The sequence below is a fragment of the Corythoichthys intestinalis genome, chromosome 18 (assembly GCF_030265065.1).
Source record: "Corythoichthys intestinalis isolate RoL2023-P3 chromosome 18, ASM3026506v1, whole genome shotgun sequence".
Taxonomy (NCBI): domain Eukaryota; kingdom Metazoa; phylum Chordata; class Actinopteri; order Syngnathiformes; family Syngnathidae; genus Corythoichthys; species Corythoichthys intestinalis.
In genome coordinates this window covers 32337417-32587296 of record NC_080412.1, presented here as the reverse complement: position 1 = coordinate 32587296, position 249880 = coordinate 32337417, and the positions used below count along the sequence as shown (strand labels likewise).

General features: G+C 38.7%; 10 protein-coding genes across 26 annotated transcripts; 5 read left to right on the top strand and 5 right to left on the bottom strand.

Moving 5' to 3' along the window:
* Positions 1–5380: 5380 nt before the first annotated feature.
* Positions 5381–22132, bottom strand: rab38c (RAB38c, member of RAS oncogene family). Its single transcript, XM_057820113.1, has 4 exons — positions 21871–22132; positions 11382–11512; positions 6201–6338; positions 5381–6142 (listed from the first exon to the last, which is right to left on the bottom strand). The coding sequence occupies exons 1-4, from the start codon at positions 22061–22063 to the stop codon at positions 5984–5986; spliced, it is 621 nt and encodes a 206-aa protein (XP_057676096.1). The 5' UTR covers positions 22064–22132; the 3' UTR covers positions 5381–5983.
* A 3882-nt stretch (positions 22133–26014) lies between these two features.
* On the top strand, positions 26015–39007 carry LOC130907014 (ras-related protein Rab-39B-like). 2 transcript variants are annotated; one of them, XM_057821823.1, is made up of 4 exons: positions 26015–26309; positions 30373–30594; positions 30780–31050; positions 34488–39006. In XM_057821823.1, exons 2-4 carry the CDS (start codon positions 30380–30382, stop codon positions 34641–34643), a joined length of 642 nt encoding a protein of 213 aa, XP_057677806.1. In that variant the 5' UTR covers positions 26015–26309; positions 30373–30379; the 3' UTR covers positions 34644–39006. The 2 variants fall into 2 exon arrangements, with proteins under 2 accessions (XP_057677806.1, XP_057677807.1); XM_057821824.1 differs by lacking the exon at positions 26015–26309 and having other exon boundaries at positions 30377–30594; positions 34488–39007.
* Positions 39008–44731: 5724 nt separating this feature from the next.
* Positions 44732–80892, bottom strand: slc7a3a (solute carrier family 7 member 3a). Of its 2 annotated transcripts, none has more exons than XM_057820726.1 (12): positions 80735–80892; positions 63784–64332; positions 59720–59881; positions 59189–59363; positions 58992–59107; positions 55356–55578; positions 55139–55278; positions 53392–53494; positions 53079–53305; positions 52838–53004; positions 49252–49360; positions 44732–49095 (listed from the first exon to the last, which is right to left on the bottom strand). In XM_057820726.1, the coding sequence occupies exons 2-12, from the start codon at positions 64148–64150 to the stop codon at positions 48947–48949; spliced, it is 1938 nt and encodes a 645-aa protein (XP_057676709.1). In that variant the 5' UTR covers positions 64151–64332; positions 80735–80892; the 3' UTR covers positions 44732–48946. The 2 variants fall into 2 exon arrangements, with proteins under 2 accessions (XP_057676709.1, XP_057676710.1); XM_057820727.1 differs by lacking the exon at positions 80735–80892 and adding an exon at positions 79968–80291.
* Positions 80893–89159: 8267 nt separating this feature from the next.
* snx12 (sorting nexin 12) lies at positions 89160–106500 on the bottom strand. Of its 2 annotated transcripts, XM_057821547.1 has the most exons (5): positions 106146–106497; positions 105249–105344; positions 105049–105173; positions 96293–96751; positions 89608–89744 (listed from the first exon to the last, which is right to left on the bottom strand). In XM_057821547.1, the coding sequence occupies exons 1-4, from the start codon at positions 106308–106310 to the stop codon at positions 96649–96651; spliced, it is 489 nt and encodes a 162-aa protein (XP_057677530.1). In that variant the 5' UTR covers positions 106311–106497; the 3' UTR covers positions 89608–89744; positions 96293–96648. The 2 variants fall into 2 exon arrangements, with proteins under 2 accessions (XP_057677529.1, XP_057677530.1); XM_057821546.1 differs by lacking the exon at positions 96293–96751 and having other exon boundaries at positions 89160–89744; positions 106146–106500.
* Positions 106501–109740: 3240 nt separating this feature from the next.
* il2rga (interleukin 2 receptor, gamma a) lies at positions 109741–223144 on the bottom strand. 8 transcript variants are annotated; one of them, XM_057820314.1, is made up of 15 exons: positions 222983–223095; positions 217109–217149; positions 204578–204696; positions 198126–198351; positions 188925–189032; positions 162688–162801; positions 135062–135330; positions 123726–123752; positions 123305–123395; positions 122984–123153; positions 117215–117348; positions 116966–117128; positions 114793–114895; positions 111817–111874; positions 109741–111710 (listed from the first exon to the last, which is right to left on the bottom strand). In XM_057820314.1, exons 7-15 carry the CDS (start codon positions 135114–135116, stop codon positions 111621–111623), a joined length of 891 nt encoding a protein of 296 aa, XP_057676297.1. In that variant the 5' UTR covers positions 135117–135330; positions 162688–162801; positions 188925–189032; positions 198126–198351; positions 204578–204696; positions 217109–217149; positions 222983–223095; the 3' UTR covers positions 109741–111620. The 8 variants fall into 8 exon arrangements, with proteins under 8 accessions (XP_057676297.1, XP_057676292.1, XP_057676293.1 ...); XM_057820309.1 differs by lacking the exon at positions 217109–217149 and having other exon boundaries at positions 222983–223144; XM_057820310.1 differs by lacking the exons at positions 162688–162801; positions 217109–217149 and adding an exon at positions 152732–152851 and having other exon boundaries at positions 222983–223144.
* On the top strand, positions 130033–167618 carry slc9a6b (solute carrier family 9 member 6b). 2 transcript variants are annotated; one of them, XM_057820295.1, is made up of 17 exons: positions 130033–130391; positions 132510–132709; positions 135532–135609; positions 135959–136035; positions 137946–138058; positions 142167–142272; positions 142445–142546; positions 151137–151278; positions 151466–151571; positions 151653–151741; positions 151887–152000; positions 155482–155593; positions 162635–162788; positions 162876–162906; positions 162990–163078; positions 163254–163359; positions 164006–167618. In XM_057820295.1, exons 1-17 carry the CDS (start codon positions 130112–130114, stop codon positions 164300–164302), a joined length of 2196 nt encoding a protein of 731 aa, XP_057676278.1. In that variant the 5' UTR covers positions 130033–130111; the 3' UTR covers positions 164303–167618. The 2 variants fall into 2 exon arrangements, with proteins under 2 accessions (XP_057676278.1, XP_057676280.1); XM_057820297.1 differs by lacking the exon at positions 142445–142546.
* LOC130906227 (four and a half LIM domains protein 1-like) lies at positions 171667–194223 on the top strand. Of its 2 annotated transcripts, none has more exons than XM_057820304.1 (6): positions 171667–171883; positions 184926–185090; positions 185166–185340; positions 188873–189042; positions 192698–192884; positions 192988–194223. In XM_057820304.1, the coding sequence occupies exons 1-6, from the start codon at positions 171695–171697 to the stop codon at positions 193137–193139; spliced, it is 1038 nt and encodes a 345-aa protein (XP_057676287.1). In that variant the 5' UTR covers positions 171667–171694; the 3' UTR covers positions 193140–194223. The 2 variants fall into 2 exon arrangements, with proteins under 2 accessions (XP_057676287.1, XP_057676286.1); XM_057820303.1 differs by having other exon boundaries at positions 171667–171925.
* Positions 201347–222933, top strand: LOC130906225 (adhesion G-protein coupled receptor G4-like). Of its 3 annotated transcripts, none has more exons than XM_057820298.1 (15): positions 201347–201417; positions 203920–204017; positions 204110–204174; positions 204244–204288; positions 204359–204513; positions 204584–204658; positions 206540–206669; positions 211061–211161; positions 211244–211448; positions 211509–211674; positions 211858–211995; positions 212086–212211; positions 220486–220531; positions 220595–220698; positions 222797–222933. In XM_057820298.1, the coding sequence occupies exons 1-15, from the start codon at positions 201381–201383 to the stop codon at positions 222920–222922; spliced, it is 1617 nt and encodes a 538-aa protein (XP_057676281.1). In that variant the 5' UTR covers positions 201347–201380; the 3' UTR covers positions 222923–222933. The 3 variants fall into 3 exon arrangements, with proteins under 3 accessions (XP_057676281.1, XP_057676282.1, XP_057676283.1); XM_057820299.1 differs by having other exon boundaries at positions 220581–220698; XM_057820300.1 differs by lacking the exon at positions 220486–220531.
* LOC130906228 (adhesion G-protein coupled receptor G6-like) lies at positions 222947–229450 on the top strand. 2 transcript variants are annotated; one of them, XM_057820306.1, is made up of 7 exons: positions 222947–223262; positions 225443–225557; positions 225630–225708; positions 225781–225982; positions 228148–228249; positions 228323–228478; positions 228838–229450. In XM_057820306.1, the coding sequence occupies exons 1-7, from the start codon at positions 222947–222949 to the stop codon at positions 228936–228938; spliced, it is 1071 nt and encodes a 356-aa protein (XP_057676289.1). In that variant the 3' UTR covers positions 228939–229450. The 2 variants fall into 2 exon arrangements, with proteins under 2 accessions (XP_057676289.1, XP_057676290.1); XM_057820307.1 differs by lacking the exon at positions 228148–228249.
* Positions 229451–229454: 4 nt separating this feature from the next.
* Positions 229455–243946, bottom strand: adad2 (adenosine deaminase domain containing 2). Of its 2 annotated transcripts, none has more exons than XM_057820302.1 (12): positions 243826–243946; positions 243368–243454; positions 239812–239917; positions 237839–237956; positions 237649–237735; positions 237355–237483; positions 237066–237216; positions 236815–236985; positions 234817–235031; positions 234506–234740; positions 230214–230346; positions 229455–230139 (listed from the first exon to the last, which is right to left on the bottom strand). In XM_057820302.1, exons 2-12 carry the CDS (start codon positions 243448–243450, stop codon positions 230107–230109), a joined length of 1461 nt encoding a protein of 486 aa, XP_057676285.1. In that variant the 5' UTR covers positions 243451–243454; positions 243826–243946; the 3' UTR covers positions 229455–230106. The 2 variants fall into 2 exon arrangements, with proteins under 2 accessions (XP_057676285.1, XP_057676284.1); XM_057820301.1 differs by having other exon boundaries at positions 229456–230143; positions 243826–243945.
* Between the last annotated feature and the right edge of the window lie 5934 nt (positions 243947–249880).

The following is a 249880-nucleotide window of genomic DNA, read 5'->3' as shown; positions in this document are numbered from 1 at the left end:
GTATGTGGCTAAAGCCTCACAACCCCTCTCTCAGCAATTAAAAATAACGTGGGAGGCAATGTGGGGAAGAAAGGTAGTAGTTGATTATTTTCTAAACACCCTATGTTCTTTCCCAACGGAGAGAAGATATATCAATTGGTGCCCCTACGCACAGTCATGGTTGCTCTTCCCATCATGCATTTGGGCAGAAGTTAAATGGCTGCAGTATCATTTACTGAAACTCAATAAATACACTAGATGGCAATATTTAGTCACAATATACAAAGTCACATTTATCCTTTAAGAAATACAAGTCTTTCTATCCGTGGATCCCTCTCACAGAAAAAATGTTAATAATGTAAATGCCATCTTGAGGATTTATTGTCATAATAAACAAATACGGTACTTATGTACTGTATGTTGAATGTAAAAATTAGTACGAGTTTTATTCATTTTTTTCTTAATGCATTGCCAAAATGTATATGATCGGGAAAAATTATCGGGAATGATTGGAATTGAATCGGGAGCACAAAAAAAACAGTCGGATCGGGAAATATCGGGATCGGCAGATACTCAAACTAAAACGATCGGGATCGGATCGGGAGCAAAAAAAACATGATCGGAACAACCCTAGTTTTCATATTTTGATGAGGATAGCATGCAAACAATGACAGAAGGGGGAAAAATAAGTAAGTGAACCCTCTGCCTAAGGAGACTTATAGAGCAATTGAAACCAATTTTTACCAAACAATTTAAGTCAGGTGTGTGCCCAATTACTGATGAGTGGTTTAAAGCTGCCCTGCCCACTATAAAACACACACCTGGTAAGAATTGTCTAGATGAGAAGCATTATCTGATGTGCGTCATGGCTCGATCAAGGATTGTTGATTTGTATAAAGCTGGGAAAGGATACAAAACCAGCTCTAAAAGTCTGGATGTTCATCAATTCACTGTTTAGAGTTTGGCACTGTTGCTTCTCTCCCAAGGAGTGGTCGTCCACCAAAGATGACGCCAAGAGTTCAGCGCAGAAAGCTCAGAAAGTTAAAAAAGAACCTGAGAGTGTCCGCTAAAGACTTACAGAAATCACTGGCCCAGTCCAATATCTCTGTGCACACATCAACTATATGTAAAACTATGGGCAAGAATGCTGTTCATGGGAGGACTCCACGGAGGAAGCCACTGCTGTTAAAAAAAAACCATTGTTGCTTGTTTAATGTTCGCAAAAAGGCACTTGGACACTCCACAGATGTTTTGGCAAAATATTTTGTGGACTGATGAAACCAAAGTTGAATTGTTTGGGAGTAACACACAGCATCATATGTGGAGGAAAAATGAAACAACTCACCAACATCAACACCTCATCCCCACCGTGAAGCATAGTGGAGGGAGCATCATGATTTGAGGCTGTTTTGCTACCTCAGGGCCTGGACAACTTGCAATCATTAATGGAAGAATGAATTCAATGGTTTTTCAGGATACTTTGCAGGAAAACCTGAGGCTGACCGTTGAAGCTAAATAGAGGATGGATGCTGCAACAAGACAATGATCCAAAACACAGTAGTAAATCAAATGGTTTCAGAAGAACAAAATACATGTTCTGAAGTGGCCAAGTCAAAGTCCCGACTTGAACCCCATTGAGATGCTGTGGCATGACCTAAAGACAGCGATGCATGCCAGACATGCCAGGAATCTGACAGAACTACAGCAGTTTTTTAGAGAAGAATAGGCAAAGATTAGTCCTGATCGATGTGCCAGACTGATCTGCAGCTACAGGAAGCGTCTGGTTAAATTTATTGCTGACAAAGGGGGGGGGGGGGGGGCACAACATATTAAATCTGATGGTTCACTTACTTATTTTTCCCCCTTCTGTCATTGTTTGCATACTATCCTCATTAAAATATGAAAAACTATTAATGTTTGGGTGGTTTTAATTAAAGCAATGTTTTTTCATCCGTGTGATTTTGACAAAGATCAGATCACATTTGATGTTGATTTTATGCAGAAATGTGAGAAAACATTATTATTATTACAAAAAATTATGGCTGTCAAAATTATCGCGTTAACGGGCGGTAATTAATTTTTTTAATTAATCATGTTAAAATATTTGACACATTTAACGCACATGTCCCGCTCAAACAGATTAAAGTGACAGCACAGTGTCATGTCCATTTGTTACTTGTGATTTTTGGTGTTTTGTCGCCCTCTGCTGGTGCTTGGGTGTGACTGATTTTCTGAGTTTCAGCACCATGAGCATTGTGTAATTATTGACATCAACAATGACGAGCTACTATTTTATTTTTTGTTTTGAAAATTTTACAAATGTTATTGAAACGAAAACATTAAGAGGGGTTTTAATATGAAATTTCCATAACTTGTACTAACATTTATCTTTTAAGAACTACAAGTCTTTCTATCTACAGATCGCTTTAACAGAATGTTAATAATGTTAAAGCCATCTTGTTGATTTATTGTTATAATAAACAAATACAGTACTTATGTACAGTATGTTGAATGTATATATCCGTCTTGTGTCTTATCTTTGCATTCCAACAATAATTTACAGAAAAATATGGCATATTTTATAGATGGTTTGAATTGCGATTAATTACGATTAATTAATTTTTAAGCTGTGTTTAACTCGATTAAAAAATTTTATCGTTTGACAGCCTGACAAAAAATACATGTTTTCAGATAGTTTTTTTTTACTTATTAAGAGGGTGTTTAGAGTTACTTAAAATCTGGGTTACATCGCCAGCACAGGAACAGAACTCGTTCATATGGCGATACTTTATAGCCCAAAAGGTTATCGATATGCTCCCATCAAGAATTGATATATCGTTTTAAAAAGGTGTCACTGTTTAAAGGAAAAAAATTAAAAAAGTAAGGAATCTACAGGTTGCAACCAAAATCTTCCATTAGCAAGTGTCTTATGTTAGCTCACTGGCGGCCATTGGACATCTAGCACCGTCAATGGCACTGAAACTGGAGCATTCACAGCCGTCTTTTTGGCCATTTACATGTCACTTCCCGTTCATTTTAGAGAATTTACAGGTTACTTCCTGTTGATTTTGAGTCACTGCCTATTCATTTGGGGACATTCTTGAATCACGTCCTTTTCAGTAACTCACAAACAACAGGAAGTGACCTGTTAGTGCCCCGAAATCAACAGGAAGTGCCCTGTAAATGCCCCAAACAGAACGGGAAGTGACTAAAAATCAATAGGAAATGACACGAAATGCCCCAAAATTTTTTCGTTACCTGGCATTGGTTGCCACTGACGGCCATAGGCGTCCAATCCGTTTGAGATTGGAGGGATGGCAGCAAATGAACATTCCACCCTTCCAGTTTAAACACACCCATAGGCGGAGTTTGACTTTTGGGCCAGGGGGGCACAACATGTTGATGACCCCAAAACGCAGTGTCAGCAATAAAATTAACTTCCAAGAATATTTATTATAATAATAAGTTAAAAATGAGTGTTTTTTTGTTTTGCTGTCATTCTTGAGGGGAATTCTAAATCAGGCTGCGTAGGACAGCTACATTTTTTGCCAAGATCGTCATCCATTGAATATGTTACGCCCGCTGGTGTCGTGCCAAAGTAGTTACCCAAATCAAAAATGGTATCCACTGGGCGGAGCCATATGGAGGTAGATTTGTGTCTTCATCATTCGATCAAAAGAAATATGTTTGAATGCAAAAATAAATATGAAACTCAAAAAAGTGAAGTAATGTTGTTTTGTGTTTGGGCCACATTTTGGCCAGGACATTTGTGTCTTCATTATTCAATCAAAAAATAAGTTGCTTCAAACAAAAAATATATATTTTCAAACAAAAAATCACTTCAATCAAAAAACGAAAAATTTCAATCACAGAAAAAGTTTTTGAATGCGACAAAATATTTAAGACTCAAAAATTTGCATTTGAACACTTAATTTTTAATTTAAAAAGTTTTCTTTGATTTTAGCAATCCTTTTTGTGTTTGGGCCATATAATGGGTAGGACATTTGTGAAACAAAGAAAAAAAATCATTTGAAAAATAAAATTGCCCTCCCCTAATTTTTTTTTTTTTTTTTTTAATAATATTCAAAGCAAATGGCTGTCTAAGGTGCTAGTCACATGATCTGTTCGAAAACATTTTTTTGACCCATTATAACATTTTTTTTGTTTATTTCATTCATTTTTGTTGTTTCCTTTATTGCTGTACAACTTTTATACATATAGTAGGGCTGTCAAAGGATTAAAAATTTTAATCGAGTTAATTACAGCTTAAAAATTAATTAATCGTAATTAATCGCAATTAATCGCAATTCAAACCATCTATAAAATATGCCATATTTTTCTGTAAAGTATTGTTGGAATGGAAAGATAAGACACAAGATGGATATATATATATTCAACATGCGGTACATAAGGACTGTATTTGTTTATTATAACAATACATCAACAAGATGACATTACCATTATTAACATTCTGCTAAAGCGATCCATGGATAGAAAGACTTGTAGTTCTTAAAAGATAAATGTCAGTACAAGTTATAGAAATTTTATATTAAAACCCCTCTTCATGTTTTCGTGTTAATAAAATTTGTAAAAATTTCAATCAAAAAATAAAGTAGTAGCCCGCCATTCTTGATGTCAATAATTACTTACACAATGCTCATGGGTGCTGAAGCCTATAAAATCAGTCGCACCCAAGCGCCAGCAGAGGGCGGCAAAACTCAAGTACACCTTTCACTGTGCTGTCCTTTTAATCTGTTTGAGCGGGGCATTTGTGCGTTAATTGCGTCAAATATTTTAACGTGATTAATTTAAAAAATTAATTACCGCCCTTTAACGCGATAATTTTAACAGCCCTAATTTTCAAACAAAAAATTACTTCAATCAAAAAACGAAAAATTTCAATCATAGAAAAAGTTTTTGAATGTGAAAAAATATTTAAGACTCAAATATTTGCATTTGAACACTTGATTTTTAATTTTTAAAAGTTTTCTTTGATTTTAGCAATCCTTTTTGTGTTTGGGCCATATAATGGGTAGGACATCTGTGAAACAAAAAAAAAAATCATTTGAAAAATAAAATTGCCCTCCCCTAATTTTTAAAAAAAAATAATATTCAAAGCAAATGGCCATCTAAGGTGCTAGTCACATGACCTGTTCGAAAACATTTATTTTGACCCATGATAAAAATTTTTTTTTTTTTTGTTCATTTCATTCATTTTTGTTGTTTGCTTTATTGCTGTACAACTTTTATATATATAGGAAAGTCAATTATATGCAATGACACTTTTCGGCCACCAGGGGGCTTAAACTCCGCTTATGAACGCACTGAACGTCTAATAGTGACAAACTCATTCCAATTAACAGCAAAAGGATGGAAAGAATATCGTAGAAATGCTTTCCTGTCCCATGTTGTTTCACCATATCGTGAGATTATTGTGATCCTGAGCCTTGTATCACAAATCGTATCGTGAGGTACTGAAAGAAAAAGTCGATATTTCTTTTAACAGGTTCTTTAATTCCCTTGACGAACAGGAGATGACAACACACAATTCAGGAACAAAAAGAAAATACCGAGTGTACATTTAGTGAGAAAAGAAAAAAGGGAACGCCGTCCAGCCAGGACGGATTCGCCCCCGGAAGCACCACGAGTCGCTCCCGAGTGGATCTGCCCTGACTTTCAAGTTCATACAGTTTATATTAGTCGATTTCTCAAGCATTAGCCTAGTGCCAACCCATTAGATAAAAAACATTGGAAAGCTTTATCAGAGGAGAACTCCTTGCTCACGACCTTGAGCAAGAGTCTTTGTCCTTGAGAACAAAGAATGACTATGTGCAATGATGTGAAATGAATGGATATATGTTTATGTGAATAAAATGCAATATATATCTACAGTACCCAGAAGTTTCCACCCCTAATTAAAATGGTTGATTCTTTTTCGAACTAGTTGTTAAAGTCCCTTAACTGCGTCCACATCCTGCTTGTCTATTGGCCAGGGTACGAATGGTCATTTGGGACACGACGAGCAGCCGAGGTGCTCCTTGGTGGCGTTGGCGTATCCCGACAGGACCAGGGTGGTGGGCTCTCTCTCGACGGGGGTGCTCTCATCGTTGCTCAGGACATTCTCCACCAGGCAGTGAGCCGCCTCCTCGATGTTGCTGTTTTCCTAAGGTGGGAAAAGCAGGCATTTATCACTCTGTAAACACGGTAAAACAAGGGTATACCTTGGCTGAGGTCTGGAACCAGCCCACGAAGCCGTTATCCCTGCAGAAGGCATCCAATCTGGGATGCTGGCTCGCTGCTTGGTCAGCCTTGTTAGCTAAGAGGACTGCTGGAACCGGCTTCCCGTTGTTCAATGTGACCTTCAAAAAGACGGGATTGAAAGATATTTAACGGTATTGAAACTCCAGTCAGAGAACTGTCTGTCTCTAAAAGGCCGTGGGTTGAATCACAAAACAGGGAATTTAAAAAAAAAAAAACATAGCATAAGCAGGGGTGAAAGTGGGCCAGAACGGTCAGGAACGCAGTTCCGGTATAAGATTCAGGGCCAAAACGCAGTTCCGGTATAAGATTCAGGGACGGAATGCTGTTCTGGTACAGTTTGATTCCAAAAATATGATGTCAACTGTCAAAACGCTATATTAAAAAAAATGCTTAGCTGCCACACATGCATTTCATCTCCAAGAAGAAAACAAATTTACCAACATCAGATTTACATACACAAGTGTTAACAACAAGCATAATAAAGTGCTTGTGTAGCATAATCCGTTTCCACCAATATTATTTATTATATTCCACGTAACATGGAAGTTTCCTTAGCTGCTGCAGTTATCTGAGTTTGACGATGATCAGTCACATCAATGTGCGAATGCACGCAGCAAAGCAAAACACCTGGACTCATTTATCCGTTCAAGAGGCTGACATACTGACATGCAATCAGCAGTAATACTTAGCTCTGATTGGTTCAAATGTGCATGTTTTCTGGAACAGCAAAAAAAAAAAAAAAAAAAAATTGTTGAATTCATGAAACAAAAAAAGGGCAATGCAACATAAAATGGATCTAATCTTTAAGAGCAATGAAAGAGTTGAAGAGGCTTATCATATTTAGTTTTATTTGCTCTGATGGGGAGGTTCAGAGCATGTTAGCTGTCAATGTGCACTTTGGACTTATATTTGTTCGTTTATGTTAGGATTAGGGTTGTTCCGATCATGTTTTTTTTTGCTCCCGATCTGATCCCGATTGTTTTAGTTTGAGTATCTGCCGATCCTGATATTTCCCGATCCGATTGCTTTTTTTTTTTGCTCCTGATTCAATTCCAATCATTCCTGATAATTTTCCCGATCATATACATTTTGGCAATGCATTAAGAAAAAAATGAATTAAACTCGGACGAATATATACATTCAACATACATGTATTTGTTTATTATGACAATAAATCCTCAAGATGGCATTTACATTATTAACATTCTTTCTGTGAGAGGGATCCACGGATCGAAAGACTTGTAATTCTTAAAGGATAAATGTGACTTTGTAAATTGTGACTAAATATTGCCATCTAGTGTATTTGTTGGGCTTTCAGTAAATGATACTGTAGCCATTTATCTGTTCTGCCCAAATGCATGATGGGAAGTGCAACCATGACTGTGCGTAGTGGCACCAATTGATATATCTTCTCTGTGTTGGGAAATAAGATAGGGTGTTAAGAAAAAGATCAGCTACTACCTTTCTTCCCCACATTGCTTCCACGATATTTCTAATCATAGGGAGAGGGATTGTAAGGCTTTAGCCAATTAAAAAATGGCTCCAAAGGCTGCCATAATTCACTCTATTCATTTAAAGCTGCCATTTAGCTCTATATATAGGTAAAACGGCGCCATTACAGATGGAACGTGACAATGCGTGAGTGGGTCGTACAGCGCATGCGTTAATTGCGTTAAATATTTTAATGTGATAAATTTAAAAAATAAAAATAATTACCGCCGTTAACGGGATAAATTTGATAACCTACCTTAAGCCTAAACTAAAGATTCTGGATGAGTGTAACATATTATGTCTGTAACATTAAATACAATTAGAAAACGATTTAATTAAAAAAAATATATATATAAAAAAAAAGGCATGTCCGATATTTTTTTGCCGATTCCGATACTTTGAAAATGACGTGATCGGACCCGATCAATCGGGATGCCAATCGATCGGGACATCTCTACTTAATACCTATTAAAATTGAGTATTATTTACTCCTTATTTGTATTGTATATTATACTGAATGTTTTTTGTTTTTAATAAATGTTAATTAAAAAATCAACCTAATTATTACTATTGTAGACAAGGTTTGTTTTACCCTAAAGCCTAAAGTCATTTCACACAAGAGAAACATTTGAATGGCAACTGTTTTTTTTATCAACAATTTGCTCATTAAACATTGAACAAATTTTCTGCCCAATATAAATTGCATGCAAACATTTTTTCCTCATAGTATGAGTTCAAGTCCAGTGCAGTATTAACTAATGAATGATCAACATGAGCACGGGGTCACCAACTTCAGTTCTCCAGTCTGCTTTCCACGTCTCCCTTCTTTAACACACTTGAATCAAATAATCAGAATCATTATCAGGTTATTGGATAGCTTGCTGATGAGTTGTTCCTTAATACATATTGACTAATCCGAGTTGTGGTGGCCTCTGGTGGTTGCCGCCATTACTTGGTTTACACGCCTCAGTAGCAGCCCAGCGTCATTCATGTAAACAGTAACGTTAGCTGCTGCGGGGCAGCACACCTCAGCAAATGGGGGACGGGGTACTTCCAGTCGGGGACTGGAGGGATGTGCCACTCAATTACTGGTCCTTCTCAAAAAATTAGCATATTGTGATAAAGTTCATTATTTTCTGTAATGTACTGATAAACATTAGACTTTCATATATTTTAGATTCAATACACACCACTGAAGTAGTTCAAGCCTTTTATTGTTTTAATACTGATGATTTTGGCAAAAAGTCAAGAAAAAACAAAAATCCCTATCTCAAAAAATTAGCATATCATGAAAAGGTACTCTAAAGAAGCTACTAACCTAATCATCTGAATCAACGAATTAACTCAAAACCTCTGCCAAAGATTCCTGAGCCTTTTAAAAACTCCCAGCCTGGTTCATTACTCAAAACCACAATCATGGGCAAGACTGCCGACCTGACTGCTGTCCAGAAGCCATCATTGACACCCTCAAGCAAGAGGCTAAGACACAGAAAGAAATTTCTGAGCGAATAGGTTGTTCTCAGAGTGCTGTATCAAGGCACCTCAGAGGGAAGTCTCTGGGAAGAGAAAAGTGTGCCAGGAAAAGCTGCACAACCAGAAGAGGTGACCGCACCCTGAGAAAGATTGTGGAGAAGGGCCAATTCCAGACCTTGGGGGACCTGCTCGACATACGAGTATTTTGACTTATTCCAGGAACTGGTGAGTAAGTAGTATATGTAGAGGCAGGGCCGGAGTGGGACTCATTTTCGGCCCTGGAATTTCATGCCTCAGACCGGCCCACTCATTTAAAATTATGTCATTATGCATACATGTGTTAAGTTCAGTGTTCTCTAAAGCCGTGTACTGTAATTCTGTGTATTCCAATTCAGTGCAGGTAATGGTTGTTTAACAAGGTGGCTCTATTTTAACAAGTGCAACACAACATATTTTGAACAAATTTAAAAATGGATTTAAAAAAAAAAAAAAAACTATATTAAATGATACATTTGAAAAATAAATTAGGCCAGTCAAACGATTAAAATTTTTGATCAAGTTAATTACAGCTTAAAAATTAATCGTAATTAATCGCAATTCAAACCATCTATAAAATATGCCATATTTTTCTGTAAATTATTGTTGGAATGGAAAGATAAGACACAAGATGGATATAAACATTCAACATAAGGTACATAAGGACTGTATTTGTTTATTATAACAATAAATCAACAAGATGGCATTAACATTATGAACATTCTGTTAAAGCGATCCATGGATAGAAAGACTTGTAGTTCTTAAAAGATAAATGTTAGTTAAAGTTAAAGTTATAGAAATTTTATTTTAAAACCCCTCTTAATGTTTTCGTTTTAATAAAATTTGTAAAATTTTCAATCAAAAAATAAACTAGTAGCCCGCCATTGTTGATGTCAATAATTACTTACACAATGCTCATGGGTGCTGAATCCTATAAAATCAGTCACACCCAAGCGCCAGCAGAGGGCGGCAAAACTCCATAAAACACAATTAACAAGTGGGCATGTCATTGTACTGTCATTTAAATCTGTCTGAGCAGGGCATGTGTATTAATTGCGTCAAATATTTTAACGTGATTCATTTAAAAAATTAATTACCGCCCGTTAACCCGATAATTTTGACAGCCCTAAAATAAATGAATCAATAAGACCTTTTCTGCAACATCAAATATTAACAAAATGAGTGCTTACAGATAAAACAAACATAGCAACATAACAATATGAAAAATAAAGAATACGTATTGCACATTGTAACAACTTCCAATGATACTATTATCCATTTTCCATTTCCACTTTAAAAACGCCACGTAATCGATTATATTAATTCTAATGTTAACTCGCTGAACGACATGGCAATCTTACCTTCCAGCTCTGCACCTGTGGTGTGTTCATTATGGCTAATGCTTGCTGCTACATATCCCTTGTGAGGTGCTACAAGAAGCCAAAGTTTCCACAATTACATATTGTCGTATCACACGGTGCAAGTTGCATTTTATTCGCCATCTGGCCTTACCACTTTCGTTGTAATCCTCTGTAGTTTGAGGCAGCAAGGTCGTTGCATGAAAAAAATTAGCTATTTTTGCGCATTTTGCCGATTCTTTCACGAGTGCTTTTCTTTTTAATTCTTATTTTTCAGCGCCACCCTTGCTCTTTTTATCCATCCGAGCACCGAGTTAGCAGCTAATTTGGCTCAATACAGACTACAATTAGGGGGCGGAGCTGCATGCTGTATTTTTCGTCTGCACACGTGAGGATGAGTCTGGGAAAAAAATACTGTTTTTTTTAAAATTTTTTTTTTAAGACGGCCCACAGGGACAGCGGTAACAGAATGTAAGTTATACTCAGTGACACTGTCACAAATAAATACCAAACAAAAAATGATAACAGTGTAATTTTTTTTTTTTTTTAATAAAACCCGGACCGGCCCATCTGGCCGGCCGGCCCTTCTGGAATCGTCCAGAAGCTCCCGATTAGTCACTCCGGGCCTGTGTAGAGGTACCGCTATATTTATTATTTCTCTGCGGCCCGATACCAAACAACCACGGATCAGTACCTGTCCCCAGCCTGTCGGTTGGGGATCCCTTGGCATAAAAGAACAGAAGTCAGTTTTGGTTTATTAGCAACTGTCGCTGAAGCAATGACCTTGGAGTCCAGGTCGTCCTTCCACTTGAGTACGGCATCAAAAGTGGACGCTCGTGTGCAGTCGAAGACCACCAGCGCGCCCACCGCCTCCCGGTAGTAGACACGCGTCATGTTGCCGTAGCGCTCCTGTCCTAGGACACAGTCAAGTGTAAACTATTCATGACGTGCAGTGGGGCAAATAAGTATTTAGTTAACCAAAAATTGTGTAAGTTCTCCGACTTGAAAAGATTAGAGAGGCCTGTAATTGTCAACATGGGTAAACCTTAACCATGGGAGACAGAATGTGGGAAAAAAAAGCAAAATCACATTGTTTGATTTTTAAAGAATTTATTTCCAAATTAGAGTGGAAAATAAGTATTTGGACACCTACAAACAAGCAAGAGTTCTGGCTGTCAAAGAGGTCTAACTTCTTCTAACGAGGTCTAACGAGGCTCCACTCGTTACCTGTATTAATGGCACCTGTTTTAACTCAATATCGGTATAAAAGACACCTGTCCACAACTTCAGTCAGTCACACTCCAAACTCCACTATGGCCAAGACCAAAGAGCTGTCGAAGGACAACAGAGACAAAATTGTAGACCTGCACCAGGCTGGGAAGACTGAATCTGCAATAGGTAAAACGCTTGGTGTAAAGAAATCAACTGTAGGAGCAATTATTAGAAAATGGAAGACATACAAGACCACTGATAATCTCTGTAAGATATGCTTGATTGTATGACCATTATACTCTGCGCGTTATACAAGTTTGCTCTCCCACAGCTATTATACGTGCTCTCCCAAGCTATTATGAAGAATACAGTTTTAGTTCATAATCATGTGCTTACATTTTTATTACCGGCAATTGCTCACATTCTGCTGATAAATAGATACACACACATATGTTGAGTCATCACACAACGTCTCAGTACTTTTCCACCAAGCTACTTCGAGTGCAAATGTGTGTTCAAAACAAAGTTATCTTACTCGCTCAAGAGTGACTGCTAATTTAATCAATGAGTGTGACTGTTAATTTAATCAATGACTAGAATAAGGAACTTGCCTGATCGAAACTGCCACGTTGGACAACAGTGTTGTAACTATATTCTGCCCAGCAACAAGCCCTCAATAAAAGTCAGCAGCGCGGGGAGCTCTGAGAGAGACTTCGATGAGATGCTCTTAGTCACGTTGCCCGATCTCAGACCTCTCCCCAAACTGCAGCTTGGTAAAAGTCTACTCTCTGTCTCCTGCCTCCTTGTGTCCTGCCTTTGTCACCTCGCTCTGGGTCAACAGCTAAATTGAAGAAGGTGTTTTAGACCCAACAATCTCCCTCGATCTGGGGCTCCATTCAAGATCTCACCCCCGTGGCGTCAAAATGATAACAAGAACGGTGAGCAAAAATCCCAGAACCACACGGGGGGACCTAGTTAATGATCTACAGAGAGCTGGGACCACAGTAACAAAAGCTACTATCAGTAACACAATGCGCCGTCAGGGACTCAAATCCTGCACTGCCAGGTGGGTCCCCCCTGCTGAAGTAAGTACACATCCAGGCCCGTCTGCGGTTCGCTAGAGAGCATTTGGAGGATCCAGAAGAGGACTGGGAGAATGTGTTATGGTCAGATGAAAGCAAAATAGATTTTTTTGGTAGAAAAAATGGTTCTCGTGTTTGGAGGAGAAAGAATACTGAATTGCATCCGAAGAACACCATACCCACTGTGAATCATGGGGGTGGAAACATCATGCTTTGAGGCTGTTTTTCTGCAAAGGGACCAGGATGACTGATCAGTGTAAAGGAAAGAATGAATGGGGCCATGTATCGAGAGGTTTTGAGTGAAAATCTCCTTCCATCAGCAAGGGCATTGAAGATGAGACGTGGCCGGGTCTTTCAGCATGACAATGATCCCAAACACACAGCCAGGGCAACAAAGGAGTGGCTTCGTAAGAAGCACTTCAAGGTCCTGGAGTGGCCTAGCCAGTCTCCAGTTCCCAACCCCATAAAAAAACGGTGGAGGGAGTTGAAAGTCCGTGTTGCCCATCGACAGCCCCAAAACATCACAGCTCTAGAGGAGATCTGCATGGAGGAATGGGCCAAAATACCAGCAACAGTGTGTGAAAAGCTTGTGAAGAGTTACAGAAAACGTTTGGCCTCCGTTATTGCCAACAAAGGGTACATAACAAAGTATTTCGATGAACTTTTGGTATTGACCAAATACTGTACTTATTTTGCACCATGATTTGCAAATAAATTCTTTAAAAATCAAACAACCTGATTTTCTGTTTCTTTTTTCCTCCACATTCTGTCTCTCATGGTTGAGGTTTACCCATGTTGACAATTACAGGCCTCTCTAATGTTTTCAAGTGGGAGAACTTGCACAATTAATGGTTGACTAAATACTTATTTGCCCCACTGCAAATGGTGCATAATTGTCTGCTTAAGGTGAAATGTGAACACGTCTGTTTGTAGAATCATTTGAGTTGTATAGATGATACAATAATGGCGGGAAAAGTTTTTGAGTGTTCATTTTAATAGCTCAAAAACAGGGTTTTGTAAATCTATTCAATTGTGTGTGTTTTTTTTTTTTTTTTTTTTTTTGAATAGCTGTTATCCTTATGAACAGGATTAAATCATAGCTCCTACGCTTCGTCGAGTTTTCCCGAAGGCAACCGTTTGACCCCGGAACAGGGCGAGGGAATTTAAAAAAAACATTTGTTGGCTTATGCCTGTTTTGAGTCCACGGCAGGTCATCATGTGACTGACGTTTTCCGCATGGGAGTCGCTGGCCAAATTCCGCAAGCAGGCAACAAATGACAGGCTCGGGGAGAGGCAATAGAACACATACAGAGTTTCTCAGTAAGTTACTTGGACACTTCCATCCAGATAGCATTGATAATGTTAGTATAAAATACAGTAGAAAGGTGATTTTTGCTGTGGAATAAAATACTTGAATTAGTTCAGTGACGTCCTAGAGTTTATAAAAGGTGGTAATATAACTGATTCTATTCAACAGAGGCCAATCGATCATTAAGTATATCATTTGGGGGGAAAAAAACGAAAAGAGTGAAATGCAGTACCTAATTAAAAGTTCATATTTAATTTTTTTGCATATTTGCAGAAAATAAAAATGAAACATTTACGTCAGTGGTAATTAGTAATCCATTCTTGCATATTCAATGCTGGGTCAGGGACATGGAGTGCTCTTTGATTCAACCTAGCCATAAAACGAAGGTAATTAATTGTATTTATTATTCAAAATGTCTATCATTTTTAGCTTAGAATCCGTAGTTGAAGTCTAATATTTTGTTTAAAAAAAAAAAAAAAAAAACTTTAAAAAATTATTCACTCGCATATTTTAAACTTTTAAACAAATGACGTCACAATGAAAAAAATGGTGTCTGTAAAAAAGTCACGGATATCTACCCCATAACTATCGCTTAATTGTATTTTTTTTGTTATTGTTGCATTTTCACCGATATGTTAGATGATACAGTGGGGCAAATAAGTATTTAGTCAACCACTAATTGTGCAAGTTCTCCCACTTGAAAATATTAGAGAGGCCTGTAATTGTCAAAATGGGTAAACCTCAACCATGAGAGACAGAATGTGGAAAAAAAAAAATCACATTGTTTGAATTTTTAAAGAATTTATTTGCAAATCATGGTGGAAAATAAGCATTTGGTCAATACCAAAAGTTCATCTCAATACTTTGTTATGTACAGTGCCCTTTGTTGGCAATAATGGAGGCCAAACATTTTCTGTAACTCTTCACAAGCTTTTCACACACTGTTACTGGTATTTTGGCCCATTCCTCAATGCAGATCACCTCTAGAGCAGTGATGTTTTGGGGCTGTCGTTGGGCAACGCGGATTTTCAACTCCCTCCACAGATTTTCTACGGGGTTGAGATCTGGAGACTGGCTAGGCCACTCCTGGACCTTGAAATGCTTCTTACGAAGCCAGTCCTTTGTTGCCCTGGCTGTGTGTTTGGGATCATTGTCATGCTGAAAGACCCAGCCACGTCTCATCTTCAATGCCCTTGCTGACGGAAGGAGATTTTCACTCAAAATCTCTCGATACATGGCCCCATTCATTCTTTCCTTTACACAGATCAGTCGTCCTGGTCCCTTTGCAAAAAAACGGCCCCTAAGCATGATGTTTCCATCCCCATGCTTCACAGTGGGTATGGTGTTCATCAGATGCAATTCAGTGTTCTTTCTCCTCCAAACATGAGAAGCTGTGTTTCTACCAAAAAGTTTTATTTTGGTTTCATCTGACCATAACACATTCTCCCAGTCCTTTTCTGGATCATCCAAATGCTCTCTAGCGCAGGGGTTTTCAACCCAGTCCTCAAGGCACACTGTGGGTCCTGGTTTTTGTTCCAGCCGATCCAGCAGAGACAGTTGAACCAATGAGGCTTCTGCTAAAACAAGCCACACCTGACTGCAATCAACTGATTGCACTTGTAAAACACCAGATTGGGGAAAAAGTGTTGTCATCTTGTTTGGTAAGAATGAAATCCTGCACCCACAGTGTGCCTTAGTGGAATAGGTTGGGAACCCCTGCTCTAGCGAACCGCAGACGGGCCTGGACGTGTACTTTCTTCAGCAGGGGGACACGTCTGGCAGTGCAGGATTTGAGTCCCTGGCGGCGCATTGTGTTACTGATAGTAGCCTTGTTACTGTGGTCCCAGCTCTCTGTAGGTCATTCACTAGGTGCCCCCGTGTGGTTCTGGGATTTTTGCTCACCGTTCTTGTTATCATTTTGACGCCACGGGGTGAGATCTTGCATTGAGCCCCAGATCGAGAGAGATTGTCAGTGGTCTTGTATGTCTTTCATTTTCTAATAATTGCTTCCACAGTTGATTTCTTTACACCAAGCGTTTTACCTATTGCAGATTCAGTCTTCCCAGCCTGGTGCAGGTCTACAATTTTGTCTCTGGTGTCCTTCGACAGCTCTTTGGTCTTGGCCATAGTGGAGTTTGGAGTGTAACTGAGTGAGATTGTGGACAGGTGTCTCTTATACCGATAATGAGTTAAAACAGGTGCCATTAATACAGGTAACGAGTGGAGCCTCTTTAGAAGAAGTTAGACCTCTTTGACAGCCAGAAAGCTTGCTTGTTTGTAGGTGATCAAATACTTATTTTCCACTGTAATTTGGAAATAATTTCTTTAAAAATCAAGCAATGTGATTTTCTGTATTTTTTCCCACATTCTGTCTCTCATGGTTGAGGTTTACCCATGTTGACAATTACAGGCCTCTCTAATCTTTTCAAGTAAGAGATCTTGCACAATTGGTGGTTGACTACATACTTATTTGCCCCACTGTATTTTCTCCACTAGAGGGCAGGGCACTCATGCTCTTTGGACGAATAATGCTTCATTAAGGTTTTGTTTCTCTCTTTAATTTAATGATTTTTCCCCCTTTGGCTTAATGTGGTTATGTAATGGTTTATTGTACAGTATCATTACAACAACAGTTCATATGGATGCATTTGTGCTGAGAGAAAAAAAAATACCATTGTTTAAAAAAAAAAAAAAATCAAACAAAAATAAGCAGTAACTCAAAATGTTACTCATTAATGTATTATTTTCAACGGATACTTTTTTACTTGTACTTGATTGCATTTTTTGGATGACTTCTTTTATTATTACTTGAGTAATATTATTTTTGAAGTAACGCTACTCTTACTTGAGTAAAATTTTTGGCTACTCGACCCACCTCTGGTCTTGAGTAGGGGCCCGCGAATAATTTTCAACTTGCAACCCCCCCCCTTCGGACGGTCTACTCGGGGGAATTTGGTCTGCCACTGTCCCATACCTGTCAAGTTGTATGGTTTCGGCGTAATTTGTACAAGTGAGCACTGATTTGTAAATGAGTACGCCGTACGTTCAAAATCTGTACGTTTTTCGTGCATTACGGTTTTTTTTCTCTGTTCGGATTTTGTCACCGTTTTGGCAACGAGACAATTTGCGTTACTATGGGTTACTACATTGGTTGAATGACGCGAGAAAAGTCAGAGACACGGAGAGAGAAGAGTGTTTGTTGTGACGCTGTGGCAAACGCGATGCTAGGCTAGGTGGCTCCAATATTTCCTGACTATAGCCGACAGCCTACAATCTATGCCTAGATATCACATGCATATAGAACTACATGCGAAATGATGTTAGTAAACAGCCGCTATTTTAAAGCAGTAAACTTCTCAGAAAGGCTCTGTTGTAGTGAACCTTCCTAGCAAACCTAAGTAACTTTTAATCTAAAATACACCTAAATCGGCAAAATGAACGACGAAACAGTTTTAAAACTTTCACATGTCGAAAGTAGACAGAAGGGAACTAATGCAAAAAAGGGACCAATTCTAACAACTTTTTAACAGTTGATTCATAACATTAAATGACTTCAAATCATAGCAAAGGTTACTCTGTTGTTGTTGTTTTTTTAATGAAAAAAAAAAACAAACAGTAAAGGTAACACCAGTTACTTTACCAAGTAACTAATTACTCTTACATTCAGGTAACTGAGTTACTAACTCAATAACGCTTTGGGAGAAGTAATTTGTAACTGTAATTGATTACTTTTTAAAAGTAAGATTAACAACACTGGTCATAAAGATGAACTCAGCAGAGTGAAAAGTGACGAAAGCGGAGATTTTATTCTGCCAATTTGTTGCCGAACACAATTTGCCCACAACTATTGCTGATCACGTCTCAGAATTAGCAAAAGAAATGTTCCCTGGCTCAAAGATTGCACCGGTAAGTTCATTTTATCAATTGACTTTTTTAATTTATAATTGGACACACTAACGAACTACCTTCAAGTCAAACTGAATTGCGAGGTGAAGTGCAGCCATCAAAAGACATGATAGAAATTGTCAAAAGTGCAACATACAATTATAACAAAAGTCACTGTTAAATTTTAGTAATCATGATGTAGCTGAAGATATTGATTGTTCTTTGATTGCACCAGGTTATATGTGACAATATTACCAATAAATTCATTTTATTTTAAAATTTGAGTTTTATTTTTGTTTCATATTGCACGCTATATACAACTTGTACAGGGGTGAAAGTGGGCCAGAACGGTCAGGAACGCAGTTCCGGTATAATATTCAGGGCCGGAATGCTGTTCCGGTACACGGTGCTTTGATTCCGAAAATATGACAGCAAGTGTCAAAACGCTATGTAAAAAAAAAATGCTAAGCTGCCACACATGCATTTCAGCTCCAAGAAGAAAACAATCTACCAACATCAGATTTACATACACATGTGTTAACAACAAGCATAATAAAGTGTTTGTGTAGCATAATCTGTTTCCACCAATATTTATCATTGATTTTATTCCACGGACGGCATAGAGGTTTCCCCAGCTGCTGCAGTTATGTGAGTCTGACGATGATGAGTCACATCAATGTGCGAATGGACATAGCAAAGCAAAACGCCTGGACTCATTTATCTGTTCAATTGGCCGACATACTAACGTGATCAGCAGAGATGGTTAGCTCTGATTGGTTCAAATGTGCATGTTTTCTGGAACAGCAAAAAAGAAAGAAAAAAAAAGCTTGTTGAATTGATGCGACAAAATAAGGGAAATGCAACATAAAACGGATCAAATCTTTAAGCTAAAGATACACAATAATATCGGTGGCCGATAATATCGGTGGCCGATAATTATCGGCCGATAATGGCAATTATGACGTCACACAGATAATCCAGATAATAAAAAATTCAACCGATAATGTAATCCGATAATTATATACTTGATTTAGCCTCCAAATGTGCACAACCGAAGAATTCAGCACGCCGCCTCCTCAACCCCTCCCCTCTCTGAAGCCCCTGAGGGAGGAGGGGTTGAGGAGGCGGAGTTACACGACAAGAAATAGTTGAATATTATGGCGGCTGTTACTAAAAAAACGACGCTCTCGCCATTTGCGAAACATGTACCGCAGAAGTTCCAAGAGGCCGAAAGAAAGCGTCCTCATTCAAAATCACTAACCCAGCATCCATTTAAAACTGCATCACAAAGATTTTTGGAACGAATGCCAGGCTGCTGCTGCTAGCGGGAATGCTAAAGCTATTGTAAACACTAAGTTAAACTAGGGGCTTGTGACGATTCAGAGTCGGGTTGTTTGGGAAAGCAGCCCAAGGCAAGTGGTAAACTCGCATCTAAGGCTAAACACCGGCACGACTGGAGACCGATAGTCGGCAAGTAGCCGTCTTCCGACGGAGCCCGCCGCTCTGGCCGGTCCGGCAGGCCGCCGCCGCCTCGCCATCGGCGGGGCGGGCAGAGCCCGGTTCCCCGGCTTCAGGACCTCCGGCGAACACCCCGGTTTCTCGAGTGTTCCCTCACGGCGTGTGAGCAGAGCCAGGCCCCGAATACGCCGCGGCAAACCGGCCGGTGCGGGCGGATTATCCGGTACGAACGTAGCCGCCGCCGAGACGAGACACGATTTTTTTTTTTTTACCCAAATGACCCGAGAGCCAAAGCCCTGGATAAAAAAATAATGCAGTTTATACGACCACCATTCTTCATGAAAAACATGCCAATCACATTTTCACCACTACATTTGGAAAAGTGATGTCCAGTAAGCAAGCTTATCATGACGGCACAGTGTTTAGATGATAATTTAAACATGGAGAAAACGAAGTCACCCGTCAATAATCCATTCAGTATGTAAAATGACGAGCGGTCAGACTTTGTAATGCCGCCTTTATTTTCGGCTTAACAAAACTCAGGCACAAAACAACACGCACGGAGATGCGAGCTCCAACTGCATCCAAATAGTACTGCCGTTTATCAGTTTAGCTGCTGTAAAGCGAATGTCGCGACTCGTGAGTGCCGCAAATGTAAACAAAGCACTGCAGAATGGGTACATGACATCTCGCTCTTTTGAGTTAATCATTTTCACAGTGTGCAACAAAGCATATAACATTAGCAATCACTTTTCAAATTAATTTAACTTATTTGTCTGCTCAATTACAGTCACAGTAGATGATCTAAACTTATTGGCACTTATTAACACTTATTAATTTAAATATGCATATTCCTGTTGTAATGAAATAACAATAATATTCTGTAGCCACAAATATTCAAAATCTTTTCTTCTTCCAAGTTTCTTTTAGGATTAAGTATAATAATGTATTGCTTAAAATAAGGCTGTTGAGATTATTTTCAGCTAGCTATTTTTCTTCCAAGAAATCTGAGAGAAATACACATGAAGTGCTGGGAGATAATTTCACTTATTTCCAATAGATTTCCACTTAAAACTCACTAGTTTTAAGGAAGTGTGTTTTGCAGTGTATTAATGTTATGTTAGGAATGGCTTACTTCTAAAGGCATTTTTGTGCAACTCAGGTATTTACTCTGTAAGTAATTGTTGCCAAAAGTTTACCATTACACAATGTCAGACAATGTCATTATTTAGATGTTGGAATTGACGACTTGTTCATATTTTATGTTGGGAAAAAAAAAGCAATAAATTATATTTTTGCACAGTAATATTTTCTTTTGTTTAAAATTTTACATAAATCTTTTAATAGAATTATCGGCTTGACATTATCGGTTATCGGTAGGAATGAGGAGGAAATTATCGGTTATCGGTATCGGTTGAAAAATGTATTATCGTGCATCACTACTTTAAGCGCAACGAAAGAGTTGAGGAGGCTTATTTTATCATAGTTTTATTTGCTTTGATGGGGAGGTTCAAAACATCTTAGCTGTCAATGTGCACTTCGGACTTATATTTGTTCACTTATGTTATGCTTCTTATTCATTTCCTTATGATTTAAAAAAGTCAATGTTTGCGCTATCATCAAAATATATTCATTTTCACTCTGCATCATATAAGTCATTTGTACTTATTTTCCTGAATGTATGTTACTTATATCTTTATTATTAAAAAAAAAAAAAAAGTAAATGTTTACATTAACTTCAATTTTAATATATATCCTATGTTTCTAAGTAGTTAAAATTGAGATTTGGCATTTAGTATGTGAGGAAATGAGGGAAAATAAAAATTAGGAGCTGGAGGTTGGGGTTATTGCTGTTTTTGTTAACTTTTATTTTGCAAATCATTGAAAAAAATACAATTTTGAATGAAAAATAAATAAATAAAATTTCTGGCTCTGTGGCGACTTTCGGGGAGTTCCGGCAAGAAATTCTTCCCACTTTCACCCCTGAACTTGTAAGATTAGTCACCAATTTGTAAGGGCATACGTCACTATTTGTAAGATTGCCAACGGCCTCGGGTTGACAGGTATGCTGTCCTATATCTATTCGCATTCCATCCAAGTTGAAATGGATTGGACGCCCATTGCTGTCAATGGCATTTCATGAGTTAGGAAAAAAAATATCCAACACTTTTCTAATGGCATTTCCATTCACCTCGATTGTGAAAAATGATGAGAAAAATGGCGTGTTTTGAGTTACGAGCACGCCCGCAACTTGAATTCCTATCTCAAGACAGCACTGTCCCGTTTTGACCGTTTTGAAATGTAGCAAGTCCAAAAGTTGACTCACCTGCGATGTCCCACAGCTGCAGGCGGACGACGGTATCGTGGTCCCATTGGATGACTTTGAGGGCAAAGTCGACGCCAATGGTGGCGCGGTAATGCTGCGAAAAGATGCTGTGCACGTAGCGCTTGATGATGGACGTCTTGCCGACGCCCAGGTCGCCGATCACCAACACTTTGAACAGGAGCTCACGCTGCATGTCCTTGCAGTCCGCCAACAACTTTTAGATACAAGTCAGGCGGCAAACGGACAGTTTTTTCCCTCCAGGTCTCATTTACGGCAACCGTGTCGATTCCTAGGAGCAGAGAGATTAAAAGGCAGCACTTTTGACCTGTGTGGAACACGCACTCCCACGCGAATCTCAGTTGGGTGGGAGACAATCCCACGGGAGCCACTGATGCCTTCAGGTGTTCCGCTGCAGCGTGGAAATTTTGAGGACTCCAACAGCAACTCTTATGAAAAAGTGCTACAATCATAGGCGGAGTTTGACTTTTGGGCCAGGGGGCACAACATGTTGATGACCCCAAAATGTAGAGGCAGCAATAAAATGAGCGTTTTTTGTTTCCCATCATTCTTGAGGGGAATTCTAAATCAGGCTGCTTAGGCAATACTTTTCGCCAAGATCGTCATCCATTGAATATGGTACGCCCGCCGGTGTCGTGCCAATGTAGTTACCCCAGTCAAAAATTGTATTCCCTGGGCGGAGCCATATGGAGGTAGATTTGTGTCTTCATTATTCGATCAAAAAGAAAAAATATGTTTGAATGCAAAAATAAATTTGAAACTCAAAAAAATGCATTTGAAAGCTATTTTTCTTTGAATTTTTTGGGGAATTGAAGTCTATTTTTTTGATTTAAGCAACTGATTGAAGTAACGTTGTTTTGCGTTTGGGCCACATTTTGGCTAGGACATTTGTGTCATTATTATTCAATCCAAAAATAAGTTGCTTCAAACAAAAAATATATATTTTCAAACGTAAAATCACTTCAATTATACAAAAAAAAAAAAAAAAAAAAAAAAATCAATCATAGAAAAAAAGTTTTTGAATGCGAAAAAATATTTGAGACTCAAATATTTGCATTTGAACACATTTAATTTTTAATTTAAAAAGTTTTCTTCTATTTTAGCAATCCTTTTTGAGTAGGGGCCATATTATGGGTAGCACATTGGTGTCTAAGTCATTAAATCCCCCCAAAAATTGCTTCAATCAAAAAAATAAATAAAAACTTTCAAACAAAGGTAAAAATCATTTGAAAAAAAAATTGCCCTCCCCGAGTGTTTTTCTTTTTTTTTAAATGATATGCAAAGCAAATGACCGTCTAAGGTGCTAGTCACATGATCTGTTAAAAAAATTATTTTGACCCATTATAGAAATATATTTCATTCATCTTTGTTGTTTCCTTCTATGCTTTACAAGTTAGTTAGTTAGTTAACTCGATTAAAAAATTTTATCGTTTGACAGCCCTAATATATATATATATATACTGGACTGTCTCAGAAAATTAGAATACACAATATTCTAATTTTCTGAGACAGTCCTGTACATTAATCCACCATTTAAAGCAGGGGTGTCCAAACTTTTTGCAAAGGGGACCAGATTTGGCGTGGTAAAAATGTGGGGGGCCGACCTTGGCTGACGTCCTTTACATAGAACAATATACAGGACTGTCTCAGAAAATTAGAATATTGTGTATTCTAATTTTCTGAGACAGTCCAGTATATATATATATATATATATATATAATATAATATATATATATATAATATATAATTACAGCTTAAAAATTAATTAATCGCAATTAATCACAATTCAAACCATCTATAAAATATGCCATATTTTTCTGTAAATTATATATATATTCTGTAACATAAATTGTTGGAATGGAAAGATAAGACACAAGATGGATATATACATTCAACATACGGTACATAAGGACTGTATTTGTTTGTTATAACAATAAATCAACAAGATGGCATTAACATTATTAACATTCTGTTAAAGTGATCCATGGATAGAAAGACTTGTAGTTCTTAAAAGATAAATGTTAGTACAAGTTATAGAAATTTTATATTAAAACCCCTCTTAATGTTTTAATAAAATTTGTAAAATTTTCAATCAAAAAATAAACTAGTAGCCCGCCATTGTTGATGTCAATAATTACTTACACAATGCTCATGGGTGCTGAAGCCTATAAAATCAGTCGCACCCAAGCGCCAGCAGAGGGCGGCAAAACTCCATAAAACAATTAACAAGTGGGCATTTCACTCTACTGTCATTTACATCTGTCTGAACGGGACATGTGCGTTAATTGCGTCAAATATTTTAACGTGATTAATTTTAAAAAATTAATTACTGCCCGTTAACGTGATAATTTTGATTTAATTACAATACTTTAATTTGAGTCTAGGGGTGCTCCATTGTCCCCAAGAAGTGGACCCAGTCTTGGATAGCTCCCCATATTTTTTTAATGAAGGGACTTGCACTTAGTAGTTTTTGAAAACAAAGATTTGAATCGAACGTTGTATCACCTGAACCTAATACACATGAAAGTTAGTATAAGTCAATACAGATTTATTTTGGAATGATCACTTAGCCTATTAATTATATTAGGTTCATATTTGTGAGAAATATAGCCCTGACACTCCTTCATCCAATGTGTTTGGTCTTATTAATGTCCAACAAAAAGTGCAGGTTATGCTGTTATATCATCCCTAACAATGTTGAAACCAAACCTACGCTCTTTTAATGTATTTATTTTCTTAAAGTGCTTCATCTACAAAAGCTAAATGAGATAAAGTATAAGAAGAGTCAATGGCGCCACCAGGGGGTGGCCAGGGGTGGCCACGGCCACCCCTATAAATTGGTTGGCCACTCCACTGGCCACCACGCTTGCCAGTATATCGTTAGATTGTTGAAGCATCAGTTATGCATTTCATCCCAAATGAATGCATTCATTTTGTTTTGTTAAATGTTGGGCTGTCAAATTTATCGCGTTAACGGGCGGTAATTATTTTTTTTAAATTAATAACGTGAAAATATTTATCGCAATTAATGCATTCGCAGTATGACTCATTCACGCATTGCCGCAAACAGCCTACAATGGCGTTATTTTACTTCTATACAGAGATAAGAGGCAGTGTCAAGTGAGTGGAGTAGATAAAAGCATTCATTGGGGCTGTGCTTTTAATTGACAAAAGCTTTGTCATCTCTCCCACAGCAACTACAAATATTGTGGGAAGCGATGTGGGGAACAATGACAGGAGTTGATCTTTTTCTTAACACCCTGCAGTGTACCCAATGCAGAGAAAATATAGCATTTGCAGCCACCACACACAGTCATGGTTGCACCACTTCCCATCATGCATTTGGGCAGAACAGTTAAGTCGCTACAGTATCATTTACTGAAAGCTCAACAAATACACTAGATGGCAATATTTAGTCACAATATACAAACTCACATTTTTCCTTTAAGAATTACAAGTCTTTCTATCCGTGGATCCCATTCACAGAAAGAATGTTAATAATGTTAATGCCATCTTGTGGATTTATTGTTATAATAAACAAATACAGTACTTATGTACAGTATGTTGAATGTATATATCCGTCTTGTCTTATCTTTCCATTCCAACAATAATTTAGAGAAAAATATGGCATATTTTAGAAATGGTTTGAATTGCAATTAATTACAATTAATTCATTTTTAAGCCGTGATTAACTCGATTAAAATTTTCAATCGTTTGACAGCCCTAGTTAAATGTACACCTTATGCCTAATATATACATAACACAATAAAACAGAATTGGAACTCAAAATGTTGACTGGAGAGTTACGGACTATGCACATCAAATCATTAGTAACATCAAATATTACACAATACACCAAAGTATATCAGTAGTCGTGTCCTAATGTCTTTCTGATAGTTCTCCCCTGACCTTTTTACTGCAATAATATAATGAAAACCTGAAATTATGGCTTTTAGTCTTGGCCACCCCAAGATTTTAAGTGGCCCCATCTGGCCACCCCTATGAAAAATTTCTGGAGGCGCCACTGAGAAGGGTACGTTTATTTTTTAAACGTGCTGGTGTTTGAAATCTCCGACGACCGCAAAGGCGTCACGCTCGCCTCCCATTTACGCTGCGCATGTGTGCGTGCATTTACGGTAAATGCAAATAAAAACGGTGCTGATGAGGGCGAGCGGATGCGTTTGTGATGCCGTCGTGTTTGTCCTCCTTGCTGCCATTTCAGCAAAAATAGCCCTCGCAAATTCACTACGCGCCGGAGCATCTTTGCACTTAAGCCTCCATTAGTTCAGCTTCCTTTCAAAGCGATGCGCGGCTGGTAAACAACGGCGACAACAGTGCTATTTGTTTCCGCTCCTTGTTTTTCAAGGCATCGCCGTCGATATGGGGCTCGTTTCTTACAAATATTGAGCTTCAGCTTCAAGGTGAGTCAGCATCTAGCATTATACCTTTGTTTGGTGATGTATGTCAGTGTCGTAGCTGGATGCTAACGGGGTTGTTGAGGCCTGCGGGAGGGGTGCAGAACCTGAGGCCCGAGAGCTAAGTAGGGCCCAGAGCACATTGGATGTGGACTCGTGCTAGAATGTTCAAATTGGACCTAGCCCGGGCTGTACTTGAGTCATTCACAGGAGTATAGGTCAAGAAATATATGCATATGTCGTCCTAAATGAGAATAAATCACTTTCATTTTCAAATTGCAATATATAAGCTAACTGTAATGAATACAATTAAGATATTTAATGTAATAGTTTTAAAAACTATTTTCAATATTATGCAGTCACCGTATTTAATTAAATAATTGAAAGATTTTAATATTTTAATAAATTACATAAAAATCTCACAAATGTAAAATGGTTTACTTGACCATTTTTCTTATTTAGATTGAATAAATTAATTACCAGGAAAAAAAAAAAATTAAAGAAGTGATTTGACAAATTATATATTTAAAAAAAAAAAGTGCCACCCCCGTTTTACTAATATATACACTATTTGTCTTTAGTATTTAATGAAATTTTACATAAAACAGTGGTTCAATAAAGGATATTAATCCTTTAATGCACAAATTATGATTTATTTTCCCCCCTTACACGGCACACATTCTTCTCATTTTCTGCCATTGACGGTGTTAGACGTCCAATCCCAGTTCAAATATTTACAGCCAGCCTTCCCAGTTAAATGAATTGGATGTCTATAGCCAGCAATGAGTTGAAGACTATGAAATGAATTTTCCAGTGTATCTCTTTGCTGTAACTAGTGTGTAGTTCTGTTTTAGTATACAGTGATCTCTTGTTCTTCACGGTTAATGGGGACCAAAACCCGCCGTGATAAGTGAAAAACCGCGCAGTAGCGCTCCCTGCCCCCAAAAAAGTTTTTTTTTTGTGTGTGTGTTCAAAGTAATTATTCAGATTCATCATCGGAAAGAGATACATATAAGAGGTGTCTCTTCACTTTTTTTCCCAAAGTATAATAATAATAAAAAAAAAAATGTATGTATATATATATATATTAGGGCTGTCAAATGCTTAGAATTTTTAATTGAGTGAATCACAGCTTAAAAATTAATTCATTGTATTTAATTGCAATTCAAACCATCTCTAAAATATGCCATATTTTTCTGTAATGGAATGGAAAGATAAGACACAAGACATACTGTATATACATTCAACATACTGTACATAAGTACTGTATTTGTTTATTATAACAATAAATCCACAAATGGCATTATTAACATTCTTTCTGTTAAAGGGATCCACGGATAGAAAGACTTTTTGTTCTTAAAAGATAAATGTTAGTACAAGTTATAGTAATTTTATATTAAAACCCGTCTTAAATATTTTTGTTTCAATCAAAAAATAAACGAGTAGCTTGCCATTGTTGACGTCGCCGAGCGGTGACGTCACATCGGGCTCCCTGCCGTTCTTCCACAGTGTCTTTAACTACGTAAGGTAGTGATTGAAAAACACCACAAGGTGTCAATGGCGAGTTTTAAATTACTTAGAAATCAAGTTGATGAGTGTGTTTTGTTCCTCGAGTGACGCCGTAGTTCCCCGTTTACTGGTCCATCCACGTCATTTCAGTGCTGCCATTACAACGTACGAGACCTCTGATAGTTTGTATATTGTGACTAAATATTGCCATCCAGTGTATTTGAGCTAAACGAAATGTTTGAACAGAGTTTGACCAAAGTCTGAGTAAGTTTTATATGTATTTTGCATAGCTATTTTGTTCGGGAATGCCAGTTCTCTTTGCATTGTTATTGAACTGTGTGAGAATAGGGCCTCATTAATACAGATTGAAGCGCTTTTCTTTTTGTGAACATTATTTTTTTTGAAAGATAGGAATATTATTATTTTTGTTGTGCTTTCACTAAATGATACTTAAGTTTGTTGTGAAGGAGTTGCCGAAGCTTATGCCATTAAACGGCGTGGTCCAATGAACAACTGTGTCACTCGCCTTTCTCTGCCTCTTAGCTCTCAATGTGCAAAAACACGGCATCAATTTAATCTGTTTTATGCAATGCATGAGAGGGGTCATTCCGCACATGCGTTAAATGCGTCAAATATTTTAACGTGATTAATTCAAAAAATTAATTACCGCCCGTTAACGCGATACATTTGACAGCACTAATATATATGTGTTAATAAATGTTTTTTAAGGACTTAAATGTAATAATTATGATGTTTTAATAATGTTACTGTCCCACAGAATTATTTTGAATAAGAATAAAGTAGAAAAATACCACCCTTATTAAATTTGTCATTGAGTGAGTCCACTCAAATCCACTCAAGCTGCTCACTTACACACATTGAGTTGCCACAGCAACTGTTTAACAAGTTAAATGATGATTGACGCATGTGGCGCTTTGAAGTTACGGCTTACAAGCGTCTCTGGCAGGACCAAGCCTTAACGTCTGTCAATCATCGTTAACTTTAACAAGCGCACCAGTGCATGACCAAGAAAAGTGTCAGGAGCGAGAGTGAGAGACTACGTGACCGGATCGGGACAGCTCTATAAAGTACCGCATTTATTTATTTATTTTCTAATTAAAAAAAAAAAAAAACTCCGTGATGGACTGAAGACGGGAAGTAGCGAGGGATCACTGTATTTCAATCTTATTTAGTTTTTCTTAACTTAACAATGTATCCATTTATACATTTATCCATCAATCATAATATAAAAATGCAATAATGAATAATAATTAAATAACATAATGATATTTTTTTTTCAAAATGACTTGCCTTTTTTAAAGGTCTTAAGTGTCAACTTTTGATTAGCTGTGCTCTGCAGTGACCTTAAAGCAGTGTTATTTTTGGCAGCCCTTTTAATTTTCGTCTTAGTCTTTTGGATGATAATACTTATTAGTCTTAGTCATATTTTAGTCATTTCAAAATTAATTTGTATTTGTTTTGTTTTAGTTGATGAAAACTCTGACTAATTTAATAATAATAGGCTATAATAATAAATAATATTTAGTTTTAGTCGACGATTCCTCAATGTTTTCGTCAGTATAATTCATGTTTTACTCCAAAAATAAATTATTAAATATTTCCAACTATTTCGTATGAACATTGACAGAGGAGCACATATTGTAGCATCTACAAGGAAAACACCAACTTGGTGATCCACACCCAGCAAAGAAAACAGTACATTATTTTCAATTACTTATACCGACCTGGATGCCACGAACTCTATGTAAAAAAAGTTCTCTGAGATTTTAAGAGGACGCTCGGCGTTAGCGTTACACTAATGCTAATGTGAATGCTATCCTAACGCTACGAGCTACATTTAGTGTGTGATGATCACTGAGCAAAGACCTTTAAAGGCTAAAGCAACATTGAATATTCCCTCTTGCCAAGATAAGAAAACAAATCTTACCGTTTATCTCAAAATAAGTAATGCGGAGACTGGCGAGGACACTGGTGAGTTGCGTCGGGGGAGCGCAGCACGTCACATAAGTGACACAACCAGACACTGCTACGATGCAGGCTAACTATACATAAAATGTGACACGTTGTGAACATGTGACGGAAACGATGGCACATTTTCGTCTCGTCAGACGAAACCTGGCATACATCTTGTTATGTTTTAGTCTCCCAAGACACATTTTTAGCACGTTATCATCTCGTCATTGCATTGAAAAAATGTTTGTCGACGAAATATTTCCGCTATAGTCATCGTTGACGAAAACAATTACCATGAGTAAACTTATCAACCAGATTTTAAAAAGTAACCTCATATCTATAATTTTGGTCGGAAAAACCTTGTTTTACTGGTGTGACCAGCTTGGAAATAGGAGTTGTCCCATGCAGTGTCGCACTGATGAGTTATAGGTGGAGTGAGGAGTTATAGCCAAACATTCATTACAACCAGTATTAATCTGAAACACATCTTTCATCTATTCATTTATTCACTTAAACCTAAATGTGCCATGAATTGATTTGGTCTGCTGTTGTTCAAAGTGACTCAAGCTTGCGTTGTTTCCCACAGACTTGACATGGACACAATCTGGCTGTACCAATTTCGTCTCATTGTGATCGGCGACTCCACGGTGGGCAAGTCGTGTTTGATTCGCAGGTTCACCGAGGGCCACTTCGCCCACGTGTCAGATCCCACCGTGGGGGTGGACTTTTTCTCGCGTTTGTTGGAGATTGAGCCTGGCAAGAGGGTCAAGCTCCAGATCTGGGACACTGCGGGACAGGAGAGGTTCAGGTAACCTTGACTGCTGTGAAATTGTATCAAATTATTAAGCTATTTTGTGCTTCATAGTACCTATGAATGAATAGGAGTCCCGCAAGGTTCAATTCTAAGTCCCTATCTACTCACTTTTCCTAAGACTATTTCCATCTTTCATATTTATTGGGATAAGTTGTCCTAAATACTTTTGACCTCCACAGGTCTATCACCAGAGCCTACTACCGCAACTCAGTGGGTGGTCTTTTGCTCTTCGATATCACCAACCGCCGCTCGTTCCAGAACTTGCACAGCTGGCTGGAGGAAGCGCAGAGTCACGTCCAGCCGCACAGCATCGTCTTCCTGCTGGTGGGCCACAAGTGCGACCTGGAAGCCCAGCGGCAGGTGAGCCGCCAGGAGGCCGAGAAGCTGGCGGCGGCCTTCGGGATGAACTACGTGGAGACGTCGGCGCGAGACGCCATCAACGTGGAAACGGTTTGTTCAGCTTTTTACAAGTTTTTACACAGTAATACTTTAGATGAAGAGAAGGTAAAGAATTACAATTTGATCCTGAATTCATACTTTAATGCGAGGGTGTAGGTTTTCGTCTAGTTTCAAGGATGAAATTGACATTGGCCCATTGTTGCGCGGATAAATCAGGAAACCGGTTGAGCGCTGTAATGGAATGCTACTATGTCAGAAGTGGAACTAAATCTCAATTTTGCCCAATATTCATCTGTTGCCCCCTTTAGTTCTCAATTGCATATACAGTCATGTGAGAAAATTAGGACGCCCTATGGAAGCCCTTGTGTTTTCTAACATATTTGGTCACATGGTTATTTAATATCAATTTTAACAATCTTGAGAGATTCAAGTAATAGAACTAAACAATTAAAACTGAAAAAAAAGATATAACTTTCTGTGAAATGTAATTTTGAATAAAGGCAATTTCTGTTGAGGAATACATTAGGACACCCCAGCATTCAGTCCCAATTAAAATGGCTAAAATCACACACGAGTGTATCACATAAGGTGCACATGATTAGAACATCATTACCCAGTGTTTTGAAGAAGGCTTGCCTTATTTAAACCTCACATTTAGTTTGGTGTGCCCCTGACTGAATGAAGTGAGAGAAAACACCATTGTGAGTTTAATTGAGCTCTCTGAGGCCTACATAAAGAAGATTGTAGATGCTTATGAGTCGTGTAAGGTCTCAAAAGAATATAAAATCAGCCATTCCACTGTCAGGAAATAGTCTACAAGCGGAAGACATTCAAAACAACTGCCAGCATGCCCAAATCTGGTCGTCCAAGCAAGTTCACCCCGAGAGCAGACCAAAAAAATGCTAAAAGAAGTCTCCAAAAATGCTAAAATGTTATCACGCGACCTACAGCAGGCTCTTGCTACTGTTGGTGTGAAAGTGCATGCCTCTACAATGAGAAAGACACTTCACAAGTTTAACCTTCATGGAAGGTTTGCCAGGAGGAAACCTTTGCTCTCCAAGAAGAACATGAATGCCAGGCTGAAGTTTGCCACAGTGAATGTAGACATAGACCAGGACATCTGGAATAATGCTCTTTGGACAAATGAATCTAAAATTGAATTATTTGGACACCAGAACAGAGGACATCTTTGGCATAAACCAAATACAGCATTCCAGGAAAAGAACCTCATACCAACTGTGAAACATGGCGGTGGAAGTGTCATGGTTTGGGGCTGCTTTGCTACAGCAGGACCTGGCCAGCTCACCATTATAGAATCCACTATGAATTTTATCGTGTATCACAGGGTGCTTGAGGAACATATGAGATCATCTGTGAAAAAATTAAAGCTCAAGCGAAACTGGATTCTGCAACATGACAATGACCCGAATGCAGGGGTTAATTTGTGTCGGATCCTGCCGGAACAGGATCCGGTACCTCTTGATTTTGGCCTCCCTGTGTTCCTGGACTTATTTGGGCAGATCCGGCACCTCTCGTGTTTAGAAAATAATAATAATATAAAAACATTTTTTTAAAATGTAGAAAATAAAATAATAATTTGCATAAATTCATTTACAGAACAAATCCCAAGAACTGCATGTTGTTCATAAAAATTTGACGACATTAACCGGTGATGAGGACAGCTGCAGCGATCATGCTAACGGGTAGGACCAGGTGCAGCAGGAGGCTAGCGCCGCAGCAGCTAGCCATATTATCTGAAATCAAGGCTTGTAAGTCCCACAGCATGTCAAGTGGGCACCCGCGTGTTGTTTTCAGCACCATTTTCTGCGTATGTTCCGGGACCTGTGCCCGTCTTGTCATCCCTGCGCTGTCATATGTACTTTGCGTTCCGGCACCTTATGATTTACAAATTAAGCACTGCCCAAATCATACCGGTAAGTCCACCAAGGACTGGCTGAAAAGGAAGAAATGGAGAGTCCTAGAATGGCCAGGTCAAAGCCCAAATCTTAATCCCATTGAGATGCTGTGGTGTGACTTGAAACGGGCTGTTCATGCAAGAAACCCTTCAAACAACTCACAGCTGAAAGTATTCTGGTTTGAGGAGTGGAGCAAACTTTCTTCAGACCGATGTCAAAGACTGCAAGATGGCTACAAAAATTCTCACTGAAGTTATTCCAGCCAAATGGGGTAACACTAGCTATTAGGTAGTAGGGTCCTAACTAGGGTTGTTCCGATCATGTATTTTTGCTCCCGTTCCGATCTCGATCGTTTTAGTTTGAGTATCCGCCGATCCCGATATTTCCCGATCCGATTGCTTTTTTTTTTTTGCTCCCGATTCAATTCCAATCATTCCCGATAATTTTTCCTGATCATATACATTTTGGCAATGCATTAAGAAAAAAATGAATAAAACTCGGACGAATATATACATTCAACATACAGTACATAAGTACTGTATTTGTTTATTATGACAATAAATCCTCAAGATGGCATTTACATTATTAACATTCTTTCTGTGAGAGGGATCCACGGATAGAAAGACTTGTGACTTTGTATATTGTGACTAAATATTGCCATCTAGTGTATTTGTTGAGCTTTCAGTAAATGATACTGTAGCCATTTAACTGTTCTTCCCAAATGCACGATGGGAAGTGCAACCATGCCTGTCCGTAGCGGCACCAATTGATATATATTCTCTGTGTTGGGAAATAACATAGGGTGTTAAGAAAAAGATCAACTACTACCTTTCTTCTTGCTTCCTACAATATTTCTAATGTTTGAGAGAGGGATTGTAAGGCTTTAGCCAATTAAAAAAAGGCTCTAAAGGCTACCAAAATTCTCTCTACTCATTTTACTCTGCCATTAAGCTCTATATATAGGTAAAACGGCGCCATTATAGATTGAACGCGACAATGCGTGAGTGGGTCGTGCAGCGCATGTGTTAATAAATATTTTAACGTTATTACCGCCGTTAACGCGATAAATTTGATAGCCCTACTTTAAGCCAAAACTAAACACTCTGAATGAGTGTAAGACATTTTGTCTGTAACGTTAAATACAATTAGAAAACGATTTAATTAAAATATATACAGTGGGGAGAACAAGTATTTGATACACAGTCAATGGGAAAACCCATTGGCAGTGTATCAAATACTTGTTCTCCACACTGTATGTATGTATGTGTGTGTGTATATATATATATATATATATATGAAAAAAAGGCATGTCCGATATTGTTTTGCCCATTGGGACATCTTCTTTAGTCCTAACTTTTTCCTCAGTTAGAATATGCATTTTTCTTGATATATTTGGTTTAACGAGTGTAACAATGTTAATTTTTGTTGCTTACATTCAATTAAATCACTTTCTTTTCCAAAGGTAAAGAAAAACAAGCTCAAACATTGATATGTCAACATTTCTTAATGAAGAACTGAATATTTCATGGGGTGTCCCAATTTTCTCACATCACTGTATGTTGTTTCCGGAAGGCGTTCATGGACCTGACGAGGCAAATCTTTGAGCTGGTGCGCGGCGGCGACATCAAGATCCAGGACGGCTGGGAGGGCGTCAAGAGCGGACTGGTCCCCAACACGGTGCACTCGTCGGAGGAGGTCACCAAGGCGGGTCGCCAGTGCCTCTGCTGAGCTCCTTTCTTTCGGACTCCATCTTTGGGAGATGGGCCTTCCTTCCCTCGCTCCGTGACTTCACCGCGAGCTCTTTCTTAAACCCCTTCCTCCCCGTTCGCAGTAACACGCTTTACTCGTCATGTGTCGACTACTATCGGTAAAAACACACTTTTTTCGGTCTCTCGATTAAAAGCACAAGAAGCCCTTCGTGTCGTTCCAACATGTTAGCTTTGCTGCTTCTTTGACATTACACTTACACTTGTACACAGTTTGTGACACTCATGTGGATACACACAATCCAAAAGAAACCAAACGGCCTCTTCACCTCAATGCTGATATCCAGATACACATTACTACGTGTACAGTACATATATTATCAAAAAGAGGCAGCACTGTCACTCAATGCATAACCCGACAATAAATAGGACCAAGGAGTATTGGGGCCATACTTTACTGGCTGGCTGCCATTGACGGCGAGAGACGATTAAAATGTGCTATTCATGAAGTAAAAATTGTATCAGAAAAAAACTGCCATAACAAAGTCAAAATGATGTGACAAAGAAAAAAAGTAACAAAAGAACAAAAACCTTGTAAGTACAAGAACCGCACAACGGAAACGTATTGCTGCCACCGGAAAAAAAAAAAGTCCAGTATCATGTTTTTACATTATAGTGATCACGTGTTTACACAATAGTATCACATTTTTACATGGTAGTTATCACGTTTATAATGATAATTATCACGTTGTAAGAGCCATATTTATTTATGTTGTAAACAAGCCAGCAGGGGGCTCTATCGGGTCAGTTTGACAGGCTATTCAAACACAAGTGAATGGCCCATCTGATAAGGAGCAAACAGTTTTTTGACTGTGCCTGGTGTGCCATGTAAAGTGTTTGTATTGTGAACACCATCTTTCGGTTTATTTTTCTTACAATATTCTGAGTTATTGTCGGTATTTATGTTAACAATAAACATCTGATGAAGAAAATATATTTTTCAGTTTATGGCAATTTTCATGATTTTTTTTTTTTTTTTTTAATTTTCTTATATGCATTTGGCGCACGTCATAATGTAATCTCAGACGCTATGCAGTAATGCCACCGAAAAGGGGCTACTAGCATTACACATGCTGTTTTTTTGTTTTTTGTTTTTTAACCAGTTCGTTATCACGTTTTTAGATGATACTTATTACCTTTTTACATGATAATTATCACATTTTTACAAGTTAATTTTCACGTTTTTACATGATAGTATCATGTTTTTACATAATAGTTATCACGTCTTTAAATGATAATTATCATGTTTTTACATGATAACATGTTTTTACATGGTAGTTATCACATTTTTACATGATGGTTATCACGTTTTTACATGATAATTATCACGTTTTACATGATCGTATTACGTGTTTCCATGATAGCAGCATGTTTTTACATAATAGTCATCACGTTTTTAAATGATAATTATCATGTTTTTACATGATAGTTTTACATTTTTACGTGATAAGTATTACGTTTTTACGTTTAAATTTCAAGTTTTGACATGATAGTATCACGTGTTCCTATGATAGTAGCACCTTATTACAAGTTAATTTGTTATTTTGTTTTTAGATGACAGCTATCACGTTTCTACATGATAGTATTATGTTTTTACATAATAGCCATCACATTTTTACATGATAATTATCACATTTTTATGATAACTATTACGTTTTTACATAATACTCATCACATTTTTACAATTTTCACGTTTTGACATGCTAATATCACGTTATGCATGATAGCACATTTTTCACAAGTTAATTTTCCTGTTTTTACATAATTATCATGTTTTTACATGATAGTTAACACGTTTTTACATGGTAGTTATCGCATTTTTACACGATAGTTATCACGTTTTTACATGATAATTATCATGTTCTACATGATCGTATCATGTGTTTACATGATAATTATCACATTCTATGTGATCGTGTCACGTGTTTACATGATAGAAGCACGCTTTTACATACTTGTCATCACGTTTTTAAATGATAATGATCATGTTTTTACATGATAGTTAACACGTTTTTACATGATAGTTTTACATTTTTACGTGATAACTATCATGTTTTTACGTGATACTTATCATGTCATTCCATGATACTTACCACAATTCTTAAGTTAAGTTGTTACAAGTTAAATTTCACATTTTGGCATAATAGTTTCACGTGTTGCCATGATAGTAGCACGTTTTTACAAGTAAATTTTGATGTTTTTACACGATAGTTATCACGTTTCTACATGATAATATAATGTTTTTACATAGTAGCTATCCCGTTTTTCCATGATAATTATCACATTTTTACATGATTACTATCATGTTTTTACATAATAATTATCACGTTTTCAAACGATAATAAGTGTTGCAAGTTAATTTTCACGTTTTGACATGATAGTATCATATTATTACAGGATAGCAGCACATTTTTACAAGTTTATTTCATGTTTTTACATGATAGTACCATCTTTTTACCTGATAGTTATCATGTTTCTACTTGATAGTATGTTTTGACATGATAGTTATCATGTTTTTAAATGATGATTGTTTTTACATGATAGTTGACACGTTTTTACATGATAGTGATCACATTTTTTCGTGTTAGTTATCATGTTTTTACATGATAATTATCACGTTTTTACAAGTTAGTTTTCACGTTTTTACTTGATAGTATCACGTGTTTACATGATAATTATCACATTTATACATAATAACTAAAACATTAATAAATGATAGTGCCACGTTTCTACATGATAGTATGACATTCTAACATAATAGTAATAACACTTTTAAAAGAAATTATCATAAAACCATGATAACTATCATGTAAAAACGTAATACTATAAATGTATACTAATACTTTTTTTCTTTTTTTTGGGTGGCTGCAACACGCTTCCGTAAAGAACAGTCAGGATGTTAGTATGAGGAAAAAGGTCATTCCAGAAAAAATCATAATGTAAAAACTAGAGAGTTCATTGTGATATTTTCAGAAATAATCATTAACGGGTCATTTTTATTGGTTTTGTTTATTTATTTATTTTACAAAAATATCAATAAAAAGAACTAGTACAAATTTTACACGAATAAAGCCATCATTTTTACAGGAATACTCATTATAAAACTGACATTTTGAAGTTTAAAAAGACATTTTGTTGCTGACAAACATCCCAATTGTAAAAAATCTTTAAAAAAACAAAACATATGTATCTACAAAATACTAACATGTGCACACAAATTAGTATTATTTGTGATATCTGGGACTCCTTTGGTGTGCTGATGAAAATCTGTCAAGTCACTCATGTGGCCCAAATACTCCTTTTTGACTTGGTACATACTATCATACATAATTTTAAAAATAATTTTCCGAGGTGAGTCTCTTGTGTGCCTTTTTTGAGGATGGAAGCTTTTGTTTTTTCTTTTCTTTTCCATGTACAGTGGATATACAAAGTCTACACACCCCTGAGGAACATTTCAACTTTATCCGCGAGGGCCAAACAAATTAACTTTAAACGAATGAACATTTTTACTTCCTTTCTCAAAATGGCATCTTGTTTTATATCATCCAAAAGTGACATTTGATGAGGCGTGTGTAGACCTTTTATATCAAATCTAGGTAACAAACGTGTAAACAATGATTCATTTGAATGCTGACTTTGTGTCGTGGGGATTCACTGATTAATAAGCACGCGTCATCAATAAGAAATAAACGAGCGGAAATATCCAAATGGCTTTGGAGACATCATTTCTATAAAGTGTGCTCATTTAAAAAAGTTGACAAATATAGATTTGCATGAAAAATATTGGGTAGTTTAATATTTACGTAACGATTATGTAAAAAATAGGTAACTGTTTGTTTTAAGTGTTTGGAGGACTAACACAACCTAAGGCGACATTAATTGTGTGGTCATTTTGAACAACAAAGTGTTGGAAAAGTCTGGCCTTGGGTTGGCAATTTAACACTTTCATGCAGGAAATTATGACTCACTGGCTGCTGTTGTCGGTCAAAATAGATTGGACGTCTAGCGCCGTAAATAGCATGCAATGACTAAGTATGGGAACAAAAAAATAATCATGTTGTTAACAAGAAAGCTATAATTTAATCAATTCAGTTTAATCATCAGTGTTATATTTTGGCAATATGTTTTAGAAATGGCACTTCATTATACGGTCTAAAAACATTTATATACAATTGAATTGTTTTACCACAGGGTGGCAGTCTAATACAGTGTGACCCTGCCCCTACCTAAAAAAACTTTTTAACAATCCGATAAAACCAAGAGTGATGGAAGAAAAATATGTTATTCATAGTAATTGAAACCTTAAAGAGCATAATACATGAGAAAAAACATTTTAAATAGCATTATTATGTGAATTTGAATCATATTTTGAGACAATTTGACTATATACAACAATTTAGCAACGCACAGATGACGAGAAATTAGTACAGTATTTTAATCTGCCGGTTAGCCACGCCTACCATTATAGGGCTCTAGCGTCCCCAACAGGTGGATGACGTCAGCGGGAGAATGGGCTCATCGGTTTTACTATTCAGCCCATTGAGGGGGAATTATTCTGAACGAGGAAAACGCGACGAAGAGAGCCGCAAAATGTCATTGTTTCAGTCTCTCTACTCCAATATTTTTACAGGATATTCTTTTTATCCAAGTATTTTCCCTAATTGCTAAATAAATGGCATGGTCGTGACAAATAACAGTCTTGTGCTAAATGGAATATGAAATAATAAAAATGCACTTATTCAGGACGACATGGCAAATTTACTCCATAATGGTCAAAACTGTCGACTTCCCCTTTACTGTCGGACCTCCCGAATGATATTTTATGACATCTAAATCGGGCTTATGTCATTTCCCTTCCTCGGCTTCGGAGGATGTAAACAAACCAAGAGGCGTGACAGCTAGCCGACATGCTAACCCGAACCGAGTGATGTTTCAAAGTCTTCGAAGCGGAAAATCACACATAACTAGCCCGGGTAATTTGACATGACGACTGGGTCGTCGATTGTCTTCGCGGATCGGCAAACCGCCCAGCGGAGAGCAATTTACAGTTCGTTCCCCGGAGGAGGGCGGCTGCAGTTGTCGTGCAGCTAATGTGCACGAGGAGAGCTTTTTACATGCCTATCAATGATCAAACGTAAGAAAAGAAAGTTTTATAGTGTTTACTTTGCAATCGCTGTATTAATATTTGACATAATACAAAACACGATGTTTACTCACTTCCTTGTAAGTTCAATGGTCCCACAGTAGTAGGGCTTGGCCAATATCCACAGTGAATGGGAACATTTTGAAACTCCATAAAGGCGCACACGCCTCTCCCTCATAAAGCAAGATTTTTCTGCAGCCGTTTGGCTGGCGTGATGTGAAAAATAAACGTATTAATCCGCAAAATTAGCTGAATCCTTAGTCCTCATACACAACAGTACGGCTGTTTAGTGAAGCGGACGCCTTCACCCGTACATGTCACAGCGCCCTCCTCCTCAATGCAAGACCGAAGCCGGAGGTCACTCATTTTCATGGCGCGGGCTTCAAAAAAACTAAATAAATATAGCGATCGCTTCCACACACATGCAAGCAGTCCATATCATTCAGGAGCATAAAATACCGCGTGTATTATGAAATAAACATGCTTTTTCGTGTCACAGGCACTTTAATACATGACATTGAAGAAACAATTATGGAATTTTCATTTAAAAATGACATCCTCTCAATGGCATCGTCCTTCAGATTGAGGGGAAGCAGGTGGGGCAGTGCTCCCCCTAATGGCCGAAGCATCATTGCATGTAATTGACTTTCCTGTACAGCAGGGGTGCTCATTACAATGATCGCGATCTACCAGTCGATCACAACGCTAATGTGGGTAGATTGTGGCATTCCCCAAAAACAAAAAAACAATTTATTTTTTTTTAATGTACAAACAGTGCTGGCCAAGTATTGGCACCCCTGCAATTCTGTCAGAAAATGCTCAATTTCTCCCAGAAAATGATTGCAATTACAAATGCTTTAGTAGTAATATCTTCTTTTTCTTTTGCTTGCAGTGAAAAAAAAAAACACAAAGGAAAATGAAAAAAATTAAATCGTTGCAATTTTACACAAAATTCCAAAAATGGGCGAGACAAAAGTATTGGCACCCTCAGCCGAATACTTGGAAGCACAACCTTCAGACGAAATAACGGCGAACAACCACTTCCGGTATCCATCAATGAGTTTCTTACAATGCTCTGCTGGAATTTTAGACCATTCTTCTTTGGCTAACTGCTCCAGGTTTCTGAGATTTGAAGGGTGCCTTCTCCAAACTGCCATTTTCAGATCTCTCCACAGGTGTTCTATGGGATTCAGGTCTGGACTCATTGCTGGCCACTTTAGAAGTCTCCAGTGCTTTCTCTCAAACCATTTTCTAGTGCTTTTTGAAGTGTATTTTGGGTCATTGTCCTGCTGGAAGACCCATGGCATCTGAAGGAGGCCCAGCTTTCCTACACTGGGCTCTACATTATGCTGCAAAATTTGTTGGTAGTCCTCATAATGCCATGCACATGGTCAAGCAGTCCAGTGCCAGAGTTAGCAAAGCATCAGGGAACCTCCGCCATGTTTGACTGAGAGGACTGTGTTCTTTTCTTTGAAGATCTCGTTTTTTCCCCCCCTGTAAACTCTATAGTGATGTATTTTCCCAAAAAGCTCTACTTTTGTTTCATCTGACCAGAGAACATTCTTCCAAAACGTTTTTGGCTTTCTCAGGTAAGTTTTTGGCAAACTCCAGCCTGGCTTTTTATGTCTCTGGGTCAGAAGTCGGGTCTTCCAGGGTATCCTACCATAGAGTCCCTTTTTATTCAGACGCCGACGGATTGACACTGTTGTACCTTTGGACTGCGGGACAGCTTGAACTTGTTTGGATGTTAGTAGAGGTTCTTTATCCACCATACGCACAATCTTTCGTTGAAATCGCTCGTCAATTTTTCTTTCCCGTCCACATCTAGGGAGGTTAACCACAGTGCCATGGGCTTTACACTTATTGATGACATTGTGCACGGTAGACACAGGAACATTCAGGTCTTTGGAGATGGACTTGTAGCCTTAAGATTGCCCATGCTTCCTCACAATTTTGCTCCTCAAGTCCTCAGACAGTTCTTTGGTCTTCTTTTCTCCATGCTCAATGTGGTACACACAAGGACACAGGACAGATGTTGAGTCAACTTTAATCCATTTTAACTGGCTGCAAGTGTGATTTAGTTATTGCCACCACTTGTTATGTGCCACAGGTGCAGGCATAAGCAAAGTTTGACTTTTGGGGCGGGGGGGGGGGGGGGGGGGGGGGGTGCACAACATGTTGATGACCGTGAAACGCAGTGTCAGCAATAAAATTAACTTACAAGAATATAATAATAAGTTGAAAATGAGTGTTTTTTTTTTGTTTCCCATCATTCTTGAGAGGAATTCTAAATCAGGCTGCTAGCAGGACAGCTATACTTTTCGCCAAAATCATCATCCATGTAATATGGTACACCCGCCGGTGTCGTGCCAATGTAGTTACCTAAATCAAAAATTGTATCCCCTGGGCGGAGCAATATGGAGGTAGATTTGTGTCTTCATTATTCGATCAAAAAGTTGCTTCAATCAAAAAAAGTTGCTTTAATCAAAATATATATTTTCAGTTTAAAAAAGTCACTTCAATCTAAAAAAATTGTTTGAATGCAAAAATAAATTTGAAATAAAAAAAAAAATGCATTTGAAAGCTATTTTTATTTGATTTTTTTTTTTCTGATTGAAGCAACTTTTTTGATTGAAGTAATGCTGTTTTGTGTTTGGGCCACATTTTGGCTAGGACATTTGTGTATTTATTATTCAATCAAAAAATAAGTTGCTTCACACACACAAAAAATATATTTTAAAAAGAAAAATCACTTCAATCAAGAAAAAGAAAAATTTCAATCATAGAAAAAAAATCGTTTTTGAATGCGAAAAAATATTTGAGGCTCAAAAATTTGCATTTGAACACAATTTTTCATTAAAAAAGGTTTTCTTTGATTTTAGCTATCCTTTTTGTGTTCGGGCTATATTATGGGTAGGACATTTGTGTCATTCAATCCCCAAAAAGTAGCTTCAATCATAAAAAAATATTTTCAATTAAAAAAAAAAAATTCATTTTAAAAATGAAATTGCCCTCCCCTATTTTTAGGGTTGGGGGGGGGGGGTAAAATGCAAGGCAAATGACCGTCTAAGGTACTAGTCACATGATCTGTTTGAAAAATTTTGACCCATTATAAAAATATCTTTTTTGTTCATTTCATTCATTTTTGTTGTTTGTTTTCTTACTTGCCTTGCCTTTACAACTTTAACTATATATATATATATATATATATATATATATATATATATATATATATATATATATTAGGGCTGGCAAACGACTAAAATTTTTACAGCTTAAAAATTAATCGTAATAAATCGCAATTCAACTCATCTATAAAATATGCCATATTTTTCTGTTAATTATTGTTGGAATGGAAAGATAAGACACAAGAGGGATATATACATTCAACATACGGTACATAAGTACTGTATTTGTTTATTATAACAATAAATCAACAAGATGGCATTAACATTATTAACATTCTCTCAAAGCGATCCATGGATGGAAACACTTGGCGTTCTTGAAAGATAAATGTTAATACAAGTTATAGAAATTTTATATTAAAATCCCTCAATGTTTTCGTTTTATTAGAATTTGTAAAATTTTCAATCCAAAAAATAAATTAGTAGCTCGCTATTGTTGATGTCAATAATTACACCATGCTCACTCATGGTACTAACCCATAAAATTAATTGGACCCAAGCGCCAGCAGAGGGCGCCAAACACCAAAAAACAAGCGGCGATTACACTGTACTGTCATTTTAATCTGTTTGAGCGGTGCATGTGCGTTAATTGCGTCAAATATTTTAAGGTGATTAATTTTAAAAATTACCGCCCGTTAACGCGATAATTTTGACAACCCTAATACATATTCATTCATTAATTCATTTCCATGCCGCTTTTTCCTCACGAGGGTCGCGGAGGTGCTGGAGCCTATCCCAGCTAACTACGGGCAGTAGGCAGGGGGCACCCTGAACTGGTTGCCAGCCAATCGCAGGGCACAAGGAGACATACAACCATTTACGCACACACTCATACCTACGGACAATTTAGAGTGTTCAATCAGCCTACCATGCATGTTTTTAGGATGTGGGAGGAAACCGGAGTTCCCGAAGGAAACCCACGCAGGCACGGGGAGAACATGCAAACCCCACACAGGAAGGCCGAAGCCCGGGATTGAACCCTTGATCTCAGAACTGTGAGGCAAAAGTGTGAACCACTCAGCCACCGTGCCACCAATATATATTTTTACATATATATATTTATACATATATAAATAATAATGTCATAATAATCTATAATAATAATAATATACTTGCAATGACACTTTTAGGCCACCAGGGGGGCCTGCCCCCCCTTAAACTCCGCTTATGGGTGCAGGGTAACAGGTGCTGTTAATTACACAAATTAGAGAAGCATCACATGATTTTTAATAGGGTGCCAGTACTTTTGTCTGGCCCATTTTTAGAGTTTTGTGTAAAATGATAATGATTATTTTTTTCCCCCATTCTCTTTTGTGTTTTTTCATTTCAAGCAAAATAAATGAAGATATTACTGGCAAAGCATTTGTAGTTGCAATCATTTTCTGGGAGAAATGAGCTTTATCTGACAGAATTGCAGGGGTGCCAATACTTTTGTCCAGCACTGTATATATGAAAAACTTCGTAAGATTCATGTTCGTTTAATTCATTTTTGTTGCTTTTATTGCTTTACAACCTTTACTGGTTTGGTATTTTAAAGTCTTATATAGGAAAGTCAGTTACATGCAATATTTTACAGCTACCGGGGGGATGCTGCCCCGCCTGCCTCCCCGCAATATCCGCGTATGCATTTGGGCTACAAAGTATGATATATCACCGTTTCAATATATTGTCAGACCCCCAATGTCCATAATCACTCCCTAAAAAGAAAAGACACTGCTAAAGTGGGTTCATTTTTTTTATTTCATATTTTTAGAAAAAGTACAGCCTGGTTTATTTATACATAACAGCTATATGTACATTTTATGAAATAAAAGAAAAAACAAAATAGACCACAGCTATTGATATCAAAGCAATAAAGAGTTGTTTTTTTAATATAAAGGCACAAGGGCTGGATGTAACCTTATGATAAGCAAATTAATTCATCTCAATTATATGATTTTGATATTTTTCCTCCTGAAAAAAATTCTGACCAGCCTTTCAGGCACTGCTGATAAGATTAACATCGGAGAGAAAAAAACAATATCCCACCCCTAACATCAATTTCAGCAGCATGGAGTATACTCACAATTTTAGGGGTTCTAATTTACAACATTTTACAAATACATTTTTACACAAATACTGTACAATATACAGTAAAGCACATAAGTTATACGCGGGGGAACATTTTTTTTTTTAAATGACATGACATAGACCAACTCGTAGAGGTGGTGCTTTGTTTCAGAAGGAAGTTCATTTTGGTCAGATTACCTCAATTGCGCAAAACAACAACAACCAAAAAACATTTCTCAAATATGTACATACTGAAATACATCACTTTCTAAAACAGCAGGGGTGGGCTAATGCTTTCAATGGTTACAATCATGACGTATGACGCACGGATCACGTGAAAAGCTTCCAATTAACACCCCCCCCCCCAAAAAAAACATAGTAAATATGTAGTGTTGTAACGACTCAGTTCACTTCAATAGCTGAGAATATTACCAGAAACATTTGATTATAAACCTGAAAAAGTTGGCAATTGGACAAGAATTATTAGAAAAATGATGCATAAGAAAATAAGTCAGTTTAAGGGTCTTCTCAAGAATAAAAGTAGCAATGTTACAAGATCATATTACTAAAAATTCTAACATTACAAGCCTCTTTTCGTTTTATGAGATTAAACTAGTCAAATAAATCGTTGTGAATTCCAAGCACAGGACGTTTAAAATTAGATTATCGTAATTTTTCGGACTATAAATCTTGTTTTTTTTTCATAGTTTGGCCAAGGAGTGCGACATATACTCTGGAGCAGTGGTTCTTTACCTTACTAAAGGTACAGAACCCCAAAGTTTCTCATGTGGATTCACACAACCCTTCGTAATTTAAAAAAAAAAAAAGGATTTTCAAATTCAAAACCAATATATCAAAGCAAGCAAGCCAATAATTTAGCAAATTCCCATTCAGAATTCTCATTTTGACATCATGTTTTATAAACAGGTCAAAATATGAGACTACGCTGCCCATTGGTCTGTTGTATTCCCTCATACCAAGTGCGAGTCAACCTTCCACTGAGCAAACCAGTCCAACACCTGCTCTACAAAGCCAGTTTCCCTAGATTTAATCAGCGTACAAAAATAGAACTATGCATTTCTTAACCTTCGCTAAACCCCTTACTCACAGGTTAAGAACCACTGCTCTGGAGTGACTTATAGGTGAAATTATTAACACATAATTTCACGTTATTTTCACAATAAACCGCAAGAGGGTGCGCTCAAGGCCTGTGTTTCAAGATCGGCGATAACTCACAAAAACGAATAAAAACAACTGAGAAGGTCTGAACAAAATGGCACCGAAAAGAAAATCATATGCAGATGAAAATGAGCAGCAGTTTAACGTTAGCATACTATACATTTAAGCTTGTTGTCTATTCTATAGTCTATATGGTAAAATTTTGGAATTAGCGAGAGATTTGAGTTAAAGGATCTCGAAAATTTTATTTAAGGGACTGGCGAAATGCAAAGGTTACTTTTACTGAACTGAAGAAAACAAAAAAAGATAATTGCTAATGGAGTGACATTGATGGTTTGGGAAACTTGCTAGCATGTTCTTTATGCTGTTATCTGAGTAACTCTTAGCAGCTATGTTTGGTTAACATACCGGGCACATTCTCAGTTCGTTGTTTATGCATCATGTAATGTTAGAAATAGCATACGGTACAATTATTCAGCCTGTTGTTCTCGATTCAATTTGTATTTTAAGTTGCCTTTCAAGATGACATGTTTGTTTTTTATGGAGCCCCTAAGGGGGGACATGAAAGAAGAGGGGGAAAAAAAAGTTGATGTTAAAAAGTACTCCGAAAAGGACGCGGAACATGCAAAAAAAAAAAAAAAAAAAAAAAAAAAAAAATCCCCCCCCCCCCCATGAAAGCATTTTTTTCTTACATAGTAGAAAAAAATTGTTTTTTTTCATGGAAGCATTTTTTTTTACATGGAAGCAAAAAAAATTTTTTTTTGCACCGAAGCAAAACAATTTTTATTTTTACATTAAAAAACACCTAATTCTGTAAGTTGTGCGGCTCAATTTCCAGGTAAATAATGGCAACAATATAGCATGTTCACCCTTGGGGGAGGTTAATTGAGTTTAACTTTGAAATAGGCTTAAAATATGATGAAATAAAATCATTTACTGATCTTAAGCACGGTTTCCAAAAAGCAGAAGCCATTTGAAGAGAATCCTAAACTCAACCTAACATTTTAGTCAGAAAGCGTTCTATTTTGACCTTGCTGACTTCATTAGCAACCAATTACTATACTCGACAGCAACATGGTTTCCGATGTATGTACAGAAAATGCAGAGAACACAGGCTCTGCGATTTTTTTTTGCTTTGATGAAGAAAAAAATTGCATCAATGTGAATTTTTTTTTTTTTTTTTTGCTTTTTTTTTTGTTTGACCTCTATTTTTTTATTTTTTTTTTTACTTCCATGTTTTGTTACTTTTTTTTTTACCGTCAACCCCACGTTTTTTTTCTTCTTCCATGTCACCTTCAGGGCTCTGTAGTTCTTAGTGTTGGATTTTATCAAATAAATTTACTTTAAAAATGCGACAACTTATATTTTTTTTCCTCTTTGTTGCGCATTTTTTTTGGTCTGGTGCAACTTATAGTCCGAAAAATATTGCAAGAGTTTTCACATTACACAGAAAAAAACCCATCCTGTTAGAATATGACTTGTAACGTTACCGCCATTACAGTGAATAATCATAATTTCATCGTTAACGCCATCAAAAGTTTTGGTTCTGGTAACAATCCCAACTGTTCTGTAAAATAACAATAATCAAACTGATTGTGTGTTTAAATATCTGTCCATTTCATCTAGATTTTTAATCTGCTTTATAAATGCACATCGGGTTTGCCCACCCCTAGAGGATCAAAACATACAACTTTCAACTACATAAAAGAATTCCAATCAAGTTGATGAATGTACACAATTAAATAAAGAACAGCTCTACTGCAGAGAGATCGAAGACTACATCTTGACAAAGCTGCCAAGTTTCAAACGAAACTAAAACGTGGACGACGAGTTGTCTCCCAACGATACGTTTTTGAAGCACTCACTTTACAATTGGCATCCTCGCATTTGCGCAGACTTTATTTTGCGTGGACGAAAGCTGCTTTTTATTTCGATCGCGACAAAAAAAAAAAAACGTAACAGCAGCGGAACCTCCCGAGTCTGTTGAATGATAATACGACTGTTGTTGCGAGTAACAATCGGACTTGAAATTTTGAAGGTTCCGCCAAGTTCAAGTGTTTACGCGACACGACTTCAAATGTATTTCAAGTCAGACTTCAGATGTTCGTCCGTTCAATGAGAATTTGACGTCAGAACTGGAAATTGGTATGGTCCGCTGACAAGTTCAAGTTTTGCTCGTGGGTAACAATCATTCGGCTTCACAAGCGGTTCCGCTCAAAAGTTCAAGTTTGTAACAATGTCATTTGATGGACCGTGACAACCTTGCGAGGGAATAGCTTCGTTATTGAAAACTCATCTGCTCAAACGCTAAGAAAAACCGTCGGATAAGTGTGCCGTTGTTGACCTTACGGTACGAAACCAGTTAATCTACAGCACTTACCCTGTTTCCACACCGACACACATAAACACACGCACACACAGCAGACACAAAGCAACAGGCTGGTGCAATCAATCGAGCGGCGCGTACGGGAAAGCTAGGCTTCCCCACGCGGCGTCGCGAGCTCTCGTCGTCTTCTTCGCTGACGGACAAGAGGGAGGAGGAGGATGGCGTTTGATCGCAAAAGGGGCTACGTGGCTAACTACAGAAAAGAAGAGATCCTTTGTGTTAAAAGAGGTAAAACGGCCTCTCCTCCCTTTCTAGTGACGGTCCAAAATCGGCCGCCGCCTCCTCCTCCCTCTGTCCGTCCTCCGGTAGCAAGTGAATAGCAATCAGGGGTTGTCGCCCCCCTCCATGTCGCTGTCATCAGGGGCGCCTTTGTAAATAGGGCTCTTGGACTGCAGAGCCGGCTCGTATTTACGTGGGGACGAGCGGTTAGCGCTGCTGTTCTTCATGCCGTAGAAGAAGTAGATAGCGAAACCTAAAGTCAAGAGAGAGAATGCGTCAGGAGGTCGAGGAAAAAAAACAATTCACACAAAATTTGAAAGCTCGTCTGTACTTCCTACTCCTAAACGTTTAACGAACAATGTCACAACTTAACAGAACCATACATGCGGAAAAAAAAACGTCAACGTACCAATGACCATCCAAACAGTGAAGCGATACCACGTGCCCTGATCCAGCTGCATCATGAGGTAGATGTTGACAAAGACACTGAAGAGAGGCAACCAAGGAAGCAAAGGAACCTAAAAAAAACATACATTTCACGTTGTTATTAACAGATTCCAATGTCAAATAGTCAAAATAACAATGTCAATTGCAGTTATATACTTTGATTTGTTAATACTTTACATTTCTTGTTAGAATAAATAAAAAAAAATTTCATAGTATTTTAACTTACTGGTTGTCAAATGACAACGATAGACGTCCAACTACTTGAAACTTTTAACTTTCAAAATAGCGTACCGCATGAACTAGGGTTGTTCCGATCATGTTTTTTTGCTCCCGATCCGATCCCGATCGTTTTAGTTTGAGTATCTGCTGATCCGGATATTTTCCGATCCGATTGCTTTTTTTTTGCTCCCGATTCAATTCCAATCATTCCCGATAATATTTCCCGATCATATACATTTTGGCAGTGCATTAAGAAAAAAATGAATAAAACTCGGACGAATATATACATTCAACATACAGTACATAAGTACCGTATTTGTTCATCATGACAATAAATCCTCAAGATGGCATTTACATTAACATTCTTTCTGAGAGAGGGATCCACGGATAGAAAGACCTGTAATTCTTATAGGATAAATGTGACTTTGTATATTGTGACTAAATATTGCCATCTAGAGTATTTGTTGAGCTTTCAGTAAATGATACTGTAGCCATTTAACTGTTGTGCCCAAATGCATGATTGGAAGTGCACCCATGACTGTGCGTAGTGGTACCAATTGATATATCTTCTCGGCGTTGGGAAATAACATATGGTGTTAAGAAAAAGATTACTACCTTTCTTCCCAACATTGGTTCCCATGATATTTCTAATCGTAGAGAGAGGGATTGTAAGGCTTTAGCCAATTAAAAGATTTGCTCCAAAGGCTGCCAAAATTCACTCTACTTATTTTACGCTGCCTTTTAGCTCTATATATGGGTAAAACGGCGCCATTACAGATTGAGCGCGACAATGCGTGAGTGGGTCGTGCAGCGCATGTGTTAATTGCGTTAAATATTTTAACGTGATAAATTTTTTAAAAAATTAATTACCGCCGTTAACGGGATAAATTTGATAACCCTACCTTAAGCCTAAACTAAAGACTCTGGATGAGTGTAACATATTATGTCTGTAACGTTAAATAGAATTAGAAAACAATTTAATTAAAAAAAAAATATATATTAAAAAAAGGCATGTCCGATATTTTTTTGCCGATTCTGATTGAAAATGATGTGATCAGACCCGACATCTCTAGCACGAACGCTTTTTTCAGACCGCAAGACTGCGTGACGTCACCATCGTTAACTGGAAGGGGGTCAACATAAAAGCGCCCCCGCATACAACCCATGTTAGTATTGCTTGTTTTCTGCCGGTAATCTTTCAAAAAAGGACATGCCGAGTAAACACTGCTGCTATGGAACTTGTAGAAACGATTCTAGACCTTATGACATAAGAAGGATGTTTTCTTCATACGTTTCCTAAAGACAAAAACTCAGGAGGGAAAAAATGTGAAGAATGGATTAACTTGTGCGGACATCCAAAATACCAGTTTAACGTCAGCAAGGTGAAGCCGTTCACCTTCATATGCAGTAGGGCTGGGCGATATGTCCTAAAGTACGTATCGAGGTAAATTAAGCAGATTTACCTCGATAACGATAAATTCGCCGATTTCACCGATTTATTCACCACATTTCAATTTAAGATATTTAAACAACTTAAGATATTTAAACAATTGTACATGCAGTCTAAACATTAAGTATATAATTTTTTTTTTGTAAACAATAAGAATTCAAATAGGAATAACAGCTTGTATGACTTCAACAATTTACAACTAGGGCTGTCAAAATTATTGTGTTAACGGGCGGTAATTAATTTTTTAAATTAATCACGTTAAAATATTTGACGCAATTAACGCACATGCCCCGCTCAAACAGACTAAAATGACAGCAGTGAAATGTCCGCTTGTTACTTGTTTTTTGGTATTTGGCGCCCTCTGCTGGCGCTTGGGCCCAAATGATTTTATGGATTTCTGCACAATGAGTGAGCATGGTGTAATTATTGACATCAACAATGGCGAGCTACTAGTTTATTTTTTGATTGAAAATTTTACAAATTTTAATAAAACGAAAACAATAAGAGGGGTTTTAATACAAAATTTCTGCAGATCTCTCGCACACCCCATACTGGATGTAACCCCAGACCATGATTTTGCCACCACCAAACTTCACTGTTTACTGAGTGAATCTCTGATCCATGCGGGCTCCAGTAGGTCTCCTGCAATATTTGCGGGGACGGTGGTGTAATTCAATGGAAGATTCATCTGAAAAATCCACCTTTTGCCACTTTTCAAGCATCTATCCTTTTGACAGGTTGTTGGTCTTGGCAAATGCCACACGGTTTTTAAATTGTCTGTGCCCTGAGAGATCTGTAGGGTGGAAGGCAACATAAATAGTCTGAAATATCAACAAATCTTAGCTGCCTCTTACATTCCCAACCATAAGAAGGGACAAATTCTGCAGCAAGATGGTGCTCCATCGCATACTTCGATCTATACCTCAAAGCTCCTCAAGGCAAAGAAGATCAAGATCCTCCAGGACTGGCCAGCCCAGTCACCAGACATGAACATTATTGAGCGTGTCTGGGGTAGGATGAAAGAGGAAGCATGGAAGACGAAACCCAAGAATGTTGATGAACTCTGGGAGGCATGCAAGACTGCTTTCTTTGATGTTCCTGATGACTTCATCAATAAATTGTATGAATCCTTGCCGAAGCCCATGGAAGTCATACAAAATATTAAATTTGAATCTCACAGCACCACTACTTAATTCGCTTATGTTATGTAACATATTTTTGTATTTGAAGTACATTTTTTGTTCAATTTTCAAACTACTTTCTGTAGGCGACAAAACTTTTGTCTTGCCAAAATTTGACCTTTATACCTTCATTAAATGATAAATCTTTTTTCAGTGAAACAAATATGTACATTCAACATCATTTGGGAGGGTTATCTTTCAGATGAGCCATTTCTGAAAGCAACTGAATATTTAAAAGTCAGGTTATTAGCAATTGTTTCAACAAAATGGATAAGCGGCAAGACTTGTCAGGGACTGTATACTATTTACATGCATCTAGCATGAGGGACAAACGCAAGCTTGACCCCCCTAGCAACAGTTGCTAACGTCATGCAGATTAATGAGCAAAGGTGACGTGTTATGTGCGGTACGCTAATATGTCCAATCCACTTCCTTCATATTAGGCTTGAGTTTGAAACGGCCTTTATACTCAGGTGCGACTTGTAGTCGGAAAAATACTGTAAATGTTTTGTTATTGATGAAAAGTTTCGCGACTGAAAAAAAAACTGTTTTGGAAAAGGACCCGTGTACAATGTGGACACGGGTCACGCCACACTTTGTTGCAGTAACAGAATTGTACCTGTTGTTTAATGAAGTGTAGAACATAACAAAAGGGAGGGAGCAGTGTTTTGAGAGAAGAGTAACCGTGTTTTTCTTACCTTGAAGGTCAGCACATCTTTGCTCTCGGGCTGCCTGCAGATGACGATAAGGCAGGCGGCGCACAGCAGGGCCAAAATAATACAAGACGCCACTGCGGCTGAGTGACCGGCCAGCACCTCCGGCAGAGAATTGGCAAGGATGATGCACAGAATGGTGATGAGGATAGCTGCGCTCACACAGAGAAGCATGGTTAAGCTAATAAATGCCAGATTCCCGTGAAAAGCGCCGTTCTGTACTTACAGATGACGGCGGTGGTCACGTAAACAATGTTCCCTGAGGTTGTGGTGGGCGTCTTTGAGCTGGGGAACCAGAGCAGTTTGAAGGTGAACGCCTCCTTGAGGGGCCTCTCCTCGCTTTCTGTGTACTCGTCGCCACTGTCTCCGCCGCCCATGGCCACCTTCTCGCCTTCCACTAGCTCCACCAGCTTCTCTGTCTGGCTGGATGAGGGCAGCGTACTGGGCTGGTACCTTGATATAAAGAAAAGAGGATTTATATCGGTTTTTCAATTATTGTCAAAAAATCTTTTGACTCTTTTAGTTAGATTTTTTTCTACCTGAGAATTAGGACGCAGATGGCTACCAGCGAATACGCCAACAGTGTACCGATGGACATGAGGTCGACCAGAGCGCCGAGGTCAAACAGGAAGGCCATCAAAGCTGTGGAGAGAAAGTTTTTTTTAGATGAGAACTGTCATATCCTAGTCTTTCCTGTCATATTCATTAGTTTTAAGGGTCCAAATCTCTAGCTGGTAACCTCTGCGTACCTCACGATACGAGTTGCAATGCAAGGCTCACGATAACGAGTATCTCACGATAGGGGTGTGACAAAATATCGAAATGGTGATATATCGTGATACTTAGTATCCCAAAAGGTTATCGATTAGTGCTGAAACGATTATTCGATTAACTCGAGTATTCGATTGGGAAAAAAAATTCGAATTAAATTTTGCTGCTTCGAATATTCGTTTAATTAAAGTGGTGTTGTAATAGTTTGTTTTGATAGTGCTTGCATTTAGTTTTATTGATTTTGGTGGATACAACGCCCTCTAATCTGCCTCATTTCACATGGCTGAATTGAGCTGCTTCCTGTTAAGACAAACATAAGCTAAATTTTTGTTTGAGATTTTTTTTTAATGCATTTGTAATTTAATTTAAAGGTATGTTTAGCCATTTTTTGTGGGCATATGTGTTACTATTTGTTGGGAGCATTGTTAAAAAACAACAACAACAACAAATAACAGCATTTTATAGCATTTAAGCTAGCGGACTTTTGCTATGTAAGTTAGCCAATTGTTCTTTTGTTGTACATATATCCTCATTCATTCATTTTTTTTTATACCGTTTGAGGCTCAGGTCAGGTATTTTATATGTTCCTTATCCAATTACTCGATTATTCGAACTCACTAGTTCATCGATTAATCGACTACTAAAATAATCGATAGCTGCAGCCCTATTATCGATATGCTCCTGTCAAGAATTGAGATATTGTTTTAAAAAGGTGTCAATTAAAAAAATAAAAAATCATTAAAAAATTTTTTAAAAAAGGCTGCCATTGACGGTGCTCGACGCTCAATCCATTTAGACTGGGAACGTTCGTTCATTCAAAACCAGAGCATTCAGTCATTCGGTCCCATTTTCGGGGCATTTACAGGTCACTTGCGGTTCCTTTTACGACATTTACAGGTCACCTCCTGTTGAGTTTGAGTCACTGTCTATTCATTTGGTAGATTCCCGGGTCACTTCCTGTTCTGAAACCCAAAATCAACAGGAAGTGACCTATAAAATGCCCCAAAATTAACAGGAAGTGGTCCTAAAATGCCCCAAAATCAAAGCCAAAATGACCTCGTTGCCTGGCTTTGGCTACCACTGATGGCCAGAAGTGGCTGCCACCCTCCCAGTTCAAATGGATTGGATGTCTAGTAGTGATACATTTACGGAAGTAGGACGACGATAGCTTGTTTTTCTGTTCATATGATGTTTTGTAGAATATCCTAGAATGATTTTCTGACCAATGTATCGATAATCATTGTATCGCCATATCGTGAGATCCTCATTATTGTGAGCTTTGTATCACAAACCAGATCGTATCGTGACGTAACGAGATGTTCCCTCCCTATTCTCCATTTTCGCCACGGATTTTGAGTGAAAATCCACAAAATAAACAATCCCAAAAGCAGTACTACTTATAAGGCATTCTGATCTAGCATTTTACATGTCCAAGCACCTGAAAAAGACAGGTTAAAAAAATGCAAAGAGTGCAAAATAAAAGGCAAAAGATCCATGTTTAACGAGTTGGTATACCTGCGACAATGCCAGAAACAATGGTGGCCAGCAGAGGCGTCTTGGTGCGAGTATTCATCTTGGACAGCGAACGGAACAATAGCCCATCCTCTGCCATGGCATAAATGACCCGGGGCATAGGGAACATGGAACCTAGCAAGCTAAGAGAAAAAAGGCCAAACAGGTTGACGGCAATCGAATTTTCTTCAGACTACAGTTCAGTCTTTGCCTTCCTCACCTGGTAGATAGAGCGCAGAGGGAGCCCACTGCCACAATGTAGCGTGCCGGCGCCCACCCAACGTGGGTGAAGGCCTCGGGCAACGGGCTTTGAGTGTTTAGCTGGTAGTAGGGCATCATCAGGGTTAGCGCAGCGGACACGCCGAAGTAGGCGAAGAAGCAGATGAGCAGCGAGGCCACGATACCGATGGGGATGGAACGCATTGGATTTTTGGCCTCCTCGCCTGTGAGAGACAAAACAAAACCAACGTTAAAAAATGACAGGATGTAAAAATTAGAGCCATGGAGTGTTGATTTTCAAACCTACGGAACGTTAAGTGGCTATTAATGTTTTCAGGCTGAGTTGACCGGACACAAAAAATACCAGCAACAGGTGCTGGCACCTCTGCCTCTATCTGTGCTTGCACTTATGTGAACCCGCGACCCAAAAGCACTTTCGCCTCGCATTGCAAACACGTGAGCCGTTAACAGTGTGAAGACACATGAGTATGACATGCTGGCCATAACAGAAGGTCCAGTACTGCTACTGTGTGAACCAATGAGAAGCGTTGTAGGAAACATGCCCACTATTTATAAGACGCCATCAGAGAGAAGCTATTTTCAGGGATGAGAATACAAATCTTTTACTCTGCTAATATGAAACGCAATTTTGATTGGGTCATTGTTATGATTGGGTCATTGTTATGGCCATCATCATTTTTGTAATTTGTATTTACTACACATAATTTTATTTTTTATTTTTAAATAAAACTGTAATAAATCTTATTCTAATTCTTTTATTTTCACACTATTAATGATCTGAAATCTTGGCCCATCCATTTTTTAGTATGCTGCTTATTAGTTTCTTGTTATTCATTTAGTGTTTATTATTTGAATTCCTTAACCTACTTGCCAAATATTTTTTAATAATTTCATTTTTAATATTTATATGCAGAGCTGAAACGATTACTCGAATAAGTCCCAAAAAATTGATCGAGGAATTTTCTCTGCCTCAAGGAATCGTTTAATTTCACCAACAATCAACCTCTCTGCTACCTACTGTGAACACTGTTGTCGTTCAACATGCTTCCTAGCATGCACTGCAACGCTACAGATAATCAAAATTTATGTTCTGTGCTAATTATTTCTTCAGTTACTGTTCCAGTTGTTTCATTAATTGCTAGTTATGGTATTTGGCAAAACTATTTGACAGTGGCGCCATGTCATGAGCATTAATGAATGCTCATAACAGATGTCATTTAGTGTCATCCGGCAAATTATCTCACTTTTGAATGGATGTAAAGGATCCGAGCTGGACATAAATGGTGTTAGTGACATAATTTGCTGGATGACACTTAATGACATCTGTCATAAGCATTCAGTAATGCCCATGATATTGTCATGTGGTAATTATGACAAGTCTTATGACGCCAGTGTCAAATAAAGCCTTACCTATTAACCGAAATAAATCAACAAATATGCTGCACTGGACCATAAGCAGCAGGATTCAAAATGTGGGAAAAACATAACGGTCTATAGTCCGAAAATTTTGGTACTTTTAATGCGGCACAACGCGCTGACGTCATGTACGTACAAGGAAGACAACAGAGGCGGCTGATATATTTGATTTCAACCATGCATGACTATGGAGGTAACGACGAAGAATCCGACAAAAGCAAAGGGAAAGGCACTAAGAAAAAGCAGAAAATGTCATAGCGTGGGAGCATTTCAAGCTGGAGACCAGGGCGAACACTGTTTCATGTATTCACTATAAAATAGCACTAGCATAAGTCTTTAATGCTGCAGCTCCACCGAAGGCACCCCATTTACTTCGAGAGCGGAGGAGCGGGACATGGTAAAATTAAGTTAGCTTTAGCTAATAATGGCTTTATTTAATCTGTTTAATCTGAGGGTGTAAAATAAAAAATTAATAAAGCTAACTGTCAATTTTAGCTCAGTAGTCATTGATCGATAAAACACCAAGTAGCACTGGTGCCTAATGTGCTCCAATACAACAGGTATCATATATATTTTGAACACCGCAAAAACTCAAAATCTTATCAGGCCTTACAATTTAGACCAGGGGTGTCCAAACTTTTTGCAAAGGGGGCCAGATTTGGTGTGGTAAAAATGTGAGGGGCCGACCTTGGCTGACGTCCTTTATGTAGAACAATAATTTAAGCAAATTTTAGCAACCCATTCTGTGTGTCACATTTACTTTATTATTTTTTTTTAATTCAAAATTTCAACAATCTCGCAACTAGCCTTTGTGGCGTTCTCTTTCGACTCTCGGGCTCTTGCAAAATACTGTTGCTGTGAATTTGAACTAGCTTCAAGTTGCTTCAATTTCTCGCTGCGTAAATTCCCTGTAATCTGGTCGTACATGTCAGCGTGTCTCATTTGGTTTAAAAACAGCGACTGTCTCTTTGCAAATGAGGCAGACACAGTTGTTGCGTATTTTAGTGAAGAAATAGTCCAATTTCTACCTATCCTTGAAGCGTCGGCTGTTGCAGTCAACTTTTTTGTTGATTGTCGCTATTTTAGAAAATTGGAGGTAAAGGGTCACACGGCGTAATGTTGCATAGAATGCTGCTGCCTTTTAGTGGGTAAATGAGGAGCAGCATTTAGTGTGTAAGCTACTTCATATGCTGGTAGCTGTACTGCTGACCAAATTATTAAGTGTGTGCGGGCCAGACGTTATTGATTTTATGATAAGAGGCTGGGGGCCGGATGAAATTTGACCACGGGCCGCATTTGGCCCCCGGGCCGGACTTTGGACACGTCTGATTTAGATTAACTTAAAACTTAACTACAACTTGAAATTAGCTTGACACAAATGGAAATTCAATTGAAACACTTGGGGAAAACACCTAACCTTAAGTGATGTCTCTTATCAAGCGTAATAACATTTTTAGGCATTTTTTTTTTTTTTTTTAATAAGATCTTATGCTTTTTGACTGAAAGCTGTGAATTTGTTGTTTTTCTAGTCACATCTGAGATGCAATTGTTGGCTGTCTTCAACAGTGTACATCTAAACATTGATTGCCTAAAAATGGTTCAAGATTAGGTGAAATATCTTTTCTCATATATATTTATAATTGCTCTTTAACCCCCCCCCCAAAAAATGCTTTATCCGATTACACAATTAATCGATGGAATCTGAGTAGAATACTCAATTACTAAAATATTTGATAGCTGCAGCCCTATTTATATGTATATAATACATTTAAAAACATTTCAAAATACCCTAATCATTTACTGCAAGCATTTTAAAAAAGATAGTTCTAATACTAAAAATGTAACCATTTCGGTGGGGTCACTCTGGGATAATAGGTGACTATTTTGGTATACACGGTTAGAATGGAGCATGCTTTCAGCACCGCCCCCTGGCGGTCAGCAGGGATGAAATCCAACACTTTGCTGCTGCTCTTTTGTTTAGCAAAAAAGGGCAATTGGGCACTGTAGTAAATTTGTACACCACAGTCTATTTCACACAAGCGGTAGAAAAAAATACCAGCCTTAACGACTGAATTTACATACAGTTCTATTCGAAAATAAACTGCCAGATGCATGGTTAGAATAATTCGCATCAATAGATGCCACAGCAAAGATTAGGAGGTGACACAGCTTGCTGCTATTTAAGGAGGTCAAGACGCACTTGTGGTGGCGATGCAATCGAAGCCCACAAAAGCGTAGAAGCAGGTGGCGGCACCAGATAGGACGCCGGCGAGGCCGAAAGGAGCGAAGCCACCGGTTCCAAATTCTTCCTCAATTCTATATAACAGCAGAAAAAAAAGTTAGATTCCCATTCAAACGCTAAAAACAAAACACTCTCTAAAGATTTCAGCTACGGACTTGCTACTGTTGCTGTTGTTCAGAAAACTAGTGTAGTTGTCCCGCGTGAGGTTCCAATTGCTCGTGTCCCCCTTCACAAAACCAGAGATGATAACAAAGCCCAGGACCACCAGGTTGATTCCAGTGAAGATCTTATTGACCAGCGCCGACTCGCTGACGCCAAACGCCAGCAGTCCTGAGGACAAACAGCAGGATAAACACAATTAATTCATTTACTTTTGATATATTTGTAGTCCCAATACATTCAAAAACATTTCTGACAGTGTACTTTGAGTGAGTTGCTCAACTGTATTTTGCTGATTCATGTTGGTTTTGTTCGAAAATGTCAGAAATGTATGCATTATGTAATGAAGTTTATTTAGGGGAGCTTTTGCTTGTGTGACGCAAGAAACCAGTGCCAAAAAAAGTAAACAGATAATGTAGCCTTTTAAAACAAGATACGCCCTGTATAAATTGAGGTAATAGTTTATACTGATTAAACTCAAGCTAATCACACATTTAATTTCCATAATAAGTACAGGAAAGACTCACCAGTGAGCAGGAGCACGAGGATGAGTGCGAAGAGGTCAGGATACTCAGCCAACACTTTTCCAGGGACCTTCATTGTCATGGAGGCTTTGAAGAAGACTGAGATCTTCTGCTCCACGAGGTTGTCAAACGTTGAGCTCCATGCACGGGCAACACTTGCAGTGCCTGGAAACAATTAGCATTTTTCACAGGGAATATTTTCAAGAGCTTCCATGCACATTTAGATAGGGTTGCAACCCGTCCCTTGAAATAGAGAACAATCCGTAACTGGGAATTAAATCTTATATGAATAGATACATTTCTATGCATTTTAGGAGTTTTGAGGATGTTCCTTTTTTTTCTGCCAGTACAATTTTGGGCACGACCCGTATTTCTGAAAGGTGGCAACTCTACATTTAGAGTAGACACTGGGCGAGCTAGCCTAAAGCAGAATCACAATGTTATTTTTCGCATCCATACGAGCTCAAATCTAGATTATTTTAAACTTGCTTTTTCTATTTTTATGTGCGTTTAGTATTCATTTATCTCAAATGAATACTTAACGTGAACCTCGGACTTAACTTGTAGGCTCTAATAAGCCACGATTGTTCTGTTTTACTAAAATATGTTATTAAAAACACATATTGCCATTGATTTAAAATCTGTAATGTTTTGTACAAGTTTTGACTTACGGAGGGCGCAATGTTTTACGTGCGCAATGCACGCTATTGGTAATGACGCAGTTGGCCTGGACTGGGAGAATAGATGTGCTAGCTTGCAAGCTAAGCTAGTATGACAACTGGCATGATTTTGTCACATTCTGCTACTGGTCAGATTTTTTTGTTACAGAGATGTGGGATGAGTTCCCAATGTCGTACCTGCATCCAATTCCAGCTCATTAGCAGTGTCTTTAAACCGATCCTAGGCGGCTTGCCGAGATATTGACTTGCTGCCATTTGACAGTTTGTATATCTTTTCGTTGCTTGTAGTATCATTCCTTGTTTTATTTTTTGTTTGTGTACCTCTCACCGCTCTTTTGCATCAGGGTTTGTTTTTTTATTGATCCCGACCTACTGTCACGGACCCTTTTTGTGTCTCCCTTTTCGCGATTGCGTGTTTTTTTTGTTTGTTCAATAAACCGTTTTACGTAATCCCTATGTTATTGTTGTCTGCTTGCTGTCTAGAGGGAGCCACGTTTTCTAATTCCGCGGACAAGCCAGCCGCACTTTCTTTTCAACTGCGTTTCCCTTTTAGGTTTTTACTGCACAAACAGACAAAGTATGTGGGTTGCAATTGCTTTATACGGAAAATTATGACTCTAACGTCACGCAGAAGTATAGTACTGTAGTATACGCACTCGTCTGTCGCATGGGAAATGGCGGTTCGAATCCCGCTGGAGATCTTCATTTAATTGCTTTTGTCGCTCGTTTTGAGAAATATCGACAATGCTTTAATGCTCATCACTTTTCCGCTCGGGTTCAAATTGGAAGTGCAGAATTAACCACATGTTTATGTAGCTAACGAGTGACACTGTGGAAGTATGGCAGCGCTGCCCAGTGACGTCACCACCCAGAGTGCATTGCGACGTCAACAACAATAGCGACCTACTAGTTAAACTTTTCAAATTTTATAAAAACCAAACAAGAGGGGTTTATTTATCTTTTCAGAATTACAAGACTTTCTGTCCGTGGTTCCATTTAAGATTCCCCAACCCTACTACAAACAAAAAAATGCACAAAAGAAGTGCGATTTATTTTTCAACTTAGCACTGCATAGTATTGTGTATCATCTCCTTGCCATTTTGCATATGTGTTGTTGCCTGCAAGTGTATTAAAAGTACTTTTAATGTCCCATAGCATTAGCATTAGCATGGTTCGCAACTCATATTTTGGCTAGCACAACATACTCAACCAAGCTTCGGCTCTCAACTTGAAACAACTATAAAAGTTAGGGCACTCACGATACGATACGAGATACAAGTGTTACAAAAACGATCTCACAATGTGGCGATATAACAATTATTTATACATAGGTTAGGAAATCTTTCTAAGCTATTCAACAAAACAATTAACAGAAAAACAAGCTCTTTTCATCCTTCTGCTGTGAATTAAATTGAGTTTGTCACTAGTAGATGTCCCATTCATTTGAACTGGGAGGGTGGCAGCGAATAAACATTTGTTAATTCACTGCCAACCCTCCCACTTCAAACGGATTGGACGTCTATGGCGGGCAATGGCAACTAATGAGTTTAATTTGGAGGCATTTCAGGGTCATTTCCTGTTGATTTTGGGTTACAGAACAGGAAGTGACCCGTCAATCTCCTCAAATTAATAGGCAGAGACTCAAACTCAAACCCAACAGGAAGTGACCTGTAAATGCCCCTAAAATCAGAAAGACTGGCTGAGAATGCGCTGGTTTCGAATGAACGTCAGTGGCAGCCATTAACCACACTATTCTAGCGGAAGATTTTGGTAGCCACTTGTTGGTTCCTTTTTTTGTTCAGTGACACCTTTTTACAACGATATATCAATTATTAGCAGCCGCATATCAATAACCTTTTGGGATACAAAGTATCACGACATATCACCATTTTGATTGAATATTTTAGTAGTCGATCAATCGATGATCTACTGTACTTAGTTCGAATAATCGAGTAATCGGAACATGAAAAATTTAAATACCTGAGCTGAGCCTCAAACAGTATATATATATAAAACTGGCTAACTTACACAGAAAAAGTCCTTTTTTTTTTTTTTTTTTTAAACAATGCTCTCAACTAGGGTTGTTCCGATCATGTTTTTTTGCTCCCGATCCGATTGTTTTAGTTTGAGTATCTGCCGATCCCGATATTTCCCAATCCGATTGCTTTTTTTTTTTGCTCCCGATTCAATTCCAATCATTCCCGATAATTTTTCCCGATCATATACATTTTGGCAATGCATTAATAAAAAAAAACCCGGACGAATTTATACATTCAACATACACTGCATAAGTACTGTATTTGTTTATTATGACAATAAATCCTCAATATGGCATTTACATTATTAACATTCTTTCTGTGAGAGGGATCCACGGATAGAAAGACTTGTAATTCTTAAAGGACAAATGTGACATTGTATATTGTGACTAAATATTGCCATCTAGTGTATTTGTTGAGCTTTCAGTAAATGATACTGTAGCCATGCCCAATTGCATGATGGGAAGTGGAACCATGACTGTGCATATTGCTACCAATTAATATACCTTCTCTGCGTTGGAAATAACATAGGGTGTTAAGAAAAAGATCAATTACCACCTTGCTTCCCCACATTGCTTCCCACGGTATTTCTAATCGTAGGGAGAGGGATTGTAAGGCTTTAGACAATTAAAGAAAGGCTCCAAAGGCTTCCAAAATTCACTCCACTCATTTTACGCTGCCTTTTAGCTCTCTATATAGGTAAAACGGCGCCATAACAGATTGAGCGTGACAATGCGTCAGTGGGTCGTGCAGCGCATGCATTAATTGCGTTAAATCATTTAACGTGATACATTTTTTTAAAAATTAATTACCGCCATTATCGGGATAAATTTGATAACCCTACCTTAAGCCAAAACTAAAGACTCTGGATGAGTGTAACATATTATGTCTGTAACATTAAATACAATTAGAAAACGATTTAATTAAAAAATATATATATAAACATTAAAAAAAGGCATGTCCGATATTTTTTTGCCGATTCCGATACTTTGAAAATGACGTGATCGGACCCGATCGATCGGGACATTGCTACTATTAACAAATGGCTGACACATATTCCCACAAAAAACGGTTAAATATATCTATGAACTAAATTAAGAATGCATTAAAAAACATTAGCTCGAACAAAAACTTAGCTTACGTTACGTTTTGAAAATAATTAAAACGCCACTTTAATTAAACGAATACTCGAGGCAACAAAATTGAATTTGAATATTTTTTTGTAATCCAATACTCGAGTTAATCGATTAATCGTTGCAGCACTAATTTTGAAATTTTGTCAAATCCCTACTTCTCAGTCAACATACATGCTATATGGATAGGGCTAAATGAGGTTATGTGGAAGACTTACCAATCACATATGAAAGGATGAGGTTCCACCCCGTTATGAAGGCCCAGATCTCACCCACAGTCACGTAGCTGTAGAGGTACGCAGAGCCCGTTTTGGGGACACGGGCTCCAAACTCGGCATAGCACAGGCCCGCCAACATAGAGGACAGCGCGGCTATGAGGAAGCAAAGGACAATAGCGGGCCCGGCCTTCTCCCGGGCAACCTCGCCGGCGAGCACGTAAACGCCCGCGCCCAGGGTGGAGCCCACTCCCAAGGCGATGAGGTCCAACGTGGACAGGCAGCGGGCGAAGCGCGTCTCCTCCCCGGAGAAGTCCAGGACGCGGCGACGCAGAAGTTTCTTGCCGAATTGGGACAGCTTGCTGGCCATGTTTGTTGAGAACACGCGTGGGTGCTATGAGACTTGATCCTTCTCGAGTTCGGCGGGCGGCGTGTGATTGACGCGAGGCGTGGAAGCGGAGAGACTATGCGCAGATGGCGAAGGTGAGGCCGCCGGTGATTGGTCTGTCAGCGTGGGTGGACACGGTAAGGCGAGTCACAGTATTTTGCAGCCTGGGAGGAGGCAAGAAGAAAACAAAAAGTTCACTATTCAGGAACTGCCAAAGTTTTTCAGTGCTTGGCAGCAGCCAGCACAGATTATTGCATCCTTTCCATTCCAGCTGAAAGCTGTTGCCGCGGCTACTTACACTTGGCTTCTTCTGTCCCGAAAAATGCTCTTACCCTCACTAGCGTCACACACAAATTACAGTGGTAGCTTGGTAACCCTTACAGTTAGAATTTTGAGTTCCCAGCGAGTGAAAATGAAAAAGATTTTTTAAAATTTCAGACGAATTATTAGCGTATTACACTATAGTTTCTTAAATAGAGCCTTGATTAATCCCTACGTAAGACTATTACTGCCTTCTCCTGAAAGCATAAATCTGTTATTGATCTGGCAATTATTTTTTAAATTATTGCAGTATTTTTCGGAGTTTGGCCGGGGGTGCGACTTATACTCTAGAGTAGTGCTGCAATGATTAATCGATTAACTCGAGTAATTCCATTAGAAAAAAGCATCGACTCAAATTTTGCAGTTTTGAGAATTCGGCTAATTAGTGGAGTTGTAGTGGTTTGTTTTGAAAGTGTTTGCATTTAGTTTCTTTGATTTGGGTGGATACGCTGTCCTCTGCTGTCAGCGGTGAATATGACATAACTCCTCTAACACGGCTGGATCCAGCTGCTCCCTGTTAAGATCAACATAAGGTTTTAAGTTTTTGTTTGTGCTAAAATAATTTATACATTCGTAATTTAGTTTAGAGGTATATTTAGCATTTTTTTGTGTAAATATGTGTTTGAACGATTTGTTAAGAGCATTGTAAAAAAAATTGTTAGCATTTTGTAGCATCTCAACTAGCGTACTTTTGCTATGCAAGTTAGCCAAATACCGTAATTTCCCAAATATAACGCGCACTTCCCCCCCCCCCAAAATCAACTTGTAAAATCATGGTGCGCATTATAAACGGGTACATGGATGGAGACAGATATATATATTACATATATATATATAAACCGATTTTTTTTTTTTACACGGCCACGTGTGTTGAAGAAACGTATGCGGCGATCCGTTGCCGACCATTACGGTACGTGACGTCACCATTTTGTTTCGGTAATACTTCGCTCCAATCGGCCGAATGATTTCGTCTGTGTTAAATTCTGCTTTTTTCACTCTTCATAAAGCACAGAATTTAGTTTCTTTAACTCATTTGAGTCAAAATTCATTGCAGCTCCGCAACTCGGACCATAACAAACGTAACAACACAGACTTCCTGTGTGTGTCCGTCAACTATATCTGTCCCTCAAGAAACTCAAACCCAAATAACAATACTTCCTATTGTTACTGTCGTGTCGACAACGATGAGCGCGCTCGGATTTCCGACTTACGTTCTTACTTTCATTTTACCGTATCAATCCATGGAAGAAACATTTATTCATCATGATGAAACTAGACTAGGGCTGCAGCTATCGAATATTTTAGTAATCGAGTAATCGACTGAAAATTCTATCGATTAATCGAGTAATCGGATAAAACAAATATATTTTTAGGTGAAGAGCAATTATAAATATACATGAGAAAACAAGACATTTCATCTAATCTTGAACCATTTTCAGTCAATCAATGTCTTTATTTTCGATGTATATTGTTGAAAACAGCCAACAATTGCATCTCAGATGTAACTAGAATTAAAAAAAAAGACAAATTCACTGCTTTCACTCAAAAAACCTTTAGATCTTATTAAAGTATATATTTATTTATACCTAAAAATGCCATTACGCTTGATAACACACATCACTTAAAAGTTAGGATTTTTTCCCACCTGTTTCAATTGAATTTCTATTTGTGTCAAGCCATTTTTAAGTTCTAGTTAAGTTTTACGCTACTCTAAACTGTAAGTCCTGATAGGATTTTGTGTTTTTGCAGTGTTCAAGATAAATGTATGATACAGGCTGTATTGGAGCACATTAGGGACCAGTGCTACTTGGTGTTTTATCCAGCAATGACTACTAAGCTAAAATTGATAGTTAGCATTATTGAGTTTTTATTTTACACCCTTATCACTCCACAAAGCTATGTTATGTTAAAGCCTGTATGTAAGACACGTTAGCCACGCATCGAAAGTGGTCATAATTAATAGAAACCTAGCCCTCCGCAGGGCTAACGTTGCGTGAGCTAGTGACTCACACAGTAACGTTAATCTTATTTTTTAGCGCTTAGCGCTCTTTATTAGCGCTTAGCGCTCTACTGCTTTAAGATGGCCGCTGTTTATTACCGCTGCCCAGACCCGGCCGAGTCTATCATATTGCATCTAGTTCAACATACATGTGATCTCTATGAGACTCCTCAGATGCTACCTGCTACCAACTTAACATCACGCGGGCTAGTTTTTAGCAACGTCGGCGTAGTTTGGAGCGGCTGTCGGCTACGGAAATGTTTTTTATATTTTTTTATTGCTTCTTCCTCTACGCACGTGACGTCGGCGCGTTGTCCCGCATTAAACGTAGTCCGAGCGAAACGTGATGCTTAGAGCTGTCAAAATAAACGATTACTCGAGGTGAATAAAATTACTCGGATCAGTTTTTAAACTCGAATTACTCGAGTTGCTCGAGTATTCGTTTCAGCTCTAAACTAGACAGTTATACAGCAGCCTTTAAAAGAAAAGTCACATCTGTTTTGTTTTCTCCTAGATTCTGGTAAGTTGGAGAAGTTGTCAAATCATATTATTACCGCAAATATTGTCAGTTTATGGTAATGTTTTGAACTACCAATATGCTATGCTTTTGCTGTGTTTCACCAGTCAGTAAAATGACATTTCTGTATCTGTACACGAGCTCTGTTTTCTTGTATTCTTCCATTTATTGGTGCTAAAATTAGGGTGCGCGTTATAAACGGGTACAATAATTTCCCCCAGATTTTACAAGTAAATTTGGGGTGCGCATTATACACGGGTGCGCCTTATAGTCGGGAAATTACGGTAGGTCGATTGTTCTTTTGTTGTACTTCGAACCTCATTATTTTTTAATACCGTAAGCTCAGGTATTCTAATTATTGTTCTTGTGAATTCAAAGTGCAAGTCTACATAGATTGAAAAAACACTCAGGAATTTTATGAATCTTTTATGTACTTATTATGGAAATTAAATGTGTGAAACATTCAAACAGGAGTAATTCCGAGATAGTCCTCGTCCTCAATCAAAGCGATACACTTAGCTTTCTTTAATCAAAATATAACATTTAAAAACATCTGCATTGACTTGGAGATACAATAAGCAGCATTTTTGCACATATTCTGACACGATAAGGCCCAAAAACAGTAATTTCCTCAAAATCAATTCGTAACAAAGCATTTCCTATAATGCAAATTCCAAATTTAGGATGTCAATTTTTTCCAACCAGATTCATCGATAAATCGAAAAAATAATCAACAAATTAATGCTATTAAATCTAGTGCTGCAGCGATTAATGAATTAACTCTGAGTAATTCTATTAGAAAAAAGCCTCAAAAGTATTCGCTTGATTAGAGTGTCATTGTAATGGTTTGTTTTGAAAGTGTTTGCATTTAGTTTCATTTATTTGGGTGGATACACTGCCCTCTAGTGGAAACAGTGAATATGACATAACTCTTTTAACATGGCTGAATCCAGCTGCTCCCTGTTAAGACCAACATAAGTTAAGTTTTTGTTTGAGCTAATATGTTTTTTACGCATTTGTAATTTTGTCTATAGGTATATATAGTCGTTTTTTGTGGGAATATGTGTTTGAACCATTTGTTAACAGCACTAAAAAAAAACTTACAAAGGGTCAGGCAAAATGATCTGACACATTTGTAGGTTTAATATGTTGTACATACATCCTCATTTTTTTAATACCGTTTGAGGCTAAGGCAGGTATTTTCATTTTTAAATGAAAGCGCAACTGTGCATAGTTTGAAGAAACACTCCGAAATTTTATTTTGTACTTGCATGTAATGCTTTTTTGAAAGTGCAATCTTAGCAACACTTTATTTTAAATTTCATAAAATTGATCCTGCAAACACATTAAATGTTTCGAATCCGATTACTCGAATATTCAAACTAACTAGTTGATAGATTAATCGACTACTAAAATAATCGATAGCTGCAGCCCTATTAAAATCAATATTAGCTCCAGGCCTAATATACAGGTTTATAGAGCACTACGGTGCTATCCTTAATAATTAAAACAAAGAAAAATAAAGTCTTGGGTTTATTTCAATGGGAAATTTGTTTCTAGAGCTAGAGCACTACTTTTCATCGCTTTTGAGAAAAAAAATCCCTTCAGCAGCAACTAATGAGCTGCTTGGGAAGTTTGGAAACGATCCAGAGTTCATTCTCACCACATGACAAAGCCAAATACGGCGGAGTTACGCAACTTCCAGGAATGCATACCTCCACCTTTGTCAGCACATGATACGCCGAAAGCTCCTAGCGGTATAGTACAACTTAATTGAATTTCGCCCTTAAAAAAATAAACCAAGTACAGACTAAATTTATTAAAAGGGGAAAAAAACAACTAGAAAAGTCCATCTGTAGAGAGAGTTTTGTTGTCTCAGTAGCTAGAGATATAGAACAAAAGTCTGGGAACACCACAGGCTGTGCAGGCAACACATGGCTTTCATATCTGCAAGCTAATATCAACATAGGACAAGAAAACAGCAGCTGGATGAGGCTAAGTAGCAGCCCGGGGAGAAGGTAGATAAATATACACAAATAAAGCGCGTATTAAAACAGATCCGTTCCCTCACGTTACCCCTTGAACAGGTGATAGTACTGCAGGGGGGTATTGACTTTGACAAACCAGTTCACAATTTTCCTGTCAAAAAAAGCACAAAAAAAAGATTACATTTGTTCTGCAACGATTAATTGATTAACTCGAGTTATTCGATTGGAAAAAGATTCGAATAAATTTTACTGCTTTGAGTGCTCGTTTAATTAAAAGGGCATTGTAATGGTTTGTTTTGAAAGTGTTTGCATTTAGTTTTATTAATTTGGGTGGCTACACTGCCCTCTAGTGGCAACAGTGAATATGATATAACTCATTTCAAATGGCTGAATCTAGTTTCTCCCTGTTAAGACCAGCATAAGGTTGTAAGTTTTTTTTTTGAGCTAACAATCGTTTACACATTCATAATTTAGTTTAGAGGTATATTTAGCAGTTGTTGTTTTGTTTTTTTTGTGGGAACATGTGTTTGAACGATTTTTTACGAGCATTATAAAACGTTAGCATTTTATAGCATTTAATCTAGCAGACTTTTGCTCTGCACATTAGCCAATTGTTCTTTTGTTGCACTTAAATCCTCATTTATTTATTTTTTTCATGCCGTTTGAAGCTAAGCTCAGGTATTTTTATTTTTAAATGAAGGCGCAATTCTGTATTGTTTGAAGAAAAACTTGTTTGAGCTAATGTTTATTTTTAAATGCATTCGTAATTTAGTTAATAGGTATATTTAGCCATTTTTTGTGGGAATATGTGTTTCAACCATTTGTTAACAGCATTGTGTAAAAAAAAAAAAAAAAAAAAAAAAAAAAACAGCATTTTATAGCATTTAAGCTAGCGGACTTGTGCTATTTAAGTTAGCCAATTGTTCTTTTGTTGTACTTAGATCCTCATTTATTCATTTTTTTAATATGATTTGAGGCTCAGCTCGGGTATTTTGATTTTTATGTTCTTTATCCGTTCATTCAATTATTCAAACTAACAATTTCATCAATTAATTGACTAAAAAATAATACTAATCGATAGTTTCAGCCCTAGATTGGGTAATGTCCCAACAATGTCTCAAGCATGCAAAGGACGACATGAGGACACCTGCATAAAAATACTATACAACAAAAGCAGGATTGCCCAACAGAGTACTTCATAACAACACATGACCATGACGGATACGTCCCCTTTTGTTGATAATATGGGGGCTTGGCTCGTCAATCACCTGATGGGCCAACATAGTGTTGACGTGGGTGCCCGACCCACTTAAATGTGCAATGAGAAGGCGGCAAGTCAATGACCGTGCTGGTATTTTCCAGCTGCGTACAACAGCTCAAGCGTGCAGCAATGTGTTATTTGAGGCTTTCAAATCTGTATTTTCGCCTTTATCATGCACGTTAGGACCAAATCTGTAGAACTGTCAGCATGTACACGGATATGAAAACTATAGAATGATCAAACATTCTAACGTTTTTTACGGCTGCGTAGACAGTTGTCCGATAATTAATTTTTAACCGATAAACCGATGTTGACCAACTTTGAAATCCGATACAGATATCAAATTGATCCCGAGATATCCGGTCGTGGACTTAACATATTATAGCTAATTGATGGTAACTTTGTGTCAAATGCAAAATCTATCATCTATCATATTCTGATGGGTTTTTTTAAAAATCGTGTTTCTTCCCAGCCAAAACCGTTTGACCGGAATTCTCATGCAACGCGGGCTCGTTTTCATTTGACACCCTTTCATCCAAACGTGCGGGATTTTTGGGGGGAAAAAAACGTGGGATTTCAAAACGCTAGTATTCCTACAATTTTTGTCCAAATCACATCATTGACACATAAAAAAAAAAAAAAAATCAGGACGCTAAGGGGCACTAAAATTATGTAGCTTTTTTATCATGCTAAAAACGTACAAATTTGCCCCCAAAAAAAACACCTCTTCATTTCTAATGGAATATATTTCCCATTGATTTCTAATGGTACTATTTGCCATTCATAGCACAAAAACATCCATTCACTCCTATAGATTTCCAACACAGGTGACCAGATATCAAAATGAGGTGACACCGAAATGCACCCGAATCAACAGGAAGTGACCCAATATGAACAGAAAGTGAACCTGAAACACCTTCAAATCAACAGGAAGTAACCCGAAATCCCCCCATATCAACAAGAAGTTACCTATTATATCAACTACAACAGCTAAGCTACAATCGCAGTTTCTCAAGAAATTGCATTTTGTATTGTGATGTCTTAAAAATGAGGCAACAAACAATTACAAATACAGGCAGACAATCATAGGACACATGGATTAAAGTGAAAAAAAGTAGTACTTTTTATAGTGTGGCTGCTACCATGTTTTATTACTTTAAACCATTACGCTAGCAGACACTGAAAAAATGAAACTGATTTTGTATCATAGTTCACAAATGTGTGGTTTTCTTTGCTATGTGTATTTGACCTCACCTGGGATGCAGAATGTCGCCTGAAATACATCAACATGGGACCCTTTTTGAGGGACTATTCAAAATCTGCCAAACTAGTCAGTTTGCATCTGCTTATGCATATAATCAATGAAGTAATCGCTCAGCCCTACACATCACTTTGACGTCCATATTAGTGTTTTTCCTACCGTAAAAACTTCTCATCCGTATCAAACTAGTTCATCTTATGAGCAACAAAAACTACATTGACTCACAAAGTTAATGGTTAGTGAAGCCAGTAAAAGTAGTGTAGTATTGCGCTGATAAGCTTACCCACACAAACTAAGGGGCAATTTACACGACAATGGCAAAAACATTTACATTGCGACAAGTGTTATGGGGGGCTAAAAACGCAAAAGTTTGAAAACGCCTTTCAGAGTGGAAATTTTAAAAACGCTTCACCCCGTCGTCACCATTTAAACAAACAGTAAGTGGCGATAAGCTTCAATAAAGCAGCAGAAGGGAATGGTTACACGCAGGAATTGCATACTGCATAGGCAAATTGGAGGTTTCATGCACTTTTACCCTTCCGTCATAGACTCCACCATCGGTTGAAAAGACAGCTCCCACAGAAAATGCGCCACGCCTTCCCGGAGGGGGCCGACCCAGGCAGAACGTTCAGTTGGCTTTCACTGTGATAAACTCAAACGCACGCTGCGTTCTAACGGCGGATTTAGGTGGAAATAGGACGAAGGTTTTACTGCATATAAGCAAGCAGGAGTGTCTCAAGAGTGATTTGGTTGAGGATTCAAGGTAATTAATTTTTATATTAAATAGCACCATGCATGAACTTTGAAACGTTGTGAAAAAAATCTATGGATAAAATTTGTGTAACTTTGGCTTGAAGCGTTTACGTAAAATTAATGATAACTATACATTTTTTGCTTTTAATCAATAATCTGGACTGTTTTACGTTCATATCTTTAGAAATTCAGCGATTTAAGCATTCATGTACAAGAATTTTTAACTTAAAAAGCTCTTTGTTTTGTGACGGCGGTTATGTTGGATTACACAAAACCGTGACTTTTGCTTGAAATATTTATGTAAAATGAATGATAACTGCCCTTTTTTGCTTTTAACCAAGAATCTAGACTGTTTAACGTTCATATCTATAGCTATTCCGCGATTTAAGCATTTATTTACAAGAATTTTTAACTTAAAAAGCTCTTTGTTTTGTGACGGTCGCCATGTTGGATTTTGTATCTCTACACATTAGCGGAATTCAACCTAAATAAGTTGTTATTGTACATAGAAAAATGCTAATTTTGTTTTTGTTGAGTAAAATTAAGATGATTCTGCATGCTTTCCTCAAGTATTAAAAAAAAAAATTTAAGTTGTGATATTGGGCAAAAACTAACGTGACTTATAGATTTTTGTGCATCTACCGTAAAATTTGAGAATTTTATAGCCATTTTAAGTTTTGTTATACTTGTTTAAAAAATATTGAATCAGGATTTTATTAGGGAACGACTTTGAATTTTTTTATGCCGCTGCTCATGGAGACTCATATATGCCTAGGGGAGGCGCCTGTTTTGGTTTCAGGTCGCTCCCGGCTTTGGTTCTGAAAATATTTGAAATTGAAGTTTTTGAAAATAGGCCCCCTACAGATCGGCCCCTAGCCCCGTCAACTGATAGAGAAGTCTATGCTTCCGTGTGCACGCATTTTTCCCAACATACAGTATAACGGCTGTGTAAACACGGAATTACAGTGCTCTCCATAATTATTGGCACCCCTGAAAAATGTTTTTTTTTTAGCTTTTAATATATATTTTTTAATTCAAATAATATGGGACCTTAATGGAAAAAAAGAGAAAAATCCAACCTTCAATACAAGTGCATTCATTCAGTGGGGGAAAAAATCCCACATAAAGAAAAAATTATTTGACATCAAATAATGTGTGTCACAATTATTAGCACCCCTGGTGTTAATACTTTGTACAACCCCCTTTTGCCAACAAAACAAGGTCTGGGGACTGAGATGGCCATGGGAGGAGCTTGATTTTGTGTTTGGTGAACCATTTCTGTGTAGATTTGGCCATATATTTAGGGTCAGTGTCCTGCTGAAAGACCCAGTGACGACCCATCTTCAGCTTTCAGGCAGAGGGCAACAGATTTTGATTTAAAATGTCCTGGTATTTCAAATCATTCATGATGCCATGCACCCTAACAAGGTTCCCAGGGCCTTTGGAAGCGAAACAGCCTCACAGCATCACTGACCCACCGCCATACTTCACAGTGGGTATGAGGTGCTTTTCAGCATGCGCATCTTTCGTGGCACGCCAGACCCACTTAAGAGTGTTTGTTGCCAAAAAGCTCAATCTTGGTCTCACACAAAAATACACACGGTCCGTGTGCTTTGGTCAGAAGAGACCAAATAATTTTTTCTTTATGTGGGATTTTTCCCCACTGAATGAATGCACTTGTATTGAAGGTTGGATTTTTCTCTTTTTTTCCATTAAGGTCCCATATTATTTGAATTTTTAAAAAATAGTAGAAGCTAAAAAACACATCTTTTTCAGGGGTGCCAATAATTATGGAGGGCACTGTAAAATAATGGCAAAACACTACTTTTGCACTATTGTAAGATCATTGTCACGTGAATGTGACTAAGGTTATAAGGTTACCACACAGGCAACATGAAAAGCATGTAAATTTAGTCCAAATTTTTCTTTCAGTCTGTTAGTTATTCAAATGTTTGCTTTGATAATCACACTTGTACTCCTTTATGTTGACTGCGTGCCGGCTAACTTTCCTGCTTGGTGCTTAAAGGTGTATACTTAGAAATATTTGTTTATTCAAAAGTCTCAGTGGACAAACAATGTTCCCGCTACAAATAACGTGAGGTCTAATTTGGGTCTGGTCTTTTCAGAATCAGGTCATCAAAAATATTTCTGAACAATTTCTATTTAACGTGTTAAAAAAACAACAGTATATGAGACTGATCAAAGGATGTCCTGGCTCTTTCTTTCAAAGACAATATCCTGCCCGGTATGGTTCGTGTCAAACAATGAAATAAAACACCAAAGAGCTTCAAGATAATAAACATGAAGGACGCGCTCCCACACTCCCACACAACACTGTTCCAATTTTTGAGTGTCGAACTGTTGGTGCTAGATTGTGTTGCAAAGCAACATACAGTATTTCCCTATTTCACAACTACACTGAACTATGCTGGGCCCCACCTGAAGTGTTAATCTTTTCCGTGTGCTTTTGTAAATTAGCAGTGTCCTTGCTTGAAGCAGGTTGTACCGAGGCGTGGCTTTTGGAATGTGCTCTCCTGTTTTACTGCGCAAATTAGCTGAGAAAAATTTTGCTCATACTAAAAATTAAAAGCATTCAGAAGCCAAACTTTCTTCTGCATAAATATCACCTTTCTGCAAAGTAGCGACAGCTGCTCTAGATTCTAAGAGGATTAGCAAAAGCAACAACAAACAACTTAACCTAATTATGGTCAGAATGCCGTTCTGTTATCAACTCACATTGTAAATATCGTATATCTTGTCTTGTTATTAACCACAACAGACATACAGTATATGATTAAATTATTGGCAAACCAGCAATGAAACTTGAAACAAAATTGCCAGGCTCTACTTACAAAGAGAGCAGTTGATTTAGGACGACAATGACATCAGCAATCTGAAATTACGAAAGTCATGTAGTGTGAAAACGTGCAGTGCAAGAACTTTATACTTATAAACAATCAATCGAGTAACTCAAGTAATTCGATTAGAAAAAAGCTTCGAATCAAATTTTGCTGCTTCCAGTATTCGTTTAATTGGTGTGGCTTTGTAATGGTTTGTTTTGAAAGTGTTTGCATTTAGTTCGACTGATTTGGGTGGATAAACTGCCCTGAATATGACATAACTCATGTAACATTGCTAGATTGAGCTGCTCCCTGTTAAGACCAACATAAGATTGTTTGAACTAATATTGTTTTTGTACATTCGTAATTTAGTTGAGACTTGAGATATATTTAACTTTTTTTTTTTTTTTTGTGGCAATAGTAGTTTTAACGATTTGTTAAGAGCATTGTTAAAAAAAAAAGGTAGCATTTTATAGCATTTAAGCTAGTGGACTTTTGCAATACAATTTAGCCAATTGTTCTTTTGTTCTACTTAGACCCTCATTTATTCTTTTTTTTTTTTTTTTAAAATATCATTTTAGGCAAACCTCATGTACAGTGGGGAGAACAAGTATTTGATACACTGCCAATGGGAAAACCCATTGGCAGTGTATCAAATACTTGTTCTCCCCACTGTATTTAAATGTATTTTTTTAAATGAAAGTGCAATTCTGCATAGTTTGAAGAAACATTTTACATATCCTAAAATATATTCTGCAATTTAAAATGTTCCTAATCCGATTACTCAATTATTCGAACTAACTAGTTGATAGATTAATTGACTACTAAAAAAATCGATGACTGCAACTCTACTTATATATAATATATTATATATAAATTTTATCAACTTTGTGTGTTCGTTCTCTATGGACTCTGGAACGGCTGGGCAGATTGTGACGAAACTTTACACAGTTGTACACCAGTTTACATCCACATAATGTTACGATAGATATCATTTATATAGGACTAGATGCAATATAGATTCGGTAGCGTTAGCAGCACATGAACAAAAAGCTAGATGCGGGCTTTAGTAAACGGCCGCCATCTTAAAGCAGTACACTTCCCAGCAAGGCTGTTGTAGCGAACCTTCCAAGCGAACCTAATTAACTTTACTTTTTATCTAAAATATCATAAATCGGTAAAATATTGACTTGAATCTATCTTAAAAATAGTTTTAAAACTTTCACATGTCAAAAGCAGACAAAAGGGAAAATATGGAATAACGGGAGCAATTTTAACAACTTTAATGGTTGATTCACAACATTAAATTAATTGAATGTAGTTTAAAGCTGCTGATACAGAATGGGGACTGGAGTTTTTTATTTACTGTTATTTTTGTATATTTGTTTACTGCTATATGTGAACTTGATACTGAAATACTAGTTTGGTTTAGCCTGAGAGTATTTTTGAACAATTTTGGAACTAATGTACGAAACCTTTTTTAAAAAAAAAAAAAAAAAAAGGAGGGGGGTGCATCAATAATCGTTTTATAATCGAATCGGAGCCTCTGAATCGTAATCGTAATCTAATCGTTAGGTGCCCAAAGATTCCCAGCTCTAGTATTGATCCTTACACGTGTGTTTTGGTGGAAATAAACAATTCACTGGCTGCACTTCTACTCCCGTCCAGTAGTTGGCAGTGCGCAGCAGCATTGCAGTCTGCTGAAGTAGCAACAACATTAGACCAATCCAAGTAGAGATTTGTGTACGTCGCCCTTTAGTGGTTGCTTGAATTAGTCCTTTTATAAGTCTGAAATTTTGGCTTTGACTACCAAACCTGAGGCATGGAGTATTTAAAATCCTGCATTTAAGCAGGTTTGTTCACGTTACACACACTGAACAACACCGAGCCATACTGTAAGTTTTACATATGTAAAACTTGCAGTATGGCTCGTTGAACTTAAGTTTGGTAACAAAACGTTGGGAAACACCGTCTTACTCAACGCCTGGATAAAGCCTCCTCTGGTACAACAGCATTGGTCAGACCCAAACGCAAGTGCTAAAAGAACACAATGTCCAGTGGCCCGAAAGACTAAACAACCAATGAAAATCGCCAATGTGACCTTGCGTAACCCTGGAAGTTGGATTAGAACACAGCTGGGCATACACACACATTAGCTAGCACAGTAGACCCCTTGAGTCACAAAGTATGTTTGTATATGTAAGGGAAGCTATGGCTTATCATAAAGGCTTGACGTATTTGCCTACGGGGGCGCTCGCCTTTGAACTTGCGTACGTGCTGACCGCTCGACCGGCGGCCTGAACCGGGCGACCCTTCATAGGTCACCAAGTGTCTCTGCCAAAGCTCGCCGGGAGATGGAATGTGTGAAAAAACGGAAATCTCTTCATTTTTCCACAAGCGATGACCCAGAAAGAGATCGGAAACAAAGCGTATTAAAAGAAATTCTGTTCTTTTGGAAAATGTGTCAACTGAGGATCCATTCAAAAAATATCTCCACGTGATGACATGCAACATGAGATTTTTCCAAGTTTCCATGTATGTATTTAAACAGTTCTCTAGATAATAACAAATGTACTACACTTAAAAAGTTAAATATAACTGTACATTATAGGTGAAAAGTAAACAAATGTACTGTACTGAATTACCGTATTGGCCCGAATATAAGACGGCCCTGATTATAAGACGACCCCGTTTTTCAAGACTCAAGTTTGAAAAAAAAAAAAAAAAGAGTTTTTGAACACCAAATTAATTTTTATACAGAAAATAATTACAGTACATCTGAAAGAAATGATTATAACAATATATTTGAGAGAAAAAGCACGTTATTTTGCTTCATTCGAATCTTGATACATGAACATTTAAATATGTAAACTAAAGTGCAATAACATTCGTAAATGAATGGCTTCTGGTTTTTGAAATATAAATAAACCAATCTAATGTGATAAGACAACAAAATTGCAATAACTGCATTAACCATCAAAGTAACGCCTAACTAACCGTAGTCTTGAAACAAATCTGAATATGGAAAAACACTGCAATAAAATAATGCAAACTGGTTAAACTTGAGAGTAGCTGAGATCTGTCATGACACAACATCACTTCAATGATATCTGGCACCATCTAGCGTCGTGAATGGGTATAATGTCTAGACCTCGAATATAAGACGGCCCTCACTTTTTCAGTCTTATTTCAATGCAAAAAAACACCGTCTTATATTCGGGCCAATACGGCAATCAAGTTATAAAAGGCTTTTTGTAGAGCTACAGGAGTCATTCTGATTATGTTTTTTTTTTCGGTAGTCACACTTTAAATGTTGTAAATTCTAGACCAAAGTTGAATTATCAATAATAGCGATTAATTTTGCAAACATCAGTTTTACTGAATGTTGCCAATTCCTTAATCAACAAACATTCCACTTTTTGTATTCTTGTCACTGATAAAAACGATGGCACGTGATGGTTATGTTTTGAGATTTTGCATGCATGGAAAATTAATTTGTCACTGCTGTTTATAATTTTTAATGTGGGGCAAAAACTGTATAAGGGTAAATACTCAATTTTTTCCATATTTCTTTTTCTAAAAATAAAAAATGCAACATGTGTAATTTATTTCAGAAAAATCATGATCGTACAGGTTACTTATCATACTGGTCGCTATAAAATCATCTGGGTTTCCCTCGCTGAAAAGCAAAAGTCCGTTCTTAATCTTCAAATCAGGCCGCAATTTAATCTTATCAGCGAAATACTACACCACTCAAATCAAATTTATTGGCTTGAAAACTTAATAGAAAAATACAACCATCAGCTAACCCCCAAAATATTCCTGTTGAAGTCACTTAAGGCCACGATCGAGCTTAGGTTTGCAAGAGAACAAGCAATCACAGCATGATTTCCTAGTAAAATACTAAAACCATGGCTCAATTCTCTACTACTACACTTGCTTTGTACTTGATTAGTACTTACTAACCATTAACTAAGTCGAAAGGATCATTCATTTGTCAAGTCAGTGTGAGTCACCATCATAAAGGGCATCTGACTGGATGTCAACCATCTACTAAAGACCAGTGAATCCCTAATTTTAACAAGTAAAACACTCGCTGGCCGCTCATCAAAAATAATTTCCCGGATACTCAGGAGGTGTGGTTCGCATTCTTCCTGTTGCAAAAAAGTACAAGAGTTCCTCTTCAACTTTACCTTGCACTACATTATTCACATTGGCAAATATAAACATGCTTCATTGCCCACCAACAGTATACTATTCTATTTCATAAATCCGTTAAAACATCAAACTAGTTTTGCGTTAAACCAGCCAGCAATTTCTGAATTGCTTGGCATTAAGCATTTGGCTATGTGGACAAAACACACCTTGTCTAAACACCATTGCATTGCACCTTAATGAATCATTCAATCACACACAACTACCAGTTCGCCTTCTTTTAAAATAACTGAAATCATGCAGGATATAAAGTAAAATATTGATTTGCAGCTTCATAGTGTTGATCAGTAGATCGTGGTTCCTACGCGGATACTGTTTTATTACAAAGTAATAACCAGTTTACTATAATATCAACGACACCAAGTCCTACTACCTTATTTTTGTACATATATATTACTTTTTTATACATCTATACATGTCGAGTAGGGGCATTTTTTAAATTCCGATTAGACATCAATTTGTTCTTTTCCGTGGAAACATCGTGTCTTAATACAGGCTGATGCAACACACGCGTGCAGTCTATCCTTCAACATGGCAATACTAACCGGAAGGATGAGTCACTTTTAAGGTATTAAAATTGTTCTTGAAAACGGGAGTAAATCAAACTAAATTGTAGGATCTTAAAAAGAAAAAAATCCGCTTACCCTTTTTAACACGCCACTATGAAAGTAGAAGGTCTGTCACGGACAGAAATAGCAGCTAGCGACGTGGCTAATGTTGCTTTCACTGTTAAATATAGCGTCGTAATTTCTTAAAGGTCTCCCGATATTTATTACAAGATAAAAACTGAGTTGTCTTTGCTATAGTTTCAGCACATTAAGTGTCGCCAGTCGTAGGTGGGTGCTGCTATTTCACATAAAAAAGCGCGAGTTGGTTTGTTAATCCTGTTAGAATAGTGGGACAACCCATCGTATCGGATGGCTTTGAAAGTGGCATCGCCGTAATTCCACGCCTTACTCGTGTGTAGTACCAAAACAATGAATGAAAACATGTGACTAAAATAGCGCCTACAACGAGTACCTACGTACGTTTAAAGACACAAAAACACATAAATAAATTTCGTATTTAAGAAGAACACGCGTTTAATTTCATGGCTTTTACAAAGGTTTTTCGAGCTGTGACGTCAGCTGATTGCCCGCTCAAAAATGGTAAATAAAAGCAGAAAGGCGGAACATCGTTACGCCAACTAAAACTGGAGAAAAAGTACAAATTTGAAATTATTGCTGCGTTTTCATTTATTCAGTTTCAATCCAAAATATTAGGTTGCAAGTTATTTATTGGGTCGCCAGTTATTTAAAAAAAAAAAAAAAAAAAAAGCGGTTAGTGTTGCATCAGTCGACTCTGGTAACCGCCAAAAGACGACTTTCCAAAATGTCGCAGACACATTTTTGAAAATGAGAACAATTCTTACCTTGAGCGCCGTTTAATATGAGAGCGTAGACAAGTGGTACAAAGCGACACGCCGGGCTTGCTGATGAAATATCTCTGGCTGTAGAGTACACTAGGTGCTTTTGATATGTTCAGGGAGGGAAGGAGACGGTGAGGGTGTGTATAAACATAGTGACGTCAAGGGGGAGGGCACGTCAAGCAGTTTTTATTTTTTATTTTTTAAATTCGATACACAAACGTTAACCAAGTGATGCAGTCCATCGTAATTAAAACATATAAAAGAGCTACATACTTTGAAATACGTGCGCGTTTTTGTTTCGTAGTAGCAATACCCAAATAAGGACATGTGTGCCACCCCCGCCCCTTCTGTGAAAACTATCTTCGGTCGGGATGCCATATAACGCGGTAGATGTTCCAGTCGGACTCAGCGCTGTTAGGAACCGGCGGCCATCTTAGAACAGAAGAGTTCTCTGGCGTGCACAGGCGGAGTTTGACTTTTGGGGCATGGGTGGCACAACATGTTGATGACCCCGAAACGCAGTGTCAGCAATAAAATTAACTTACAAGAATATTTATAGCCATAAGTTGAAGATGCTAGTCACATGATCTGTTAGAAAAATAATTTTGACCCATGATAAAAAATATATTTTTTTGTTAATTTCATTCATTTTTTAAATTATTATTTATAATAAGTTGAAAATACAGTGATCCCTCGTTTTTCGCAATTAATGGGGACCAGAACCCGCCGCGATAAGAGAAAAACCGCGAAGTAGCGCCCCCCATTTTTTTTTTTGTGTACAATGTATTTATTCAGATTTAGCATTGGAAAGAGATACATATAAGACATGTTTTTTCCCTTTTTTTCAAAAGTAGTATTTTAAAAATATATATATTTATATATACTGTCTTGTAATAAATGTTTTTTTTTTGTTTACACATGCACATTCATTCCAGCGCCCACCCCACCCCCACCCCCCTGGAATGCGCACACAGAGCCTCGCACCAAATCCTCTCACATACACACTGTTACCTCCCTTGGTGTGACTTGCGATCACAAACTGCTCTCGATCGCTGTGTACCTTGTGGACAATCATGCCGGGCCGGCTGCCTCTACCCCACCCTCGTATGCACACAGAGATCAAACTTGTTCACATTTATTGGCAGTTAAACGATGACTGAAGTGCGGCACAATCATCTGTCATCATAGTTAACTTCAATAAGCAACACCAATGCACGCAGTGCTTGCCTGGGGAATCAGAGAGCAAAGAGAGAGGGAGGGAGCGACAGTGATACGGATCCGCTATAGACTGAGGGCGCGAAGTCTGAAGCGCGAAGTAGCGAGGGATCCCTGTAAGTGTTTTTTGTTACCCATCATTCTTGATGGGAATTGTAAATCAGGCTGCTTAGGACAGCTATAATTTTCGCCAAGTTGTCATACATTGAATATGGTACGCCCGCTTGTGTCGTGCCAATGTAGTTACCCTCGTCAAAAATTGTACCCCCTGGACGGAGCCACTGCGCTGCACTGATTTGATTGATTTACATGTTTTGGTGGTGTAACTATCTATGAGGTTTTAAAACATGACCCAGCCATCAAAAACATTTTTTTTTTTCGTCTGTCATATAACGTAACAAACAAACATACTGAATGTAAAAAAAGGCAATGTTTTACTGTTTTACTTGTAGGATGACCTATAACTGTTATTACTGTAATTCAAGTCCTGTGTGGAGTTTCTCCAGCTTAATAAACGTCGATGTCTGAAATATATAACTGTTGTTCTTTTCTGGCTTCAATTAATTGTTTAAGTCGACATAACTCATAACTGACGTGTGTGTATGTGCACGCTCCCACGACCAGGGCATACAACTTTTGAGGGGGGTAACTACATTGGCAAGACATCGGTGGTGGCTCTGTTGTGCGATTAGCATCTTTAGTGGGGCAAATTGAATCTCCGCTCACCATTTTGGCAGTGCTCTCTGGCGGTTCCTGATCCACATTTTCATTCCTTGGTTCTTGCTCAGTAGTTGTTGTCACTTTTGAATGCTAAGGTTTGAAAAAATTACGTACTGTACATTCATCTTGCCTCTTCGGTCCACGTGTGGTTTTGGCTAAGCAAAGCAAATGAACGTGTAAGGTGCTAGTCACATGATCAGTTCGAAAAATAATTTTGTGATGATGTGCGCCCAGTGCAGTTGAAGAAGCGATGAATACACAGCTAGTCTATTTTTCTTTTCCAATATTTTATTATTTTCTTATCCAATAGTTTATTTTGGTGGTGTCTTGTAACTTAACACAAATACTCTTTATCCAAATAAAAGTAACAAACCAAAAGACACAAAAACGTATTCACAACGGAACAAACAAAATGAGTACATTCCTTGCGAGCACAGTGCACTTGTCATGTTCCCTGCCTCTCTGGTTCACTCACCTGCCTTTTCCCGCCTCTCAGCTTGGCACAGCTGCTACTGATCATCGTTAGGGGAGTATTTAAGTGGCTGGCTCACGTCACTTCACTGTCTGATCGTTCCAGCACAAAGCTTCACGTCCGAGACCTCCTTCATATGATATCCTGCCTGCTCTTCTCGACGGCCACGCAACCACGGCTGTCTTCAGTGATCCGGTCTGCCTCTTTTTGCTGTTCTAACACTCTGCTGCTGATTGCAATAAACGGCCTCCTGGCCAAACTGTCAAGCTTGTTGCCGAATCTGCATTTTGGTTCCATCCCACACCTGGCTAATCATGACAGCACTAAGTTTGCCCTCCTAACTACCAACCCATATCATGATTAGTTGTCATTTTAAGTGTAGCGGAGCTGACTCCAGGTCAGTGGAAAGAAACGTTTGACATCCCCTAGTGGCAAGGAGTAAAATTACAATAATGACACAAATCAGGAATATGGCTCATACATATTTTGACCTATTATAAAAATATATTTTTTTGTTCTTTTCATTCATTTTTGTTGTTTGTTTTATTCCTTTACAACTTTAGAGGAAAACTCTTAATTTTAAAATCATATACAGTAACATCAATTACATGCGATGACACTTTTGGACCACCAGGGGGATCTGCCCCCCCTTAAACTCCACTTATGCTGGCGTGCTTGACGGATTTTCCAACAGTTTGGTTTACAGCAAAGGTTATTAAAGTAGCTATGATTACGCAGCAAGTTAAAAAGAAATATATGATTAATTTTAGATATGCGGGTTAATTTACTGCATCTCATAGTTAATAAAATGCCAAGTCGTTTGAAAATCGGTTGGAAATTGAGCAATTTATAGCAACAGTATTTCAAAATACACACTCTTTTGACTAATGTTATGATAATCATATAGCACTGACACAAAATGGCTGACAAGTGATAACGGCTGTCTCAATTCACACCTACTCTGCATTACGCATCTCGCTCTCTGTATATGTGTAATAGAGGCAGCAACCAGTTTGAAATGTTATAATATTTATAACAATTTATGATATTCCTGCCCCGCCCACTTTTGTTCAAGGAAGTCAGGTAACTTTCACTCCGCTGCCACACCCATACATACCGTTCACCTCCAAAGTCAATTATTTGCCACACATTTACAGAAATTCATATTTGCAATTTGCCTTATCATTGAGGCGTCATCGAGCTTTGCATAAGAAAAACAATATTAGTGAATATTTGCAGAACAAGTATGGATGCAAAATAATGATGGAGGCCATTGCAATGTGTTTAATCCCTAACTATGTGGTCTTTTCAAGGTAAATGAAAAAAGCTAACCAGACTATCTTCACCCAAAATACAGAATCCTTTTGTACCAACCTTTACATTTGAAGTGCCTTTGATGTATATCAACATCAATGGGATCCGATGATTTAAATCAGTAAAAGCTGCAGTTTCAATTTCTGCATGTTTGAACTGTCATCCAATGATTTAAATCAGTAAAAGCTGCAGTTTCAACTTCTGCATGTTTGAACTGTATCTAACCAAATTATAAAACTAGACTTTGTGTTGCAATCAAAATAAGAAGTCATGTTTGTGAGTATAGTCTGTGTGTCAATGTGTGAGTCATTGGTGTACACGCCCAGACATTGGGAGTATGAAATTGTTTGGTGGTGAAAATCCCACTAAGCCTCCCCCATAGTTTTTGTTTTGTTTTGCAGCATATAGAAGACTAATTTAATGGACTTTCGGGACAAGCGAAGTTGACATCCACGAGATTCCTAAATCGAAATGTTCGCTCTCCCAATCGCATGGCTGCTTTTGTCCTTGCCTGGCCTCGCTGCTCTTTCAATTTATTTCCACTTTATCAAGCTAACCCCCCAATAGGTGTCTCTACAAACACGGACGTCATTGCAGAGCGCTGGAACCGCTAACCAAACACGACCTAATCTCTGCCTTGGACCGCTGTGCCCATCATGCGTGTCCACTTTCATTTCTCAGGACAAGGCCAGCACATCAAAGCTGCTTTGTGTTGCAGGTCAGCGTCCTAAATGACCGAGAAGGCTGGCCCAGTGTTATTACTTGTGACTTTCAAGATAGAAGGAGCTTTTATTAAATGTATCAAAGCCCAAGCTGAATATAGAATCAAATGGAAGCTCTGAAGTTGAATGCTGCAGAAGGGCGACAATTTGGCGTTGAATTAAACAGGAAGTCAAAGAAAATTCTGAAAGCATTATCTGCAACAATGTTATGAATGTTAAGCTTTTTCTTTGTTCCATTTTTTTTTTCATCAAAGTTGATTTTTTTGTCTACTGAATGACAAAAAGGTACCCTAATATTAGAGATGTCCCGATCGATCGATCGGGTCCGATCACGTCATTTTCAAAGTATCGGAATCAGCAAAAAAATATCAGCCATGCCTTTTGTTAATATATATATATTTTTTAATTAAATCGTTTTCTAATTGTATTTAACGTTAAAACATAATGTTACATTCATCCAGTGTCTTTAGGCTTAAGGTAGGGGTTATCAAATTTATCCCGATAACGGCGGTAATTAATTTTTTAAAAAATGTATCACATTAAAATATTTAACGCAATTAATGCATGCACTGCACGACCCACTCACGCATTGTCGCGCTCAATCTGTAATGGCGCCGTTTTACCTATATAGAGAGATAAAAGGCAGCGTAAAATGAGTAGAGTGAACTTTGGCAGCCTTTGGAGCCTTTTTTTAATTGGCTAAAGCCTTACAATCCCTCTCCCTATGATTAGAAATATGGGAAGCAATGTGGGGAAGCAAGCAGCAAGGTAGCAATTGATCTTTTTCTTAACACCTTCTGTTATTTTCCAACGCAGAGAAGATATATCAATTGGTAGCACTACGCACAGTCATGGTTCCACTTCCCATCATGCATTTAGGCATGGCTACAGTATCATTTACTGAAAGCTCAACAAATACACTAGATGGCAATATTTAGTCACAATATACAAAGTCACAAGTCTTTCTATCCGTGGATCCCTCTCACAGAAAGAATGTTAATAATGTAAATGCCAGCTTGAAGATTTATTGTCATAATAAACAAATACAGTACTTATATACTTTATGGTGAATGTATATAATCGTCCGAGTTTTATTCATTTTTTTCTTAATGCATTGCCAAAATCTATATGATCGGGAAAAATTATCGGGAATGATTGGAATTGAATCGGGAGCAAAAATAAGCAATCGGATCGGGAAATATCGGGATCGGCAGATACTCAAACTAAAACGAACGGGATCGGATCGGGAGCAAAAAAACATGATCGGAACAACCCTATACCCTATACGATGTACGAGTAATTGTCACAGTACCGAAATGACACTTCACACATGCAACACCACCTGTTTTATCTCTTTATATTCTAATAATAATCTGACCATCGCTGTAAATGAGAACAAAAATAGCAACCAGCCCCATACAATAGAATGTCTTCTACTGTGGAGGTTCCACTGTATGTATTATCGGTAGTTAAAAATGTGCTCCCTCTCTTGTGAATAGCAAAGATACAATAGTTTCAAAGACAATTCAATGCATATACAGTATAAACAAATAGTTCAAAGTCACAGTACGTACTGAACATACAACCACGAATCAATGAGAGAGCAAAACTTAGCTCCTGTTGTTTAGAATTCCTATGTTGCAAACACAATTGTGTCCAATTATAGTCATGTCAAGTTCTACATCACAAGATTACTATTTCTGGGATGACTTTAATCCAGCCAGCCAGAATGCCCCCTTTGCCACATAATCCCCTGCTATGAGAGAGCAACAACAGGAAAAAGAGCTTTAGGATTCTTGTGTAGTGAAACAAAAAGGCCTAGTGTTGCGCATCAAGAAAAGCTCAAGCTTGTATTTTCTCTGGTGCTTCCTGCTTGCCACATACACTTGATCCCAAACGTGAATGTGTAATGCGTTGTTTTGAGTGTTTCTTAGTAAGGTTACACCAAAAAAATGGCATAACTACTTTGTGGGAAACCTTCTAGAGGTGTATTTAACTCTTAAAGCAACACTTGGTGACTTTTCAACCTTTATAAAATATTTTCACAACATTTGTGATGATATATGACTGACAACTAGTTGAATGACACCCTTTTTACACAATCCCTGACAAAAGTCTTGTCGCTTATCCATTTTGTAGAAACAATTGCTAATAACCTGACTTGAATTATTCAATTGGTTTTAGAAATGGCTCATATGAACGCTAAGACCCTCCCAAATGATGTTGAATGTACAAAAATATATTTGTTTCACTGAAAAAAGATCCATCATTTAATGAAGACCAGTGTTGGGAGCAGGGATCGCGTTAACCGAATATTTTCCGTCGTTGACCGGTTTTTTACAACGGTGACGGAAAAAACTGAAGTCCATCTGTCATTTTGACAGGTTGCAATTCACACCCCAGACCACAGGGTGGCGAGTGAGCATATTAATTAGCTATTGTCTCTCTTGATGCATGACATCGTTGGCCTTACTCGGAAAAATGCCAAGGCAACTGAGTGTCCGAAGTTTCTTCAAAAAGCCCCAAAACGATGATGGTGTTGATAAAAGAGGTGAAAAAAGAGGGACTGCACAAGCGGGCACCCAATTCAAGTCCATGCGCACCAAGAGGAAGGTGTGAGACTGCGTTCAGGCCACAGCAGGTGAACTGTTAATTTCATTGTTCCATATGTAGCCTACCTACTGGGGCCACAGTCAGCTGTTTTTGTTACATCGGAGAAAAAGTTACATATTCATCTGCTGTGTGATGGCACGGTGTGGATTCTCTGTTAAGCTTGTTCGGACAGAATATCAATTAAAAATGAATGAAAACTAAATACTATTGAATATGTCATTATTATCATTTTAAAAATTTAAATGACGGGTAAAAATAGATATGACTGGATTTTTATGACCCTGTCAGTCAAAATGACAGACAACGAAAAAGTCTAGCGCAACCTCTGCTCGGGATTGACAAGTGTCATGGCTTTCAGACATGGGGAGATGTCCCTGGAATTCCGGGTTGAACGCTTTCAGACTTGACGCTCTCTGTGCAGGGAGGGCGGCTGGCGCCGTTTTACAACCAGGACATTACGTCATTTTTGGTCGGCATCAACAACTAAATAAACCACATATTTTCAAAGAAGGACGATGGACTGTCTCTTCCTCGTCTATACGATCCATTGGCAATTTAATTCCGTTATGTTTTCAGTTTAATTCAGCCATTTCCAGTTTGCCATGCTGATAATTGCAATGTTTGTTTACCACTTTTTGTCTTACTCCGAAGAAAAAAGAAATGACGATCGGCCAGACATGATATTTACTTCATCGCTTTCACGCTGTGACCTGGGAATTCAACTGCTGCTTTCACACATACCGCGTCCTGGGTAAGTCCCGGACATTTCATTAGGACTCACCCTGGTAAATGTCCGTTTCACACATAAGGCCTACCTGTTTAAATCCCAGGAATTAACCGGAGTTCAGGTATGTGTAAAAGGGGCTTAATTATTATGATTATTATTTTTTGGATAAAGGTTACTGCCCCTAGTAAAACTCTAAAGTTGTTTTTTTTCCCCTTTATAGTACAGTTCTTAACTCATTGCATGCCACTGATGGCGAGAGATCTAAATCTACAATATATTTAAACCGGGAAGACTGGCTGTGAATGCTCATGTTTCTGTGCCATTGTCGGCGCAAATTGTTCAATTGGACACCCCCACTGTATAATGGTAGAATCCTTTTTCTGAGCAATAAACGCCTAGTTTTCTTTTTGACATTGAGGTGTAACAGTGGCGATGACGATACATGCAATTCACTTCAGTACAATCATGCATATCATGCATTCCATTTCAATGGTTCCCATTGAACAAAGTAGGTCGTTTGCCAGCGTGGGGCCTCTCGTAACGCGGCTCCCACGACACTTTTCCTACTTAAAAAGGAGCTTTGCGGTGTTCACTGACTTATTTTTTCTCTCCAGACTGAAAGGATTTGTAGACGTGACACAGCGGGCAGCAGGAAATTTAATAGTCAGATAGAAGAATAACAGATTTCTCAGTACTCATAAGTGAAATGGAATGATAACATGTATTAATACACTTCACAATCAGTTTTATTTACGTTCCAATGATTTATTTTTTTCAATCTATTAAAATGTGTTCATATAATGAACCTCACAGTGCTCATTTTGCTTAAGGTTTGCCTTAGCTGCTGATGTGACAATTTTGTTTCAAGCGTGACAATGACAAAACTATGAGCGATCCTGCTGAAAAGCATGTACAGACTGAAAAGAACAGAAGTTGACGTTTTCTTAAGGATGCTACATGTTGCTTAACTTTGGGAGGTTATCGTCATCCTCACATACTGGCGACCTAAGCAAACACGGAGCAAATGCTTGTCTGAAAGACTTGAAGGTGGGGGATCAACATCATAGAAAAAAAATCCCACATTCTTTTTCACTTACAATTTAATAATGCACATAATAGGAATGATAGACAGAGAACAAAGGATGTATACATTGGAGCAATAATTGTGTTGTTTCCGCCTCTAGGTTGGAACTGATAAGGTGTCGAAAGAAATGGGGCAGGTGCAGGCATCTGTTTTAACAGTGGGGAGAGAAGACACCATAAACACATTGTTATACTGCATTTACTAGCTAGCTAAATGCTCATGCTTAATAGCATGCACTGTATAACGCAGTACAATGGTATATTCATAATCATTTGTGTTGAATGACGAATGTTAGTACTGTAATAATGAGTTGAGAGCGGCGTTTTGTAGCCACAATGAGCAGTAAATGTCATTCTATCACATTTGTGTCCATAGGCGGAGTTTGACTTTTGGTGCAGGGGGTACACAACATGTTGATGACCCCGAAATGCAGTGTGAGCAATAAAATTAGCTTACAAGAATATTTATAGTCATAAATTGAAGGTGCTAGTCACGTGATCTGTTCGAAAAATAATTTTGACCCATTATAAAAATATCTTTTTTTGTTCATTCATTTTTGTTGTTTTATTGCTTTACAACATTTATAGACAATATTTTATGTTATATTATTATACAGGAAGGTCAATTACATGCAGTGACACTTTTCGGCCACCAGGGGGTCCTGCCCCACCTTAAACTCCGCACATGGATGTGACTCAAAATCAACAGGGGGTAACCTGTAAATGCCCAAAGATGAACAGGAAGTGATCTGTAAATGCCCACCAGAGACTGGCTGTGAATTCTCTGGTTTCAGTGTCATTGATGCACTAAAAGTCGAATCCAGTCAAAATGAATTGGATATCTTGTACTGTATTGTCAAAGGCATCCAGTGAGCTAACATAGACACCATTCTAATGGAAGCTTTTGGTAGCAGCCTGTTGGTTCATAGTTTTTTTTGTTTTTGTTTTTTTTAACCTTTTTAAAACAATGTAATCGTATCGATTTTCGGTGGGAGCATATCGATAACCATTTGGGCTACAATGCATTGTGATATACAGCAGTACCTCTACTTGTGAAATTAATTGGTCCTGTAAGTAGTTTCATAACTTGAAAATTCTGTAAATAAAGGTTTGTTTTCCATGTAGATGCCCTTATCCATTCCAAACCCCCCAAAAATACAGTGTATCACGAAAGTGAGTACACCCCTCGCATTTCTGCAGATATGTAACTATATCTTTTAATGGGACAACACTGACAAAATTACACTTTGACACAATGAAAAGTAATCTGTGTGCAGCTTATATAACAGAGTTCATTTATTTTCCCATCAAAATAACTCAAAATATAGCCATGAATATCTAAACCCCTGGCAACAAACGTGGGTACACCGCATGGGAACTACGTACATCCCTAAATGTCCAAATTGAGTACTGCTTGTCATTTTCCCTCCAAAATGTCACGTGACTCGCTACAGGAGTGCTGTCAGCATTGCTGCAGAGGTTGAAGAGGTGGGGCGTCAGCCTGTTAGTGCTCAGACCATACGCCGTACTCTACATCAAATTGGTGTGCATGGCTGTCATACCAGAAGGAAGCCTCTTCTGAAGACGGTACACTAGAAAGCCCGCAAACAGTTTGCCGAAGACATGTCAACAAAGCACGTGGATTACTGGAACCATGTCCTACGGTCTGATGAGACAAAGATTAATTTGTTTGGTTCCGATGGTCTCAAGCATGTGTGCCGGCGACCAGGGGAGGAGTACAAAGATATGCCTACAGTCAAGCATGGTGATTGGAATGACCTCCCCCCCACCACCTCTTCAATCGCTGCAGCAATGCTGACAGCAATCCTGTAATGAGTCACGTGACATTTTGGAGGGAAAATGACAAGCAGTACTCAATTTGGAAATTTAGGGATGCATGTAGTTTCTAAGGGGTGTAGTCACTTTTGTTGCCAGGGGTTTAAATATTAATGGCTATATTTGGAGTTATTTTGATGGGAAAATAAATGAACTCTATTATATAAGCTGCACACAGACTATTTTTCATTGTGTCAAAGTGTCATTTTGCCAGTGTTGTCCCATGAAAAGATATACTTAAATATCTGCAGAAATGCGAGGGGTGTACTCACTTTTGTGATACACTGTAAATCTTTGATAATGCATAAAAATGCATCAAAACATGTAAGATACATGTTACAATTTGATTATTGCACAATAAACATAAAATATGAATGTGAATAATGTAAAAAACCAAGAATAAAGAATAAAAGTTAATAAACTCATGTAAACCTGTCGGATCACGAGAGGCTAATGAAAAGGGATACACACATACACAAACAGTAGAGGTCCCTTCTTAGCAAATTGTATGCCAAGAATGCTAGGCAATAGCCAATGGCAGAGGAGCTATAAGTATGTTGCCGCGAGTACCAGCCATACAGTATTTTTGCCTTTCGTATCCTGAAATTTCTTAACAAAAAGCAATATATTTCCGTTAAGGTGTGTCTTAACCTGAAAATTTTGTACGTAGAGACGTTCGTAAGTAACGGTACCACTGTATCAACTTTTGATATATTGTCACACCCCTAGTTCGGATACTTATCAACACTATACTAGTAATGTGTTTAATCTAAATTGCCTTTTGATTGACATTATGTTGACACATAATGTTCATGTGATACTTTTAGATTGCTGTTTTAGAAAGTAATTGTATCCTAAGTACCTAAAGTCTTTTTAAAAAAAATATTATTATTTGTAGTTTTACGTTTAAGTTTGTTATAAGAGCTTTTTTAATTAACAAACTCAAGACCAAAGCTGTAGACTTGAACTTCAGTTGAAAATGATTGCACAAGAGTGCACTTATTAATTCCCAAAATATGGTGAAATGTTAAGCTATGACTCAAAATGAAAAGTTGACCCCTGTTTATCGGCTAACTGTAAATGACTCAAGTTCAATGTAAATACAGCCAAGTTTTATTCTGCTGGTCTTGAGACAGTCTTGACTCCATTAAGTCTTATCTTTTACTACGTGAGTCTGGTTCTCAGATAGTGTGGTCTTAAGGCAGGGCTCCAGACTGCCCCCAAATGGGGGCATTTTGTAACTAAAATTAGAGCCAGTGCGAGTATTTTTTCACATCAACTCGCACATGCTTGACCAGTAAGATCGTCCCCCCCCCCCCCCCCCCTTTTTTTTTTTTTTTTTTTGCTGACAACTCCTTCACGGTTAAATTGACTAGTTCGCGGTGATGTAACGAGCTCGTTTGCCAAGGGAAAATACAACAGAAAAGGACTTCCAGACTACTTACAGGAGAGCGAAACTCACAAAACTGCCGCCCCGAGAGGCTCCGTCTGCCTCGGCCACATTTACGCTCACGTCCCCCGGTCATCTCCAGTTTAGGTTTGCGCTTCAAGGACACCGTTTCATGGCGCATTAAGTCCCCGAACTATTTTTAATTTGTCCGTTTTACCCTGAAGACCCCCGCTTGCAGACACCCCGCAACCGCTTTTGTTTCAACCCAGCCATAAAAAGAAGCAAGAAGTAATTATATTTATCATTCGAAATGTGTCATTTTTAGCTTTGAATCATTAATTGATGTCTAATATCTAGTTAAAAAAAAAAAACACTTTAAAAAATTATTCACTCGAATATTTTAAACAAATTTCGTCACAATAAAAAAAAAAAGTGCCTGTAAATTGATCACGGTTATCTACCTCATAACTATCGCTTAATTGGGTTTTCTGCATCGCTACCATTGTTATATTACCATGTTTCACCCATTAAATCCCCCAAAAGTCTGGCTGTGGCCATTCACAGCTGTGTCTTGACACTCGTTGATACAGTGGGGAGAACAAGTACATGTTTTCCCATTGGCAGTGTATCAAATACTTGTTCTCCCCACTGTGTAAATATATATATATATATATATATATGGTTATATGGTGTTATATGGTGGTATACTTGTATAGCGCTTTTCCACCTTTCAAGGCCCTCAAAGCGCTTTACACTACATAGTCATCCACCTACTGGTGACGCAGCACCAGGAGCAATGTGGGGTTCAGTATCTTGCTCGAGGATACAGCAAGCACTCCTCTTTAAAAGAAACTGCTGTGTTTTAAGCTAAACAACCGTTGTGTTTGATAGAACAATATGTCTGTATGCTGCCATAGCAGATTCATGGCACATTAAACCCCTGAACTATTTTAAATTTGTCCGTTTTACCCTGAAATCCCCCGTTTACAGACGTCGCGCAACCGCTTTTGTTTCAACCCAGCCATAAAACGAAGGTATTAATTATATTTATTATTTTAAAATGTGTTTTTTAGCTTAGAATCATTCATTGATGTCTCATTTTTCATAAAAAAAACAAACAAACAAAAAAAAAAACACGACTTTAAAAAATTATTCACTCACATATTTTAAAACTTTTTTAAAAATTATGTCACAATGAAAAAATTGGCGTCTGTAAAAAAGTCCCGGATATCTACCTCATAACTATCGCTTAATTGTATTTTTTTTTTTTTTGTTACTGTCGCATTGTCTCCAATGTTAGATGATAAATAATTGATCCAAACAAAAAAAAAAGTTGGGAAAAAAAAAAAGTTTAAAAGGGTAAATATATGAAAAAGAACATCTCGACCACTCCTTGATGTCTGCGATTTCTGCATCGCAACACTTGTTATATTACCATGTTTCACCCATAAAATCCCCCCAAAATCCAGCTGTGGCCATTCACAGCTGTGTCTTGACAGTCAGTGATACATGCTACATGGAGTTTTTGGATCGAAACAAAGTAAGTACGCGATAATATCTCGTTAAAGTCATGGCGTCTGTAATTCTGTTCTTGTGTTCTCTCACCTCCAGATAGTGTTTTGCTGTTAAAAAAATATTTTTTTGTAAAAAAAAATGCCCTCCTGCTCAAAAAATTTCTTACCCCAGAAAATTGAGATTGTAAGCTTTTCAATGATGCATAACACATGTATATCGGACAAGTTTAAAAGTTTGCTAAATTGGGGGTCTCAGAGCGGAACTTCAAGTCCCCTGAGTGTTTTCCACCACATATTATATATGTGTATATACATATATATACATATATATATATATATATATATATACACAGTATATATATATATATTTTTTTGTCATGAAGGGGACAGTCTGCATCCATGTTACAACTGGGTCTCCCTAAAAAAAATTCCGATGTTAACCTAATTTGTAAGCCAAATACTAGTTGATGTCAAAACTGATAGAGAATAAAATATAGATTCATACGTTTTTAGTTTTATGCATTTATTATGAAAGTATTTATCGGTTAAACAGTGAAAATAAGAGGAAAACATGTCGATTTACAGTGTACGGCTGTACGCTCATAAAATTTTAAGTTAACGGCCACTGTGCTCCTAGTAAAAAATGTTAGTCTGGAGCTCTGTTCTAATGACAATCCAAATAAAGTAAATTAATTATGTGTTAAAACATTTACAAATGGTATAGGCTATGTTTTAATAAAACACTTTTTGACCATTATACAAGTGTGAAAATAAATTTGAACTTTTATATTAATGGGACTTTGTCTGGTTTCGTTTCCTATGGATTCTGAAACGATTCTTGAAATTTTACACATTTGTACTATAATCATCTGGAAGTGTTCTTAGATGGGTTTGATCTTTGCAGGCGTCCATTTAGTGCAGAAAATTTATCAAACACGCAAATAATTAGCATAAAAATTCCCAGATTGCGGAGGCAACAGTGCAGTCTTCTGGGCAAAAGACTAGCGATTGAATGTCACAGTAGGCTTTCAAACTCTAGTTTCATGTACAAATTGAAATTTGCTGTGATGATACGTTGTGGCTTTGTGTACTCCACAATAAGATGCTGGACTTCAAAAATATCTACAATTTTCCAGAATATTTGAAAGGGATTCATTTCGGCTGGATATATATACTGTACAGAGATGGAAAAGTGATTGCGCATTAACCCCTTTACTGTGTCCTTTTACAATTCCTACATTACAGCTGCATCTCTAAGGAAAGTTTTATCTGCTATTCGGTTGTATTGCGATAATGTAACACAAATCCGAGCAATGCCGGGCCATACTGCTAGTCTACAATAATTACAAAATTAAAAACTAAAATTACACATAATGTTTACATTCTCTTTGGTAATTAAACAAGGGATCAAAGTACGTCATGTGGTGCTAAACAGACAAAGATGGCGCTAATTTCTTAAGATACTTTAGTGTTGTAACAACACGTGAATTACATAGTGTATAGAAATTCATTTAATTGTTTCAGTGCTTAGCCAGGCAGGCTAAAAACTTGCTAAATGTAAATAAAAAGGCAGCGGGTCGCGGTAAAATACCCCAAATCAGCAGCAGGTGAAATCATTAGTCAGCATGACTTAAAAACACAAATACTCTAAATCAAGCGTGCAGGTTTAGCATGCATCTGATTATTAGTGCAGTTAATCTAGCCAAAACCAGTTAGGCGAGCTTTCTGTTAATGAGCGACTGCCAACATTTAACAATAGTTCACACAAGTCAAAACAGCATTGCAAGTCGGTTGTAATGCTTGCAAATTGCTCTTGGAAGTTATTTTTCAAACTGTGTATTAAAAAACACCAGACTATGTGCAGCATTTTTAAAATTTGTCTTACACCTTCGTGAACTACCGCCTGTGAAATTTAAAAAGCTCATGCAACTGAAATATGAATAAAGCAAACTTACTTCACTCAAACCTAAAAAAAAAAACAAAAAACAAAGAGAACAGGATCAGAAATCGCATGAGACAATTCAACATGAATCTATTTTATTCACAGTATATTACAATCATGTTTATGACAGCCACGAGGGAAAAGAATGCATGTAGTAATTTGTAATAAAAGCCTGAATTTCACTGTACAATGACAAACTACTTTCAGTTTGTAGTCATAAAACAAAAGCGCACGCAAGATACGAGTCATATAGATGCACAGTGGAAAGACATGCTCCAAAACTGAGTGCGTTTTGACTTGATAATGAGACAGAAGAAGTCCATTCTACATTTAAAGCCCCATCGCCCGCCGCCCCAGCCCTCGGTATGCTTAGTGTCGTACTTTTCCGGGAATGTAGTTCCGGTCAATCTCAGCCTCTTGGAGGAACATGTGCAGACAGCGCTCGTTCTGGGCCAAAGGGTGACCTGCAATTCTAGAAGAATGCAGCATGCAAAAGTTGAGTTTGGATACGAAGAATGAAGTTTTATGTGGTGATGATTAGGTTGGGAACCTCTAGGTACACTTGGGCAAATAAGTATTTAGTCAACCACCAATTGTGCAAGTTCTCCTACTTGAAAAGATTAGAGAGCCCTGTAATTGTCAACATGTGTAAACCTCAACCATGATAGACAGAATGTGGAAAAAAACAGAAAATCACATTGTTTGATTTTTAAAGAATTTATTTCCAAATTAGAGTGGAAAATAAGTATTTGGTCACCTACAAACAAGCAACGAGGTCTAACGAGATTCCACTTGTTACCTGTATTAATGGCACCTGTTTTAACTCATTATCGGTTTAAAAGACACCTGTCCACACCCTCAGTCAGTCACACTCCAAACTCCACTATGGCCAAGACCCAAAAGCTGTCGAAGGACACCAGAGACAAAATTGTAGACCTGCACCAGGCTGGGAAGACTGAATCTGCAATAGGTAAAACGCTTGGTGTAAAGAAATCAACTGTGGGAGCAATTATTAGAAAGTGGAAGACAGACAAGACCACTGATAATCTCCCTCGATCTGGGGCTCCATGCAAGATCTCACCTTGTGGCGTCAAAATGATAAGAAAGGTGAGCAAAAATCCCAGAACCACACGGGGGGACCTAGTAAATGACCTACAGAGAGCTGGGACCACAGTAACAAAGGCTACTATCAGTAACACAATGCACTGCCAGAGACTCAAATCCTGCACTGCCAGACGTGTCCCCCTACTGAAGAAAGTACTCGTCCAGGTCCGTCTGCGGTTAGCTAGAGAGCATTTGGATGATCCAGAAGAAGACTGGGAGAATGTGTTATGGTTAGATGAAACCAAAATAGAACTTTTTGGTAGAAACACAGGTTCTCGTGTTTGGAGGAGAAAAAAATACTGAATTGCATCTGAAGAACACCATACCCACTGTGAAGCATGGGGGTGGAAACATCATGCGTTGGGGCTGTTTTTCTGCAAAGGGACCAGGACGACTGATCTGTGTAAAGGAAAGAATGAATGGGGCCATGCATCGAGAGATTTTGAGTAAAAATCTCCTTCCATCAGCAAGGGCATTGAAGATGAGACATGGCTGGGTCTTTCAGCATGACAATGATCCCAAACACACAGCCAGGGCAACAAAGTAGTGGCTTCGTAAGAAGCATTTCAAGGTCCTGGAGTGGCCTAGCCAGTCTCCAAATCTCAACCCCATTGAAAATCTGTGGAGGGAGTTGTAAGTCCGTGTTGCCCAACGACAGCCCCAAAAACACTGCTCTAGAGAAGATCTGCATGGAGGATTGAGCCAAAATACCAGTAACAGTGTGTAAAAAGCTTGTGAAGAGTTACAGAAAACGTTTGGTCTCCCTTATTGCCAACAAAGGGTACATAACAAAGTGTTGAGATGAACTTTTGGCATTGACCAAATACTTATTTTCCGCCATGATTTGCAAATAAATTCTTCAAAAATCAGACAATGTGATTTTCTGTTTTTTCCCCCACATTCTGTCTCTCATGGTTGAGGTTTACCCATGTTGACAATTACAGGCCTCTCTAATATTTTCAAGTGGGAGAACTTGCACAATTAGTGGTTGACTAAATACTTATTTGCCCCACTGTACCTCACAAGAGAATACCCGAAACAAGGCTCACGATAAAGATGATCTCACAATATGGCGATATAACAGTTATCGATACATGAGTCAGGAAATCATCCACGTTATTTTACTTCACAATAAACAGAAAAGCAAGCTCTTTTCAGCCTTCTGCTGTGAACTGAATTGAGGTTATCACTTGTAGACGTCCAAATCATCTGAACTGAGAGGGTGGCATTCGTTCATTTATTGACATCCCTCCCACTTCAAACTGATTGGACGTCTATGGCAGTGAACTGCAAACAATGAGTTTAATTTTGGGGCATTTCAGGTCATTTGCTGTTCATTTTCAGTTACTTCCTAATTTTTTGGGTCCCTTCCTGTCGATTTTGGGGTATTTTTCAGTCGCTTCCTGTTGATTTTGGGAGTGCTACTGAGCAGGGCAAGGCAACCACCCCCCACCAAGTTATCACGGGTCAAATGTCGAGGTAATCTACCATTTTGACTAAGACATCGTTGCTGTTGTTGTTGTGTGAGTGAGTAATAGTTTAAAGTGCAGTGGTACCTCGACTAGAGCAGGGCGGTAAACCGAAAATTTACCGTCACCGAAATTCTTAACGATGACCGATGTAATTTTGACCATGTCGGTAAATTCGGTAATTTAATAAAACAAGAAAATATAGTCTTTTTATCCCGTTTTGACGCTGTGTTGTTCGGCTAGGTTCATTCCCCTTTAAGAAAGCAGACAGTGTGCTTACGTATGGAGTCACGTGGTTTTCAGGAAGCCAATCAAACAGAAGCCCGGTAGGCTAATGCTAACGGCTAACGCTAAAAGTAAACGGGATGGAGTCGGGCTTAAGTTAGCCAACTTAGCTTCGCCAAACTTTCACCCGGCATTAAGTAAACTCTTGGCGTGTTCCAGAAGGGCTTTCACCCGCTGTCCTCCCTGGTTCTCACGATATTAGGAGAGGATGCTTTCAGTGCGTTCTTCTGGTAGCCAAGCCACAGGCTAACGCTAGCAGCTAACAACGGCTACAAATGAACGTGAAAGAGTCGGACAGCGGCTCTAACCTTGTCGAAACGGCTGAAATTAATGAGTGGACTGGGCACGGACTTCATGTAGAAATCATCATGTCGCGTTATTTGGCATCTCTGTGATTTTTCTGAAAGCTTTCATGATGGTAAAGCACTCAGCATAAAGTAGCCTAATCCAACAGTGAAGCCTATATATAATATGACAGTTTAATGGCCACAGCTATTTTTCTGTATGTGTTTGCTTTATTCTGCCATCATAAAACCTTAAATGTTTCATTGGGAAAAAAAACAAAAAAAAACAAACCTTGACGTAAACACTTGTGTTGAATAATTATGTCACAGCAGCCATTACCAATAAATTGTCTGAAGTGTATTGTTAAAGCTGCAAGTCATTTGTGTTAGAATGACATGTTTGCACAGTCATCATATTGATTTTTATAATGTTGTACATTTTCCAAGTCATACAAGCTGTTATAAATGTTCACACTAGAATTCTTATTGTTTACAAGATTTTTTTTTTAATACTTAGTGTTTAGACTGCATGTGCAATTGTTAGATTGAAAGCTGGTTAAATAAATTTAACGAGAAACTGTTAATTTGTATTCCATGCATGCATTGATTCAAATTTTCAAATTATATAACAGTCCGCTTGGGCGAATTTATCGTCATTTATCGTTATCGAGGTAAATCTGCTCAATTTATCGTGATACTTACTTAAGGCCATATCACCCAGCCCTAACCTCGACATACGATCACTTTGACAAACAATCTTTTCGACATCTGACGTAAAATTTGACTCGCCATTTTTTTTTCTAGATCTGACGACATGCTCGAAACATGACGATTTATGACAGCGCCACAGTTTCTTTGTTTTCCCCTAAGATGGACACATGGCAGATCTTCTGATGAGAGAAATCAACACTGGTTCCAAGAAGGTTAGTGCAGGTAGTGAAAAAAAGGAAAAAGCTTACCATTGAAATGAAGATGGAAATAATAGAAAAATAAAAGTGTGGTGTGCGCAACCATGAACTGGCTCGACAATACGAAATAGGAAAGTCTACGATCTCGACGGTCCTCCTTCGACCTCCGTTCGCCAGTCTTTATAAGCAAAGGTGGCAATTATTATTGTGGTAACATCGCCAAGGAAATCACCACCTTCGTCAGGTTTTTAATCATTTATTTCAAACTTGTGCAACAGAACACGCCTACTGTCCGCCGCAGTTGACACCAACAACAACAGAACATTGTTAAAGTGAAATACTCTACATACCGGACCTTTCTCAATCTGTCACGTCAGCCATGCGGTGTGTTCAGGTACAGCACGCAAAACACATCCGCCACATTAGAACCTGATTCGTTACAGTCGTACAGGAATTATTATTATTACTCCAATTTCTATTTATACTGCATTTGTTTTGATACGTGTAATTGCCATTTGTAATAGTAGTAGCAGTATTTATTAAGGATTTAGTGTAGTTTTTGGACAGTGGAATGAATTCATGGAATTATAATGTATTCTTATGGGAAAATCCTGCTCGACATACGACCATTTCGACTTACAAAGAAGCTCCTGGAACGAATTAACTTCAAATGTAGAGGTACCACTGTATATTCATTTTATAGTGCTTTATGACCCCTCACCTCTGTAATCAATTACGTATGCGTGAAAGACTAGAATGAAATATGAATTATATTGCGAGATAATAGTGTTAGGAAGTAGGGCTGGGCGATATGGCCTTAAACATGTATCACGATAAATTGAGCAGATTTATCTCGATAACGATAAATGACGATAAATTCGCCCAAGCGGACTGTTATATACCGTATTTTTCGGACTATAAGTCGCGTTTTTTTTTCATATTTTGGCTGGGGGTGCGACTTATGTGTGGAATTATTAACACATTATGGTATAATTTCACATGTTATTTTGGTGTTTTGCAGTGACACTGATGGTTTTGTAAAGTTGTTAGCATGTTCTTATGCTATAGTTATCTGAATAACTCTTTATAGCTATGGCCACGTTCGCGTTCTGCCTTTGGCAGTGTATGTTCAATTGTATTATTGACTTTTTTATCTTGAAATGGATGCATTTAGTTTGTGGCGCTTTCATGCCCACGTGAGGGCGCACTCGCACTTGTTTACGTGGAGAAGAGTGCTCACACGCCAGAAGAAGACGGACAGCTACGTAGCTCTGAGTGAGTGGGCGAGTTACAGCGAGAGAGAATAGACGGCTGCGAGCCTACTTTCATTGTTTATGCTTTAAAATCATCTCTACAGAGGCAACGCCTGCGTGTATCATCTTTTCTGTTGTTGTTGTGTGTTTTCCACCCGCGATCGGACACTTAGAGCCAGTTGTGTGGTTGTTTGAACGATGTGCTAATGATAGCGAACGCATGCTAACCTGTTACTTATTACTAATAGTACCTAATTATCATTTATTTACGTTGATCCGAACCTGTTTTCTATCGAGGACCAAATTGATTCAGCAAATTATACGGACGTCCAGCATTGTCTTTTGGGAGTTCGCTGTACAGCCAGGACCGAGCTGTAGCGTAGGACAGTATATTCACATTTCGTTGTTCATGCACTGTACACTGTATATTTATTTAGCATGTTGTTCTCTATTGTATTTTTATATTAAATTGCCTTTCAAGATGACATGTCTGTTCTATGTGTTGGATTTTATCAAGTAAATTTCCCCCCAAAATTCGACTTATACTCCGGTGCGACTTGTACATGTTTTTTTTCCTCTTCGTTGGGCATTTTATGGCTGGATCGACTTATACTCAGGAGCGACTTGTAGTCCGAAAAATACGGTAATTTGAAAATCTGAATCAATGCATGAAATACAGATTAACTATATCTTGTTGATTTATTTACCAGCATTCAATTTCATATACTGTATTTAATAATTGTAGATGCAGTCTAAACATTAAGTTTACAAAAATGTATTGTAAGCAATAAGAATTCAAGTATGAACATTTATAACAGCGTGTATGACTTGAACAATGTACATTGTCAAAATCAATATGACTGTGCAAACATGTAATTGTAACACAAATGACTTGCAGCTTGAACAGTACACTTCAAAAAGACAACTTATTGTTAATGGCTGCTGTGATATAATTATTAAATACAAGTGTTTACTTTATGGTTTAAGGTCCCCCCCCCCCCAGTGCATTTTTTAATAAATGCACGCACAATAAAAATAGCTGGGGCCATTTCTCGGTCATTATAAGTTTCGCCGTTGGATTGTACTTTATGCGGAATTCTTTACCATCACAAAAGCTATCAGAGGAATCACACACAGACAGATACAAAATAACGCCACATAGTAATTGCTATATGCAGTCCGTGCCCAATCCACTCATTAATTTAGCCGTTTTGGCAAGGTTAGAGCCTCTATCCGACTCCATAACGTTCATTTGTAGCGTTAGCCGCTAGCTAGCGTTAGCCTGGCTATCAGTAGAAAGCACTGAAAGCACCATCTCCGGAAATCGTGAGAACAAAGGAGGACATCGGGTGAAAGCCCGTCTGGATGCCACCAAGAGTCTACTAAATGTCGGTTGAAAGTTTGGTGAACCTCCCTTAAGCCACACTCCATCACGTTTTGCTTGTAGCGTTAGCTGCTAGCGTTAGCTTACCGGGATTTTGTTTGATTGGCTTCCTGATGATCACGTGACTCCCTACGTAAGCACATTCACTGCTTTCTTAAAGGGGAATGAACATAGACGAACAACACAGAATCAAAGCGGGATGAAAAGACTATATTTTCTTGTTTTATTAATTTACCGAATTTACCGACATGGTCAAAATTACGTCGGTCATCGTTAAGAATTTCGGTGACGGTAAATTTTCGGTTTACCGCCCTGCTCTATTAGGAAGATCGTAATATAAGCAAAAAACACGTGGGTCGCCTGGGTTTTAATGGCGTTTCGATTATTGTTCAAGATAGAATATTGACGTTATAAGCCTGATAAACTGTCCCATCCCTACCCATAATCTTGTGTTTCGACAGTAGGAGTATCTAAATAAACGTGTCAAAACGTTTGTTCAACAGTACAGCTTGCGTCGACAATCCCCGCTGTCCAGTTTAGATGCTCTTAACTATGGGGAGTTTACTTCGACGAAGGATGCAAATCAACAGAACACCATTGATCTTCCCAAATGAATAGACAGTGACTCAAACTCAACCGGAAGTGACAATAAATGCATTCAAATGACCAGAAAGTGACCTGCAAATGCCCCCAAAATCCGAAAGACTGGCTGTGAATGCTCTAGTTTCGAATGAAAGAACGTTCATTCGTCTCTCCTCTCTAAATGGATTGGACGTCTAGCAGTGTCCATGTAGCCATCGAGTTAACAGAGACATTATTCTGGTGGAAAATTTTTGGGAGCAACTTGTTGGTTCCTTGATGTAAACAGTGACACCTTTTAAAAACGATTTATCGATTCTTGGCAGGAGCATATTAACTAATTTGCTCCCAAAAACGTATAAATACGTTCTATTTTTAATTGCTTCAGTTTCCCAAAAACGTATTTATCAGTCTTTTGCGTTTTTTTTTTTTTCAAAATCAGCATCTATAGGTTCCCATGTATCTCAGATAGAATGCACAAAGCTCAAAATCCATTTTAAAGCAATAAAACTGGCCACTGGGGGGCAGTAGCGCATTTGGTAAGACCAACCGCAACCAACGGCCAAGCCGCAAAGCCGGGGAGAGGGCGGATGACAACCGAATTGATGACAGGCGGCAGACGACCGAGCAGAACAACCGGTAGAACGCCCGGGATGCCAGGCGCTGGACGACCGAGCAGAACGACCGGGACCACTAGATGCCGTACAGTCCGTGTTGCTCGCGAGCAGAGCCCGCAGAGACTCAAAAAAATTCATCTTTTTGAAACAGGTGGCGATGAGGGAAAAGTTTAACCCGCTGTCGTGGCCAACATAACGTTATCTTTCAGTTAGTTATGTCTAAATAAATTGTTACTTCGCTATCAAAAGCTCCATTTGTCTTGTTGTTTTTTTTTGTTAAAAGAAAATATTATTCAGACGTTTGGGAATTAACTAAAGCAAAAAATAGCTGTGTTAAAGTCAAAGTTATGTTTGAAATGTATGCGTTCACAAAAAGCTCAATTTCACCGTTTTTTCATCAGAAATTGGAAAAATGCTCAAACTAAGCTATTTTCTAATGCTGATTTCTAAAGAATGGAAAAAGATATGAACTTACTTTTTTTATGCCGAAAGAAGAGAGTCTAATCTTTCTTTTGGTGGATTCACTGTTTATATAGCAATAGAACAGAATTTTTTGTGGGCCTTGCAAAATCAGTCAAAATCCAGTAGAATGGCTGGGAGCGAAGGGCCTTGCTCCGGTGAAAATGGCTGGGAGTGAATGAGTTAATAACCTTTTGTGATACAAAGTATCACGATGTATCACCATTTCGATACTTTGTTACACCCCTAGTGTTAATGATGTGATGTGGCAATGCTTGATTGAGCGACACCTTTAAATGATGTCCGCCATTGGCCAGCTTTAACTTGAAGAAAGCCGTGTTTGAAAACTCATGCAAGATGGCTTTTTAATAATGACTAAAAATGTTAGATATTTGCACTGAGTTTACTAATGGACTCATTTATTAACCTGTTGATAAACTGCTCCAAAGCAGACCGCCGCTCCTCGATGAACGACTCCTCAAAAAGCCCTTCGTCGCTTCGGAATGGCAACTGTCTCTTCAGGGCTTTACCCGGGAGAGGAGGTACTACAATCTGATCGAAATGATACAAGATGATTAAAACATCATGAAAAGCACAAATGAAAGAGGGTTTTTTAGGCTCACTAACCTTGCTGTCTCGCTCAAGCTCATTCTTTAACCACTCGAAGTCACTGTATCGTCTCGTCACGCAGGAGTCTTTCAATTTGAAAATGGGAAGGTTGGTCTGTATTCCAATGAAAAAGAATTGAACAGTCAGTGACTTGCAAAGGGACATGTGACTTCCTTGCAAATATTCTACAATGCAAGGGCAGCAAAACTGCTTCCGATCTGTTGAACATCATAAAAGTGGATGATGGTGAAGCTATAATTTAGGGGTTAGGTCGTCTAAAAACTCGACAGGAAAACAGAAATACTTGAATAACAGTGCATATAAAATATCTGAATCAAAAACAATAGTACAGTGCTATTGCTACGTATATACTCCTTGACGTCAAGTGCTATTAGCTGGACAAGCTAAACTTTTTTCCACTTACTTTCTAGAGAAATGCAGTGAACACAGACTAGTTTATCAAAGTGATTATTTTCACAACAATTCAGTTAGTTGTGGAGCGTAATAATAACAGTGGAATTCGATTATTCCATGTTATTTGTTCAGTAGTACACAATGTTAGCTACTTACTGTTAGCATAACCTAGCAGTGTTTACTAGAAGATGTGTTTTCCTACCGTTCTAATTAGTTTTAGTAACTCAAAATCTGCTGAAACATTTTCCTCAACGTAGCATATTTGAACAGAATCCTTTCAGATTGTTAAGTCTAAAATTTCTTCGTTAATACCATTCATACGTATATAACACAGTCCTCTAGCTCAACTACAAACTAGGCCGCAAAGAATCCCCGGACCTCGAGTTCCGCTTTCGTCCGACGTCGAGGCATCTTACCCAGACATCACAGCCCGGTTCACTCCCATCGGTAACGTTAGCATATCGGCTGAAGTGCTTTTCGGTCATCTTATCAAACACTTACCCGCATCCGAACTGCATAGGTTGTGTACCGGTGTCGGCCGACTCCAACGATTTGTGGATCAAAAACGTCTATCTCCAGAAAATTGCTGGGTGGACCGTATGCGTCCGACAGGTCCTGAGGCTTGGAATTCAGCCGGCGAGTGTCAGCAACCGAAGGCTCTGACATTTTGTCAGGCTGCAATCGTTTTTTCTCACGCTCAAAAACGCGTCAGACTGAAAAGTGGATGCACCGAAAGTTTGTAAATATGACGCGAATACATTAATTAATTGCGGTGGCTGACGGGTTCAGCTAAGGAACTAGCCGACTTGAGCCTTTCCTCTAGCCCGGGCCAGCCGCCCTGCGCCCCACCCCTCTTGAATAAGGAAATTGATAATGTGTTGGCTTTATTTTGTGCTTTGCGGGACAAACTGGACTCCATCAATCTATCCAAATATAAGCTATAGAAGAAAAAACACAACAATGGAATTCCTTTAATCGCATGCAAGTTGAACGTAAAATTCACGGATTTTACAAAGTTAGTTCACTTTTCAGGATGAATCTGTCAGAAGTTGTTTGTTTATCTTGCTCTAAAAGTTAAATTGTTGATACTTTGGTCAGTATAGTGCAGAAGTTTCTGAAATATTTATTGGGCCGCAGAGGCGTCGCGTCCTATTAGGCAAACCAGGCAATTGCCTAGGGCCCCTAGCCAACCCAAGAGGGCCAACAGATTTAGCACATGCAGCTTTACTGCACTGTCGCAGCGACAAGTGCGACAGTCCCAGTGAAAGCCTTGTGTCTGAGTTCCCTGAAGGGGCCCCTTCACTCGCTCTACACTCCCCCACCCTCACGTGACTCAGAGTGACAGTGAGCGGCGATTTGGCTTTTTTTTAATTGGCGTACATCCAAAATGAAGAGAAGTTATCCGTCTGGAAGCGACAAAAGAAAGAAAAAAAAGAAGAGGAGCAAAGGAAGCAAGACAGCGGTGAGTGTACTATGTTACTGTAGTTTTATGTCCTAATTTAGTAGAAGCCGGGCACTTTGAGTGTCCTAAAAAGCGCTCTATGAGACCGAGGCGTTATTATACTTTTATTAAATATGCTATTGCTCCAAGTCCAACTGTCACCCTTACTTGCACACACTCAAAGGGCCCCATGTTGCTTGTTGCCTGGGGCCCCCGGGGACCCTTGCTACGCCTCTGTTGGGCCGCACAAGAAGCTTCATTTGATCCTACATTCTTTTGCACTTCTCAGTTTTAACACTAGATGGAGCTTGTCACGAGTGAGGGTAGGAGGGAGCGGGAGATCAACAGGCGGATTGGTGCACTGGTCCGTAGTGGTGAAGAAGGAGCTGAGCCAAAAGGCAAAGTTCTCAATTTACCAGTCGATCTACGCTCCTACCCTCACCTATGGTGACGAACTGTGGCTTGTGACCGAAAGAACAAGATCCCGGATACAAGCGGCCGAAATTAGTTTCTTCCGCAGGGTGTCCGGCCTCTCGCTTAGAGATAGGGTGAGAAGCTCGGTCATCCGGGAGGGACTCGGCGTTGAGCCGCTACTCCTCCACATTGAGCGGAGCCAGCTGAGGTGGCTCGGGAATCTGGTTCGGATGCCTCTTGGACGCCTCCCTGGAGAGGTGTTCCGGGCATGTCTCACCGGTGGGAGGCCCACGGGGCGACCCAGGACACGCTGGAGAGACTCGGTCTCTCGGCTGGCCTGGGAACGCCTCGGGATCTCGCCGGAGGAGCTGGTTGAAGTGGCTGGGGAGAGGGAAGTATGGGCTTCCCTGTTAAAGCTGCTGCCCCGCGACTCGACCCCGGAACAAGCGGAAGATGATGGATGGATGAATGGATGGATGGATGAAGCTTGTCACCTAAATAGTATAGACATCTTATTTACTTATATACATCAAATCTATTTCAGCTGGAAAGGCTGAAATTAAGCAGTCACGTTTCACTGCCATTGACGGTGATAGACGTCTATCCAATCTGACTGGGGTGATCGCTGCCTGTCGTGATAACACATTTTAGTAGGCGATATATCGTGACATAAATTATTGCTGATATGCGATATTATTGTCATGTTTTTTAACCAATTGAACCACTAATGTATTGACAATACATCCTAATAAATCCCCAATTCAAATGCAATGAATTGTTATTGTTAAATAAAACACAAACCATAGACTTCATAATGATATTGACGGGGCGCGGGGCCGATTAATAGGGGGTCAGCATTGTTGACGTGGCTGTCAAAGTTGACCGAGTGAAATCACATACAAAGAGCTTTTCTCGTTGGAAATTCTTGTGAATAAATGCTGAAAATCCCTGAATTCTTCATAGATATGGACGTAAAACAGTCTCGATTCTTAGTTAAAAGCAAAAAAAAAAAAAAAAAGTTCAGTTAGCATTTACTTTACGCAAAATGCCGAAGTATGATGCTAGTCTGTCAGTCAATGTGGCAGCCGCCATATGTAAACAGAGCTTTTCCGGTGAAAATTGTTGTGAATAAATGCTTAAATCCCTAAATTTCTTTATAGATATGGATGTAAAACAGTCTCAATATTTGGTTTAAAGCAAAAAAAACATGCAGTTAGCATTTATTTTACGTGAATATGTCGAAGAATAATGCTAGTCTGTAAGACAATGTGGCCTCCATCCCTCTCCCAGCTCTTTTTTCCTCAGTCACTGTGGCACTTGCTTATTAAAGTTAACGATGTTGACAGATGGTTGTGTTTGATCTCGCCAGAGAAGCGGACTTCAATACATCAATCATCGTTTAATTTGTTATATAGTTGCTTTGCAAGGAAGCGCGTGCTGGAATGAATGTGTGCGTGTGTGTGGAGACGTTCAAGGCTGCCGGACATGTTGTGTGGTGGCAATAAACGCCAGAAGTGATCTTGAGGAGTTTGTAATTTCTACATGTCACTCCAGGAGTCACAGCCAAGGTAGGTAAACAGAAGCATTTAATAAAGCCAAGCATTTTTCTACTACAGTACTTTATTCTTGTTTAAAAATGATTCGGTGGGACAGTTATGTTTAAAACTGCCCTTTATTTAAATTAAAAAAAAAAAATATATATATATATATATATATATATATTTTTTTTTAATCATACTTTGGGGAAAAAAGTGAAAAAAACATGTCTTATACAGTGGGGAGAACAAGTATTTGATACACAGTCAATGGGAAAACCCATTGACAGTGTATCAAATACTTGTTCTCTCCACTGTATATATCTCTTTCCAATGCTAAATCTGAATAAATACATTGAATACACATCCACCGCTACTTTGCGGTTTTTCACTTATCGCGGCAGGTTCTGGTCCCCATTAACCACGAAAAACAAGGGATCACTGTACACTGTGGTCACGGTGAGTCATCCAAAGTCTTTCCAAACAGCTATTCAAGTCATCTAGTGAAAATTTCTTTAAAAATATCTATTTTAGGGCTGTCAAACGATTAAAATTTTTAATCGAGTTAATTACAGCTTAAAACTTAATTAATCGTAATTAATCGCAATTCAAACCATCTATAAAATATGCCATATTTTTCTGTAAATTATTGTTGGAATGGAAAGATAAGACACAAGATGGATATGTAAATTCAACATACGGTACATAAGTGCTGTATTTGTTTATTATAACAATAAATCAACAAGATGGCATTAACATTATTAACATTCTGTTAAAGCGATCCATGGACAGAAAGACTTGAAGTTCTTAAAAGATAAATGTTAGTACAAGTTATAGAAATTTTATATTAAAACCCCTCTTAATGTTTTCGTTTGAATACTATTTGTAAAATTTTCAATCAAAAAATAAACTAGTAACCCGCCATTGTTGATGTCAATAATTACACAATGCTCATGGGTACTGAAGCCCATAAAATCAGTCGCACCCAAGTGCCAGCAGAGGGCGACAAAACTCCAAAAAAAGACAAGTAACAAGTGGACATTGCACTTTGCTGTCATTTTAATCTGTTTGAGCGGGGCATGTGCGTTAATTGCGTCAAATATTTTAACGTGATTGATTTAAAAAATTAATTACCGCCCGTTAATGCGATAATTTTGACAGTCCTAATCTATGTGTATATATATATATATATATATTTTTTTTTAAATATCGCAATATAATATCGTAATATATCACAAACCCCCCAAAAATCGCAACAATAGTTTTTTCCAATACCGTTCAAGCCTACCATGTAACACCTTGTACATTAGACAAGCCGTTTTAAAATATTTAAAATTTTCAAGGCTAAGTAAATCGTACTTTTTAAAAAATGTTACAAACTTGGAATGACATTGGTTTTCTGCAAAGACCTTTAAAGATTTTTTGTTGAGTAATTTTATGTCACTGCATGTATATACATCTGCAAGTTGCCAACATGTATGCAATACTCAATGTGTGATCAAATCATTGAGTGTAGAAACATTCTAGCAGCCCCACGTGTTATGAAAGACCTTATTTGTTTAAAACTGTTCAGGTTGAATTTCACTGTATTACATATTCTTATAAAATGGCTAATGTTTTACTGTTTTACTCGTAGGATGACCTATAACTGTTATTACTGTAATTCAAGACCGGTACGGTGTTTCTCCAGTTTAATAAACGTTGATGTCCAAAAATATAACTGTGGTTCTTTTCTGGCTTCAATTAATCAAGTCGACATAACTCATAGCTAATGTGTATCCCGCGACCAGGGGATACAATTTTTGACAGGGGTAACTACATTGGCAAGACACCAGTGGTGGCTCTGTTGTACAATCTTCTTCAGTCTTTAGTGGGGCAAATTGAAACTCCACTCACCATTTTGACAGTGGTCTCTAGCGTTTCATGGTCTACATTTTCAATCCTTGGTTCTTGCTCAGTAGTTGTTGTCGCTTTTGAAAGCTTAGGTTTGAAAAAATGTACGTATATCCATCTGCCTTTTCGGTCCTCGGGTGGTTTTGGCTAAGCAAAGCAAATGACCTTCTAAAGCGCTAGTCACATAATCTGTTCGAAAAAATAATTTTGACCCATTATAAAAATATGTTGTTGTTTTTTGTTTCATTTTTGTTTTATTGCTTTACAACTTTTATCAACAATATTTTACCGGAAAATTCTTAATTTTGAAATCAGATACTGTTTAGGAAAGTCAATTACATGCAATTACACTTTTCAGCTACCGGGGGCGGGGGGGCTTGCCCCCCTGAAAATCCGCTTATGAATATGGCTTTTTTAAAAGACAGTGTGGAATCATATGTCACTCCAAGGTACTTGAATTCAGAGACCATTTGCAGTTCCTGTCCTCCCAAAAATACTCCTAAATGTTTGATGCACAAAGGTTTCTTTATAAACATCATATAAACAGTTTTAGTTGTGTTTAGTGGAAAGCAAGATTTGTAGAGCCAATCATTTATAGATACAGTACCATAGCTAATTTGAGAGCAGAAGCTGCGTCTTGAGTATTTTTTGCACTAGTGAGAGAAGAGCTTGAACCGGTGGTTGTCAGACTGGTCATTGGTGGTACTCTCGAACACAACAGGCCTTCTCATGGTAGTTTGCCTTGAAGCCTTCCTTGAGGCCTTTGGGAATTGGAAGCCAAGACTGTAAGAAATAAATGTGTATGTTAGTCATTTAACAGAATGTTGATGTATACCACCTAAAAATAGGTTTTAATTTGAATGGAGAACCTTAACCCGATGCACTTTACCTCAGCGTCTTGAATCAGCGAAGGCTTAGGTACCACATGAATGAAGATGACTCGAAACCTATGTGAGGGATTCGGGGAAAATTTTGAAAGTTTCATCAACAAAAGATCACTGAGATTAAATTTTTTTAAAGGACATAATGTATATTTATATGTTTGCAGAGGATGATTGAGGTCCCTCCCAAAAATATACTGGGTAAGGGACAGGAAATAGTAAAATTCCCAACATTTATTTATTTATTTTTTTGGGCAGTATTTTTCTTGGTTGTACTTTGTTGAATTATATGGATGTTAGTTTGATGCCCCCCCAAATCAGACTTCAGCATCGATTATGTTGCAATGACAATCTAATTTGGCTTGAGCCATCAGAATTTATAGTTCTGGCAATATGACTGATTTTTCTTTCTTTGAAATGTCTTTTTACTAGGGCTGTCAAATGATTAAAAATTTTAATCGAGTTAATCACAGCTTTAAAATTATTTAATCGTAATTAATCGCAATTCAAACCATCTATAAAATATGCCATATTTTTCTGTAAATTATTGTTGGAATGGAAAGATAAGACACAAGACGGATATATACATTCAACATACTGTACATAAGTACTGTATTATAACAATAAATCAACAAGATGGCATTAACATTATTAACATTCTGTTAAAGCGATCCATGGATAGAAAGACTTGTAGTTCTTAAAAGATAAATGTTAATACAAGTTATAGAAATTTTATATTAAAAACCCTCTGAATGTTTTCGTTTTAATATAATTTGTAAAATTTTAAATCAAAAAATAAACTAGTAGCACGCCATTGTTGATGTCAATAATTACACAATGCTCATGGCGCATAAAATCAGTCGAACCAAAGCGCTAACAGAGGGAGACAAAAAACACAAGTAACATGTGGACATGACACTGCTGTCATTTTAATCTGTTTGAGCGGGGCATGTGCGTTAATTGCGTCAAATATTTTAACGTGATTAATTTAAAAAATTAATTACCGCCCGTTAACGCGATAATTTTGACAGCCCTACTTTTTATTGATATTAAGCAATCCACATTGACAATTAAAGTTAAAACAACAAACACTCAAAACCTTTTTGAAGACTACAAAGAGTGATCATCACATACGAATACGCTCTGTAGGCATGTGCCGGTATGATGTTCTGATGGTACGATAACCTTAAGCCAAAATATCACGGTATTGCAATTACAGCTCTAAAATGTGTTAGTTTGAGATATCTGGGTTTAAAAAAATAAAAACTTTTTTCCATTTAACATGATTGTTATTTTCAAAATATATTAGCAAATTGGAACATTAGTATAATGTTAAGTTTAAAAAAAGCAATATTCTATATAAAATTAAAATAAATGCAGTCCTTTACGTGAGCCTAATCCCAGACCCTCAGCTCTACATTATTACCGTCAGAACAAAAATAATTGAATTATTTTCCATAAAAAGCACATGTGCATGACTTGTATCATGTTTACATTGTACACACACTCTCTTTCTCAACAGACAGTTGCCAGAGGGAAAAAAACACCACGTTTTACACCGCTAGACACACTAAACACGCTGGAGTTACGCTCGTAACTGGTGGGAAATGCTCATGATAGTGTTTTCTAAACTATAATTTTGTATAAATGCGAAATCATATTGGAGGTGTTGCCTCTTCGGCAGCCACCCTCCGCAAACATGTTTTACATGTCAGTTGGCCGTCCTCCTCTAAGCCGCGCCCGTCTACAACTTTTCTGTAGCCGAATATTCCCATACCAGCGATTATGTTATCTTCGGTGGGGGAGAAAGTTCAGGAGTTTCACCTCATCCAGCCATTGTGTAGCACAGCTGACTCACTGACACTGAGCAACAACCGGTGGGGGAGGGTTGAGCCTTATAGCTGCAAGTGAGGGATTACTCCATGCATTTTTGGGACATAAAACATAGCTAACACCTTAGGGACGGTATGAAGGAAAATGTTTGCGATTTTGAAACCTTGACATTTTCATACCACGGTATACTTTGAAACCGGTAATCGGCACATGTCTAATGCTATGGTGATCGAATGCCCGGACATGTCCACTTTTTACATCCTGTCCAGGACGTCCGGCGGGGTTTTATAAATTCTTGAAAATTTCTGGTTTTCATAATTTTTCATGGGACCAATTAGCGTGTATTGAAATTGAGTGACGCTTTGCACAGAATACTATGGTACTGTGTTGTCAGTGAAAACAGACATCGGAGCAGTGTTCCATCATCCCCCAAAGTGCTGAAACAAAAAACACCAATATTGAAGTGATGTTTTGTTTTTGTTAAATTAGTATAGTTTTGAGGCTACGGTTTGATTTACATTACACTGGAATGAGAAAAGAGCTTTTTGTTAAAGCTGCGATTTTCTACAGAAAAGGTATTTTTCGAACATTATTTCAGATTATTTATTTGTACAAAAAGAATTGAAGTAATTAGTTCAAGGATGATTCGCTAATACAGAACAGACATTATTTTTTTGAATCATTATTTCATTCCATTTTTTTTTAAAGAACGTTATTATTGTTCTATTATCTTAGGAATAATAAAACCTGTTGAATAACTGATGAGAATTTGAATTTGTGTCTTTGGTCATATAGCTATTATTTTTTTAATAAAAGGACGAGGCACACTTTACATATATTAAAGTGGTAACTTTGGCATCTTTGAGTGAACTTCAAATTAAATTTAAGTATCTCGAGGCTGGGCCGAATGTCCTCTTTTTTAGAAATCAAAATATGGTCAACCTAGAATATGCTGTATGTAACAATCAGCATCTGATAAGTATGATGTATCTAATTATTGATTCTGAACTGCTCCAGTTATATTGGGCACAGTTGCGTGATGTTACATTGCGTATGGTATAGTGTTGATGTTTTTAAAAACTGAAAGAATGAAGTCTTATGCCCCAAAAGGTCTGAAACTCTTATCATTTTGAAACAAATAAAAAACTCACCTCTCATAACGCAGCAACAGCACGACAAGTAGGATGAGTATGACAGGAGCCAGAACGTACACAATTATCCACACAAACATGGAACCATTGACTTGCTCACTTTCTGTAACACAGAAAAAAAAGCGTTCGTAATTTGGATTGACTGACCTTTACCAAAACTGTCTAGGCGTTATCATAGACTTCACTATCAGTTGACGAGACAGCTCCTACAGACATTGCCGACGGCTTCCGTGGGGGCCAGGGTCAGGGAGAGTGTTGTGGCAGCTTTCACTGCGATAAACTCAAACACACGCTGTGTTCTAACGCCGGATTTAGTTGGAAACAGGATGAAAGTTTTAGTGCATACAAGCAGGCAGGACTGTCTCGCGAGTGATTTGGACGAGGATTCCTGGTAATTATTATATAAAATAGCACCATGCATGTACTATGAAACGTGAAAAAAATTAAATGAATGGAAAAAAGCGCAACTTTAGCTTGAAATATTTATGTAAAATGAATGAAAACTGCCCGTTTTTTTTCTTTTCTTTGCTTTTAACCAAGAATCTAGACTCTCTCTTTTATGTTCACATCTACAGATATTCCAGGATTTACGCATTTATTTACTTGAATTCAACTTAAAAAGCTCCCAGTTTTGTGATGGCCACCATGTTGGATTTTGTATCCATAGACAATAGCGTATCTTTACATAATCAGGTAATTTTCAGCCAACTGCTCATTTGTTGGCAAAAAAAATGTCATTTAGACATTTCTGCGTCCATACAAAAAAAATGGACTTTTACGTGTTTTGTTATAGGACGAGGGCCAGATAGCCGGCTAGACGTGCTAAGGCAATAGTGACATCGGAATTGAACCTAAATAATTTGTGATTGTGTATAGAAAAATGCCAAATTTGCTTTCGTTGAGTAAAATTAAGATAATTTTGCATGATTTGCTTAAGTATTCTGAAGTGAAAATTGAGTGATTTATTAGCTGGTGAAAACATGTCAAAATTGAACTAAAAAAAAAAAAGTCGCTATTTCAGGCAAAAGCTGAAATTGTATTTTAAATATTGCTACTGATCCTGAATATATAGGTGATTATCTCTTCATTTGGTGATTTTTGTGCATCTAGCGTAAAATCTGATAATTTTATAGCCATTTTAAGTTTTGCTATCCCCTCCATAATTATTGGCACCCCTGAAAAAGATGTGGTTTTTTTAGCTTCTAATATATATATTTTTTATTCAAATAATATGGGACCTTAATGGAAAAAAGCATGCGCATCTTTCGTGGCACGCCAGACCCACTTAGAGTGTTTGTTGCCAAAAAGCTCAATCTTGGTCTCATCTGACCAAAACACACGGTCTCAGTTGAAGCCTGGGACCATGTGTATTTTTGTGTGAGACCAAGATTGAGCTTTTTGGCAACAAACACTCTAATTGGGTCTGGCGTGCTGAAAAGCACCTCATACCCACTGTGAAGTGGGGGTGGGTCAGTGATGCTGTGGGGCTGTTTCGCTTCCAAAGGCCCTGGGAACCTTTTTAGGGTGCATGGCATCATGAATGCTTTGAAATACCAGGACATTTTAAATCAAAATCTGTTGCCCTCTGCCCGAAAGCTGAAGATGGGTCGTCACTGGGTCTTTCAGCAAGACAATGACCCTAAACATATGGCCACATGTACACAGAAATGGTTCACCAGACACAAAATCAAGCTCCTCCCATGGCCATCTCAGTCCCTAGACCTTGTTTGGTTGGCAAAAGGGGGTTGTACAAAGTATTAACACCAGGGGTGCTAATAATTGTGACACACATTATTTGATGTCAAATAATATTTTCTTTATGTGGGATTTTTCCCCACTGAATGAATGCACTTGTATTGAAGGTTGGATTTTTCTCTTTTTTTCCATTAAGGTCCCATATTATTTGAATTTAAAAAAATATTAGAAGCTAAAAAACACATCTTTTCAGGGGTGCCAATAATTATGGAGGGCACTGTATATAAAAAATAATTAATTCGGATTTTATTAGGGAACGACTGAATGTTTTTGATGCTGCTGCTCATGAAGACTCTTATATGCCTAAGGGAGGTGCCTGTTTTGGTTTTATGTCGCTTGCTGCTTTGGTTTTGAAAATATTTGAATTTGAAACTCGTTTCCCATCAACTGATTGTGAAGTCTATGGCTTCATTTTCACCTGTGCTGTTGCTTGATCCCCAGAATACAGGCTCACTCCAGTCGCCCCAGCCAGAATCTGCACACACTTTAGATAATCTGCTCCTCACCTGAAGCTCATACTGGGAACGGCTGGAGGGCAAGTTGATGCAGTAATTTTGTTTGCCATCAGTGACTGTATATGTCTGTGAGGAGCACAAGGTATCAAATGGAAATGTTGTTTACAAAGAAAGTATGCTAAGAATGAAACTATACACGTCAGGTTACTCACATCCCACTTCTTGTAGTTGGTCCTGTAGCGAACCTCATTCTGTACACATTTTGGATCCGTCTGATTCCAGTAGAACCATAGATTCAAGTCAGATCCGTTCTGAACGGTCAAGTTAGTTGGTGGGTATAACTTAACTGCGCATGGAGATATAAGAAAAAAATGATTTTTTATTATTATTGTTCTTGGGGAGGACACAAACTAAAATGGCTAAAATGCTACAGTGGGGCAAATAAGTATTTAGTCAACCACCAATTGTGCAAGTTCTCCTACTTGAAAAGATCTGAGAGGCCTGTAATTGTCAACATGGGTAAACACCAAGCATGAGAGACAGAATGTGAGAAAAAAAAACAGAAAATCACATTGTTTGATTTTTAAAGAATTTATTTCCAAATTAAAGTGAAAAATAAGTATTTGGTCACCTACAAACAAGCAAGATTTCTGGCTGTCAAAGAGGTCTAACATCTTCTAACGAGGTCTAACGAGGCTCCACTCGTTACCTGTATTAATGGCACCTGCTTTAACTCATTATCGGTATAAAAGACACCTGTCCACAAACTCGGTCAGTCACACTCCAAACTCCACTATGGCCAAGACCAAAGAGCTGTCGAAGGACACCAGAGACAAAATTGTAGACCTGCACCAGGCTGTGAAGACTGAATCTGCAATAGGTAAAACGATTGGTGTAAAGAAATCAACCGTGGGAGCAATTATCAGAAAATGGAAGCTGTACAAGACCACTGATAATCTCCCTCGATCTGGGGCTCCATGCAAGATCTCACCCCGTGGCGTCAAAATGATAACAAGAACGGTGAGCAAAAATCCCAGAACCACACAGGGGGACCTAGTGAATGACCTACAGAGAGCTGGGACCACAGTAACAAAGGCTACTATCAGTAACACAATGCTCCTTCACTGCACTGCCAGACGTGTTCCCCTGCTGAAGAAAGTACACATCCAGGCCCGTCTGCGGTTCGCTAGAGAGCATTTGGATGATCCAGAAGAGGACTGGGAGAATGTGTTATGGTCAGATGAAACCAAAGTAGAACTTTTTAGGTAGAAACACAGGTTCTCGTGTTTGGAGGAGAAAGAATACTGAATTGCATCCGAAGATCACCATACCCACTGTGAAGCATGGGGGTGGAAACATCATGCTTTGGAGCTGTTTTTCTGCAAAGGGACCAGGACGACTGATCTGTGTAAAGGAAAGAATGAATGGGGCCATGCATCGAGAGATTTTGAGTAAAAATCTCCTTCCAACAGCAAGGGCATTGAAGATGAGACGTGGCTGGGTCTTTCAGCATGACAATGATGCCAAACACACAGCCAGGGCAACAAAAGAGTGGCTTCGTAAGAAGCATTTCAAGGTCCTGGAGTGGCCTAGCCAGTCTCCAGATCTCAACCCCATAGAAAATCTGTGGAAGGAGTTGAAAGTCCGTGTTGCCCAATGACGGTCCCAAAACATCACCGCTCTAGAGGAGATCTGCTTGGAGGAATGGGCCAAAATACCAGCAACAGTGTGTGAAAAGCTTGTGAAGAGTTACAGAAAACGTTTGGCCTCCGTTATTGCCAACAAAGGGTACATAACATAGTACTGAGATGAACTTTTGGTATTGACCAAATACTTATTTTCCACCATGATTTGCAAATATATTCTTTGAAAATCAAACAATGTGATTTTCTTTCTTTTTTTTTTCACATTCTGTCTCCCATGGTTGAGGTTTACCCATGTTGACAATTACAGGCCTCTCTAATATTTTCAAGTGGGAGAACTTGCACCATTAGTGGTTGACTAAATACTTATTTGCCTCAATGTATAGGGATTGTCTTGTCCAGGCAAACCTAGACAACGAAAAGCTGAAAAAATGATGAGATTTCTTTATTACAAACTGCAGTTTGGAGAAAACAATGTCTTTAACACAGCGTCTCACCCAAAAGGGGAAAGGTACCTCATTTATACCCTTCTTTCTAAGAAAAATCTAAAACTTAAGCGTTACCGTACATGGTTATTATCACAAAGCTTTATTACTATTGGTTGAACAAATATGGTCTTAATCAGTAAATGTATCAAATGTGATCTTTAACGTGCGTCATTCACACTTGCATCGTGCATCCTGTAAAAGACAGGAAATTCACAAGTTATCATGGTAAGATTAGCAGGTTGGTTAAACGGTCTAGACCGGGGGTCGACAACCCGTGTTTTGAGAGCCGCATGCTGCTCTTTACGCTGCCCTACTGGTTCCCTGGAGTGTTTCAAAAATGTCTGAAAATGAAAAAAAGATGGGGGAGGGAATATATTTTTTGTTTGAACGTAGTTTCTGTAGGAGGACAAACATTACACAAACAATCTTAATGTTTTCCAATGCTGTAAAAATGCATAGAATAAATATTACATTTCAACGTTTCCGTCAACCAAGTTTTGCATCATAGCTTGCTACGAACGTTTCTATCAGCAGGGTGGCTGTTGTAAACAAACTGGTGTTCTGCCAAAGTGTCCTACATCAGTGAAACATTTACACGAGGCGAATTTGACTCTCAAAGCAAAACGTACTCAAAAAATGCCTTAAGAAAATACTTAAATGTAGTTATATCAAATGAGGACGGTTTAAATACGCTACATCGATACGCTAGTGTCGACAACTGCTTTAAAGCCACCACCAATAAAGACAATGGTTAAAAGTAGGGTTGTTCCGATCATGTTTTTTTGCTTCCGATCCGATCCCGATCGTTTTAGTTTGAGTATCTGCCGATCCCATTGCTTTTTTTTGCTCCTGATTCAATTCCAATCATTCCCGATAATTTTTCCCGTTCATATACATTTTGGCAATGCATTAAGAAAAAAATGAATCAAACTCGGGCGAATATATACATTCAACATACAGTACATAAGTACTGTATGTGTTTATTATGACAATAAATCCTCAAGATGGCATTTACATTATTAACATTCTTTCTGTGAGAGGGATCCACGGATAGAAAGACTTGTGACTTTGTATATTGTGACTAAATATTGCCATCTAGTGTATTTGCTGAGCTTTCAGTAAATGATACTGTAGCCATGCCCAACTGGATGATGGGAAGTGGAACCATGACTGTGCGTAGTGCTACCAATTTATATATCTTCTCTGCGTTGGGAAATAAAATAAGGGGTTAAGAAAAAGATCAATTGCTACTTTGATTCCCCACATTGCTTCCCATGATATTTTCACATTTAACTGTAGGGAGAGGGATTGTAAGGCTTTGGCCAATTAAAAAAAGGCTCCAAAGGCTGCCAAAATTCACTCTACTCATTATACGCTGCCTTTTATCTCTCTATATAGGCAAAACGGCGTCATTACAGATTGAGCGCCACAATGTGTGAGTGGGTTGTGCAGCGCATGCATTATTTGCGTTAAATATTTTAACGTGATACATTATTTTAAAAAATTAATTACCGCCGTTATCGGGATAAATTTGATAACCCTACCTTAAGCCTAAACTAAAGACTCTCAATGAGTGTAACATATTGTGTCTTTAACGTTAAATACAATTAGAAAACAATTAAAATATATATATATATTAAAAAAAGGCATAGCCGATATTTTTTTGCCGATTCTGATACTTTGAAAATGACGTGATCGGACCCGATCTATCGGGATGCTGATCTATCGGGACATCTCTAGTTAAAAGTATAGGAGGGAAATACATGCAAAAAGTACTTTTGAGGCAATGAAACGGTATTTTTAAAAAAAATTAAATAACCAAAAATAATGAGGACTCGCCGCTTTCAACCGCCGTGCGCATGCATGCGGATGCTTGCGCAAGCGCGCTGAGCATTGTGTAGGACGCTTCGTCGCAGGAATTGCCGAACACCGTTCACATATGGTCACACATGGTGGTAAATGAAGGAGTCATTCATCAACATATCAGAACACTTATTTGCAGACTTCAAAAAAAAAACCGAGATAATACAGAAAATCAAATACATGCCTCTCACACTAAGAAAGTGAAGGAAAGGGCCATAAAAATGGCAGGCAACATCACCCATCAGCAAATCAAGGACATTAATTCAGCGACACTGTGATGAGTCGTGTGATGTAATCGATATTGAACACCCTGCGCGTGAACTCCGATAAAATACTTTCTTTATTACATTTCCTTAACTTTATCAAATCAATTAAACATAATTCATTAATATTGTAATCAAGTTAAACTTGAGGCAACATCGTACAACAATAAGTAGTCACGTGGTGCGTCATTCTCTGTAGAATGCACTGCAAGGAAAATAAACATTTAATCCGCTGATATAGATACATACAATATGTGTTGCCTTCATTATAATGCTTCTATAAGGCTTTTAATTTTTTGTGGCTTCAGACACATTTGTTTTTTGTTATTTTGGCCGAATATGGCTCTTTGGATTGCCGACCCCTGGTCTAGACTCAAAATATCCATTACAGTATATTATAGATGTGTACACGCATTGATTCTCGGAGCCCTATTTAAAAATGTTTTTGTCTCAGGGCTGATTGTTTACATTCATTAATTGCGGAATTATTGTTGCCAGTATGTTGAGTTAGCCAGTAAAGGGAGGCTTTTTTTCAAAACCAAGCATGAAATAAATGCAGTTTAGTTTACATGCATTTTAGATATAAAAAAACACAAAATGTGGATGTATGCACAGTACCGTAATTTTCGGACTATCAGTCCAGTGTGGCTTATTTGTTGTTTTATTTAGGTTAATAGGTAGCACTTTATTTGACAGTGGCGTCATAAGACCGTCATAATTATGACATGACAATATCATGGGCATTACAGAATGCTTATGAGATAAGAGATATCATAAAGTGTCATCCGGCAAATTATGTCACTAACTCCATTTATGTCCAGCTGGGACCTTTTACATCCATTCAAGAGATAATTTGCCGGATAACACTAAATAACATCTGTTATAAACATTCATTAATGCTCATGACAGTTTTATGTCATAATTATGATTGTCTAATGACAGTCTTATGGCACCAGTGTCAAATAAAATGTTACCAATTACCATAACCAGCAATTAATGGAACAATTGGAACAGTAACTGAAGAAATAATTCGCACAGAACATGAATTTTGAATGTTATTTACATCTTTAGCGCTGCAATGCATGCTAGGAGGCATGTTGGACAACAACAGTGTTGACAGCAGGTGGCAGCAGAGGTTTAGTGTCAGCCCCTCCCCAAGGGAGCAGTGATGGCCAAATGAAGCTTCTTAAAGCAATGGTGGTCTTATGACAGTCGTATGATGCCGCTGTCAAATAAAGTGTTACCGATTAATATCTTTTCTTTGTAAATATCCAATAGTTTAGTGAGGACAGATGATTATAGTCCAGTGCAGCTTATCTATGAACAAAAGTTGTTTTCATATCAAATTTGGTGGATGGCGGCTTATAGTCAGATGCGCTTTATAGTGCGAAAATTACTGTAAGTGTTTTGCATTGGACAGCGATAATATGATTATTGTCCTCAGAAAAAAAATCTTTCTACATTACATTATTTATTTTATGCTTTTACTAAATTAATGGCTTTGAATTCCCCCTTCAGGGCTTTCTGATGTTTTGGCACACAACCCGACAAATATTCCTCTCCCACTTTTCCTAAAATGGACTATGATTGATCAAGAAAGTTCAGTTTTAGCGTACTAAATCAAACAAATGTTTTCACAAGGTTGTCTTTAAAATATTCTATCACCTTTACGGAATTGATGACATAATTGCTGCAAAAATGTGGGACTATTACAGTAAGCCTACCTTTGTGTAAAAGTTCATGTTCCTTCGGAAAACTGTCATTGCCGTACACCAGATTAGTGTAAAATGTGTAGAACCTGTTAAGTTTGTCACCATATGGCTGAATGCAGCCATTTGTAAGACTGTTGTTTGTCAGGTACGTCTCACATGTGCTGGCTTTTTTACCATGAAACCTGTGTAAGAAAAAAAATCCCCACTGAGTCAGTAATACAAAATCCCAGCAATGTCTCATCTAGGTTAAAAAAAATTCTATTAAGTTAGACACACGGTTAAATAAAAGAGAAATTAATTTTGTTTGATTTAAATTATTTTATTTGAACTTACCAGCTGAAGAAGGTATAATTGACTGATAGATTGTCATGTCTGTTCCAGGTACATTTCACTTTCTCCAGATGCAACACAACGCAGTCGACATCTGTGAATATGACAAACAGAATAGAAATGTACCAAATGCTGTACAATTTCATCTTACATTTTGAGGAAAAATTGAAAAAAAAAGCCAACACAACTTAAGTTCAAACAATGATTCTTGTGGTAAACACGAAACGGAATTTACATGATTAGTACAATTAAATAAATAGCCTGTGACATTCATAAATCATTTTCATTGAGCCAGTTGTAAATTATAGGCTAATGATGAGTGTAAGCATCTTCGGATGACCTTTGAAGACATTAAAATGAGTTCAACCTGGCTGGAGATGATTTTAAATTACCCTCAACTGAATAAAACCTCAAATATTCTTACCTGGATGTTGTCTGGCAAAACTGGCTCCTGCCAGACAGAGAAAGAATAGCAATTTATTGAGCATCGGTGATGAAGACATGGATGCTTTCAGGATTGTAAAAGTCAACATCTCCATCTGCGTACGTGTCACATTTGGGGTTATTTTTTGTTCTTGACTTTTGCGGCTTTTGCTTCCTGTCAGAGGAAACTGTTGAGGTATTCACTATTCACTTATCTGCGCAAGCCCTATGTGTGATGAAATGATTATATGTACATATAAGCTACTTGCATAAGACCAATTTGATTTTTTTCCCCACCAAACACTGATACATTTGAATTAGCCTTGAAATATTTCATTAACTCAATCCAACATTTGGATGCAGAGCACATTTTATGCTCATTTGTTTAACAGAAGTTCAAACCTTATGAGGAAGTAATCCTAGACCGGTCACAATGATTACTTTATGTCTGTGGAAACTTATTTCCATCTTGTATAGGTCGGATTTCGTTTCCTGTCTGAAGAAACTACTAGATGGAATGATAGCGTGAGGCACAACTTTACCTAGTTTGTAACACGCACATTTGATGTTGCAATATTTCTCTGTCAAACCAAAATCTTATCTGTCAAACGACGAAGGGATTCATTCATCCTGAAATATGAATTTAGCAAGCCTGCCCACACATTTGTTGCTTGTGAAGCGGCAACACTTGTATATAACCCCTTTTGTTCTGTTCAATTCAATTGTGGTCGAATGTTTGGGACGAGTTTATGTGACTGTTTTTGAGGATGTGCGGACGCTAACTGAGAGATGCTAATCGTTTGTGTGGATTGTTATTGCTGCATCAGCAGCTAGTTATAAACGTAATAATAATAAAGTAAAACATTTGAATTGCTGTTATTGAAGATTAAACTGATTTAATTTCATTTTTATTTTACTTACATTCTGCAAGTGTTGAAGTCATCAGCAGCTGAATAAAGTCAGCAAACCACATGGACGTCTGACATTGTCATTTCGAAGATTAGCTCGCTGTCTAGCTAGGATTTAGCTCCAACATCTTGGCGAGGACAGTACAATGACGTATGATACCTGTTTTTGGCAAGGGCGTAGGTTTGCATAGGGACGGTAGGGACATAACACTAGCAACTTTTCAGGTTGCTGAAATTGCCCACACCAACTTTTAAGCAACCTTATTTGCATTATATAATTAGTTCAGTTATACATGACATTTAGATTGCCTTCCCATATGTTGTAAGGATAGAATGGACCCTATCATTAGTATTAAGTGAATTATTTTGCTATTATTATTATGTTCAGACTAGAGATGTCCCGATCGATGCCGATCGATCGGGTCCGATCACATCATTTTCAAAGTATCGGAATCGGCAAAAAAATATTGGCCATGCCTTTTTTTAATATATATATATATATATATATATATATATATATATATATATATATATATATATATATATATATATATATATATATATATTTTTTTTTTTTTTAATTAAATCGTTTTCTAATTGTATTTAACGTTACAAACATAATATGTTACACTCATCCAGAGTCTTTAGTTTAGGCTTAAGGTAGAGTTATCAAATTTATCCCGATAACGGCGGTAATTCATTAAAAAAAAAAAAAAGTATCACGTTAAAATATTTAACGCAATTAATGCATGCGCTGCACGACCGACCCACGCATTGTCACGCTCAATCTGTAATGACGCCGTTTTACCTATATAGAGAGAATAAAGGCAGTGTAAAATGAGTAGAGTGAATTTTGGCAGCCTGTGGAGCCTTTATTTAATTGGCTAAAGCTTTACAATCCCTCTCTCTACGATTAGAAATATCATGGGAAGCAATGTGGGGAAACAAGGTAGCAAATGATCTTTTTCTTAACACCTTATATTATTTCCCAACGCAGAGAAGATATATCAATTGGTAGCACTACGCACAGTCATGGTTCCACTTCCCATCATGCATTTGGGCAAGGCTACAGTATCATTTACTGAAAGCTCAACAAATACACTAGATGGCAATATTTAGTCACAATATGCAAAGTCACAAGTCTTTCTATCTGTGGATCCCTCTCACAGAAAGAATGTTAATAATGTATATGCCATCTTGAGGATTTATTGTCATAATAAACAAATACAGTACTTATGTACTGTATGTTTAATGTATATATTCGTCCGAGTTTTATTCATTTTTTTCTTAATGCATTGCCAAAATGTATATGATCGGGAAAAATTATCGGGAATTATTGGAATTGAATCCGGTGCAAAAAAAAAAAAGCAATCGGATCAGGAAATATCGGGATCGGCAGATGCTCAAACTAAAACGATCAGGATCGGATCGGGAGCAAAAAAACATGATCGGAACGACCCTAGTTCAGACTTACATTTACCCCTTTTCACTTGCTGAACGTGCCAGTCCATTTCCGCCGCTGAAACGCACTTTTGATTGGCTGATGACTTGCAGTTATTTAAAATGTATCAACATGTATTTATTTTCTACATTATTTATTTAAAAACATTTTTATTTGCAGCCTATGTATGCAGACATTTTTTTCAGATAATCATACATTAATCATAATCAAGGTAAAAAAAAAAAAACATTTTTTGTTGAGTTTGGCTGTGCTTGTGGACAAAAGCAATAATGTTTTACCTGAAGGAAGGCGGCTCCATTTTTATTTTTTATTCCCTGCCTAAGACATTTTTTCAGTTCTATTCATTTATTCAGACAGACAATGTTGAGTGGTCTTAAGACAAATATTTTTTCATTCCTGGATAGTTCAGAGATTATGAACAAGTTTAGATTTATTGTGTATGTAAATATAATTTGTGTTTAAATGATTTAAATTGCTAATGAAATCACATTTATTCTGGAAGTTTTCAAAATGTTTCTTCAGTGGTTTTTGAAAACATAGGTTTGAATCGAACGGTGTATCACATGAAAGTTGGTATTAGTCAATACAGATTTATTTTGCATTGATTATTTTGCCCATTAATTAATAAGGTTCACATTCGTCAGAAATGTAGCCCTGACCCTCGTTCACCCAAGCTGTTTGGTCTTATTAATGTCCTAACCCCAGCAAAAAGTGTACTTGCAGGTTATGCTGTGATATTGTCCCAAGGGCGACGGTTTGGTTTCAACATTGGTTGAGACCATAACAGCATAACCTACATGTACAGATTTTGGTCTGGGTGGGACATAAATAAGACCAGGGGGTCAGGGCAACATTTCTCATGAATATGAACCTAATTAATTGATAGGTTAAATCCGGGGTGCTCATTACGTCGATCACGATCGACCAGTCGATCGCAACGCTAAGTGTGGTTAGCTCGCGGCATCCCAAGATTTTTTTTTTTTAATGTGCATAGTTAATTATGATTATGTTGTGTGTATGTTGTGTTGTGTGAGCAACATATGAGTTTATGCAGCACCCCTCTCTCTCTATGCAGCTTCTTTCTCACGTTATTCTGGTTCTGTAGTTTCCAGCAGAGTTCGCTACATTTTTCACAGTTTAATTAGCGCTAACCGTAGCAGAAGGACACTTCTCTCTAAGCAGCTTACTACTCCGGTTTTGCTGGTTAGCAAGTTCACACAGTTTAATGTTATGCTAACTCTGATGCAGAACTGACTTTGAGTAGCAAAAATAGTGGTGTGTTTCCCACCTTCACAACATTGGCGTCTTTTGAAATTACTTACAGTGGCAGCTGCATCCCGAAAAAAAAATTCAAATTTACCTCCTCTTCGAAGGGGGCGGAGGAGGCGGCATATTGTCGACATAGGGGCTGTGCGAGTGCTATTGTGCAAGTGTGTCGGGGGTGGGTGAAGTCATCAGCCAATCAAATGTGTGTTTGGGGGGGGTGGACTTGCGCATTCAGCAAGTGAAAATGGGTAAATGTAAGTTTTAACATAATGAAAATAATTCACTTTATAATGGTAGGGTCATTGCTTTTCCTATAACATATGGGGATACAATCTAAATTACCTATATAACTGAACCCATTATATAATGCATATAAGTTTGCTTAAAAGTTTTTATTATTAATTTGAGCATCCTGAAAAGTTGGTAGTGTTATGTCCGTACCGTCAGTGGCGGAGCTAGACTTTTATCCTTGGGGTGGCCAGGGGGTGGCCGAGGCTATTTCAGGGGGTCCACAGACTATAACAATGCATTTGTTTCTTGACTTATCAACTGCAATCGGAGTGTCAAATGTTGAAATGTACATAATAAGCACACAGGAGATGAGATTTATGTATATATAATTTGAACTTTATTAACAATGCAGAACGTTCAGAAAAGCATAATCCTTCAATTATTGTGAGAAGTCGCAAAATGTTTCACAAAGTCATCCATGTCAAGGGCACGTGCCCTTCTTGACTCGATACTGAGAGTTGCAAGGTGACTTAACCTGACATCAGCCATGGAAGTTTTGAGGGGAGTTTTAATCAGTTTTAAAGCAGAGAAGCTTCTCTCACAGGAAGCAGTACGGACTGGAGTAACAACTGCAGTCTTGCAAAGTCTGAATAACTCGTGAAACACCTCTTTGTAAGGCTTGACTATAATATAATATAATATAATATAATATAATATAATATAATATAATATAATATAATATAATATAATATAATATCACTATTAATTAAATAGATAGTAACCAAATAACCCTCTCGAGGTCCTTCACAGAGAAAGCCAGGAAATAAATAACAAAAGTTAAAAAAAGTGTTTTTTAAAAATTCAGGGGGCCGGACAAAATGTGGAGGCGGGCCGTATCCAGCCCGCGGGCCGTAGTTTGGGAACCACTGATTTAAGGCAACAGAGCAACAGCTAGCTGGCTAATTCTCCAGTTTCATACCTCAGAATCATTGGAGAAACATGTATATAAATAGCGACCCAAATGAATTAAATATAGACGTTAATATTCAGCGGCTGTTGGAAGTAGAGCCTAGTTCGGGCCTAAAAAAATCCAGCCCGACCCGACCCGGCCCGCGTGTAAGAGGTGCAGCCCTCGAAACAAATGCTAAATACGATGTTTGACTCCTTCTTTTAGGCCAGTACAATTTTTAAAATGCCTGCTCAGCATCAAGGTGCCAGTCTGTCTGCTCTCATACGAGAGCAAAGCGCCACATTTGTTGCATTCGGCAAGGCCGACACAGTTTCCTGTCGCATCTTCCACTATCAATTTAAATCCTTTCCACACACCACTCGTGGATTCTTGCCTTTTCAATCCCCCCGTCTTTAGTTTGCTTTTCACCTGTTGCTGCTCTACTCGGGTCGGGTCGGGTTCGGGCTCAAGATCTAGGCTCTAGTTGGAAGCTAGACGCCATGAGATATAACGTTAACGTTTGCTTGATGCCGTGGCTCTCTGCTTGTAGCGACAACAACAAAAAATCTCCTACCTACAAGTTATTTTAAACATTGACTCATTAGGGCACCAGCATAAAACTTACTTTACTATGAGGATTTCAGTGTCCATGAAAGGGTATCCTTCGTCTCCTTCTTTGATGTCACTTTATCTTCTGTCAACGATGACCGACTCAAATCAGACTCAAATCTTCCTCTGTCAGTGGCGATTCTTCTCCTAATGAAAGCGGATTGCAACGCTTTGTGGTATATAGCGCCAACTACTGTACAGGAGGGACTTAGCAGTCGGTGCCGCGATATGTCAATCATCTGGGGTGGCACCTGGGGGGTCCAATCAGATTTCAGAGGGGTCCAGTGCTACCCCGGCCTCCCCTCTAGCTCCACCCCTGCGTACCGTCCCTATGCAAACCTACGCCCTTGTATTGTCCCTACGAATGTTGAGACCAAACCTACACCCTTGGTTTTTGGATAGTTATTTTGAGATTTAGGGGGTATTTCGGGGTACTACTATTTCGCGGAAATTTGGGTTAGGTCGCCATTGTAGGAATAGAACTCGTTCATAACCCGGAGATTACCTGTATAACTATGGTCTGACCCCCCACCCCAAAAAATGAATAAACTCAATGAAACTTAAAAAAAAATTCTGGCTCCGTAGCGACCTGTATGTCAGGGAGTTCCGGCAAGAAATTCTGCCCACTTTCAACCCTGCTCATAGTCATAGGAATGGGCTCCAGCACCACCGCAACCCTTTTGAAGATAAGCGGTACTGCAGGTGAATAAATGAATGGTGCTTTACATTATTTATTTTTCCACTTCATATTCAAATGAAATCATTTTTGAGTTCACTAGAAATATTTTTCCAAATCAGCCACTGGACAATGTATTCTCTTCGTTTAGATTATTATTTTGAATATGGGGACGTTCTTTTATTTTGACACTAGCCCGGAAGTCGATGCCGTTTGTTATTGTCTGTCACAGGGACAGCGCGCTTTGCCTGATCCTACTACTACTACTGCTACTCTAAACATCACAATGGCGTCTAGACAGATAAGTCCCCCTCTTCACGGTAGATTCCCGACGGCGCTGCGATCGCTGCCGTTCGCGTTGCTCGTCGTGGTCCTCGTCGGGAGAGGCGAGGGCAACCCGATGGACAACGTCGCAACAGAGAGGCTGGCTGAGGAAAGCCACCGCCAAGACAGTGCCAACCTCCTCATCTTCATCATGCTCCTCACGCTCACCATCCTCACTATATGGCTCTTCAAACACAGGCGTTTTCGGTTCCTGCACGAAACGGGGCTCGCGATGATCTACGGTAAGAGTATTTGCCCCTAGCTAAACCTCCATAGACACCGTGTAGCATCCATGCTATCTAGCTAACTATCTACTTACTAGTGATGGCCCTCCATAGACTGTAGCACTAATTAAAATATGTCAATAGCACACTAAGGTAAACCAAGTAAATATGACTTTTTTAATATTATATATATTTTTTTTAAAAGTTGTGATTATATTTATCAAGTTAAAATAATAAATGTTATTCTCTGTTTTTAAAGGTAAAAAAAAAAAAAGTATTCTTCATAGTGCTGCAACCATTAATTGATTAACTCGAGTAATTTGATCAGAAAAAAGATTCAAATTAAATTTTGCTGCCTCGAGTATTGGTTTAATTAAAGTGGCGTTGTAATGGTTTGTTTTGATAGTGTTCACATTTAGTTTTATTGATTTGGGTGGATACACTGCCCTCTAGTGGCAACGGTGAATATGACATAACTCATTTCACATGACTGAATCCAGCTGCTCCCTGTTTAGACCAACATAAGCTAAGTTTTTGTTTGAGCTAATGTTTTTTTTTTAATGCATTCATAATTTAGTATATAGGTATATTTAGCTGTTTTTTGTGGAGATATGTTTTTGAATAATTTGTTAAGAGCATTGTTTAAAAAAAAGTACATTTTTAACATTTAAGCTAGCAGACTTTTGCAGATTTAAGTGAGCCAATAGTTCTTTTGTTGCACTTAGATCCTCATTTTTAAAATTTTTTTTTATACTATTTTAGGCTCAGCTCAGGTATTTTAATTTTTTATGTTACTTAGCTGATTACTCAATTATTTGAACTAACTAGTTAATCGGTTAATCGACTACTAAAATAATTGATAGCTGCAGCTCTAATTTGTCGCTATCAAGCCCATGTGAACAAGGTATTGATGTCAGTTGTTAAATCGTGAATTTAAGATGGTTGAATTCATTTTTTTGGAAAGAAGAGTTAAGCTGGGCAATCGATATTGTCCGATTTTGATACCACCGTATTTTAAAACGTTTTTATCAGAGGTCGACGCGATATATCAGGCCGATATATGGACTTTTTTCCAACATCGGCCATCAGCCGATTAACAACAACAACAACAACAAAATTAACAAAAAACAAGCCAATTAAAAAAGGATTTCGATCAGGCCTCTGTATGGGCAACTGTGGCCCCCGCTGAGTGATGGTAGGACACCGGAAGGACCCCGCAGCAGCTTGAAGGTAGACAGCTACAGGAAGCGTCAAGCTTGCCTGTTTTGTAAATATTGTCAATAAGATTCTTTTTAAGCTTACACAAGAAAATATGCAATGTTGTTTTAGCCTTTTAAAGTGTTAACTGAGGGATCCTTTCACTCTAAATGTAATTTGTCGCGTTAATGTAGCGCTCGCGTTAGCATTAGCTTTAGCATGCCGAGCATCCTCTTAAACTCGTTTACTGTTGAAGCAATTAAAAAAAAAAAAAAAGCCTCTATAATCTATGTGCTTTAAAAAAGTATAGTGGTAACAAATATTGGTTTTCAAAATCTGGATATCAGCAATCAGCTGAAATTATTTTTACGTATCGGTATCGGCATTTGAAAATCCCATATCAGGTGGACCTCTAGTTTTATATTGTTTTTTTAACGAGTAGTTTTGATATAATGGTGTCTACCATTAAGATGGCGGGCGCTTGAGAAATGATATTTAGAATTTTAGTGCATAATACGCGTAACTTTCTGTGTTATGTGTGTTTAGTTTTGCAGTATACCTCACTGAGAAGTAACGAGCGTGCTTTTATACATATTGTCAATTTTATGACACGGCTTGTGACCGTAAATTTATTTTCGATCACGATCCTAAAATCGTCCTGCCCTAAGCTGAGTTCATTTTCACGAACCACACCCAAATTTGTCCAGACCAATTTAATATTAAATATAAAAACCAAACTATAAAACAGAACCTGTGCTATGAATTAAATTGACCGAGCGATCTAAAAAAAAAGCAGCATAAAGGCCACATTCCAAACAAATTTAATACTTTCAATAAATAAATTCATTAAGGAAAAAATCTTGGAGTTGCCTTTATGTGCCATGTTAAATTTATTAAAGATTCGAAAATGTCCTTAAGTGCTTCTCTCCTCTCTGAAAGGTCTTCTGGTGGGCGTGATCTTACGGTTTGGTGTCCACGTGCCCCCGAGCATGAGCGACGTAGTGCAGGGATGTGCGGTGAACGCCAGTCCCGCCACTTTGCTTGTCAACGTCAGCGGGCGATTCTACGAATACACGCTAAAGGGCGAAGTCAGTCGCGGCAAAGGCCGCCAAGTGCAGGACGATGAGATGCTGAGAAAGGTAATGCACGACCTTATTAATATTTGTTTATGTATGTACAGGTAGTTCCCAGGTTACGAACGCGTTCCGTTTCTGCGCTGGCGACCTAACCCGAATTTCCGTGCAATTCGGAATTGACCCTTTAAGTACCCCCCAAAAAAATGAAAAAGTCGACTACCCAACTGTCCAAAAACATGTATTATATGTAGTAGAGGTGGGAATCTTTGGGCACCTAACGATTCGATTACGATTCAGAGGCTACGATTCGATTATAAAACGATTATTGATGATACCATCTGCTATTAACTGCTTTTAATGTTTAGTACACTAGTTACAAAAACTGTTAAAAAAAAAAAAAAGCCTCGCAGGCTTAAATAAACGGCTATTTCAGTATCAAGTTAACAGTTAAAAACAATAAATAATATACTCAAATCCCCATTCTGTATCAGCAGCTTTAAACTACATTCAATGAATTTAATGTTGTGAATCAATCGTTAAAGTTGTTAAAATTGCTCCCGTTATTCCATAATTTCCCTTTTGTCTACTTTCGACATGTGAAAGCTTTAAAACTATTTTAAAGATAGATTCAAGTCAATATTTTACCGTTTTAGGTATATAAATATGGTACTTTTTTCTCAGCACATAAAGCAAATACTTAATTTTTTACGGTGCTTTAAAGATGTAATGATTGAACAGGCTGGCGTGATAGTAGAAGAGCAAGCTTGATTCTGATTGGCATAGTGGAAACATGTGATTATAGTTGCTACATCTCATTGGTGAAACGGGTGGAGCTATTCTTGGCATCTCTGACAAAAATAAAGTCAATATGTAGAATATAGAGAAAAAAATTTAATGACTCTAGTGTAGCCCAAAGTAGCGGAGTAAAAGTAGCGTTTCTTCTTCACGAATCTATTCAAGTAAAAGTAAAAAAGTCAATTTTTCTCAAAATGTTTTGTAACTACCTACCTCTGCCTTTTATATAGACCCCATTCACAAACGTCACACAATGATGTGTCGCTGTATCCGGCCACCATATTGTCCGTCATTGTTTATCCGTATTCTCAATGGTTTCAATTTGTCGTGCAATTTATAGTGCAATTCATGGAAGCCCCGGTGCTTTCAGACGCTGTAAACTCATTGGATGTGTTGCATAAAAGGCGTTATGTGGAAAAGCTTCAGTCTATCCATTCGCCAGATCCATATTTGATGCCTAAATCGATATTTTTCGACCCGCTGTCTTCGCCGTCTCTGCCTGACATCTGCTACCCTGATATCTACAACTATCTTGTCCACACAAAATCAGACAACATTACAGGGAAGACACGCAGCGAGAAATTATAGCAACTTGAAGCTAGTTTAATTTCACAGCAGCAGTATTTCGCAAGAGCCCAAGTGTCGAAAGAGAACGCCACAAAGACGAGATTGATAGAAATTATGAATAAAGAAAAAATAATAATAAAGCAAATGTGACACACAGAAGGGCTTGCTAAAATTTGTTTAAATATATTGTTCTATATAAATCAGTCAGGGTAGCCCCCCACATTTTTACCACACCAAATCTGGCCCCCTTTGCAAAAAGTTTGGACACCCCTGTTTAACTGATGATCCGTAGACGAGGCCAGCTTCTTTCACTTGGTACCAGCTAAATATTATTCAAAAAATAATGATGGCGGAAGAAATAAACATCTTGAATTTGAAACTATGTTGTCGGCGATTAGCCTCGCAATGATCTTAATTGTGGTTGTCAGCCCCAAACCCTCTAAATATATATTAAATGCATCTTACCTGGTATAAAATGACTACTACATAGTCTGTGGTGATTGTTTGGTGCCCAGTTTTCTCGTCGAATTGCAGTAGTCCATCTCGCTCTCCTCTCCGGGTCTCTCGGAATACGGTAGAACTTCAAGTCTCTCCGTTTTTCTTCTCTGTTACTGCAACCAACCGCCACACACGCCTTCACCATTTTGATTATTAATGTTAACGAGCAGAAAAACACGCCATAATAGGGGGAATTTACGTAGCGGTAATGCGTAAACACGACTAGCTGACGGACAATATGGCGCGGAGGCGTGGTTGTGACGTCATGTGAGTGGGGTCAATACAGCAATCTTCATCATTCACAAATTAACTCCCTTAGCCTGGAATAAACGGTATTATATGAATACAATGTGGTCATGGTGAGTCAACCAAAGTATCTTACCAAATTCTCTAGTTTTAATATCGCAATATATTGCAAACCCCCAAAAAGTCGCAATGTCAATTTTTTCCTAATATCGTTCAGCCCTAATTATATGTCATAAATTAAAAAAATAAAGTAAAAAATGAGATACTGTTAAATCCTGTTTTATTACATGAGTATTTGGCTTTACTTACGAGTGACACGCTGTGCTGAGAGAAAAGGGCGCTGTAGGAAGAAGTTGCCTCTCATCGCGAGCCCGTTGTCCGATCTAAAAAAAAAAAAAAAAAAAAAAAATCGGATCGGATCGGGACTCACAAGAGAAGTCTGTGCCGGGGGGAAAGCAGCAACAGCCTCTGTAGAAGAACAAAATGGGATCTGAAGGCGGTTCTCCCGGTCGAAAGCAACTGCAGGAGGGGATCCTGACGTGAAGAACAGCAACGGGAACTAGGTACTGTTTACATGACTGAAAAAAAAACCAACAGGAGACAAAGACATTGTAAAGTCGAAATCACGTAAGTCGGGTACGTCGCAACCGGGGGACTACCTGTATTTTGTCATCCCTACTCGCACACAACACACTCCTCTTCCTACGTCCAGACTCACTCTAGTTTTCTACAGATTTACTTCGGCTGCACAAAACATTTTATCTGCTACATTTCCTCAGGTTACTTTTGACCCAGAAGTCTTTTTCAACATTTTGCTGCCCCCAATCATCTTCCATGCTGGCTACAGTCTAAAACGGGTAAGGTCTTCTAAAGATTATTAAAGGTTAACTGTGAGACCCTATGTGGATAAAAGCTTGAAGATTTTTTTAGCATTTAGAATAATGGAAGCATTTGATTTGAGGTAACTCTTGCCTGTACAAGGACCTTACAGAATTATCCAAAATATGACAACAACATGTTTGTTGTAATATTATATAACAGTTCCTTTATTTTTTTTTAAAGATTTGATGGCAAGCTATATCAGGCACATTTAAGAATTTGGCCAAGGAGCTCTAGGTTGTCCACCAACGTGACTTCAGACTGACTTCTAATAAAATAGATTCTAGTTCTACTATTAAAGTTAATGTTTGTCCTCGTGTGTGTTAGAGACATTTTTTCCGCAACATCGGCTCCATCCTGGCCTATGCTTTCATGGGAACTGTTATATCCTGCTTTATTATAGGGTAAGCGCACTATTCATATTCACATACAGTGGTATGAAAAAGTATCTGAAGCTTTTGGAATTTCTCACATTTCTGCATGAAATCGCCATCAAATGTGATCTGATCTTTGTCAAAATCACACAGATGAAAACACAGTGTCTGCTTTAACTAAAACTAACCAAACATTTACAGGTTTTCATATTTTAATGAGGATAGCAGGCAAACAATGACAGAAGGGAAAAAAGTAAGTGAACCATCACGGGCGGCCGTGGCGCAGTTGGTAGCTTGAGTTGTCCGTTCGATTCCCGGCTATGACTGGCCACTGTCGAAGTTCCCTTGGGCAAGGCACTGAACCCTAACTTGTCCCCAATGGGTTGGCAGCACCTTGCCTGGAAGCAGCACCAAAAGTGTGTGAATGTGTGCGTGAAAGGGTGAATGTGTGCTAATGTAAAGCGCTTCGGGTGTTGTAACAATTTGAAGTGGTATATAAGTACTCTCCTAGTACTCTCCATCACATTTAATATTTTGTGCCCCCGACCTTTGGCAGCAATAACTTCAACCAGACGCTTCCTGTATCTGCAGATTAGTCTGGCACATCGATCAGGCCCATTCTTTTCTACAAAACTGCTGTAGTTCGGTCAGATTCCTGGGATGTCTGGCATGAATCGCTGTCTTTAGGTCATGCCACAGCATCTCAATGGGGTTCAAGTCTGGATTTGGACTTGGCCACTCCAGAAGGTGTATTTTGTTCTTCTGAAACCATTCTGAAGTCTGTGTTTTGTATCAATGTCTTGTCGCAGCATCCATCCTTTTAGCTTCAACTATCTGACAGATGGCCTCAGGTTTTCCTGCATAACATCCTGATAAACCTTTGAATTCATTCTTCCATTAATGATTGCAAGATTGCAAGCAGCAAAACAGCCCCAAATCATGATGCTAACTCCACTATGCTTCACAGTGGGGATGAGGTGTTGATATTGGTGAGCTTTTCCATTTTTCCTCCACACATGACGTTGTGTGTTACTCCCAAACAATTCAACTTTGGTTTCATCAGTCCACAAAATATTTTGCCAAAACCTCTGTGGAGTGTCCAAGCGCCTTTTTGCAAACATTAAATGAGCAACAATGTTTTTTTAGACAGCAGTGGCTTCTTTTGTGAAGTCCTCCCACGAACACCATAATTTTACATACAGTTGATGTGTGCAAAGAGATATTGGACTGTGCCAGTGATATCTGTAAGTCTTGAGCAGACACTAGAGGGTTCCTTTTTACCCCTCTGAGTATTCTGAGCTGAACTGTTGGCATAATCTTTGGTGGACGGCCACTCCTGGGAGAGAATCAACAATGCCAAACTCTCTCCATTTGTAGACAACTCCTCTGTCTGTCGATTGATGAACATCCAGACTTTTAGAGATGTTTTTTTATCCTATCCCAGCCTTATAAAAATTGACAATCCTTGATCGCAGGTCTTCAGACGGCTCTTTTGATCGAGCCATGATGCACATCAGACAATGCGCCTCATCAAGACATTTCTTTCCAGGTGTGTTTTATAGTGGGCAAGGCAGCTTTATACCACTCATCAGTGATTGGGCACACACCTGACTCAAAATGTTTGGTAAAACTGGTTTTAATTGCTCTTTAAGTTTCCTTAGGCAGAGGGTTCACCTATTTTTCCCCCTTCTGTCATTATTTGCACGCTATCCTCATTAAAATATGAAAACCTATAAATGTTTGGGTAGTTTTAGTTAAAGCGGACACCGTGTTTTCATCTGTGTGATTTTGACAAATACCAGATCACATTTGATGGTGATTTTATGGAGAAATGTGAGAAATTCCAAAAGGTTCAGATACTTTTTCATACCACTATATTGTAATTACAATGACCCCCCCTCACACACACACATCTGATGGCTCCCTGTAATGTCCCCCAGGCTCATCATGTACGGATTTGTGTCCTTCATGAAAGTGGTGGGCCAGCTGGGGGGAGATTTTTACTTCACTGACTGTCTCTTCTTTGGGGCCATCGTATCAGCGACGGACCCAGGTACACGTTCAAAATGCATATTGGTAGATTTTTATCAATTATTTTTCTTATCAAGCCACTGGGTGACTCAAGAAGACATTTTTTCCACACAGTGTTGTTTTTGGCGGCCCTTTTAATTTTTGTAGTAAATCTTTTGGCCGCAAATACTTAATAGTCTTATTTATGTAATTTCAAAATGTGTTGGTCTTCGTCTACACTGCAAATTTATATAATCTTAATCAGATTATTTCTTTTAAATCTAGTCAAATAATCTCGTTTTGAGTTTTAAAGACTAGTTTACAGATTAACGCCTCAGATTATACCACTTAATTTAAGTAAATATTACTATTTGTTCTTATTAAGCCCATACAGCTAAAAGTTGGTAATTTTTCACCTAAATCAAGAAAAAAAATGCTTTCAAATAATGCTTTGGACAAACAAATTTTCTAAAGATTAAATATATTTATGTATTGCTTTAAAATAAGTCTGATAAAATTATTTTCAGCTAGCTAGTTTACTTATTTTGAAAAAATCTTAAGTAAAATTTACCAAAGCACTGGCGGATGATTTCACTGATTTCTAGTAGATTTACACTGAAAACAAGAGAGTTTAGAGTTTAGTCTAGTTTTAGTCAACACTTACGTAAAACAAGAGAGTTTAGAGTTTAGTTTAGTTTTAGTCAACACTTACTTAAAATGTTTTCGTATGTAAAATTCAAACGTTTTAGTCCAAAAATAAAGGTTTCCAACGATTTTCGAATGAACATAGACGGACAAGCACATATTGTACGCAAACCTCGTAATGATAATACAACCTCTGCAGGAAAAGCAGTACATCATTTTCAATTAAATCCACCTATAAACCATTAACTGTATGTTAAAAAAAAAAAAATCTGAGCAATTAAGAGGATGCTCGCCACGTTAAAGTTGATGCTAATGCTAACACAAACGCGCCGTAGCCTGAAGTGCGCTTCTAAAAAAATCCTGACTATGCGCCACGCCAACGCGTCGTAATGTGAAAGTCAAAGGACTGATTGGTCCGCTTAGAACGTTGCAACAAAACCGCCATTTTCAAACATTCAAACACCTCTGCAAATTTCTTCGATCTCGCCTACGCCTCAACATTTGTGTTAACAATAATTATTGTTCAATATTGATTAGCTGCAGCTCCAAATACATGTGTTCCATTTCCGTTGCCATTGCTGTCTTTGGGTTTAGGTTCTAACCTAACCTGTCTGACCGTAGGAAGACTAGAATTCGACAAGAGTGCCCCAAAATTGCACAAAGATAAAGCCATGCCCCTCTAGTGGCTTGGCGGTGAATTACAGAACAACACTTTCCCTTGACGCAGAACTTGAATGCTCAATGAATGATGACGAAGGGTCTACGCAGCCGCTCTGCCTTAAACGCGGAACGCAGAAGCATAAATCAGCCCTTAGTGTGTAATCCCTCAGCACAGACCGTTAAAGGCTAAAGCAACATCGCATATTCTTTCTTGCCAAGATAAGAAAACAAATCTTACCATCCGTTTCCAACAAGCGCAGCCTAGCTTGAAACACAATTCTGGTGAGGCTAGTGCAGGAGAGGTGCAGCACATCTCACATGAGTGACACAACCCAAACACTGCTTTGATGCAAGCTGACGTACTCCACGTACAATTAGGCATGTGCCGGTATGAGATTCTGAAGGTATGATAACCTTAGGCAAAAATAACAGTTTCACGGTATCATGGTTATAGCAATTAAAGCTCTAAAATGTGTTAGTTTGAGATATCTGGTTTAAAAAAAAAATAAAAAATAAAAACTTACTTTTTTCCATTGAACAGGATTTTTTCCCCAAAACATATTAGCAAATTGGAACTTAAGTATAATGCCAAGTTAAAATAAATAAATGAAAAAATAACAAATATTCTAAACAAAATTCAAATAAATGCAGTCCTTTGGGTTAGTTAGTGTAAACCCACAGCCACAGTTTAACATTACTATCATCAGAACAAAAATAATTGAATTATTTTCCATAAAAAGCACGCATGTATGACTCGTATCATATTTGCAATATACACACACTCTATATCAGTGCTTCTCAATTATTTTCTGTTACGCCCCCCCATGGAAAACCTAAATGTCCCCCCCCCCCCAAACTCTGCCGCCACTGTAAATAGTATCATTTGTCTATAATATTACTATTATAAGTACGCCTCTGCCTCACAGTGTGTCCTTTTTTTCGATTAGAGAAAATAACAAAGATCAACTTAAAAAGTATCACTTTATTAACATTGTTTTGTTTGTAACAGAAAAGACTTAACGCGCATCAATTTGCCTGAATTAAAAAAAAAAAAAGTCGCATCCAAACAGTAAAAATACACTCAAGGTACATTTTTGACCATTTGGTACTGAAAAATAAAATCAGTAAATAATAACAAATTCAAATTGATTAGAAACATTAACTCATGAGGACAATATGCCACAATATAACACTGACAAAGCGGGACGATTGTTGGCAATATTCGGCACATTTTCGCTGAAAAACAAACAAGCGGTAATCAATTAGATTGGGCTCTAATGTCTTTAAGTGGCGTCTTAATTGATTTGGCTTCCGGCTGTCCGCTATGATCATTTTTAGACACAGTAAACAGTGGTCTTTCCTCATCTACCACTGTATTAAATGTCAAAGCCAAAAGGCAAACGGCCCGGAAAAAAAGCGCATGCTCGGCGGCCGAGGGAGAACTGTAGGTGAGGGTGGTCGTCCTGACGATCCCAAGCTGAAAATGGCACTTCTCGGGCGGACACGTGAGAACCGGAGAAGATAGAGGGTTGCTGCATGAGCCCGGCCGGAAAACGGCTTTCGAAAACGGCACACAGCTCTTCATATCTCTCTTCTGTGTGCTCTTGCTTACTGCAAAAATACTGCGCACACTTTGAAAATGAGAGCGCCACTGCCACCCACTGAGTGGATGTGCAAGTACACTTTATTCTAGTACGGCAAAAAAAAAAAAAAAAAAAAAAAAGCATGTTCCCCGAGATCACATGCGCCACCCCTGGCATCGCTCTGCGCCCCCCTGGGGGGGCGCGCCCCACTATTTGACAAGTACTGCTCTATATCAGCACAGACAGTTGCCAAAAAGAAATAAACACGTTTTACCTCTGCTAGACACACTAAACACGATGGAGTTAACTCCCCTAGCTGGTGGGAAACATTCATGATCGTATTGTATAAATGCGAAATCATATTGGAGGTATTTCCTCCTCAGCAGCAGTCCTCATGTTTTACATGTAAGTTGGCCCTCTTCCTGTAAGCCGCGGCAATCTGTAACTTTCTGTAGCCGAAGTATTCCCATACCAGCGATTTTGTTTTCTTCGATGGGGGGGAAAATGTTCAGGAGTTTCACCTCCTCCAGCCATCGTGTGACACTGCTGACTCACTGACACTGAGCAACAACCAGTGGTGGAGGGTTGAGCCTTGCAGCTCAAGCGAGGGATTTCTTCCTGCATTTATTGTACATAAAAAATAGCTAATACCTTAGGGACGGTATGATGGAAAATTTTTGCGCTTTTGAAACCGTGATGTTTTCATACCATGGTATACCTTGAAATCGGTTATCGGCACATGCCTACGTACAATATGAAAATGTCACGCATTGTGAGCATAAGACAGAAACTATGTCGCATTTTTGTCCCGTCAGATGAAAACTGGCATTCGTCCCGTTATATTTGAGTTTAACAAGACACGTTTCACGTCGTAATAAAAAATTGTTCGTCGAAAGTATATTTTCGTTATCGTCATTGTTGACAAAAACTACACTAGTCCGACTGGAAAATTAGTGAATATCTAGTTCCTAACTCAAATGTTTTACTAGTGCAGCCAATGATTATGTAAGAAGAACTTTAGTCTTACATGACATGCAATGTGTTTAACTTTTAGGCCTACCGTACACCTGTGTTGAAAGGTTTTGACACACTTCACCATTCAACAGGATGAGATAGTGTCTTAAAAATTTTGACCATGTGTGTGTTCTCCTGGAACATTCTAACTTTTTAAGCATGACTCTATACTTCCAAACATGTCACACACGTATTCATTTTCAAAACTAATCGTCTGAATCATTATTTTAATCTTCTTATGTGTTGCAGTGACAGTGCTGGCTATTTTCAATGAGCTGAAGGTAGACGTGGACCTGTACGCTTTACTTTTTGGGGAGAGCGTGCTCAATGACGCCGTGGCGATTGTTCTCTCATCGTAAGTGTTCGTGACACCCCTCCCCAAAAAATGACAAACACTCATTCCCGCAACACGTCTTCAAATCCAGAACTGCAACCCATTGTACTAACACAAGTCCCTGTCATTCCACTGCTGGCCTTCCATTGATCCATCTGTGTTGTTCATCACCTACGCGTACGTATGCATGCAGTGTTCTTCTCCGCTTGGAGAAGCAGAGTAGGCGGGGGGCTCAGACAGTGCGGCCCAAGAGCGAGGAGGAATGGCTGGGGACAAATCAGACGGTCATTCCTCGGTGGGTGGTTGGGTTGTGTGTTTGGTTGTGGTGGGATATTGAGTCATAATACAGTAAAAAGAGTACCAGGTAGGCACTTTGAGGCACCGACAGTGGGGCAAATAAGTATTTAGTCAACCACCAATTGTGCAAAAGTTCTCCTACTTGAAAAGATTAGAGAGGCCTGTAATGGCGTACCGCAAGCAACACATCACTTCCGCTCATTAATATTCATGACATTAGCCACTGTTGCTAAGTAGGGACAAGCCACCGGTTGTCCCTAATAGACCCTACCCACGTGACGTCACAACTCCGCCCTCCTGACTAGTGCCGCCCAATTGTCCGTCAACACATCGTGTTTACCTGTTACGGCTACCTACATTCCTCCTATTTACGGCATGTTTTTCTGCTCGTTAACATTAATAATCGAAATGGTGAAGGCGTGTGTGGCGGTCGGTTGCAATAACAGAGAAAATAGACGGAGAGACTTGAAATTCTACCGGATTCCGAGAGACCCGGAGACGAGAGCGAGATGGGCTGCTGCAATTCGACGAGAAAACTGGGCTCCAAACGATTACTACAGATTATGTAGTAATCATTTTATATCTGGTAAGATGCATTTAATATATATTTAGAGGGTTTTGGGCTGACAACCACAATTAAGATCATTGCTAGGCTAATCGCCGACAACATACACGTATGTATGTAGTGAGAGTGCTATCGCTAAACCATATAAACATTAAAAGCCCTAGCTCCATTGACAAATGACATGAAATACATTAGACTTGACAGTGGATGTTAGCAAGAACAAAAGATTTTGAATTGAAAATTTCGTAACTCACCTTCCCGAGCACAAGATTCCGGCCGAATTTTCGTGTACGAGGACCTGTTTCACCCAACCAGCAATGTAGCATTTATAAGCCTCCAAGCTCTTAAAGTTTTTCAAACTTTCGTGAGAATAGGCTGATTTTGTGTGGACAAGATAGTTGTAAATATCAGGGTCAGGCAAAGACGGCGAAGACAGCGGGACGAAAAACATCGATTTAGGCATCAAATATGGATCTGGCGAATGGATAAACTGAAGCTTTTCCACATAACGCCTTTTATGCAACGCATCCAGTGAGTTTACGGCATCCGAAAGCACCGGGTCTTCCATGAAATGCATTATAAATTGCTCGATCAATTGAGAGCATTGATAATACAGACACAAAATGACGGACAACGGGGCGGAACAATACAGCGATCACGTGATTTTGTGACGCCGGTGGGTAGGGTCTATTGGAAATGAATGTAAATCGTGTACGAAGGAGATGTTAAAAGAGCTAAACCTACCAATACTCTCCGAAAATGATGTGCCTGCTGCCAGATTCACTGGCAAAGATGTGGAAGAACATAAAAATGTTCAGTTAAAGAGATGGCTTGAGTGTCGAAGGCTGAAAAAGACGAAAAAAACGAGCCGACCTAAGCATAGCCTTGGCTTTTTTATCAACGCGACTGACAATGACATTCTCCTGTTTCAACAAGCTATCCTTTACCGTCAGCCCTGGCTTTCTTATATATCCTCTGGTTGTCCTACGTCTCTTACCGTTCTTGGGGGTAATTTAGTTGGCTTTCTGTAGCGATCGCAAATGCTACTCAGTGACAGCCAACGCACACTTTTCATTTTTTCAATGATAACAAATCTTAATTCTATAATTTATTTACACTTCCCCCTTACTAAAGTTGTTTTTTTATATATACTGTATATATAACAGAAACAGTAACAGTGGCAGTCAGATACCATTGTAATTCCTTTCAGGTCATTCATTGTCAGACAGAAGCAGTACGGCACAACGTTACGCTAAAAAAATAAATTAAAAATATAAAAATGGCTTACCTCTTTGTCCTCTGAAAGACCATGACAACCCAACAAAATGTTTACTGCATATGAAATGTGAATGGATTTACCGAGCTGGTGTTAAAATCCGCGCAAGTTGATTCGGTCTTCACATTTTTTCCTCCGCTTTTTTGGCTTCCAGAAACGTATGAAGAAAACATCCTTCATGTATCGTAATGTCTAGAGTAGTTTCTATAAGTTCCAAAAAAGCAATGCATGATCGGCATGTTCGTTTTTGAAAGATTACCGGAGAAAAGTGGCCCAAATTACGCTGTTTCTATGCGAGGGCGGGTCTATAATGTATAATGTATAATGTATGTATTATATGTATTATATGTATATGTATATGTATGTATTATATGTATGTATGTATAATGTCCCCTTTACTTCCGCTTTACGATGCGACGTCACGGTCTAAAAATAGCATGCATGCCGTACGCCATTGTCAACATGGGTAAACCTCAACCATGAGAGACAGAATGTGGAAGAAAAAACTGAAAATCACATTGTTTGATTTTTAAAGAATATTTTTCCAAATTAGAGTAGAAAATAAGTATTTTTCACCTACAAACAAGCAAGATTTTTGGCTGTCAGAGAGGTCTAACTTCTAACGAGGTCTAACAAGGCTCCACTTGTTACCTGTATTAATGGCACCTGTTTTAACTCATTATCAGTATAAAAGACAGCTGTCCACAATCTCAGTCAGTCATACTCCAAACTCCACTGTGGTCAAGACCAAAGAGCTGTCGAAGGACACCAGAGACAAAATTGTAGACCTGCACCAGGCTGGCAAGACTGAATCTGCAATAGGTAAAACGCTTGGTGGAAAGAAATCAACTGTGGGAGCAATAATTAGAAAATGGAAAACATACAAGACCACTGATAATCTCCCTCGATCTGGGCCTCCACGCAAGATCTCACCCCGTGGCGTCAAAATGATAACAAGAACGGTGAGCAAAAATCCCAGAACCACACGGGGGGACCTAGTGAATGACCTACAGAGAGCTGGGACCACAGTAGCAAAGGCTACTATTAGTAACACAATGCGCCGCCAGGGACTCAAATCATGCACTGCCAGACGTGTCCCCCTGCTGAAGCCAGTACACGTCCCGGCCCGTCTGCGGTTTGCTAGAGAGCATTTGGATGATCCAGAAGAGGACTGGGAGAATGTGTTATGGTCGGATGAAACCAAAATAGAACTTTTTGGTAGAAAAACACAGGTTCTCGTGTTTGGAGGAGAAAGAATACTGAATTGCATCCGAAGAACACCATACCCACTGTGATGCATGGTGGTGGAAACATCATGCTTTGGGGCTGTTTTTCTGCAAAGGGACCAGAATGACTGATCTGTGTAAAGGAAAGCATGAATGGGCCCATGTATCGTGAGATTTTGAGTGAAAATCTCCTTCCATCAGCAAGGGCATTGAAGATGAGACGTTGCTGGGTCAGCATGACAGTGGCTTCGTAAGAAGCATTTCAAGGTCCTGGAGTGGCCTAGCCAGTCTCCAGATCTCAACCCCATAGTAAATCTGTGGAGGGAGTTGAAAGTCCGTGTTGCCCAACGACGGGCCCAAAACATTACTGCTCTAGAGGAGATCTGCATGGAGGAATGGGCCAAAATACCAGCAACAGTGTGTTAAGAGTTACAGAAAACATTTGGCCTCCGTTATTACCAACAAAGGGTACATAACAAAGTATTGAGATGAACTTTTGGTATTGACCAAGTACTTATTTTCCATCATGATTTGCAAATAAAAATCTTTAAAAATCAAACAATGTGATTTTTTTTTTTTTCTGCATTCTGTCTCTCATGGTTGAGGTTTACCCATGTTGCAATTACAGGCCTCTGTAATATTTTCAAGTGGAAGACCTTGCGCAATTAGTGGTTGACTAAATACTTATTTGCCCCACTGTATAATAAATGAGTCCTTTATTTGGACAGAGAATTGTGTCAACTGTAACATGAGAAATCTATATTTGGGATTCTTATCAATAATGCAGTGCAGTTGTAGGCAGAGCTACTAATTGTTTTTCCTGCTTAAGTTTCCACACATCACATTATATTGATGCACATGCATGAAGAGCATTGTCCTATTTACAGTGGCACCTCTACTTACGAAATTAATTGGTTCTGGAAGTAATTTCTTAACTTGAAAAGTCTAAGTAGAGACACGTTTTCCTGGAAATCCCCTAATCCTTTCCAAGCCCCCCAAAATTCAGACAAAAATCTTTTTTAACGCATAAAATTGCATCAAAACATGTAACAAATACATGTTACAATTAGAGTATTGCACAATAAACATAAAATCTGAGTTGTGCATAATGTAAAAAACCAACAATAAAGACTAAAATTTAATACACTTAAGCAAAGCTGTCGTAACACGAGGGGCGAATGAAGACGCTGGGATACACATATACTGTACACATACAGTAGAGGTCCCTCTTAGCCAATTGGATGCCAAGAAATCGAGGAAATCGCCAATGGCAGAGCAGCCAGAAGTATGTTATGTTCAGTCATCTCTGGGAGCTGCGAGTACCAGCCATAGTGTATGTTTGCCTTTTGTATCCTGAAATTTCTTTCTTAACAAGAGGCAATATTTTCCCGTTGAGGCGTGTTTTAACCAGAAAATTCTGTTTGTAAAGAGATTCTTAAAGGGATCCACGGATAGAAAGACTTGTAGTTCATAAAAGATAAACGTTATTATGAGTTAAAATAATTTGATATTTAAACCCCTCTTGATGTTTTCGTTTTTATTCAATTTGTAAGATTAGTTTAACTAGTAGGTCGCCGTTGTTGTTGACGTTGCAGGGCGGTCACATGGTTACGCTGCCGGGCTTCCAGAGTGTGACTCTAGCGACATAACTCTGTTGTACCCTTTCAATTTGAACCTGAGAGGAACACTAATGAGCATGACAGCACTGTGGATATTTCACAAAACGAGCAGCAAAAGCAAAATCAACAGCAAAGACGGGATGAGATGAAACGAGAGTAGGTGAAAAAAATTGTGTTCTGCCAAAATGTGCTACACTGGCGAAACGTCTTACAAGAGGTGAATTTGACACCCAAAATACTACCATGCGCTTTCACCCATTTTTGTTAAAATGCACACAGACAGAACATACTAAAGATGCATTAAGAAAATACTTAAACGTAGTAATATCAAATAAGGGTGGTTTAATTTGGTCAACAGATCAACAATCTGCTTTAAGGCCACCACAAGAAAACAATGCTTAAAAGTATGAAAGGGAAACACTTGCAGAAAGTATTTTAAGGCAATGAAAAGGTAGTAAAAGACTCAATAAAAACTAAGGCTGTCAAACGATTAAACTTTTTAATCGAGTTAATTACAGCTTAAAAATTACTCGTAATTAATCGCAATTCAAACATCTATAAAATATGCCATATTTTTCTGTAAATTATTGTTGGAATGGAAAGATGAGACACAAGACGGATATATGCATTCAACATACGGTACATAAGTACTGTATTAGTTTATTAAGACAATAAATCAACAAGATGGTATTAGCATTATTAACATTCTCTTAAAGCGATCCATGGATAGAAAGACTTGTAGTTCTTAAAAGATAAATGTTAGTACAAGTTCTAGAAATTTTATATTAAAACTAGGGCTGTCAAAATTATCGCGTTAACGCGCGGTAATTAATTTTTAAAATTAATCACGTTAAAATATTTGACGAAATTAACGCACATGTCCCGCTCAGACAGTATTCTGCCTTTTGGTAAGTTTTACAGCAAGGCTTTTTGTGCTGTCTAACAGCGAATTCTTGTGGTCGCTTTGCGACATGCTTTATTGTGTTCTTGCCAGTTCAATATGGCTGCACGACGTCTCGGGCTGACGCCTACGTTGTAATGTTGTGCTTACATGATCCTTGGACAACATTTGTCCGTAAGTATGGTTGTTGTAAAGAATGTACATATTATGTTAGTAAGGGAAATGTTATATTTTTTGTATGAGACGCTTTTTGTTTATGTTTAGTGAACCTGTATAGCGTGCTAAGCTAACGTTGTTGCTAATGCAATGCTTGTGTACTTTTTTTTGTAGTTTTACGACGGTCTAAAGAGGACAATGGCTTGAGGCCATTTTATCAATAAATCAGATGAAAAAGGAAGAAGTCTGATTATTAAGGCGTCGTTCACTAGCTGTCTAGCTTTGGAAAAAGTAGACGCTTCGGAGTGAGGACAGCATAGACAGATTTAAATGACAGTAGAGTGAAATGCCCACTACAGTCCTTATGTACCGTATGTTGAATGTATATATCCATCTTGTGTCTTATCTTTCCATTCCAGCAATTTATTATACAGAATATATATATATAATTTACAGAAAAATATGGCATATTTTTTTGTTGGTTTGAATTACGATTAATTACGATTAATTAATTTTTAAGCTGTAATTAACTCGATTAAAAATTTTAATCGTTTGACAGCCCTAATTAAAACCCCTCTTAATGTTTTCGTTTTATTAAAATTTGTAAAAATTTTCAATCAAACAAATAAAATAGTAGCTCGCCATTGTTGATGTCAATAATTACACCATGCTCACTCATTGTGCTGAAGCCCATAAAATCATATGGACCCAAACGCCAGCAGAGGGCGCCAAACACCAAAAAACAAGTAACAAGCGGACATTACACTGCTGTCATTTTAATCTGTTTGAGCGGGGCATGTGCGTTAATTACCTCAAATATTTTAACGTGATTAATTTAAAAAATTAATTACCGCCCGTTAACGCGATAGTTTTGACAGCCCTAATAAAAACACAAATTGTAAGTACTCGACGCTTTTAACCGATGAGCGCATGTGTTGGACGTCTCGCCGCTTAGAAATAATTGCAGTAACCCTGTACTATTGGTCGAGTGATAGTGACACTCTACGTCATCACCCTGAGCCTCCAATGCACGCTTAAAACATGGCGGCCGCCGTAGGTCAAAACATGTACTAAATATTATAGATTTTTAAATCAATGGCAGTATTTTATGTGTTTCTGATAACATATTTTAGTAAAAGAGAACAACTGTGGCTAATTAGAGCCTACAAGTCTTTAAGTCTGAGGTTTCCTTAAAGTAGAGGTACCACTGTACTTAAATTGATTTATTTATAAGTTAAAGAGGAAGTTCAGAATTTGTGATATTAAGCTTAATTTTCGAGTTAGCGGGGTTAAATTTGTCGGTGGAGTTGGTTTCAACAAGTTCCGTGCAGTTTGTTAGTTATCTGTTAGTTAAGGGCTCCGGACTGGCTAAGCTAACGTGAGTCAATGGTGCTTGCTAGCATGCCATTAAAAAACGAATGCGAATCACAGATGACCCATACAATCAATGGTATTGGCTATGTTTTCAGGATAATGTTATTCAAAATTACCATTGCATGTCCCTATGGAGCCCTGCAACTAACAAATAAATAACAAACTGCACGGAATTTGTTGAAACCAACTCCACTGACGAATTAAACCACCGCTTTAAACTTTAAGGAGGCGTTAACGCGATAATTTTGACAGCCCTAATATTTAAGTGATGAAACAGTTTTAAAACATGTCGAAAGTATGGAATAACGGGAGCAATTTAAATAACTTTAACGGTTGATTGACAACATTAGATTAATTAAATGTAGTTTAAAGCTGCTGATACAGAATGGGGACTCGAGTATTTTATTTACTGTTTAAACTGTTAACTTGATACTGAAATAGTTGTTTATTTAAGCCAGAGAGGATTTTTGTACAATTTTTTAACTAATGTACAAAACATTAAAAGCAGCTAATAGCTGGGGGGGGGGGGGGGGGGGGGGTGCATCAGTAATCGATTTATAATCGAATCGTAGCCTCTGAATCGTAATCGAATCGTTAGGTGCACAAAGATTCCCACCTCTAATGATCATATACCGTATTGGCTCGAATATAAGACGGTGTTTTTTTGCATTGAAATAAGACTGAAAAGAGGGGTCGTCTTATATTCGCGGTCTAGACGTTATACCCATTCACGACGCAAGATGGCGCCAGATATCATTGAAGCGATGTTCTGTCATGACAGATCTCAGGTACTCTCAAGTTTAACCAGTTTGCATATATTATTGCAATGTTTTTCCTTATTCAGATTTGTTTCAAGACTACAGTTAGTTACACCTCACTTTGATGGTTAATGCAGTTATTGCAATTTTGTTGTTTTATCACAATAGATTGGTTTATTTACATGTCAAAAACCAGAAGCCATTCATTTACAAATGTGATTGCACTTTAGTTTACATAATTAAATGTTCAGAAATTAAGATTTGAATTATGAAAAATAACATGCTTTTTCTCTCATATATATTGTTATAATCATTTGTTTCGGATGTACGGTAATTATTTTCTGTATGAAAATTAATTTGGTGTTCAAAAAGTCTTTTTTTCCAAACTTGAGTCTTGAAAAAGGGGGTCATCTTATAATCAGGGCCATCTTATATTCGGGCCAATACAGTATTATGTTTTGAATGTTTTTGTACTTTTTCTAACATGTCCTAAGGGATTTGAGTTGGTTTAAGAATAGCATGATAGCCCCAGGACAACAAACAGGCAATTAATAAGGACACAGAATCCACTGTTTGAGAGAATTTAGCTTGGTTTGGAATTTTTAACATTTACAAGCGTGTTCTGGGTTTAGATTAGGAGGTCAATTTTGGCACGCAGCGTGAATATGCAAGGCTTATACTGTGTACGATCATGCTGTTTATCCGGCCCACAGTTCCATTGTGGCCTACCAGCCGGCGGGAGACAACAGCCACAGTTTTGAGGCCATGGCCATGCTCAAGTCCTTTGGCATTTTCCTGGGTGTCTTCAGCGGATCATTTGCGCTTGGCGTGGCCACCGGTGTTGTGACGGCGCTCATATCCTTCTCATCATCTTGTTATTGCGATGAATTTTCTTGGAACGCTAGCTTCCCAATAGTGTTTTGTTATTGTATTTTTTTTTTAAATATGTCACATCTAAACAAACATGTATTCACACCTTGTTTGAGTTGTTTTGTTCTTGTATATCAAGTTAAATGGTTGATTTCGTTTAACTTTTCATCACGTGACCAAGTTTACGAAGCTGAGGGACTTCCCCTTGCTGGAGACGGCACTGTTTTTCCTCATGTCCTGGAGCACCTTCCTGTTGGCAGAGGCCTGCGGTTTTACTGGTGCCAGATTCGCATAATTATGGTTTCATTATTTTTAGATTCCGTAAACGGTCCAATAATGTTCTCATTGTCTGAATCCAGGCGTGGTTGCGGTGCTGTTCTGTGGCATCACCCAGGCTCATTACACCTATAACAATCTCTCTCGTGACTCACAGGATCGGACCAAACAGGTACAGTATGCCCCACTTATGTTTTTGGTCCAGTTGTTTCTTGTATTGATTCCAACTGGGGCATGTCATTCAAACATTAATGTCAACAAACATTACTATTAAGCATTAAGCCGCGTGTGTTGTTTGTCTTGCTGTCACGTTGCAGTTATTCGAGCTGCTCAACTTTCTGGCAGAGAACTTCATCTTCTCCTACATGGGACTGACGCTCTTCTCCTTTCAGTCGCACGTCTTCAACCCTCTGTTCATCATCGGCGCCTTTGTATCCTTGTCTTCTTGTTTATAATTTATAATGTGCATTTTGTAATTTTCATATAGTGGAAGTCCAATGTTGTTTTTGGCATCCCTTCTAATTTACGGCGTAGTATTTTGTATGAAAATACTTATTCGTCTTAGTCATATTTTAGTCATTTCAAAATGTGTTCGTGTTCATCTCGTTTTCGTTGACGAAAACCCAGACAAGTGTTTTTGTCTGCAAAATTTTAAATTTTTTGTCCAAAATGAATAAATTAAAGGCTTCCAAACATTTAGAAAGAACACTGACAGGCGAGCACGTGTCGACAAGGACAACGCCAACTTGTTGACGATAATAAACACTCGGCAGGAAAATAGTTGCCTGGCTCTGCCAGACTATTCTCCCTGTATTTTTCCAAACACTGAGAGAAATAGTCTGGAAACCATCCCATTAACGGCCTTTCGAGCAGGTACAAAATCAATCGACAAATCAGATTAGTTTATTTGCGTGACGTGTTCTTAAAGAGCAACGTCACTCTTGCGCGTCGAAAGTCGTCTCCAACACAGATGGTGAACGGGAGAGCCGAGAATATGGTCCAATCCACGGTAAAATCCCTTTTAAATGACCAAAAACACATCGACACGAGTCTTTGACAACAGTCTCTCGCGCTAGCCATGTTGAATAAACTCCGCTCTCTTCGTATGTTTACTTCCGCGCGCAAGTCCCTCGTCATTGAGAGATGTCGTCATTGTACTAACGTCATGTCTGCCCGTCGCTGATTGGTCCACTCTGCTGTCTGTTTGCTGTGGCTTGCTCCGCCCTGGAAATTGTATCCGCTGGAATGGTGGCCAGACTCAATAGCTGGAACAGCGGTGAGTCTGGTGTACCAGGCAAGGAAAATAGTACATTATTTACAATGAATCATACTTACCTGGACACCATGTACTGAATGAAAAAAAAAAGTTGCCCAAGATTTTAAAGGGGAAGTTCAGAATTTATCCAGAATTAGTCGGTGGAGTTGATTTCAACAAATTTTGTGGAGTTTGTTAGTTATTTGTTAGTTTCCATGCTCCGGAGTGGCTAAGCTAGCGTGAGTCTTGGTCCCGTCTTAGCATGCCGATAAAAATAACAACATATGCACGCATGTAAATCACCGATGACCCACGCAATCAATCTGCTATGTTTCCAGGTTCACAGATTTCATAATGTATTCACGGGACACTGGGTTCAGTGCTGATTAGGGGCCTATCTCTGTCAAAGCTGACCGAGTGGAAACACAGACAAAGAGATTTTTCCGTTGAAAATTCTCGTGAAATAAATGCTCAAATCCCTGAATTCTTCATAGATATGGACGTAAAACAATCTCGATTCTTGGTTAAAAGCAAAAAAAACATGCAGTTAGCATTTATTTTACGTAAATATTGCGAACTATGATGCTAGTCAGTAAGCAAATTAGCAGCCACCATATCATAGACAAAGATCTTTTTGTGTTGAAAATTCTTGTGAATAAATGCTTAAATCCCTGAGTTCTTTATAGATATGGATGCAAAACAGTCTCGATTCTTGGTTAAAAGCAAAAAAAAAAAAAACAAAAAAAAAAACGGCAGTTAGAATTATTTTACGTAAATATGTCGAATGTGCTGCTAGTCTTTAAGTCACTGTGGCGGCCCCCTTAGTACAACAAAGAGCTTTTTGCGTGTAAAATTCTTGTGAGTAAATGCTTTAAATCCCTGAATTCTTTATAGAAATGGACGCAAAACAGTCTCGATTCTTGGTTTAAAAGCAAAAAAACGGGCAGTTAACAGTTATTTTATGTAAATATTGTGAAGTATAATGCTAACGCTGTAGCGGCTAATTTCTCCCATTGATTATTTTGCACAACGTTTCAAAATGCATGCACGAAAAATATAAAAATTACCTTGAATCCTCAAACAAATCACTCCTGAGACAATCCTTCCTGTTTGTATGCAGTACAGCTTTCATATTTTTCAACATAAATCCGGCGTCAGATCGCTGCATGTGACCGACTGCTAATAAATGTAGCGGAGTGTGGGATGGCCCCCTTCGGGTAGGTGTGACGCAGTGAACAGGGAATGTGTCATGTCAATATATTATGAAGTCTATGTCAGGATAAAGTTATTAAAACTTCTGATTGCATGTCAATAACTGTAGCATGAACAGAAACATTTGTAATCCAGCAGCTCTGCAAGGAACAGGGTGTAGAGCGGAGGGGTATTTTTTTCTTCCAGTATGTTTATGTCGTAGCCAGCACCAAGTAACCATGGTTTATATTGTTCCTCGTTCTTCTTAGAGAAATTGTGGAAACTTTAATTTGCCCATTTCTTATGTCGATTTCCACAGCCTCTAAATGCACATTTCACCATGTTGCCGATATTTAGTCAAGGCTCAGTAGAGACTGATGCTGCATTCGAGGAAGGTGGGAAGTCAGTTTTTCCAGCCTCCTACAAGGAAAAATATAATTGGAACGCCAGTCGAACTGGGAGGCAGGTTTGCTGGAGGACAAAATGTCTTTAGATGGCCAAAATAAAAAACAACTTGTCGTGATCAGCCATGTTGCTATTTATGCTTTGAGGTTACAACTGGTACCATCCGAGTGGGATAAGTCCGACTTTCCACCTTCCTTGAATGCAGCATGAGCACAAGTGGCCGAGGCACTCCTCCCTATTGTCGTCGCATTACACATCTAAAAAAAAAATAGTCCCGCAGAATGAAATTAATTTCGGCAGTTTGGTGTGACGTTGTTTTGGCCGCATATATATTTTGAACAATGATCTGGATTTTAAATGTATTTTTTACTATGTTAGGTCTATTCATATCATTTTTTTATTGGCATGCTCAGACAGGACCATTGATGCGCGCTAGCTTAGCCACTCCGGAGCCCTGAAAATAATAGATAACTTACAAACTGCACGGACCGACTAATTACACCAACACAAACTTGAAGATTAAGCCTAATGTAAAAAATTCTCAACTTCCGCTTTAAGATGACGCTCGCCATGCTAACTGCTAATGCTAACGAGAACACGAATGCTATGCTAATGCTCCGAGTTACGTTTATTGAGATGATAACACAGTGCAGACCTTTAATGGCTAAAGCAACATTGCATATTCTCTCTTGCCAAGATTAAAAAACAAATCTTACTATGTGTTTCCAAACAAGCGAGCCTGGAGCGAGCGAGTAAGTGGGCTGAGTAAGGGTGGGTGCAGCACGTCACATGAATGACACAACCAAACACTGCTACAATGCAGGCTAACTACACATAGAATAGGAAAATGTCACCCATTTTAAGAAAACAAAAATGAGTGGACATTACTTCACTGACATTTCTAGATTTTCCTCTTTACGCTGTAGTCGTAGTTGTATCGTGTGAAACCTGCGAAGTATGCCATTCCATCCGTGACATTTTGTACTCTGTCATTAACTGGTGCCTCCATATGTCTGCCTATAGGCGCAATGGCATTTTGTCCTTGACAATTACTACTTTAGGTGGCGGTGTTCTTGGGGAGGGCGGCAAACATTTATCCATTGTCTTTCCTGCTCAACCTGGGCCGCAAGAACAAGATCGGATCCAATTTTCAACATGTCATGATGTTTGCAGGTACTATGTTGTAATAGGCACTAGGGCTGCAGCTATCGATTATTTTAGCTGTCGATTAATCGATGAACTACTAGGTTCGAATAATCGAGTAATGGTTAAGGAACATAGAAAATTAAAATACCTGAGCTGAGCCTCAAATGATGTAAAAAAATAAATACCGTATTGGCCCGAATATAAGACGGTGTTTTTCGCATTGAAATAAGACTGAAAAAGTGGGGGTCGTCTTATATTCACGGTCTAGACATTATACCCATTCACGACGCTAGATGGCACCAGATATCATTGAAGCGATGTTCTGTCATGACAGATCTGAGCTACTCTCAAGTTTAACCAGTTTGCATTGTTTTATTGCAATGTTTCTCCTTATTCAGATTTGTTTCAAGACTACAGTTACAGTTAAACCTCATTTTGATGGTTAATGCAGTTATAACAATTTTGTTTTTTTATCACAATAGATTTGTTTATTTACATTTCAAAAACCAGAATCCATTCATTTACGAATGTGATTGCAATTTAGTTTACATATTTAAATGTTCAGATATTAAGATTTGAATGAGGCAAAATAACATGCTAATTTCTCTCAAATATATTTTTATAATTTGTTTCGGATGTACTGTAATTATTTTCTGTATAAAAATTAATTTGGTGTTCAAAAAGTCTTTTTTTCAAACTTGAGTCTTGAAAAAGAGAGGGTCGTCTTATAATCAGGGCCATTTTATATTTGGACCAATACGGTAAATGAGGATCTAAGTACAACAAAAAGTACAATTGGCTAATTTACATAGCAAAAGTCCGCTAGCATAAATGCTATAAAACGCAAACGTATTTTTTTTTTTTTTTTTTACAATTATCAAATGGTTCAAACACAAACACATATTCCCACAAAACACGTCTATATATAGCAATAAACTAAATTACGAATGCATTAAAAAAACATTACCTCAAAGAAAAACTTATGTAGATCTTAACAGGTGAAATGAGTTGTGTCATATTCACTGTCGCCACTAGAGGGCTGTGTATCCACCCAAATCAATAAAACTAAATGCAAACATTTTCAAAATAAACCATTACAACGCCACTCTAATTAAACGAATACTCGAAGCAGCAGAATTTAATTCGAACCTTTTTTCTAATCGAATTACTCGAGTTAATCGATTAATCGTTGTGGCACTAATAGACACTCGTGAGGTCGCTAAGGTCAAAACATCTGAACGTTCTCTTGCAAAATGTGGTGAACAATTTCATCTACACCTGCACTGAAACAATGGCCAACAATAGGTGATGAAAACTAAAATAAAAAAACTCACACATACTAACAAAGTACGTACACATATTTTTCTGTGCGTCCAAAAATATATTATTAATCCTTTTTAGTAAACAAAACTCAAAGGTGACCATCTAAAAAAAAAACTAGAAGGTTACACTACAATAATCGAAATAATTTTCAACATATAAAATACGTATCAACGATCTGAACAGTATCTTCCCATGTGTATAAAATTATAGGTTGACACTATGAACTAAACTACTGAGAGGAATGGAATTTTTTAATGTGCATGTACAACATTGCATTAAAAAAAGTACTTGCAGGAGGCAAACCATGATTCTCTGAGGCTCCATTTGAAGTGGTATTGCTTTAGGCTTCAACTAAATAAAGGTGCTGACATGAGGTGGAAGCACAAATATTGCAAAAGGCAAATTTAAGATCAAACATGTTTTGTGATTTATCTCAGTTGTACTGAGACAGGCAAGCACTTTTGATGTTATTATCATAAATACATTGCCAGAGGTCCGCTTAAGTAGAACAATCATTTGCTAAATTTACAGTCCAGCGCATACTGTAGACTGTAACACACATTTGAATAAAAGCCCAAAGCTACAATTTAGGAGAGTTTGTTGTGCTTCTATTGAGTAAATATAGGAATTCATATAACCCAAGGCTGTACAGTTATTTAGTACCTATAAAGTGCATTCATAACCTGATGGGAATGGTCAAAATGTAGTCTTTTACACAATACCATGACAGCTTTTAAATAAAACAATGTGCTTTTGGGGCAGCCTTTCCATTAATTTTTAAAAAACTGAATATAATTTTCTCTTGATCAATTTTCAGTGCTCCTGTGGTCATTTTCTTTCCGAAATGTTCCCAAATGACCTGATATGATTAGGCCACGCCCCCCAAACGTCCCCAAATGACCGGATATGACTAGGCCACGCCCCCAAACGTTCCCAAATGACCTGAAATGACCAGGCCACGCCCCCAATATGTCACCAAATCAATAGGAAGTGACCTGATATTGTCCCAGAAATGTTAGCAAACCAACCTGGGCTGATACACTGGGGCAAATAAGTATTTAGTCAACCACTAATTGTGCAAGTTCTCCCACTTGAAAATATTAGAGAGGCCTGTAATTGTCAACATGGTTAAACCTCAACCATGAGAGACAGAATGTGGAAAAAAAAAAAACAGAAAATCACATTGTTTGATTTTTCAATAATTTATTTGCAAATCATGGTGGAAGATAAGTATTTGGTCAATACCAAAAGTTCATCTCAATACTTTGTTATGTACCCTTTGTTGGCAATAATGGAGGCCAAACGTTTTCTGTAACTCTTCACAAGCTTTTCACACACTGTTGCTGGTATTTTGGCCCATTCCTCCATGCAGATCTCCTCTAGAGCAGTGATGTTTTGGGGCTGTCGTTGAGCAACACGGACTTTCAACTCACTCTGCAGATTTTCTATGGGGTTGAGACCTGGAGACTGGCTAAACTACTCCAGGACCTTGAAATGCTTCTTACGAAGCCACTCATTTGTTGCCCGGGCTGTGTGTTTGGGATCATTGTCATGCTGAAAGAGCCAGCCACGTCTCATCTTCTATGCCCTCGCTGATGGAAGGAGATTTTCACTCAAAATCTCTCGATACATGGCCCCATTCATTCTTTCCTTTACACAGATAAGTCGTCCTGGTCCCAAAGCATAATGTTTCCACCCCAATGCTTCACAGTGGGTATGGTGCAATTCAGTATTTATTTTCCTCCAAACAAGAGAACCTGTGTTTCTACCAAAAAGTTCTATTTTGGTTTCATCTGACCATAACACATTCTCCCAGTCCTCTTCTGGATCATCCAATGCTCTTTAGCGAACCGCAGACGGGCCTGGACGTGTACTTTCTTCAGCAGGGGGACACAACTGGCAGTGCAGGATTGGAGTCCCTGGCGGCGCATTGTGTTACTGATGGTAGCCTTTGTTACTGTGGTCCCAGCTCTCTGTAGGTCATTCACTAGGTCCCCCGTGTGGTTCTGGGATTTTTGCTCCCCGGTCTTGTTATCATTTTAACGCCACGGGGTGAGGAGGGAGTTGAAAGTCCGTGTTGCCCAATGACAGCCCCAAAACATCACTGCTCTAGAGGAGATCTGGATGGAGGAATGGGCCAAAATACCAGCAACAGTGTGTGTCCGTTATTGCCAACAAAGGGTGCATAACAAAGTATTGAGACGAACTTTTGGTATGCATCAAATACTTATTTTCCACCATGATTTGCAAATAAATTCTTTAAAAATTAAACAATGTGATTTTCTGGGTTTTTTTCCCCCACAGTCTGTTTCTCATGGTTGAGGTTTACCCATGTTGACAATTACAGGCCTCTCTAATATTTTCAGGTGGGAGAACTTCCACAATTAGTGGTTGACTAAATACTTATTTGCCCCACTGTATAAGATCTGTATAGCCACACATGAAAGACTCAAGAGTAATTTCTCCAGAAATTGCAGTTTCTAGTTTTTATCGAACACCACACAGAGAAATGGATCATCCACACAGCAATCACTAAAATTTACTCTGCCTTTTTACACCAGTAGAGGGAAGTGTTGTTTAAATATTGTTTGGCATGGTTTTCTTTTGTTCTTTTCCTGTAGTGAAAGGTGAGTGTTAAATGTTGTTTTTTATTATTTTGACAACACTTATCTGTTTTTACAGTGGCACAATGGCAGTGGCGATTGCTCTAAGACTGCAAGGGAAGCTCAGCTTCCCCCAAAATGTCAAACGATAACTGATCAAATGTACAGGTTGTCCCCGGTTTACGAACTAGTTCCGTTCCTGCGGTGGCGATATACTGTAACTCGGATTTCAAATAAAATAAAAAAATCAATTTATTTCCATAGCTCTTTACAAAACCCCCAAAGGTCCACAAAGTGCTTTACAACAACAATATAGTTCACAATAAATAAAAGGCAGGAAAGTATTCTCCAGTGACACTGAGCGAGAAAAACAAAATAAAAAAAAACAACGCATCGCGGTAAAAGTCAAAACAGCAAATAAAACAATAAAACATAACATCCAAAGCATTTAAACCCTTAAGAAATGAAACCAGGCTACCCTAGTCTGGATAATTGGCGAGTCTAAACAACTGGGTCTTTAACCATGATTTTAAAAGGCCTGGATTCTTAATGGTGCGGTATTCAGGGGTTAGGCTGTTCCACAATCTGGGGGCAGCAACTGTAAAAGATCGATCACCCAACTGTTTAAGTCTTGACCTTGGAACTTTCAAAAGAAGCGGGCCGGTAGAACAAAGAGCCCTGACAAAGTTAGGAAGGTTTAAAATCTCCGACAAATAAGAAGGAGCCAGCTCATTAGTAGAATTAAAAACAAACAGTAAGAGTTTGAAATCAGTTCTAAAATTAACTGGAAGCCAGCAGAGAGATAACAGCACGGGTGTAATATGTTCATGTCTGGGTGTACCAGTTAATCAAGCAGCAGCATTTTGAACAAGTTGCAGACTATAGAGGACTTTCAAAGACAAACAAAAAGTGCATTGCAGTCGTCCAGTCTTGAGCTTATAATGGCAAGAATTGCTTTTTCAATGTCAGATTTCCGCGTAAATCAGAATTAACCCTTTAAATCAGGGCTGTCAAAATTATCGTGTTAACGGGCGGTAATTATTTTTTAAAATACATCACGTTAAAATATTTGACGCAATTAACGCACCTGCCCCGCTCAAACAGATTAAAATGACAGCAGTGTAATGTCCGCTTGTTACTTGCTTTTTGGTGTTTGGCGCCCTCTGCTGGCGCTTGGGTCCAAATGATTTAATGGGCTTCAGCACAATGAGTGAGCATGGTGTAATTATTGATATCAACAATGGTGAGCTATTAGTTTATTTTTTTGATTGAAAATTTTACAAATTTTAATAAAACGAAAACATTAAGAGGAGATTTAATATAAAACTTCTATAACTTGTACTAACATTTATCTTTTAAGAACTACAAGTCTTTCTATCCATGGATCACTTTCAGAGAATGTTAATAATGTTAATGCCATCTTGTTGATTTATTGTCTTAATAAACAAATGCAGTACTTATGTACCGTATGTTGAATGTATATATCCGTCTTGTGTCTTATCTTTCCATTCCAACAATAATTTACAGAAAAATATGGCATGTTTTGTAGATGGTTTGAATTGCGTTTAATTACGATTAATTTTTAAGCTGTAATTAACTCGATTAACAATTTTAATCATTTGACAGCCCTACTTTAAATACCTCAAAACACTCCTAAATAGAAAAACACTATTAAAGGAATCGGACCTTCTAGCCAGACCGCTGGAATCGCGCCAGCCGAACCACCGGACACACGCTGGCGCAGCTCCAACGACCCGGGCCGGCAAATCCCGACAAACCGGCCAGAGGGCCAAACTCTGTGCGTTCACGTTAGTCTTAACCCTTTGTACTGACTCCATTTTGAAAGGTTTAAAGAAGGCTCGCCGAGAAAGAGTTGACAATTTATTCGGGTCGACAGCGATCAAACAGAAAGGCCAAACAGACACAGACTCGGGCGAGGTGGCAAACTCAAGGCTAGGTTTATCCCGGTTAATGGACAGTATGTGGGGTTTCTCTGCATGATGATTGGATAGTCTATCTGAGGATGAATCCCTTTTTGATTGACAGCGAAATGAGCGAAAGTGACTTATCGTATTAACATCTATGGGAGGCATTTTTCAGTTTTCGTTCTGTTGTTCTGAGTTGAACCTAAGACTTTATTAATCAAACTAGCAACACTTGCATTGTTAAAAATGACTAGCGGAGAATTGAGCTTCAATTTCTGGTGTGTTTTTTTTTTTTAATTGTAGCTGCTTGTGTTTGCAGACTTTGACTTCTGGCACTCTAGTTTCTTTCCCTACCGAATAGCTTGTGCTGCTGAGCCCCTCCACCGTCACAAAGCACTCACAGGCGGAGCTTCCCTCATTGAAAGACCACCATTCGCCACTGCCTTGATAATATGGAGCAAATGCTAATAAATTAGGGCTGTCAAACAATTGAAATTTTTAATCGAGTTAATTACAGCTTAAAAATTAATCGTAATTAATCGCAATTCAAACCATCTGTAAAATATGCCATATTTTTCTGTAAATTATTGTTGGAATGGAAAGATAAGACACAAGATGGATATATACATTAAACATACGGTACATAAGTACTGTATTTATTTATTATAACAATAAATCGACCAGATTAACATTATTAACATTCTGTTAAAGCGATCCATGGGTAGAAAGACTTGTAGTTCTTAAAAGATAAATGTTAGTACAAGTTATCGAAATTTTATATTAAAACCCCTCTTAATGTTTTAGTTTCAATAAAATGAGTAAAATTTTCAATCAAAAAATAAACTAGTAGCCCGCCATTGTTGCTCATGGGGGCTGAAGCCCATAAAATCAGTCGTACCCAAGCGCCAGCAGAGGGCGGCAAAACTCCAAAAAACACAAGTAACAAGTGGACATTGCACTGTGCTGTCATTTTAATCTGTTTGAGTGGGGCATGTGCATTAATTGCGTCAAATATTTTAATGTGATTAATTAAAAAAAAAAAAAAATACCGCCCGTTAACGCGATAATTTTGACAGACCTATAATAAATATTTAAAATGTTTTTCACTTTTTAATTTAACTAATAAACAATGTTTTTATTACTGAGAAGGATCTGAATATTGCTCAAAAGTTAGAGTTATTGCACTCCTATTATTCTATGCTTCTTGTGCACTGTAGGCTTGCGCGGAGCCATGACATTCGCCCTTTCCATCCGAGACACAGCCACTTACGCCCGCCAGATGATGTTCTCCACCACCTTGCTGATCGTCTTCTTCACTGTGTGGATCTGCGGAGGTGGCACTATGCCTATGCTGTCCTTCATGAGCATTCCGTAAGGACGACACCTAAAGTCATATTTTTATTGTGAGTTTTTCTTTCCCCCTGCATTCAAAAATCAGCTCTTTGTCTTCCCCCTCAGTGTGGGCGTGGACTCTGATCAAGACCACACGGTAAGAATGACAGCTTAACATCTATTGGGTAACTTTAAAAAAAATAAAAATAAAAAAACATGACGGAATGTTTTGCCTGACAGAGTTCGGGAATGTTGGATGGTTCATTGAGGAGGAACACAAAGCATGAAAGCGCTTGGCCCTTCAGGATCTGGTACAACTTTGATCACAAGTATCCTTTGATGTGGAGCAACGGAGGATTTTAATTGAGCATTTTTATTACTGATTTAATCCCTCAAGGGGAGAATCATTTTACATTTTGGTGTACTTGTTAAAGCACTTGTGTCATTTTGTGGATATTTTGACTTTTTCCAAAATGTTTGAGGTCTTTGACAACTTTCAATCAGCTACCTGAAACCGCTCCTGACCCACAGCGGCCCCCCTCTCACCGCCACCCTGCCCGCCTGTTGTGGACCGTTGGCGCGGTGCCTCACTAGCCCCCAAGCATACGAGGTTTGGAGAAAATTGCATTATTTAGAAACGTCTGAATAGGCAACATCGTTTGAGTGACTTGAAAGTTTTAAAGTTGCCATAGGATCGATACAATGAGGAGCAGAAGTATTTGCACCCATAGTTTTTTTGCAAGTTCACCCACTTAGAAAATAGGCAGAGGTCTGAAATTTCAATCATAGATGCATTTCCACTCACAGAGACACAATCTAAAAAAAAAATCCAGAAATCACATTGTATGATTTGTTGAAATTCGCCTCCCCAGACAAGCTGCACTGAAACAGCTACAGCTGAACAAAGTGCCGCTCTGCTGATGCTGCCTCCGCGCGCGCCAACCGGGAAGGCGGAACTTTGCGTGTTCTCTTCTTATTTTAACCCTTTGTACTGACTCCCGTGTTTCAAAAGTTTGAAGACTCACCAAAAACAGGTTGACAATTTAAACAACAAAAACAAGGCAAAAACATACGACAGAGGGAACAATGCTGAATCCAAAGCAAGGCTACATAGCAAATGTTTCCGAGCAGCAAATCGGTCATCTCAGTGTCCAGTGTTTTTTTAAGTTTAAGTTTTTTTTAAGTTTTCTAAATACTTCTGCTCCTCACTAAACTTATTTTAGCGTCTCATCCACGGTTTGTTATTCGCACACTAGAATGAAGGGCAACTCCACGACGACGACTCCGACTTTATTCTGAACGACGCCAGAGTGAGCTCCATGTATGCCGACGTCACCGTCAGTACGGACGGCTCGGGCTCCAGCGGCGTCAAGCGTCACCGCCCATCCGACGAGGGCCTGGATCACGAACTAGCGCTGGCCGAGCACGAGGTGCCCATCCGGGGAACCCGCCTGGTCTTGCCAATGAACGACCCCGCCGATCCCCCGACGACCGTGACCCTACCTCCGCCACCTTCGCCGCCCCGTTCGGACCCCCGTAGGCACAGACTGTAAGGAAAGTGTTTCGTGGTTGCGAGATGTGGCTCCTTGTTTTCATTATTGAATATTTCATTCAAGTTGATTCTGACCTGAGAGCTATGTTAAGGCAGTAGCTATACTTAGATGACTGTACTGTATTTCCTGCAGGCTGTTCATAACAATTTTCCAACTACACTACACAAATCAAGCTAAAATAGGTGAACTGTCAGATTTTATGTGACTTTAAAGGTCTTTTAAAAGAAACATAATTAACCCTACTTACTAACACTGCACCTTATGAAATAAAATAGCCTGCCTTAATCATTACGGTCACATAATTATAGCTGTTGTTGATTTTTATTGACTGGAATAAACCTCTCTTTCAATGTTTCTCGTCGCTAAAAATCTTCATGCGGACCGGTCCACTTCAGCTATGTAAGGAGTGACTGTGTTTAAACTTGAACATGAAGGTAGTACAAGCCAGGTACTATACATGTTAAGTAAACTGATCGAGAGGCTAAGCCACATGCAAACTGACTACTTCCACACTCCTCTAAGTACATTTTCGCATTTCCTGTGCGTTTCAATAATGTGTGAATTTATTTATGAATGTATTTATTTGTTGTTTTGAGCTTTGACATTTCTTTATCATTATTTGTTCTAGAGGTTAGACAACTCAGTGGCGAGAAGCACCTTTTTTAACCCCCTCGAAGCACCACGGTTGATTCATCTCACGAGAGGTACGCTGTATGAATGTAGGAAGGGAGAATTTGTGGATTTTCATTCAGGAAGTTTCTTATTGTATGCGTGCGTAGAAAAATGTTCGAAGTCAAGATGAGAAATTCCCCTTTGAACATCGTTTACAGCAGTGGCGGAACAAATGTGAACACGGCTCGGGTGCGACGAGTATAAACGGGACGCCCCGAGTGGACCGTCAAAGGGGAGGTGGGGGGGTTGTACTGGACAATTATTCGTGGGCCCCGCCACACTTTCGCAGTCTCCTTAAGGCAAACCACGGACAGAAAGACTTGTAGTTATTGAAATATAAATGTTATTATTAAGGTTGTTCCGATCATGTTTTTTTGCTTCCGATCCGATCCCAATCATTTTAGTTTGAGTATCTGCCGATCCCGATATTTCCCGATCCGATTGCTTTTTTTGCTCCCGATTCAATTCCAATCATTCCCGATAATTTTTCCCGATCATGTACATTTTGGCAGTGCATTAAGAAAAAAATGAATAAAACTCGGACGAATATATACATTCAACATACAGTACATAAGTACTGTATTTGTTTATTATGACAATAAATCCTCAAGATGGCATTTACATTATTAACATTCTTTCTGTGAGAGGGATCCACTGATAGAAAGACTTGTAATTCTTAAAGGATAAATGTGACTTTGTATATTGTGACTAAATATTGCCATATAGTGTATTTGTTGAGCTTTCAGTAAATGATACTGTAGCCATTTAACTGTTCTGCCCAAATGCATGATGGGAAGTGCAACCATGACTGTGCGTAGTGGCACCAATTGATATATCTTCTCTGCGTTGGTAAATAACATAGTGTGTTAAGCAAAATATCAACTACTACCTTTCTTCCCCACATTGGTTCCCACGATATTTCTAATTGTTTTCTAATTGTTGAGAGAGGGATAGTAAGGCTTTAGACAATTAAAAAAAAGCTCCAAATGCTGCCAAAATTCACTCTACTCATATTATGCTGCCTTTTAGCTCTATATATAGGTAAAACGGCGCCATTATAGATTGAACGCGACAATGCGTGAGTGGGTCGTGCAGAGCATGCGTTAATTGCATTAAATATTTTAACATGATTAATTGAAAAAAAAAAATTACCGCCGTTAACGCAATAAATTTGATAGCCCTACTTTAAGCCAAAACTAAAGACTCTGGATGATTGTAAGACATTTTGTCTGTAACGTTAAATACAGTTAGAAAACGATTTAATTTAAAAAAAAAAAAAAAAAAAAAAAAAGTTAAAAAAAGGCATGTCCGATATTTTTTTTGCCGATTCCGATACTCTGAAAATGACGTGATCGGACCCGATCGATCGGGACATCTTTAGTTATTATGAGTTAAAATAATTTGATATTAAAACCCCTCTCAATGTTTTCGTTTTTATAAAATTTGAAAAATTAGTTTTAGTCGCCATTGTCGTTGATGACACAATGCACTCTGGGCGGTGACGTCACCTAAACATGTCGTGGGTTCTGCCCTTCCAATTTGAACTCGAGTGGAAAAGTGATGAGCAGGACAGCACTGTCGATATTTCACAAAACGAGCAGCAAAAGCAATTAAATGAAGGTCTCCAGCGGGATTCGAACCCACATTTTCCGTGCGACAGATGAGCACGTACACCACAGGACTATACTTCCGCGTGACGTTAGATTTATGATTTTCCTTATAAAACAATCGCAACCCACATGCATTGTCTGTCTGTGCAGTAAAACCTGAAAGGCAAACACAGCTGTAAAGAAAGTCCGGCCGACTTGACCACTGAATACGAAAACGCGACTCACTCCAGACAGCAAGCAGACAACAATGACATAGGGATTATGTAAAAGCGTTTTTTGAACATACACAAAAAAAATCACGCGATCGCGAAAAGGGAGACACAAAAAGGGTCCGTGACAATAGGTCAGGATCAATTAAAAAAAAAAAAAAAAAAAAACTCAGAGGGAAAACAACGGTGAGAGGCAGACAAACGGGAAAAAAAGAGGCAATGATGCTACTAGCAACGAAGGGATATACAAACTGTCAAATGGCAGCAAGTCAATATCTCGGCAAGCCGCCTAGGATCGTTTTAAACACACTGCTGATGAGTTGGAATTGGATGCAGGTACGACGTTCATCCCACAGCTACACAACAAAACAATCAGACCAGCAGCAGAGTGTGTCAAAATCATGCCAGTCATCATAATGGCTTCGCTTGCTAGCCAACACAGCTATTCTCCCAGTCCAGCCCAACCACGTCATCACCCCCAGCGTGCCTTGCACCCGTAAAACGTGGCACCCGCTGAAGGTTAAAACATATACTAAATATTATAGATTTTAAAATCAATATCAGTAATTTACAGTGGGTCAAATAAGTATTTAGTCAACCACTAATTGTGCAAGTTCTCCCACTTGAAAATATTAGAGAGGCCTGTAATTGTCAACATGGGTAAACCTCTACCATGAGAGACAGAATGTGGAAAAAAAAAACAAGAAAATCACATTGTTTGATTTTTAAAGAATTTATTTGCTAATCATGGTGGAAAATAAGTACTTGGTCAATACCAATAGTTCATCTCAGTACTTTGTTATGTACCCTTTGTTGGCAATAATGGAGGCCAAACGTTTTCTGTAACTGCACAAGCTTTTCACACACTGTTGCTTGTATTTTGGCCCATTCCTCCATGCAAATCTCCTCTAGAGCAGTGATGTTTTAGGGCTGTTGTTGGGCAACACGGACTTTCAACTCCCTCCTCACCCCGTGGCGTCAAAATGATAACAAGAACGCTGGGCAAAAATCCCAGAACCACACGGGGGGACCTAGTGAATGACCTACAGAAAGCTGGGACCACAGTAACAAAGGCTACTATCAGTAACACAATGCGCCGCCAGGGACTCAAATTCTGCACTGCCAGACGTGTCCCCCTGCTGAAGAAAGTATACGTCCAGGCCCGTCTGCGGTCCGCTAGAGAGCATTTGGATGATCCAGAAGAGGACTGGGAGAATGTGTTATGGCCTGGACGTGCACTTTCTTCAGCAGGGGGACACGTCTGGCAGTGCAGGATTTGAGTCCCTGGCGGCGCATCGCGTTACTGATAGTAGCCTTTGTTACTGTGGTCCCAGCTCTCTGGAGGTCATTAAATAGGTCCCCCCGTGTGGTTCTGGGATTTTTGCTCACTGTTCTTGTTATCAGTTTGACGCCACGGGGTGAGGAGGGAGTTGAAAGTCCGTGTTGCCCAACGACAGCCCCAAAACATCACTGCTTTAGAGGAGATCTGCATGGAGGAATGGGCCAAAATACCAGCAACAGTGTGTGAAAAGCTTGTGAAGAGTTACAGAAAACGTTTGGCCTTCATTATTGCCAACAAAGGGTACATAACAAAGTATTGAGTATTGACCAAATACTTATTTTCCACCATGATTTGCAAATAAATTCTTTAAAAATCAAGCAATATGATTTTTTGTTTTTTTTTCCACATTGTCTCTCATGGTTGAGGTTTACCCATGTTGACAATTACAGGCCTCTCTAATATTTTCAAGTGGGAGAACTTGCACAATTAGTGCTTGACTAAATACTTATTTGCCCCACTGTATGTGTTTCTAACAATATATTTTAGTAAAAGAGAAAAAATGTGGCTTATTAGTGCCTACAAGTCTTTAAGTCCAAGGTTCCCTTTAAGACAATCGTGTGGTGTGTGTGCAAGTAGAATTTTTTGGCGGGCTGGCACAGATATTTTAACATTTAAACACTATATTACAGCTCGACATCATCTTACCTTTCTGTTTGACCGTTACCCTCACCCAACTATGCCCACTTTACGCCGGGCCATACCCTCAGCACCCCCCTAAGCGCTGATCTGATTCTTGCGACGCACATAAGCATTTCACGTCTTAGCTCTACTGTTGTGAATTCAAGTGCCTAATATGTAAATTGAACTCCTCCGTGTAGATTTGTACAGTTGATTAGTGCAGTCAGGTGACTATTTCGATTGACACTAAACGAGCCAATTGATACGGAATGTGCTCGGAACAGTCGGTTTAACGGTCATTTTTAGGTGCAAATGAGATTAGAGCTAATCACATTGTACAAACGTGCTGAATTTGAGTGTACGTTACTTGGAATTTTAAAACAGTGAAACCTCCACAGGCGTATTGCATTGGACTTGGGAGGTTGTGCTGTAGCAATACAAAAGGATCTCACCCACTCGTCTGCTTCGGTGTGTGTGTAGTTTGTTGGACTGAAACTCGACCAGGTTAGTTACCACCGTAAGCGCATCTTTTGACATTACAATAGCAAGATGAATTATTTAAACCCTCAAAGTGTTGTTTTTGTTTCAAGTATTATTCAGAATCAAATCAACATATTCCACATAATATGGATGAGCGTGGAACTTTAATGTGTGAATGATTTACATGTACTGTAGATGTGCAGGTTTAATTTATGGCACTTAACTCATAGTGACGAGCTTTAAAACTACCAGTAACTATATTTTTTTGGGGAAAAAGTCTGATTCTGCTTTTTGTAGAGATTGAACACTGGAATTTGTGAGCATGGAAGTAATGTGTGAATATGTCAACCTTAAAAAAAGAAATGTGATCTAATGTTCAGGAAATATGTGACTGACTTCTTCCCTTCTTTTTGGTCTCCTGTCTGCCATCTTGCAAATGTACATGAAATAAATGTCATGGACTGCACGTAGTTTGTTCTTGATCTGTGAATGTATTTAGATGAAGTAAGGTAATCCATTTTCATTTTTGTAGTGGTGTTTTGACTGATTTGGTGGTCCACATCATTAGGAGAATGGTTTATCCTGTCACTGAAATATATACATTGGGGCAAATAAGTATTTAGTCAACCACCAATTGTGCAAGTTCTCCTACTTGAAAAGATGAGAGAGGCTTGTAATTGTCAACATGTGAAAACCTCAACCATGAGACACAGAATGTGGAAAAAAACAGAAAATCACATTGTTTGATTATTAAAGAATTTATTTCCAAATTAGAGTGGAAAAGTATTTGGTCACCTACAAACAAGCAAGATTTCTGGCTGTTAAAGAGGTCTAACTTCTATTAAGTTACTTGTATTTATGGCACCTGTTTTAACTCATTATCGGTGTAAAAGACACCTGTCCACAACCTCTGTCAGTCACACTCCAAACTCTACTATGGCCAAGACCAAAGAGCTGTTGAAGGACACCAGAGACAAAATTGTAGACATTCACCAGGCTGGGAAGACTGAATCTGCAAAAGGTAAAACGCTTGGAGTAAAGACATCAACTGTGGGAGCAATTATTAGAAAAGGGAAGACATAAAAGACCTCTGATAATCTCCCTCGATCTGGGGCTCCATGCAAGATCTCATCCCGTGGCGTCAAAATGATAAGAACAGTGGGCAAAAATCCCGAACCACATGGGGGGACCTAGTGAATGACCTACAGAGAGCTGGGACCACAGTAACAAAGGCTACTATCAGTAACACAATGCGCCGCCAGGGACTCAAATCATGCACTGCCAGATGTGTCCCCCTGCTGAAGAAAGTACACGTCCAGGCCCATCTGCGGTTCGCTAGAGAGCATTTGGATGATCCAGAAGATAATTGGGAGAACATGTTATGGTGCGATGAAACCAAAAAAAGAACTTTTTGGTAGAAACACAGGTTCTCGTGTTTGGAGGAGAAAAGAATACTGAATTGCATCCGAAGAACACCATACCCACTATGAAGCATGGGGGTGAAAACATCATGCTTTGGGGCTGTTTTTCTGTAAAGGGACCAGGACGACTGATCTGTTTGAAGGAAATAATGAATGGGGCCATGTATCGAGAGATTTTGAGTGAAAATCTCCTTCCATCAGCAAGGGCATTGAAGATGAGACGTAGCTGGGTCTTTCAGCATGACAATGATCCCAAACACACAGCCCGGGCAACAAAGGAGTGGCTTCGTAAGAAGCATTTCAAGGTCCTGGAGTGGCCTAGCCAGTCTCCAGATCTCAACCCTATAGAAAATCTGTGGAGGGAGTTGAAAGTCCATGTTGCCTATTGACAGCCCCAAAACATCACTGCTGTAGAGGAGATCTGCATGGAGGAATGGGCCAAAATACCAGCAACGGTGTGTGAAAAGCTTGTGAAGAGTTACAGAAAACGTTTGCCCTCCATTATTGCCAACAAAGGGTACATAACAAAGTATTGAGATGAACTTCTGGTATTGACCAAATACTTATTTTCCACCATGATTTGCAAATTCTTTAAAAATCAAACAATGTGATTTTCTTTTTTTCCCGCACATTCTTTCTCTCATGGTTGAGGTTAACCCATGTTGAGAATTACAGGCCTCTCTAATATTTTCAAGTTGGAGGACTTGCACAATTAGTGGTTGACCTAATACTTATTTGCCCCACTGTATATTAGACGGACGGAAAAGACCATATAAACAAACTTTATTGAATATAATTTATTGTCTTGTATTTGGTTTCTGAAATCTAATTGGAAATCACTCGATCAATGTTATGGTAGTTGGACTGAATTACTGACATTTCATTTTAACAGGTACAGTGTAGTTTTCACCCCATATTATAATTATTATTATTATTATTTATTATTATTTTTTTTTAAACTTTTTTGTTTTCAATAATAACAATATAAAACAACAACATAAAGAAGAAAACCGACAAAGAGAGAGAGAGAGAAAAAGAAAATGAGCCATGTTTTTCGTAACCTAATATTTTATTTTGAAAGTTCCTCAAGGAAGTCCAAATTTTGCTTTTATTTTGAAACGCGACGCCAATTATCCGCTCTCCGCTTGGTTGTTTATGTCTCGCAGACGTGTACTGAACCAGGGTGCGAAGTTAACACCCCCGAGTCCCGCCGCTTCTCGACGCCCGAGGTGAGACGCGCATCCGCGGACACGCGACTCAACCTTACCCCGGTAAAATATAGTACCAGAAAAATACGTTGTCTGCATACGTGACTTAATTTGCGACGTGTTTTGTTAGAAAAACTGCGAGTTACTTTGCATATGCGTAAGATGAGACGTCCTCATTTATGCTTCATATTAAAAAAAAAAAAAAAAAAAAAAAATTATAAATAGTGGAAAGCAAATCGCCTTATGTCCATTTGTAATAATGTGTAGTTTTCTGATGATGACAGTGATATCATTATCACACATCATGTGATTTCTTGGTTTCGCCTTGCGTAATTCTTCCAAAATCTAACAAGGAAACAAGCATTAAAAGTTGTTGCATGGGGCGTTGTCTCTAAGTGATTCTGGGAGTGTGTGTGTCAGTGTGTAAGACTTAGAAGTCTTGCAATGTGTTTCCAGTTAGCAAGTTCCCTCTCCTGACTCACTGATCGAAGTGTTGAGACAAAAAAAGGCATTCAAAGTTCAATTAACATTCCTGTAAAGCAATTTATTATTGTGTGTGTTCATGTGCTATACACAGTCTGAGGAGATTCATAACCCTAAAAACCATCAAGAGTCATGCAAAAGTGGTGTTCCACAGCCTGTGGTCATGTTTCTTAGAATAGCATAAACATGAATGACTTGCATTGTGGATAGCCGACGATATTCACTTTTGAGTCCCAGAATCTGTTTAGCTCACTAACTGTAATTGGCGGTATTGGGGGGGGGGCAACCGGGTATGTTGACCCGGGCCTCAGGACCATACGGGCCCCTTAATTTATTTTACATTCACATATTTCCTTTTTTATTTAAATCATTGTGTGATTAAATATTATGTTCTACTCGATATACAGAAGGGCAAATAAGTATTTAGTCAACCACTAATTGTGCAAGTTCTCCCATTTGCAAATATTAGAGAGGCCTGTAATTGTCAACATGGGTAAAGCTCAACCATGAGAGACAGAATGTGGAAAAACAAAAACAAAATTACATTGTTTGATTTTTTTAAAAAGAATTTATTTGCAAATCATGGTGGAAAACAAGTATTTGGTCAATACCAAAACTTCATCTCAATATTTTGTTATGTACCCTTTGTTGGCAATAACGGAGGCCAAACGTTTTCTGTAACTCTTCACAAGCTTTTCACACGCTGTTGCTGGTATTTTGGCCCATTCCTCCTCTAGAGCAGTGATGTTTTGGGGCTGTTGTTGGGCAACACGGACTTTCAACTCCCTCCACAGATTTTCTATGGGGTTGAGATCTGGAGACTGGCTAAGCCACTCCAGGACCTTGACATGCTTCTTACGAAGCCACTCCTTTGTTGCCCTGGCTGTGTGTTTGGGATCATTGTCATGCTGAAAGACCCAGCCACGTCTCATCTTCAATGCTCTTGCTGATGGAAGGAGATTTTCACTCAAAATCTCTCGATACATGGCCTCATTCATTCTTTCCTTTACACAGATCAGTCGTCCTGGTCCCTTTGCAGAAAAACAGCCCCAACCATGCTTCACAGTGGGTATGGTGTTCTCCGGATGCAATTCAGTATTATTTCTCCTCCAAACATGAGAACCTGTGTTTCTACCAAAACGTTCTATTTTGTTTTCATCTGACCATAACACATTCTCCCAGTCCTCTTCTGGATCATCCAAATGCTCTCTAGCGAACCGCAGACGACCTGGACGTGTACTGGCTTCAGCAGGACGTCTGGCAGTGAAGGATTTGAGTCCCTGGTGTTACTGATTGTAGCCTTTGTTACTGTGGTCCCATCTCTCTGTAGGTCATTCACTAGGTCCCCCCGTGTGGTTCTGGGATTTTTGCTCACCGTTCTTGTTGTCATTTTGACGCCACGGGGTGAGATCTTGCATGGAGCCCCAGATCCATTGTCTTCCATTTTCTATTAATTGCTCCCACAGTTGATTTCTTTACACCAAGCGTTTTACCTATTGCAGATTCAGTCTTCCCAGCCTGGTGCAGGTCTACAATTTTGTCTCTGGTGTCCTTCGACAGCTCTTTGGTCTTGGCCATAGTGGAGTTTGGAGTGTGACTGACTGAGATTGTGGACAGGTGTCTTTTATACCGATAATGAGTTAACACAGGTGCCATTAATACAGGTAACGTATGGAGCCTCGTTAGACCTCGTTAAAATGAGTTAGACCTCTTTGACAGCCAGAAATCTTGCTTGTTTGAAGGTGACCAAATACTTATTTTCCACTCTAATTTGGAAATAAATTCTTTAAAAATCAAACAATGTGATTTTCTGTTTTTTTTTTCCCACATTCTGTCTGTCATGGTTGAGGCTTACCCATGCTGACAATTACAGGCCTCTCTAATCTTTTAAAGTAGAACTTGCACAAAATATTGCAATATTGGTTGACTAAATATTTATTTGCCCCACTGTAGCTAGCTTTCAAATGACTCGTTATGCATGGTGTGTGTTTGAAAAAAAAAAATATATATATAGTTTGTGTTTTATTTAAAAATAACAATTTATTGCGTTTCAATCAGTGATTTATTAAGATGTATTGTCACTACATTAGTGTTTGAATTGGTTGAAAAAAATTGACTGTAATATATATTTATACATATATATATTTTATAATATTTTATAATATATAAAATATCGCATATCGGTAATTTATGAGACAATATATCGCCTGGTAACGTTTGTTATCGTGACAGGTCTAGTAGTAAGTTAAAACTTTTAGCCATGCATGGATTGATTTCAGTTCTGTAATATTAGCCACTATTACAAAATAAATATTTACCTGATATTTATGGATTTCCTAATACCGTCTGTTTTTTTGTAACCACCTAGAACAGACACGTCCAAAGTCCGGCCCAGGGGCCAAATGCGGTCCGTGGTCAAATTTCATCCGGCCCCCAGCCCCTGTCATAAAATCAATAACGTCTGGCCCGCACACAGACTTAATAAATTGGCCAGCAGTACTGCTACCAGCATATGAAGTAGCTTACACACTAAATGCTGCTCCTCATTTACCCACTAAACAGCAGCAGCACTCTAAGCAACATTACCCCGCGTGATCCTTTACTCCCAATTTTCTAAAATGGTGACAATCAACCCAAAAAAAAAAAGAAAGTTGACTGCGACCGCCAACGCTTCAAGGATAAATGAAAATTTGATTATTTCTTCACTAAAATACGCAACAACTGTGTCTGCCTCATTTGCAAAGAGAAAGTCGCTGTTTTTAGAGAGTTCAATGTGAGGCGATATTACCAAACAAGACACGCTAACATGTACGACAAGATTACAGGAAAGATACGAAGCCAGAAATTGAAGCAACTTGAAGCTTAATTTTACAGCAGCAGTATTTCGCAAGAGCAAGAGATTCGAAAGAGAACGCCACAAAGGCTAGTTGCGAGATTGTTTAAATTATTAATAAAAAAAAGTAAATAAATAAATAAAGCATATGTGACACAAAGAATGGCTTGCTAAAATTTGCTTAGATATATTGTTCTACGTAAAGGATGTCAGCCAAGGTCGGCCCCCCACATTTTTACCACTCCAAATCTGGCCCTCTTTGCAAAAAGTTTGGACACCCCTGACCTAGAACCTGTAATTCCAAAGTTATCAGACAAAAAAACGTGTCAGTCGAGTTAGTTAAGGCGATATACTGCAGTTTCATCCTTGCATTCAGAAACCTCTTTGAAACTCTGCAAAGGTCAAGCATTTTTCAACATAATCTTGCCAAACGTTTCCACAGACTGTAAAAACGGTTGCCTTGGATCACTTAAATTGTTCTGCAGCCCTGGCAAAAATCCCCTCCAAGACTTTCCTCCTGAATGTGCGAGTGCATCCAGCTTTCTGCTATAACACTTAAATCATCTGCTACTTAAAGAGGACATTTTGTTTTTCTATGTGTGGCTTTAGGTTTGGCAGGAAAGTATTTAGCTTATAGGCTTTGAATGAGGACATTGAGATTTATTTCGAATAGTTTGTACAATTCAACAGCCCTCAAGGCAGTAGTTTACGTTGCATGCAGTCAGTCATCTTGTTGTGATGTTTTAAAGGCCTTTTTCTATCAATGGTAGCTGACATGCACACAATGTGAATGCCACGGATATTGATATAAAAGGAAATTGGTAATATAGTACACAGCTGGTGAACTATTTCTTTTTTTGGGTTCTTTTCTTTCTGCATTATTTAGCCTGTTGGAAATTGTCTGGATCATGCCAAGTATAACAGTTTATGGAGCAGAAATATTAAGCCAAACTTGCTGTCAAATAGTATGTCACAGTCAGTGTTGTTAATAACGGCGTTACAATATAACGGCGTTACTAACGGCGTTATTTTTTTCAGTAATGAGTAATCTAATTAATTACTTTTCTCATCTTGGCAACGCCGTTACCGTTACTGAGGCGGGAAAGGCGTGCGTTACTATGCGTTACTAAGTTGGTTGAATAAAAAAAAAGTCTGAGAGAAACGGACTCACGGGGACGAGAGCTGAGCAGGAGTGGGGAAGACGCCGTTGCAACCGCGATGCTAGGTGGCTCCAATAATACCTGACTGCAGCCATAGCCGACAAACTACGCCCACATGACACGGTAGATATCATATTATAGAACTAGATGCAAATGACAGACACTGCTGCATTGCCAACATGTTTTAAGGACTACATGCGTTTGTAAACAGCCGCCATCTTAAAGCAGTAGACCTCTCAGGAAGGCCCTGATGTAGAGATCCTTCCTAGCGAACCTAAGTAATTTTTTTTAATCTAAAATGCTCCTAAATCGGCAAAATCTTAACTTAAATCTATCTTTAAATGATGAAACAGTTTTAAAACTTACACATGTTTAAAGTAGACAGAAGGGAACTAATGCAATAACGGGAGAAATTTTAACAACTTTAACGATTGATTCACAACTTTAAATGACTTCCACACATAGCAAAGGTTACTAGCTAGTTATCGCAATACCTTTGTGTCTAGTTAAGCGGAGGGTAAAGAATTGGGTTAGGGCCAATTGTCCCCCAAACCCTTTAAGCTTCACATTGTGTGACCTGTGTTTTTTTTTTTTTTTTTTTTTTTTTTTTTTGAGAAAAAAAAAAAATATATATATCACTAGCTACTTTGCCGGCGGCACGGTGGCTGAGTGGTTAGCACGTCTGCCTCACAGTTCTGAGATCAAGGGTTCAATCCCGGGCTTCGGCCTTCCTGTGTGGAGTTTGCATGTTCTCCCCGTGCCTGCGTGGGTTTCCTCCGGGAACTCCGGTTTCCTCCCACATCCCAAAAACATGCATGGTAGGCTGATTGAACACTCTAAATTGTCCGTAGGTATGAGTGTGTGCGTGAATGGTTGTATGTCTCCTTGTGCCCTGCGATTGGCTGGCAACCAGTTCAGGGTGTCCCCTGCCTACTGCCCGTAGTTAGCTGGGATAGGCTCCAGCACCTCCGCGACCCTCGTGAGGAAAAGCGGCATGGAAAATGAATGAATGAATGAATGAATAGTTACTTTGCCAAGTAACTAATTACTCTTACATTCAGGTAACTGAGTTACTAACGCAATTACTTTTTGGGAGAAGTAATTTGTAACTGTAATTAATTACTTTTTTAAAGTAAAATTAACAACACTGGTCACAGTTAACAAGGGTTGTATTTTGTAACGATACTACAAAAGCACTGCGATAACTTCTGTCAAAAGCAGTGTTGTTTTTGGCAACCCTTTTAATTTTTGTTTTGGACAATAATACCGTATTGGCCTGAATATAAGACGGCCCTGATTATAAGACGACCCCCTCTTTTTCAAGACTCAAGTTTGAAAAAAGACTTTTTGAACACCAAATTCATTTTTATACAGAAAATAATTACAGTACACCAGAAACAAATGATTATAACAATATATTTGAGAGAAAAAGCATGTTATTTTGCGTCATTCAAATCTTAATATCTGAACATTTAAATATGTAAAGTGCAGTCACATTCGTAAATGAATGGCTCCTGGTTTTTGACATGTAAATAAACCAATCTATTGTGATAAAGCAACAAAATTGCAATAACTGCATTAACCATCAAAGTGAAGTCTAACTGTAACTGTAGTCTTGAAACAAATCTGAATAAACAAAGAAATTGCAATAAAATAATGTAAACTGGTTAAACTTAAGAGTAGCTGAGATCTGTCATGACAGAACATCGCTTCAATGATATCTGGTGCCATCTAGCATCATGAATGGGTATAACGTCTAGACCGCGAATACAAGAAGGCCCCCACTTTTTCAGTCTTATTTCAATGCAAAAAACACCGTCTTCGGGCCAATACGGTACTCATTAGTCTTAGGGTTGCAGCTATCGATTATTTTAGTAGTCGATTAATCTATCAACTAGTTAGTTCGAATAATCAGGTAATCGGATTAGGAAAATTGAATGCATTGCAGAATAAATCTTAGGAGATGTAAAACAAAGGCCTGCTCGGATTGGACTTTCACAAGAGCATTAAATGTGAATACATAATAATATTCCCCAAGTGTTTCTTCAAGCTATGCAGAAATGCACTTTCATTTCAAAATACATTAAAATACTTGAGCTTAGCCTCAAACGGTATCAAAAAAATAAATGAACGAGGATCTAAGTACAACAAAAGAAAAATTGTACAGATACACAAACATATACAATGGGGTAAATAAGTATTTAGTCAACCACTAATTGTGCAAGTTCTCCCACTTGAAAATATTACAGAGGCCTGTAATTGTCAACATGGGTAAACCTCAGCCATGAGAGACAAAATGTGGAAACCCCCCCCCCAGAAAATCAAATTGTTTGATTTTTAAAGAATTTATTTGCAAATCATGGTGGAAAATAAGTATTTGATCAATACCAAAAGTTCATCTCAATACTTTGTTATGTACCCTTTGTTGGCAATAACGGAGGCCAAACATTTTCTGTAACATTTCACAAGATTTTCACACACTGTTGCTGGTATTTTGGCCCATTCCTTCATGCAGATCTCCTCTAGAGCAGTGATGTTCTGGGGCTGTCGTTCGGCAACACAGACTTTCAACTCCCTCCACAGATTTTCTACAGGGTTAAGATCTGGAGACTGGCTAGGCCACTCCAGGACCTTGAAATGCTTCTTACGAAGCCACTCCTTTGTTGCCCTGGCTGTGTGTTTGGGATCATTGTCATGCTGGAAGACCCAGCCACGTCTCATCTTCAATGCCCTTGCTGATGGAAGATTTTCACTCAAAATCTCTCGATACATGGCCCCATTCATTCTTTCCTTTACACAGATCAGTCGTCCTGGTCCCTTTGCAGAAAAACAGCCCCAAAGCATGATGTTTCCACCCCCATGCTTCACAGTGGGTATGGTGTTCTTCGGATGCAATTCAGTATTCTTTCTCCTCCAAACACGAGAACCTGTGTTTCTACCACAAAGCTCTATTTTGGTTTCATCTGACCATAACAAATTCTCCCAGTCCTCTTCTGGATCATCCAAATGCTAGCGAACCGCAGACGGGCCTGGACATGTACTTTCTTTAGCAGGGGGACATGTCTGGCAGTGCAGGATTTGAGTCCCTGGCGGCGCATTGTGTTGCTGATAGTAGTCTTTGTTAATGTGGTCCCAGCTCTCTGTAGGTCATTCACTAGGTCCCCCCGTGTGGTTCTGGGATTTTTGCTCACCGTTCTTGTTATCATTTTGACGCCACGGGGTATGTCTTCTATTTTCTAATAATTGCTCCCACAGTTGATTTCTTTCTTGATTTCTTCTTCTTCCCAGCCTGGTGTAGGTCTACAATTTTGTCTCTGGTGTCCTTCGACAGCTCTTTGGTCTTGGCCATAGTGGAGTTTGGAGTGTGACTGACTGAGGTTGTGGACAGGTGTCTTTTATACCGATAATGAGTTAAAACAGGTGCCATTTCCATTTATACAGGTAACAAGTGGAGCCTCGTTAGACCTCGTTAGAAGAAGTTAGACCTCTTTGACAGCCAGAAATCTTGCTTGTTTGTAGGTGACCAAATACTTATTTTACACTCTAATTTGGAAATAAATTCTTAAAAAATCAAACAATGTGATTTTTTTCCCCACATTGTCTGTCATGGTTGAGGTTTACCCATGTTGACAATTACAGGCTTCTATAATCTTTTCAAGTGGGAGAACTTGCACAATAACTGGTTGACTTATTTGCCCCACTGTTCTTACAGTGAGTACACTAACGAAGTATTTTTACTTTATTACATTCGACCACTGGGAGAGGAACCTGGTAAGTTGGGAATGTGTGTTCAGCATGTGACATGACTGACACAACCAGACACTGCTACGAATCAGGCTAACTACACATAAAAATGTCCCACATTATGAACATGTGACAACAACCATGGCGCAGTTTCTTTTTATTCTCGTCTCGTCAGACGAAAACTGGCATTCGTCTTGTTATGTTTTAGTCTCCCAAAAAGTCAAACATGGGGGTGTAGAAAAGCCAGGTCGTTTCAATAACAGTAAATTTGTGCAACAAAATTTACTATTATTAGAAAAGTGCATTTTTAAGAGTGTGTTTGGACCGCGACAGCAGTCCCGCTGCAGACTTCCTGTTTCTGTGTGTTCCAGCACATTCTTGGCTGCTAAGCTCATGCCAACATGCGGGCCCGATGCAGATGTTGTGCAGACAAATGTGAAAAATCCGTGCGATGTCAGATAGCTTGGCGTGAGTGTTGACTTAATATTGCCGTAGTGTATGAGGAAGGGCACCACGGTTGTGCACACTTCCCTCCAAGCCCAGCATGTATCCTGTATCAATATTTATAAGCGTTACATGCCCAAGTGGGAAAATACACACTTCCCACTTAACACAATTTAACCTCCTTAATACAAGCCAGGACCGCACACACTGGCAAACTCCCTTGGAGGTTTTCATTAGCGCTTAACTGTGCATGATAATGATAGCTATGTGCAGTCAAACACAAGGTTTATGACAAAAAAAAGGGCAAAGAAAAAGTTGAGACTTGTCGGTTGACGTCACCTAAAATTAATTCTCTTTCCTTCTGACCTAAGTGGAATTCCCGGCAAGGTTTCCTGTTAGCGAATAGTTCCCATCAGGTCTTATTATTATGCTAGTGGCGCTATTGTTATGATATGGCAGGGCTCCGTCAGGGCTCCGGCCTGTGATTTGTTTAGTTTTCGTGGTGTAGTGGCAAAAGCAAAACACAGGTTGGTGGTTGAAATTCAGGAAGTTTTTTTTTTTAGTAACTGTATGAGCAAGTTTAAAGATGGTATGCTAGGTTAGGGGTCTTCATGAATGGACTCTGACTTTCTGAAGTGTAAACAGTTGAAGAATTGAAGCCAACATAACATTAGGTTTGGCTATTGAACTTATATGGACAGCACAATATCATACTTTACTTTAGGAACATTTCTCAAACCTCACTAGACACGTGCCAGTTATCGGTTTCAAGGTGTACCGTGGTATGAAAACGTCAAGGTTTCAGAACTGCAAAAATTTTCCGTCATACCGACCCTACAGTATTAGCTATTCTTTATGTCCCAAAAATGCAGGGAGAAATCCCTCGCTTGCAGCTGCAAGGCTCAACCCTCCCCCACCGGTTGTTGCTCAGTGTCAATGAGTCAGCTGTGCTACACGATGGCTGGAGGAGGTGAAACTCCTCAACTTATTCCCTCCATCAAAGAAAACAAAATCGCTGCTCTGGGAATATTTTGGCTACGGAAAAGTTATAGACGGCTGCGGCTTAGGGAAGGAGGGCCAACCGACATGTAAAACATGTTTGCTGAGGGTGGCTGCTGAGGAGGCAATACCTCCGATAGGATTTCACATTTATACAAAATTAAAGGTTGGTAAACAGTGTCGTGAACATTTCACACCAGCTACGAGAGTTAACTCCAGTGTGTTTAGTGTGTCTAGCGGTGGTAAAATATGTTTTTTTTCTCTCCGATAACTGAGAATGTGTGTATCGAGAAAGCGAATGTGTGTATCATCTAAACATGATACGAGTCTTACACATGTGCTTTTTATGGAAAATAATTCAGTTATTTTTGTTCTGGTGGTAATAATGTTGAGCTGTGGCTGTGGGTTTAGGCTCACCTAAAGGACTGCATTTATTCTAATGATAGAATATACATACATATATGTGGCGGAAAACACTCAGGTGACTTGAAGTTCCCCTCTGAGACCCCAAATTTGGCCAAATTTCAAAATTGTCCGATATGCACGTGTGATACATCATTGGAAAGCTTAAAATCTCAATTATCTGGGGGAAGAAAAATTTTGAACAGGAGGGCATTTAAACAAAAAAAAAATTTAAACAGCAAAACCCTCACTGGAGGCCAGAACACGCGAGAGCAAAATTACAGATTCCACAATTTTAATGAAATGTTATCGCGTACATACTAGAGCTGTCCCGACTAGTCGACATAGTCGACGTCATCGATGACGTAAATCCGTCGACGAGCAAAACATCCCGTCGACAGTTAATGAAGGGTTAAAAAAATATATGCGTGGAAAGTTCAGAATGTGGGACGCTCTGCATGCAAGCGGGGAAAGCGGCACAAAGACAAAAAAGCGCACCAGAGTGTCCAAAACATTGACTTATTTCAAAGAAACAAAGGAGGGTACACTGTTTTGTCCTGTCTCTTCAATGCCAAGCTTGGCTGCACGTCGGCCGAGAATGAACACCTAAAGCGCCGTCAACCAGTTTGTAAGTCCATCTAACTAACTAACGACATGTTTTATTGAAGTTGCTAAGCCTGTCACGATATGCATTGAGTCCAATTATCGCACGGCAAATAAAAATGAGGCCGGTAATTTTCACGGCTGCCTTTTATCGCTGCGCACGTGCGTGCGTGCATACATTGGTGCGTGCGTGCTGATGGCTCCAGTTCCTTTCTCTTATCAACACGCTGTAGAATTAAAGTTCAGACATACAAAATAAGAAAACACATCCATATCAAACACGTTAGCACTGCTACACTGAGGTGAATGGGGGAAAAAGGCAACTTACTTTAGCCTGCTATAAAACATTGGCAGTTGTCTCGTGAAAGCAAACTTGCGGTTAAAAGGTGACACTTCAAACAAGAAAAATGGCTGGTTAACAACATTTGCAAACGAAAAAATGACCCCAAAAAAACCTATTACTGACACTACTTGCAATTACAAAAAGTGCTTTTTTGCTGAGTGTAAAGCTGAAGTTAGCGGTTTAGCGAACGTACTTCCGGTAAACATTTCAAAATAAAAGCATGTCATGTTCTTCATATAAATAGCGATTTCTGGAGTTAATCCCACATACTTCAAAATTCAGATTCTACACTAAAAATACCTTTAAAATGACACTCTTTATGAAAAATCTGATTGGCAATGAATAATTATAATTATCATAATACTATTATATATAGTACTATAATATTAATGCGAGGTGTTTTCTTAAGAATTGTTTTGAATCATGTTGGACAGGAAGTCAGTGTTCTGAATCTGTTTACATGCCATTCTTTTGCACTAGTTAATTCTATCAGCATTTGAACTCGTTTATTTTTTGATTTATTATTGTTATTTACGTGTTTATTTGTACTTAAATAAATAATTTACGTGTTCCAATATGTTTTTTGAATTGATAAGCGTCAACAAAAAATTTCATTGCTACATTAGTAAAAAAAAAATTTTTTTTTAAATTTTAATTATAAGATTAGTCGACTAATCGTAAAAATAGTCGGCTGACTAATCGGGAGAAAATTAGTCGTTTGGGACAGCCCTAGTACATACCATGTTTCGATCCAAAAACTCCATGTAGCATGTATCACCGAGTGTCAAGACACAGCTGTGAATGGCCACAGCCGGATTTTTAAATTTATTTTATGGGTGACACATGGTGATATAACAAGGGTCGCGATGCAGAAATCGCAGACAACGAGGAGTGGTTGAGCTTTTCTTTTTCATATAGTTACCCTTTTAAACGTTATTTTTCAAAAATTTTTTTGACTGGATCGATTATTTATCATCTAACATATCGGGGAAAATGCGACAGTAACAAAAAAAAAATACAATTAAGCGATAGTTATGAGGTAGATATCCGTGACTTTTTTACAGACGGCAAATTTTTCATTGTGACATAATTTGTTTAAAAGTTTAAAATTTGCGAGTGAATAATTTTTTAAAGTCGTTTTTCTTAAACTAAATATTAGACATCAATTAATAATTCTAAGCTAAAAATGACAGACATTTTGAATAATAAATACAATTACTTGCCTTCTTTTTATGGCTAGGTTGAAACAAAAGCGGTTACGCGATGTCTGTAAACAGGGCTTTCCAGGGTAAAACGGACAAATTAACAATAGTTCGGAGGCTTAGTGTGCCATGAATCTGCTATGGCAGCATATAGACATATTGTTTTATTAAACACAACAGTTCTTTTGGCTTAAAATACAGCAGTTTATTTTAAAGAGGGGTGCCAGAGCAGAAACTGCTTTTTCAGTCTTGTCTGTGTTTTCCGCCATATATTATTTTAACTTAAATATTATATTTATGTTCCAATTTGCTAATATTTTGAAAAATAAAAATGTTCAATGGAATTTTTTTTAACCCAGATATGTCAAAGTAACACATTTTAGAGCTGTAATTGTGAAACCGTGATACATTGGCTTAAGTTTATCGTACCGTTAGAATCTCATACAGGCACAAGCCTAATGTTTTTTTTAACTTTTTAAAATAAATATCTACATTTGAAAAGGATATACAGTATTTTATCCCCCAATATTTGAGAGAACCACACTGCTCTCTGTTGGCTGCAGCTGGTATCGTACAACGAGACTGGATGAGAAACATGTCATTTACTTAAAAGCATCCATTACCGCACTGACCAGAAATTTAAAATAAGCACAAAGCTCAGCATTCAATCACACTCTTCCTGCACTCGGAATGACCTGGTTGCAAGTGTGCTGCATTCAATGCCACTCCCGCAATTCATCCTCATTCAGTGTTTCCGACTCAATAGATGTACCTGTCAGCACTTGTGTGCTGTACCATGGCTGAAATCTTGATCTGACTGTTTTTCTTTTGTTTATACTGTATGCTGCAGAGATTAAAAATGTCAACCAGCGTGCAGTGTTTCTACTGTCGCGAGGACCTCGGCGGCAAGAGGTTCGTACGCAAAGAGGGCCGTCCGGTATGCGTGCGCTGCCACACAAAGTTCTGCGCTAACAGTTGCGCCGAGTGCCACCGACCCATCTCTGTGGAATCCAAGGTAACTCTACACAAACTTGCATTCATACAGTACATGCAGTATTTGGCACCCTCTTGTGACGCTGACTCCCATCAGGAACTGAGCCACAAAGGCCGATATTGGCACGAGGACTGCTTCCGATGCGCCAAATGCTACAAGCCGCTGGCTAAGGAGCCATTCACGACCAAGGATGAGCGCATCCTGTGTGGCAAGTGCTGCTCCAGAGAAGAAGCTCCACGCTGCCACATCTGCTATAAACCCATACTCGCCGGTAAAACTCATTCACTGCAGCCAAGATATCGTGTTTTTTGAGTACTATATATTAGGAGTGGGAACCTCTTGGTACCTCACGATACGATTTGCGGTACAAACCTCACGTTAAAGATGATCTTACGATATAGCGATACAACGATTTTCGATACATTGGTCAGGAAATCATTCTAGGATATTCTACAGAAAACTAATAAACAGAAAAACAAGCTTCTGCTGTGAATTGGAATGAGTTTATCACTAGTGGACGTCCAATCCGTTTGAACTGGGAGGGTGGCAGCGAATGAACATTCGTTCATTCGCTGCCATCCCTCCCACTTCAAACGGATTGAACGTCTATGGCCGTCAGTGGCAGCCAATGCCAGGAAATGAGTAATTTTGGGCCATTTAAGGTCATTTACCTGTTGTTTTTCAGTTACTTTACTTCCTGTTGATTTTGGGGTATTTTATGGGTCACTTGCTGTTTATTTTGCGTTACAGAACAGGAAGTGACCTGGGAATCACCCAAATGAATAGGCAGTGACTCAAACTCAACAGGAAATGACCTGTAAATGCCCCGAAAATCGGACCGAATGACTGTGAATGCTCTGGTTTTGAATGAACGAAAGTTCCCAGTCTAAATGGATTGGGCGTCGAGCACCGTCAATGGCAGCCTTTTTTTTAAATTTTTTTTTTTAAACGATATCTCACTTCTTGACAGGAGTATATGGATAACCTTTTGGGATACAAAGTAAAGATGGTAAATGGAGTTATACTTACTGTATATAGCGCTTTTCCACCTTTCAAGGGTCCGATCACGTCATTTTCAAAGTATCAGAATCGGCAAAAAAATATCGGACATGCCTTTTTTTAATATACAATATATATATATTTTTTAATTATATGTTTTCTAATTGTATTTAACGTTACAGACAAAATGTTTTACACTCATCCAGAGTCTTTAGTTTTGGCTTAAAGTAGGGCTATCAAATTTATCGCGTTAACGGCGGTAATTAATGTTTTTTTAATTTAATCACGTCAAAATATTTGATGCAATTAGTGCATGCGCTGCACGACCCACTCACGCATTGTCGCGTTCAATCTATAATGGCGCCGTTTCACCCATATATAGAGCTAAAAAGCAGCGTAAGATGAGTAGAGTGAATTTAGGCAGTCTTTGGAACCTTTTTTTAATTGGCTAAAGCCTTACAATCCCCCTCTCAATAATTAGGACTATCGTGAGAAGCAATGTGGGGAAGTAAGATAGTAGTTGATCTTTTTCTTAACACCATGTGTTATTTTCCAATGTAGAGAAGATATATCAATTGGTGCCACTATGCACAGTCATGGGTGCACTTCCCATCATGCATTTGGGCATGGCTACAGTATCATTTACTGAAAGCTCAACAAATACACTAAATGGCAATATTTAGTCACAACATACAAAGTCACATTTATCCTTTGAGAATTACAAGTCTTTCTATCCGCGGATCCCTCTAACAGAAAGAATGTTAATAATGTAAATGCCATCTTGAGGATTTATTGTCATAATAAACAAATACAGTACTTATGTACTGTATGTTGAATGTATATATTCGTCCGAGTTTTATTCATTTTTTTCTTAATGCATTGCCAAATTGTATATGATCGGGAAAAATTATCGGGAATGATTGGAATTGAATCGGGAGCAAAAAAAAGCAATCGGATCGGGAAATATTGGGATCGGCAGATACTCAAACTAAAACGATCGGGATCGGATCGGGAGCAAAAAAACATGATCGGAACAACCCTAATACAAAGTATCACGATACATCACCATTTCGATATTTTGTCACACCCCTACATGCAATGACATTAATTTTGACTAGTGCTGCAACGATTAATGGATTTAACTCGAGTATTCGATTAGAAAAAAATATTCTATTTAAATTTTGTTGCTTCAAGTAGTCGTTTAATTAAAGTGGCGTTGTAATGGTTTACCGTAATTTCCCGAATATAACGCCCACTTTTTCCCCCCAAAATCAACTTGTAAAATCATGGTGCGCATTATAAACGGGTACATGGATGGAGACAGAAATATATATATATTACATATATATATAAACCGATTTTTTTTTATTGACACGGCCACGTTGTGTTGAAGAAACGTATGCGGCAACCCGTTGCCGACCATTACGGTACGTGACGTCACCATTTTGTTTAAGTAATACTTCACTCTAATCGGCCGAATGATTTCGTCTGTTAAATTCTGCTTTTTTCACTCTTCATAAAGCACAGAATTTAGTTTCTGGAACTCATTTGAGTTGACGTTTATTGCAGCTCCGCAACTCGGACCATAACAAACGTAAGCACACACTTCCTGTGTCCGTCAACTATATCGGTCCCTCGGGAAACTCAAACCCAAATAACAATAGTTCCTATTGTTACTGTCGTGTTGACAGCGATGAGCTCTCACGGATTTCCGACTTACGTTCTCACTTTCATTTTACCGTATCAATCCATGGAATAAACATTTATTCATCATGATGAAACAAGCAAGTTATACAGCAGCCTTAAAAACGAAAAGTCACATCTGTTTTGGTTTCTCTTAGATTCTGGTCAGTTAGAGAAGTTGTTACCGTTACCGTAAATATTGTCAGTTTATGGTAATGTTTTGAACTACCAATGTGCTATGCTTGTGCTGTGTTTCACCAGTCAGTAAAATGACATTTCTGTATCTGTACACGAGCTGTTTTCTTTTATTCTTCTCTTTATTGGTGCTAAAATTAGGGTGCGCCTTATAAACGGGTACAATAATCTCCCCTAAATTATACAAGTAAATTTAGGGTGCGCATTATACACAGGTGCGCCTTATATTCGGGAAATTACGGTATTTTGAAAGTGTTTGTATTCAGTTTTATTAATTAGGATGGATAGACTGCCCTCTGGTCTGCCTCTTTTCACATGGCTGAACAAATGAGCCAACTGCTCCCTGTTAAGACCAAAGTAAGCAAAGTTTTTGTTTGAACTAATGTTTTTTTTTTTTATTGCATTCATAATTTAGTTTATAGGTATATTGAACCGTTTTTTTGTGGGAATATGTGTCTGAAAAATTTGTTAATAGCATTGAAAAAAAAAAACTTTAGCATTTTATAGCATTTAAGCTAGTGAACTTTTTCTGTGTAAGAAGCCAATTGTTTTTTTCTTGTACATAGATCGGCCCCGTTTCCCCGTCAGCTGATACTGAAGTCTATGACTGACTTTTCACACTATTTTAGCAAGTGTCAAAATCAGATCTGTGCTTGTTCAGACTCTGCCACATTATTGAAAATCCTGACAGCTCGCTGTGGCAACAAAGGCGCTACCCAGCGAAGAGTGATGTCATGTATAGTCAAAACCCATCTGAGCAGTTCAGACTGATAAGCATCTTGTCCATATCTGATAAGAAACTACCTCCTGTATGTGGTCTAGCAAAAATCGGATTTCTGTGCTTTGTGACTGTTCCGACTACAAAAGAGCAATCCAGTTTCAACCCAGAAGTTCGAAAAAGGCCTATGTGTCATCTTCATTACCAGGCACGGAGAGCGTGGAGTACAAAGGCAACTCGTTCCACGACGAGTGTTTCACCTGCTCCCATTGCAAGCGACCGATGGCATCGCAGAGCTTCATCGCCAAAGGAAATGACGTCTACTGCAGCCCTTGCTATGACATCAAGTTCGCAAAGATCTGCGTCTCCTGCAAGAAGGTAAGAAAACAAAACATGGATTAAAATTCTCCGTTGTAGTGATGGAAATCCGTCAGCAGGGGGTGCAGGAGCCTATGATTAATTTTACAATCATTAGTGATTGTTAGGTTGAATCCTGTTTATCATGTTTTTTTGTATATTAGAAGGTTTGTTTTGCTTTTAAAGCCCTCTGTTGGGTTTTTAGTGTCTGATTTCTCTTAACTAAGCTCTATTATTATGAACCAACAAGGTTAAGCTACTCAGTTGGAAAGAATCCAGTTTGCCCATGATCACTTTGCAGCTCTTAATTTTGTCATTGGCCTTTGAGATAAGCCTCCTTATATGTTGCTAACAGTGCTCGCTGGTTTATTAATGTAACACTGACCAAGTTGGATGATTGTTGTCAATATTCAGCACATTTTTGCTGAAAATGTATTTAGCGGCTTATCAATGTGATTGGAGTCTTCCTGCTGTCCGCTGCAAACATTTTTAGACACAGTAAACAGACTGGTCTTTTCCTCATCTCCCACTGTATTAAATGCCAAAACGCTACATATGCTTCATCATGTTTCCTCGTCTCAGCTCTTCATATATCCAGTAGTGCTGCAACAATTAACGGATTAACTCGATTAATCTGATTAGAAAAAAGCTTCGAATCAAATTTTGCTTCTTTGAGGATTCTTTTACTTAGAGTGGCGTTGTAATGGTTTGATTTGAAAGTGTTTGCATTTAGTTTTATTCATTTGGGCTGATACGGTGCCCTCTAGTGGCAACAGCCTCTAGTGGAAACCAGCTGCTCCCTGTTAAGACCAACATAAGGAAAGTTTTTGTTTGAGCTAATGTTTATTATATGCGTTTGTAATTTAGTTTATAGGTATATTTAGCAGTTTTTTGTGGGAATATGTATTTGAACGATTTAAGAGCATTGTAAATTGTTATTTTGTTGTGCTTAGATTTTCATTATTTTTATACCGTTTGAAGCTAAGCTCAGGTATTTTATTTTTAAACGCATTTATTGCTGTTGTTAAATGAAAGTGCAATTCTGCATCGTTTAAAGAAACACTCAGGAATTTTAATTTATGTTCACTTTAATGCTCTTTTGAAAATGCACTCTTGGCAAGCCTTTGTTTTACCAGTGTTGTTAATAACGGCGTTACAATATAACGGCGTTACTAACGGCGTTATTTTTTTCAGTAGTGGGTAATGTAATTAATTACTTTTCTCATCTTGGCAACGCCGTTACCGTTACTGAGGACGGAAAGGCATGCGTTACTATATTGGTCGAAAAGTCTGAGGGAGACGGACTCACCGAGACGACAGAGCAGAGCAGGAGTGAGGAGGAGGCAAGAAAGTTGTGACGAGGAGCAAACGCGATGCTAGGTAGCTCCAATAATACATGTTGTAGCCGATAGCCTACAAACTACGCCCGCATGTTATGGTAGATATGGTAGACATGGTAGATATCACATGTACTGTATATAGATATAACTAGATGCAAAATGACAGACATGGCACTAAATGCGTTGGTAGACAGCCACCATCTTAAAGCAGCAGACTCTTTAGGACGGCTCTGTTGTAGAGAACCTTCTTAGCGAACCTAAGTAACTTTTGATCTAAAATACTTCTAAATCGGCAAAATCTTGACTTGAATCTATCTTTAAATGATGAAACAGTTTTAAAACTTTCATATGTCGAAAGTAGAGAGAAGGAACTAATGCAATAATGGGAGCAATTTTAACAACTTTTAACAGTTGATTCAAGGTAAAGGGTAAATTAGGGTAAAGAATTGGGCTCGGGCCAATTGTACCAAAAACCTTCACAAAAAACTTCACATAGTGTGGCCAATGTTTTTTTTTTTTGTTTTGTTTTCTTTTGTTTTTTAAGGGAAAAAAAAAGTAATTATCACCAATTACTTTGCCAAGTAACTAATTACTCTTACATTCAGGTAATTGAGTTACTAACGCAATTACTTTTTGGGAGAAGTAATTTGTAACTATAATTAATTACTTTTTTTCAGTAATTTTAACAACACTGTGTTTTACATCTCCTAATATTTATTTTGCAATGCATTAAATGTTCCTAATACGATTACTCAATTATTCTAACTAATCAATTGATAAATTAATCGATTACTATAATAATTGATAGCTGCAGCCCTAATCTCCAGTGCTCTCTGCTGTGTGCTCTTGTTTGGTTCAAAAATGCTGCGCACACTCTGAAAATGAGAGCGCTACTGCCACCCACTGAGTGGATGTGCAATTACACTTTATTTCAGTACAGCGAAAAAGTATGTTCCCCGAGGTCACATGCCCTCCCCCTGGCATTGAGAAGTACTGCCTTAAGGCCGAGTTATGCTTTCGCGTCAGACCTGCGCCGCCAAGGAACACCCGATTTACGACCCTGCGCCGTAGCCTGACGTGTGCCTATTGAATTATCAAACCCTAGCATCACGTCGACGCATATGACGTGGCGGAAATGGACTGTGATTGGTCCGCTCAGGCTGTAGTTTCCGGTTCAGCGTGAAATCACCGCCATTGTAGAATAGAATCAAATATTATTTTTCTACACGCAAAAATGGACCAAGCCGACGGGAGTATCATCGAAGAGCAAGTCTCGTCAAGACATCATAAAGATTGTCAAATGGCAAGGTCAGCGATTGAATAAAAAAATGGAAGAACCACCGAGACGTGTGTATTCGGAATCGAGTGGCCACACGAAGTTTTTGGCCACCCAGTCGGCCAAAAACTGCCAGCTTTTTATCACTTTATGTCGTATTTTTCGTTGGTGCACTTCATTTATTGTGTACATATGTTTGCTGTGAGTCTGTGACTTATTTACATGTCACACTACAAAGTATCTGAAGAATAAAGCACAGGTTTGGTGCCAAAAGATTTGTTTTGATGTTCAATTTTCAACAACAGACATTTCGCACACGATACATCATCACTGATTGAGAGTGCCTCGGTGCTTTTATGATAATGTTAACATCAAGGTTTCCAACGCAGTTTGGGAAGTTCCATAGACGCCAGAAATCTGCTCTGGCTTCCCACTGGCTGGTTGTAGAACATGGCAAACAAATCGGGCTGGAGGGCTTTGCAGACCTCGGACAAAACGCTGGACGCAGTGCTTGACGCCAGTTTGAAGCTAGCAGCCACAGCTAGCTGGTTTCCACCCGAGGCTAGAACTCTCTATGCAGCATCAAAAGTTGGACAGACGGCCTCGAAACAGTCTTCAGCTTTGCCTGCACCTCAACATTTGTAGGATCAACATTTATTCAACGTTGATGAGCTGAAGATCTACATTCAAGCGTTCCATCTTGCATTGTGATTTTTTCTCCGTTAAACTACACAAGAAGAAGTCAACAAGCATGCCCCAAAACCGTAGATACATAACGCCACACCCCTCTAGTGGCTTGGCGGTCAATTACAGGGCAAGTCGCCGTACTCGCTGCGCCGTCACCGCAACGCTGGAGCATAACTTAGGCTTTAACTGAATGAAGCACCTCGAAAACCTTGGCAATATTATCCTCTCCAATGTTTAGTCTTGGCAATGTTTAAAAAATCCAAAACAGAAAAGAGTTTCAGTCAAATGATTTTTTTCCCCCACTTTAATCCATGAACAACAACATGAGAGGCAACAATTGCAACTAAGCGCATGTATTGTGGCCCCTCTGTAGCCAATCATGTCCGGAGGAGTGAACTACCAGCAGCAGCCTTGGCACGGTCACTGTTTCGTGTGCAGCTCTTGCTCCAAGCCTCTAGCCGGGTCCAGCTTCACCAGCCACCAAGACCAGGCCTTCTGCGTTGACTGCTACAAGAAGACTGTGGCTAAGAAATGCGGTGGATGCCAAATGCCTATCACAGGTTTCCTTTTGCACTTCCGTTTATCTTAAAAAAATAAAAGCCTCCAGCTGTTGTATTTTTGGATATGTTGCAAAAGTTTTTGACTGTTTTCCTTTTGGCTCAGGTTTTGGCAAAGGGGTGAACGTTGTGACCTACGAAGGAGGCTCCTGGCACGAATACTGCTTTAATTGTAAGCAGTGCTCCCTCAGTTTGGCGAACAAGCCGTTTGTGGCCAAGGGCCGAGACATCCTGTGCGCCGACTGCGGTGATAAGTAATTAGCGAAAACGCCCTGGAAATGAGTTAAAGACGTACTGTATTAAAGACGTCTTTAATTCTTTGGCTGCCCCGTTAACCACTTTTTAGAGATCGTGAACAAACAACATTTTGGTGCAGTCAGTTGTCACCTACAGTGCAAAAAAAAGGTTAAGACAAATATTGTTTTCAGCGCAAATACTGCAAGCTAGCTGTGAAAGAATATACTGTGTTTCTTCATATAAAAGCCACAGCAGCAAGTTTTTTTATAATGACATTGAAATATTTTCATGAAAATCATACTTTTTTTTTTTTTAAAGAAAACTGCCACTTAAGTAAAATAGTTGCATATTTTCAATTTTTTCTCTCCAATTTAATGTCATAATAGTTTTTTTTTTTTTTTTTACTTATGATAAAGCGTATTTATATTTGTATATATTTTTATAACTAAAATGTGTGTTACCAGCCCCAAAACAAATTTAGCAATTTTCTAATTTAGTATTGTAATATATATATTTTTTTAAATCACATTTTTTGAATGAACCATTTTCTCAAAAATAGGCAACATTATTTAAGTTGGATATTTTCAATATCAATGTAAAAATTACGTCAAGAAAATGTGTATATTTTCAAGATCCCAAAGTATTCTAACCCCTTTTCCACGACAACATAATATTCCAAGAAAAACAAACACAAATTTCTATAGTACTTTTCACCTTATTTTTAAAGTAATATTTTTCTCAATATATACAGTTTTATTTTCAATGGAAAATAAATCTTTTTATTCTCAAATAAAATGTTGGATTTTTCTTTTGGATTTGGAAGATATGTATGTGAATTTCTTAGGTGATTGTGCATCAAATAACAAGAACCTGTTGTACACAAACAACAAAAATGATGTGATCCAAGTCCACTTATATTCATCTTAATGGTGCGTACTTATTCCTAGCTGTCGCTTCCGTTCCATGAGTGTTATTGTGAGGCCAAAGGTGAGCTGCTATTGCTTTTTTCTCTTAGTGTTTATACTGCTTCTGGTTCTCATGTATTTGGAATATCAACTGTTACAATTGTCATCCTGAAAAATAAACGCTTGTTATACATTCTTAAGACCAGCGTTTTAATATTCATCCAACCATTCAATCAATGCACTTATCAGTTCATGTTGGTTCCCTCTAGCGGTTTGTAAAAGAATTGCTGAATTATCTTTATTAAAATTGCATGTTACATGGCTTTTAGAATTTGATGAAATCAACACCACCGACTAATTAAATCCCCGCTAACTCGAAGATTAAGCCTAATGTCAAAAATTCTGAACTTCGGGTTAGGGTTAACAGCATATCAGTGCCAATGCAAATTGACCGCAATAATCAACACGCGCACAACCCGGAAGTATATTGTACCCACACACGGTCAATTTGGCCACAAAACGTGGCGGCAACTAAGCGCTTTACACTCAACGGACTTACAACAGATCCCAAAGATGCTAAACAAACATGCCACCTCACGGCATAAATGTGCAACACGAATATGATTGCTGATTTGCAACGGTAAAGCTACGAAACAGCCGAACCAATCGCTGGAACCCTCCAAAATGAAGGAAAAATAAGTTCATTCATGGACACACACAGATCAACATTCCCTCGAACATCTCAACAGGTGGCTGCACCCGGCTCAAATGTGCACCCCGTGTTCGTCACGCCTTTCTCAGTCCCAAAACACTCGGTGCTTGTGAATCGAGAACAAAACAGGAAGTAACGGTGAGCAGTTACCCTGGAAACGAACCCGTAGTGAGAAGATAGAAACTTTCTAACATTTTCTATTTGAAATGCTGTCCGTACATGACAATATTCTTCATTCTACATACATTAGGAGGCAATAACAAAATAATAACGCACAGACACTAAGGGAACTAACTTTAATCAGATTACTGGTTTGGAAAAATGAACGTGTTGGATTGCTCGTTACTGTAAAAAGAAATCAGATTACAGTAACGCCTTACAACTCTGCTTATGAATGAATTGAATACATCAGCATTAAAAGTTAATGTTTTATAACTTGGTGATAGATACTTATATTGCTATAAAAAGAGTACATTATAAGTACGGTAATGATTTATTGGTGTTTGCATACAGTAAGTGGACTACACGTAGGTTCCTCTTTATCTCACTCTGTGCTTCACTGCTGCTTTCTCTGTCATCTACGCACACTCGCACAGTGTGTAACCTGGAGTTTTAGAAGCAAAAAACACAGCTTGAGCATTGAACATACATTTTTATAGGTGAGACTCTTTATTGGGGTAAGTGAATTTTTTGTTACAATCTTACATTGTATTTACGACAAGTGCACAGCACTGTAAACTGGTTAAATGTACCTTATTTTTTGTTTTCTCACTATAGTTAAGGAGTCATCCAGAGTGGAACTGGAAATATTACAATGTTTTGTAGAGTTTTGATGGTTTTTCAAGCCAAAATACGCAACGTGGTTGCCACCCTGACCCTGCTGAGCAATGCGGCTACTTTGTTGATGGGAGGTACGGCATTTACTTTTACTGGTTTACAAAATAGGTAAAGGTTTTTTAGTCCGATTATCACTTTGTACTGCAAGTCAAAAAGTTCTTTTACTGATTATTGAATTCAAGTTAGGTTAAATATATTCAAATTTCCAGGATAAATCATAGAAGTGGTATTAACTACAGTGGTGCTTATACTTTGTGCTCGTGTAATAACTTTGTTAGCCCTTTTCTGCACAAATTGTTTTTCTTACATTTTTTTTTTTTTTTTTTAATATTATAAATTACATACACATTGCATTATAATGCATTACATATTAAAATGGACAGTGGTCTCAAACCTGCGGACTGGGGGCCCAATTATGGCCCGTGGGACAATAATTTGCCCATTTGGCATCCAATTGTATTAATGGCGTCATGTATCTTAAAATGTTCAATTTAAAAAAAAAAAAAAATTTTTTTGAATGAAATATTTTAAGGATCAATTGGGGGAATAAATTAATTATTTAAATAGTAATAATTGAAGAATTTAGAAAAAAACGCAAATTAAAAAGTAATGAGTAATAATTTAAAAAAAATTAATTTTAAAAAATGCAACTTAAAATCTCTGAAATAAAACAAATGTGTGTATTGGACGTCTATTGCCGTCAATAGGTGCTTTCAACATCCATTTCCCTCAGTGGTGGATGAAGTACTTACTTACTTTTTAAAAAAAAAAATTGAAGTAAAAGTACAAATACAGTTGAATAAAAAAATTACTTAAGTACACGTAGCTTAATGGCGGATTGCAAGCAATTATCAGGTGCATCCCGCCGCCTATTGTACAAGAGTGTGGTGGTTTTTAATTGGTCAATATCTTTTTCACCTGCCTAATCTCGCTTGAACTTGTGTTGCTGTCTCTAATGCAATATAGTTGCGGGCTTATCGATTGCACCAGAGGCATGAAAACGAAACTATCAATTCACAATGAGGAAAAAAGTAAACAAACAAAACTAACATCTAACGCAGGCGACAATATGAAAAGTAGTAGAGTAAAAAGTACCTGCTGTAAAATGTAGTGAAGTAAAAGTAAAAAGTCCCACTTCATATTTGTACTTAAGTACTGATACATAAAAACGTACGTACTGTGAGTAAAGTAACAAAATACTGTTATGTTCCACCACTGATTTCCCTCATTCAATAACTACCACAACACGTACTCTGTGACCTGAGCTGGCAGTGAATAAGTCAAGCTAATGCTAAATTTTGAATAGATGACCACCGTCCCTGCAAGCATAGGCGGAGTTTGACTTTTGGGGTAGAGGGGGCACAACATGTTGATGACCCCGAAACGCAGTGTCAGTAATACAATTAACTTACAAGAATATTTATAATACGTAATAAGTTGACAATGAGCGTTTTTTTGTTTCCCATAATTCACGAGGGGAATTCCAAATCAGGCTGCTTAGGCAATACTTTCCGCCAAGATCGACATCCATTGAATATGGTACGCCCGCCGGTGTCGTGCCAATGTAGTTACCCCAGTCAAGAATTGAAGCAACTTTTTTGATTGAAGTAATGTTGATTTGTGTTTGGGCCACATTTTGGCTAGGGCATTTTTTTCTTTATTATTCCATCAAAAAATAAGTTGCTTTAAAAATGTATTTTCCAAAAGAACTCAGTCAAAAAATAAGTTGCTTTAAAAAGTGTATTTTAAAAATGAAAAATCACTTCAATCAAAAAAAAAAAAAAAAAAAAAAAAAAATTTCAATCATAGAAAAAATTTCTGAATGTGAAAAAATATTTCAGATTAAGAAATTTGCATTTGAACACTTGATTTTTCATTCAAACATTTTTCTTTGAGGCAATCCATTTTGTGTTTGGACCATATTATGGGTAGGAAATTTGTGTCTAAATCATTCAATCCCCATAAAAGTTGCTTCAATTAAAAAAATATTTTCAATCAAAGAAAAAAAATATCATTTTAAAAATAAAATTGCCCCTCCCCTAATTAAAAACAAAAAATATATATATGCAAAGCAAATGACTAAGTTCCTAGTCACATGATCTGTTCGAAAAATAATTTTGACCCATTATAAAATTCTATTTTTTTGTTCATTTAATTAATTTTTGTTGCAATTTTATTGCTTAACAACTTTTATATATATAGGAATGTCAATTACACGCAATGACACTTTTCGGCCACCAGGGGGGCCTGCCCCTCCCTTAAAATCCGCTTATGCCTGAAAAGATTAATTAAACATCTGGTTTTCACTCATCATTGTCCAATTTGTGGTCGGCCAGGGCCTCTGCTCAGTTTGTGGGGTAACGAGGCCCAATTTATTGACGGCTGCAGACATTGGACCCTGAAACCTGATGTTTTCATCCCGCGCTTGGACCAACTCACCACCTGTCTCCACCTCAAGTTCAAGGTCCTTGACCTTTGATTATAAATTTGTGTCAATTGACACATTTAAATGCCAAAATGTTTTCATTTATATCAAGGTTCCAGTTCGCTCACCGTGGACTGCCTTTATGTACCGCCATCCACGGATGCCGTGTGCTAGTTTAGGTTTAGGGGGCCAGGAGGGTGCAGTGGTGGTCTGGTTGTTGGGCTCCAGGTGGACTACAGCCTCTGTCGATCTCCCTCCAAATGAATGGCATTTGCTCTGTGTGACGTGGTCGCACACTGAAGATAGGCCCACGCTGTACATCAATGGAAACCAGGTGGAACTCACGGCAGGTAACTACAAAGCGAAGTGTACAATTCTGGTGCGTTACAGTCCTGTTATCAAATCAATGAATTAATGTTCTGTAAATTCTAGACACAACACTCAAAAAGGACATTAAAATTTCTTCGCTTATTCATTTAGACTTAGCAATTTTTTAAACTTAGCAATTTTGTTAATCAGCAAAAATAAGCTGCAGGAAAATATTTGTGTGCATTTAACATACCTGTCAACCCGAGGCCGTTGGCAATCTTACAAATAGTGACGTATGCCCTTACAAATTGGTGACTAATCTTACAACGTTGTATATAGCGTGCAATATGAAACAAAAATAAAACATTTTTAAAATAATATGAATTTATTGGTAATATTGTTACATATAACCTAGTGCAATCAAAAAATCAATATCTTCAGCTACATCATGATTACTAACATTTAACAGTGACTTTTGTTATAATTGTATGTAGCACTTTTGGCAATTTCTATCATGTCTTGATGGCTGCACTTGAGCTCGCAATTCACTTTGACCTGAAGGTAGTTCGTTAGTGTTTTCAATTATAATTTTAAAAGATCAATTGATAAAATTAACTTACTGATGCAATCTTTGCGTCAGGGAACATTTCTTTTGCTAATTCTGAGAAGTGATTAGCAATAGTTGCGGGCAAATTGTGCTCGGCAACAAATTGGCAGAATGAAATCTCCGCTTTCGTCACTTTTCATTCTGCAGATTTCATCTTTATGAACAGTGTTGTTAATCATACTTTTAAAAAGTAATTAATTAGTTACATACATTATTAACTCAGTTACCTGAAGGTAAGAGTAATTAGTTACTGGGCAAAGTAACTGGTGTTACCTTTCATGTCCCCCCCCCCCCATTTAAATAAATAAATAAATAAAACATAGTAACCTTTGCTATGTTTGGAAATCGTTTAATGTTGTGAATCAACTGTTAAAGTTGTTAAAATTGCTACCGTTTTTGCATTTGTTCCCTTTGTCTACTTTCGACATGTTAAAGTTTTAAAACTGTTTCATCATTTAAACACAGATTCAAGTCAAGATTTTGCCGATTTAGGAGTATTTTAGATTAAAAGTTACTTAAGTTTGCTAGGAAGGTTCACTACAACAGAACCTTTCTGAGAAGTCTACTGCTTCAAAATGGCGGCTGTTTATTAATGCCGCCGTCTGTTATTTCGCATGTAGTTCTATAAGAATTTGATATCTAGGCGTAGATTGTAGTCTGTCGGCTACAGTCAGGAAATATTGGAGCCACCTAGCCTAGCATCGCGTTTGCTACAGCGTCACAACACTCTTCTCTCTCAGTGTCTCTGACTTTTCTCGCGTCATTCAACCAAAGTATTAACGCACATTGTCTCGTTGCTGAAATCCGAAGAAGAAAAAAAAACGCACGAAAAACGTACGGATCTTGAACGTACGGCGTACACATTTAAAAATCAGTGCTCACTTGTGCAAATTACGCCGAAACTGTACAACTTGACAGGCCATTATAAATGAGAATTTGGGGTGGGATTTAATAATAATTTCTTCATCCCACTCCCTTTCAGGCATTTTTGTTTTGTCTGTTACTTGCAAAGGTGGGTAGAGTAGCCAAAAATTATACTGACGTATGAGTAGGGTTATTCCAGATAATGTTGCTCAAGTAAAAGTAGTCTTCCAAAAATTTACTCAAGTACAAGTAAAAAAAAAAGTATTTATTGAAAAGAATACTCAAGTTATGAGTAACATTGTGAGTAATTGCTTACAAGGTAATTTTTTTTTTAAATAATGCAATTTTTTTTATTCTTAGCAGGTCATCTATATGAACTGTTATTTTTGTACTGTACTATAACCGATTACATGACCATATTAAGCGAAAAGATGACACAACAATCGTCAAAATCAGACCAGAACAACACTTGAAACATCATCCATACTTTAATCTTAAAACTTTAGTAACCGTTTTATCTTAATTGTGCCTTATTCAGGTGACGATGTCAACCATTAGTTTTTTGGGGCCACATTATACAGTATTTGATACAGTATTTGGAACCACTTTTAGAATAGTTTTGATTCCTTATTCCCCACATTATGCACTGTCGAGTGATAAAAATTACTGAAAATAATTTTCTTGTGGAAAAAAAAACAAAAAAATATATATCACCTGTCCAAAGACCATGAGCACCCTCTAATGGATAAAAAAAAAATCATTTTAACCTTTGATTGGTATAGTCGAGAATGTGGTTATTGTTGCGACGTCTCGTTGGTGAAAATTAGAGAGCCTCTGTCGGCATCTCTGGCAAAAATAGAGTCGATATGTAGAATAAAAAGGAAAAATGGAACGACTAGCTTAGCCCAAAGTAGCGGTGTAAGAGTAGCGTTTCTTCTTCACAAATCTACTCAAGTAAAAGTAAAATGTAATGTTCTGTAAAACTACTCTAAGAAGTACATTTTTTCTCAAAAACTTACTCAAATAAGTATAACGGAGTAAATATAACGCGTTACTATCCATGTCTGGTTACTTGTAATGTAAAGCAGTTAAAAGCTGATGAACTGTGCTTGTCAAAATTAACGCAACTTTCTGAAATTATTATATATATATATATTTTTTAAATCTGGCATTTAACCAAGGTTATATAAAATATATCCACTGTATATTTGCCCCCCTCCCACAAATTATATTGCGTGGTGTTGTGTGTATAACAAAGCCAAACTGAAACCTTTTAAGGCTGTAGTACAACAAACTGGATTGTTAATCCTTTCGACATGCACTGAAAAGTTCTCTCATGTTTTATGTAGTAGTTGAGGATAGCATCACCTCTTCACCCATCCCCACCTCTTGCTGTGAGCTTGCCCCCAACGGGACGCTTACCCTGGGTGGGACTCAGATTTTGGACGATGGCAGCAAGTGTGTCCTTCCATCTGACAACTTTTTGGGAAGCTTGTCGCTCTTCCGGCTTTGGGGGCAACAGCACAGGGGTGAGGAAGTGAGCAAGCTGTGGTGCGCGGAGGGGGACCTGGTGCGCTGGAGCAGGGAGCAGTGGGACACCCATATGTGTGCCCCAATACCGGACCGTACCCTCTCCTGTGGTCAGTACCAATGCGGTTTGTTTTAAGCACAAGAGTCAGAATTGGAGCTCATTTTGACCTTCACGTCTCTGCTTCATATTCATCAATAACAGGTAGTAAATTACCAAAGGCTTGATTAGCTCAGTAGTACAATTTTGTATTGTGAATATCCACAGGTGGGTAGAGTAGCCCAAAATTTTACTTAAGTAAGAGTAGCGTTAATTCAAAACAATATTACTCGAGCAATAGTAGTCATCCAAAAAATGTACTCAAGTACAATTAAAAAAGTATTTGGTGAAAAGACTACTCAAGTAATGAGTAACATTGCGAGTAACTGCTTAAGACGTTAGATTTTTTAAAAATTAAACAATGGTATTTTTTTTCTCAGCACAAAGTTATCTGTATGAACTGTTATTATTATGATGTACTATAAAATGTACTATTACATAACTTCATTAGGGCAAAATAAATAAATAAATAAATAAATAAATAATTGAATTCCGCAGAGAGAAAAAAAAATCTACAGAAAGGAAGCATCATTTGTCCAAAGAGCATTAGGCTACGTTCATACTACAGGTCTTAATGCACAAATCCGATTTTTTGTCATATCCGTTTTTTTGGCGTGCCCGTTCAGACTGCCTTTGTCCATTGAGACCATTCAAGTACTACGCATGCGCACTAATTCGGAGTCCGACACTCACTGAGCAAGAAGACCCGCATGCGCAGAAGCATCAAAATAAATGACACACGTCATCCGCCATTCCAGGGATATTATATTTTGCTTTTCAAAAAGAGGGCACAGATAACAGACATATATAATCCCCGTTAAGGCTTACAGTCAAAGTTTATATGGATCGATAGCGCGCACGCACTGTCCGTGCGTGTCACACACACATACGGGCAGTTTGCCCCGACTCTCGGCCGTCTAGGCAATGTTAAAATATTGCTCACATAGAGCAGAGAGAAAACAGATTATTCTCAGGCTTATCCCCAACCCATTTTTATTTTTTATGACTTGTCATTCCCCAAAAAGCCGTGTTCACTGCAAGCTAGGCGCTAATAATGCATAGCTGCACCGCTACCTTAGCGTCTCTCTCGCTATTTGATGACGTAATTGCTGCATGAATTCCGATTTGGGGGACTGGACAGTACACACCGCCGCGACAGTCTGGAAAAATGTGGCCCAGATCGGATTTGAACCACATACGAAAGTGACCCAGATCGGATTTGAAATGGTCCAGTTCTATGCGACCTGTCACGTTCAGAATGTCAAGTTAATGCCTCGCTCGAGTCGGAAAAACACGAAAAAAATCGGATTCGTGCATTAAGACCTGTAGTATGAACGTAGCCTTAGTGCCCTCTAGTGGGATAAAATAGTCCTAGTTTGAATACATAGTTTAATACTTAATACCAGTAGTTCCATCATGAAATTAAAAGGATCCTATCTCCGCTTTTCCATGGTCAGTCGGTGCCAAATAAATACCGGAAGAGACGTTAAAATTTACACTCTCGATTCATGTTGAGGGCAGCGCTATATGTCAAATACTTAAAAAAAATTTTTTTTTTTTTTTACAGTGCTCTGAAAACTACATCAGGGGTGCCCAATCCCGGTCCTCGAGAGCCCCTATCCAGCTTGTTTTCCATGTCTCACTCCTCTAACACACCTGAATCAAATGATCAGCTCATCAGCAAGCTCCACAGCAGCCTGATAACGATCCTGATTAGTTGATTCAGGTGTGTTAGAGGAGGGGAACATGGAAAACAAGCTGGATAGGGGCTCTCGAGGACCGGGATTGGGCACCCCTGCTCTACATGATTGAACAGGCCAAAGTGATCATAGAACGACAAGCTTTAGTCTGATTGGTATAATATCCAGCCATGTGATTATTGTTGCGACGTCTCATTGGTGAAACAGGTAGAGCTACTGTTGGCATCGCCGGCAAAGAAAAAGAAAAAAAGTAAAATCTAATATGGAGAATAAAGAGGAAGATGTAATGACTAGTGTAGCCCAAAGTAGCAGAGTAAAAGTTGCGTTTCTTCTTCCCAAATCTACTCAAGTAAAAGTAAAAAGTATGCCATGGTAAAACTACTCTTAGAAGTAATTTTTTCTCCAAAAGTCACTAAATTAAATGTAACGCGTTACTACCTACATATGTGAATGTCATATACAGTCACTCTAACAGGGTTGCAAATCTGTACTGTACTGCTATTTCAGATTTAAAGAGTTGGACGTAATGTCTGTGAATTCTGGAAAGAACTAAATACAGTTTGTTTGCAATACATTTTTGGTTTAGTATCACTGTCTGTATGTAACTATTGATGAACATCTACTCATTTGCTGCCATTGACGCCAATCAATAGATGGGACGTCTATCACTGTCCGTGGCAGTTAAGTAGGGCTCATACTGAAATGCACGCATGAAGCTAGAATAATTCCCTTCGAGGTTCAAAGTTTAACGTTCATATGCCAAACCCTCACCAAAGACAAATAGGAAGTCAGTTTCTTATTTTGCATAATGCCAGAGTGGTCCATTTACACCGTGAGTTGGAAGTTCAAGATCACTCACCGTGACGGGAACGACATGGCGCTCTACACAGCAAGAGATATAGCACACCGCTGGGTATTATCATAAACTGGAATATATCACATGCATGAAGCTCAATTATACATATAGTACTAATAACGTTAATATCTTGTTTATGTCCATTTTAGCTCAGTACTGTGTTGCCTTCAGCCGTGTATCATTTACACCGAGTATCCGTCTCAAACGCAAGCAGGTGATTTGAATGTTTAGAATTCATCAGACCACTCACTTAATTTTAATACGTGACCGTTGTTTTGCCTAGGTCCAGTGTGAAAGACAACAACGAAACATCGAGTGGAGACAACAGGTGAAGTGTTTGACATGAGCGCAAATACTGTGTAATAAGATAAATCCTAAATGCTGACGGCTGTGTGTAGCTTTGTCGGCCTAGTCTACCTCAACGTCATCCCCAGTGTGGACGTGGCAAAAGTGCAAGAAAAGATTCATACCGAACTGGGGAACCCATACAATGAATCAAGTAGTGTGGTTAAGGTGCTGGCTGATAAAGCTAGCATACGAACAACACCTATAGGTAGGAAAACATATCAAGGTGGTACTTGGTTACCATAGCAACAGCTGATTGTGTTAATGCACACCTTTAGACCATTTCCCTTCCGATCCAACGAAGCGTCCACCAGTCATGACATCAATAGCTGCGTCAACTGCCAACATGTCAGGTCAGTGCATCATGGGGACGGTACAAGATAGACACAACCTGTAAATATATGCTTACATTAGACTTAAATTCAGTGTGGTTTTCGTTAGCGATGACAATAAGATAGTTCGTAAACACACAATTTTTTTATGACTATGACGAGACCATAACAAGCTAAAAATGTGGTTTGGGAGACTAAAAAATAACAAGACTCATGCCAGTTTTTGTCTGATGAGACAAAAATGTGCAATAGTTTCCGTCACATATTCACAATGGGTGACATTTTATCTGGAGTTAGCCTGTATCGTAGCAGTGTCTGCTCGTGTCACTCATGCTACTGCTCTCCTGTCTCCAAGCTTGCACACACGCACGCACACGGTAATATTGTTTTCTTGGCCAGAGAGAATATGCAATGTTGCTTTAGCCTTTAAAGGTCTTTGCTGAGTGATCATCACACACTAAATGTAACTCGTAGCGTAAGCACAGCATTCGCGTTAGCATGAGGCAAAAGCTAACGGCGAGCGTTCTCTTAAACTCTCTGACAATTTTTTCTACATACAGTTGGTGAAGTCCGAATGGGTTTAATTGATTGAAAATAATGTACTGTTTTCCCGCTGTGTCTTTATTATCACCAAGTTGGCGTTGGCCTTGTAGATCAATGTTCATTTGAAATAGTTAGAAACCTATATTTATTTTTGGAGTAAATCTTTTTTATTTCACAGACGAAAACATCTTTAGTAAACATCGCCTAAAACTAGACGAAATTAGTCGAGTTTTCGTCAACAAAAACTAAAAACAGACAAACACATTTTGAGATGACTAAAGTATGACTAAGACTAATAACTAGAGGCGTGCGAAATTTCCGATTCTTAGATCATTCGCGATTCGGCCGTGGAAGATTCGAGAACGATTCACAAATATCCAAATTCCGATTATTGAATTATACCAGGTAAAGCGGAAGTAAAACAGTCAGCGCGGTCTTTGGGACGCAATGAGGAACGGACCAAGAGTAAATATCGTGTTCAACTCATGCCGCTAGATAAAAGAAAACAATCATACCTGACTGCAGCTGACAGCCGCTACAAACAACGCCCAGTTGCTAGTTGCTACAAACATACGGCTACAGTAGATATCATATACTGTATGGAGAACTAGATGCAAAATGACAGACGACGTCGGTGTTAGAACATGTATTATTGAACAGAGATGCGAAATGACAGACTTTCCGGCGTAAGTAAACAGCTGCCATCTTAAAGCAGTAGACTTCTCTAGAAGGCTCTGTTGTAGCGAACCTAATTAACTTTTTATCTAAAACAGTTCTAAATCGGCAGAATCTTGTCTTGAATCTTTCTTTAAATGATGAAATAGTTTTAAAATTTTGACAAAAATAGACAGATTGGAAATTATGGAATAACGGGAGCAATTGTAACAACTGTAACAGTTGATTCACAACATTAAATTAATTGAATGTAGTTTAAAGCTGCTGATACAGAATGGGGACTGGAGTTTTTTATTTATTCTTATTTTTGTATATTTGTTTACTGTTATATGTTAACTTGATACTGAAATAGCTGTTTGGTTTAGCCTGAGAGGATTTTTGAACAATTTTGGAACTAATGTACAAAACATTAAAAAAAAAAAAAAAAAAAAAAGGAGGGGGGTGCATCAATAATCGTTTTATAATCGAATCGGAGTCTCTAAATCGTAATCGTAATCAAATCGTTAGGTGCCCAAAGATTCCCAGCTCTACTAATAACTATTATCGTCCAAAAGATTTAAGATTAAGAAGAAAATTAAAAGGGCTACCAAAAACAACACTGCTTGAATTTGATTTTTTTTTTTTTTGAAATTATGATTGAAAAACAATCACCTGACTTTTTCTTTTATTTGTCACCTATCTCAGTAGTTAGGACTTGTCCAGCAGAGAGTCAGCAAACAAGAAAAGGCCTCTTTGAGTGGCCCATAACGCCCGGGGGTGAAAACAGCACTCAGCCTTGCCCCAAAAACACTCAACACACCGCCACCAGACACTGGTAAGAAGCGCACACACTGGTGGATAATTTGAACATTTACCCTGTATATTGTGCAAAACTAGAATTGTCCGATATTATCGGGTAGCCGATAACAACATACATTACACATTATCGGGTAGTCACTAACATCGGCCGATAAAAGCATTTTAAAATGATATCGGATAATATCGATTGCAGTTTTTTATTATCGGTTTTGGGCCAATATGAATATGGCAGTGCTTTATTGGTAATTTGCACTTACACTTGATCCAAAAAACAAACAAAAAAACTGATGTTTGCACTATTTTGATTTCAATGATAAATGTAGTGGTGCAAGATAGACGTTTTTTTCCATAACCAGTTTAAATTGTTCTCTTATTTTTCACAGAACGTTTTTTTTTTTTTTTAAACCTAGAAGTTGTTACATTTATCATTATTAAAGCATCTAGTGGGGCATCATAATACAAGTAGATTCAGATTCAGAATATTTATTGTCATTGTTGCAAAAAGCACAACGAAACTTTGTTTGGAGCATCCATACAACTAAGTTGGTAAAGTGCAAAACCCATATAATAAATACCCTTAAGTACCAAGTGTAAACATTGACACAGTATTAGACATAAGTACAAAAAAGATTTCACAGCAGCATAAAGTCATGTCAGTGCTAAAGTGCAGAGCAAAAATATACCTGATAAGAACAGTTATAAGTCAGTGCAAAACCAGATGAGTTAATCAAGTATAATCAAGTATACTGGTTGTCAACCAATAGGCAAGGGTAAGGGAGGAGGAAGTAGTGGGTAGTGACATACTGCAACAATGCAAACCAGTTCAGAGTTATTGTTGTTGGTGGATGTGAGTTATTGTCCGTAAAAGGGGGGGGCAGAGAGGGGAGAGGGGCAGAATTCAGTAGCCTCACAGCCTGTGGATACAGACTGTTGGCCAGTCTTGATGTTCCGGCCTGTATGGACCTGTACCTTCTCCCTGAGGGCAGCAGGTGGAAAAGGTGGTGAGCAGGATGGTGCTGGTCCCGCAGTATGTTGTGCACTCTTCTTAAACAGCGAGTGGAGTAGATGGTGCTGATCTCAGGGAGAGTCATTCCAATGATTCTCCCGGCAGCTTTCACCACGCACTGGAGCGCCTGCTGGTCAGCCTTGGTGCAGCTTGAAAACCACACTAGAAGTCCATATGACAGTACACTGCTGATGGCACAGTTGTAAAAGTTCTCCATCAGAGGTCTGTGGATGTGAGTGCTCCTCAGCTTCCTCAAGTAGTAGAGGCGTTGTTGTGCCTTACCCACCGCTGCGGAAATGTGATCCCCCCAGGACAGGTCCTCAGTCACCGTGACCCCCAAGAATTTAAAACTTCTCACCCTCTCCACCACGTCGTTGCCGATAGAGAGAGGCTGATGGGTGATGTGACTCCCTTTACGGAAATCCACCACAATCTCCTTGGTCTTTTTGGTGTTTAGAGCCAAGTTGTTGTTGTGACACCATGACTCCAGATGTTGCACCTCTCTTCTGTAATCTGTTTCGTCGTTGTTGGAGATGAGTCTGAGCACTGTGGTGTCATCGGCAAACTTGACGATGAGGTTGGTTACAGAGGAGGCGGAGCAGTCATGAGTGTACAGTGTGTAAAGCAGAGGGCTCAGAACACACCCCTGAGGGGCCCCGGTGTTGATGGTGAGAGTGGAGGAGGTGTTTTTGCCCACTCTGACACTTTGTGTGCGGTTGGTTAAAAAGTCCACAGTCCAATTGCACAGGGCGGTGTTGAGGCCCAGTAGGTGGAGTTTGGACCGGAGTTTGAACGGCCGGATGGTGTTAAATGCCGAACTGTAGCCAACAAAGAGGAGCCGTGCATAGGTGTTTTTATGCTCCAGGTGCACTAAAAGTGTGTGCAGCACCGTGGCGATGGCGTCCTCAGTTGAACGATTCTCTTTGTATGCAAATTGGTGTGGGTCCAGTGAAGGCTGTAAGGCAGCTCTGATGTGTTTGATGACCAGTCTCTCCAGACATTTGGCAGGGATGGAGGTGAGAGCCACAGGTCTGTAATCATTGAGACATGTGACATTGGACTGTTTTGGGAGAGGGACAATTGTGGCTGCTTTGAAGCAGGCAGGGACCAGTGAGCAGGACAGTGAGGTGTTGAAAATGTCGGTGAAGACGTCTGTCAGCTCCGCGGCACAGTCCTTTAGCACCCGGCCCAGTACTCCATCTGGACCGGCCGCCTTTCTGGTGTTAATGTGGCGGAAGACACCTCTCACCTCATGCGCTCTCAGTAACCATAATATGTTAAGTCCACAGCAGCATATATCAGTATAGGATTTTTGGAGTGAGAGAATATCGGTTAAAAAGTCATTATCGGAAAACTCCACTGTCATGTTTTTGGTTCCAGTTGTTTTTTGTGACATGTTTGTGTTCTCAGTTTGACACAGATGATCGACCCAGGGTTCCTTAAATAGAGTGTGCTATTTAATGCGTCACAAAGAACAACTGAGAACACAAACATGACACAAAGAACAACTGAAACCAAAAACATGACATTGTCAGGCGTTGGTGATGAGACTGACTCAGATGCGGAGTACAGGCAATAAAGTTTATTGATGAAAACTAAGGTTTTTCCGCTGACATGCGGGGATGAGAAAAAGTATAAACAAAAAGCGCTCAGGATGAGTCAGGATGACCAGGATCAAAATGTTCAAACACAAGGCACTCTAAAAGGGAGGAAAAGTAAAAACTAAAACAGCCTTAAAGCATGATGTTTCCACCCACATGCTTCACAGTGGGTATGGTGTTCTTCGGATGCAATTCAGTATTCTTTCTCCTTCAAACACGAGAACCTGTGTTTCTACCGAAAAGTTCTATTTTGGTTTCATCTGACCATTACACATTCTCCCAGTCCTCTTCTGGATCATCCAAATGCTCTCTTGCGAACCGCAGACGGGCCTGGACGTGTACTGGCTTCAGCAGTGGGACACGTCTGGCAGTGCAGGATTTGAATCCCTGGCGGCGCATTGTTTACAATGGCAGCCTTTGTTACTGTGGTCCCAGCTCTCTGTAGGTCATTCATTAGGTCCGCCCGTGTGGTTGTGGGATTTTTGCTCACCGTTCTTGTTATCATTTTGACGCCACGGGGTGAGATCTTGCATGGAGCCCTAGATCGAGGGACATTATCAGTGGTCTTGTATGTCTTCCATTTTCTAGTAATTGCTCCCACAGTTGTTTTCTTTACACCAAGCGTTTTACCTATTGCAGATTCAGTCTTCCCAGCCTGGTGCAGGTCTACAAATTGGTCTCTGGTGTCCTTCGACAGCTCTTTGGTCTTGGCCATAGTGGAGTTTGGAGTGTGACTGACTAAGGTTGTGGACAGGTGTCTTTTATACCAATAATGAGTTAAAACAGGTGCCATTAATACGGGTAACGAGTGGAGCCTCGTGAGAAGAAGTTAGACCTTTTTGACAGCCAGAAATCTTGTTTGTAGGTGACCAAATACTTATTTTCCACTCTAATTTGGAAATAAATTCTTTAAAAATCCAACATTCTGTCTCTCATGGTTGAGGTTTACCCATGTTGACAATTACAGGCCTCTAATCTTTTCAAGTAGGAGAACTTGCACAATTGGTGGTTGACTAAATGCTTATTTGCCCCACTCTATATAGTATTGTCCTAATTTGACATTCGTAGCATTTTGTACACGACAACTCATCTGACAATGAGTAGATGATTAATAGTCCAAAAACAGTTTGTGGTTCTTGCAAGAATTAAATATGCTCTTCAGAAGCATTTTATCCAAAATAAATATTATTGCTAAGCTTATAATAAAAAAGAATTATTGGATGTCGTCTCTGAGAACCACATGGAACTAATCGCCAAATATCAATGAAGCATGTTTGTGAAGACATCAAAACATTTTTGTTTGATTTCCTACTAAATTTCTCATGAGAACATACTGCAAAAAAAAAAAAAAAAAATGTACTCACCGCCATGGTGACATGGTCGAGGCTCATTAAACACTCTTGTGTCAACATGAAAGCTTCAATAAATGTGCGTTTGTGAGTTCCGATTAGTTCCGCTGGTATATATTTACACGGCTGCTTCTCTGTGCATGTTGACTCAGTTAGTGCTGTAAATTAATCAGAATTAGTAGGACTTACAGTGAATCACATAACAATCTTCTGATTAATGTTTTGAAATGCGAAAGTCTTTCTGACCAAGATGATTTTAAAAGGATTATTTTTTATAATTCTTTTTTAGATGCAGAAACTACAAATTATCGCATTTTGTACTCATAACTTTTTGTATTTTGTTTTTAATATATATATATATATTCTGTATATACAGGGGAATATTCAACATGTAAATTGTTGTGCCAACATTTTATTAAAAATCTTATGTCCATAAATGTCTAAAATCTAGTAAACTGGGCCTCAGCACTTATTGGATGCCTCCAGACCTACAAGACTGCCATCTGGTGGTGGAAACAATCCCTGATCTGGACCATGTGATGGTCACTCCTGGTCTGTTACAACAGTAAAAAAATGTATATTGGCTCATATTAATGAATGATTTAAAATATAGCAAAATGTATTTTATCAACAGAGACGACCTTGGATGTCATGGAGATGATTGATAGTTTAGTTAGCAATCGCTCCGAGCTCAGCCATCAGGAGCTGGCGATGGTGCTCGACAAGATGGAGGATGTGGTGGGTGTCCGGGTGGTGACCTCTGACCTGGGACAAGCTCTCATCGATACCATCTCGGACGTCCTGGAGTCTAACAGTGACCTCTTGCCCTTCACCAACACGTAAGGGCAAATTCAGCATTGAGTTCAAGGAATTAAATTATTTTCATCTGTATTCTTCAGGATTCTTAACCTCACAGAGGTAGTGGGAGATTGCATGGTGGGATTCCAGAACGCTTCTACTCTGGTAGCTTCGGCCGTTGCAGTTTCAATGGTTAATGCGGTTCCGGGTCAGTTTGCTGGTTTGACTTTTGGAGTGTCATCTTTCGGAAACGGCTCCAAACCTGAGGTTGGTCCAATCACAATTACCAGCAGCGCTAAGGATAGATGGCGGTGGATGAAAGGGATTAAAGAATAGATTTTTTTTTTTTTTTTTTGCTCATTTGACAGACTGTAAGTCTTTTCAATGCTGCTATTATCGTTAACTGCAAGACAAAGCAATTTGTAGAGTGTGTCATTAAATCTGTTTCAGATTTTCCTGAATCAGGTCCCCGTTAAAGGCACAGTGGCTTTTATTGTTTTACCCTCCATGCTGCAACATAGCTTCCCAAACACCCAGAGCCCATCGAGAATCCAGTTTCAGTTCTATGGCATTCCCCAACTCTTCAAGGTACTCATTTTAGTCATTTTTTTGTGCAAATAGTAGAGTGGACAGGAGAATTAAGGGAACTCTGCAAAGTAAATACTGTATATTTTCCAGAGCAAGCAGAAGGATCACATCCTCAACAGCTTTGTGGTGTCCGCCAGTGTGGGCAACAGCACCACCCAGATTCAGAACCTCCAGGAATACATCCTGGTTACGCTCCATCATCTCCAACCCAAATATGTACGATCACAATTGTTATTACAGCAAATTGAGGAACAATGTTATAATACTGTTTTCACTCAGGTGTCTAAACATTTTCCCTGCCACTTTGGTTTGTTAAATAGAGGATCGGAATCGAGTAAAAAAGATCAGGTTTTTCAAATGGATTTATTATTAAGTATTAACTCATAGGCTACCATTGATGGCGATAAATGTCCAATGCAGTTTGACTGGCAGCAATCGAACGATCGCCATCAATGGCAGTAAAAGTTGATCGCCTAATGACAGCCTTACCAGTAGAAACTGATTTGTCTAGAACTGTCAATGTCAGTGGATGAGTTAAAGCAGGGGTGCTCGTTGTTTTTTGCTTCAAGATCTACTTTTCAAGGAGAAAACCTCCCGTGAGCTACCTTAACCCTGGGGGTGGGGGGAAGTCCTCCCCCAATTTTGAGGTTAACCATGTGAGGTTATGTTGCTTTTTTAAATGCACATAGTTAATTAGTGAGTCAACATTCCCAACACAACATACCGTATTTTTCGGACTACAAGTCGCTCCTGAGTATAAGTCGATCCAGCCAACGAAGAGAAAAAAAACATATACAAGTCGCACCGGAGTTGGGGAGATTTACTTGATAAAATCCAACACATAGAACAGACATGTCATCTTGAAAGGCAATTTAATATAAAAATACAATAGAGAACAACATGCTAAATAAATGTACAGTGTACAGTGCATGAACAACGAAATGTGAATATACTGTCCTACGCTACGGCCTGTCCTGGCTATACAGCGAACTCCCAAAAGACAATGCTGGACGTCCGTATAATTTGCTGAATCAATTTGGTCCTCGATAGAAAACAGGTTCGCATCAACGTAAATAAATGATAATTAGGTACTATTAGTAATAAGTAACAGGTTAGCATGCGTTCGCTATCATTAGCACATCGTTCAAACAACCACACAATTGGCTCTAAGTGTCCGATCGCGGGTGGAAAACACACAACAACAACAGAAAAGATGATACACGCAGGCGTTGCCTCTGTAGAGATGATTTAAAAGCATAAACAATGAAAGTAGGTTCGCATCCGTCTATTCTCTCTAGCTAACTCGCCCACTCACTCACTCACTCAGAGCTACGTAGCTGTCCGTCTTCTTCTGGCGTGTCACGTAAACAAGTGCGAGTGCGCCCTCACGTGGGCGTGAAAGCGCCACAAACTAAATGCATCCATTTCAAGATAAAAAAAGTCAATAATACAATTGAACATACTAGGGGTGGGCGATATGGCCTTAAACATGTATCATGATAAATGGAGCAGATTTATCTCGATAACGATAAATGACGATAAAGTCGTCCAAGCGGACTGTTATATAATTTGAAAATCTGAATCAATGCATGAAATACAGATTAACAGTTTCTTGTTGATTTAGTTACCAGCATTCAATTTGATATATTTAACAAATGTACATGCAGTCTAGACATTAGGTTTATACAAATGAATTGTAAACAATAAGAATTCAAGTATGAGCATTTATAACAGAGTGTATGGCTTGAACAATGTACATTGTCAAAATCGATATGCCTGTGCAAACATGTCATTGTAACACAAATGACTTGCAGCTCGAACAGTACACTTCAAAAAGACAATTTATTGTTAATGGCTGCTGTGACATAATTATTCAATACAAGTGTTTACTTTATGGTTTCAGGGTCCCCCCCCCCAGTGCATTTTTTAATAAATGCACACATACATGAACCCCCAAACAGACAGACACACATTAAAGCTATATTGATCTTCTGCAAATGAAACACTTAAGATTTTATGATAGCAATAATGACACAGAATTAAACACATACAGAAAAATAGCTGGGGCCATTTGTGCTTTATGCTGAATGCTTTACCATCACAAAAGCTATCAGAGAAATCACACACAGTCAGATACAAAATAACGCGACATAGTAATTGCTAGATGCAGTCCATGCCCAATCCACTCATTAAATTCAGCCGTTTCGACAAGGTTAGAGCCGCTATCCGACTCCATCACGTTCATTTGTAGCGTTAGCCGCTAGCGGCCGCTAGCGTTAGCGGCTAGCGTTAGCCTGTGGCCTGGCTACTGGTAGAAAGCACTGAAAGCACCATCTCCGGAAATTGTGAGAACAAGGGAGGACAGCTGGTGAAAGCCCGTCTGGATGCCACCAAGAGTCTATTAAATGTCGGGTGAAAGTTTGGCGAACCTCCCTTAAGCCACACTCCATCACGTTTTGCTTGTAGCATTAGCTGCTAGCGTTAGCTTACCGGGCTTCTGTTTGATTGGCTTCCTGATGATCACGTGACTCCCTACGTAAGTACATTCACTGCTTTCTTAAAGGGGAATGAGCATAGACGAACAACACAGAGTCAAAGCGGGATGAAAAGACTATTTTCTTGTTTTATTAATTTACCGAATTTACCGACATGGTCAAAATTACGTCGGTCATCGTGAAGAATTTCGGTGACGGTAAATTTTCGGTTTACCGCCCAGCTCTAGAACATACACTGTCAAAGGCAGAACGCGAACGTGGCCATAGCTATAAAGAGTTATTCAGATAACTATAGCATAAGAACATGCTAACAACTTTACAAAACCATCAGTGTCAATGCAAAACACCAAAATAACATGTGAAATTATATCATAATGTGTTAATAATTCCACACATAAGTCGCTCCTGAGTATAAGTCGCACCCCCAGCCAAAATATGAAAAAAAACGCGACTTATAGTCCGAAAAATACGGTAATTAACTATGTGGATTTAAAAAAAAAAAATTAAAAAATTTTTGATGCCGCAAGCCACCCCCACTAGTGTTGTGATCGATGTAGTGGGAAGCCCTGAGTTAAAGGCTACACACATCAAAATAATCCCGAAGTAAAAGGATATTGTAATATATTTACATACATACTATGTATATGGCGGAAAACACTCAGGTGACTTGAAGTTCCGCTCTGAGACCCCAAATTTAGCCCACTTTCAAAATTGTCTGATATGCATGTGTGATACATCTTGGGGAGTTTAAAATCTCAATTTTCTGGGGGAAGAAAATTTTAAAACAAGAGGGCATTTTTTTAAAAAAAAAATGTTTTTTAAATAGCAAAGCCATATCTGGAGGTGAGAGCACGCGAGAGCAGAATTACAGACGCCATGACTTTAAGGAGATATTATCGTGTACTATTGTTTCGATCCAAAAACTCCATGTAGCATGTATCACTGAGTGTCAAGACACAGCTGTGAACGGCCACAGCTGGATTTTTGGGGGATTTTATGGATGAAACATGGTAATATAACAATGGTCACGATGCAGAAATCGCCGACATCAAGGAGTGGTCGAGATTTTCTTTTTCATATAATTACCTTTTTAAACTTTAAAAAAAAATTTTTTTTTTTGTTTGGATCGATTATTTATCATCTAACATATTGGAGAAGATGTGACAGTAACAAAAAAAAATACTATCAAGCGATAGTTATGAGGTAGATATCTGGGACTTTTTTACAGACGCCATTTTTGTCATTGTGACATAATTTGTTTAAAAGTTTAAAATATGTGAGTGAATATTTTTTCAAAGTAGTTTTTAAAAAAAAAAAAAGTAATATGAGACATCAATTAATGATTCAAAGCTAAAAACGACAGACATTTTGAATAATAAATATAATTAATTACCTTCGTTTTATGACGGGGTTGAAACAAAAGCGAATGTCTGTAAACGGGGGTTTTCAGGGTATAACGGAAAAATTTAAAAATAGTTCGGGGGCTTAATGCGCCATGAATCTGCAATAGCAGCATATAGACATATTGTTCTATCAAACGCAACAGTTTTTTGGCTTAAAATACTGCAGTTTCTTTTAAAGAGGAGTGCAGAAACTGCTTTTTCAGTCTTGTCCATGTTTTCCGCCAAATATATATATATATTTACACTAATGAAACAAACTTTGCACAACAAAGAGAATACGTCAAGCAACTGCAAAAAAAGTCAAGAAAATCTGAACCAAGATACCTCTTTTTATCACATTACAGTATTTTTAAGTTCATTATGTAAATTATGTTCATATATGTAAAACAGAATACAGGTAGTCCCTGGGTTATGAACGAGATCTATCCCTACGCTGGCGAAGTAACCCGAATTTCCATTTAAGTCAGAATTAACCCTTTAATTACCCCTAAATACCAAAATAACTATCCAAAAACATGTGTTATACATCATATTAATTAAATAAAGTAAAAAATAAGATAGATAGATAGCTAGATAGATACAGTAGATATTACTTCCCTCTGGTAAGGCCGATCACACCATAGTTCTTCTTATAACTAACATTAATTTTAACGCTAATTTGTCACTGTGAAACTATGAACACACAATTAGAAAATAAAATACAATAATGACAAAGAGTGTACAATAATGCTATAAAGTAAATCAATGGAGACATATTGTATTTGCTTACAAAAATATACCTCAATGGCTGCACAATAATACCGAGGGAAATAAGGTCCAAATCTTGGGCAATTCAATAAGGAAAACGTCAGCTATTAGTGGCACTGTTCCAGCGGTGAAAACGATCACGTCTCAAGTAGCTATCGGGCTAATGGCGAGCTAACGTGGGGGGGGGGGCATCGCCGAGCCCGCGGCGCTTACAGTTTCCCTGCCTTCTTGAAATGTTAATTGGCGTTCACTCCCGCTTCCCAACGTGAAAGCAACGCTAGAAACTAACAGAAAATAGCGCTGCCGTGACGTCAGACAAGTCCGAGTGCAACAAAGGAAAGCGGATCGCACATATACTGTAGTATGATTAAATACCAGACTAGTACAGCAATTACTGTAGAGATCAACCATTTAGATGAGATCTAATACATAACAAAATTAAATGACAAAATAATAAACTTTACTTACCATCAATGCTAAGAAGTGGGGGACGAGACAATGTCACACGTCTGAAAAAAAAAAAAAGCGGATGAGACGGCAGCCAAAGGCGGGGGCCTTGGCGGTCCGACCCCCAGCTGCTGAAGCTAACTCTTGGGACATGGAATGTCACCTCTCTGGCAGGGAAGGAGCCTGAGCTGGTGTGTGAGGCGGAGAAGTTCAGACTAGATATAGTCGGACTCTCCTCCACACACAGCTTGGGTTCTGGTACCAATCCTCTCAAGAGGGGTTGGACTCTCTTCCACTCTGGAGTTGCCCATGGTGAGAGGCGCCGGGCAGGTGTGGGCATACTTATTGCCCCCCGGCTTGGCGCCTGTACGTTGGGGTTTACCCCAGTGGACGAGAGGGTAGCCTCCCTCCGCCTTCGGGTGGGGGGACGGGTTCTAACTGTTGTTTGCGCTTATGCACCGAACAGCAGTTCAGAATACCCACCCTTTTTGGAGTCCTTGGAGGGTGTGCTAGAGAGCGCCCCCTCTGGGGACTCCCTCGTTCTACTGGGGGACTTCAACGCTCACGTGGGCAATGACAGTGAGACCTGGAGGGGCGTGATTGGGAGGAACGGCCCCCCCGATCAGAACCCGAGTGGTGTTCTGTTATTGGACTTCTATGCTCGTCACGGTTTGTCTATAACGAACATCATGTTCAAACATAGGGGTGTCCATATGTGCACTTGGCACCAGGACACCCTAGGCCGCAGTTCGATGATCGACTTCGTAATCGTGTCATCGGACTTGCGGCCGCATGTTTTGGACACTCGGGTGAAGAGAGGGGTGGAGCTGTCAACTGATCACCACCTGGTGGTGTGTTGGCTCCGATGGCGGGGGAAGATGCTGGCCAGACCTGGCAGGCCCAAACGTATTGTGAGGGTCTGCTGGGAACGTCTGGCAGAATCCCCTGTCAGAAAGAGTTTCAACATCCACCTCCGGCAGAACTTCTCCCTTGTCCCGGGGGAGGTGGGGGACATTGAGTCCGAGTGGGCTATGTTCCGCACCTCCATTGTTGAGGCGGCCGATCGGAGCTGTGGCCGTAAGGTGGTTGGTGCCTGTCGTGGCGGCAATCCCCGAACCTGCTGGTGGACACCAGCGGTAAGGGATGCCGTCAAGCTGAAGAAGGAGGCCTATCGGGCCTTTTTAGCCTGTGGGACTCCGGAGGCAGCTGACAGGTACCGGCTGGCCAAGCGGACTGCGGCTTCGGCGGTCGCCGAGGCAAAAACCCGGACATGGGAGGAGTTCGGCGAGGCCATGGAAAACGACTTCCGGACGGCTTCGAGGAAATTCTGGTCCACCATCCGGCGCCAGAGGAGGGGAAAGCAGTGCACCATTAACACTGTGTATGGTGAAGATGGTGTACTGCTGACCTCGACTCGGGACGTCGTGAGCCGGTGGGGAGGATACTTCGAGGCCCTCCTCAATTCCACCGACACGCCTTCCTTTGAGGAAGCAGAGTCTGGGGACTCCGTGGTGGGCTCTTCGATCTCTGGTGTTGAAGTCACTGAGGCAGTTGGAAAGCTCCTTGGTGGCAAGGCCCCGGGGGTAGATGAGATCCGCCCGGAGTTCCTGAAGGCTCTGGATGTTGTAGGGGTGTCGTGGCTGACACGTCTCTACAACATCGCGTGGACATCGGGGACAGTGCCTCTGGATTGGCAGACCGGGGTGGTGGTCCCCCTTTTTAAGAAGGGGGACCGGAGGGTGTGTTCCAATTATAGAGGGATCACACTCCTCAGCCTCCCTGGTAAAGTCTATTCAGGGGTGCTGGAGAGGAGAGTCCGCCGAGAAGTCGAATCTCGGATTCAGGAGGAGCAGTGTGGTTTTCGTCCCGGCCGTGGAACAGTGGACCAGCTCTACACCCTCGGCAGGGTCCTCGAGGGTGCATGGGAGTTCGCCCGATCAGTCTACATGTGTTTTGTGGATCTGGAGAAGGCGTTCGACCGTGTGCCTCGGGGAGTCCTGTGGGGGGTGCTCCGGGAGTACGGGGTACCGAGCCCCTTGGTAAGGGCTGTTCGGTCCCTGTACGACCGGTGTCAGAGTTTGGTCCGCATTGCCGGCAGAATTCGTTCCCAGTGAGGGTTGGACTCCGCCAAGGCTGCCCTTTGTCACCGATTTTGTTCATAATTTTTATGGACAGAATTTCTAGGCGCAGCCGAAGCGTTGAGGGGGTCCGGTTTGGTGACCTCAGCATTGAATCTCTGCTTTTTGCAGATGATTTAGTGCTGTTGGCTTCATCAAGCCGTGACGTCCAACTCTCCCTGGAGCGGTTCGCAGCTGAGTGTGAAGCGGTTGGGATGAAAATCAGCACCTCCAAATCCGAGACCATGCTCCTCAGTCGGAAAAGGGTGGAGTGCCCTCTCCGGGTCGGGGATGAGATCCTGCCCCAAGTGGAGGAGTTCAAGTATCTTGGGGTCTTGTTCACGAGTGACGGTAGGAGGGAGCGGGAGATCGACAGGCGAATCGGTGCGGCGTCTGCAGTAATGCGGACTCTGCACCGGTCCGTAGTGGTGAAGAAGGAGCTGAGCCAAAAGGCAAAGCTCTCGATTTACCAGTCGATCTACGTTCCTACCCTCACCTACGGTCACGAGCTTTGGGTCGTGACCGAAAGAACAAGATCCCGGATACAAGCGGCCGAAATGAGTTTCCTCCGCAGGGTGTCCGGGCTCTCCCTTAGAGATAGGGTGAGAAGCTCGGTCATCCGGGAGGGACTCGGCGTCGAGCCGCTACTCCTCCGCGTAGAGAGGAGTCAGCTGAGGTGGCTCGGGCATCTGGTTCGGATGCCTCCCGGACGCCTCCCTGGAGAGGTGTTCCGTGCATGTCCCACCGGCGGGAGGCCCCGGGGACGACCCAGGACACGCTGGAGAGACTATGTCTCTCGGCTGGCCTGGGAACGCCTTGGGATCCCGCCGGAGGAGCTGGTTGAAGTGGCTGGGGAGAGGGAAGTCTGGGCTTCCCTGTTAAAGCTGCTGCCACCGCGACCCGACCCCGGAACAAGCGGAAGATAATGGATGGATGGATGGATGGATGAGACGCGTCGTAAAGTGGAAATCGCATAAGTCGGGCACGTCGTAACCCAGGGACTACTTGTACTGAAATTGTAGTTTGTTACATTGACTGGAAACAATGGAGACATGCTGTTAAAATGACTAGCTCCTTCTAGTGTTAAAGCTGAGAGGCGCAATGGAATGTAGGTTAAATCTAAGCTTCTTTTGCGGGCCATATTCAATGACATTTTCATAATTTGCTGCGGGCCAACAAAACCTGAGCGGTGACCTGTAGTTGTCCTGCGGTGTGTAGAATGGACGCCCCTGGTTAAGCTCAATGGCAATGAATGAGTTAACTCACCGTACTGTCTTACAGCCCCATATGGAGACACAGTGTGTGTATTGGAACTTCAATGAAAACAGTAAGAAGTCGACACTTTAAAATGGACGCCCTCACTATTTGTTTAAAAGTGTTTGTGTGTCAGATGGAAATGGAGGCTGGGACCCACGCGGCTGCAGAAAGCACAACAGCAGCATTGACTTCACCACGTGCCTGTGCGATCATCTCACACACTTTGGAGTTCTTTTGGTAATCCTTACGCAGTAAATAGTGATTTGTCCCCAACCAATTTACAGGCCACATACTGTATGTACTGACCAGATGTGGGTAGAGTAGCCAAACATTCAAGTACAAGTAAAAAAGTATTTGGTGAAAAGAATATTCAAGTAATGAGTAACATTGTGTTTAATTGCTTAAAATGTCTGATCTATTTTTTTTAACAATGGTATTTTTTTTCCTCAGCAAAATGCCATCTGTATGAAGTGTAAATATAGTGTTCTAAAAACGTATTACATGACCATATTAGGCCAAAGAAATACACAAAAACCCATCAAATTCCGACTAGAATAAGCTGCAGAAATGAAACATCACACATCCAAATAGCATGAGTGCCCTCTACTCCAGAAAGTTCTTTCCATGAAATTAAAACGATTGTTTTGCATGGGCTATCGGTCCCAAATAAAAACTGGGAGGGATGTTAAAATCTGCACTTTTGAGTAATGTTGATGTAGTAATGGAGCGTTTTAAGTGAAATATTTCAGGTGCTTTACAGACGCCACTTGATCGAAAAGGCCGGTGTGATCGTAAGACAACTGCAAGCTTGTGTGTGGTCATGTGGCTGTATTGTTACCAATGTAACCTATCGTGCAGTGCTTGCACATACTGTTAGAGCCGCAGTGATGTATCATCGCGACACTCCTATTGGCGCGTTCGATACGGCAACGCGACGCTCCTATTGTTGCGTTCGATACGGCATTGGTGGAGAAAAGTGAGCTTGACTCCTTTGCTGGTTTATTTACGCAACATTCCTCTGCCGATCTTTGCAAATGCTACAGTACTCATTATTATCTAATTTTAGAACTGATATAATTTTGTTAATTAGACCAAAAAAAATGTTTTCTGTACCATTTTGCAACGTAACCCAATGAGCAAAAGGTGTCTAGAAAAATTGGCTTTCAAATAATAATAATAATTTCAAAAAACATTTCTGACCTTTCAAAAGCTTTTTAAAGATTAGATATTGTAATTTATTGCTTAAAATAAGTCTTTTAAGCTTATTCGTCAAACTTTTCTTTTATCCCAGGCAATAGTAGGTGGTTCATTTACCTGACATGTTTCGGCGAGCACTCCCGCGTTCGTTAGAATAAAAGATAAGTTTTGACGAATTTATAAGTGTAAGCAAAATGAACTCAATACAACTCTTTTGAACGTATTTTGTTTTAAAAAAATCAGTAAAAATTTACTTGAAGCACTGGCAGATCATTTTAAAATTATTTCTAGTAGATTTACACTGAAAACAAGGGAATTTAAGTAGTTTTAAGGAGGTGTGTTTTTGTAGTATAGATGGTCAGACACGGAGAATCGGAATCTTGAGTGTCCTTATTGTCTGAACCGTTTTAATGTGTGAGTTTTATATACTGTACTCCCATTATTATGGGAGTGGTTATTCATTATGTTTTTATTTATTAATGTACTCATGCCAAAACTGGACCTTAGCCACGCCAAATCAGGACTCTTCCTATGGTTAAACGAGGACTCTAACAAATAACATAGTACACATCTCATGAACAACGAGATTATGGTCTCTTTTATTTTAAGTGGGCCAAATCAATTATATTAAAAGTAAACTAATGAAAATTGCTGCTGTAATTTCCTTCTTTCAATAAGCCATGTAACTTGCGATGATCCAAGGTTTTGAACAGGCGTGATACTGGTGTGCACATCTGATGTTGCTCACCATGGTCCACAGTGTGCTCGGGGAGCTTATGTGTCTGCTCACAGCCTCAGACGCATGAAAAATTAGAGGGAACGTTGATTGTTATGTCTGATTAGTACAATGGAGTCATGTTGAAACTGGTAGAAAGAAAAATATAATATGTGGAATAAAGAGGAAAAACGTAACAACTGTAGTGTAGCCCAAAGTATCAGACTAAGATTATCGTTTCTTCTGCACAAATCTACGAAACTAAAACTATGGTGTGGTAAAACTACTTTACTCAAAAAGCTACTCAAGTAAATGTAACGTGTTACTACCCACCTCTGGTACAGACAAATAACCAAAGGTTCCTGTTTGAATGAAAGACAATGTTGATTATATTGAGGAATTATTTTGTATTTTTGCATCCAGGATGTTTCCAGGACAGAGCTGGATGAATTTAATCAGCATTTACTGACAGTGATCACCTATATAGGGTGTGGAGTGTCATCACTGTTTTTGGGGATCACCATCCTCACTTATACGGCTTTTGAGTAAGATTCCAAAGTCCATAAGTGATGAATGATGATTGTCTGTTACACAATGTCGCCAGCTTACCTTTTCTTCAGAAAACTGCGTCGAGACTATCCTTCACAGATCCTCCTTAACCTCGCTTCGGCCCTGCTGGGGTTGAACTTGGCATTCCTGCTCAACTCGTGGCTCTCCTCGTGGGGAGTGGAGGGACTCTGTGTTGCTGCCGCCGCCACGCTTCACTACTTTCTCCTGGCGTCCTTCACCTGGATGGGACTGGAGGGCGTCAACATGTACTTCGCCCTAGTCAAGGTCTTCAACGTCTATGTGCCTTCATACATGTGCAAGTTTTGCGCAGTGGGATGGGGTGAGTCCAAGGCCAGGAAAAAAAAGATGTAAAATTATGTTATTATTCAATCATGTTATGACAATGTCACGGTTTCACAGTATTGCAATTACAGCCCTAAAATGTTTTACTGTGAGGTATCTGGGTTTGAAAACAAAACTTTTTTTCTTATTGATTCTTATATGTTTATTCTGGAGTGCCACGTCAAACTTCGTTGGTTCACAATGTTCACTACGTTGTATACAATGACGATAAAGATGTTCTACTCTATATTGTACTTTCAATATTGCAATGTATAGAATATTTTATTAATATTAAAGACACGTAAATAAAGTTAAGACAAGTTTCGATGACTCAAGCTCAAGTTTGAACTCATTAATCCTCAGCTAATACCTGAACTAACCTCCAAAAATGAATGATCAATTTTATATTAAAATGTCATTGTATTTAAATTAGTCTTTTTAAGTTGGCATGTATTTCCACTTAATTACTAAAATAATTGTTTCAAAATTATTCAAACTTACTATCATTTAAGATTTTCTGAAATATATAAAAAAATGCATATATTACTATATTTTTAATCACACAAAATTAGCAGTTCATTCTAAAATATTCTACTATAATTTTGTATATTAATTCAACTGATGTCATCAGTATATTTTTAGGATTTAGTCATGAACAAACAAAAAAGAAAATTGTGGTACTTTGTTGTGGAAAGGTGGTAGGCCTATATGGCCACCATATATACCGTATTTTTCGGACTATAAGTTGCACCGGAGTATAAGTCGCATTTTTGGGGGAAATTTACTTGATAAAATCCAACACATAGAACACATATGTCATCTTGAAAGGCAATTTAGAATACAAATGCAATAGAGAACAACATGCTGAATAAGTGTACAGTATGATAATGTTACATGATGCATAAACAACGAAATGCGAACGTGGCCAGTATGTTAACGTAACATAGCTATTAAGACTTATTCAGATAACTATAGCACAAAGAACATGGTAACAAGTTTACAAAACCATCAGTGTAACTCCAAAACACCAAAATGACATGTGAATTGATATAATAATGTGTTAATAATTTCACATATAAGTCGCTCCAGAGTATAAGTCGCACCCCCAGCCAAACTGCGAAAAAAAACGACTTATAGTCTGAAAAATTCGGCATATGAAAGTTGGCAAACTTTCAAAATTGGAAAGCTTAAAATCTCAATTTTCTGGGGGAAGAACATTTTTGAACAGGAGGGCATTTAAAAAAAAAAATAAATAAATAAAAAAATTTAAACAGCAAAACCTTGAAGTGAGAGCACGCGAGAGCAGAATTAAAGACGCCATGACTTTAACGAGATATCATCACGTACTTACCTTGTTTCGGTCCAAAAACTCCATGTAGCATGTATCACTGAGTGTCAAGACACAGCTGTGAATGGCTACAGCTGGATTTTTGGGGGGATTTTACGGGTGAAACATGGTAATATAACAAGGGTCGCGATGCAGAAATCGCAGACATCAAGCAGTGGTCGAGATTTTCTTTTTCATATATTTACCCTTTTAAATGTTGTTTTTCAATTTTTCTTTGTTTGGATCGATTATTTATCATCTAACACATCGGAAAAATGCGATAGTAACAAGAAAATACAATTAAGCGATAGTTATGAGGTAGATATCCGTGACTTTTTTACAGACACCATTTTTTCATTGTGACGTAAATTGTTTAAAGGTTTAAAATATGCGAATGAATAATTTTTTTTAAGTCGTTCTTTTTTTTAAAACGAATTATTAGACATCGATTAATGATTTTTGGCATGATTAATGGTTGAAACAAAAGCGGTTGCGCGACGTCTGTAAACGGGGGTTTTGAGGGTAAAACGGACAAATTAAAAATAGTTCGGGGGATTAATGTGCCATGAATCTGCTATGGTAGCATATAGACATATTGTTCTTTCAAACACAACAATTTTTTGGATTAAAATACAGCAGTTTACTATAAAGAGGGTTGCAAGAGCAGAAACTGCTTTTTCAGTCTTGTCTGTGTTTTCTGCCATATATATATTTTTTTAAACAAGCTTGATATTTATATTGTTTAAATTTTTTGGGGTAATATGTAGCATGATAAGCCAAAATAAACTGTTTCTTCATTATTAATAATGTTCAGATTTGTTTAATTAATAATATATTTATTGTGCTTGCAGGAATCCCACTGGTGATTTGTGTGCTGGCACTCATCGTGAACAAAGAGGCTTACGGTGTTCTTCAGTCCACTGACACTCAGAGCAAATTGGAGTCTCTAGACAACACTGACAACTTGTACGGTCCATTTGGAAATATGTATGATCAAATCCAGAAATATTCTAACCACCTTCCTATTTGCATTTTTAGCTGCTGGGTACAAGATGACGTGACATTCTACGTGTCTGTAGTCACCTACGCCGTGTTGGTGTTCCTCTTTAATATTGCTGTGAGTGTTGACTTAATTAAATAAATGTTTCAATGTTATCCTGTAAAACATTTGTATCTTTCCTTCTGTCAGGTTTTTGTGGTGGTTCTGATTCAGATTCGCCACATGAAGGCCAACAATCCCGTTGGGACCCGTGGGGGACTGATGCATGACCTAAAGGGAGTCGCAACTCTGACTTTGCTACTTGGACTCACCTGGACCATTGGATTTTTCACATGGGGACCAGCCCGGGTAGTCCTGCTATACATTTTCTCTCTAGTCAACAGTCTGCAAGGTAAACAACAGCAGTGTTTTGTAAAGGCTAGGTCATGTTGACACCAAGCTTATATCAAATAAAAGCTTTGTGTCATATTATAGCATGATCACGTGATGAATTTCTCAGTTACAATATGTAGATTTGCATAATTTATGACTTTTTTTTCGTGTGAAAATCCTTAGAGTTCACTCATTTATTAACTCATTGGCAACCATTGATGCTGCCTTACGTCCAAACCCTTTTAAATGGGAGGAGAGACATGAGCAATTACCGCCAGTCCTCCCTGTTTAAATGAATTGGACATCTACTACTGTCATTGGCATGCATTGAATTGATTACTATGAAAAGCAATTAGAGTACCTTAGAGGTGCAACAATTACTCGACAACTAATCGATTAGCAAATTAATCGACAACTATGTTGGCCAAGTCAAAGTCCAGACTTGAACCCCATTGAGATGCTGTAGCATGACCCAAACGCAGCGATATGCCAGACATCCCAGGAATCTGACTGAACTACAGCAATTTTGTAGAGAAGAATGGGCCAAGATTAGTCCTGATCGATGTGGCAGACTTATCTGCAGCTACAGGAAGCATCTGGTTGAAGTTATTGTTGCCAAAGGGGGGCCCACGAAATCTTAAATGTTTGCATACTATCCTTATTAAAATATGAAAACCTATAAATTTTTGGGTGGTTTTAATTAAAGCATATTAAATCACATTTGATGGTGATTTTAAGCAGAAATAAGAGAAATTCTAAAAGATTCAGATACTTTTTCATACCACTGTATTGTAGCGTCTGCAAGGACAATGCCAACTCTGTGACGATAACACACACTCAGCAGGAAAAGCAGTACAGTACATCATTTTCAATTAAACCTGCTTAGAAGCCACAAACTATCAGAAAAAAGTCAGAGCAGCTAACACCCTCTAGACTTACTGATTGCTTTAGACTGGCCAGTGTTTTAAGATGACGCTCGCCATTCTTAAGCTAATGCTAACGCGAATGCTATGCTAACGCTAGGATGACATTCAGTGTCTGATGATCACTCAGCACAGACCTTTAAAGGCTAAAGCAACATTGCATATTCTCTCTTGCCAAGATAAGAAAACAAATCTTACCGTGTTTCCAAACGAGCAAGCAAGATGGAGCGCAGCCTAGCTTGAGGCATATCCTAAACTCCGGCGAGGAGGGAGAGGCGCAGCACATCTCACATGAGTGACACCACCCAAACACTGCAACGATGCAAGCTGAAGTACTCCAAATACAATATGAAAATATCACACAGAAATGATGTAGCATTTTTGTCTCATCAGACGACAACTTGCATTCGTGTAGTTATGTTCAAGTCTCCCAAGCCACTTTTTTATCTCGTCATCCTCACCTGATTGTCATTAAAAAAATTGTTCAACGAAATATTTTCGTTACCATCATTGTGGATGAAAACAACACTGAGTTGTCCGATATTACTGATAAAAGCATTTTAAAATGTTATCTAAAAATGTCGACATCTGTTTTTTATTATCGGTTTTGCGTCAATATGCATGTTGCCTTCAAAGTAAATGCAGAAGCCTTCTGCCTTTGTACAAGGGCTGGTCACAGCTTAGCAAAGCAGTTATGATTATTGGCCATTAGATGTCTCCAAACTAAGATGCTTGGGATTTGTTATGGGAACATTTTTATTAAAGCATCCAGTGGGGCATTACTATTCAATTAGCCATAATATGCTAGGTCCACGACCGCATATATCAGTGTCGGATTTTTGGAGTTGGACAACATTGGGATAACGGTTATTGGTTTAAAGGTCATTATCTTACAACTCTAGTCTTAAGTGTCATCTTTTGAATAGCTGACAACTGTCATTGAATGGGTTGAATTGAATATAAATTACTTTTCAAATTGCTTTGCATTGCATGAAATTATTTTTCTGCCATTTGAAAAGATCCTGATTGTTTTTGAGAGGATGTTCATGACATTAAATACTGTTGTGTCTTAAAAAAAGTCTTACATTTCACCAGATGAAACCTAAAGGAACGGTTTTTGCATGATTAGCTGTTGTATTCGATTCAAAATGGTGTGGTGGTCGAGATCTGGCTCTTTGGCCTTATTTTTGACACCTGTGGGTTAATGTTTCATGCTACCACACAGTAACTTTCTAGTAAGTTCAGTTCTGTCCCCCCCCAGGGATTTTCATCTTTGTCTTTCATTGTATAATGAAAGAAAAGGTACGAAGACAATGGAGGGTCCACCTGTGTTGTGGCAAACTTCGACTGGACGATTACTCTGGTATTCTCATAGGAATTCCACAGTAGACTCTCCTGCCAAAGTCACTGACACAGTCTGTCCCATTGTCTCGTAGAATGGAGCCACTCGGTGTCCGTCGCCGAACCGAAGCCGTGCCCCCGGAATACGGGCGCTCCATCGGTGAGGTCTCTGGAGTCAAACTCCACCGAAAGTACATCAGCCTCCCCAGGGTCCAGCCGCAGGGGCTCAACCTACAAGAGGCCTGACCTGGGTCAGTGCAAAAACTCACAAGTTTTCACCCCCACCACTGCTTTTTCTATTTCCGTACCCTCTGAAAGAACACGTTTTTTGTTCATTTTTCTACCCCCTTTCAAACCAAATCCCGACGTTTTTCTTTTCACACTCTCTCTATTCATAAATCACACAGGTGTTTGTGTCTAATCCCAAACAACAAACATGTTTTCCTGTGATCTTTTCTCTGTTCCCTCTACAAGGACATCCAAGCAGGTGTTTGCTGTATGCTCCCCCCGCCCACTCTATCCTCTCCAGAAAATCTTTACCTTGTTTTTAAGCGCCTTTTCTAGTTGCTCACACATTGAGTTTAAACCGAGATGTTTGCTGATCCTGCAGGGCTTTTTGTGAAGTTGCTGGTTCTCCCCTGTGCCCAGTCAACCTATCCAAAAGATCAGCCAAAGTCCTCCACAACAAATGAAACTGGACACAGACATTAATCATTACTCATCCTGGGTAATCATATCATGCATCCCTATTTTTCTTTCTTTCTGCTAAGTGCCACAGAAGAGCTTTGGTTTATGAACACATGAGCATCAGGACCAGGGAGGAGTCGGTTGCCAAGCAACTGGCAAAATGACATTGAGCCTATTAAGCTTGGAAGCACAGTTGTAATGCAAACCCTCAATTTAACATTGGATATGTATTTGAATGTTTTCCTCCCCTTTATTTTCTCTCATGATTTGTTTTCTTTAGTTATTTTTGATTCAAGTTTTGTTCCCAAGTCAATGCTGTTACCCATTATTTGGTACTATTTAAGCCAATCATGTCAACATTTTGCTGGAAAAAAAACAGGGCAAAGCAAAGGCTCATACTGTTTTTTCAGTTAATTTAAGGCAGTCGCAAGCAAGAGTGATTATGATGTAACATCTTTGAAATAAATTTCTGCATAATAAAGCAATGAAATAAATTTTAACACTATATTTATATAGGACAACTTTTTTCTACCAACCAAAGCCACACTACATGAGAACTTTTTACCATAAAGGTAAATTTTATTATAAGAAAAAAACATTCTTCAGCCCCCGCAACCTTCACTCTGCTAAATAGAACTTTTCCAGGCACTAAAGTTGTTCACTAGCTTTTTGGCATTCTGAATTGTACATTTTCACTTATGTTTTTTTTTCTCCAACAAAACCACACTGCATGAGAACTGTTTACAATAAAATACATTGGAACATTAGAACCAAAAATGTCTTCAGACCCTCACACGAATAGAACTTTTCAACCACTAAAGCAATCCACCAGCTTTTCGGCATTTTTAATTGTACATTTTCACATGTTTAATGCTTTTTGTCCCCCTCAAACAAACCATAAAAGACATTGTAAACAATGAGAACCCAAAAATTCTTCAGACCCCCCCCACCCAAATAGAACTTTTGAGAAACTAAAACTGCCCAAAAGCTTTTTACGTGTTTACCCTTTTTTTTCCTCAAACAAAACCACACTGCAAGAGAACACAGCGTTTACAATAAAAGACATTGTAAACATTAGAACCAAAAATTTCTTCAGACCCCCACCTGAATAGAACTCATCAGGCACTAAAGCAATCCACCAGCTTTTTAGCCTTCCAGAGGCCCGCTTGGTTGTCCTGGAAGTGCTTCTTGATTATCTCCTTGACAGTCTGGTAGACGGCCGCTTCTACCTGACAAACACACAAAACATATTCACACGAAGGCCCATAAAGCTCACCTGCTTAACTGTATGGGATGCACCTTAACGGTGTGGTATGTGGGCAAATCCAGCAAGTAGCCGTGCCCGCCGAGTTGAGCCACCCGATGGAAGTAAGAGTAGAACGCTCTCTTGCACAGCCGGCTAGAGAAGCCGGACCGACTGACTGGTGGAGAACTGCAAAGTAACAACACTTTTGTTGTTTTACTATCATCTAGAGCAGGGGTCGCCAACGACCGGGCCGCGAACCGGTACCGGTCTGTGGCACATTTGGTACTGGGTCGCGCAAAAATAATAAATAATTCATTAATGACTGCGCTCTTTGGCCTGTGCTGCTTAACACACCAATATCCCTGTCTACTCTGGATATACAACTATAGAATGGGAGGTCGTCATAGAAATGCATTGATTGGACTGTTAGCAGTACATCTTGTTTTGTATATCTATGTGCGCTTGGCCACGATATTAACGTATGACGTAGGTTGTCGCCCATCACATTTGTTCCCGGAAATAATTAGCCCTCACACTAGAATGACTAAAAATCAGATGTCTTTGGACAGATTTTTTACGGGGAAAAGGGAACCGCACGAGCCAGAAGATGAGCCTACAACCTCGAAGAAAACAAAATCTATGCTACTTCCCAATCACTAAAGACCCACGAACTGTGAAGGACTGGATTCGTGACCCGTATTCGAGCATGTCTGAGCAAAAGGAATATCAGCTTGTAGAAATCGCAAATCACGGCGACTTAAACGTACATTTGAGTACTGGTGCCCGATAATTATTGGTCCGATAATTATCGGTCGGATAATAGGAATTATGATGTCATCCCGACAAATCCAATAACATTTATAATAGGACCGATAATATGTACTGTTCTGGCTTTACAGTTTACACACTAGTATGGGAAATCAGCTTACCATTTGCGGGGCATTGCTCCCACCTGCTGGTCAGAATAATTCACTGCATCTATTTTTTGTTACAGTAGTTTGGTTCAATCACTTACACATTGTGGTGTCTAGCGGTAGAATTGACAGTCGTGAATGCTTTCTTTTACGTTTCCGCCTCGGAAATGTATGTATTTTATGTTTACTATAACATATAGATGTGCAATATATGTACAGAACATAAGTTGTGGTATAGAAGCCAGCCAATGCTTTAGTAGCTCAAGCTAGTGTGCTATGCTATACTACATATAATAGTTGTGTATATAAGTGCAGTTTGCTGTATATTGAGCATTGAATATGTGTATTTTTCTGTTGTACTTTCACAATATTAAGACGAGTGTCTTCCCATAAAAGTAAGAAAAGACCAAGCCTTGTGGTTTATGGAAGTGCATTCATTCTAGGCCTGAACGATATTGGAAAAAACTATTGCTGCGATTTTTTTGGGGTTTTCGATATATTGCGATATTATATTGCGATATTAAAAAAAATGTATATATTTTTTTTTCAAGAAATTTTCACAAGATGACAAATAGCTGTTTGGAAAGACTTTAGATGACTCACCATCACCACAGTGTACAGTCATCCCTTGTTTTTCGCGGTTAATGGGGACCAGAACCCGCCGCGATAAGTGAAAAACCGCGAAGTAGCGCACCCCCCCCCTCCATTTTTTTATTTATTTATTTTTTTGTGTGTGTGTGTGTTTTTTGTGCCCAATGTATTCATTCAGATTTAGCATTGGAAAGAGATACATATAAGACATGTTTTTTTCTCACTTTTCCCCCCAAAGTGATTTAAAAAATGTATATAAATAAATGGTTTTTAAGCACTTCAAATGTCATAATTATGATAAGTTTTAAACATAACTGTCCAACCAAATCATTTTTGAACAAGAATAAAGTACTGTAGCAGATAAATGCTTGGCTTTATTAAATGCTTCTGTTTATCTACTTTAGCTGTGACCGTTGAAGTGACATGTAGAAATTTCAAACTCCTCATGATCACTTCTGGCATTTAAATGTCTCCAACGTCCCCACAGTACACACATTCATTCCAGCGCGGCTTCCTTGCAACTGTTTAACAAGTTAAACGATGATTGACAGATGCCCGTGTGAAGTCTGCTTCTTTGGCCAGATCAAAGCCATCGTTGTGCCGCAGTGACTGAGAGGATCAAAAGGCTGGGAGAGGGAGGGTAGGAGGCTGTGCGCAGACCAGAAAGTGAGGCGTATGTGGATCAAAAAAAAGAAAAACTATCGCACGTGCTTGCGATGGGACTATCGCGCACACGCACATCGCGATGTTTAAACGATATATCGTTCAGGCTTAATTCATTCTTAACTGGCTGTCGGGCAGTGCAGAAGTGAAACGCACTGTTTTGTTCATGTCATTATGAAAAATCTGGTGAGATCAATTCAAATCTATGTTGAATCCACCACGAGTTTTTTTTTTTTTTAAAAACCTCCAGGTGTTCAAAAACTCAGGTTATTCATTTTAAAAATTATATATTTATTATTGGTTATCGATGTCGGTATCAGCTTTGAGGAGCAGGAAGTTATCGATATCGGTTTTAAAAAAATGGATATCGTGCACCCCTACATTTGAGACAACATCTCTACCTAGGTTCTGGATTAAAGTCATTTCGGAATATCCTGATATCACTAGGAGAGCACTGGAACAAACGAAACAAGCTCAGGCCTCCCACTGATTCAGTGGGTGAGTTGTATTTTCACTTCACTTAACACGACGGGGCTAAAATCAAATGTTATTTTGTAGTGACCACTACCTCTTAACAGAATTCACCTAGGGAACTTGTGTGGGGCATGTTGTGCTCCGGGGGGAAAACTTTATCGTCGCGCACGTTTCCGGCACAGACACTTCAGAGTCGGAGACGGCAACTCTAAGACTGACTCAAGACTCAACAACAAACGCACATTGTCGGTGTTCTGACAGATGTGGCATGCGCGTAACGTTAAAAAGTTGGATTCAGCCATTTGAAATGAGGCCGACCAGAGGGTAGTGTACCCACCCTAATCAATAAAACGAAATGCAAACACTTTCAAAATAAACCATTACAACACCACATTAAATTAAACGAATACTCAAAGCAACAAAATTTAATTCAAATATTTTTTTCTAATCGAATACTCAAGGTAATCGATTAATCGTTGCAGCACTACTAGGAATTAATGAAATAACTGGAACAGTACCTGAAGAAATAATTAGCACAGAACATGAATTTTGATTTGTTATTTACGTCAGTAGCGCTCCAATGCATGCTAGGAGGCATGTTGGACAGCAACAGTGTTGAAAGCAGGTGGCAGCAGAGGTTGAATGTCTCTCCCAAGTGATGGTCACGTCAAGATTCTCGAGGCAATGAAGCTTTGCAGCCAATTGGATCAAAGCTTCATGGTGGTTAAATTGGTCTTATGACAGTCTTAAGAGGCCACTGTCAAGCCAGTGCGGCTTATCCATGAACAAATGCTGTTTTAGTGGCAAATTTGGTAGGTGGTGGCTTATAGTCATGTGCCCCTTATAATCCGAAATTTACGGTATATAAATGAAACTTTGTGTGTCTGTGTATGTTTGTTCCCTATGGACTCCGAAACGGCTGGGTGGATTTTGACAAAATTTTACACAGTTGTACTTTATGTGTCTGGGAGTGTTCTTTGATCTCAGTAGGCTTCCATTTAATGCGGAAAATTAATTCAAAACTTTAAAATTAACATAGAAAATGCGACCTGATTGTGGAGATGACATCGCCATCTTTTGGGTGATTGCAATGTCGCAGTTGGCTTTCAAACTTTATGGTTTCATGTATAAATTTAAATGTGCTGTAATGATATGTTGAGGCTTTGCGTACTCCACAAGAAGACAATAGATTTCAAAATAATGTACAATTTTACAGAACATAAATACTGTAAGGGATTTATTTCAACGAGATAGCTAAATATCTGTAATCTCCAGTTTTTCTGTATGTTCGTGTTACATGGATGCCGAAACGGCTGGGCACCTTTTGACAAAATTTTACACAGTTGTACTTAATGGGTCTAGGAATTTTCTTAGATGGGTTTGAATTCCGTAGGCCTCCGTATAGTGCTGATTATTCATTCGAAACTCCAAAAATTATCATAGAAAATGCCAATTTTCACTGTTTCACCCGAACAATGCCGGGCCATACTGCTCGATAAATCCAGCATACATAAAAAAAAAAAAAAAAAATTGGTAAGCCCTGATTTCAAAGTTTCTTATGTGTCAATTTAACAAACCTTGGCCATAACAATCCAGCACAAGTAGAATGGCCCGACTGCACTTTATTTACGTAAACTGAAGCTTACCTAAAAGGTTGAATTCAATTTGCTTAAGTGAAGTCTCGTGTCTAGTTGGCGTGCTACCTGTGGTCGATGAAGCCTTTGCTGCTGTCCACCACTTCGATGTCTTCGTCTCCGAGGCACCAGTTGACACTGAGGACGTCGTGCTGCGACGACACCTCGATGGGCTTCACCTCTTCGCAGCACAGGAAGATGGTGTCGTATTTCTTGTAAAACAGAGGCAGGATTTCCTCCCAGGCGTCGCCCAGACACTCGTTGGTAATGTCTGACAAGTAGCTGCAGTACTGCTTCTGGCCACCTACGTGAGAGGACGACGTCTGAACTCAACCTCTTCTAGACTTTATCGTTGGATATCGGCGTGACGACGGTTTTACCGAGCACCATGCTTGTCATGTATAGAGGCTGGATGAAGTGGCTTAGCAGAGCGCCCTGCACGCCCACGAAAGTCCACATGAACAACTTGTCGCTGCCCGACATACAGCACACTTTAGCCGCCCAGTGGCTCGGGTTCAGGTTGGCAGCCGGAACCAGCAAACCCTTGGCGTGATAGTGCAGCTTTATGGGGTTCCCAGATTTTTGGGCCGAGCCCCTAAACATGACACCAAATTGTGTCGTCACCGACTTTGCAGAATAAAATACTAAGGACAGGTATGGTTCTTTAGTCTGAACTAGGGGTGGGAACCTGGGTAGCCCACGATATGATACGATTTGCAATACACGGCTCATGATAACAATATTGCGATACAACAATTATCGATACATGTGTCAGGAAATAATTCTACAAAACAATTAATAAACAGAAAGACAAGGTATTTCCATCCTTCTGCTGTGAATTGGAATGAGTTCATCATTAGTAGACGTCCAATCAATTTGATCTGGATCCCTCCCACTTCAAACGGATTGGACATCTACGGCCGTCAGTGGCAGCCAATGCCAGGCAAGACACTTTACATCTATTTCCTGTTGATTTTCGGTCACTTTCTGTTGATTCTGAGGCATTTACGGGTCACTTTCTATTGATGTGAGGAATTTATAGGTCACTTCCAAATGATTTTGAACTGATAAGTTGATGTCCCCAAATGAATAGGAAGTGACTCAAAATCAGCAGGAAGTAACCTGTAAATGCCCAAAAATGAATAGGAAGTAACTTGTAAATGCCCACAAAAGACTGGCTGTGAATGCTATGGGTTCAGTGCCATTGACGGCGCTAGACGTCTAATTCAGTCAACATTAAATGGATGACGAGCGCAGTCATTGGCAGTTAGCGCGCTAATGTAGACACTATTATGATGGAAGATTTTGGTAGCAACCTGTTGGTTCCTTTTTGTATTTTTTAACAGTGTTACCTAAGGGTTTAACGGTACATGTATTTGTATTGAACCGTTTCGGTACGGGGTGCTCAGTTCGGAACGGAGGCGTACCGAACGAGTTTCTGACGTAATGTGATGCTTTACTTTTCGAGGCTGTGAGTCGATCGGGTTACAGTTTCTTTGTGTAGATTATATTTACTCCTTCTTCTCTACTATAATGAGGACCAACACGGTAGGACAGTATAACCCAGAAGTGTCAACGGTGCGACAACGTGGCCGCTGCGAGAACGCAGTGAAACGCGGGCGTTAAAGTCAATCAGCCAATGCACACCAGTCGCAGTGCTGCCGCACGCGTCCTAGAAGCGTCTCAACGTACGCGAAAAGCACGGCAGAGTTTATTATTTGACGCGAGACGCGGCCCTCCTGCTTCAATACTACTAGCTAGGATTGGGCAGACCGGAAGTCACCTGTGTATAAATACGGTGGATCCGGTCGATTTTCAAACTAATATGCAATCGTAACCCACTTTTGAGTCAGATCTCTTGAGTGGTAGATCGGTGCACAGTTGACTTGTCTTTCTTGGTTTACTACTGTCTTCTCTGCTATAATAATAACCAACACGGCCCCGTGTTCAATACAAAACCCTCCTACCACAACAAAACAAGTAGGAACTAATATTCACATAGGAACTAGCTGACCAATACGCGGGGTCTGAAAGCACAATTGTTGTTGGATTATTATCTTTAAATACCCGCTACTTTTTGAGCAGAATTCTAGCTTTGTATAGGCTAATGTTCCTATTGATGAAAGCACAAAAGTGTGTAATAAACAACAAGCGCATTTATATTTTGCATTTTGTTTTCTTACTGTACCGAAAATGAACCGAACCATGACCTCTAAACCGAGGTACGTACCGAACCGAGATTTTTGTGTACCGTTACACCCCTAGTGATACCTTTTTCAAACAATATATTGATTATTGGTGTGAGCATATCGATAACATTTTGGGCTACAAAGTATTGCGATATATCACCTCTCGATATATTATCACACCCCTAGTACCTCATGTAGAAGTTTCTGGCAACTCCTTCAGGACATTGATTTGTGTAGAGATGCAGGCTGGTCTTGGCTTTGAGTTGAAGCTGCGGCCCGACCGTGCTGCTCTCAAATATACATGCCTCCTTGGCCTTAGGGTCAGCATCAAAGAAGAGCAGAAGCTGCTTGTAGAGGAACCTGAAGCGGAAGAATGACAACTGTGATCACCTGAGCATCACCTCCATGCAGATGTGACTTTTAAGGATGTCGGCGCATACCTCTGGAGTGCCCGCCTGGCAATGGTCATGGCGTGACAGTCGTGCACCATGGTCCCGTTGAAGCAAAGCCAACTGGTGCAGCTGAAGCGTCCTGATCCCAAAGCCACCACTTGATAGTGATTGTTTGCATGCCCTGATGAGTCTGTCATTTCTAGGGACAGAAGCGCAAAAGTATCGTTGTGAAACCGTCAAGGTTTAGTTTTGAAGGTTTTACTCCCAATCTCTGTGTTGGTTTATCCTATTTTTATTATTTGACGGGCTTAAAAGGCACTTATGGAATGAAATGTACCTCTCACGATGACAAAAGCTGCCATGTGGCTCTTGCAGCTATGGAACTCTGCACTCATCTTCAGGAGGCTATCAAATTTATCACTGCTTACTGCCGTCATGTGCTTTTTGTGAAAGTCTGTGTCCCAAACTAAACCATAGAAATGCGTTACTTAAACAACACCTGGAAAGTTATCAATGGTTTTAATATGAAAGTCACAATTTGAAATTTGGACCAAATGACTTGAGTGTGGGAAACAATACAATATCACGGAGAAATAATATTAATAATAAAAAACCCTTCAAAGTAACAAACCTGAATATGGTGATGGTGAAGAACAAAAAGATGGAGTTTCTACTGGTTCTGATTCAGTTGAATCCTTGTCAAAGTCAGAAGCATTGGCTTAAAAATACGTAATAAGATTAATAATGAGGAAATTACCAAATAGGACTTCAAGGCTCTTTCCGATATACGTTTGAATACAGATAAAAATGTACGTATGCACCTTCTAAATTCTCTGAGTCCTCAGTCTGCACCACAGTGAGCTCTTCATCCGGTGGCAGACTGTCAGCAAGGGCCATCATGGATAGACTGAGGAAAGAGGACTCGTCTGGGACGTGATCCTCAAACAAGAGCATCAGAATTTAGTTTGCAAAGTGAAAAATGACCGAGAACTAAACACAATCAAAGGTACCGTATTTTTTGGACTATACGAACAAGTTCAGACTGCAGTTCTTAATGCACAAATCCATTTTTTTCCGTGTTTTTCCGAATCAAGTGAGGCATTAACTTGACGGTCTGAACGGGACAAGTCGCATAAAAGTGGACCATTTAAAATCCGTTTGAGGTCACTTTCATATGTGATTAAAATCCGATATGGGACACATTTGTCAAAATGTGGCGGCGTTCTGAACTCTCAAGTCTCCCAAATCAGAATTCATGCAGCACTTACAAAGAGCGAGAGAGGCAGGGAGGACGGTGTCAGTGACTGAGCTGTGCATGAGCGTTAGCGCCTACCTTAAACTCGGCTTTTAGGTAGGAAGGGGGCTTCACCACAGTCATAAAAAATATAAAATGAAAAAGAAAAGGATAAGCCTGAGAATTCTCAGTTTTCTTTCCGTGTGCCAAAAATGCTGGACGAGAGTCGGGCAAACTGACCGTTAGTGTGTGCGTCATGCACGCATATTGCGTGCATGCATTCTATCAATTTATATAACCTTTGAATATAAGAGTAAACGGGGATAATTTTTGTCTGTTATTTGTGTCCTCTTTTTGGAAATCAATATACGATCACCCTAGCCATCACTAGCCACGTTTACATGCTGACTTTTATTCATACCGATTCAAATCATTCCGAATGTTTACATGTCACTTCATCTATTCCGATCCAGCGTTTACATGTGTCTGCCTTTATTCCGAAAGGACGTTTGACAACTGCCGTCTGACATGCGCAGATTAATCAAAACAAAGCGTCGCGTTGCAAAACATGGAGATCGATCGTCAGATCAGCTGCTGTTTTAACTTTTCGAGTGGAAACAAAACTTCAGAATGATACGCCGTTCATTTAAAAAGTTGTGTGGGTGCGCTGTGCATGTGCTTGGAAGCCATGTTGCAAGTGACGTTACTTACGTCACCAAGTGACGTCAGTACGGAGCATGTGCAGAAAGAACGCAACCAGACACCATTCCGCTTCCCTGTTTACATGATATAATTTTACTTCTAATCGTTTTGGGAAAAGGAATATTCCACCCCTATGAATCGGAATGAAATTCCATTCGGTTTGGGCCTGTTCATTCCGAATGAGGTGTTTATATGGAACACATTTATTCGGTTTGAACAAATATTCCGATTGTAATTGGAATATTTGACTCCATGTAAACGTGGCAACTGTCACTCTAAATCAGAGGTGGGCAAACCGGTCCTCAAGGGCCGCAGTGGGTCCTGGTCTTTGTTACAACTGATCAAGCACAGGCAGTTTAACCAATAATAGGTCCGGGGAGAAAAGTTGCACCTGATTGCAATCAACTGATTGCACTTGTATGACACCAGATTGGCGAAAAGGTTTCCTCTTGATAGGTTACAACAAAAACCCGCACCCACTGCGGCCCTTTGTGGAATAGTTTGCCCACCCCTGCTCTAAATCACTAAATCTATCTAAATAAAACTTCTTTCTGCTGCTCGATTAACATTTTCGGCTGCATATTTCACTACTTGCAGCTTGTAATCTGCAGAATATGATTTTTTCTTTGCCATTTTGTTCAGCGCTTCTCAGTTGTTTATATAAGTTACTGCCAATGTTGAAACAGGCTTTGAGCGCTCTAGCTTTTATTTAGAAAATAACATGTGAAATGACATAACAATGTGTTAATAATTTCACACATAAGTCGCTCCAGAAAATAAAGTTGCACCCCTGGCCAAACTATGAAAAAAATACATACTCCGAAAAATAAGGTACATGTACTTCTCTACAGTACTTACCTCAGGGCCAAATAAGATGTTCTCACGATCAAATATATTAAAATGTATGGGGGTGGAGGTCCTCATTGCTGATGTGGGAGCATCTTCAGTGAAACTGTCAGCATCTCTGCGAGCAAGTATAAATGTCTTTAGGTAAACATGCACATGGACATAGGGTTTTTTTTTTTTCTTCCGACGATACACTCTCCACCAGTCCAGGTTTCACTGTGCTTCCCACCCAAAGTCCGATGAAACTAGCGTCACATATAGTCAGTGAGTGCCAGAGGTGGGTGGTAACGCGTTACATGTACTCCGTTACATTTACTTGAGTAAGTTTTTGAAAAAAATGTACTTCTAAGAGTAGTTTTACTAAGCCATACTTTTTACTTTTACTTGAGTAGATATGTGAAGAAAAAAAAAAAAAAAAACGGTACTCTTACTCCGCTATTTTGGGCTACACGAGAGTCATTACATTTTTCCTCTTTATTCTACAAATTAGATTTTTTTTTTTTTTTCCAGCAATGACAAGAGAGGCTTTACCAATTTCAACAATGAGACGTCGCACAATAATCACGACTCCTTCATACCAATCAGACATGCTTGCCGTTCTATGATCACGCCAGCCTGCTCAATCACGTGGTGTCTTTAGAGCATGTAAAAAAAGAAGTATTTGACATACAGTCAGGCATGAAAAGGGGTCAGGGGTTAAAAAAGTGAGAAGGGTGTGGAGGAAATACATTGCGGTACACTGTACAACTAGAGCTGTCCCAAGCGACTAATTTTCTACTAATTACTAGAGCTGGGAATCTTTGAGCACCTAACGATTCGATTACGATTCAGAGGCTCCGATTCGATTATAAATCAATTATTGATGCACCCCACCACACTTTTAATGTTTTGTACATCAGTTCCAAAATTGTTCAAAAATCCTCTCAGGCTAAACCAAACTATTTTAGTATCAAGTTAACAGTTAAAAACAGTAAATAAAATATTCAAGTCCCCATTCTGTATCAAAAGCTTTAAACTAAATTCAATTAATTTAATGTTGTGAACCAACCGTTAAAGTTGTTAAAATTGTTCCCGTTATTCCATAATTTCCCGTCTGTCTACTTTCGACATGTCAAAGTTTTAAAACTGTTTCATCATTTAAAGATAGATTCAAGTCAAGATTTTGCCGATTTAGAAGTATTATAGATAAAAAGTTAATTGGGTTCACTACAACAGAGCCTTCTAGAGAAGTCAACTGCTTTAAGATGACGGCAAGTCTGTCATTTCGCATCTAGTTCTTTGTATATGTTCCAACGCTGTCGTCGTCTGTCGTTTCACATCTAATTCTACAATATGTGATATCTACCATAGCCATATGTTGCCGTATGTTAGCAACTAGCAACCGGTCGCTGTTTGTAGCGGCTGTCGGCCGCAGCCAGGTATGATTGTTTTTTTATTTGTTTTTTTTCATCTAGTGGCATGAGTTGAACAAGATATTTACTCTCGGTCTGTTCCTCATTGCGTCCCGAAGACAGCGGTGTCCCAAAGACCGCGCTGACTGTGTTTTATTTCCGCTTTACCTGATATAATTCAATAATCGGAATTTGGATGTTTATGAATCGCTCTCGAATCTTCCACGGCCGAAACGCGAATAATCTATGAATCGGAAATTTCGCACGCCTCTACTAATTACAACTAATTAATTTTAAGTACTAATTAGTCAGCCGACTATTTTTACGATGAGTCGACTAATCTAATCTTTTTTATTTTTTTATTTTTATTTTTACTAATTTAGCAATGAAATTTTTGATGACTCTTATTAATTCAAAAAAAACATTTTGGAAGAAATTCTTTATTAAAGTTCAAATAAACACGTAAATAACAACAATAAATCACAAATAAACAATGAGGTCAAATACTGATAGCATTAACTATTGCAAAAGAATGGAATGTAAACAGATTCAGAACACTGACTTCGCCTTTCCAACATGATTCAAATCAATTCTTAAAAAAAAAATATCCAGCATTAATATTATATTATACTACTACATATAATAGTATTGTAAAAATTATAATAATTATTAATTCATTATTCATCAGATTTTTCATAAAGTGTGTCATTTTAGAGCTATTCTTATTGTTGAATCTGAATTCTGAAGTATGTGGGATTAACTCCAGAAATAGTTAGTTATATGACGAACATGAAGTGATTTTTATTATTTTGAAATGTTCACCGGAAGTACGTTAGCTAAACCCCTAATCGTAAGCTTTACACTCCGCTAAAAAGCACTTTTCGTCATTGCATGTGGTGTCAGTAATATATATATATTTTTGTTGGTTGGTTGTCTTTTTTCACCATTAGCCTCAATGTAGCAATGCAAACGTTTTTAGTGTTTAATATAGATGTGTTTCCTTATTTTGTATGTTTAAACTTTAATTCTACGGCGTGTTAATGACCGATAAACATCTGTTAAAGGAACTGGAGTCTCATGTGCCATCAAAACGCACGTGTACATGCACACACAAATGTATGCACGCACGCGACGATAAAACGCAGCCGTGAAAATGACTGCCCTCATTTTTATTTTCCGTGTGATAAATGGACTCATTGCATATCGCGACAGGCTTAGCAACTTCAACAAAACATGTCGTTAGTTAGTTAGATGGACTTGAAATCTGCCAGTTTGAAATTCTCTCCTGTTGTCTTCCAAAATTACAACTGGGTGACCGCACTTTAGGTGTTCATTCACAGCGGACGTGCAACCAAGCTTGGCATTGAAGAGACAGGACATAACAGTGTACCCTCCTTTGTTTCGTGGAAACAAGTCAATATTTTGGCCACTCTGTTGCGCTTTTTTGGCTTTGTGCTGCTTTTCCTGTTTGCATACCAAGCGTCCGACATTAAAAAAATCTCCCAACTCCCAACCACCCCCTAAAAATGTTCTCCTCGGATCTACGCAATTCACATAGGTCACCTTTTTTGACTTCAAAACGGCAAATTCCGCCGTAAGGTGAGAGATTTTCATGCCCGAACCATGGAAAACCAGAGATATGGTCCTTTTAATTTCATAAAAGTAACTACGAAAGAACTATTCACTATTCAAACTAGGAACTGTTTTCGCCACGAGAGGTCACTGATGCTCTTTGAATAAATATTTTATGCTTTATTTCTGTCATTTTTTTTCTCCCGCTGGAATTCAATGATTTTTTTTTTCGTTGGTTTAATGTGTTCTTGTAATGGGTTATTGTACAGTATCTTTATAACAACATTTCATATAGATAACTTTTTGCTGAGAAAAAAAAATACCATTGTTTAAAAAAAAAAAATCAAACAAAAATGTAAGCAGTTACTCACAATGTTACTCATTACTTCAGGATTCTTTTCAACATATTATTTTTTTACTTGTACTTGTGTACATTTTTTGAATGCCGACTTTTACTTTAGTAATATTATTTTGAAGTAACACCACTCCTACTTGAGTAAAATTTGGGGCTACTCTACCCACCTCTGGTGAGTGCACAGTTCATATGATGGTGCCATTTACGTATGCTAGATAAATTGGGGCTATTCTGTAAACTGAAAACATACCCTTCCTCATTGATGCAGAGCACCTGCGGTGAGTTGTGGCTCCACTTTACGCCCTTCTTCAAACGACATGCTTTTTCACTCATTTTGCTGTTGAGAAGGTAAATTACATTTTGTTTAATTCCCATTTTCGGTGCATTTGCTCCCAAGACTCGTTTCTAGCAAACTAGAAAAGTTATGAGGCTAATCTTAAACTGGTCTTTATTTAACATTAAAACTTTGCAGTAAATATAAAACAACAATAACATAAATTATATTGCCCTGTTAACAACGTTCAAAGCAAAAGTAGAAAAGTCCACGACGTTGACTGTTTTTTTTTTTTTTTTTTTGTTAGGCCTACCCGGCATTGCCCTGTGTTAACAAAAAACGACAAGCTTAATTCTTTTTATTTCAAAGTTAGGTAATGTCAATTTAATTTAGAGAAGACAACAATACAACCAGTAATAATTAACACCACTTACCACAGAATGGGTTTCGTGTATTATTCATGTGCTATATGTGGCGCTAATTAAACAATGAAAGAACGGAAGAAAGGAAGATAATTGTATACAGTATTGGTGAGTAAACTCCCCCCTTATTGGTTTAGCACTAACCTGTGGCTTCCCGTGTACCTATCAGGCAACGTCTTACTCCCAAAAAGACTGTAGTGACTAATTTGGCTGTCAGCAGTAGTTTCCTGCCGTTCCCGACCTGCAAAAGTCTAATAATGAAAATGTTGCTAAATGAAAGAAACATAAAGGGATTTTATTTTCTTTCTTCTTCTTTTGTTTAACTTTTAAAAATCGTATTTTAAGACACCAATCCACGAAATTGTTTATAGTTCGTGTACCTAATGGTGCTCCATTGAACTCAAGAACTCTGGCGCCATCTTGTGTGCACTTACCTGTATTCTCTACAAAATTACTGTGGAGACCAGGCACAAGATTTCTCAATCATGCATCTTATTTCGTTTCGACAAGCAATTATCAAAGTCTTTAATCGCAAATTTTCTCCAATTTTCTTTACAAGTTTGTGTGGTCAACTGAAATTTAACACTAAAGGTTGTCAATGTGCATTTAAATGCAATATGTCTTTTTTAATATTAAAGAATAATTGTTTATCCTTCTATAATAGTTGGAAGGATAACACATAACACTTAAAAAATTACAATATGTTGAGGTGGTCATAATCAATGTGCCTTCTGGCTTGGTATCCTCCAAAAAGTTAAAGAAAAAAGACAAAAGTTCGATTTGCTCATTTATACAGTAAATTCTGAATATTATAAATATTATTACATATAAATTCAAAATGTCAGATTTTTTTTTTCTTTATATGAAAGTCAGGAAAATATATATCGGATAATAATCCAGTCAGAAATGGTTCATGTTCGGCACTGGTGGATGAGTACTCACTTTTTAAAAGATTTTAAAATTATTTTTATTTTTTACTTAGAAAAGTACAGATGCAGGTGCAAAAAATGTTTAAGCAAAAGTACAGGTATAATTAAGAAAGAACCAGAAAATTCATTGACTGCTCAGTTTTATTTAAAACTGTGCAGCATGGAAAACACAAGCAATACATTTGACTGCACTGTAAACAGAAGCTTAAAGTGCTTATGACACCATAAAAAAAAAATCTTAAATAGCACTATTATTGGAAGGAAAATCATATTTTGAGACAATTTGACCATATACAACAATTTGGTCAAGCGCAGATGACGAGAAAAGACTCTTTTAATCAAGCTTCCAAAATGTATCTTAATGGCGGATTGCAAGCAATTATAAGGTGCATACCACCACCTACTGTACAAGAGTGTGCAGCACCCACCTGAAGGTACGCTGCGCTCACTGGTTGTTTTATTGGTCAACATCTTGTTCACTTGCCTAATCTTGCTTCTACTTGTGTTGCTACCTCTCGTGCTCAGTTACTGTATACAGTAGTTGTGCGGGGCTAATCGATGCGCCGGAGGCATGAAAACAAAACTATCAATTCACAATGAGAGAAAAAACAAACAAAAGTATCGTTTAAAGCCGGCGACAATTTAAAAGTAGTGGAGTGAAAAGTACAGATACCTACTGTAAAATGTAATGAAGTAAAAGTAAAAAAGTAGCGCTTCATTGTTGTACTCAAGTAAAGTACAGATACACAAAAATGTACTTAAGTACAATAACGAAGTACTTTTTTTTTTGTTACATTCAACCCCAAAAAAAAGTATAGCCCGTTAGGTTGGCACCAGTCAATCTGCCTTGAGGCACTGCAATTCTGGGCATGTGTGGCACATAAATGATTTTCGCCTGAGAACCAGGATTGGACACCAACCCTTCACGTGAGCCAAGCTGAAAAAAATGCACTGGCGTGTGTGTACATCTAGAAATGCTGCCTGACACACAGCAATAAAGATTATTGTTCCTGAACCCAGTCTCTTAATTACACGAAACTGACAAAACTGTAGGAACAACATACAACAAGCATGGAAAATATGAATGGTTTTAATACGACCTTCAGATAGAGGTGGGTAGTAATGCGTTATGTGTACCTATTTACATTTACATGAGTAACGTTTTGAGAAAAATGTACTTCTAAGAGTAGTTTTACTAAGTCATACTTTTTACTTGAGTAGATTTGTGAAGAAAAAATTCTACTCTTCATCCGTTACTTTGGGCCTCACAAGTCGTTAATTTTTTCTCTTTATACTTCATATTAGATTTGTTTTTGTTTTTTTTGCCAGCGATGCCAAGAGTAGCTCTACCAATTTCACCAATTAGGCGTCGCAACAATAATCACATAACTCCATTATACCAATCAGACGCAAGCTTGCTGTTCTATCATCCCGCCAGCCTGTTCAATCACGTGGCGTCTATCAAGCATCGGAAAAAATGAGGTACTTGACAGAGCGCTGCCCTCAACATGACTCGAAACCACAGATCTTAACGTCTCTCCCAGTCTTTATTTGGCACCGATTGGCCACGGAAAATCGGAGATATGATTCTTTTAATTTCTTAATAGTAACTATGAAGGAACTACAGTGATCCCTCATTTTTTGTGCGGTTAATGGGGACTAGAACCCGACGTGATCAGTGAAAAACCACAAAGTAGGGTATTATTATTGTTATTATTATATTATTATTTTATTTTTTTTTGTGTGTGTGTGTTCAATTTATTTATTCAGATTTAGCATTGGGAAGAGATACGTATAAGACATGTTTTTTCACTTTTTCCCCAAAGTATAATTAAAAAAAAAAAAAAAAAAAAAAAAAAAAAAATATATATATATATATATATATATATATAATATACATTTTTTTTTTTTGGTTTTTAAGCACTTCAAATGTAGTAATTATGATATGTTTTAAACATGTTACTGTCCCATTGAATTATTTTTAAATAAAAATAATGTACTTTACATTGGTAGAAAAATGCTAGGCTTTATTAACCTCCCTTGGCTGTGACTCTTGGAGTGACATGTTGTGTTCGGCAGCTTTGAACGTCGCCACACACACACATTCATTCCAGCGTGTGCTTCCTTATCCCCCCGCCCGTGCAATGCGCACACAGAGCCTGTCTGTTCCAAAGCAGCACTTCATTGAGTGAGTCTCCTCAAATCCTCTCACTTACACACAATGAGTTGCCACAGCAACCGTTTTACAAGTTCAATGATGATTGACGCATGCGGCGCTTTTGAAGCCCGTGACTTTGGCAAGATCAAACCCAAACATCTGTCAACATCATTAACTTAAATAAGCAACTCCAGTGCACGTGCACTGCCTGCCTGGTGAACAAAGAGCAGGGAGAGGGAGGGAAGGAGCGAGGGAGAGTGAGACTAAGCGATCGGCCCTGGACAGCTCATCTGTATATATAGATTTTTTTTTTAATTGAAAAAAAACCCGCGATGGACTGAGGGCGCAAAGTTTGAAGCGCAAAGTAGCGAGGCATCACTGTATTCACTATTCAAACCAGGAACCATTTTCTCCACTAGAGGGCACTCATGCTCTTTGGACGGGTAATGCTTCATTTCTGTCATTTTTTTCTCTTGCCAGAATTCAATGTTTTTTGGTATTTCTTTGGCTTAATGTGGTTATGTAATGGGTTTTTGTACAGCACCATTGTAACAACAGTTCAAATAAATAACTGTGCTGAGAAACAAAAAATCAAATCAAATTTGTAAGCAGTTACTTACAATGTCACTTAAGTATTCTTTTCACTAAATACTTTTTTATATGCACTTGAGTACAAGTAAATTTTTTGGATGACTTTTACTTGAGTATTACTATTATGAAGTAACACTTCTCTTACTTGAGTTAAGTTTTGGGCTACTCTGCCTTCAGGTAAAAGCTAAAGGTAAAATTTACTTTATTTATCCCCAGTGGGAGAAAATCCATAGCACAATTCTTTTGGCGAGTACATTTTTTTTTTTTTTTTTTTTTTTTTTTTTTTTTTTTTTAAAGAAGCACACATTATTTTTACAAACACACTATCTGTCTCTGACATGATTTTGATCCCATAGACCCAGGCTGACCCCAACCTCTCCATGTTACGTTGTTTGTTGGCAAATAAATATCAAATCAAAATTCTGTTGGTGCTCCAATGATTTGAGATGGAATGAAAAGGCTGCACTTGTCATGTTTTATGTATAGATGCAGTAAATAAGCAAATAGATACAGAATGGTTTTGGGAGTTCTATGAATATCAAATTGTCAAGATGAGTCCCTCACACACAAGAACACATGAACAAACACGCGCTTGCGGTACACATCGCATAAGCGAGAGTCCTTATTTGCACTGGCGATACTGTTTGTTCCCTTGATCATTGGGAAATTCAACACGATCTCTCTTCTCTTCACCTCAAGAGAACCAAATGAGGCCTTCTAGTGTGTTTGCGTGTGTGTGAAATTACTCCTGCTGAGGCACAATGGCAAACCTCCCCAGTGTCGTCCTCACACTCTACGTCGTGTCTATTTCTACCCACCTTTTCCCCCTCCCATCTGTTTTATGATTTCACACCCACGCAGCCGCTTAAAGGCTGGCAAATTTCCCACTTTTATTTCTTAAATGGCAAAAAAAATCAAGTGTTGAGGGCACAGAGGACAGCTCCATTTATTGTCACAGCTTTTTAGTTGGAAGATGGCAGAGGGAAAACTGTGATAGCGTTTTTATTCAGCATATGTGCGTGAGAGAGGCCGCTCGTTGCTCGTGTGAAAGTAAACACCGCTAGCATGACGAGCGTTTTCCTCTACACGACACTGATAAATCACAGTATTAACTGGTGTTACAGGATAGACATCTGTATGGAGACATGTGGTAGGAAATGGTTTCTGTTTTATTTTACAACATAACCTAATTCATTTCAATAAATCTTAAGGACATACGTAGCTCATTACATTTTGGCTAACCAAATAAGAATAAAGATTTTTCACCTATTTGAGGATGGCACCCAAATTTTCAGGTGCCATGTTAGCAGAGAAGTACAAAGTAGCTAATGTTGGCTACTAGCTGATTGCCTGCAAGTCTGCGAGCAAATGAAAGAAGATTCCATTTACACGATTTAATAATATGACAGTGGCAGCACAGTGCTGACTTCTCAGGCTCCAGGACCAGTACAATATTTGTAAAGATAAATTAATAATGTGAAAGTCACATCCCTAAAACATGCATGGTAGGCTGGTAGAGCAAAAATTGTCATGAGCAGAGGTGGGTAGAGCAGCCAAAAACTTTACTCAAGTAAGAGTAGCGTTACTTCAAAATAATATTACTCCAGTAAAAGTAGTCATCCAAACATTTACTCAGGTCCTCAAGTAAAAAAGTATTCTTTGAAAAGAATACTTAAGAATTGAGTAATATTGTGAGTAACTGCTCACAATGTCTGTTTGGAAAAAAAAAAAAAAAAAACGTATATTTTTTTTCTCAGGACAAATTATTCAATTTGAACTGTTATTATTATACTGTACTATAACCTATTACATGACTATACAGTAATCCCTCATTTTTCGCGGTTAATGGGGACCGCCCCCATCCCTCCCACGATAATCGAAATCCGTGAAGTACAGGTTAAGCTTATTTACATTAATTATTATTATTATTATTTTTTTAATTATATAATTTTTTGGCATGTGTTTAATGTATTTATTCAGATTTAGCAATGGAAAGAGATACACATAAGACATGATTTTTTCCCCCCCAAAGTATAATTCTTTATTAAAAGCTTCATTGAGTGAGTCCTCCCAAATCAACTCATGCTGCTTAGAACAGCACACAACACAACATAATGAGTTGCCATAGCACACTACAGCCAATGTTTAACAAGTTAAACGTGTCGGCGCCTTTAAAAGGTAGTACTCTCTAGTTATTGGCAAGTTTAAAGCAGCTCCCTTTTCACTCATCGTTAACTATAACAAGATATAGCTGCCTGGTGAGAAAGAAAAGCTTCAGGAGGGAGAGTGAACGGCTGTATGTTGATGGGACAGCTCTATAAAATCCTGCATTTATTATTCTTTTTTAATTGGAAAAAAAAACCCATGATGGACTAGAGCGCAATGTTTG

Bases quoted from the DNA above. Each gene is read 5' to 3' on its own strand.
- LOC130906225 (XM_057820298.1), top strand. From the start codon at position 201,381: ATGTGTGCCCCAATACCGGACCGTACCCTCTCCTGTG. The intron at 211,449-211,508 runs GTAAGGGCAAAT...TGTATTCTTCAG, and splicing joins CTCTTGCCCTTCACCAACAC to GATTCTTAACCTCACAGAGG. The intron at 220,699-222,796 runs GTAATCCTTACG...TTTTGCATCCAG, and splicing joins CACACTTTGGAGTTCTTTTG to GATGTTTCCAGGACAGAGCT.
- adad2 (XM_057820301.1), bottom strand. From the start codon at position 243,450: ATGAGTGAAAAAGCATGTCGTTTGAAGAAGGGCGTAAAGTGGAGCCAC. The intron at 239,918-243,367 runs GTATGTTTTCAG...ACTTGCTCGCAG, and splicing joins CTCTGCATCAATGAGGAAGG to AGATGCTGACAGTTTCACTG. The intron at 237,484-237,648 runs GTTTGTTACTTT...TCTATGGTTTAG, and splicing joins TTCACCATCACCATATTCAG to TTTGGGACACAGACTTTCAC.
- snx12 (XM_057821546.1), bottom strand. From the start codon at position 106,310: ATGTCAGAGCCTTCGGTTGCTGACACTCGCCGGCTGAATTCCAAGCCT. The intron at 105,345-106,145 runs GTAAGTGTTTGA...ATTGGAATACAG, and splicing joins CCTATGCAGTTCGGATGCGG to ACCAACCTTCCCATTTTCAA. The intron at 105,174-105,248 runs GTTAGTGAGCCT...CATTTCGATCAG, and splicing joins AGCTTGAGCGAGACAGCAAG to ATTGTAGTACCTCCTCTCCC.
- LOC130907014 (XM_057821824.1), top strand. From the start codon at position 30,380: ATGGACACAATCTGGCTGTACCAATTTCGTCTCATTGTGATCGGCGAC. The intron at 30,595-30,779 runs GTAACCTTGACT...TGACCTCCACAG, and splicing joins GCGGGACAGGAGAGGTTCAG to GTCTATCACCAGAGCCTACT. The intron at 31,051-34,487 runs GTTTGTTCAGCT...TGTTTCCGGAAG, and splicing joins ACGCCATCAACGTGGAAACG to GCGTTCATGGACCTGACGAG.
- LOC130906227 (XM_057820303.1), top strand. From the start codon at position 171,695: ATGAGCCATGTTTTTCGTAACCTAATATTTTATTTTGAAAGTTCCTCA. The intron at 171,926-184,925 runs GTAAAATATAGT...TGTATGCTGCAG, and splicing joins CGCGACTCAACCTTACCCCG to AGATTAAAAATGTCAACCAG. The intron at 185,091-185,165 runs GTAACTCTACAC...GACTCCCATCAG, and splicing joins CCATCTCTGTGGAATCCAAG to GAACTGAGCCACAAAGGCCG.
- slc7a3a (XM_057820726.1), bottom strand. From the start codon at position 64,150: ATGGCCAGCAAGCTGTCCCAATTCGGCAAGAAACTTCTGCGTCGCCGC. The intron at 55,579-58,991 runs GTGCGTCTTGAC...TGTCTCTCACAG, and splicing joins CGATTGCATCGCCACCACAA to GCGAGGAGGCCAAAAATCCA. The intron at 55,279-55,355 runs GTGAGGAAGGCA...TTTTTCTCTTAG, and splicing joins CTCTGCGCTCTATCTACCAG to CTTGCTAGGTTCCATGTTCC.
- LOC130906228 (XM_057820306.1), top strand. From the start codon at position 222,947: ATGATGATTGTCTGTTACACAATGTCGCCAGCTTACCTTTTCTTCAGA. The intron at 223,263-225,442 runs GTGAGTCCAAGG...TTGTGCTTGCAG, and splicing joins GTTTTGCGCAGTGGGATGGG to GAATCCCACTGGTGATTTGT. The intron at 228,250-228,322 runs GTATTCTCATAG...ATTGTCTCGTAG, and splicing joins TCGACTGGACGATTACTCTG to AATGGAGCCACTCGGTGTCC.
- slc9a6b (XM_057820295.1), top strand. From the start codon at position 130,112: ATGGCGTCTAGACAGATAAGTCCCCCTCTTCACGGTAGATTCCCGACG. The intron at 135,610-135,958 runs GTAAGGTCTTCT...CGTGTGTGTTAG, and splicing joins CTGGCTACAGTCTAAAACGG to AGACATTTTTTCCGCAACAT. The intron at 138,059-142,166 runs GTACACGTTCAA...TATGTGTTGCAG, and splicing joins CGTATCAGCGACGGACCCAG to TGACAGTGCTGGCTATTTTC.
- rab38c (XM_057820113.1), bottom strand. From the start codon at position 22,063: ATGCAGCGTGAGCTCCTGTTCAAAGTGTTGGTGATCGGCGACCTGGGC. The intron at 11,513-21,870 runs GTGAGTCAACTT...ACTGTGTCCTAG, and splicing joins GCAGCTGTGGGACATCGCAG to GACAGGAGCGCTACGGCAAC. The intron at 6,143-6,200 runs GTATACCCTTGT...TTCCCACCTTAG, and splicing joins GGTTCCAGACCTCAGCCAAG to GAAAACAGCAACATCGAGGA.
- il2rga (XM_057820308.1), bottom strand. From the start codon at position 123,840: ATGGAGATGTTGACTTTTACAATCCTGAAAGCATCCATGTCTTCATCA. The intron at 123,396-123,725 runs GTAAGAATATTT...TCATATTCACAG, and splicing joins TTTTGCCAGACAACATCCAG to ATGTCGACTGCGTTGTGTTG. The intron at 111,875-114,792 runs GTGAGTTTTTTA...TCCCTCACATAG, and splicing joins CTGTTGCTGCGTTATGAGAG to GTTTCGAGTCATCTTCATTC.